Source organism: Asterias amurensis, chromosome 19 (genome assembly GCF_032118995.1).
Source record: "Asterias amurensis chromosome 19, ASM3211899v1".
NCBI classification, from domain to species: Eukaryota; Metazoa; Echinodermata; class Asteroidea; order Forcipulatida; family Asteriidae; genus Asterias; species Asterias amurensis.
The window spans coordinates 4,471,942-4,760,299 of NC_092666.1; the positions used below are offsets into that span (position 1 = coordinate 4,471,942).

General features: G+C 38.5%; 8 protein-coding genes and 1 long non-coding RNA gene across 11 annotated transcripts; 4 read left to right on the forward strand and 5 right to left on the reverse strand.

Moving 5' to 3' along the window:
• The first annotated feature begins 7,411 nt into the window (after positions 1–7,411).
• LOC139951384 (orexin/Hypocretin receptor type 1-like) lies at positions 7,412–88,584 on the forward strand. The gene is made up of 6 exons (XM_071950262.1): positions 7,412–8,604; positions 56,823–57,059; positions 68,216–68,416; positions 69,320–69,429; positions 81,515–81,660; positions 85,400–88,584. The coding sequence occupies exons 1-6, from the start codon at positions 8,197–8,199 to the stop codon at positions 85,678–85,680; spliced, it is 1,383 nt and encodes a 460-aa protein (XP_071806363.1). The 5' UTR covers positions 7,412–8,196; the 3' UTR covers positions 85,681–88,584.
• Positions 69,963–73,953, reverse strand: LOC139951795 (juvenile hormone acid O-methyltransferase-like). Its single transcript, XM_071950864.1, has 4 exons — positions 73,779–73,953; positions 71,287–71,591; positions 70,988–71,123; positions 69,963–70,129 (listed from the first exon to the last, which is right to left on the reverse strand). Exons 1-4 carry the CDS (start codon positions 73,951–73,953, stop codon positions 69,963–69,965), a joined length of 783 nt encoding a protein of 260 aa, XP_071806965.1.
• Positions 88,585–91,422: 2,838 nt separating the features above from the next.
• LOC139951385 (large ribosomal subunit protein bL17m-like) lies at positions 91,423–93,977 on the reverse strand. Its single transcript, XM_071950263.1, has 3 exons — positions 93,702–93,977; positions 93,001–93,069; positions 91,423–92,569 (listed from the first exon to the last, which is right to left on the reverse strand). Exons 1-3 carry the CDS (start codon positions 93,849–93,851, stop codon positions 92,162–92,164), a joined length of 627 nt encoding a protein of 208 aa, XP_071806364.1. The 5' UTR covers positions 93,852–93,977; the 3' UTR covers positions 91,423–92,161.
• A 111-nt stretch (positions 93,978–94,088) lies between these two features.
• Positions 94,089–111,214, forward strand: LOC139951603 (sulfotransferase 1B1-like). The gene is made up of 6 exons (XM_071950570.1): positions 94,089–94,386; positions 99,491–99,744; positions 101,441–101,573; positions 105,458–105,552; positions 106,832–107,024; positions 108,175–111,214. Exons 1-6 carry the CDS (start codon positions 94,215–94,217, stop codon positions 108,285–108,287), a joined length of 960 nt encoding a protein of 319 aa, XP_071806671.1. The 5' UTR covers positions 94,089–94,214; the 3' UTR covers positions 108,288–111,214.
• Positions 111,215–112,080: 866 nt separating this feature from the next.
• Positions 112,081–122,602, forward strand: LOC139951555 (protein borderless-like). 2 transcript variants are annotated; one of them, XM_071950497.1, is made up of 8 exons: positions 112,081–112,447; positions 115,560–115,832; positions 116,372–116,659; positions 117,233–117,383; positions 117,910–118,043; positions 118,510–118,633; positions 119,482–119,632; positions 121,699–122,602. In XM_071950497.1, exons 4-6 carry the CDS (start codon positions 117,253–117,255, stop codon positions 118,578–118,580), a joined length of 336 nt encoding a protein of 111 aa, XP_071806598.1. In that variant the 5' UTR covers positions 112,081–112,447; positions 115,560–115,832; positions 116,372–116,659; positions 117,233–117,252; the 3' UTR covers positions 118,581–118,633; positions 119,482–119,632; positions 121,699–122,602. Both variants share the same exon structure in this region, with proteins under 2 accessions (XP_071806598.1, XP_071806599.1).
• Positions 122,603–131,920: 9,318 nt separating this feature from the next.
• Positions 131,921–148,376, reverse strand: LOC139951608 (uncharacterized). 2 transcript variants are annotated; one of them, XR_011787808.1, is made up of 9 exons: positions 148,247–148,376; positions 147,326–147,398; positions 144,091–144,200; positions 143,130–143,341; positions 142,547–142,656; positions 141,592–141,802; positions 141,010–141,119; positions 140,055–140,265; positions 131,921–139,493 (listed from the first exon to the last, which is right to left on the reverse strand). It is a non-coding gene; the product is annotated as an uncharacterized lncRNA (long non-coding RNA). The 2 variants fall into 2 exon arrangements; XR_011787809.1 differs by lacking the exon at positions 140,055–140,265.
• Positions 148,377–165,150: 16,774 nt separating this feature from the next.
• LOC139951271 (activating signal cointegrator 1 complex subunit 2-like) lies at positions 165,151–181,586 on the forward strand. Its single transcript, XM_071950072.1, has 18 exons — positions 165,151–165,236; positions 166,099–166,192; positions 167,036–167,197; positions 167,813–167,871; positions 168,402–168,513; positions 169,122–169,319; positions 170,892–170,965; positions 171,774–171,911; positions 172,529–172,603; positions 172,790–172,897; positions 173,642–173,785; positions 174,858–175,059; positions 175,430–175,540; positions 176,071–176,174; positions 176,954–177,097; positions 177,701–177,868; positions 179,497–179,563; positions 181,331–181,586. The coding sequence occupies exons 2-18, from the start codon at positions 166,106–166,108 to the stop codon at positions 181,580–181,582; spliced, it is 2,205 nt and encodes a 734-aa protein (XP_071806173.1). The 5' UTR covers positions 165,151–165,236; positions 166,099–166,105; the 3' UTR covers positions 181,583–181,586.
• Positions 181,587–186,859: 5,273 nt separating this feature from the next.
• LOC139951270 (uncharacterized) lies at positions 186,860–226,575 on the reverse strand. The gene is made up of 17 exons (XM_071950070.1): positions 226,122–226,575; positions 207,585–207,923; positions 202,129–202,395; positions 201,323–201,610; positions 200,641–200,791; positions 199,894–200,027; positions 198,532–198,647; positions 197,772–197,922; positions 195,900–196,011; positions 195,564–195,739; positions 195,176–195,238; positions 194,684–194,968; positions 194,202–194,378; positions 193,062–193,113; positions 191,394–191,764; positions 188,616–190,067; positions 186,860–187,689 (listed from the first exon to the last, which is right to left on the reverse strand). The coding sequence occupies exons 1-17, from the start codon at positions 226,243–226,245 to the stop codon at positions 186,860–186,862; spliced, it is 5,088 nt and encodes a 1,695-aa protein (XP_071806171.1). The 5' UTR covers positions 226,246–226,575.
• Positions 226,576–236,749: 10,174 nt separating this feature from the next.
• Positions 236,750–239,723, reverse strand: LOC139951774 (retinoschisin-like). Its single transcript, XM_071950851.1, has 3 exons — positions 239,597–239,723; positions 237,731–237,921; positions 236,750–237,199 (listed from the first exon to the last, which is right to left on the reverse strand). The coding sequence occupies exons 1-3, from the start codon at positions 239,694–239,696 to the stop codon at positions 237,053–237,055; spliced, it is 438 nt and encodes a 145-aa protein (XP_071806952.1). The 5' UTR covers positions 239,697–239,723; the 3' UTR covers positions 236,750–237,052.
• Positions 239,724–288,358: the final 48,635 nt, after the last annotated feature.

Consider the following 288,358-nt stretch of genomic DNA (forward strand, 5'->3'; position numbering starts at 1 on the left):
AGGAGCTTTCATAACTATTGAATAAGAGTTGTTAGTATTACAAGTTCGAGTGGTCGGGCTCTAAGAGCGTTCATAACTTTGGATTGGCGTTCTTCCTTGTAGCGACAGAGCTTTGTCGACCATAATCAATCTTACTTAAATTAATCATTTGTCTGTCTAAACAGCCATGAGCTAATGCCACTCTCACTGCTGCCTCAGCCAAGATTGTATGTTGTATTTATGGTTGAGGGGGCACATATCCCTGGGGAACTTACGAATGGTACGTGTGAACGAGTTGAGTAGGCTGGGGTTTCTGGCATAATCAAGTTGATGCTGGTGTAGACTGCCTCAGCCAAGATTATGTATCAGAGATTGTTGAGTTACCCCGGGGATGGACGATGAGCAAGTGTGAATGGGTTTGAGTGGGCAAGGGTTTCTAGCGTTGGGACTAGTCTTATCTCGAGTTAGGACCAGTTACTCGTCCTAACTTGGGACTATCCATGCAATTTGTATATCTCCTAGGACTAGTCCTAACTCTTTGTGAAATCGACCCCTGGTCTTACAGACCCAATCATTTCATTGGTTACACGTGCAGTGACGTAGGCTTTCCGTATCTGTGTTTTGATTGGTCCAAGGTTTTGTCAGGTGCACTTGCGGTCGTCTACATGCAGCTTGTATAATGTGCATGTACATGTACATGGATTTAATTAAATTCAAATAAAAAAGTAAAAAACAAAACATGTATCGTAGTAACATCATATTTTATAGAAAATAAATTCGTAGTATACTGTTGTATACTTTTGTGCAAGGCATATTTCAGTGACGTCATTAAATGGTTTACTGAAAACTAGTGATAAAATAAGCTTCTTCTTTTTTAAAACCTAAGTTGATGATTTATTTTCTTTTTTGCTGGTTTTTATATACTTCATGAGCAATTCAGCATTCATCCACGAATCATGTTATGTCAATAACCCTCTATGAAATAAAATGATGTGCCATACCTTCAAATTAACGGCAACTAAACTTAGCTATTTTATAACTTCCATGAAGGGATAATGGACATATAACCGAAGGCTGAGTGCACAAAGTGTAAGACACGATTTAGTCCAGTAGGCCTTTTACGTGCTGTAACTTTTACGCGTGTTTCCTGGGATGGGAGGCGCTTTCTAGTGTTTAAAGCGTGTCTAATGCATAACCGGAGTGGGCCATTCACCTTCCCTGTCTTTAAAAATACTGCCGCTGGACAAAATTGCTGTAGCAGAAAAGACTTAAAGGAACACGTTGCCTTGGTTGGATCGGTCGAGTTGGTCTTTGAAAAGCGTTTGTAGCCGTTCGTTACAAAATGTATATGGTTAGAAAGATGTTTTAAAAGTAGAATACAATGATCCACACAAACATGCCTCGAAATTGCACGGTTTTCCTTTTTACCTCGTCGACTAACACGGTCGGCCATTTATGGGAGTGTTCGGAAAGGAAAAAATACGCAATTTCGAGGCACATTTTGTGTGAATCATTGTATTCTACTTTTAAAACTTCTTTCTAACCATATGCATTTGATAACAAACGTTTGCAAACGCTTTTTATAGACCAACTCGACCGATCCAAGGCAACGTGTCCCTTTAAAATGATGTAAAATGAGATATCTTCGGAATCATAAAGGGTAGTTAAATTAGATCTAATGTTGCAGACAGTGTTCATGCTTTGTATGAACCACCATAATACTAACAGTGAAACCATGAACATTGTTAAGCATGTATTGTCCGAAACAGCTGTTTTTTGTTTAGTTTTGTTTATTAGGTTTTCAAATCAAGTTTTTTCTATATGCCCTTCATTTAAGAGGGAAATAATTCACACAAAATGAGTATAGTATGAAATTCATGATCAATAAGCTTCCAGTTTTTTTAATCCCAATCCTGTATGAAACCTTTAAAGACACTGGACAAGGCCCACACTTCGTGTATCACAACTTATATATAAAATAACAAACCTATGGAAATTTAGGCTCAATCGGTCATCGGAGTCGGGAGAAAATAACGGGAAAACCCACCCTTGTTTCCGCACGTCTCGCCGTGCCATGACATATGTTTAACCCTTTAGTCCCTGCACCGCCCGAGTTTGCCGAAATGATTTTTCAAGATTCTTGCAGTAAATTACTGGAATCATAGTTCAACATTTACTAAGGCTGATTTTTATAAATACATGCACAATTTGTGACCCTTTCGGAGATATTTGTACAAGTCCTTATGGGGGGGGGGACACACAATAAACCCCCTCGTTAAACGCCTACGGTAGTATTTATGGCGACTATTTTTGTATAATGATAAAATGGACACAATAGCTTTTCAAGGCTTTTCTCTGGCTCAGTGCTGATTATTTGCGAAGGCGTTACTTTTCGACAATATCACCATAAATGATAAATACAGTTTCCTTTGTGTTTACTAATGAGCGTTTTGTTGGGTAAGAGCTAAAATTATTTCATCATCATTAGCTTCGACAGGTCAACTGTGAAGGGATGAATCAATAATGATCTTTAAAAAAAAACTGGATTCACCAATGCGTAGACCTACTAATGACTATCTAGTTTTATTTTGATGTTTCTTTTTATTCTACAAACAAAATCTATAGCGAGGTTTTCTCCTACCGCATAAAACAGTGTATCGCTTTACGTGGCTGGGCGGTCCAGCGGCTAAATGGTTAATTTAAAGCCATTGGACCCTTTCGGTACAGAAAAAAAGAAAAAAGTTCACAGAATATTTACAAATAATTTACAGGGTATACAGAAGGTAATGGTGAAAGACTTATCTTGAAATATTATTCCATGAAATGCTTTACTTTTTGAGAAAACATCAAAACAATATCAATTCTCGATATCGAGAATTGCGGATTAAAGTAGGATTGTGAAGTACTCTATTATGAACTGATGCCGCTTGTCATTATGATAAGTTATTTCTTTGCATCTTAACTATCTACGTTTCCACAACTGATATAAATAAATGTACTTCACGTGACCCGATAAAGTACTGCCTTCGAAAGGTTCAAGAACTGGATAGAAACCAACTTAATATGCGCGCGATTTGTTTGTGCTTGACAATCGGATGGTAATTAATTCGCAAATGGCGCAGATGGAACAGGTGTCCATGCTATCCGTGCACTTATAGGATTACTATTTGGGCAGAGTGTTTTATTGCCCAATCAAGGTCAGCATAGCTGGAAGGGTATAGGAAGGGGCGTGTCAATGCTCACAAAAAGGGGGGTTAACACGTGAGATGATGTGTTTTTAAACATCAACTTAGTTCTTTTTCTCATTAGCTTGATTTAGTTTTTTTTTTTTATTACATCAGGGCTTGTATAACATAACATTGTGCTTACGGAGCATCCCTTAGCAGAATTTCTATAATCATAACGCTGTTTACCGCACGGGTAAATACTGGCTATACCCTCGGTATGCACACGAGTGACGTTACAAAGCAAATGTGTGGTGGACGTTCATGCGCGCTTAGAAATGTTCTGCTTACGTGAGAAATCACGGTGAAAGACGTTTATGCTTACGCACATTTTTCTGCTCAAGACGCACACAAAATTGCTTACGAGTAAACAACTTTGTGAAATTGATCGCGGGAGGCATGCACTTGTCTTTGAGGTCATTTTGGTCCTAGTAAATGATGCAATATAATTCTTTCGAATTGGATTAATTTTTATTTCATTATCATGTGGGGGGATTTGATTAACCTAAAAGAAACATACACGTTGTTTATACTGTCGTGATGCAAGGTTGCAACTGTGCTTTTATAGGCGTGTTCCTTTAGGGTCAGTTGCCAGTCGTGTGCAGGCCTGCATGGTCCTGTGTACTATATTAATATAAGGGTATTACTACTGCAAAGTGATACCAATTTATAAACAGAACATTATAACATGTGCCAAATTTCATGGAGCTGCTTAAGCCGAAAATATTGCTTAGCAATTGTCTGCTTAGCACAAATGAACAGTACCAGTCACAAATTGTGCAATGTGACATTGGCTGGTACCCCTACTCTGATAAACGTAGTTTTGTTGTGCTCTCCACAAACCTAACCTAATCATAAGTTCACAGTGTGAATTTTCACTGCTTCTAATTCTACCTCACGCTAACATCTACAGACATTTCTCGGTCTCTAAGCAATCTAATGGAATGAGGTTGTCTAAGTGAACCGCCAATTTTCCGACACCAGATTTGTTCTTGAGATTGAATTTTTTTCTCTCGATTTGTCGTGGGTTCAGAATGGAGTAGGCCTATCTATATCATTAATCTTATGCTCCCGTTTGACATAGATTTAGCTTCGGTAGTTTGAGTTATCATGTTAAAGGGGAACTAAATCATATAATAGTTGTACACTCTGAATTCTTTCTTTGATATTTGGTTAGTTGTAATACTCATTCTTCGGTACTCAGTGAGTTTTAATTCTAGTTCGTTCTTACTCACTGAGTTTTGATACCCTTTATTTTATAGCCAATGCACTTTATCACTCATTTATTCTTTGGTACTGTGGTTTTCAACACTCGTTGAGTTTTGAAATCAGTTCGGTGTTTTTCGTTCAGATTTTAATGCTAATGTCTTGATACCTCGAGTGAGTTGTATTACCGTTTCACATAGATTCAGCTATCCGTAAAGTGGTTTCTTGTTTTCATATTAAAGACACTGGACAAATTCGTGGAAAATTACTTCTTTCTCGAAAAAATATGTTACTTCAGATGGAGACGTTTCTCACAATGTTTTATACTTATTACTATCAATCCACAGCTCCCCATTACTCGTTAGCAAGTAAGGGTTATGCTAATAATTATTTTGAGTAAGTACCAATAATTAAAAGAAACTAAATCACTGTTATATACACTCAAAAAAAAGAGAGGAAATTCCAGTCGGAACTGAACCGGAGGCTCGGTCCCATGGGGCCTGACTTCTCGGGGTCGGATACAACCCGGAATATGTGCCAGAATTACACAGAAACGAGTCAAAATTACGCAGAATCCGAGTTACTTATAATCAGTGAGTCTTACAACTCGTTCGTTGTTACTCATGTTTTAATTCCATCTTGTTGATACTGAGTGAGTTTTAATACTCGTTTGTATAAAACACTCAATGACCATCTACAACCTATTTTCTTGTGAGCAAAGTTATGGTTCATTGGTTAATGTGCTATGCCTCCTGCCATTAACCAATAATGTAATATTGCCGGGTTTAACGTGGTTTGCTTCCCCTGCAAGCCAGACTAAAATTACATTATTTGCCTCGAATACTCGATGCATTGAAAAGCTTCCTCATCCGGCAGTAACTCTGGTCTTAAGAAAGGGTGATCTCAGTAGACGAATAATAAGGGGAAGACGGTTTTGTTCAAGACTTTGATGGCAATCGACAAAGCGAAGAGTCGATGTCATAACAGCGTATGATGTATTTTTCATTTTTATCAAGTTAGCTTTTCTTTTATCCTTCCGTTACGTGGTAGGAGTATAGTGTGTAAAGACTTGCACCGTGTGCGTTGTACCCTGTGTACTATAACAATAATGATACTGTGATTTCCGTCCAACCAGAAAGGAGCCAGACTATTACCTTTTTTTTTTTTCATTCAGCATCGATCTGGATGCATGGTTTAAATGTAGCGAGAAGAGATGGCTGGAATATTAAAGTTTGCATAATGTTTATTGTAAACACTTATAAAAAACTAAATCATTTTATGTAAAATCGTTTCCAAAAACATTTTAATAAATATATATATATATACATTTTTGCCAAAATGCATTGCACGAGTTGTAACAAACGCCATGGGTAGACGTTCAACAAAAACTGATATTATGTAAACTTTATTGTAAAATAAGGTTTGTGGTAATTACACCATGTAATAATAATCTCTAGATGATTTGAGATGGTTCTGAAAAGAACCGTTCAATTGATCGCTAATCAGGGGAGTTCTTTTGCCTCAAATAGTTTTTGTAATTACAAATAGTACCTAATACATTTTTGAAGGGTTTTGATACCTTTTGTAGATCACGTTTTTATCCTTGACGTGATCCCCACTCACTGTGAATAAAGACATAAACATATTTTGTAGGAGAGTCGCCTAAATCCGGTGTACGTGCTCAAACAATTTTCGTCTCATGAGAAACTATTTTTGTGTGAAATTGTTTTACTCATTTCTCAAAAACCCAGCACCCTAACAAGACCGTAATGTAAATCTGTGGATTTGTGTTTTGTGTCCTACATTGTTACCCCAACCCTACTTAAAAGTAGCGATATATGTTTGACTAACTAAAGGATCGTAAATTATTTGCACTGGATTATCCAGTAGCTTGTGTTGACACGACCTACAAAGAGACCACTTGAAATAATGATAACGCGTGGTGAATTCTGCCGTTTTCATAAATAAAACATTGGATTCAGTCTTCACGATACAGCAATATCTGAAGGCTATCAATTGTCCCCTTTCATGAGATTTTGACTTCATCTTCTTCTCATTCTTGTTTTCTTTAAATAATGTGAGTGGGATCCAAACGGATATGTAGGATTTGAGCTTCGCACGCGAAATAATATAGTAAACAAGAATAGAGTTTAAGAACGCAATCCAATGCAAATCAATGCACTCGTTTTTTATTTGAAATCAATTTGTACGGTGTCCTTAATAATTAGAGCCTTAAACTTGAGCCTTAACTTCCCAGTTTGGGATGAAAAAAAAACTAGACTAAATATTTTAAATTGTGCTACAAGCTTGAGCTTGTTTTGTGTGTGGGTCACTCATTTTAAGATAGCCTGAACATTAAGTCATTTTCAATTCTTGTTTTATTTTTTTCCAACATACAACGAATAAGTGATATAATTTACATTACATCTGACGTCACGCTTCGAGCCTTGTGAAATTACGCCAGAGAGCTGCTGTTGAGCCTTTACATAATTACCTTTGACCTTGCATCATTTCACGTTGATTTCATGGTTCTGGAGATTCGCAGGTAAATTCGACTTACATGTCTATATACATATAAGGCCAACACCTGTACCCAAACAAAAAGTAGCTATAAGCACAACAAAATTATGCTTACCAAAATTAGGTTACCAGCCAAAATCACATGTCACAACTAGTGACTAGTATCTTGCACATATTTGCTCAGCAGAAAATTGTTAAGCAAAATTTTCTGCTCAAGCAACTCTTTGAAAATGAGTCCTGTCCTTTATCCTTGCGGACAGCCTCCTTATCCGTGCGGACAACCAGTTATGTTTTTGTTGTTGTACCAAGTGAGGGCGCTATATTGCAATACTGGCTCGGTTACTCTCAAAAACTAGTCGTGGTCTTACAATGAACACTGTGACGTTGCGCAGTAAAGTGACACGCGGAGTAAGAGAATTTGCCCAAGTGGGGGTATAAAAGCCAAAGCTTCAGAGTGATGAGGCTGTAGATTCGTAGCTCAATGGTCAATTCGTCGTATGGTTATCCCATGAGTACACTTGAAGCATGCGTTCATCTCCGAACAAGACCGAGGCTTGTGGCTGATGCTACCGGGGAGGGCCAGTTGTTTTCTTCCCCGGTCGGCTACGCGCGTCTGTCTCGCCAAGGGAGTAAATCCCGGTGCTTGGAAAACAAGTGTTTTCTCACCAAGCTACACCTGAGTCATTGTGATGCTCTCGTCTGATATGACGTAGACTCATTCTCAAGCCGTCACCAGAGGAATCATTTCAGATGTGGACAAACAACGTGGCTCATTTTTTGTCTTCAGTGTCGAGACTGATCAACAAGGTCCTGCTGTAAAACAACGCATTCCTGTACACTTGTTTTTTAAGATCGCGGCTTCTTATGAGAGGAAATGTTCACCTAAAAACCTCAAGATTTGTAACTTGCAAATACATCTTAAGATGCTACACGATAATATAATCATTGCAATTTGGTGTTCAATGAGCTCTCGAAAAGATTGAGTTAACTGAAGAGGAAAGCTGGAAACAGTCTCAACTAGAAAAACAAACAGTGACGACTCGGATGTCGGGTTTTGAAACTTGAGTGACAAGCTTTTGTGAAGAGTGCACATTGCCAACATTCAAGCGTGCTTTCTAAATTGTTAATTCGGCAACTAGAACTAGGACCTTCAAAGTGAGCAGTTGTTTCAGGTTTGTTTCCTCTGTGGAAAAAACCCGCACTTTTAATAAGCTATTGTGGATGTTTGCTTTCGTAAGAGCGCTCAAAGTTGAGTAAATCTGTAAAGATGGGTTCCGAGACGCTTAGCAGGACCAACATTACTGATCCATACCCGCCGAGGTGGGACGAGTTTGCCCCGTCCGCCCTCAACCCGACAGGCCCGCCAGAAACAGATGATTACGTGGACTATATCTACGAATTCATCAAAGGGATGGTGTACCCAGATGCTCATGAATGGTTCCTCATTGCGGCTTATGTGGTTATCTTCGTCACTGGTGTCATCGGGAACTTCTTGGTGTGCTTCGCTGTGCTGAGAAATGAACACATGCGAACTGTGACTAACTACTACATTGTGAATTTGGCTCTTTCTGATATCTTGGTTGTGTTGGTGTGTTTACCGCCTAATGTCATGGTGGATGCGACTGAGACTTGGTTCTTTGGTGATCTGGCCTGCCATATCGTACCGTATATACAGGTGAGATAAACATTTCCTTTAATATAAATTATGCACGTTTGAAATTCACAAAGAGTTAAGACTAGTCTTGCCTCGAGTTAAGATGAGTTGCTCGTCATAGAGTGACAAGCTTTTGTGACAAATTCGTCTTATTATTTATGAATTTAAAAGAAAAAATAATGTCTGATTACCTCTGTTGACTCCATTTTTCTCCTTCCAATGTATAATAAAACAGTTCAGGTTTAAAATGTTTACGTAACCCTCCCCGGGGTTAAGGGGTGTGTTCCAAGTTGGAATAAAAACAAATGGACTATCCTTAAGGACTAGCTAGTCTTAAAGGAACACGTTGCCTTGGATCAGACGAGTTGGTCAAAACAAAAGCGTTTGTAATAATTTTTATAAAGTGCATATGGTTGGAAAGATGTTTTAAAAGTAGAATACAATGATCCACACAAGTTTGCCTCGAAATTGCGTGGTTTTCCTTCTACTCTGCGAACTAACATGGTCGGCCATTTATGGGAGTCAAAATTTTGACCCCCATAAATTGCCGACGTGTTAGTCGACAAGGTAAAAGGAAAACCACGCAATTTCGAGGCATGTTTGTGTGGATCATTGTATTCTACTTTTACAACATCTTTCTACCCATATGCATTTTATAAAAAACGGTTACAAACGCTTTTCAAAGACCAACTCGACCGATCACCCAAGGCAACGTGTTCCTTTAACTCGAGAGTTAGGACGAGTTACTCATCCTATTTTAGGACTAGCCTTAAGTTTGTAATATCCCTTAGCGTACTACGACTGCGTACTCTACTATGAAGTATATTTTACAGTAAGAACCGGACTATAGTTCTTTTCTTTTTGAGGTGGATCTCACAAAGGGTTAAGACATAGTCTTATCTCGAGTTAGGATGACCTACTCGTCCTAAATTTAGGACTAGCCTTAAGTTTTAAATATGTCCTAAGACATAGTTCTAAGTTAGGACGAGTTAGTTCTAAGTTAGAACTAGTCCTAAGTTCTTTGTGACTAGAACTAAGGACTAAGATCTGACAATTTGTAAGATCTAGTCCTAAGTTCGAAGTTCTAAGTTCTTTTTGAGATCAACTAGTCTTATCTCGAGTTAGGACGAGTTACACGTCCTAACTTTTTTAGGACTAGCCATAAGTTTTTATCTCCTGTAAGATTTTTGTGAATCGACCAGCAAGACACCTTTAGAAATTATTTCAAATATTATTCTAACTAGGTGTACCCCAACGTTACATTAAATAACAAATATGTAGAAATTTGGGCTCGATTGGTCCTCGCAGTTGCAAGACAATAATGAAAGAAAGAAAATACCATTGTTGCACAATGTTTGTGTGCTTTCAGATTGCTGAGAAAGGCTGAACTCATAAGCAAAGAAAACGGAGCTCTTGAAACACCAAGATTGAAACTTCCTTTTCAGGGCATTACTTTTACGAACACCCGCAGAAACAAATACTCGTTTGAATTTATGTGACTGTAGATTCTTCTCACTGTATCTAACCTTGGCGTATGAACTTCACTATTAAACTGCAAATGAACTTTGCTCTTAAGAAGTTAATTAGCATCCCTTCCTTTTGAAGTTTCAGTTCTCAGAATTGAATCAACCCTCCCCCCCCCCCTACGAGTGGATCAAGGTTTGTACCTGATGCTCACTTATTATAAACTCGATGTAAACAAGTGTGCCGCTGTCATAGTTCTTGTGACGTAGGTTTTGTGTTTTCAGCCACCTTGGAGACGGTCACTTTACCTATAGCTTGAAGAAAGAAAGGTTCAGTATTTGGCTTGGGGTGCCATTCCTTTGGGAGCCTCTCTTACAATAAGAGCTTAACGGCTCTTGGTACTTAAAGCTTTGATTGTGGCAGGGCCTTGTCTTCTTTGGGTTGCAGTGCTTGACTGTCTTCCCCTGGGAAAGAGGATGGACCAGTTTGAAGTGATAAAGGACTTTCCTCGTCCTCTAAAGTAGTCATTTCAACGAAAACCTTGTTTACTGCTCATTAACAAAATAGTCATCTCAGTCATTTTGAATCTAGACTTGGATTTTGTTTGTGGAGGATCTTGCCACTATAAAGTGCGACACGAATAAGGAACCCACTCTTCAAAATCCCACCAGTCTAAGATCGTTTAGACGAATAAGGAAATCACCCTTAAAAATCCCACCAGGCTGAGCTCGTCATACAAGAATAAGGAACCCCCTCTTCGAAATTCGTATAAGAAAGCTGGCTCGTCTTTGGAATGAACTTCCGATCCAGTCTTCGTGAAGCGCCGTCTTTGTCTGTATTCAAACGGAAATTGAAAACTCATTTGATTTCGTGGTTCACTGTTTTCCTCTTCCTCTTCTTTGTTAAGCGCTCCGTTCTTCGTTGAGCGCTATAGAAATGCTTGTGTATTTTTATTATTATTGTTATTAATTCCCCCATGTAAACACGACTAAGGAACTCACTCTTTAAAATTATACATGCCAAGTTCGTATACACGAATAAGGAACCCACTCGTTAAAATCCCAACAGTCTAAGATCGTTATCTGGACCAGCTTTTCACTTCATCTTCCCACCTTATTCCCAACTTGTCGTCTTCAAATACGTCAGATGTAGCCTAGTGGAGTGGTCTCTTATTAAATTAAATTGGCTGTGGTCTTTTGAGTATTGGAGTAGTTAGCCGGTTTTTCCTTATTAGTTTTGTTATTCTATATGTATGGTCGGTTTTTCCATATAGCTTGGGTGTTCTAAGTATACCCTTGTTGATAATTTGGTGTGAAATTCTGTAATAGCTTTTGGGAAATGAGTTCTAGTTTGAGCTTGAATGTGATCGTGGGAATCTTATATCGGACAGCGGAAAGAACTGGGGCAAAATAATTCGTTTCCTCTTAAATTTCTTATACGTTGTAGACTAAAGGTGAGATGTCTGTTTGCAATTGTGAACTATTTTTTTCCAGTTTAAATGAATGTGTGCAGTCCTGCATATGCTTCGTTTTTCGAAAAATTGGGGGATCAAGGCGTTTTCTCGCGTTTTCTTTTAGTTTTCTACTGGAGCATTCCAAGGGCACCAAGGCAATGACCATGTCGCCTTTGATGCCTCTGGGAAGTTTCAGGCCTGTGTGTAATACACTTCATAAACTTAGGTGTGAAAATTGACACCGCGGGTGTTTTCACACACAGGTGCAGAATCAGATTTTCATCAACATTTCAAACTATGAAAGTTTGTATTTTTATTTTAAATGAAACAAAACCTCGGGAAATTTGCACTGGATACTCGGAATAATATGAAATTCAGGCCATTTTCCTCCGCGTTTTTGAGATGTGGCCGAAAAACCGGAGTAAGTGTGTCCGTAAAGTAAAACACACTCATTTGAGAATAAAAAACAATCTGAGAAGCGTTACATCAGTAACACTTTCAAACACTTACACTTTCTCTTGAAAATACTGTTTTCGAAGACAACATTTTACTCGCTACCTTTTCTATATTAACACCAACGCCTCAAGTGTTTTATGTGCTCCATTTTGACGCAAGCTCTTACTGAGTTCTCTAATGTTATTGGTCAGTTTTGAGTGACAGCGGTCGATCTTGTGATGTTGAAAGACACTTCCCCGAGGCGATTCGAACACGAGAAGTTCGTGTTAAGGGATAACAGGAGTATATCGTATTAGATACATTGATCGCTAAATACACAACGGTAGAAAAGGAAAACTGGTTGTAGCTTTGCAGTTGGATTGAAAGTGCAAGTTTGTTGTTTTACCATTTTGTGTCCTTTTCGCACCGTGTGCATATTTTCAACTGTGTTGTTTTACCTTGTATTCCGTGTTCTTTTCGCACCGTGTGCCTATTTGCGTAAATATTATGAACTATCACTCGAAGCGTTTGCAACAACACGGGTTGAGCGTGGGCTCTGGCTGAGGCTTCGTCAGTTGTTTTGAAAACGTGTGCTTTGGGTTGGGGCTTGAAACAGGCTGGTGGAGCCAAAGCTTGAGCCTCACTCTGAAGATGTCGTTTCGAAAAGGCATGTTTTTTTTTTTTTGCTAAACATTTGTGGAGAACTTAACATACAAAGTATTCATGGATTAGGGTTAAATATTATTACGTCTAAGTAAATTTCTTGCTATGCAATCAGATCGGGAACCAGCTACAAGAAGTACAGCCAACCACGAGAAAAATTTAGCTTACCAGATCAAGGTTATCAACCAAAATATCATGTGTGACTGGTATCATGTTGTTTATGCATAACAGAAATTGTGTTAGGAGGGCCTGACACTGATAAAAACAAAGTTATAATTCTTGTAATGTTTCTCTTTAAAATGAGTTAACATTAAAAATAGTAAGGAAAATCATAATTATATCATTAATGTAATAACATACCCTTGGCAAAGTCTTTGTAATACCTCATCGTGGAAGGGTTCTAAGAATTGTTATTTAGTTCATAGTAAATTACATTAGTTTCATAGAGAGTGACGGATGCATTACTGTAAGGCTTGAGGCCTTCATTGGGTAAAAGTAGGGATTCAGTTTTCAAAGACACTGGACACTAGTGATATTTGTCAAAGACCAGTCTTCTCTCAACATATGCATAAAATAACAAACCTGTGAAAACTCGAGTACAATTGGTCGTCGAAGAATTGCGAGATAATATTGGAAGAAGAACACCCTTGTCACACGAAGTTGTATGCTTTCAGATGCTTGATTTCGTGACCTCAATTTCTTATTCTGAGGTCTCGAAATCAAATTCGTTGAAAATAACTTCTTTCTCTAAAAATACGTTACTTTCGTAGGGAGCCGCTTCTCATAATGTGTTATACTATCAACAAGTACCCATGACTCGTTAACAATTAAGGTTTTATGCAAAAAAACATTAAGAGTGTCCACTGCCTTGAAGAGAAACAAAGATTTCTGAATAGTATTTTTGGAATGCTGTGATGCTTTAATCTTTTTTTTTTGAGGAAAATATGCTGTACGATTTTGATTAGGGATAATATTCGGTGTAAAAATTATTAACTGAATAATGTAGTTAAAATAAATTACATCATTATATGAATATTGACTGCTTCGAATGCTAATGGTTAATAAAGTTTAAACAAAAGAATTATACACTGGAAAGTTCGCTCGGTATCCGACCTATAAAAAGGAACCCATCCCCTAATACACATTTGTAGTACTTAATAATCAGGACAGTCCTCTTCCGAGCTTAAATATAGTCTCCAGAATTCTAAATGCTGCTCTGCGGCTGTAGAATAAATAATAGCAAGATTATCAAAGAACGAAATATACACAGCAAAACAAAAAATGGTGTTTCTGCAAACTGATACAGTTGAAGCTTGGATTTAAATGTGTACAGGTTGTTAAAAACACTGGACACTATATTTGTAATTTTCAAAGAACAAGTCTTCTCACTTTGTGTATTTCAAAATGATGCATAAAATAACAAACCTGTGAAAATTTGAGTTCAATCGGTCATCGAAGTTGCGATATAATAATGAAAAAAAAACACCCTTGTCACACGAAGTCGTGTGCTTTCAGATGCTTGATTTTGATACCTCCAATTCTAAACTTGAGGTCTCAAAATCAAATTCGTGAAAAATTACTTCTTTCTCGGAAACTACTTTACTTCAAAGGGAGCTGTTTCTCGCAATGTTATGATACCATCAATCTCTTCTAATTACTCGTCAACAAGTAAGGTGTATGCTAACAATTATTTTGAGTATACCAATAGTGTCCACTCCCTTTAAATTGAGTTTTCACTGCAAACCTACTATAGAAATTACTTTAATCTTCCGGTGAATAGTTCCGTCGGTGGAAAGCTAAGAACATGAGTTCTACTTTAAACAAAATCACCTTTTGTGAGTTTTATATAATATATTTGAAGTCTTTCAAATGTTCAGTCGAGATAATACGGTTTGCGTATTCAACTAGTTGTCGCATGTCTTAAATAATTAATCACAACTCTTTCTTAAAAATGTTGCCATCGGTGCTTCACCATCCACTATATGTGATTCCTGAAAGTTAAGGGAAATGCAAAATGTCTAGCAAGACAAATTTCTAAAGAGCAAACTCGACCTGACAGTACATACTAACTGCAAACTAAACATAAGTATAGACGCTTTATACCGTGCAATGCCTGAAACCAAAATAAATGCATGTTATGGTTGATAATTTTTTTTTACGAAACGTCTGATTTCTATTTTTTTGTATCTCATTTTGTCCTTATCAAATTCGGTTTGACATACTGTCAAGTTTGTACGGAGTCACACAAGTTCGATTCGGCTAAAATGAGATTGCTAATGCAAAGCACGCAACTTTACTCCCCCGTGTCCACTGACACGGAATGCACTTTTTAAAGTCCATTTCCTTGACATTATCTGCTCAATTTGGTTAAACATATTCACACTTTGATTAGTTGTTAAATTTACTGAACGTTAACAGGCTCGAAATTAAAATAATGCTTTAAAATGCGTGGAAAAGCTTCATCTTTACGCCAATGCTTGAGGAGTCAATTGATCCTTTCATCAAGCAAGTTTTTATGCTAACAATTATTTTGAGTAATTACCAAAAGTGTCTGGGGGATTTCACAAAGAGTTGAGACTAGTCTTACCTCGAGTTAGGACGAGTTACTCCTTCTAACTTAGGACTAAATAGCCATACGTTTTGTGTATCTCCTAGGACAAGTTCTAAGTTAGTACCAGTCCTAACTCTTTGTGAAATCGACCCTGCCTTTAAAGCCATTACACACTTTTGGAACAGACACAAAAAAAGTTCACAGTTCACAGATTTACAAATAACTTTCAGGTATTACAGAAGGTAATGGTAAAAGACTTCTCCTGATATATTTTTTCATGAAATGCTTTACTTTTTGAGAAAACATTAAAACAATTATCAATTCTCGACAACGAGAATTACAGATTTATAGTAACCACATGTCATGACACGGCGTAACGTGCGGAAACAAGGGTGGGTTTTCCCCGTTATTTTCTCCCGACTCCGATAACCGATTGAGCCTAAATTTTCACAGGTGTGTTATTTTATATATAAGTTGTGATACACGAAGTGTGGGCCTTGGACAACACTGTTTACCGAAAGTGTCCACTGGCTTTAAAACGATGACGCATTAAAAAGAAATCTTTTGTGAAATATTGTGCGCACAGCTAAACACCCAATGATGTCACTGTTGTTTTCCTTCCCCATATCAGCTTTTCAGAGTGGTCTCTAATGCACTTGATTAAACTTCACACACTTTCTTTTCTTAAAGTGCAAACAATTAACTCCTTGAAGCAGAATATTGAAAAGGTGGGAAGCTTGGGGATTTAGACGGAAGCGTGGGTGTTTAAATGTCTAACTCCTTGAAGGTAAACCGGTAGGTTTCTGTCCCTAAAGAGAGGTGCTTAAGAAAGAGATCTGTTTTCCTTTAAAGGCATGGATACCTTTGGTAATTGTCAAAGACCAGTCTTCTCACTTGCATATGCATAAAATATTACATCTGTTAAAGGAAAACGTTGCCTTGGATCGGACGAGTTGGTCAAAACAAAAGTAGTTGGAAAGATGTTTTAATAGTATAGAATACAATGATCCACACAAGTTTGCCTCGAAATTGCGTGGTTATCCTTCTACTGTGTGAACTAACACGGTCGGCCATTTATGGGAGTCAAAATTTTGACCCCCATAAATATGGGAGTCAAAATGTTGACCCCCATAAATAGCCGACCGTGTTAGTCGGCGAGGTAAGAGGAAACCACGCAATTTTGAGGCATGTTTGTGTGGATCATTGTATTCTACTTTTACAACATCTTTCTAACCATATATGCATTTTATTAAAAACGGTTACAAACGCTTTTCAAAGACCAACTCGACCGATCCAAGGCAATGTGTTCCTTTAACATTTGAACTCAATTGGTCGTCGAAGTTGCGTGAGAGTATTGGAAGAAAAACACACTTGACGGCGCAAGTTTTGGACCTCAGCAGCTGAGGTCTCGAATTCAATTCAAATATTTTTTGACAAAATATTTCTCTCACAAAAACTACGTTACTTAAGAGGAAGCCGTTTCACACATTGTTTTAAACCATCAACATTTTTCCATTACTCGTTACCACTTAGAATGGTATGCTAACAGTTAGTTTGATTAAATACCAATAGTAGTGTCCACTGCCTTTAAGAAAGAGGCCGGTTTTCATTTGACGGGGGAATTATATGTTTGGGGAACAAGAGTGTTTGTATTAGAACATTCAACTCCCCTGAGCGGTTTCGAAGGGGGTGTCTGTATAATGTCATATATGCCTCTTTGATTCTTTCCTTTAAATTGTCGGGCGAGACATGGGGGAAATACATGAACCTGAGTCAAGTTAAAATCACTACACACTTTCGGTAAACAGTATTGTCCAAGTTCCACACTCCGTGTATCACAATTTATATATAAAACAACAAACCTGTAAAAATTTAGGCTCAATCGGTCTTCGGAGTCGGGAGAAAATAATGGGAAAATCCACTCTTGTTTCCGCACGTTTCGCCGTGTCATAACATGTGTTCAAAATAAATCAGTAATTCTCGCTATCTAGAATTGAGATTGTTTTAATGTTTTCTCAAAAAGTAAAGCATTTCATGGAATAATAATAATTGAAGAGAAGTCTTTCACCATTACCTTCTGTAAACCCTGTAAGTTATTTGCAAATCTTTAATTTTTTTCTTTCTTTTCTGTACCGAAAGTGTATAATAGCTTTAAAGACAGTGGACACTATTGGTAATTTCAAAAAAATTGTTTGCATAAAAACTTACTCTTGAAGAGTAATGAGGAGAGGATGATGGTATAAAACTATGTGAGAAATTGCTCCCTCTGAAGTGTCATAGTTTTCGAGGAAGAAGTAATTTTCCACGAATTTGATTTCGAGACCTCAGATTTAGAACTTGAGGTCTCGGAATCAACCATCTAAACTTCTTTCATTAATATCTCGCAAGTTCGACGACCGATTGAGCTCAAATTTTTGTCAGGTTTGTTATTTTATGCATATGTTGAGATACACCAACTGTGGAGGCCAGTCTTTGACGTCTACTAATAGTGTCCACTGCCTTTAAATACTTGACAACTGAATATTCTTTGAAAGCATTGTACAAATCAGATTTAGGAATCAGTGCGCAACACGAATTAAAGCAACATGTTTAATAATCAAAAAGACCAGCGGCGTTTAGAAACTTGTAACTTTGACGTTTTAGGAAAAATCCCGAAACAAACATTTTTAACAATTTTTGAGTCAAATAACCGGGAATCTGTTTTCCAAAATGACCTAGAAATGGGTCAAACTGACCCGGCTTTGGCTTCGCCTTGGTTTTGAACTTTTTTCTGCTTCGGGTTCGGCCGTTTTTGGCTTCTGGTTTCGGCCATTTTCGGCTACGGCTTTGGCTTCGCTTGCGGTTTTATTTATTTATTTATTTTTTTGAAAACCTGTCAAAGCAAAGTGTGATAAATGAAATCAAACTACTTTACATCTTTTACAAGAGCTGTATTTTTTATAAATTGATTTGTTTCAGCATCTTTATTGGAATCCGTATCACAACCTATAGCTATAAATTATTGCTTACCGCCCTGTCTGTCTGTACAACACTTTTAATGGCATATTTTATGTGTCTATCGGTGAAATCACACCACGGTCTTCAAAACCCACTCTATCTTACGTGATTGAACTGTAAACAACACTTATGCAAATAGTGCCAGTGTAAAACATTCAGAGGACGTCTTGAACACTTTGCAAATTTACTCAGTGATGTAGATGCAATGCGTCCTCTCTCACAAATCAATATTAAACCCATTTGGTCGGAATTCATTGATAGTAGTGCGTGACGTCACACGATAACGTTAAAGGCAGACTTATTGGCTTGACATGTTTGAGTGGAGATAAGTGCTAAGGGCTATAGCCGACTGGTCAAGTTTACAGGCAAATTAAAACACAGTAAATATAAATGTAAAGGCACCAGCTCACTGGGTAACGAGCAAAGTTACTAAGTTTCTGATAGTACAATACATTGTGAGAAACGGCTCCCCCTGATGTAACATATTTTTGAGAAAGGGGTAATTTCTCACTCAGATATTGAGCCTACCTCTTTATGCCTCTGAAGGCGGTCCGGTTCGGATCAAAAGCCATAAATTGCCATTTCCCCTAATTCTTTTAAATCAACGATGTTTTCTGTCACGAAATAAAGTTGGAAATCAAAGCAATCAAGTCAAGGTTGCTGTTTATAAAAACATCGAGGTTAACCAATATTAATCAAGATTTATTTTTTATTCAAATAATAAAATAAACCATTAATTGTATTTAAACAAATATTATAATATTATTCAAAATCAAGGTTGTTTTATATGTACTCCTTTAAATACTGTCACAATAAGATAAAGCAACAATTTATAAGCAACGTTTCAGACAAACTTGGTTTCAAATACTGTACAAAAAAATGTGGCTGTTATTAACAACTAAACAAGAAACAATTAATTACAAACATGTTTGATGCACTTGGCCTGTTGTCATAGGGTTGCTGAAGCAAAGAAAGTAGGTAAGCACAACAAAACTATGCTTACCAGAACAGGATTACAAGCCAAAATACCATGTAATACCAATAATATGTTCAATTTGTGACTGGCATCGTGCTCACTTCAGCTCAGCAGAAAATTGTAGGCAATAGTACTGTTTCTGCTTAAAAGCAGCTGTATGAAAATGGGCCACAGCCTTTAAACTATTACTGGCAAGTTGACCTGTGTGGCAGTCTTTTCTGATTAACTGGGTTTTGATAATCTCTGATTCTAAGTCAAAAATCTTCCTCACTCCGCCAGAGTTTAAAGCGAAAACCCCTAAAGGGTCAGAAGATATAGTTCAGTTCTTAAACCTCTTGAATTATCAATAAATCCAGTTCTTATAGACTTCGATCAAGAGAAATCACTTAAAGATGTGTATCGAAGCTTTAGAAAAACAACTTCAACGCTGTGGCTATCCCAGGGTTTGGATGTTTTGAAAGATCATTTTCATTTACTTAAAGGGAAGGTACACGTTTGGGAATTGTCAAAGACCAGTCTTCTCACTTGGTGTATCCCGTCATAAGCATAAAATAACAAGCCTGTGAAAATTTGAGCTCAATCGGTCATCGAAGTTGCGAGAAAATGATGAAAGAAAAAACACCCTTGTTGGACGAATTTGTGTGCTTTCAGATATAGGAATAAAAGACTTGTAGCTAGAAGTATTTTTTTATTTAAGTGAGAAATTACCTCTTTCTCAAAAACTGTGTTATTTCAGAGGGAGTCGTTTCCCACAATGTTTTATACTATCTCCAATGCTCGTTACAAAGTCAGTATTTAAGGTAATATTTGTTTTGAGTAATTACCAAACGTGTACCTTCCCTTTAAAGGATTGTTCCGTTCATAGTTGGCACGGTTTGAATGAAAACAAATTCCCATGTGAATATGAAGGCACCTTTAGGTTTGGAGTGAGAAAGTAATGAATAAATAATAATGCAACGAGAGCTTCGATTTTCGATTTTCTTGAAAACATGTTTTGCAGAAGAAGAAAAATAACAGACTTGATATGTTTTCATTATAGATGGTTTAATTTTAATTACGAAAAGATTTTTGAAGGAGTTCGCTTTGATTGAAAAAAAGTTGATCTAAAACTGGTTTAGATACCTTCAGTAGATCAGTTTTTTTTTTTTGCCATTTCACATTAATGTATGTAGTATAATTTACATGACCAAGTTCGAGTTTTACCAGTGGTAAAGTTTTTGAGAAAAAAAAGACAAATCCAGAGCAATGTTTTCAGGAGAATCGCGGACGTACCGGATAACACTGCGTTTACCATACACGGTGATTGATACAGTCTCTTGATAAAACCATTATTCTTTTAAAGCCCGGTTCATACTTCCTGCAAATGCGAATGCGGAGCGAATCTTGGCGTCACAAGTTCGCAACGAACAATTCGCAGCAGTTGAACTCTGCTCTACTCCCTTGCGATAATCGCTGCGAAAGAAGGGTGTGACCTCAAATTCACGTCAAATTCGCTTCGCACTCGCATTCGCAGGAAGTATATGAACCGGGCTGAATATGATAGGACTTTAAAGGCACTGGACACCTTTCGTAATTGTCAAAGACCAGTATTCTCACTTGGTGTATCTCAACATAATGATAGTAGCAAACGTTTGAACATGGGCTCAATTTGTCATCTGAGTTGCAAAAGAATAATGAAAGAAAAAACACCATTGTAGCATTAGTTTGTGTGCTTTCAGATGCATAAATACAAGGCTTCTCAAAAACTACAATCCTTCAGAGGGAGCTGTTTCTAACAATGTTTTATACTACCAACCTCTCCCCATTACTTGTTACCGAGTAATGTTTAATTTATTCTAACAGTTTATTTTTGTTTTTAGTATTTACCAATTGTGTCCAGTGCCTTTAAGACTCAATTGTAAAGACTTACTCCACCGCATCTCGCATCTTACAACACGTCTTACGATTACAGTAAGATGGTGCCATTTTGTAAACCTATTGACCCATATCGGGCTAGAAGTTTAAACGGAAGACACTGAAGTGGTTTAAAATTAAATCAACTGGATTTGTTTTGTATAAATCTTAAAGGCAGTGCCTTTAAAATTAATCACGGACACGTTTGGTAATTTCTCAAAATAATTGTTAACATAAAAACTTACTTTCATTGGTAAGGAGTAATGGAGAGCTGTTGATTGTAGAAAACATTGTGAGAAACAGCTTCCTCTGAAGTAACGTAGTTTTTGAGAAAGAGATAATTCCTTTAAGGCACTGGTGGATATTATTGGTAATTACACAAAATAGTTGTTAGCATAAAAACTTACTTGGTAGCGAGCAATGGAAAGCTGTTGATAGTGAGAAACGGCTCCCTCTGAAGAAACGTAGTTTTCGAGAAAGAGGTGTTTTTCCACTAATTAGATTTTGAGGCCCCGAAATCAGGCATCTGAAAGCGCACAACTTCGTGTGACAAGGGTGTGTTTTCCATTAGTATCTCGCAACTTCGACGACTATTGAGTTTAAATGGTAACCGTTTTTTCCCTTCTTTTGCATAAGTTGAGATACACCAAGTGAAAAGACTGGTCTTTGACATTTACCAAAGGTGTTTTTAAAAATGTTATTTTTATTACTTTTTTTGGAGACCATGTTTTTAAAATAACTTGGGACACATGGATCGATTATTTGATTTTTTTTGTATTCGGATAATAAAAAAACGTAAGATCATACATAAACAACAACAGGATAAAATACATAAAATAAGATAAACCCAAAAATTACACAAGATAGAAATACTGCTAATTTTGTTTCGAAGGATAGTACCCTTAAAAGCCAACAACTAAGACTTGTTTCCACTGGGGCCCACTATCTTCAATTGAAATAGAAATAAAAATTGAAACATACTGACGACAGACTAAAAATATATGAAGCAGCAGTTTTTGATGTTTAAGCGGACTTGATTACTCACGGTTCTTATTTTTCTCAGTTGCAATTAAACTTAATTGTGTAGCGGCATATAAAGGGTTAAAGCCAAGATTACCTCCTTTCTTAAAGACCGTCTTAACTCAAAGTCGTTCCTTTTACGGTCTAAGCCCTGCTTCTAGAAGACACAATTCCAATCGGATAGCCTTCCTCGTCCAAATTAGTTTTTTTTTTTAAACGAACCCGTTTTGTAATACTAATCCCCCTTTATGGTTGATATTTTTCCAAGTTGCCCAAAGCTGTTTATTCTTCACTTCTGATTTTTCTGCTTAAGCCCCTTTCACATGAGAGCAATTTAGCAAGAGTCCCTTGCTAAACTGAAGCATGGTGTAGAATTACACTAACAAAATGTACCCCGCCGTGTCAAACATTGGTACATTTTATACACATGCTAACATTTAGCAGGGGACCCCTGTTAAATTGCTGTCGTGTGAATAGCACTTTGTTCTTCATCTGTGACACAATGGGTTTTGATAAAACCCAGTAGCTAGGCTTACCACAATCGTCTATGAACGTGGGTGTGTCTTTCAATAGTTAATAATCTATTCAGATAAGATCCTTTGTGTATGTTCAGCTCCAGGTGAAGTAAGTGGATTATCTTACATTTTTTTCTAAAAAAAAAAAAAAAAAAAGGAGAAGGATTTCAAAAAGTGACAGATTGGGAGTAGGGGGTGATGGTATCTTTTGTTAGGACATCTTTCTTAAACCATCAAAGAGGAGCTCTAAATACATCTTGGGGCGGCCTTATCCTGTTACGCGTAGAAAAACACGTAGACCGTCTTGCGAAAGAGCTGAGACAGGAGCATTACAGAATTGGTTATTGATAACAAATCAGTTGTTGGCAGTGTATATTAGCACCGTGTAATCCACCATGAACAAAAACTGACAGACCTGTGTAGAAGTTTGAGATCGATCGGCCATCTGGGTCACGAGAAATAGTTTTTAAAAAAACCGATTACACATTTTGCATGACATTCGATCAAAAATAGGTGAATAAATGAAACGCTCACTGAGCGATAAACTGTAACTGGGAATTTAGTTTTACGTAATTTCTCATCAAAAACATTTCAGACAGAAATATTACAAGGGAAGTTTCCTATGCTGTCGTAACTGTAAGACCACACAGGCTATTTTCGGAGCCAACACTCGCACAAAAGAGATTTACACATGGTTGTATCCACAAGTCTACTATATGCTAATAGTTTGTTCCTATAAATAGTATTCTTGTTTGTATCAACTATACTTCCTTTTTTATTTTTTTTTTTTATTTTTTTTTTTCAAAATGATCCCAAATAAACCCATCGGTCTGATTTCCCTCTTCGACCGCAAAGCTCTGTTTTCTAATCACGGCTATCTGATGCCATTGGAACTGCTTAATTGAATGACTTGATCATAATAGAATTATGAAGAAGTGATGACAGCTTATAAGTGCGTGAGTAGAGTGAGACTGCTCAAGTGTCTTAAGAAAGCTTACTCTCGGCTATTAATAGCAACGCAAATATTAAAGGAGACATCTCGGCAACTTTGATTTCTGGCTGGCTTGCTCGCTTGCATGTTTGCCAGGGCTTAATTTTCAGATAGCTGTTTTAGCTCAAAGCTAAGCAAAACAAAATTATGCTAATCAGAATCAGGTTACCAGCCAAAATAATATGTTACATGTACAATTTATGACTGGTATCCTGCGCATTAGTGGGGATTTTTAAGCAGTATTTTTTCTGCTTAAAGGCAGTGGACACTATTGGTAATTGTCAAAGACTAGCCTTCACAGTTGGTGTATCTCTGCTCAACATATGCATAAAATAACAAACGTGTGAAAATTTGAGCTCAATCGGTCATCGAACTTGCGAGATAATAATGAAAGAAAAAACACCCTTGTCACACGAAGTTGTGTGCGTTTAGATGGTTGATTTCGAGACCTCAAGTTCTAAATCTGAGGTCTCGAAATCAAATTCGTGGAAAATTACTTCTTTCTCGAAAACTATGGCACTTCAGAGGGAGCCGTTTCTCACAATATTTTACACCATCAGCATCTCCCCATTACTCTTCACCAAGAAAGGTGTTATGCTAATAATTATTTTAAGTAATTACCAATAGTGTCCACTGCCTTTAAGCACATCTATGTGTTGCGCCAGCACTGCAAGATTATCTGCATCCATGCTTGCTGATTTGCCCGGCCGGGCCCAATTTCATTGAGCTGCTGAAGCAGCAAATGTTGCTTAAAAATGTCTGCTTAGCAACTATGAACAGGAAATTTAACCAGATTGTACATGAGACATGTTAATTGGCTGGTACCTACGGAATCGTATTGCCGCAACATGAATAATGTTTTTCCTCTATTATCATGTACATACTGTAAATCCAAACTTATAATGTACGTACACAATAACTTATCAAGTATGTTCATGATAAATCCAAAATTATCATGTACGTACACGATAACTGATTACGTACGTTCACATTAAATTCAAATTTATTATGTACGTACACAATAAATTCAAACTTATGATGTACGTACACGAAAAATCCAAACTTATCATGTACGTACATAATAACTTATCATGTACGTTCACGATAAATCCAAATTTATCATGTACGTTCACGAAATTTATCAAAACTTATTATGTTCGTACACAATAACTTATTATGTACGTACACGAAATTTATCATGTACGTTCATGATAAATCCAAACTTATCATGTACGTACACAACATCTTTCATGTACGTTCACGATAAATCCAAACTTATTATGTACGTACACGAAAAACTTTTCATGTACGTTCACGATAAATCCAAACTTATCATGTACGTACACAAAAAACTTATCATGTACGTTCACGATAAATCCAAACTTATCATGTACGTACACGAAAATTAGCAAGTAAATATATATAAATTTGGATTTATCTTGAACGTACTTAAGTTGCTCGCCATGCAACTTTCTTGTTTGACTGTTTGTTTGACATTAACAACAACAACAACAACAACAACAACAACAACAACAACAACAACAACAACAGCAACAACAACAACAACAACAACAACAACATTTATTTTTAAATTCCTCAATCATTACTGAACCATCATTACCATGCTGGTAAGAATGATGGTGAACTGAGCTTTTCTCAAAACTGTTAAGTAACAATTTTATCAAATCACTTTAAAGTTCAAATCCTAATCCTTTAATACTTGAGTGTTCTCTCGTATTTCAAGGCATCTTGCAAATCACATGACACGTGGAGTGGAACTCGAATTGAAGGCGATTCTCCCGGAAATTGCTGTTTTTAAGTCAAGGATTTGATTTTTGTTTTCAAGACTTTACAGTTTTTAGTTTCACAGAAATAAGGTATGTGGCTGTTGTAATACCAGACTTGTTGTGAACGCTAGGTGAAAGAAAACTAATGTTGAGAGCGCATGCTCAGATTTCGTTTTTCGTGGCACAGGTTTCTGACCTTCAGAATTTTCATTTGCTCTCCATTTTTGTTTTTTTTTACAATTCCTGTATTAAAATGTCCTTGAAGTCAAACTAAACGCTGATCAGGGTACGCTATTCCCGTAAACAATTTGAATCATTTTTCACCATATAAAAATAAGGGAATAAAAGGGTAGCGACGAGTTCTTTAACGGCCGTTTAAAACCGGCAGGGTGGTTGCCGTGTGATATCGCACGGCAACGACCCTGCAAGGTTTTAAACGGCCGTTTAAGAACGAGTCACTACTCTTTTATTCTATTCATAAATGCCTTTTTGTTAAAAGGCGTGATGAAGTCAGAAACTGTGTAAAACTTTTCCGTTTCCGGCGTGCTTGAGCTCTGTACGTTCGTGTATTGCGCTGTTATGACTGAGACTCCCATTTCCGACAGTTTCCGGATTCGTTCGTGCGCGTATAGTCTTGGTGCAAGACGTTCTCGTTTTCCTTTCACACACAGCGCGGCCAACTCAACAGTCAGCGCCCGCATCGCCGTAACAAGAAACATCTTGCACCAAGACTAGCGCGTGTAACCGGTTATAAACAGAGCATCAGCTGGTCATTGTCAACCGTTTAAATACCCCCACGTGACGCACTCCCCTCCAATATGAATAGCGAAACTGTCTGAGGTATTTATGAATATGATACTAAACATAGACGAGTAAAATTAATTTACTGTTTTATTTGATCGTTCAAATAATAAAACAGAATTATTCTGTCAGTTCTGAGTAAGCCATGACAAGTTCAAGTGTCCCCAATCCATCTAAACATTTTGAACACATTCCGACGGCATAGATATGCTACAATTATACACCACCATTATTCCACAAGCCCTTTAAAGGTACTGGACACTATTGGTAATTACTTTTTAGTTGATTGGGTGTTATTAAATTGTTTTTCCTGTTCTGCATGTATGCAAAATGAATTTCCGCCATGGTAGGACCAATACAATTGAATTGAATTACTAAAAATAATTGTTAACCTCTAAACATACTTGGTAACGAGCAATGGAGAGCTGTTGATAGTGTAACATATTGTGAGAAACGGCGCAGTAACGTAGCAGTATAAACGTCTACAGTTTGTTTTTTATTTTTTATATAAAAGATTTTTTTTTTTTCACTGAAATGTTTTAATTGAATTCGAAACATCAGCTTAGGTCTCGAATTCACGGCACCTGAAACCAAACAACTTGCGTGAAAAATAAGGGTGGTTTTTTCTTCCACTCTTCTGTCGCAACTTCGTCGACCAATTGAGTTCAAATTTCACAGGTTTGCTATTTTATTTATATGCTGAGACATACCAAGTGGGAATACTGGTCTTTGGCAATTATCAATAGTGCCCATTGCCTTTAAGGTTGTTGGAGTGAAGCTGAGACCTGCTACCCTGAGGCGACATTTTATATTATGAGACCTTCATGAGGAAACGCGTTTTTTAATAATGACAAAGACCCTGGGGCTGACACTAACGTTCCAATTTCAACAGAGAATGTTGGGTAAAGGAAACAGTAACTATTAATGTAGAGACCAACAGAAGGGGATTATTTCTTGGGGGAAATGTTCCTATGTAGCTGAGTCGAGTATTAAAGGGATGTAGTACGAAGACGTCCAATCTTTGAAAGGAAAAATCGTCATGACATTTGTCGAAGTGTCGTGGCCGAGTGGGTAAGAGCACCGAGTTCACACTCTGGTGTGTCTGATCAGCAGAGTGTTGGTTCGAGTCCCAGTCGTGACACTTGTGTCCTTTAAGCAAGACACTTAACCATGATGCTTCGTCCTTCGGATGGGACGTAAAACTGTTGGTCCCGTGTGTTGTGGAACGCACGTTTAAATAGCCCTTATCGAAAAGAGAAGGGGGTCCGCCCTGTGTTCCTGGCTGTGGATGCCCCGTAGCACCTTCTAAACCCCTATAAGGTGCTACATAATTGGGTCTCCGATTTCATAACTTCAATAACCTTCGATAATCTTTTTGTAAAAATGTATCTACTAAGCGCCTCGAGTACCTTGTTGGTAGATAATTGCGCTATATAAGACTTCGATATTAAATACTTATTTGTATTTCTCCCTTTTTTGTCTACTTGGACCTAAGAGATACATAAAGAGATGCAGGTACCGGCATTAAACTACAGACGCGTGTTTGTGGCGTGCCATGGCATATTCTAGTGGTTAAGATCACTGGATTCAAGCTCTGGTGTTTGATCAGCAGAGTGTGGGTTCGAGTCCCGGTCATGACACCTGTGTCCTTAAGCAAGACATTTACCCATGGTTGCTTCGGTGGGAGGTAGTGCTTTCTGCTCTACCAGCCAGGTTTCTGTTTGATGATACCCAAGCCTACATCTGTAAGGACTGTGGTAACCATGTTTCAACCCCTAGGTGGCAATGGCCCCTGGGGGAAAAATAGTTTATTGTAGCCCATACTTGAAGTGGCCTTCAGGCCTTGTTTGTATGGCGACTTGAATAAACAAACACAAAATTAACAAAAAGATAAATTCATTTATTAGGAAGGTTAATTTCTGCACGGGATTGGAAATATCTCTTTTATTTGGAGAAATGTAACAATAAGGCCATGGTGACTTATGATTGACAAAAAAAAACACAATAAAACTCCACACTCAGTTGTCTTCGTTGCTTCGTTGGGAGGTAGTGCTTTCTGCTCTACCAGCCAGGCTGCTGATGGATGAAACCCAAGCCTACTCCGTAATCCTGTTTCAGCCCCAGGAGTAGGTGCCAATGGCCCCTGGAAAAAAATAGTTGATTGTAGCCCCACATCTTGAAGTGGCCTTCAGGCCTTGTATGACGGCGACTTAAATTAACAAAAAGACTTGACACATTAATTATTAGGAAGGTTAAACTCTGCACGGGAGTGGGGAAAAATCTCTCTTATTTGCAGAAATGTAACAGTAAGGCCATGGTGACTTATGATTGACTGAAAACCAATAAAACTCCACACTCAGTTGTCTTCGTTGCTTCGTTGGGAGGTAGTGCTTTCTGCTTTACCAGCCAGGCTTCTGATGGATGATACCCAGGCCTACTCCGTATAACCCTGTTTCAGCCCCAGGAGTAGGTGGCAATGGCCCCTGGAAAGAAATAGTTGATTGTTGCCCCACACCTTGAAGTGGCCCTCAGGCCTTGTTTGTACGGCGACTTAAATAAACAGTACATTAACAAAAAGACTTGACACATTTAGTAGGAAGGTTAAATTCTGCACGGGAGTGGGAAAAATCTCTTTTATTTGCAGAAATGTAACAGTAAGGCCATGGTGACCTATGATTGACAGAAAACCAATAAAACTTCACACTCAGTTGTCTTGAAACACAATTTTTCACTTTAATTGCTCACGCCCTCTTGTAACTTTGTGTTTTTTCCTTCCACGCATATGACTGTACGGGTTAGTCACTGCAAGAAATCATCACCACTGTCTTTTTGTAGATTATTTCATACCAAACATCCTTTGTCCTCACCACTTTACTCCTATTGGTTCATAGCCACCAATTGTTTCTGAAATAGAACCTTTGATTGGCTGTAGTTTTCCCGCTTCTTTCTGGATCCTTCCTTTAATCCCTTTCCCCCCTCTTTTTCTATAAATTGATATGTATTTGTTTGTAATTGTTTTATGCCCCTGAAGAAGGTCCGGTTTGGATCGAAAGCTAAGGCCATCTACCCTACTCATTATATATGTGTGTATATATAATAAACTTTGATTGGCTACAATTGTCCCGTTTTTTCGGACCCCTTCTCTTTATCCCTTTCCCTGTACCTGTTTATGCCTCTGAAGAAGGTCCGGTTTGGATCGAAAGCTATAGAAGACCATCTACCCTACTCATTATATATTTTTTCAATCCACATTTATTTTCATACTGTCAAAAACACATCATGACAGAGTGCATACAATGTATAATAGCGAACAGAGTAGCGTAAGGTTTATACAGTCAAAGAAAATTACCAGATATGAATGCCGATTTGATAAGCCGAGGCTTGTAGTAATCAGCCTGTGGACAGACAGCGACAAGACAAACAGAGGACGTACGAATAGGAACAAAACAACTGGCACATAAAATACCGATGAACCATGCATAGTTTGCTGTATCTCATTCCAGTCTCTATAGTAGTTTGTTTTAATTCCATTCAAACAACCATATTGTTATATACAGATAAATAATAAATAACTGTTAATACCAAATGTATCATACATTAAAGAACAATGAAGTAAGAAAAGGGGTGACATCCAGTAGTGGACTGTCCTTCTATACGCCTCTCTTAATACTTATGCATGACGTCATAATTCTTACCCAAAATGAGGCTATGGGCGCACGTTCCCCGGCACTTGCAGTGTCTGCGCCCATCGCCTCGTTTTGAGTTATAGCATTGTGACGTAGCCCATGCATAAATATTAAGAAAGGCGTATGGTGGAGTACCTGAGACTGCAGTCAGATAAATCAATTTGGATAATGCAAGCAGATAGGGTTATAAAAGTAGTAAGTCCAAAAAAAAAAAAAAAAAAAAAAAAGAATAGCACACTGTACAGTTTAAGAAATAAACATGGGCATAAAAGTAGTAAGTCCACAAAAAAAAAAAAAAAAAAAAAAGAATAGCACACTGTACAGTTTAAGAAATAAACATGGGCATAAAAGTAGTAAGTCAAAAAAAAAATAAAATAAAAAATAGCACACTGTACAGTTTAAGAAATAAACATGGGCATAAAAGTAGTAAGTCAAAAAAAAAAAAAAAAAAAAAAAAGAATAGCACACTGTACAGTTTAAGAAATAAACATGGGCATAAAAGTAGTAAGTCAAAAAAAAAATAAAATAAAAAATAGCACACTGTACAGTTTAAGAAATAAACATGGGCATAAAAGTAGTAAGTCAAAAAAAAAATAAAATAAAAAATAGCACACTGTACAGTTTAAGAAATAAACATGGGCATAAAAGTAGTAAGTCAAAAAAAAAAAAAAATAAAAAAAAAAATAGCACACTGTACAGTTTAAGAAATAAACATGGGCATAAAAGTAGTAAGTCAAAAAAAAAAAAAAAATAGCACACTGTACAGTTTAAGAAATAAACATGGGCATAAAAGCAGTAAGTCAAAAAAAAAAAAAAAAAAAAAATAGCACACTGTACAGTTTAAGAAATAAACATGGGCATAAAGAAACTTAACTGCAGCACTTGAATGTCATTAACTAAAACAAACTGAACAATTTCCTATGATTGATACGATAACAGTAGTTAATTTTCACTCATTGCCGAACAAAAAGTCTGTCGCACCTTTTGCTATAAATCACAACCGTCTGTTTGAACGCCTGGCTGTGTAAATTATTCAAACACAGGTGTGTTCCCTTTTAATTAAAGTGGTTCCATTGATTTGTCTTTGCGTAAACATTTACCTCTTCTGTTCTGTTGAAACATTCTTACTATGCATATAGAGTCGAAGTCGTGAAGTAATCAAATATTAACCCTAATTCGTGAGATGTGTGTAATAATGTAAAACTGTATTAATTTTGGTTTTACCAATACACACCGATGTATGTTAGCACTGTATAATTCAGTACTTTCCCGAGTTCTGTGAAAAGAAAAATTCACAGGCATGTTACGCAGGTGGAATTCGAACCCACGACCTTTGCTAATCTAGAGCAGTGTCATACCATCTAAAATAGACCACCTAGATTGCCCGGTTGCTACAGGCAGTTCGAATCCTATGTTTCAGCAGCGGGAACTGCAACGATTTTATAGATATTAAATTTGCATTGGGGATAAAGAATATTCATTGGTTTATAACCATCGCGGTCCGTGCTCTACGGTTTAAAGCCAGTGGACACTATTGGTAATTACTGAAAATAATGATTAGCATAAAACCTTTCTTGGTAACGAGTAATGGGGAGAGGTTGATAAAATAAAACATTGCGAGAAAAGGCTCCCTCTGAAGTGATGTAGTTTCGAGAGAGAAGTCATTTTCCACGAATTGGATTTCGAGACCTCAGATGTAGAATTGGAGGTCTCGTAATCAAGCATCTGAAAGCACACAACTTCGTGTGACAATGGTGTTTTTTCTTCTTTCATGATTATTATCTCGCAACCTCGACGACCGACTGAGCTCAGATTTTCACAGGTTTCTTATTTTATGCATATGTTGAAATACACCATCTGTGAAGGCTAGTCGTTGACAATTTTCAATAGTGTCCACAGTGTCTTTAACCTTTATACACTGATTTGCGTTAGCATTGTAGTCAATACTTTTCCAGACTATGTAGACGTAAAACTTGCAAGGATTGATGATAGCTTTGAGCTAGAAATTTATCATACAATATTTATTGCCCGAAGCCAGGTTCATACTTCCTGCGAATGTGAATGCGATACAAATGTTGACGTCACAATATCACAATGGATAATTTGCATCAGTTGACGTACCTGTGCTGAACTCCTGGGAAACATTGAATGCGAAGACAGCCCCGTGACGTCAACATTCGTATCGCATTCACATTTGTGTGATGTATGAAGGCGGGTCTAAAGGAACCGGACACTATTGGTAATTGTCAAAGACCAGGGGTGCGTTCCACTCGCGCAAACGTTGCCAACAGTTGCGCACGTTCGCCAACAATTTCAAGTGGAACGAGTTGTTCGCCGCAACCGTTGGCGAAGGTTGGCAACTTTAGGCGAACATACTTCTGAGGTGTTGGCGAGTGGTTTTTAAAATGGCGGACAAGCATGCGGTATTATTTCTTTGTCACAAACATAATTACATTGTATTTTCGGTGGATGATAATGCAGATTTGGAATAACAAAGTTAATTAGTTGATGTAATGATGTCAAAAAGAGGACTATTGCAGCAAAAACGAAGTTAAAAAAAACCTACGTATGGTGCGCGCCATCTTCATTTCAGGGCGCCGCCATATTGACATCGCGTATACGCACCAATCGTTCAAACGATAAAAAAACGTTTGCGCGAACAGTTGCGAGTCGTTTGCGCGAGTGGAACGCACCCCAGCATTCTCACTTGGTGTATCTCAACATAAATATGCACAAAATAACAAATCTGTGAAAATTTGAACTCAATATTAGTCATTGAATTTGCAACAAAATAATGCAAGAAAAAAAAAAGAAAAAAAAAATGTGTGTGCTTTCATATGCCTATATAAACCATAACAATTGAGTGAGAAATTACCTCTTTCTCAAAAACTGCGTTTCCAGAAAGAGCTGTTTCCCACAATGCTTTATACTAGCAACAGCTCTCCGTTGCTCGTTACCAAGTAACTTGTTAGGCTAACAAGTATTTTGAGTAATTACCCATACGGTGTCTAGGCCTCTACACAAACAAACCAGTTTCAGAATCACAATATTATGTACAAATGGCACCAAATAATCCCTCCTTAGACGCCTCCAAACCTAGACAAATATTTAGTCGAACATGTCCAGGGTATCGTAATTTATACAAGAGAGAGACTTTGCTCTATTCTTAGATATGACCTTTTTTCCCAACTTCGTAAGATGGAACAAACATGACGGAATGCCACAATTCTAGAGGTCTAAATAGTAGAACTCGTAAGATGTTTGTGTTTGTGTTAGACCAGTGTTGACTGAAGAATGAACAATCACAAAAACATGTTGTTCAAAAATATTTTGACCTTCTGTCCGGACAAAGGCATTTTATTGGCTGTGCAAGATGTGCTTTGTTGTTGTGATATTACCAGTAGCTTACATGAAACAATTGTACACATTTCTAATGGGGCAAAAACACTACTATTACCTTTAACTTCTTCCATGGCGCCTCGTCGAGAAACCCCTTTTTGACCCACTGAAAAAAAATGCTTTGCCCTTTAAGATTAATTTTTGGGCCTGTATTTGTTCATACAAAAACATTTCACTCGAATTTGCTCAGAATACAAATCGAAATGTTGATAATATCAGAGTCCAGCTTTCTCCTGAATACATTCAGAGCATAATGATCGAAACGTCGTGAACATGGTCTTTATTATAGATTGTATCCCCACCATGCCAAATTTCAAATCCTATACTTAATTACAAATTAATTGCATAAACTTGACGCTGTTTTGCTTTAGAACAGCTGCTATTCTGTTCGCCTGAATCCTTGGAACTTAAATGGATACATAACATAAACAGCGTTTTGCCAATGGCGCGCGTAACAACTTCCCCTTTAATACTGTGTAAACTTCACTTTAAACGCAATATCCCAGTCTAATCCATACTTGATAACCTGAGCTTTGCCTAGCAGCAAACAATTTATCAACCCTTCCACTTCCTGACCTCCTTTTATAGCAACATACAGTAATACTTGCTTTCTAGCCTGGAAAATTTTCAACAACTGAGGTGGTCATTTTGTAAGGGTCAGTTTATGTTAATTAAAGAAAATTGGGGAAAAACATGTTTACAAGGGAACGGTATTGATGCACACTGATGCACACTGTGGTATTTCAGAGATACAGTTTCGCAGGACAATTTGTAATGATATTGTAGTGGCTTCCTATATAGTGCGCATATTCGTCACCCAGTCACACTCAATGCACTTTAGCTTCAAGACACTGGACACTAATGGTAATTGTTAAAGACCAGTCTTCTCACTTGGTGTATCTCAACATTATATGATAATGCATAAACTAACAAACCTTTGCAAATTTGAGCTCAATCGGTCATCTAAGTTGCTAGATAATAATGATAGAAAAACACTACTGGTAATTGTTAAAGACCAGTCTTCTCACTTGGTGTATCTCAACATATACATAAACGAACAAACCTGTGAAAATTTGAGCTCAATCGGTCATCTAAGTTGCGAGAAAATAATGAAAGAAAAAACACCCTTGTCACACGAGGTTGTGCGCTTTCAGATGCTTGATTTCGAAACCTCAAATTCTCAATCTGAGGTTATTAACATTATTTCTTTCTCGAAAACTACGTCACTTCAGAGGGAGCCGTTTCTCACAATGTTTTATACGTTCAACCTCTCACCAATACTCGTTACCAAGTAATGTTTTGTGCTAATAATTATTTTGAGTAATTACCAATAGTGTCAACAGCCTTTAAGGTGTTTTCTTGCAATGTACACTTATGTGAGACTACGTTTGAAGTGTCAGACCTGGGCCCAACGTCATAAAGCATATAAGCATAAAAACTTGCTGAGCACAGAAATGTTATGCTTAGAAGAAACAGGTTACCAGCCAAAATAGAATGCTAAAATTTATTATATTGGGCCCTACACCTTGAAAGCAGTGGACACTATTGGTAATTACTCAAAATCATTGTTAGCATAAAACCTTTCTTGGTAACAAGTAATGGGGAGAGATTGATGGTACAAAACATTGTGTGAATTGACTCCCTCTGAAGTAATGTAGTTTTCGAGAAAGAAGTAATTTAACACGAATCTGATTTCGAAACCTCAGACTTAGAATTTGAGGTCTCGAAATCAAGCGTCTGAAAGCACACAACTTCGAGTGACAAGGGTTTTTTTTCTCTCTCATATTTATCTCGCAATTTCGACGACCGATTGAGCTCAAATTTTGTGAGGACTAGTCTTTGACAATTACCAATAGTGTACAGTGTCTTTAAATAGCACCATGTAACGGTTTACAAGGTGCTGTGACACTATACCAATTATTATACACCAATCACGTACCATCAATCCATTCTTTCAAACCATTTGTCTTTGCTTTCTCATTTAACTGCGTCATTTACTTCTGCTTTGATAGCTTACTGAGAAAATAATCATGTTTGTACTAATTGATGGTCAAACAGCAAAGTGTTTACAACGGGTGTGTCCTACATGGTGCTTGGTCAGTCTCATCGATTACCCAGTCCTCGTTTCGCTTTTCGAGTTTAGAGCAGAGCGTTTGTTATTTTCTGTATGCCCTTGTCTTTGTTAAAGTTTTGTTTGAGCCTATATAATGTAAAATGTTGTATAATCTGTTTTAGAAAGAAGAAAAAAAAATTGCTGTTGCAAATTGTAAACCAACCAAAAAGTTATATAGTTTAAATGAAAACAGTAGGTGGTGTCTAGTTGGTAAGACATCTGCCCTAGATTAGCGAAGGTTGAGGGTTCGAGTCCCACCCGAGTGATATGCATGTAATTTTGTTTTTAACAGAACCCTGGAAAGTACTGAGACTATATGTAGCGCTAACTCACATTATAATAAGAGTATTTCTTGAAGACGAATAGACACTGTTGGGGTTGGTACGTCAGGCCATGTCGTCTTATTTATAGAAGTGGGAAGGATTTAAACAAAAAACTGTGTTGTATTTAAACTCGACTCTGATTTAGTCTTTAAGCTGATTGGACAACACATACGAGTGTGCATAATTCACTTTGCCATAAATGATTCACTAGTGATGAACTGATGATCGCTTGAGTTTGGCGTCGTGGTGACGTACCCAGAGGTAATTGCACTATGTATCGCCTATGGCATCCTACATGAAACATGTCTTGGGCTCGAGGTTGTTGAAGTCAATACTTACAATTGATTGGTTTAAGAGTGTCCTATTTAATAAACCGTGCAAGTCTGTATAATAGAAAACATGGTGACGTAAGGACGTGAAGGAAAGAAAATCACCCAGTTGAGTTTACATTCGAATATACGCGAGATTTGGGCCTAATCACTTAATACGGTAATTCAATGTGTAGAAACTCATGTCATTGCAGCACATTATCACATTCGCACGTGCCTTTTTCGCGAGACGAACCGCCTTGGGGCACAGACTGAAGAGAAGCAATTATAGATCAATGTCTCTATCGTAGCCATTACATCAGTTTTGGATTGAATTCAACATCGTAATGTGAAAACAGCACAAACAAATACCTGTTAGTATCACATATAATTCGCTTATTGCCTTTCTATTACACCACATTTCAACTGTCTTGGAGCATAATCTGCCATGTAGTTATTACTGTGGTTTTTTACACCTTTGTGAAGAGAAGCAATTATGGATCAATCTCTCTATTAAAGCCAGTACAACAGAGCTGGATTGAAAACCACATTCTGATGTGCAATAGCAACTCAAATAAACGAAATAACTACTATCGACAGTTTCGTTTATTATACACCTATGTGAAGAGAAGCAATTATTGTTAATTTTCTCCCCAACAGCGTTGAATTAAAGTCAACATTCTGATGTGAAATCAGCAGCAACAAATACAATGTAGATCGTTGCGGTATACGCTGCTAAAATATAGGATAAGACACTGCTCAAGATTTGCAAAGACCGAGGGTTCGAGTCCCGGCCGAGTATTATTTGTCTGTGCTTTTCTTCACACAACTCGGGAAGGTACCGAGTTTAGCTAACACACATTGGTGTATAAAGGGTAAAACCAAAGTTAACAAACAAAATGAAGACAAGCAGAGTATACTGTTTGAAACGTCGAGACCACAGCGGCTCTTCTTAGAGCAAACACTCCCTTAAAAGAGTAATACACCGGTTGTACTCGTAAGTTTACTTTTTAGTATTTATAGTCACTTCTTATTCTTTTCTTTTTATTGTCACACTAAGCAAAGCTTCAAACACCATTTTAAACAAAATGAATGAAATACAATATCACTTTAAAGACACTTCAGATTTGTTGATTCTAGACTTCACAAGTCCCGCTTTGAGTTGAGACCAAAGTGTACACCCACCATGCAATAATTGATGACTTTCCGCTTCTTGGTTATATTTCCACTATTTGCAGTGAAACCTGGTAGTATTAGGCACAAAAAAAAACATGTTTAGCGTTCTCCCTTTTTCGAAAAAAAAGAGGAGGGCCCTTTTTTCTTTTCCCTTTTTTCAAAAGGGCAGCCCGACAATAAGTTTTATCCTTCTTTTGCGACGCCATGGTATTTTTTTTTTTTTTTTTTAGAACTGAGAAGTATCCCAAACTAAAAAATCCCGCGGTAGTAAAAAATAAAAAAAAATGAAAAAAAACGTGTTTACAAAACAAAATAAAATTAGTAAAAGCATTCAGAAATAAACTTTAAAAAAGTCACCCAAAGAAAAAAAAAAAAAAAAACATTACAAGGAGCAAGTTGGCAGGCGGAGACAATGAACATATTTTTATATATATTTGGCCTAAATCCACATTTTCATGTTAATCTCAAGAAAAGCACCGCATGCAATCGATATGATTCGGCGTGAAAGATCCACCGCCAAAGATAGCAGTAGATCTTTACTTTTTGATTTTTCCAACTGACTTACGGCTCGGTTTTTGTGTTTCTGTCGTCTACTCAGTTTCAAAACTTGTTGGTGAACATTCAGACTAGTCAGGACGATGGCTAAGAGCAAGCTAGTCGAAACGTTGAGACCAATGAATAACTCACTCCGCGGTAGTGAAGTTAATAAGGAGCAGTTCCCTTGACCATGGAGGTAGAAATAACCTCCATGCCTCGATCCACTATGCGAAAGTAGTCCCGGCCGATTTAATATACCTTCCTACCTCCCTGAAGCAGGGTTTGGATTTCACAAAGAGTTAACACTAAAGTCTTATCTCGAGTTAGGGAGTTATTCGTCCTAACTTATCTCCTAGGACTAGTCCTAAGTTAGGACTAGTCCTGATGAGTTCTTTGTGAAATCGACCTTATGACAGTTCTTTTTAGATACAGAACTGACAAGTCACTCTAATTCCAAAATCACGCGATAGTAAATTTAAAGCAAGACAAGTTCTCAAAAGAACATAATCTACCTGGCAAGTAAATATACATTGTGATACCGCAAACCAAATATTGATATCTCACCAATGCAATGCCTCAAATCCCATACGGGATTATTGTTCTGGCTGACATTTTCCGCTGGAATAGTATTATTATTATTACTATTATTATTATTATTATTATTATTATTATTATTATTATTATTATTATTATTATTATTATTATTATTATTATTATTATTATTATTATTATTATTATTATTATTATTATTATTATTATTATTATTATTATTATTATTATTATTATTATTATTATTATTATTATTATTATTATTATTATTATTATTATTATTATTATTATTATTATTATTATTATTATTATTATTATTATTATTATTATTATTATTATTATTATTATTATTATTATTATTATTATTATTATTATTATTATTATTATTATTATTATTATTATTATTATTATTATTATTATTATTATTATTATTATTATTATTATTATTATTATTATTATTATTATTATTATTATTATTATTATTATTATTATTATTATTATTATTATTATTATTATTATTATTATTATTATTATTATTATTATTATTATTATTATTATTATTATTATTATTATTATTATTATTATTATTATTATTATTATTATTATTATTATTATTATTATTATTATTATTATTATTATTATTATTATTATTATTATTATTATTATTATTATTATTATTATTATTATTATTATTATTATTATTATTATTATTATTATTATTATTATTATTATTATTATTATTATTATTTTTTTTATTTTTTTCTCGATTTGTGCTCGAACTCTTGTAGACTTGGATTTGAATGGCGTCTGTGTATTTATGTTCAACCAAGTTAATCCTCTACACACTTGTTGTGTTAACTGAAAGGATAATAGATTGACCCAGATTAACTCAGACCTGATCTTGTTAATCCACGAAAACACCCAGGGGATTATCACGTGAATAAAGAACCAACACTAAGCAATCTTTGATTGGATTAATTTGTACCAAATTGCATTAGATTTCTACTCTGGATTAGTGAAAATGGGATGAATTATTCATAGTTTGTATTTTTATAGTGTTATATTATCAAATATGTATGAAGTACAAGATGAACAGATTAAAGACTTGAGAGATTTCCTACGTCTTAATTACGACAGTAAACTCACTTAGATATTGAACATTGGACATTGAACTTTCACAGCAATGTCCAAGGGTCATTACTGTATTAAAGTAGACATTCACTCTATCAACCCTTTACCTGAATGTCCAATATTGAAATATCAAATACATTCGCTGTACAATGATGAAATTGCCAATGTCCGGTATATAACAGAAAGTAAACATTCGCTGTATAAACCTATATGAATGTCCAATTTACGTTGTCCAATATAATAGCAAAGTATACATTCACTGTACAAAACTACGTGAATGTTCCATGTCCAATATCGAAATATCAAAGTAGACATTCACCAAACAAACCTACGTGTGAATGTCCAATGTCCAATATCAAACTTACTTTACAGTCATGTATATTTTTTTATTTTTTCCATTGGAATGTTATGTTTGCTTGGTTTCATTGATGCTTTTCTGCGCGTAGATCAAGCGAAAGGGTTCTTTGAGTGGATTGGTTAAAAGGACTGTTGACATATCACTTGTATCTTTGCTATCACCTGCTAGGCTCTGTATATTGAAAAGGGAATCTACTTCTTGGTTGGTGTAAAGAGTACATTCAATCGAACTGTCTATGCTTTGTACAGTGAAATACACTCTAGGGGTGTATTTTGTGCAAACTGTTGAATCTCCCAGTCAGTTCAACTCCTTTATTTGCCGTTTACTGTTATTATTACTGTATATAGTCCTGCTAGTTTTTACGTATTTCTCTAATGGCAAAACTCACCTATTATTAGGCCGTGTCCGAAACGGCAACTTCGGCTACAGCTACGGCTAGATCGTGCGCGTCTGCCTATTCTTCAACACTGGTAGACGCGCTGATCTAGACGTAGCTGTAGCCGAAGTCGTCGTTTCGGACACGGTCTTAGTGACAAATGTGGACACCCATATTTTTATATCTCCTGGCCAGCAAATGTTGACACCCTTTTACCAAACCCTAGCTTAAATCTTGACTCTTACCTGACATTACAAAAAAAAATGTGAAAACGACAAATGTGGACACCCATGTTTTTAGATTTCCAGTAAATTTTGACACCCTTTAACCCAATCCATGCTAAAACCTTGATTGTTCTTGACATTAAAATGTGTACAAAAAACTAACAATTTTTTTTTGAGAGCTTGTATTTCCAGCAAATTTTGACACATTTCACCAATCTTGGCTACAAAAATCATTAAAATATACACAGAAATAACAAGCAGTTCTTTGAATTGTCTTCTATTCTATCTACCTATTGTAAGTAACCCATTCATCAATCATTAACTGTCTCCGGTTTGAAATATCATCTCTTATGATTTGTGACTCAAACATCCAGTGCTTTAAGGAAAACACTTTGAGACGAGTGCGTAGCTGTGACTGTAAATTACCACGCGCAGCTATTGATTTATACGCCGTGGAAAGCCACCGATCTTCGGGCGGGGGGGGGGTAGACTGGCTTAAAGGGGCGAAGTTTGCGCAGTGTTTCTTTCCCTTAGTGGATACGCTATTTTTGCCTCAGTGAGGGGGCGAAATAGCGGCTTCTTATATAAAGCGCATATCTGTCACCCAGTGACGCTCAATGCGCCTTAACATTTTGCCTGCAAGCTGTGTACGTTTGAGTTATGACATCTACTTCATTCACAAAGCACCATGTAATGGATTACAAGGTGCTGAAGCGCAATATGCTGCCAGTCAAATCATTAACACCGGGCAATCCCCTTCTCTTTTCGATATTAAGTGCACTGGTTCTTTTACGTGTGTTGCACACGTGACCAACGGCTTTACGTCCCATCCGAAGGACACAGCATCATGGTTAGCTGGCTTGCTTAAGGACACAAGTTGCACGGCTGGTGGGACTCGAACCCACACCCTGCTGCTCAGAAAAACCAGAGCTTGAGTCACATACAAGTCGTGCGTGGCCATTTTGAGGAATATCTCATCACTTGTATACTGTTTTACGTGAACGGGAAAACAATCCTTTGTTTGTTTCATCAAGGTTCGAATACGCACATAGGGTTTATTTCATGACATTCCCGTACTATGATTATTTTTTCTCCCCTTGCTTGCGTTCTCCGGTCACGTCACGTAAACCATTTACTTGATAATCCGATTGTGCCTCCAGTTGGAGTATAAAGTCTCGTAGTGGTTAGATACCTCAGATGGGAAAGTACTAAGCGATAATACGTTACCAGCCTATAGCTGAGTGGGTGATATTAGATGGTTGTGAATAGTATGTTCGTTGCTTAGCTACAATGCCCCTTGGATGAAGTGTGTGTTGTGTTTTTTAACTAACAATACTCTCAATAAGTCTGATGAATATGTTTTCAATTTGGTGCGGTATTATGATCATCCTTCTGGAGTAGTTTTATTTGAATGCAGTTTAATATCTGGCTGAGGGGATTATTAATATCGAGTTGGCTGTAGTAGGATTATTTGTGGTTGGTATTGTACTAAAAGATAAATCATATTTGATGTGAAAGTGTTGCAGAATTAATAATACAACTGATTTTGTCCTCAACATTATCTTATATCTCATGTCTATAGATTGCACTAGGCTTGTCCCCTTTATTGCATCTATTGAAGTAGTTGTTGCTACGAAAGCTCATGCAGTTGTTATAACTATAGTCTTTAAGTGCCATCATTAGATTCGTCTATTGGACTAACGCAGCTAACTATTATATCTTTACAAAAAGTAGAGGTCATTATTAACCCGTCTCAAGATTTGATCGTGAAATTAGACCTTGTCTTTAATTGTGCGGTTTGGGCTATACAAAGTGATTGTTATGAAATTAATATGGTTGGAATATGGTTGGAAAGATCTTTTTAGAGGCCTCGAAATTGAATGGTTTACTTTTACTTTGTGAACTATACACGGTCCGTATATTTGTGGCGTCAAAATTTGTTTCACAAAATGGCGGACCGTGTTAGTTCACGAAGTAAAAGGAAAACCAACCGTCGATTTTGCGGGAAATCGTGTGAACCATGTTCTACTTTTATAACATCTTTCCGACAATATTGGTTTCATTAAAACGCTTTTGTAGTCCAATCCAAATAAGATTTGCAATAGACTAAAGTATAGTAAATTATTCGAGTAGCACTATGTAGCACACAAGGTAAAACAAATGCAGTTGAACAGTTCAAGCCTACTTCAAGGAAAACAATTCACGACAATCATGCATTGCAGTGTCAGAAAAAGTGACATTCTCTTTCAATATATTGGCTTCTTTATTATTTAAATAAGTCAAGCAACTCGAAACATCAGTTAGTATTTTTCGTGAAACACACTTTAACAAAAATACTCTTGACTTTTATAACACATGGTTCAGAAGATATTTTGTTTAAATATCATGAAAGCTTTGCTTGTCTCGAGGGTTTAAGTGTCGACGGGTCTATGCACACTCATAGCCCCGGGATTTGCTCTTGTTTAGCCCGCTACGCTGCAGACTGTTGCACGGAGGCCCTGTGAAACACACCCCACTACTCCGTGAGGTATAAACGGCCAATTAGATAGAATGAAACGTAGCATAGGTGGAGCATGAAGCACCCCAAAGGCGAGGAGAACACTTCAGCCTTTGACAAACCGACTTTGCTTTTTGCTATTGGCTGTGTACCATGCGGGAAAGTGGGAGATATTTATAGTCTTTGGAGAAACATTAGGGCATTGAGTACGTACTTGGACTCGTAAACAATATTGCGTATTCTTAAAGAAACATTACAGAATTGGTAAGTGAAAAAACTCGTCTAAGATCACAGATTAACATAAAACTTACAGTGTGTAATGATAATGATGTAGATAAAATCCCTTGAAATATTGCTGTCTGAGATGTAATTATTTGATAAAAAATAAATACAACTTATTACCCGTTTGGAGTTTATCGTTTAGTGTGCGTTTTGTTCTTTAAAGGATTCTGGTACTTTTTCAAAATGTCCACAGATTTACATTAAACTTACAGGGTTTGAAAATATTGATAGTGGAAAGCTACCCTTTAAATATTGCAAACTTAGGTTCTGTAGTTCTTGAGAAATGAGTAAAACAAGTCACACAATAATTTTCATCTCAGGAAGGCGAAAATTATTTTAGCATGTAAAATCCCATTAACCAGTTATGATATTATACCATAACCATAGCATAACTGGGTAATACGTTTTTACAAGCTAAAACTGAGACGAAAGTTATTTGTTTTACTCATTCTCAAAAAAGTACAGCACCTCAGTATGTAAAATTTCAAGGGAAGCTTTCTCATATCATAATCTTCAAACTGTGCCAGCTTAATGTAAATCTGTGGACACTTGTGTTTTATGTTACGAAAAAGTACTTAGACCCTTTTAATAAAAAATAGATGTCATGCAAAAAACACGTGTAATCGATTGTTTTCTCTCACTATGTTCTCGTCACCAAGATGGTCCATCGATCTCAAACTTCTACAGGTTTGTGTATATGGTGGATTACATAAAATGATTACAATGACATCAAATGTTTTTGTTAGCAACAAAACAGTGTAATCTTCCTTTTGAAAATCATCAGAAAAGTAAAAAAAAAACTAAAAAAAAACGAGTCTTTCTGAAATTGTTTCATTTCGAAGAAGCTTGAGGGAAAACATACTTTGGTAACGTGATACCTGTCAAAGTAAACTGAGTGTGATTGTTGGATGTCTTGGCTAGCTGAGACTTCAGGTAGCCCCAAAGTCCACAAATTCAATTGACCTTCTTTGAGTTTTATTTGCTGCTGCAGTAATCTTCTACTCACATCTATCTTGTTCGTTTGTAAATTCAATATTACAAATTGTTGTATAGTATCACATCTTCTCTGATAATATTTAAGGTTGAAGTGAAATTTCTTATAACAAGAAGAAAGTAAACATAAAAATATTTCAGAAATTAAATTAAACATTTATGAGAATAAAGGATAATAATATGTGATCTTGTACAGGGATCCATTAAGAGCAAAGCTTGTAGATTTCGGTTCCTATAATAGTCCATGAGCCAGCAGCTAAAGTTTAAAAAGTGCATTTTTATATAAATTGTTACCTCAATAAAGAAACAAACAGATAACTTAATTTCAAACTGTGTTAAAAGCATCCCAATCGATGATTATTTGTAATGTTGTTTTTAAAGTGACTCATGTATAGAAGGTTTCCTGCTCTAGACTATTTAATGACGTCATAATTGACATAGTCTCATGTTTAGAATCCTTAGTCTGTTGAGTAATTGTTTTTAAATAATGTATGTACAGCACACTGGCTGTCGAGACAGTACTTCTGTGCACATTATTATGGGTAACTTAAACCCTTGCTCTATATGCTAAGACAAAGTTTGTTAAAATGTGATAAGATTTGGCGCCATTGGGAACCTTATTCCGACAAAATTAAGTTTTAAGAGATTTTGATTGATGTGAGTCCACTGCCGACTAATAAATAAGGACGGGGTATGTATCCAGGTCTTATTCCTTGAATATTATCTTAGTATTGACTAGATCTGCCGAAGAAACAGGACAACTTTGAAAGGGAAGTTATTATTCCCTTATAAGATGTAGCGCTTTCACCTTTTAAATTTATAACCAAAGATTTGTGTAGATGGTGTTCAAAATGTGAAATTTGGCGCTTTTCCCTTTCTGAAATGTTACAAGATTTGTGTAGACGGCTTTGGAAGAAAAAACTCCAATCTGTAACTTTATCTGTTGTAAACAAGAAATAGTTATAGTGGGCTGACTTTTCGACCCTAGCAGAGTCTTTCTCGAAGGCTATCTGCTGTTACAGTAGTAAATACAATATTGTCAGCATAAGAAATTACTTGGTAACGACTAATTGAGAGTTGTTGATAGAATAGAGCAGTTCCAGAAACGGTTCCCTCTGAAGTAACGTAGTTTTTGAGAAAGAGATAAATTCTCAAGCAAAGACTTCATGCTACAAATTCGCACACAGACTTGTGCAACAAGGGCTTTTTCTTTTCTACTTATTCTCTTGCAATGTCGACGACCTATTGAGTCCCTTTTTTCACAGGTTTGTTGTTTTATGCATGTGTTGGGGTACACCAAGTGTGAATACTTTAGTCCTTGATAAATACCAAAGTTGTACAGTGCCTTTAAGGTATTCGTTGGTGTATTGATTATTGTGAACCATCTGTTTGAAGACTGTGCGCAAAGTGACGGGTTAACACTAAATTAAGCTTGACCGAAAGACAAGTTCAGTCCTTCAGGATCTTACAGAAGTTAAAGGAACACGTTGCCTTGGATCGGTCGAGTTGGTCTTTGAAAAGCGTTTATAACCGTTTTTTATAAAATGCATATGGGTAGAAAGATGTGGTAAAAGTAGAATACAATGATCCACACAAACATGCCTCGAAATTGCGTGGTTTTCCTTTTACCTCGTCGACTAACACGTCGGCCATTTATGGGGGTCAAAATTTTGACTCCCATAAATGGCCGACCATGTTAGTTCGCACAGTAGAAGGAAAACCACGCAATTTCGAGGCAAACTTGTGTGGATCATTGTATTCTACTTTTAAAACATCTTTCCAACCATATGCATTTTATAAAAAACGGTTACAAACGCTTTTGTTTTGACCAACTCGTCCGATCCAAGGCAACGTGTTCCTTTAATTTCTATCCGTGGTTCAGACGAGTGTTAAGTTGAGTTTTTAAGTTCTGAAGTATTGCCATGACGTAGACATGAAGGTTTTGACATTAAATTAATATGTTTTTTTTTGAGGAGGATAAGTATTTTTCTTAGAAAACAATTGAAAATGAATGACGAGGATTTTTTGATTGATTTCATGCTTGGCGTCTTCAAGTATAGCCAATACTTGTTTCAGTCTTTTTTCTTGTCATATTCTTGTTATTATTGCGGAGTAGGCGTATATTTTAGACGATAACAAGCTGCAGTTTGGCAGTGAAATGATTTGGGTGTTTGTTTTTGTTTGATTTTCAAGGAACATCAGTATTTGTTTAAGCATTTGTGTAAGACATTTTCTATTGATTTCATGTGTGACATCTTCAAGTTGTTTGATCTTTTCTTTCTTCTTGGTAGAATAACTTGTCTTGTATTGTATTGTTATCATTACGAAGTACACTTCAGACGGCAACTGGCTGATGTAATACTTCTTGATACTGATTGAGGGTGCACTCGTGATGACGTCATTCGCGGAAAACGCGGCGAGCGAACCTCTTTAAATGGTTTTGGCACAGATTTACATTAAAAAATGTTACTTGCGGAGGTGCTGTAGGTTTTGCAAATAAGTAAATTAATGTCACGTCAATGATGATAATCCTAGTACAGGAGACGAAACTGTTTTAGCATTAACGGATTTACGCAACTCTCATGAAGAAATTTCTTTTGATTTTCCTTTGGGTTTTTTTCTCTCTCAATAACCTGACGCCCATGGGAGCTGAAACTTCTACAGGTAAATCATAATAACACGTCTTTGCTTCCAATTCCGTACATGAATGTTCACGCCAACCCACATGCATGCCCTAGCTGAGATTTGCTCAAAAATCTAGGCCAATTAGGAACGTATATTGGTTTGGTTTAAGCTATAGTGCAACTCAAGAACAATTGATTGCTCGGCCCACTTTACGGAAAATCCCCATGTAATATGCAGCAGAGTGTGTGTTAAATGATGTATGCTATTCGCAGTTAGCACATGAATGGCAATTGGGCCATGTGATCTCACAACATTGTGTGAGTAACTCAAGCCGCTAAGTGATCGACCCGATTTCGAATTGTGACATGGCTCACTTTGCTTGTCACATCTATTGGCAATGTTAAAGTTTTGGTTGATGGTAATCTTTGCTTGTCGACGTGACTCGGTCGAGAATCACGGCTTGACTTCATGCGCTCAGTTCCGTAAAGGCACCGGATACCTTTGGGAACCTCAAAATAATTGTTAGCATGGACTAACCTGGTAATAACGGGCAGTGGACAGCTGTTGATTGCATAAAACATTGTGAGAAACGGCTTTCTCTGAAGTAACGTAGTAATTGAGAAAAGGGCAAAGGCCCGGTCACACAGGCCCCGATAACGAAAACGAAAACGAAAACGATAACGATAAAAATGCACGCTCGCGATTGGTGGAATTGCTCCACGCTCATTCAACCAATCGAGGGCGTGCATTTTTATCGTGCCTGTGTGACCGGGCCTTAACTTCTCCCCAAATAGTAAGAGACTTTAGCTGAAGCCCTATATTATGCATCTGAAAGCACACATAGTAATGCAACTGTACGGTTTTTTATTTCTCTTGCAAATTCGATGAGTAAAAATTTTCACCGATTTTTTATTTCATGTATGTTGGAACAACCAAATGTGTCCGTTGCCTTTAATAGCACTTTAAATGCACTGGACACGTTTGGTGATTCTCAAATACCAGTATTCTCAGTTCGTGTATCCAAACATTTGCACAAAATAACAAATAAGCACATTTGAGATCAGTTATTGATCATCGGCCTTGGAAGAAAATGATGAAAGAAAAAAACACCCTTGTAACACATTGTGCTTGCTTTCAGATGACTGAAGAGGACTTCAGACCTAAAGTCTTTTTTAGATTGAAAAATTGAGTGAGAATTGACCTTTCTTCGAAACTACGTTACTACTACAGAGGGATTATTTGTTTAGGTTAGGCAAAGGGGGAAAAAAAACTTGTGCTTTTTATTATTTTGTTACATAAAAATTATACTGCTGAGAAAACATTCACTTGCTACATTGAGTCAAGATAACGTGAACGTAATTTCATTCTCGGCCATCGGGGAATAAACTGAGGTTCTAAATTTTTGAGACGGGTGTAAGGGGTATAGCCCGTCCCTCCCAAGGAAAGGAAAGCCCCGTGCCCCTCCAAAGGAAAATCAAATCGCCCGTGCCGCTCCCAAGAAGCGCAACCGCTTTACTTCAATCTTATAACATTGATGTTTTATACTTTTTATCATGTTTTATAGTTTGAAAAACAATCACTTATCGTTGATCTAATTGCCTTCAAATCGAACCGTTTGGTAAACCTTTAAATCTGTTTTTGACCTCAAATCATATACTATGTGGACTGGTTTAATTTAATTTCACAGTCGGTGTTATTCAACCACGTGTCACTCACTACGTCATTAGACGTAAAACGTGCCAAGAATCTTGTATTGAATAAATCTCTACGTATGTCTTGTTGTAAATCTTCTTTTTGTTAAGGTTTAAGGTTCTAGCGACTTGAAATGAGACTAATGATAAGAGACTGATGTTTTCACCTGTAAAAGGTCACCACGTGTGAGTCAAACTCCCCTGAGGTAGAGGGCACTTTTGGGACGCGGTTGATTGTAGGCACTATACGTCTCCCTCAATCATGTTGCATTTGAAGACGTGGTTAACTTGGGAGACTGTAAATAAAGCATGTTCCGGTTTGTTTTTGTTCAAATGAAAGGATTTTGCATTTACAAGTGTAATATATCAGACCGTATGATATACTCTCTGAGAAAAGGTTCATATGTTTTACCAAAACCAAATTGGGGAGGTAGTGCTTTCTGTTCTACCGGCCAGGCTTCGGACCGATGATACCCAAGCCTACATCCGTTTGGGCTGTAACAAGGGTGACTTGCGCCCTAGGAGTAGGTGGCAACGGCCTCTGGAAACAAATAATTGTAGCCAACACCTTAAAGTGGCCTTCAGGCCTTGTGTGTCTGGCGACTTGCATATAAAGAAGGGGGAAAAAGATGTAGTACCTCGTATTAAAGGGAATAAGCAAATATGTTTTCCGCCCGGGTAGTTCTTACAAAGCAGTCTCCGGAACATCCGATATTTATACTCCGCCATAGTTGGTACATGGAGGTAGAATTAGACCTCCATGGTTGGTAGAATAAAGAAAGACAACGAACAAACTCTACCTGCAGCAAGTACATGCACACATGGTATTACCGCAAACCCCAAAATATAATAAGTTAATAGCTACAGTTTTTCGTTAAACTCAATTTAGGCCTAAGTGCTTAAGTTGGGACTCGAACCCCATACCGCCAGGATACAGAAAAGGGTTCAGCCATGGACATCGGGTATACTTAGTTCTTGACACTATGTTCAAAGAAAAGTAAGTGATTTAAATCCTTTACTAAGTCACTCAAGGCCGACCGATCTTATACGTCTATCTGAGTAAATAATTTTACCGATAGTTTCCAGTGCCGTTTACTTGGTTGTTGTCAATGATAAATTACTCCACTTATTTTTTGCTGATTATCTAAATACAATTGTCTGATACGATTGTATTCATTACATTAATTAGTTTAGATGCTCGATCCTGTTTACACATTGCAGTCGTAAATGATTAATAGTCCAGTTATTCCAGTCCAACCAATTGTCTTCTTTAGGGGAGTTTTATTTAATTATCGGGCGATTCATTTTGCAATTACAAGGGGTGATTTATTGTGAGTTCCCTCTTTGTCACACAGTTTAAAGGCTTCACGTTGTATACAAATATTGAATGCTTTTACTCGTGCAATGGTTAAAATCTATGACTCCCGAGGTGATCCCCGGAGCGTACTATTTTCCCGAGGCGAAGCCGAGGGAAAATAGAACGCTTCGGGGATCACCGAGTGGGTTTTTGAGTGGGTTTTTGTTTTCATTTCATTTCTTTTTTTTACTGGCTTAAAATGTGTTTCCATCTGCATTTTAATGTGCCAAGTTCAGAATAAAATTTTATGTCATTATTCGGTTTATATAAACCTTCATGAATATTCTAAATAATCATTTTCGAGACAAATGATGTTCCTATGGGAATTGACCGTTTAATGGATACTGGAAATGTTAAAATTAAGTTCATACCATGGATTATTAATACTAGGCTACAATTTGTGACGCTTAATTTTAATACTTTTTTCAAACTTCTGTGTATGCCACTCTCCAATTCCGTTTTTCGGTAAAAAAATAAAAATACAACACTTATAAAACCGACATAAATATATTTATCGATGAAACTTGAAATACAATTAAAGAAATCCCTGACGTTGTCCGATACATGTATCAATTTACTGCTCAAAGGGGTAAATAAATTGACAAGTGGGTCATACTTTTGTGGTCGGGGCACATTCTTCTGGCTGTATGGCGGATGTTTTTGATGTGGACGAGGAAAGTTTGAATAGTGAATCTTGACGATATGATAATTAACCGTAAACCATTTGACAAGAGTCCAATTTCATAGAGGTGCTTAAGCAGAGAATATTGCTCAACAATTTCCTGCTAAACAGAAATAAACAGGAAATCGGTCACAGATTGTTCATGTAGTTTGTCCGGTAACCTTATTCTGATAAGCATAATTTGGTTGAGCTAGTTTCGTGCTTAAGCAGCTCTATGAAATTGGGCCCTGGGTTGATTTCACGAAGAAATAGGACTAGTGAGTCCAGGAGATATTAAAAACTTAGGCTAAGGCTAGTCCATAGTTAGGACGAGTAACTCGTCCTAACTCGAGATGAGACTCGGCTAGTCCTAAGTGCTCAACTTAAGACTAGTGCTAAGTTGGGACGAGTAACTCGTCCTATCGCGAGATAAGACGAGTCTTAACTATTTGTAAAATCGACCCTTGTTCACATTCGTTTCAATACGCATGAAGTTGATTTATTGTTATTGACAGAAAACAACATTAAACTCATCCTTTACAATGTTCAACTAGGTGTATTAAATTACAAGTTAAACAGCAGGGCGGCGTAGACTGTAAATTAACGAATTGGGTCAAACTGTTGTTATTAGGGGTAATTCTTGAGGCATAGTGTCGGGGATGAGGGCATGATTGGGAAGGAGGTTGGGAATATAGGATGGGGTGACTGCGGGCTATGGCGTGTTGAATCCTTATTGCGTGTGATGTATTGTGTTACCATTAGGATGCGCATAGGATGGGAATGTCATGACAGGTCCTTGTGTTTCACGCTTCCGTCTGAGTAGGGTCTGTTCATCCCTGTCCATACTTCCTGCGAATGCGGATGCGGATGCGGAACGTATTTCAATGAATAGTTAGCAACAGTTGAGCTTTGTTCGACTCCACTGAACAATTCGCCGCGAAAACAGTCATGTGACATTGTGACATCAACTCGCTTTGCATTCGATGACATTCACTTTGTCCGTTTACGGATTCCTAACTCGTAAAAATAGTAAAAATTTGTAATTTTTTGCAAACGTTTCATTTGTTCAGCTGTATTCAACACCATTAAAGGATGCCTGAAAATAATCCCCCAATTTTGTGTGTTGTAATGGGTTACAGAAAAGGACTATAAACTTAAATTATATTATAATTAAACTAAAAAAGAGATAACAAAAAAATGAAATGGTCTAACATGTGGTAGTTCTTAGTTTACACACTTTTTCAAATGGCATCTCGAATAACTGAGATGTGGGGCTTCGAAATTTGTTGATCCTTTAGCGAACCCTACAACGTATTACTGAAAAAGAAAATTAAAGAGCGGAAGAAACGGCTTAGTTGGGATCGCTGTAAGGTAAACAGGTGCGAGTTGCTCATGCCAGCACCTGCTTTATAAAACCTCAACTATAGAAGGAACTATAATCTAATAAAGTTATTATGATTATTATGATTTATTATATAAAACTGAATCATATCTTATAATAAGATAATAGCTTCACAATATCATATATAGAATTGTATTACTATGGTGATGATTATTATTATCTTTATATTATTGTATGTCTATAGGCCATTAACAAATGTTTTCATTTATATCACGATTCGTTTGGTTGGTAAGCAGTTTGCAACAACCATATCTATTTTAGTATTCTAAGTCGGCTGTAAGTTAAAGGTAGTGCTGAATTGTTAAAGACACTGGACACTATATTGGTAATTGTCAAAGAACAGTCTTCTCATTTGGTGTATCTCAACATATGCAAAACATTACAAAACTGTGGAAATTTGAGCTCAATTGGTCGTCGAAGTTGTGAGATAATAATGGAAGAAAAAACACCCTTGTCACACGATCTTGTGTGCTTTCAGATGCTTGAATTCGAGACTTCAAAATCTAATTCTGAGGTCTCGAAATCAAAATCGTGGAAAATTACTTCTTTCTCGGAAAAAAACGTTACTTCAGAGGGAGCCGTTTCTCACAATGTTTTATACTATCAACAGCTCCCTATTACTAGTTACCAAGTAAGGTTTTATGCTAATAATTATTTAGAGTAATTGCCAAAAGTGTCCACTGCCTTTAATAAAAAATAAATTGTTTTAAACATCACTGTTGAATTTTAGTATGGAAGATTCCCGATTATGAAGTTCATGACGTCATAATTCGAGAAACGTGATAGCCGGTTTCAGTTATAACGGACATTGTGTTTTCATGCTGAAAACAACTGTCTGTTGAAATTGAAAGTTTCACAGATCGGATTAACCCCATATTTCCACAGGTTTGTTATTTAATGTAAATATGGATATGATTACACAATACATGAACACTGTCAGTGACTGTTTTGTCGGCTCCATCAACCCGTATAAAACCTTGAAGATTATTATTAATATCATATTCTAGGTCAATGCAAAGGAAAGTCTTGTTGAATTGATCTTGGTTATAGTCTGTAAAGGAATACTTATCTTTGGCCTTGACCCTTGACCCAACTGCATATTAAATGAGCTCTGACCCAATCACGGGTCTCAACTCAAATTCAAACTTGTCTTAAAGTAGCTATAAAGTGACATGTTTATTGTGGCCCATTCAAATACAGCAAAAAAGTCAACGATACCTTTTGAGAAATGTTGATTTTTCTAGTTCAAACACTTTAAAGGCAGTGGACACTATTGGTAACTACTCAAAATAATTATTAGCACAAAACCTTTCTTGGTGACGAGTAATGGGGAGAGGTTGATAGTATAAAACATTGTGAGAAACGGCTCCCTCTGAAGTGCCATAGTTTTCGAGAAAGAAGTAAGTTTCCACGAATTTGATTTAGAGACCTCAAGTTAAGAATTTGAGGTCTCGAAATCAAGCATCTAAAAGCACACAACATCGTGTGACCAGGGTTTTTTTTTTTTTTTTTTACTTTCATTATTTTCTCGCAACTTCGACGACCAATAAAGCTCAAATTTATTCAGTTTTGTTATTTCATGCATATGTTGAGATACACCAAGTGAGAAGACTGGTCGTTGACAATTACTAATAGTGTCCGCTGTCTTAAAGAGACACATTGCCTTCAAATCTCTTTAAAAAAGAAGTTCTGAATCATTTTTCAAGAAATGTTCATACACACACACAAACACAGCTTCAGTGTTTTGTAGTAATCATTTAAAAGCATTTTCAAATCAGTTTCGTCTCGACCATACTGCACATGTATTCAATTCCAACCAACTTAATAATGACGTCACCATATCGTTGAGTTAACACGGAACTCCCTCGGGTTATCCGGATCCACATTCTAAATCTCGACCCCTAATAATACCGGAATACATCCTCTACCCCTAGCCACCCTGGGGACGAGTCTTCAGATTTATCACGCACGTGATAATCGCGTTATTTTGAGACTCGCTACTATCTTACGGTTACGTTGGATTTAAGATAACTAGAATAAATACAACAAACTCGGGGTGTTTGATTTATGGTACGGAGTCGCAAACCGGTAATGGGTTTTACATTTCCGCGGGTTGTTGGCTTTTGACATTAATTCCCGATTGGAGATATCGAAGGAATGTTCCTTTTATTTCTTCTTCTTTCTTCTTCGTTTTTTTCGTCTCTTATCTCCGGACAATAAATTTTGTGCCAAAAGCGTTCTGCCGATAACGATTGCTATTTGCTGATGGAAATGTTGAAAAACAATCCAACTGAATATTTTCTGAATAGTTATTGTCTTCCTTCAATTTAACCAAGATAAGTTATACTCATATTTGAAACTACCATCGATGGTGTGCTGCTTATTTTGTGCTTACTGTCTTTGAACCAATTATATATGGTATCACGTTAGTAGTGATGTTTACTTAGCTACCACTGGTGTCTTTACTGTTTTTGAATCAAGATAAGGTACACAACTTTCAAAACTTTCACTGATGATGTGGTGCTTTACTTTGTGCTTACTGTCTTTGAACCAATTAAATATATTTTGATAATGGTAGTTTTGTTTACATAGTTACCTCTGGTATAACTACGGTCTTTGAATCAAGATAAGGTACAATACTACGGTCTTTGAATCAAGATAAGGTACAATAGTTTCTTTATATATTTTTTTATTATTTTTATTAAGGATATGGTATGACAGTTTGATATACAGCCATTTGACTGTATAACTTTTGTGCTTACATGTCTTTGATAAAGTCAGCATAGTGTCACATTGGTAGTGATGTTATACATTGCTATCACTGGTATATTTACGATCTTTGAATCAAGACAATGTACATCCGTTATGTTTTATTTCAATTCATGATACAGTACACTAGTAGCAGTTTTTGCGCAATAACCATATGACCGCATGACTGTTCACTATATCGATCAAGTATTCAAGACGTATTTTTAGTTTTGTGTACACTCCAAGATATTTTCAGTGCCCTCTTTAATGTAATTTTCTGGATGGCAATTTGTTTTGATACACCGAGACTGTTGAAGGAGACATCATTTAAAAGGTTTCGAGAAACGCAGACAAATCTCCATAGGGACAGCGCCACAAACAAACATCCCTAACAACGACTATGGCCCTTTTCGAAACCACGGTTTCGGCTCCAGATTCAGCTCAGGCTAGCTTTTGGCCCTACGGTTGTTTTGACAATTGCGCGTGCTTTGCGTACGTTCTCAAGGCTTCCGACGAGAGGACGGAGCCTACAACCGAATCCAAAGCCGAAACCGTGGATTCAAAAACACCTATTTGCATTCTAGAAGTGCCTTTATGGCACGGATGAATACGATCGAAGGCAGGCTTGGAGGGAAGGGTTCATGGGGAGGAAAGCGACAGATCTCCCGGCAAGAATTAGCCTAAATCCCGCTGCCCTAAACAGGGTATGGTATGTGGGATAAGATGACACGCAGCCCAGACGCAATCACGGTTGTAGACGCAGACATATTAATATATACTCGCACTTTGCCCCGCGCTCAATAAACCGATCTGAGAGGTAAGTTGCCAACCTCTGGGTAAATGGACTGTTCGAATTCCTCTCTGGTGAATTATTGACCTACAACGTACTCTATTGAGTTTGAATGTTAACATCTGAGATACTTTTCAAGAACCTGTTTCTTCCTTTAGTTATGTTGTAAGTGTAGCACTATTCATACAGCTTTCTCGAGAAACGGCCTTTGTTATAGTACGCCACCATTTTGACTGTTTTTTTTACTCGACTTCAAAGCACGGTTAATATTTCCTGCGAATGCGAAGCGAGTTTTGACGTCACAACCCTGTTTTCACAGCGAATGTTTCACAGGAGTTTAGCACAAGGCAACTTGGCAAAAAATTCCCATTGAAAAAAATCAATGGGATTTAATGGGATCCCATTGAAAATTTGAATGGGATTAATGGGATACAATGGGATTGGGGTGGAATTTGGGACATATTCAACCGGATCTAATGGGATCCACAGGGGATCCCATTGAATCCCATTGAAACAATGGGATCCCATTGAATCCCATTCAAAATATCAATGGGACTCAATGGGAATTTTTTCCTGGGCTGATACTAATTATTGGTTGCGAATCTGTAACGTAATAATTCGTATTGCATTCGCAAGAAGTGAATCAGGCTTTATTGTAGCCACACCAATGCCTTATTTTTTTCATAATCCGGTATCTTGACATTCAGTAAGAGTTTGAACATTTATTGCCGCATCGGATACGGGGAAACTAGTCAATGGTCTAGCCACCTTGTGATAATTGTGTTTATAAAGGTTTGCGGCAAACTGTTGAACGTGTAATGAACATTACAGCGTAACAAGCAGTTTGGTACAAATTAGGTTTGCATTTGAACACGTGCTTTAAGCTATTGAGAAGAATGTGGGACAACACGCATGTGCTGGAGGTGGCATAATAACTACCGGTACAACGTGAAATGCAATATTAGTTTGACCTCTTCAACTGATCCTTTTCTGATAACTAAATTACACATCGGCATTATAGAACTTAGAACTATAAAAGTGCAGTGCATTTTCCATCATTTCATCATTGTTTGACCTCTAAATTGGCGGCTTGATGACGACATCAATGCATTAGGTAAATTGTGATGAATTCTCGACCTCTACAATACTGAACTTTTTCTAATAACTAATTTCCATGTTGGGATTATGGAAATTCTGTGTAGTGCGCCCTCAGAAGTTCATTGGATGTCATGTGCGTCGTGCGTACAATGGTTTATCATTATCTCTAGATGACAGCTTAATGACGTCAATGCATAACGTATTTTGGGCTGATTTTATTTTATTCGTATAACGGTGTCAAAAGGAAAAGGATTTTCAAATGAAACGTTATACAAAATATTCTTATGCAGGTTTTAGCTGTTTTGTAAAATGTTACTATTTGACCAGAATTCTGATTCTCACTATGTTTTCAATTTATTTTACACACAGGAGGTATGTCTGAGTGTCTCCGTGTATACCTTAGCGGCTATAGCAGTGGACAGGTACCTGGCTATTTGCAGACCACTCAAGTTCCATATCAGAGCGTCGCGTACCCTGTTCATCGTGGCTGCTATCTGGGTGACGTCATTTGCCATCATGGCGCCCCAGCCCGTGTTCACGAGGTCTGAGCCGTCCTCGCACGCAGGCTACATTGGAAAACCTATATGGCTGATGAAATGCTACGAGGTAAGTGTTGCATTTTTGAAGTTCAGTTGACAAATAATATGTCCGATTTTAAACATGGTTGGAGTAAGACTGGACCCTGCTACTCAGATTTAGTGATTCAACTGGATATCATTCAATAACAGTGACATGAGCTTTCCATCTCCAGCAAGCAGTACACTCCTTTTACGTCCGCCTTGGAATGTGAAGAGAACGTTGGTCAAAGGTTGGTCTCTGGCGTTATGCACGAGCCTCGAAGCGAAGTGTGACGTCAGATGTTCAGTCTATGGGTGCGTTCGTTTAGCTTCCCTGGGTCGACCCCGGTGTTTGACGGGGTTTTTTTTCCAGTACGAACTTGTGCAGATAATTACCCACGTTCGTCCTGGGAAAAAAAAACGCCACACACCAGGGTCGACCCAGGGAATGGAAGCTAAACGAACGCACCTACTGTGGGAGTATGATTAAGTGAGGTTTGCAGTAGCAGCATGTGAATATCATTTTAGAGTCGAGCAATCTCCTGAAGACGATCAGCTGAACGAAACGTCGAGTTGTCAACAACCGGTTCTTTTCAGAACCAACCCTACTCATGAAGTCATTATTTCAACGTCCCTCAAGATGATTGATTGATTTTGTTCAAACAACCGACTCAGGTGCGACAAATCTCAGCAAATTTTACAGAATTTGAAATTTGAAATCGTCCACTTGTAAATCCGTCTAGAAGCACTAAGTTATTAATCTAGCGTTGTCAAGTCGGATGAAAACCTTCACAAATTCACTAGAAGCATTCTCGATTTCAACCTTGTTTGAAGAGCACCGGATGTAAATTATAGCCCTTGGTTTTTCCATCGCTCTATAACCGCCTAAAGGAAAATGTGTCCCCAAGGTAAAGAGTAACGCTCGTATAAATTACACTTCTACTGAGCAGAAACGACCGTCAAATGTCAAACAGATAACTTTAGATCGAATACTTTTGGTGACTTGGTCTTTCGTGGTGCACCCATCTTTCCAATTTAAACCTGTGTAACCAGAACGAGGCTGGGAGGGACTTTAACTTGGTACCTTTATAGGGTCTGAATAAGACCTTTTGATTGTTACTGTTGTGTATAATGTGGTGGATGGCTGGATGGGTTCTGGTTCCGTAAAGCCTGACAGCCCATGGGAATTAAACTCGGATTCTGCGAAATTTTGACCCATCTCAGTGATGGTCTCGTGTGTTGTGTAACGCATGTTAAAGAACCCAGTGCACTAATCGAAAAGAGAAGGGGTTCGCCCCGGGCCGGTGTTCCTGGCTGTGGCAGCATGCTGTGTGCGCCGTAGCACCTTGTTAACCCTTAGGAGGTGCTAAATAATTGGGTCTCAGAATTCATCACTATAATAATCTTTCTGAAATTTTGTTTATACTCAGCGCCTTGAGTACCTTGTTTTGGTAGATACGTGCGCTATATAAGACTTTGATATTATTATCATTATCATTATCATTATCATTATCATTATCATTATCATTATCATTATCATTATCATTATCATTATCATTATCATTATCATTATCATTATCATTATCATTATCATTATCATTATCATTATCATTATCATTATCATTATCATTATCATTATCATTATCATTATCATTATCATTATCATTATCATTATCATTATCATTATCATTATCATTATCATTATCATTATCATTATCATTATCATTATCATTATCATTATCATTATCATTATCATTATCATTATCATTATCATTATCATTATCATTATCATTATCATTATCATTATCATTATCATTATCATTATCATTATCATTATCATTATCATTATCATTATCATTATCATTATCATTATCATTATCATTATCATTATCATTATCATTATCATTATCATTATCATTATCATTATCATTATCATTATCATTATCATTATCATTATCATTATCATTATCATTATCATTATCATTATCATTATCATTATCATTATCATTATCATTATCATTATCATTATCATTATCATTATCATTATCATTATCATTATCATTATTATTATTATTATTATTATTATTATTTTGACACAGGTTCCGAGTCATACTGATACTGACTCAGAAATAGATCCGGCTCTTTATGGGACTTGGATCCTGGTCAATTTCAGACCCGGAATCGGAGTGTGTGTCCGCCTTTTATAATTATGATCAGATTGAAATGTGTGTGCTTATACTATCCCTTTGTGATGAACTCGGTTCTAACACACCCTTATCCAGTTCTTAAGTTATACCTTGGTTCCTTCTTACCTTTGACCTCATACTCCAGTTTCACAATCTCTGATTGGGTATCACTATACTAAAACGAACAGCACTGTTAGTCTGATACATAGAACAAGCAAGATGGTGGTAGCACAAATATAATGGGAGACTTTCTAACGCTAGGTGGCAGCAGACTTACCGGGTAAATTTACATTGTTTACTTAGTTCTGAACATGCGCATAATTCTGAGAACGATGGATTTACCCGGTAAGTGTGCTGCCCTCTATCGTCCCAGACAGTCTTACATTACAATCAAAAGCTTTTTCTCACATTGCATACAAAAACTGCAAAGCTTTTGGAGCGACATGTTTTTACTTCATCAGATGCAAGGGTATACCTTGGTTATACCTTTGAACTACCCCATATTCCTTGAAGTGATAGTTCTCACAATAATCTCTCATGATGTATTGAATGGGTTTCATTCTAGGACATCAATGAACCCATAAACCATTCATCTCAAAGAACTCATCTTCAGTGGTTTATAGAGTTGAATATGGGAGCTTCTTGGAATATTTAATAAACACACTAAAAGGCACAAAGGTGGCAACCCTGCTCCTATGGATGTAAGACGATACCGTAAGATTCTCTCGAGCTCTACGGCGTTCTGTTTTTCAATCCCCTGTAATCCGATCTTGGGACTGTAAGCTAGCCCTGCATAAATGATATCGATTGAATTTGATCGTTTTACATCTTTTTTATGAATTACTGTTTAGTGTTTGAATGTTGAGATTGATTAATGTCTCTTGACCTGGTGTGGCCCTCTTGTGGTTGGAATTATCCAGTGTCTTAAGTATAGTTGGTGGATGTTAAAGAGACTGTGCAGTGGTTGGTTTTGTTGGGAGTATGTTGATGTCAGAGTTTTTAGTACAATTATTTAGGGTCGAGACAACATGCGTTGGTTTGAAGAGAAGTATGTTTGCAAAATGGGTTGATTTCCCAACGTTTCTACAAAATTCGAAAAGAAAACCAGATACACGTATGTAACCTTATGTGACTCAGTCAATTTATAATAAATAAAATAATAAAACTTGTACAGAAAGAAAAACTCGTGAGCAGTGCCAACTTTAAACCAATAAACTTCTAAAAAATAATAAACATCAGATCGGTCTTTACCTTAAGTCGTGAGTTTACAAGCTTCATCAAATAAATTTAAATCATCAAACCAACCAGCAGATATTTCGAACTAATTCCACGGAGCAAATTATTTACTCAAACTTAAAACAACTTCTCACTTCACAAACATGCTGAAAAGAGCTCAATTCTGCTGGTATGCTAATTTACATTTCTATAATACCATCATATTATTTTATTTTTAAGCTCATAATTCGCTCAATTTCTTAAAATAATTTTCTAAATAAATATTTAAAAATGATTGACAAGCTATTACAAAGTTAATAAATTATTCTTTTGTAAATAAATTTGTGGCAAACTGTACACGCATTTAAAACAAGACGACCTTACAAAAATAACTGTATACATTTTTATTGCAACGTCACAGCCTCGGGTTTTGCCAACCAAAATTTGGCAAGTTTAATGTAAAGCAAAAAGAGATAGCCACAGCTTACAACAAGTTTCACAATATTAAAGAAAAAAGTGTTGACAGAAATTTCTTTGGTCAAAACACCTGTTAACATGATTAAAAAAGTTTCGCTAATTGACCGTTCATGCCATTCAGAGCTACTTTTAATCAACTATAGAATTGTGTTATTGATGTCTTTGCAGTGATTTGTGCATCACGTTAGATGGTGCGATTTGAGAAAACCTACGTAATGAACATGCACCTTAAAATTTATAAATTATTCTTTAAACCACTGAGTCTGCAGCGATTGTTTTGAATTGACTGTGCAAGTCTCGTGAGCTTTAAAAGCAGTGGGTACTGTTGGTAATTACTCAAAATAATTATTAGTATAAAACTATTAGTAAAAAATTATTAGTATTTTCTCGGTACCTAGTGATGGGGAGAGGTTGGTAGTATAAAACTTTGTGAGAAACAGCTTCCTCTGAAGAAACGTAGTTTCGAGATAGAAGTATTTTTCCACGAATTTGATTTCGAGACCTCAAATTTAGAATTTGAGGTCTCAAAATCAAGCATCTGAAAGCACACAGCTTCGTGTGACAAGGGTGTTTTTTCTTTCATTATTATCTCGCAACTTCGATGACCGATTAAGCTGAAGTTTTAACAGGTTTGTTATTGTATGCATATGTTGAGATACATCAACAATGTTTGATTATGGACAAGACTTGTTTTACCATTAATAGTGGACGGCGATTCAACAATTACCGTTAAAACATTTTATTTAAAGAGATTTTACACGTGGTTGTACCCGCAAGTCTATATTTCATACTTAAATGTACAGTCACTCTTATTCTCCACACCGTGCAAAGCTCCAAACATCATTGACTTTTCATTCAGTGGGAATAATTTCGGATGAAACAAAGCAACAACATGGCCATATGACACTGGCAATTAATAAATGAGAAAGAAAACCTACACAAAATTATCCAAGAATAGCCCCAAAAAGCCATTAACTTAGACAATTTATGTTTATCACTGTCTAAACGGAAGGAATAACACTTTAATTTTTACGAGGAAAAAGTAACTGATCCAAAGTGAAAATCGAGCGTGTACATAGACACACCAATCCAATCTGTAACTTACACCTATAAGTAATTCCTGAAACAATAATCTAAATCGTGTTCTAGTTCTTAAAGTGTGTCTTGATTTGTTTGGGTTCGTACGAGTGGTTTGCTTTCTGGTGACAGCTTAGAGTTGTCTTGTGATCAGGTAAAGGATTTATATTTGCTCCGTCTTCTGTGCATAGAAACTTAATAGTGTAGAAGGTTAATTGTGTTTGTTGTGTGGATGGCTTGGGCGTAATTATTGTATAGTCTCTTTCACACGAGAGAATTTAGCAAGGGTCCTACGCTAAATTGTATCAAGGTTTTACAATTTTATTGAGTGTACGTCGTGTGAAAAGACACAAACAAGTTGTATATTGTAGAGGATTAGCGGTGTATGTTGGTGGGTGTGGCTAGGTAAATTACAGCATATCCTCTTTCACACGAGAGGCATTTTTAGCAAAGGTCTTTTGCTAAATTTTAGCAAGTTTGTCCATTATTGTACATAATGCGTGTCTATCAGAAGTGATGTTATACTTAGGCTATTTGCAACCAATCATTGTGTCTGTGTTTCTAGTTAAAGTCGACGAAAACATCAATTTAAAATGCACTCATCTCTCTGCAGTATCTCTTTCCCGCTCAAGAACTTGATCATAAGAAATCTTTTGTTGAATGTGTCTTGACATTTCAAAAACGCGCAGTCGGTTGTCGTTTTCTTTTTGATTTGTTTCCTTCTCTGTTTGTGACTTATTTATTTCGCTTGTCTGGATTGTTCCTTAAATTACACTTGTGATACTACTTAAGGTTAGGTGGTTTTACTAGCTTTAACCTGACCGTGATTCTCGGATCCGGTTTAAGCTGGGTTGTGCAATCTATTCCTTACAATTTATAACAGCCTCATTTCAAAACAAAATGTCACAAATTGACACAATGCAACTTTGTCATTAGACGTCTTGGTACAAAAAAACCCCACACAATACTGAAAACTTATATCTTTGAAATATTACACACAACATAAGTTATGCCTGTTTCTAAATAATATTTATGCCTGTTTCTAAATAATATTTGTCATACTATGACAACTGTTACTGACAGTTTATTGGATTTGAGCCATTGCATGATGACGTATCAATGTATATTTGGTTTGCGATAACACCAGGGCCAAGTTCCTTACATGTAAGCACAAACATTTGCTCAGCATGAAATTTCTTCCTTGATAAAACAGGGTTACTTCTATAACACAAATTCTGTGTGATTTTCAGGATCAGCAAAGAACAGCTGAATACCATGTACCAGTCACAAGCAATATACAAAAATAAAGAAATTTGGTTGGTAATCCTGTTTTTTATCAATAAAGAAATTTCACGCTTAGCAAATGTTTGTGCTTACATGCTTTATGAAATTGGGCCCATTGGGTGTGTATTTACTTAGAGGGTAGGTTTTGACCTTTTAAGAGCTTGTCTTGCTTTAAATTCTAATACCGCGGAGCAGATATTTCGGTATTCGGGAGACTTCTCTACCATACCGCGGAGTTATTTTCCGTTCACAGGAGCTATTGAACTACTCCAATTCGAGAATGTAATATTCGTTGAAAATTTGTGAACTGGATTCTTGTTTTGCTGTTTTATTTGAATTAAGATAACAATTTGCAACAATATAAAGTGGTTAATACTTTATCTTCTTACGCGTAGTGCGCAATGTTGTTTTTGAGTTTCCCGTCATTGCACAATTTCCTGTCCAATTAGGAATGTGTAATTGGGCATCATAAGAGAGTGTGACGTCATGACCGGGCTGTCATTGAATGCATGTTATTGTTTCCTCATCTGGGCCATATTTCATAGAGCTGCTAAGCACAAAAATTTGCTTAGCATGAAATTTCTTCCTTGATAAAAACAGGATAACCAACAACATTTCCATGTGTTGCATATTACTGGTATTCAGCTGTTGCTTACATACGCTGAAAATCACGTGTAACTTTGGTTGGTAATCCTGTTTTTATCAAGGAAGAAATTTCATGCTAAGCAAATTTTTGTGCTTAGCAGCTCTATGAAATTGGGCCCTGGTTGTTGAGTTCCATTTTTTTTTTTTTTTTCAAGCTGTATGCGGTGTGCCATTGAATGGATATGTGTACGGCTTGTATCTAGCTAGTTTCTGACTTACAACATCGACGCGAAACGTCAAACGTGTGTGGGTTTAACCAATGAGCACGCCCCTCAGGCCTGTTTGCCTAGAAATGCCACTAACTATCCCCGTCTCATTCGTCAAGAGCGTGCCTACACCGTCCAACCAACCGTGTAAATTGCAGTAGAGACGGGCATGCCATTTCGCCCCATTATAGGGGCGTTAAGAGTTTGATTCAATTACGGCATGATCTATCCCTCGCCGTGTGCCGCCCCAGGGCGCTATTTGCCACGGTCTTCAAACATGTTATAAATTGGAGATCTTGGACTGTACAATCAGTCTTCCATCTGGATAAGATGCACGGGTGGCAGAGAGGATGGGGAGATGCATGTCTCGGAGGAATGATGATGCCTGTTGAACGTGCAGCAAGGCTTTGACTGATGCTGATTGAGCATGATCGAGTGCCTTGGAGTGGCGTCTTTAAGAAAATCATCGAGAAGGAAGTAGTACAGACTAAATTACAAATGAAAGATAGTTCAAGAATTGTTTCTGAAAACATAAGACAGTGTCATTTATAGGAGTTGAATTCGTCCATTATGATGAAATAGCGTCTTAAAGAAAATCATTAAGGATATGACTTCCTTAAAGCCATTATACACTTTCGGTAAACAGTATTGTCCAAGTCCCACACTTCGTGTATCACAACTTATATATAAAATAACAATCCTGTGGAAATTTAGGCTCAATCGGTCATCGGAGTCGGGAGAAAATAACGGGAAAACCCACTCCTGTTTTCGCGCGTTTCGCCGTGTCATGACATGTGTTTATAACAAATCCGTAATTCTCGTTAACGAGAATTTATATTGTTTTACCGTTTTCTCAAAAAGTACAGCATTTCATGGACTAATATTTCAAGAGAAGTCTTTCACCATTACCTTCTGTAAACCCTGTAAATTATTGTAAATCTGTGAACTTTTTTTTTTTCTGTACCGAAAGGGTCCAATGGCTTTAAACTTGTACCTAATTGTAGAGTACAGGCCAAATTACAAGTAAAAAAAAGTTCAAAATTAGTGCTATCTGAAAACATAAAGCTCGATTCATACTTCCTGCATAATGTGATACGAGTTTTGACGTCACAGCCTCGTTTTTGCAACATAATGTTTCGCAGGAATTGAGCACAAGTCAATTGATGTGAACCATTCAAGGCTATTTGTGACGTCAAAGTTCGTACCACATTCGCAGGAAGTATAAGCCGGGCCTTATTGTATCTTATAGGAATCTAAGTTGTCCATGAAAGGCTGAAACTTGTATGAGCAGTCTATTTTGTTCGTTTTGAAACACCTTTGTAATTATTAAGAAGTGATTTATACCCCTGATTTCGGGCAGAGTAAAAAAAAAAAACGCTTTTGATAAGAAACATCGTCAAGAGATGATCTTTAGTATGGAGATCTGTGGACTGGTATTCCTTTAATCGGCCATTAGTACATGACATTCAATACTTGTCATCACTCCGGAAACGTTGCCGATGCACAACAACCTCGCTCCCTCTTTCCGTAATGTACAAAACGACCCAATTTGGCACGTAACAACCCTCTCTTGCTTGTTTTTAGTGCAAAACGCACTAATGATGCGCACTTTACCCCACTTTCTGTACCATTTAACATTCACTCTGTATGCGTCATGCAGTCTGCAAAGCAGTCTGAAATAATTGCTAATTCTTGTTTTTAGTTTCAAGCTGCAATTAGTAACTCCAGACAGAGTATAGGTTCCTTGGTTCGTACAGAGTGCAGCAGCCTGACGGAACATTTGCAAACAACCAATGTATCCCTCTTAAAGGCAGTGGACACTATTGGTAATTACTCAAAATAATTATCAGCATACCTCACTTGGTAACGAGTAATGGGGAGAGGTTGATAGTATAAAACATTGTGAGAAACGGCTTCCTCTGAAGTGACGTAGTTTTCGAGGAAGAAGTAATTTTCCATGAATTTGATTTCGAGACCTCAGATTTAGAGATTGTTTTTACTTTCATTATTATCTCGCAACTTCGGCGACCAATTGAGCTCAAATTGTCACAGGTTTATTATTTTACGCACATGTTGAGATACACCAAATGAGAAGACTTGTCTTTGACAATTACTAATAGTATTCAGTGTCTTTAAGTTTACCTTGTGCACGTTCGTCACTTGATTGAAGAGTCGTGGCTCTCACATACATTTAAGTCGTTTTATTTACCCAGTCAAATCGTGCTGTTAAACCGAACATTCTCTTTGATCTTTTTAGTTGTGAATAATGGTTAACTTAGCTTTTCAATCTAGTGCTTTATACCATCGGGACCACATAGGCACACTACCCCTTATGCAGTGTGGCAGACATTCTGTGGTGCTACCCCCCCCCCCCCCCCAAAAAAAAAAAAAACAAAACAAAAACAAAAACAAACAAACAAACAAACAAACAAACCAACAACAGAAAAAAAAAACTAGGAAATAATTATGTAAAAAATGTCCTTTGATAGCAACTTGCATATTTGATTATAAGTGACGTCTACTCAATGTATCTGGGCTCAATTACACAGAGCTGCTTAAGCAGAATAAATTGCTTAATAGGTTTCTGCTAAGCGACAGTTAGCAGGATACCAGTCACACACGGTGCATGGAAAATGACATATATTGGCTGGAAACAAAAAATTTGCAAGCAACATTTTGTTGTGCTTATCTTCTTAAAGCCATTGGACCCTTTGGTAAACAGTGTTGCCCAAGGCCCACACTTTGTGTACCATAACTTCTATATCAAATAACAAACCTGTGAAAATTTAGGCTCAATCGGTCATCGGAGTCGGGAGAAAACAACGGAAACCCCCACCCTTAATTCCGCGCGTTTCGCCGTGTCATGACATGTGTTAAAAATAAATCCGTAATTCTCGTTAACGAGAATTTATATTTTTTTGCTGTTTTCTCAAAAAGTAAAGCATTTCATGGACTAATATTTCAAGAGAAGTCTTTCACCCTTGCCTTCTGTAAACCCTGCAAGTTATTTGTAAATCTGTGAACTTTTTTTTTTTCTGAACCGAAAGGGTCCAATGGATTTAAATACGTAAAAGCAGTTCAATTAAATAGGACCAAGTAAAGCTAGCTGTTTGAGCAGAAAAGCTGTTTTAAAATATCTGCTTAGCAAAGATTAGCAGGTTACCAGCCACAGATAGTACATGTCAGATGGTATTTCGGTTGCTATATTTATTCTGGTTAGCATAATTTTGTTGTCCTTAGCTACTCTTTGTGCTTTTAAGCAGCCCTATAAAAAAGTCCCTGGACTTAACAACATCATTCACAACATTGTAACTTCCCAGACATGCAGAGATTCACAGCATACTTTAGCGTGCCTTTTAATGTCTCTTATGCATTCAAGTGGTGGTTTCTACATGGCTCGGTGGAACACTTGAATTGTTTCAGTAATAAGTTTAAATTGCCACCAAATGTCCTGATAAAGGTGCGAAAAAAGGTTAATTGATGGGGGAGTATGGGCGACGCAGCGTGGACAAAGTACAAGTTAGTTGCAGCCATATTCTCTTCAGAAAAATAGTCAGTGTTTTCTCAAATAATGTCCTCATGTAGTTAACATGTGAGTGAACTCATAAGGTTGATTCTGGTTCGATTTTCATCTTAAATTGATTTTGAGTTCGATTTTGATCTCGATTTCGGTGTTGATTTTTTATTTCGATTTTTCAATTTTCGCTTTGGTTCGATTTCGATTCCGATTTTGATTTCGATTTTCGATTTTGATTCTGATTCTGATTCTGATTCTGATTCTGATTCTGATTCTGATTCTGATTCAGATTCAGATTCAGATTCAGATTCAGATTTAGATTCAGATTCAGATTCAGATTCAGATTCAGATTCAGATTCAGATTCAGATTCTGATTCTGATTCTGATTCTGATTCTGATTCTGATTCTGATTCTGATTCTGATTCTGATTCAGATTCAGATTCAGATTCAGATTCAGATTCAGATTCAGATTCAGATTCAGATTCAGATTCAGATTCAGATTCTGATTCTGATTCTGATTCTGATTCTGATTCTGATTCTGATTCTGATTCTGATTTTGATTTTGATTTTGATTTTGATTTTGATTTTGAAATTACAGAAAGCTTGGAAGGGCACCATGTGGCAGAAAGTTTACCACATCAGCAAAGTGGTTGTGTCCTATGTAATCCCGCTGTTGATTATGGCCGTAGCGTATGCACGAGTCTGCCTGAGACTGTGGTCTGGTATCCCGACTGATGAATCACACCGGCCAGCGCTGGGAGGACGATCAGCGGGACAGACTAAACCCACTATGAATAAGGTAAGGGCATGTCTGATTTAGCGGCTACAGCTACGGCTACAGCTACGGCTTGATAGCTGCTTTTTCATGTTGAAGTAGTCACCAAAACTACAGCTCCTGTCTCTCAAAATGAAGCTGATGAATGTTTGCGGTAACACCATGTGTGTATCTACTTGCCAGGCAGAGTTTGCTCTTAGAGAACTGTCTTTCTTTATTCCACAACCGCCGAGTAGATTTATTGGATGTTTCTGAGACTTCTCAGTTCTAAAATGAACTCTCCTGCTTTTTAACTACCACCCGGGCGGAAGGTATAGAAAATTGGCTGGGACTACTACTTTAGCTTAATCGTAATTAACTGCACTACCGCGGAGTCAGTTCTTGACCCCATGGAATGCTCGCTTAAACCATTTACCAACCTCATCTGGAAATAAATGGTGTTATGTCTTGCGTATAATTTTATTTTGTCTGTCCTGCTCTGTACCATGGCCAACAAAAAAAACTAAAGAAATAGCTTTTTGTTACTGAGATTCGGTCCCTCAATGGAAATTAACATGGGCTTGAGGAGGAGGTTTCAAAAGAGGGCGCTATCAGAAGAAGTTTGTACATTATTTGTCATATCGGGGGACAGAAGTTCCTGTCATATCTTGAAAATAATGTAACTAAACGTACTTTATTGCACTCACTACAATTTATAGAACGACAGTGTATTGTCTTCAATGTTAAACAATAGGGGATTTTTGTGACACTAGGTAGCAGCAGACTTACCAGGTAAATACATCGTTCTCGGTGATATTCGCATGCTCAGAACGACATAAACAATGGAAATTTGTATGGTAAGTCTGCTGCCACCTAGCGTTCCAAAGTATCCATTTATGATGTGACACCACTTCATGAATATTCAATGTTTTCCTCTTCTCCTATTAGTCAACAGAGACACAGCTGGAATCCAGACGTAAAGTAGCCCGGATGTTGATAGTGGTGGTTGTCATGTTTGCTATTTGTAAACTTCCTACGCATGTTTTAAACACAATCAGGTGAGTTGCAGGCAGATTCTAATTCGGGCTACATTCCAATATGGGTCAGCTTCAAACCTAGGGTATGCTCCATGTTGGGCAGATTATAACTTGAGTGTATTCCAATTTGGGACAGATTTACTTTCTATTTGTAAACTTTCTACGCACGTTTCTAACACAATCAGGTGATAACCAACACATTCCTAAATGGGATAGACTTCACTTTGTGCATATTCTAATTTGGGGTAGATTCCAACTTTGGACAGAGTGTAACTAGGGGCTGAAGTCTTTTATTATTTTAGTGAGAAATCATCTCTTTCTCAAAACTACGATACTTCAGAGGGAGCAGTTTCTCACAATGTTTTATACTATCAACAGTTTACCTCTACTCGTTACCAAGTAAGAGTTTTTGTTAATGCTAACAATTATGTTTAGTAATTACCAATAGCGTCCAGTGTTTCAATCATTGCTGGAAACGTCAGAGGTTTAATTAACACAGTAACATTTATCAGAAAGGAAAAACATTCACTTTTCTAATTGAAGTTTTGCAAGCTCTACTTGAACGCATGGATAATACTAAGTTGTGATGTAAATTTAAAGAAGCAATCTTGGTCTTTATTTTCGACGCGTGACGATGCAAAGTTCCACAGATCTGTCAGGTACTCGTCCGTGTCGTCCTCGGGTATCATTTTTGTTTGCTGCAGCAATGTTTTGAAGAACACTGAAGAAAGATAAAAGATTAAATAGGAAATGGTGATGGAAGATGTCTCGAAATTGCAGCAGTTTTTCATGTTTTGTGTGATCTATAATACCTCCGAAACAAACCTGTGCAAAGTTGGTGGGCTTATTCAGTTGTGTGAGTCAGGAAAAAATAGTGAAACGCCAAAGTGTAAATGTTTCGCGTATTGGGGTTTTTAGTCACTACCACTGAATACTTGTTACCTTAAAAGCAGAAACGCATTCTATTGGTTGAATGAGCGTGTGCGTATTCTGCGTGGAGCAATTCAACCAACACAATGCGTTCTCTTTGTGTCGTTATCGTTATCGTTTTCGTTATCGCTGCAGTGTGACTCGGCCTTCACGCTGCAGCGATAACGATAACGATCACGACGCAAAGGGAACGCATTCTATTGGATGAATGAGCGTGTGTATATTCTGCGCGCTGGAGCAATTCAACCAATAGAATCCGTTCTCTTTGCGTCGTGATCGTTTTCGTGATCGTTTACGTTATCGCTGCAGTGTAAAAGCACGGTCCAACAGCAGCGATAATGAGAACAACGCAAAGAGAACGCATTCGATTGGTTGAATGAGCGTGTGCGTATTCCGCGTGGAGCAATTCAACCAATAGAATGCGTTCTCTTTGCGCCGTGATCGTTATCACATCGTATTCGTTATCGCTGCAGTGTGACTCGGCCTTAACTCGACCTTTAAATCGTCTGATTTGTCCATTACTCGACTGGAATTAGTTGTTATCGGCCTTTATCTACTTTGGTGAATTTAGGGTTTCTTGTTTCTTCATAAAGTGTGTTATTGTTTCTTTGCTTGTTTTCTTTGTTCATGAAGAATCTTTAATACTTACATTTTGCTTGTACTTCGTTCATGCAAAACTCATGGGTTACGATTTCACACTTGCAGTTAGCCCAGCCCAAAGATGTCATCATTTCTTGCGTTTCCGCCACAGACTGCTTCAATTGGTACATAGGGACCATGAAGTCCTTCATTGAACATGACAGAAAAAAAGTTAATTTTGTTAAATAAACAAACCATAATTAAACTTGTGGTTTCCTAGAAGGTGGTCATCTTGTTAGTGTCAACAGAGGGCGGTATACTTTATAAGTGTTAAGCACGTATATCATAACAAAGACAACAAATATTTACCTTAACATATTTACCCCACTTGTCATGGCTTTGTAGAAATCTTGACGCATTAAAGAAAATTGGTGTGTCCTTATCCACGATGAGCAAAGCTTCCCCTTGTGGTTTAAGGCATGCGAGAATGCTCGTCAAAGCCGTGCGTTTGTCTTGAATCCAGTGTAAAACCAGAAAACTGACAACTTTATCGAAGGTTTCCCGCCATTTGGGGTTATCACCGACAGTGAGTGCGTCTCCCACACAAAATGATACATTCGACGGCGAGCTTTTCGCTCGTGCTTCGGCTATCATTTCAACAGAAAGATCAACACCTGAAAATAGTGCGTTAAAAAACATCGGGGTTAGCAGGTACCAGACGAGTGTAAAGTACACCCAAGGGCCCTTTTTCAAAAAGCTGTTTACCAGTAAGCAAATTATTTTATGTGTTTATTGTAGCAGAAAAATGTGGGTAAGCATAAACTTATTTCACTACAATGTCTCAAGTAAGCAGAACATTTCTTGGCGCGCAATCGCATGCACGTTCACCATGGATTTGCAATGTTTACGTCACTGGTGTGCTTACCACGGGTTAGCCAGCGTTTTACCCTTCCCGACGGTAAACTGCTTTAAAGGCAGTGGATACTGTAGGTAATTACTCAAAAATATTAATCAGCATAAAACCTCACTTGGTAACGAATAATGGGGAGCGGTTGATAGTATAAAACATTGTGAGAAACGGCTCCCTCTGAAGTGACGTAGTTTTCGAGACTTCGACGACCAATTGAGCTCAAATTTTCACAGGTTTGTTATTTTATGCATATGTTTAGATACACCAAGTGAGAAGACTGGTCTGTGACAATTACCAATATTGTCTACTGTCTTTAAGAAAAAGAGATTTTTTTCTAAGAACGCTCCGTTAGCACAAAACAGCTTCTTACATGTTTATGAAATTGAGCGCAATACCAATCAGAGAACGGTATGTACTGCCACAGATCGAGAATTAAAGGTATTTGAAACTCTTAAAGCGGTGGACACCTTTGGTGTTGGTCAAAGACCAGTCTTCTCACTTGGTGTATCTCAACATATGCATAAAATAACAAACCTGTGAAAATTTGAACTCAATTGGTCGTCGAAGTTGCGAGGGAATAATTGAAGAAAAAACACCATTGTCGCACCTTTTCAATTCAAATATTTTGTGAGAAATTACTTCTTTCTCAAAAATGATATTCCTTGGAGGGAGCCGTTTCTCACTATGTTTTATACTATCAACAGTTCTTCACTGCTCGTTACCAAGTAAGTTTTTATGCTAACAGGTATCTTGAGTAATTACCAATCGTGTCCACTGCCTTTCAGTCTAACGTATAATAAAATATCGTGTGCAAAATCTCTGGGGATAAAAACCAAGAAAACCTTTTTTTGCTTTATATCTGTGTTAACATATTTGTTTCTTTTTTTTTTCCTATGAAGTTAAGAACCTCCCATTTTAGACGTTGTACACAAAATTCATTGAGGAGTACCACAGTCTGTAGAACTCCCCTGTGGAGATAACTTCTGTCCCCTTTTCTGTTTTGTTCTCGACCTCCGATCGTAAGGAAATGAATATGAAATCTTAATTTCTCACTCAAACTGTATGTGGTTTATGTAGGCATATGAAAGCACGCAACAAGGGTGTTTTTTCTTGTATTATACTTTTGCAGCTTCGATGATCCATGTAGTTAAAACTTTCACAGATTTGTTATTTTATGCATGTTGGGAAACACCATGGTGTATTTGGTGAGAAACCAGTCTTTGACAATATACCAGAGGTGAAACGTGCCTTTATAACAACAAAAAAAATCTTGATTTTCTTTTAGTTTTCTCTTGCAACTTCGATGACCAATTGAGTCCAAATTGTCACAGATTTGTGATTTTGTGCATTTTGCTGGGATACGACAAGTGAGAATACTAGTCTTTGTCAATAACAAACTTTTTTTTGTATCCATGAGGGGTGCTACTTTTGTTGTTTTCTCTCCTTTGTGTGTGTATGTTTTCTTTATCGTTCTTATTTTTTGTACTTTGCATTTTTACCTGTGAAATTAATAAATGAAATAAATAAAAAACCTCATACTTTAAAGGCAGTGGACACTATTGGTAATTACTCAAATAAATTATTGACATAAAACCTTTCTTGGTGACGAGTAATGGACAGAGGTTGATGGTGTAAAACATTATGAGAAACGGCTCCCTCTGAAGTGCCATAGTTTTCGAGAAAGAAGTAATTTTCCACGAATTTGATTTCGAGACCTCAGATTTAGAACTTGAGGTCTCGAAATCAACCATCTAAACGCACACAACTTCGTGTGACAAGGGTATTTTTCCTTTCATTATTATCTCGCAAGTTCGCCGACCGATTGTGCACAAATTTTCACAGGTTTGTTATTTTATGCATATGTTGAGATACACCAACTGTGAAGGTTAGTCTTTGACAATTACCAATAGTGTCCACTGCCTTTAATAATAATGACAATTGTTGTACTCACCTGTAATACGTTTAACTTTAGCAGCTATTGCAATTGTCTCGTCCCCCGTACCACAGCCAACGTCCAGTACCACATCATCTGAACGAAAGGTTATTTTATCAATGGCGGCCATGACAGCCAAATGTTGAGCCACTCTACCATCCCCATTATAATCTCTACTCGCTGAAAAATTCATATTCCTCGTGAACAAAAAATTGTAAAGTATATGGTTTCAGAATCACTGTTTGAAAACACAACTTGCAAGCGTAGCAAGCACACAATCGCTAGTGTTGTCAGCAAACTTGTTTGTTGCTTTCCGGACCCGCGGTAGAAGTGTCCTTGACTTGGCCCTGGACACAACGCTAATTCTACCACCACCACACCGGGGTCACAAATATTTGTCGTGAACACGCTAACCAGGAGAAGGCCATTCGACTGGCTATTATGCTGTCAAGGTCCAATGCAAATTTCATATCATAGTGAGTTCATTGAAATGTATTGGCCCTGGACACAACGCTAATTCTACCACCACCACACCGGGGTCACAAATATTTGTCGTGAACACGCTAACCAGGAGAAGGCCATTCGACTGGCTACTATGCTGTCAAGGTCCAATGCAAATTTCATATCATAGTGAGTTCATTGAAATGTATTATCCGTGCGTGACGTGTATTGTGGATGAACACAAATTCATCAAAGCGTATTCCTCTAATACTAAACGTACTAAACGTGCTATAAAACGGTCTCTATAAACTTGATATGATTCCTGTGAAAATGGCAAGGGGTCGATCGCTTCTGCAGAGCGCGCGGGGGACGGACGAGTGCAAGTCTTGGACATTCAAAATACATGGTTGCACTCCATACCATGTGTGTCTTATCTGTTATTGTGGGTGCGTTTGATTAGCTTGCCCGGGTTACCAGGTCTGACTCAAGTATGTTCGATTAGCTACCCTACCTCGACCCAGGTTTAACCCCAGTGCGTTCGATTAGCTTTAATTCCCCGGGTCGACCCAAGTTAACCCCAGTGCGTATGATTAGCCTCCCCGGGTCGATCCAGTTCTTATAGGCCGTGTCCGAAACGACGACTTCGGCTACAGCTACGTCTAGATCAGCGCTTCTACCAGGGTTGAAGAATAGGCAGACGCGCGCGATCTAGCCGTAGCTTTAGCCGAAGTCGCCGTTTCGGAAACGGCCTTACCCAAGTACGCTCGATAAGCTACTCCGGTTCGACCCAGGTCGAACCCCGGTGCTTTCGATTAGCTTCCCCGGATCATGGAGGAAGAAAATCCCGGATCGACCCAGGTCTGACCCCAGTGCGTTCTAGTAGCTTTGGCGTCATTGTTGGGGCTCACTGCATGGGTCTACACTGGTCCCATGTTTTTATCCACATTGATTAAGCTTTATGAGACAGATCGTGTGCCGATCGTCCGCAATAGGGCGGGTCGATGGGCAGTCGCTAGTGTTAACACTTAACGTGAGACATGCTGGGTCATAATATACGATGTGGATGTTAAATACATGCATATTATGGATATCTTAAGAAAGTAGTAAAAGTATGTTAGTTGAATATTTGACATCGGACATTCACATACTGTTTGTACAGCGAGAATTGTCGATGCTACTTTTTCGATCGATATCAAATATTGGACAATATTCACACAGGTTTGTACAGTGAATGTCTACTTCGTACATCAATATTGGATATTGGATAATCCCGACGTGTTTATAGGGAATGTCTTCCATGTACATCGATATTGGATATATTGGACATTCCCTTATGTTTCTACAGTAAATGTCTACCTTGTACATCAGTATTGGATATTGGACATTCCAATAAGTTTGTACGGCGAATATCGATGTTCCTTTTTAGAGCTGTTTTTGTCCAAGCCTCGATTTAGTTTACATTAAATGGTTATAAAAACAACATGGATGTGGCGAAGTATTTTCGTTGTATTCGTGATTCGGCTGGACTCTTTCACTGGGCCACGTCGAAGGTCCAATGGAAAAAAAACTACGAGAATGTGTGAAGAGACATCACCGAGGGCAGTTGAGTCAACACACGGGTGTATCGACGCGATCCCCGGGAGACTGAAACGCTAGGCGTACGGTGATCGGGTTACGGTGTTTGGAGTTTAGTTGGGCATTATGTGTATCCGGTCTGTCGTTTACAACTCGCACCTTAAAGGCACTGGACACGTTTTGTATTGTCAAAACCAGTAGGCCTACTCTCACTTGGTGTACCTTACAGGGAAGGTACACTATTGGTAATTGTCAAAGACAAGTGTTCTCACTTGGTGTATCTCATCATATGCATAAAATAACAAATCTGTGAAAATTTTAGCTCAATTGGTCATCGGAGTTGGGAGAAAATGATGAAAGAAAAAAAAACACCATTGTTGGACGAATATGTGTGCTTTCAGATAGGAATAAAGTACTTCTAGCTAGAAGTCTTCTATTATTTTAGTGAGAAATTAACTCTTTCTCAAAAACTACGTTACTTCAGAGGGAGTCGTTTCCTACAATGTTTTATACTATCAACAGCTCTCCAATGCTAGTTACCAAGTCAGTTTTTAAGTCAATATTTGTTTTGAGTAATTACATACCAAACGTGTACCTTCTCTTTAAAATAATGCATAAAATAATTAACCTGTGAAAAATTTGGCTCAATTGGTCATCGACTTTGCAACTTACTATAGAATAATGTGAGAAAAAAAAACTTGTTTCGCAAATTTTACATTACTTTACATTATGGCCTGTGTCTTAAAAACGATAATAAGAAAACTACTAAGTAACTTAACAATGTACGCTACAATGCACTCGTTGTTTTGGGTCCTTGAAAATCATTTTTTAAGACTTGGAAATAATATGGATGACTAAAAACTGAGTATTCTATTAGGGCCTGCAACGAAGATGAAACAAAAAACATAAATCTACGAGGAATTTGATTTAATTTTTTGGTGATCTTTAAGTCTGCTTTATCTTGACTCGAAACCAGACCATTTCATTCAAACTCCGTTTCTTTATTACAACAATAGGAATGATGGATATAAATTAGAGGTGTCATAGGCTCTTTTCAAGCCGTCAGAGCAGACAAAAAGGATTCAAGACACTGATATGACTATTGAAGTGAGATATACATTCGTAGATGCCTTCTGGCTAGTAAGGCTACACCGTAGCGATGAAAGAACGGACTGTTTTTGTAAGTCGTGCACTTTATGTTCGCCAAGGAATATTTTTTCAAAGGGACAGCTCCTCAATTCATGCTGATATTATAAGTTTGTTATTTTGTTTTTCCTGTGGTATTTGAGACCCTCTCACAGTAAAGAATATGCTTTCTATCGATTAGCTGTGGACGCAAATATAACGAGATATGACGCGACTATATGGCCCGTTGCTAAAAGGAACTATGGTTTGTGCTAACAAAACGGTTGCTGGCAGTGTAAGCACTTTACGTAATCCACCGTTATACATAAACTGACAAACCTGAGTTTGAGATCTATTTTGCTTGACTTATAGATTCATGAATACAGCTACATCAAATAAAACTATTCCAGAAATGTTTTTTACTATCGTCATCATTAGACTTTGTGTAAATCTGTGATGTAAGCGATATTTTTAATCCCATTTCTGTAATGTTTCTTTAAAGGCAATGGACACTATTGGTAATTACTCAAAATAATTAGAAAATCTTTCTTGTTGACGAGTAATAATATGGAGAGGTTGATGGTATAAAACATCGTGAGAAACGGCTCCCTCTGAAGTCCACGAATTTGATTTCGAGGCCTCAGATTTAGAACTTGGGGTCTCGAAATCAACGATCTAAACGCACACAACTTCGTGTGACAAGGATGTTTTTTCTTTCATTATTATCTCGCAAGTTCGATGACCGATTGAGCTCAAATTTTCACAGGTTTGTTACTTTATGCGTATGTTGAGATACACCAGCTGTGAAGACTTAGTCTTTGACAAATACCATTAGTGTCCACTGCCTTTACAGCTCATTTAAAGCTCATTTATTTTCACGTTTGCACGACAGCGCCCTCAAGTTTGTATGATGTACACAAGTCATAGATCTCAAACTCAGGTTTGTCAGTTTATGTATAATGGTGGATTACATAAAGTGCGTACTCATCAGGCCTTATAACCCCAGTCGATCTGGTCTTCGTTCAGCAAGTCAACATCTTCTGACTGAACGGGGGAGATAGATCTTTCCGTATTGCTGCCCCTCGTCTTTGGAACAGCCTTCCTCACAACATTCGCTCTATTTCATCCCTCAACTCCTTTAAAACTACCCTCAAAACCCACCTCATGGTAATTGCCTACAACAACACAGTTTAATTTAAATATCTTGTTTTTGTTCATTGTTTTTCTTTGTCGCGCCTTGAGCGCCTACTTGTTAGGTGGATATGTTTGCGCTTTACAAGTGTCATATTATTTTTATTATAAGGAACTTCGTGCTACTTTCATGGGGATAATGCGTCATCACACTAAATATCTTCATAACTGAGCAGCAGTACATCAAACTGAGGCTGTAAGGCAAATAATAGTCTGGTTCCTATATGCATGAAATGATAGTTACAACTATCGCTGTCGCTGTTTTTTAGGGTACCAGACAATACTGTGATTGAAAAGAAACTTATATAAATTGTTGTTCTCTCTTGAAAGGTTCTTTTTTTAAAATTTAAAGATGATGAAATTCTAAAGGTGTATCACTATGTAAGATTACCACCTCGATCCCAAAAGCGTGAACGTGACCCCACATAACGTTAAACACCTTAATTAAAGTCACCTGGAAATATAATATGCTTACGAACAATAAAACATTTTTTTTTTAGTAATTGTTTGTAACGATTTATATGTTTAACAAATATATAAAGTTGTTTGGGGGCTGACTCCGCCTACCCCTTTTGTGACGTTAATCAAGGCAGACTTTGCCTGCAATGCGTGTAGTAAACACACGTGCAAAGTACATGTACGTCCAAGTCGTGAGTTGGTACATTTCAAAAAGTGTTTTTCTGCATTCAGCAGCAATACACCTGGTCGGCATTGCCGCAAAAAAAAAAAAACAACTTTTTTTTAAACGTACAAACTCACGACTTGGTCCGTACATGTACTTTGCAACTGTGTTTACTCTACGCATTACAGGCAAAGTCTGCCTCGATTGACGTCACGAACAGCGCCCTCTCGGGTCGGGTTCTACTCTTAAATTTGTAAATAACATAGGAAAGTATTTTTTAAAACCTTAAACTGTTTATTCACATTCCACTCATCAAAACACATATATTAGTGACTTCCAGGTGACTTTAAACATCAGCGATTTCTGAATTCCTCCAGCACGGAAGGCTGAGGAAACGAGGGTGAATTTCGTTGCATAAACAGTTAACAATCACGCCATAGATCGGCTGTGGGCAAATCTCTAAGCACAGAACAAGCAAATACGATCGCTCAGAGATGTTCGTTTTGTGGAAACAATTTGTATTATGCGATGAACTTTTCATCATGAATTCTGAAACCTTAGCCAGGGGCAAGAAAGAGGCTTATTCAAAATGAACTTGATACTTCTGTTTATTATGATGAGGGGGAAAATTATTATTAATAAAGAGAATGGTTTCAATCATACAAAAAGTAAATTAAAGGATAGAAATTTTACAGATTTGGTTTCATGAATGTAAAAAGGGCAGTGGACACTATTGGTAATTGTCAAGGACTAGCCTTCATAGTTGGTGTATCTCAACATATGCATAAAATAACAAACCTGTGAAAATTTGAGCTCAATCGGTCATCGAACTTGCGAGATAATAATGAAAGAAAAAAACACCCTTGCCACACGAAGTTGTGTGCGTTTAGATGGTTGATTTCGAGACCTCAAGTTCTAAATCTGAGGTCTCGAAATCAAATTCGTAGAAAATTACTTCTTTCTCGTAAACTATGGCACTTCAGAGGGTGCCGTTTCTCACAATGTTTTATACCATCAACCTCTCCACATTACTCTTTACCAAGAAAGGTTTTATTCTAATAATTGTTTGAGTAATTACCAATAGTGTTCACTGCCTTTAAAGGATAGACATTTTAGAGATTTGGTTTAATGAATGTAAAAAGTGCAGTTATGATTTTAACAAGCAGTTTGACTAGATACACAAGTAGGAGGAGACTGAAGATCTTTTCCAAACCAATGCTCATATCAAAAGAGATTGAGGTATACCTGCATGCAAGTTTTTTGCAGTTTTGTTGTTGTTCTTTTCTACAGAGGAAATTGTTTATTCAAACTTAAAGGAACACGTTGCCTTGGATCGGTCGAGTTGGTCATTGAAAAGCGTTTGTTACAATATGCATATGGGTAGAAAGATGCTGTAAAAGTAGAATACAATGATCCACACAAACATGCCTCGAAATTGCACGGTTTTCCTTTTACCTCGTCGGCTAACACGGTCGGCCATTTATGGGAGTCAAATTTTTGACTCCCATAAATGGCCGACCGTGTTCGTTCGCACAGTAAAAGGAAAACCACGCAATTTCGAGGCAAACTTGTGTGGATCATTGTATTCTACTTTTAAATTATCTTTCCAACCATATGCATTTTATAACAAACGGTTACAAACGCTTTTTTATAGACCAACTCGACCGATCCAAGGCAACGTGTTCCTTTAAAATAACTCCTCACTTTACAAACATGCCGAAAAGCCATGACAGTATTAGCCTTGCTCAAGGCAGTCGAATTATTCACTACGAAAAAAAGACCGCCGCTGTATAAAAACCCAGCCGTATTCACTGTGCGTAAAACCCACCCGTATTCACTGTGCGTAACATCGCACGACACGATGCCCCCGTACACTATCCGCATGCTGAGGCCGTCAGGCCGACAGCCTTGTAGGATCTGTGTTGAAGCCACTGACCTCATTACTATAATAAGCGAAGAGTTCCCACGGTCAGCTCATTACCATAATGCCCGCGAAAGATGAGACATGTCTACATCATCACACACCACCACCACGTACGCTCAGCGAGCATGATAGGCGTGTGTGATTGGACGTCAAAATGAATAATTCATTTGCCTCACATCCTGTGTTGTCTGATAGGTCTGACGAACGATATACATATTCATGAGCTGCATACTAGAATATCCTAGAGCCCCCCAACTTCGTCCACTATTGGAATTTTTTCAATACAACACATTAAAACGGGAAGATACAGACCCGACAAGGCTGTCGGCCTGACGGCCTCCGCATGCGGTTAGTGGTGTACGAGTGCGATGACTTGTGTGAACAGTATTCGTGCGATGTGACAGTGTGTATACGGGTGGGTCATTCGGTGTGATCGCACACACCATGCACAGGGTATACGGCGGGTGGGTTTACAGCTGCGTCTTTTCGGAGCGAATAATGCGACTGCCTTGAGCAAGGCTATGACAGTAAACAACAAAATGGGTGTACCTGCAAGTTAATTTTTTTTTTTTTTTAATAGTTATAGTTATGTTTGGCCAGGTTGAAAAGTAGGTCGACCTTTCCATCCAAGACTTACGCATTCCCTCTACACTTGGCCACACTGTCTTTAGTTCACGCGTGTCCAGGTGGGGGAGGGGCAGCCCGTACACCCATCGCTTTGAAGTGACACACCGGCTCACCATCGCTTTGAAGTGACACACCGGCTCACCGTTTACGTAAATTAGTGGTAATTAATTATCAACAGCTCTCCAGTGATTTTTACACGCCTTTTAAGTTTTAATGTGTGTTTGTGTTTTTATTGATGTTTTATTTCAGATACATGGATGGTTTCAATAATATGAAGGCATCTGAGAACACCGAATCCAGTGGGAGGGTTGCTCTCCATGTCTCATTCCTGATTGCTCATTTCATGGCTTACCTTAACAACGTCATCAATCCAGTTATCTACAACTTCTTGAGTGGTAAGTTTTAAGACATAAAAAAATCGTATGCCTACTACCTGGACGGTCGGTTCAGTGCCCAATTCATTTAGAGCCGCAACACAAAACACAATGTCGCTTACCAGAACAAGGTTACCAGCCAAACTACCATGTCACATGTAAACATTTGGACTGGTATCCTGCTCTATTCTGCTTAAGAGCAGGTAAATGCTTAGGAATATTTTCTGCTTAACGGCTCTGTGAAATTGGGCAAAGGAGGAACATTTTCTTTTCGCATCCTGTATGTTTCAAACATTGCAAACTATAGGTTAAAAACTCACATATAGAGTCATACAACAGCAGTATACATACCAAGACGGTCAGTTCATGAAACAGTCGCTGAACCTTTTTACACGGTATGTAGGTTTCAAAATTTAGGGTTAATGGATAAAACTTACATTAAAACATAATACAGCCGAAAACATGCCTATAGACGGTCAGCTCATGGAACAGCCGTGTAATCCTTCTTTAGAAGTAGGCTTCAAACTCGGATAAAACTGACATGACTTTTTCTAGATTTTAGTCACGTATCACAGAGTGCTGGCCAAAATAAGTGATATCGAATCGTATGAAACTGGACGTGGCTTAATGTGAGCAAACAAGGAAAAAACATAAAACATCGATCGGTGTCAATGTCCTCTGGTTGCTAGACTTCGATTCATCTCCGAAGTTCATACAACTGTCAATTCTAATCATGAACTACACACAAATTCTGATGAGCCTTATTAATTGTAAAACTTCATACGCACAGAATGCATAAATAACGGGTTAGTGAAACGTCTACATATTCATATGATGTATTGTACGTGACCTGAACAAAAGTGTAATTGTATTGTGGTCCCAAAGGGATGTCATACAAATCGCAAATCCACAATTCGTGGAAAATAAGATTCAATTCAACGTCAGTATTTATTTCTCACTGCTCTTCTAAAGATGACGAATGTCATATTTTACATACATCAGAGCAAAGAGGGAAAATATTTAACCTAAGTCAACCAAATTAAGGATGAGGCTGTCAGATTAAGCCAATAGCTTGTAGAAGACAGCCTAGACAGACAGACAGACAGACAGACAGACAGACAGACAGCCTGTCAAAAAGATAGACAGACAGCCCGATAGACCGACAGACAGACAGACAGACAGCCCGGCAGCCCGACAGACAGACAGCACGACAGTCCGACAGACAGACACATAGACACACTACAAACAAAGACGCAAGACAAACAGGTAACATGAAAACATAAACAAAATTATATTTGCGATGGCTAAAATATCTTAGCAAATGTCACAATTGTAAAGATATTAATGAGCAGTTACTTGCAAAGATTTTTGCCCAATTTCATAAAAGCATTTCAGGGAATTATGCTTGTAAGTATTTTTTTGTGCTGGGCGAAGAAATCGGCTGAAAATTACTTGGCTTTAAAATGCAGCTGCTTGGTCATCAGTTTTCATCAGTAAACAGTTGCTTTATGCATGTATGTTTTCCATCTGAATGGAAATCTAAATATCGGAGAGGATGTAAGCCTAACGCCACTAACTGTTTTTTTGTACGTTTTGTAGGACAAAAAGACACAATGTACACAGATTTACATTACACAGTTTGAAGATTATGATAGCAGAAAGCTTACCTTAAAAATACTACTTGCTGAGGTGCTGTAGTTTTTGAGAAATTAGTAAAACAATGTCACAAAAATAATTGTCGTCTCAGTGATCATGAGACGAAAATTGTTTTAGCATATAAAAACGTACTTTCATGACATTGTTTTACTCATTTCTCAAAAACTACAGCACCTCAGCAAAAAATATTTTAAGGTACGCTTTCTACTATCATTATCTCCAAACGGTGTAAGTTTAATGTAAATCTGTGGACATTGTGGTCTGTGTTACAAAAAAAACTCTTAAAGGCACTGGACACTATTAGTAATTACTCAATTAATAAAAAACTTACTTGGTAACGAGCAATGAAGAGCTGTTGATAGTTTAAAACATTGTGAGAAGCGGCTCCCTCAGAAGTGACGTAGTTTTTTTGAGCAAGAAGTACTTCCCTCTCAAATAATAAAAGGCTTCAGCTGAAGCCTTTTATTATGAATCTAAAAACACACAAATTAACGCGACAATGGTGTTTTTTCTTTCATTATTCTCTACTGAAATTGACTTAAAAATTTTCCGATATTTGTTATTTATGCATGTTATGTTGGGACACACCCAGTGGGAATACTGTTTTTTTGGCAATTGCCAAACGTGTCCAGTGCCTTTAAGCTATGATTGTGTTGTTAAAGAGCTGAGTAGGCTTTTGATATCTAATAATACTGGAGAGAACAATCATGCTCGCAAAAATTGTGTTTTTTAGAAAAACAACCACTTTGCCGGGAACAAACCGTGATATGGGCATTTTGCAGTACCGTTTGCTGTTTGCTGTGTTAAAACCTCATTGGCATTTTGAAATGATTTTGGTTTGATTGTTCGGACAGCCGTTGGGGATTGGTTTGGGATACCTTATGCCCATGGGCGGCTGTTCTCGGATGTCTTGTGAAAATAGTTGTCTCATTCACTGTTTGTACACTTGTAATACTATCCAACGTTTAAACAGTATCGAACCTAGCACAACAAGGTCTGAAACCAGACTACTTTTGTGGTGTAAGTATAGGCCAAACATTCATGCAATAGCCGTTTGATCTGAATTGCCAGTGACAAGCAATCAAGACTCACCGCCTACCGTGATCATTGATTTACACCTTAGGTTACGTGGAACAGCCGTGGGCTATATTGGGCGTTAGATCACGCCCAAGGCGGCGTGTCGCTTCAAATGAAGCATCTTAATCAGTTTGAAATTCGCCATTCTGTCTGTCGTCTATTGATCCCTAAGTCATTTGGATATTTAAAAATTCATCTTTTCATGGAAGAACGTCTAATCTCTCAAAAGACCGCGTCGGTTTGTTAAGATGCCTCTGGTGTGAATATTAAGATTGACTTGATGTTGCTGTCGCACGTGATTTTGCTTCACACACGAGATTTTGTCCTTGTCTTGTTTGATTCCCTTTGCCTGGTGCGCAGAATCAGTGGCTTGTACATAATGAATTACTGGTCTAAACCGACTATTACTTTGTTCGGCAATTCATTGGTCACTGTGGTCCCCAGTGGTAAGACTGCATAACTTGCAATCACAAGGTTGTGGGTTCCAATCCACCAAGCTACCCGCTTATTTTACAATTTGACTATAATTATAAGTATTGTCGTCTAGGTACTAAATCACAATTTCTTGTTTTTGTGCAATTCATAATCATAGTTGTTAAGAGAATGTTTGTAATGAGATAGATTGGCTGTTGTAAGCTTGGTGTTTATATTCCCTTGTGGGGGTTTACCATACCAGTTCACTTTCGCGGGAAGATCATCTAATCAGTAGGATTTGAAACTTTGCATGGTGGACATACGATACAAGTTTGCGGTAACACCATGTAATGATAATCTCTTAATGGGGTGGTTCTGAAAGCTTAAGCAGAGTCTAGTTTTCTCCAGAAGACGATGAAAGCATACTGATTGAAACGTCGAGTTGAAATCTACGGTGAATTCTTATTAGAAGCACACAAATTCAGAAAGAGATTTACATTACATGTGTATCATACGTACCGCAAACAAATCATCTAATCAAACAGATTGTTCTGACGTCGTAACACAGATATACAATAGTTGTGATTATCTTTTTCTCCTTTTCTCTTTGCAGCTCGATTCAGAAAGGAGTTCCGTCATGTTTTTTCCTGTTGTCCGTGTGTGACGGCTCCAGACCGGCCGGGAAAGCGACCGGACAGCACATCGTATCACCGGTGCCGTGACTTCGCTGCTCGGAGCAGCAACAATGGCGTCACCTCGCAGTCCGACTTCAGATCTCACGATCACAACACAGAGTATTTACAACTCTCTAAACTTGGGAAGAGTAGTGGGACTAATAACAACTCTAATATTGTGATTAACACTAAACCATTAGCACCTAACCCTGAGTCATAGAGCTATAGCTCTATGCCCTGAGTAGATTTGTCATTGTCTGGTACCCTGTAATACACGCCGGTAGTCGTGTACAAGATCTGCATTGGGTACTGACTATCATCACAGTCGGATTTCAAATCGCTTGATCACAATACTGAGAATTTACTATACTCTCAACTTTGGGGAGACTGTGGTGGGACTGAGTATAGGTTGTCAGTGTCTGGTACCATTTACAAGCTGGTAGCCGTATTACAAGCTGTGGATAGGGGACTGACTATTAACTTTACGTCTTGCCTCGGTTGTGGTCGTTGAAGAAAACCACCATCCCGCGGGGCAATAAACCTTATATATGCATTGATGACGTCATAAGCTGCCATCTTAAGGGGTATACCAATGATGAAACATTGGAAATGCACATAAAACGCGCATACGCGCGGTGCACATGGTTGCCCAATGAACAACCTACATTTGACCTCACGGCGAGGGCGCTCTACTCTAATGACGTCATCCACATAATGTTATTTCCATTGTTTTTGTCTTACATTAACAACGGCAGACACTGAGCCCAAACCCCGCCCCCTTTGTGACTAACATGAGCTGGTAAACTAACTAGATTTTAACATTGCACCTTTTTTGAGTTTCTCCACTGGTATTAATTTGGTCACTAATGTTGTGTAAATAGTTCATTAACATTCCAGTTGTAAATAAATCAGCGTCATTGCATTCGACCGGACCCGGTTAAAATGGCCGGGCCTGGTTGAAGGGCGCCCTCAATAGCCTCCATATAAAGCCACGGGTGAACGTCTGAAAAAATTGTATCAATTTAATGTAATTATTGTCTGTATAAAAACACATTAAACTATATTCTCAAGAGAAGTTGGTTTTTATATCAATGGACAAAATATTAAACTTATAATGGTGCACTAAATTTCTTGAACTATTATGGATAGGCCTATATTAAATAAACATTTTACATAATTCTCCACAGTGTTTGAAAAAAACTATTCTTGCAGTGAAGGTCGAGTTTGTGTCTCGTGGAAAAAAGACCATTGCGGTGATATTGTGTTGTTGTGACAAACCACCAACGATAACGACATTGAATTTATTTTTTGTCAAAATCCCATAATGAGAATCTGTGCAATTTCTTTTCAAAAGCAAAAAAACAATCAACATGACTTTTTTGTATCAAAGATGCATTTTTGTTATCGTAATTTCAAACGCTAAGTGTTTTGGGGTTTGTTGCTGCTAACTGATGACTTCCAGCAAGTTTTCATAATTGAAATTCCATAGCGACAGATCATGAGTAAAACGAAATTACTGTTGCAGTGAAATGGTATGTCTGTGAGATGTAAAGTAGTGGGTGTGATGTGAGATGTAGTGTGATGAATCATTTGGCAGAACCAATTAAGGCCATTATAGGCAATTATCTTCCACCATCTTTTGGGGGTTCTTAAATTTGGCTCTAATTGAGAATGTTGGTGACTGTGGTTATTGTCTGGAGTCTTAAAGAGCCTAAAGAAATGAGGCCGTCACCACATTAGATTGAAGTGCAACCATTGGTCTCAACCGAAACAAAGCTAAACGAAGGGCATAGATTGGTCGCTGTCGGCGTTACGCCGATTTATGGGCACATTCTTAAAGACACTGGACACTGTTGGTAATTTTCAAAGACCAGTTTTCTCACTTGGTGTTATTTCAACATGCATATATTTAGTGCTGTTATCCTGTTTTGTTCTGTAATCTTGTAACGGGCACATCCGCCACAAGCCCCGGCTTTTAGGATGATGCCTCCATGTGATGTGAATGTGGAAATTAATGTTATATTGATTGATTGGTTGATAAAATAACAAACCTGTGCAAATTTTGAGCTAATTTTGTCGTTGAAGTTGCAAGATAATAATGAAAGAAAAAACTCCCTTTGTCACACGAAGTTGTGTGTTTTCAGATGCTTGATTTCGAAACCTCAAAATCTAATTCTGAGATCTCGAATTCAAATTCGTAGTACCTACTTCTTTCTCGAAAACTATGTTACTTCAGAGGGAGCCGTTTCTCACAATGTTTTATACCATCAACCTCTCCCCATTACTCGTCACCAGCTAAGGTGTTATGCTAATAATTATTCTGAGTAAATTACCAATTGTGTCCACTGCCTTTAAGGAAGATACAATTAAGTCACCATTGAACGTTTCAGCTGAATACAGTGTGTATATAATCGTTGAGAAAAATAACAAAAACTGGGTGTTTTCTCTTGCCGTATTAACCGAAAATTTTCACGGGCTTGTAGAATGTCATGTCTTCAGGATACAAGTTGTATACGTATTGTTTGCCTTTTGGTGTTTTTAAGTTTCCTATGTTTAAGTATAAATCTATTTTTCAAGAGAAATAGATGAAAGTAAAATTGAAAAAGATTTGATATAAATGTTAAAGCTTTACACAACACAGAAGGGGAAAACTAGAACTATATAGTAAGCTAGACATATCTCTATTACAATGAGTTTTAGTGTTTCTGAAAATAATGGTGCTGTAATAATTATTTTGACGTTTCGATCACTGTGTTCTGATTGTCTTCATTTGAAAAGTCGGCAGTGATAAGTTTATCCAATGGGATTTGGGCTAAATTGTGGACAATGTGGCCCATTAGTGAAAGTACGAGGAAGTGCGAGATCAAACACGAGAAAGTGATTGTTTGCAAGAAGATGAATGGGCCCTTTTCGAAACTACGGCTTCGGCTCTAGATTCGGCTCATCAGGCTAGCTTTTGGCCACACGGTTGTTTTTGACAATTGCACGTGCTTTGCGTACGTTCTCAGGGCTTCAGACGAGAGGACGGAGCCTGAAGCCGGGTTGAAGCCTGGTGTCGAAAAGGCCATTATAGATCGTGAAGTCTCGCGTTGTTCGGTTGTAAACATAGGGTGCGTTCGATTCGCTTCCTCGGGTCGACCCCGCTGTGTGGCGTTTTCTTTTTCCAGGACGAACGTGTGCAGATAATTACCCACGTTCGTCCTGGAACAAAAAACCGCCACACACCGGGGTCGACCCAGGGAAGCTAAACGAACGCACCCATTGAATTCTTATTGTATTTGTATTGAATGAAACAAAATCACGCAAAATGTTGTTCCAATATTAAATTTGAAAGATTCGCGAGAGCGAACGATAATGGAATGTGATGTGATGAGTTGGGATGGTAGGGTGATTGGAGAAGAATGAGTGACAACGAAGATGGATGAAAGGGGCAGGATTGGAGAGCACAGTATTTAGTAACAATCTTGGCTCTAATAATAACATCGTTTTAAATTATTGGGGGTTTTGTATTGGAAACATTTCAGCTGCAGAGGGCGCTGTGTATGTTTAGTGTGTGCTGGATTGTGGTCCGAGTTCTGTGACAAACGTTACTACCGGTTTAGAATAATGAAGAACTATTGCGTCTATAGAACTGGTCTGGAAAAGTTCATTTAAATGAAGATTTTCAGATGAGATTTTGGAATTAAACTAATTTGCAGAATTGCCACCACGTCCAACACACTTTAGTTTTACCATAACTGTCTCCGTGGCAGCGAATGACGTGAGTTTTACGGCCTTCCACGAAGTGCATGACTTATCCGCAATCCATGCTGTTCCTATTATTTTGCAATAGTGTACAAAGGAAATCACTCTTTTATTAATTGGTTGTAGTTTGAAGTTAAATACGCTTATCTAAACGTACACACATTGATTACATTTTGCATTTAAATTTTACACCAACACAAAATTTGTGCGAAAGTTGGTAGTGTGGGCACCGTTATCATCACATAACATTGTTTAAAAATTTTGCTCGTAAAAGAATGCACGTACATTGGTCCCATTGGGCTATCCTGAATAACACTAACATAACCAAACCATTAATTGCCGACATAGTTATATCCATGAAATCACCAGTTATATTAATAATAATTAACTTATTGGCACTTGTAGCTTATAACTAATATAATGTTGGTACATAGTTAACTAATATAATGTTGGTACATAGTTAACACAATGAACTACAAGAGAGACTTTGGAACGCTAGGTGGCAGCAGACGTTGTTCACGTGCACTTCTGCTGCCGCCTAGCGTCCAAAAGTCCACCAATAATTGGGTGTCCCTTGAAGTGTACATTGATTCCAGATGTTCAGAAGAGCGTAAACTCCGTGATGTGATCCTTAGACCTGAGTAAGTTTTTCATTTCCTTATAACATTATTTCAGGATACACGAACATTAATATTGTTCTAGACGCGCTAGAGTAATATCACTTGCTGGTCACTGTGGCCAAGTTCTTTGATGTTCCAAGAACACATAGGATTGGCTGTTTTATGTATCTTTCACCGAATGATCATGATGTAGCGCCATTTTGAACAACAGAGGGCATCCCAGTTGTCTTTTATACATGAGACCGGTGGGGCAGAGCGACTTAATGGCCAGTTTAGGCACGGGGATCTTGCCAACCGAGGGCGCTCTCACTGTATTTTTCGGCCGCATTTTTTTACACCAAGTTAATAGCCTCTAAGAACCTCAAGTTGTCGCAACTCGTTCAATAAACATCGGTTATATTCCCCCGTTTATATTTCTAAACCTTTCGACCGTGCGTGGACTTTTTCTGTTTTCCTCCGTCAGTCAGGAAGTGATAAGTCAAGAAATGTTTATAAATTCTGTATGAAAGACGATGGAAATTTATTTGTTTTTATATAAACTCAGAACTTTGTCACTCAGAAAAGTGTATGATGAAAGTAATTTTGGATCAGAAAACTTTGATTGTAGGTAGATGTACGAATGTAAACGTATTGTGGTACTCGCTCAAAGGGATTTGAAAGAGTTAATTATTTGTGAAATTTTTTGTTTAAAAATGGAACATGAATCAATATTTTTATGAAACAATTATTGAGTGCAATATCTCATACTACCTATGGGAATAGAGTGTGAATAAAGACAATGTATTTAATTGATAATGAATGTAACTTATTTATTAATATAATGTACATTACAAAATGTAACAAACATGTTTATGAATTAACAAGTGTAAATAAAGTCAAACACTAACTGTCAATATTGTTTGTTTTTTCATTTTTAGTAGACGTAAAGCGATGGTAAAGCTTCAATAGACCTTTATCAAGCTGCCTCCATCTTGTTGATCATGTTCCTCGCATCGAAAAATGAATGTTTATAATCATTTCACAAAGAGGAACCAGACTATTTGGTTATTCCAGCCTCGGTTTGGTAACATTGATACAAATAGGAGAAATTCAAGATGGCTGCACTATGATAAAGGTCTATTCTTTGGTGAAGGATTTGGAAATAATATTCTTCAAACCTGCTATTTCGGTGAAGCCTGAAGATGCCTTTTACCTCACTAAATTTGATAATTTTAGATAACAATCACTGCTCACCTAATCATAATATTCACCAATGCACAACACATTAAAGGAACACGTTGCCTTGGATCGGTCGAGTTGGTCTTTGAAAAGCGTTTGTAACCGTTTTTTATAAAATGCATATGGTTGGAAAGATGTAAAAGTAGAATACAATGATCCACACAAACATGCCTCGAAATTGCGTGGTTTTCCTTTAACCTTGTCGACTAACACGTCGGCCATTTATGGGGGTCAAAATTTTGACTCCCATAAATGGCCGACCATGTTAGTTCGCACAGTAGAAGGAAAACCACGCAATTTCGAGGCAAACTTGTGTGGATCATTGTATTCTACTTTTAAAACATCTTTCCAACCATATGCATTTTATAAAAAACGGTTACAAACGCTTTTGTTTTGACCAACTCGTCCGATCCAAGGCAACGTGTTCCTTTAACATCTCATTCGTTGTTGTAAGCAAGGCCCAATTTCATAAAAGCCTGTAATCACAAAAAATGAATAAGCACAGAAAAATGTTGCTTAACAGAGACAGGTACATGTAACAAGCACAATGGCATTAAGTTTACAATGTTGCAACTGGTCCCCCCACTCTTTTTTTGCTTAGCAATTTTTTCTGCCTAACAGGTTTGTGAAATTGGGCACTGGTGGCTGAACAACCTAACAGCTAACCATTCTCCAGTCAGATGTGTATGTAATTTACTCCTTGGTGATATTATGAACTCTGGTCAGTTCATAGAGTCATATGAATGAGAACGAGAGGGCGCACTGGCCTATATACGCGACCTGGCATGCGCCCAGAAGGCCGTTTTCTAAGTTGACAAAACAGACATCTCACAGCATGTGTTTGTGCTGCCATTTTGTAAGTTGACAAAACAGCATTGCGTAGCGTGCAATAAACACAAACTCCAAAATATATTTCATATTCAACGCACGTACAGAATGGCATGTGCGTGTCTCGTGGGGTCCCGTCGCGTTTGTGCAAGAAGCATCACCAGTGCGCCCTCTAGTTCTTATATATAACCCTATGGGTCAGTTTGATAATTACTTTGTTTAGTCAGCAATTTAATTTTTACTAATAGTATTCGTGGTGATTGGGTTCCATGTAGTGATGGTGATTATGTTTTATACAGGAGTGCCATCCTTTAGCGCATTAACCTGCTTATCATCAACAGCGCCCTCTTGTGACACTCCAAGTTGCAAATCTCCTAGAGATGTTTCAAGTCCTTTCAGTTCTGTGGACCCATTGTTCGATGCAGTGACCTTAAAATGGTTACCAGCTCCTTGGAGGGCACCAGTTGCTTTCAAATCTTTTATCCCTTCCCGGATGAGAATATTCAAAATCCAATTTGGGTTCTTCTTTTTGATTGGCTGGAGAGGTGGGTACGGGTTGCCACGGTATTCCAAGAACGACATTGCGATATTTCTCTCTCCTTCGTAGCCGGGTACCCGATGGAGTTGCGTGTAGTTGCTCTGTCGGCTTGCAAAGCGAGGCGCTAGAACTTTGAAGAGCTTGTGTACTTGTCTCTTTTCCTGCAGATTCATAAAAAAATGTACTCAGTGATAAAACATCATGATCATACCAACTTATTGTAGAGAAGACAATGAAGAAATGTTCAGTTTTAGATGTTGGAGGAAAAACACCACGCAGTCAGGTAGGTACTGAAAACCTAATCCACATGAAAGGCTTTGGTTCAGGAATCGAACTTAGCGTCCTCGGAGGTGAAATGCGGGGAAGAAACTACTGAGCCAGCCTGACAGCTGCAACTATCCATACAGTTACTCAACTATCAGTTGGACTCCGATAAAAATAAATAGGTGTGCCAGGCCAGCTAAGCATGGTTGCTTTAGCATAATTGGTCAGCTGACTGTGCATTATTGAATCACTTGGGTTCAAAACCTGGGGATAATTTTTAAAGATTTAGGTTTACAACAGATAACTCCTTTAACAACAACCAACTTACCGAGAGCCAAAAATCTGCAATCTTCATCGCCTCTTCGTCGGTGTCTCCTCTCTTGGCAATATTAATCAGCTGGAAACAACAGGTAAACAACATGTAAACAAGTAAACAAGTAAACAACAACAAAAGTTTATTATTTCACGGTAAGCTATCTACAATGTATTTATTTTAATTGGAAAGTAAGTTCTGTGCCATTGCATTGTGGGCAAGTACTTGATCATATGGTTGGGTATGATCCCCCTCCCCCCGGCCCCTCCCTTTCACACCTCCCTGATGAGTGTTGGGAAGGGATCTTGACTCAAGAAATGGCATCAAGTGACCAACATGAATCAAATGGAATCCATTCATGACACAGGCAGAGTATGGACAAGTTTTTTAACTGTATAAAAACTGTTTCATTTGTAAAATACAGTAATCATAATATAACTTATAAGTAATATGAAATAAAATCTTCAAATTTTCTGAAGCAACACTTTAAAGGAAGAAGAAGAAGAAAAATATTATTTTATTTACTCAACCCTCCTCAGCTCAGGCTAAACTCAAGTCAAACTCAAATCAATAATCATAAATGAGATAATATTTTTGGTAAAAATTAATTAAAATGTGTTGGTAGGATAAAGGATGTTTTCACAGAGTATTATAAGTACATTATTTTGAAAAAAAATAACAAATAATATTTATAGAAATATATACAAATGCTTTACCCTCTCTGCATATTTCTGAGTTTCATGTGCCTTTCCATAGGGCGCCTCCAATCGTTCAAACTTCACCAGCGTCGTCACCAAATGTCGAAGTAAATTTATCCGTTGTTTTGGCCCTCCAGCCACCCGACGGTAGATCTTACCATGCCTCATTGTTAATGAGGAATAAAAGACAACTTTGTTTTCAAATATACTTTGCAAATTCGAGTAATTGTTTTACAAAACGAGTGCAGAAAACAGAATTTCGCGGCCGACAGTACACACACGGCACACGTTTATTTTATTTTGGAAAAAAAGTCAGGCACCAGAGAAATAAAAGGTTCATTGTTATATTCAGCGTGTTTGACGTCTAGGTAACTTATCATAGACTGGTACCGTGTATATACACGTTCTTATTATACACTGTAGCGAAAAAGGACACCAGAGTTCTTTTTAGTTGTGTTGATTTCATCATTTTTCATTGACGGAAAACTACCACTGCCTACAAAACCTGTTTTTAAAGTTGTATTTCTCCCAATGGATTCTACTAAAACTGAAAAGGAAAAGGGTCTTGGACCTGGAAGTCACTATTCTGTAGAGATTCAAGGCGTCAATTGGCCGCCTTTAGTGTCTAAAGAAAGTTTAAAGGCAATCAAAAACTTTGATGTCCGAGACGATGATGTTTGGATTGCTTCTTATCCGAAAGCAGGTCAGTTCATGGGCGTGGCCGAGAGGGGGTGGTTGGTTTGTTTTGTTTGTTGAGATGATTGGCAAGGCAGCGGGCCATGCTTACATGATGTAAGCAAGACATTTTTTTCCCTGGCATTTAGACCTAGTCTCGAGCATAATGAACTTTGTTGTGTCTGTTTAATTATTGTTTATGTTTTTTGGAGGGGGTGGGTTTTTTTTTTTTTTTTTTTTTTTCTCATGCTGGTCCTTTACTTTGGAATAATCTGCCTCTTAATATCCGTAACATGTCCTCTATTCATAAGTTCAAAGAGGCCCTCAAAACCCACTTTTTCACAGCTGCTTTTCATTAATTTTGTGTTTCTTCCTTGCGCGATGAGCATCACTTGTGGTGGATACTGGCGCACTAGTCTAGTAGTGTTCATATTATTATTATTATTTATTATTGAAAATGTTTTCAATTGGTCAATTATCAATGAATTAAATTAAAGGCACTGTGCAACTCCTCTACTTTGTCCGCCCATTGCATTGGACTTGGTAATTACTCAAAATAATTGTTAGCATAAAAATGTATTGGTAACCAGCTAGCAATAGAGAGCTGTTGATACTAGTATAAAACATTGTAAGAAACGACTAGTGCCACTTGTGTGACCATGGCTATCTGAGGATTCAGTTTGGCCACACAAGTGGGGTTAAAAAAAAACGGCCCCCTCTGAGTCTGAATGAAGTAGTGTAGTTTTTGAGAAAAGAAGTAATTTCTCATGTACTCCGTGTAAAAGTAAATATAAGGCCTAAAATTAAAAAAACATGTTGGATTGCCCTATCCCGACCGACCGACCGTAAAAGTAGCAAAATTTCGGTCGCGGTTTAAAAAAAAAAAAAAATCGTTTTTTTTCCCAATTTTTTTTTACTTCCGAATTTTTATTTCATGAATATTTTATGCTTTAAAAATGGTAGATTTGACACAAATATTAATATTTGGCCGACTACTTAAATAAGGTCGACAGTAATAATTATCCAGTGCAACATTTGTGGTTTCAACGTTCACAAAAACGCAACTTACTAATTGTAAATCGATTTCCCTCACACGCACGGATAGGGTGAGCCTGTGTCACATATCACACCACATGCCTGTTTATCCGACGTCATGCTTTCACAAGGAGTCGAACCCTCCATTGAACAACAGAGGGCGCTGTTGCCAGTAATGCCCATATATGGTATCGCTCGTTTTATTGAACGGACAAAAAACATGGTGAATGAAATGGTTCTTGGAAATTGTTTTTGAAGGAATTTGCCAAAATAAAGACGCAAAAAGAGCGATTGAAGCGAGATTTTTAAGATGATTAATACCTTGCTTGCTTGACAACTTGATCTTTCATGAAATGTTTATAATGCAGTTTTGGGCGTTGTTTAGCCTTGATCAAGGCTGTTGACGTACTGTTCCCCGGCCCGGTTCGCTGCACACGCATGCAGTGCATACACAAATGTACATTACCATACATTGTACATCGAGAACAGTATAGCGTATTCATGAGTACGGTCGTGTCTTTCTACTTTCAACCTCGCACACGTGGCTCAAACAACTTAGGAAGTACCCATGTACCGTAAGTGTACCGCATACAGATGGTACATGTACATGTACAGTACGTATGTGTGTACATACGCTGTATACGTCTTATATGCACTGTGTTATGTATGGGGGTGCACTGGTGGAATTCAGTGATGGGGACTGGGATTTTGCAGATCGCGGCTGGCTGTAGCGCCTTGATCAAGGCTAGGCATTGTTTGACTATCTACATGTAAAAAAAAAAAAATTAAAAAAAAACCCGACCGACCGACCCAAGCCAACATATTTTTTTTAGGCCTAATGGAATGCAAGACCTCAGCTGAGGTCTCGATCTCAAGCATGTGAAAGCACACACCTTGTACGACAAGGCTGTTTTGGGTCATTCCGTGTCAAATCAACCAGTGGATGGAGTTGAGTGCCAAAGCTGAAAATTGGTGTATATAAGTAGAATATATATGTTTAACTGGTATCAATTTCAAAAAATGTTTCAATTGATCACGGGGTCATGACGGGCGGGGTCTTTTTGACCTTTTTCTGGCTGGAACCAACTTTGGGTCCATGCTATTTCTGAATGAATGCATTGGTGAGCTTATAATTGCTTATGGGTAAAGACATGCACCCATAGATAATACCTAGGGAATATAGGATTCATTTGACCCCTCATGTGGGCACAGGGTGACCCCAATTATCACAAAAAACACTTTCGGCTGATTAAAGTGCCTACTTTAGGTGACCATAACTAGAAAATTAAAGGAGATACTCTTAAATTGAGTGCAGATTCATGAAATTTGGCAAGAAGTAAGATGGAATACCAAATTTGAGCTCTCTACCTGGTACAATAACTAAATTATGAGCTTTCAAAGTCGGAAATTATCACAAAAATCACTTTTCGCGTCTCGCGCGAGTACAAAATGGCCGCCTTGACCAAATTTCAATGGGTCATATCTCGAAAAACGACATGGAGTATGACTTAGCTTTTTTGTATGTGTTCATTTGAGCCACATCCAATCATTCTGAGCAAGTTTCATCAAAATCTGAGGGGGTCACCTGGGAACTTTTCTGAAAACTGGTTGATTTGACACGGAATGACCCTTTTTTCTTCCATTTTATTATCTCTTTTTTTCTAAATCTGTTCTGTATTTGTAGCTTTATGTCATGCAACATGGAAAATTACATGTTTCAATACTTCAAAAGTTCTGTAGACTGAAAATATAATGGTATTCGGTATAATGTAATATTCGGTATTTATAAAAATTAATCATTTGTTTATAAATGGTTTATTTATTTTAAAATGGCATCGCAGCATTCTGCTGAATTGCTACATAATTCACAAATCACAATCGTTAAAAAGTATTACATAATATAGCGCACTTGGGCTCACACTATCAATTGGTACACGATGATCACATCGCCAGTGCAGAACTTCGACATATTTTTGAAAAATAATTTCTTCCATGGATATATTTGTTAGCTGTGAACTCGTTGAGAATATAGTGAGGGACACTATGAATATATGAACGGAATTTCAGCTTCTCAAATCAGGTAAAAAATAAAGAAAATTGTAGTCAAATTTGTGTTCGCGTTGTAAAGAACCTTTATACTCAGGACATCAGTGCAGTGGCACTGACTGACGTCCTATGTACCAGGGCTATGGCAAACCCGTGCTCTTTTCGATGAGTGCACTGGGTTCTTTTACGTGGGTTACACAACACACGGGACCAACGGCTTTAACAAACTTTGGTAGAATTTGAAATTGGTAATTGTCAAAGACCAGTCTTCTCATTTGGTAATGGTGTATCTCAACATTATCCACAAAATAACAAACTTTTAACTCAATTTGTCGTCGAAGTTGCGAGATAATAATAGAAGAAAAAACACCCTTGTCACACGAAGTTAGTGTGCTTCCTAATGCTTGATTTGGGACCTCAAAATCTAATTCTGAGGCAGTCTGAGGTCTCGAAATCAAATTCAGGGAAAGTTACCTCATTCTCAAAAAAAAACGTTACTTCAGGGGGAGCCGTTTCTCACAATGTTTTATACTACTAACAATTATTTTGAGTAACTACCAATAGTGTCCAGTGCCTTTAAGGTGAAGTTTGCAGGGCAATATGTAAGTCTCTTTTGAGAAGTGTTGGTTGTCAACCACCAATTCTTTTCAGAACCAACACTACTCAAATGATGTGGCTATTGCAAACTGCACCTTATTGCACTGTGATTGGTCAAAGACTGGTTAAATACGGGTGTCTTAACAAGTGATTATTGAATATTAATTTTGGTTTTTGCCCATACACCGATGTGTGTCAGCACTGTATACTCAGTACTTCCCGAGTTCTGTGAAAAAATATCACAGCCATGTTACTCGGGTGGGATTCGAACCCACGACCCTTGCAATTCTAGAGCAGTGTCTTACCAACTAGACTACCGAGGTTGCCCGGCAGCTAGAGGCAGTTCGAATCTGCCGGGCAACCTCGGTAGTCTAGTTGGTAAGACACTGCTCTAGAATTGCAAGGGTCGTGGGTTCGAATCCCACCCGAGTAACATGCCTGTGATATTTTTTCACAGGACTCGGGAAGTACTAAGTATACAGTGCTGACACACATCGGTGTATGGGTAAAAACCAAAATTAATATTCTTTATCCCCGATGCAAATTTAACATCTATTATAAAGTGATTATTGATTTATTTTTATCAAAAAATTTTATTTTATAAAAAGCCCTATTTTGTATCTAACTGGATTGGTATATCATTCATAGGCCTACATGTATGCCATGTCTTTTAAAAAACATTTGTTCATTGGTGTTTGAGCTTGTTTTTATGCCCGTCTTTTTTTCAAAGTTTTAGTCGCCTGTGTTTTTTGACACTTTATAGTTTTTATAGACTTTGTAAATTTTTAAATTTCCCTCTGTGTATTTGTTTTTTCCTAAATGCAGCCTAATATGGCGTGAATAAACCAATAACAACAACTAATTTATCTAAAACTATTTCATCATCATCATCATCCGTCGTCCTTAGACGGAATAGCAGAAGCAGCTTTGATGAAGTGGTGCCAGGTTGCTTTGTCCCTCATGAGTTGTTGAGTCTCGTTTTGATTGAGATTTGTGTCTCGGGTGATGGTGTCAGAGTAGCTCATTTTCCTCCTGCCGCGATTTGGATGTCCGCCAGGAGGATTCCAGAAGACCAGATGTGATATAGGTTGATCCGCTGTTCGCAAACAGTGGCCAGCAAACTGGAGACGTCTCTGCATTATGGTCTCGGAAAGTGGTGGTAGATTGCCATAAACCTCCCTGTTTGTAGTATGGTCCCGCCAGTGGATGTTGAGAACTCTACGCAGCAGTTGAGTGTAGCAACCGTTGATGCGATCATTCATTTTTTGTGTTGTTGTCCATGTTTCGGCTCCATATAGCAAGATGCTTTCAACACAGGCCCTGAAGAACTTGATTTTGATAGCTCTGTCAAGATCAGATTTCCAGATCTTATCTAATTGGTTACATGCTGACCATGCTTGCGCTTTCCTGCAAAACTATTTCAATTGTGATTTGTTTTGTCTGTCATCCTGTAGGCACTCACTGGGTCGCTGAAATATGTCATCTCATTCTGAACAACGGTGACTTGGAGAAAGTCGACAGACAGCAAGAGCCCTTACCCCTAGAGTTTGAAGCCATGGCGACAGTCGGCGAGTTGGCAAAGTTTGGTGGGACAGAGCGGCTTCCAAGATACCAAGAAGCTCCGGGATGGAAATCACCTCGTGTTATCGTCACTCACGTCCCAAGAAGCTTCCTCCCGGACCAACTTTTGAAAGAGAAAAAAGGAAAGGTAGACACAATTTTTTTAAATCATGTTTAGTAATCCTTGGCAACTAGTTTCGTTGTCACTGTAATATGTCAACACTAGAGGGCGCTCTATTCCCACCCACAACGTCATGAGTTACTCTGATGAATAAACGTGTATCTGGAACTTATACTCTGTGAAGATATACACTCATTTCATGGTGGCAGCGCGGTAAAAAACCCATCACTAATGCCAGATTAATACAAACAACTCGTGGACATGACAAGGTATCGGTGAGTGACAAATAAACACGTTGTTGCTTCATTCTGTACTGTATTGCCCATAAACATTAGTGCATACGTACATCTGCGGTGCACAAAACTGCAGCGTTTACTTCGTCACCATATTTATTCAGTGCTAAACTCTATCAAGTCGCGACTACCAGTTTTCAGTAATCGGTTCATGTCTCCATAGTGTGGATGGAAACTTCCTCGAGTTATTGTCACTTACGTACCAAGAAACTTTTGAAAGAGATTAAAGGAAGGTAGTCGCAATTTTTTTTTAAATCATGTTTAGCAAGACTGTGCGGCTAGGGTCAAAGTCGCGACTATTGGTTGTTTAGTCGAGTAGCGACTACCAATTTTCAACAACTCGGTTAATCGTGCTACCACAGCTAATGTACTACTAAAATAGTCTCAACTACCTGACTGCTTAAAAAAAAGATGTTTTCTTTGTTGAACCAATTGTGTCGCTCAGGACTACGTGTTTGTGACAATATTACTTACGAAACACATTCAGACATCGGTGACACATCCTTCAATCCTTTCAGCGTGAAAAATGTAACAATTAATTATTAGGAAGTAAACAAACATAAAAACACACACATGGCAAGAGGTTAAAAAAACCTAAAATAACAAGGGACAGAAATCATGCACTACTGCAGAAAGGAGTGCAAGATAGAGTGCAAGATGGTTGAGGGGAAGGGCTGGAGCACTTGCTTGACTTTTTTTTTTTTTATGCAAGTCGCCAGACACACAAGGCCTGAAGGCCACTTCAAGGTGTGGTTTTTTTTTGCCAGGGGTCGTTGCCACTTACTCCTTGGGCTGAAACAGGGTTACCCCCTTTACTGTCCATATGGATGTAGGCTTGGGAATCATCCATGAGACGCGTGGTTGGTAGAGCAGAAAGCACTTCCTCCCCACCTTTAAAAAGCAATCATGGTTTTAACCATGATCCTTAAAAGTGTTTTGCTTAAAGGAACACGTTGCCTTGGATCGGTCGAGTTGGTCTTTGAAAAGCGTTTGTAACCGTTTTTTTATAAAATGCATATGGGTAGAAAGATGTTGTAAAAGTAGAATACAATGATCCACACAAACATGCCTCGAAATTGCGTGGTTTTCCTTTTACCTCGTCGACTAACACGTCGGCCATTTATGGGGGTCAAAATTTTGACTCCCATAAATGGCCGACCGTGTTAGTTCGCACAGTAGAAGGAAAACCACGCAATTTCGAGGCAAACTTGTGTAGATCATTGTATTCTACTTTTAAAACATCTTTCCAACCATATGCATTTTATAAAAAACGGTTACAAACGCTTTTGTTTTGACCAACTCGTCCGATCCAAGGCAACATGTTCCTTTAAGGACACTTGTGTAAGTGTCACGACCAAGACTTTGAAGGCAGAGAAGAACTGGTGGAATAACGGCTTAATCTTAGATGTTGTTCTCACCTATACATGTAGATTATAACACCCGTTCGAAACCTAAAGGACACAATGGTTTCATATTACCATTTCTACAAAGGCATGATGGCACACAAACTAAAGGATTTAACATTTGCAGAAAGTTTGGAGGTGAACTGTTTTGGAGACAAAAGTAAGTTAACTGTTATTTTTTAAAAGAATTGGTTTTGGCTAACAAAACAGTTGCTGGCAGTTTACGCACTTTATGTAATCCACCACATACATAAACTGCCAAAATAGTTTTAAAAAAAAACGATTACACATTTTGCATCTAATCATCATTAGACCATGTAAGTTTTGTGTATGTAAATCTGTGATCTTAGACAAGTTTGTTTTCGTACCAATTCTTTGATGTTCTTTGTTTTTGCTTCGTCTTTGTGAGTGTGGGTGGTTAGGACATACACTCTCAAACTAGGGACCTATAAGAAAAGGGACAAAAAAGGTCCCTGAATGTGTGCTTTAACACAATACACACTTTTTTTCCGCGTGTGCAATCATTGTCCGAGCGATAACTCAAGAAAGACTTGGCATGTCAACTTCATTTGAACTTGATGTGTGAATTGGTCTTTGGATACCCCAGTTGCCTACTAGTGAAGCCTGTAAATAAAGGTGCTTGCTACATCCAGAAATACCAGGGTTAACCCTTGCTTTTCCAGCCTACTCAATAACCAGCTTTGAGGCTTGTGAATAACGCCAGAGACCGGCCTGCAGCCGGTGTGTACGTACATGTATGCACCTTTGACCTACATTCATTTTACATAGAGATACGCAGTCAAATTCTATGGCGGACGTGATAGGAGTGAACTGTTTGGGCGTCCATGGAAAGCTCATGTCACTTTGCAGGTTTATCCAATGATATCATTGTTTCCATTGGAATCACTGGATCTGAGTAGCAAGTTCCAGGTCTACATCCTTGCAGATAAAGACAGGGGCCCAGTCTAAGCTGTACCCTGCTGTACCCTGCTACACCCCTCCCTCCCTACCCGGCTTACCTTGCCGTACCCAGCTGTACCCTGCTTTTTACTGTACCCAGCTACACCCCTCCCTCCCTACCCGGCTTACCTTGCTGTACCCTGCTGTACCTGCTTTTTGCTGTATCCTGCTACACCCCTCCCTCCCTGTTCCCTGCTTACCTTGCTGTACCCAGCTGTGCTGTACCCTGCTGTACCGTGCTGTACTGCACACCCCTCCCCCTATACCCTGCTTACACATATATGTACCTTGCTGCACCCAGCTGTAACCTGCCACATGTACACCCCTCCCTCTCTGTACCCTGCTGTACCCAGCTATACCCCTCCCTCCCTGTACCCTGCTTACCTTGCTGTACCCAGCTGTGCTGTACCCTGCTGTACCGTGCTGTACTGCACACCCCTCCCTCTCTGTACTCTGCTACACCCCTCCCTCTCTGTACCTGCTACACTCTCCCTTTCTGTACCCTGTTTACCTTGCTGTACCCTGCTGTACCCTGCTACACCCCTCCCCCTCTGTACCCTGCTACACCCCTCCCTCTCTGTACCTGCTACACTCTCCCTTTCTGTACCCTGTTTACCTTGCTGTACCCAGCTGTAACCTGCTTGTTGCTGTACCCTGCTGTACCCTGCTACACCCCTCCCTCTCTGTACCCTGCTGTACCTGCTTTTTGCTGTATCCTGCTACACCCCTCCCTCCCTGTTCCCTGCTTACCTTGCTGTACCCAGCTGTGCTGTACCCTGCTGTACCGTGCTGTACTGCACACCCCTCCCTCTCTGTACTCTGCTACACCCCTCCCTCTCTGTACCTGCTACACTCTCCCTTTCTGTACCCTGTTTACCTTGCTGTACCCTGCTGTACCCTGCTACACCCCTCCCCCTCTGTACCCTGCTACACCCCTCCCTCTCTGTACCTGCTACACTCTCCCTTTCTGTACCCTGTTTACCTTGCTGTACCCAGCTGTAACCTGCTTGTTGCTGTACCCTGCTGTACCCTGCTACACCCCTCCCTCTCTGTACCCTGCTTACCTTGCTGTACCCAGCTGTAACCTGCTTGTTGCTGTACCCTGCTGTACCCTGCTACACCCCTCCCCCTCTGTACCCTGCTTACCTTGATGTATCCAGCTGTACCCTGCTTTCTGCTGTACCCTGCTGTACCCTGCTACACCCCTCCCCCTCTGTACCCTGCTGTACCCAGCTACACCCCTCCCTCTCTGTACCCTGCTTACCTTGCTGTACCCAGCTGTAACCTGCTTGTTGCTGTACCCTGCTGTACCCTGCTACACCCCTCCCTCTCTGTACCCTGCTTACCTTGCTGTACCCAGCTGTAACCTGCTTGTTGCTGTACCCTGCTGTACCCTGCTACACCCCTCCCTCTCTGTACCCTGCTTACCTTGATGTATCCAGCTGTACCCTGCTTTCTGCTGTACCAAACTGTAACCTGCCACACCCCTATCTCTCTGTACCCTGCTGTACCCAGCTACACCCCTCCCTTTCTGTACCCTGCTTACCTTGCTGTACCCAGCTGTAACCGGCTTGTTCCTGTACCCTGCTGTACCCTGCTACACCCCTCCCTCTCTGTACCCTGCTTACCTTGATGTATCCAGCTGTACCCTGCTTTCTGCTGTACCAAACTGTAACCTGCCACACCCCTATCTCTCTGTACCCTGCTGTACCCAGCTACACCCCTCCCTCTCTGTACCCTGCTTACCTTGCTGTATCCAGCTGTAACCTGCTTTTTGCTGTACCAAACTGTAACCTGCCACACCCCTATCTCTCTGTACCCTGCTGTACCCAGCTACACCCCTCCCTCTCTGTACCCTGCTTACCTTGCTGTACCCAGCTGTAACCTGCTTTTTGCTGTACCAAACTGTAACCTGCCACACCCCTATCTCTCTGTACCCTGCTGTACCCAGCTACACCCCTCCCTCTCTGTACCCTACTTACCTTGCTGTACTCAGCTGTAACCGGCTTTTTGCTGTATTCAGCTGTAACCTGCTACACCCCTCCCTCTCTGTACCCTGCTGTACCCTGCTACGTACACCCCTCCCTTTCTGTACCCTGCTTACCTTGCTGTACCCAGCTGTAACCGGCTTGTTCCTGTACCCTGCTGTACCCTTCCCCCTCTGTACCTGCTACACCCCTCCCTCTCTGTACCTGCTACACCCCTCCCTCTCTGTACCTGCTACACCCCTCCCTCTCTGTACCCTGTTTACCTTGCTGTACCCAGCTGTAACCGGCTTGTTCCTGTACCCTGCTGTACCCTTCCCCCTCTGTACCTGCTACACCCCTCCCTCTCTGTACCTGCTACACCCCTCCCTCTCTGTACCTGCTACACCCCTCCCTCTCTGTACCCTGTTTACCTTGCTGTACCCAGCTGTAACCGGCTTGTTCCTGTACCCTGCTGTACCCTTCCCCCTCTGTACCTGCTACACCCCTCCCTCTCTGTACCTGCTACACCCCTCCCTCTCTGTACCTGCTACACCCCTCCCTCTCTGTACCCTGCTTACCTTGCTGTACCCAGCTGTAACCGGCTTGTTCCTGTACCCTGCTGTACCCAGCTACACCCCTCCCTCTCTGTACCCTGCTTACCTTGCTGTATCCAGCTGTACCCTGCTTTCTGCTGTACCAAACTGTAACCTGCCACACCCCTATCTCTCTGTACCCTGCTGTACCCAGCTACACCCCTCCCTCTCTGTACCCTGCTTACCTTGCTGTACTCAGCTGTAACCGGCTTTTTGCTGTATTCAGCTGTAACCTGCTACACCCCTCCCTTTCTGTACCCTGCTGTACCCAGCTACACCCCTCCCTCTCTGTACCCTGCTTACCTTGCTGTACCCAGCTGTAACCTGCTTTTTGCTGTACCAACATGACCAAGCTGTAACCTGTCACACCCCTCCCTCTCTGTAGCCTGCTGTACCCAGCCTTTTGCTGTACCCTGCTACACTCCGCTACACCCCTCCCTCTCTATACCCAGCTGTTAGCTATTATACCCTTTTGTACCCTTTTCTGACAATTGAGAACTTAATCAATACTTGTTTTGTTTCAGTTAACTATTCATCCTGGTTTGATCATGTGCTTGAATATTGGGAACACCGTCATGACTATGGAAATCTGGTTCTTAAATATGAAGACATGAAACGAGTAAGTATTGATTGAACTAGTAGCGGCGAGGGCCCAATTGCATGGAACTGCTTTAACAAAAAAGCCCTCTATTAACACAAAAAATTAATGCTTACCAGATTAAGGTTACCAAACTTCCATGTCACATACATTGTGTGACTGGTATGCTGTTCATTTCTGCTAAGCAGAAATCTTTTAAGCAATGCTTTTAGGTTTCTCTAAGCATCTCTATAAAATCGAGCCCGGGTCACACAGGGCAATTTTTACTGGCAATTTAGGGACTGTTGTCAAAATTAGTCAGGTCAAGCAGTGGATAAGTAGGCCCTACTGTCCTGGGGGCATTTTTTAAAACCTCAGCTTTGGCACCAGCTCAGGCTTAAGGCCGAGTCACACTGCAGCGATAACGAAATCGAAAACGATAACGATCACGACGCAAAGAGAATGCATTGTATTGGTTGAATCACTCCACGCAGATTACGCACACGCTCATTCAACCAATTGAATGCGTTCTCTTTAGCTTCATTATCGTTATCGTTCCTGTTATCGCTGCAGTGGGACTGGGCTTTAAGTATTCATAAATACCCAAGACAGTTACGCTATTCCTATTTGTGGAGAGCGAGCCAGGTGAGGGTGTTTAAATAGTTGATAAAGACCAGCTGAAGCTGTTTATAACCCGTTGGTTTCCGGTAGCATTTGTGCGGGCTAGTCCAGGGATGTGAGGATTCATTACTACGCACACAAATGCTTTAAGAAAACTGTCTCATAAAATTGCACTAAATGTAACAGAGCTCGAGAGCGTCAGAAAACAGATTAGTTTTTACAGAGTTTCCTACCTCTACGCCTTTTAACCAAAATGGCATTCATGAACGGCAAAAAAAGAGTAGTGACTCTTTGTTAAACGGACGTTTGAGACCTTGCAGTATCGTGGCCATGCGATAAAGGCACTCAACTTTGGCTCAGACGTTTATCGCACAGCCACGACCCTGCCGGTTTTAAACAGCTGTTTTAGAACTCGTCGCTACCCTTTTATTCCCATATTTATGGAGCTGCACGCCTTGGACAAGGTTTAAGATCTGCCGTTAATTCACCTTGTTTGAAATTTGGTGTCAAAGCAAATACGAGAGAAGTTCTTTACAAATTGCAGAGACTTAGATTGCTATGTAGGCCTCTACTACTTTATTTCTAAAACACAAAAGGAGAGTCAAAAGCACAATTTGAACAAGGCAATATTTTTTTTTAAAGTTTTGATATGGACAAAAATTCAGGTAGATGTTGATTGATGGTTTTCGTTTGTACAAAGGACACGCGAGGAGCCGTCATTCAGATTGCGGACCACCTAGGGCATCCTCTATCAGACGAAGTGATTGATAAAATAACAGGTTTGGTTTCCATGGAGAAGATGAAAACAAGATATCATGTAGCTGGTGAGCCTAGAGAGTTTAAGGACGATGGGACAGCCGTCAAAAGTGGTGCACCAAACCTCATGCGAAAAGGTCGGTATTAATTGCATTGTATCTAGCCTTCCTTGGAGGGCTCCCTATTTGTTTTATTTAGGGGTATTAGCACACTAAGTACTAGTGCTGGGCGAATAGTGAAATTTTGTTATTCGGATACCGCTGGCCAACTATCCGAAATTAACCGGATATTCGAATAGTTTTTTCGCCGCTAGAGGGCGCTATAAAAAAATATTATTTTTTTTGCCGCTAGAGGGCGCTGTTCGTTTGTGAATGAGATCTTATGGGCGGATTGATATTAGTTTTAGACAGTGTCACTCGGTTCATTCATAAAAATGACCGGATCTAATTTAAAGATGGCGATTTGCTTTTTCTTTTGATCGCGATTGACTCTACGTGAGGGAAAACTTTATTACAAATTACGTCAGAAATGTCATTGTTTTAACTCTTCACGGAGGTGAGCATAGTTAAATACTTAATATATGCTGTTTTGTGCTGTCTTAATAGAAGTTTCATAAGGTTTCAGACAAAACATTCATATCAGTTGTCGCCCGACATCCGCGGATATTCGGATATTAAAGAATATCCGGTTACTCGGTTGTAATTACAGAATTATCCGGTTTGTAAATAGGTATTCGCGCCCTATGCGGATATCCGGTTAAGAAAAAAAAGGCATTCGCGGTTACGGATAGGAAAACCTATTCGCCATTAACCGGATATTCGAATAATTCGCCCAGGCCTACTAAGTACATGTGACAAGGTTTTTTTCTTCTTCAATTATTATATCGCAACTTCGCTGACCGATTGAGTTCAATTTGTGTATCTCAACATATGCACAAAATAATAACCTTACAAAATTTGAACTCAATTGGACGTCAAAGTTGCGAGATAATAATGGAAGAAAACACACCCTTGTCACACGAAGTTGTGTGCTTTCAGATGCTTGATTTTGGGACCTCAAAATCTAATTCTGAGGTTTCGAAATCAAATTCAAATATTTTAGTGGAAAAATACAGCTTTCTCAAAAACTACGTTACTTCAGAGGGAGCGGTTTCTCACAATCCTTTTTACTATAAACAGCTGTCCATTGACCATTAACTAGTAAGTTTTTATGCTAGCAATTATTTTGAGTAATTACCAATACTTTCTAGTGTCTTTGAGATTCCTTCTCCTTTTTTTTTCCATGCAGGAATTGTCGGAGATTGGAAGTCTGCGTTCACTGTGGCTCAGAATGAGAGGGTGGATGAACTCTACAGAGAGAAGATGAAAGACACGGATCTGGAGTTTGATTTTGGTCTATAAGCCGTAATGGTGCACCACACTAAATCGTCCAAAGTTCACGCGCCAAGCAGATTATCTTAATGTGTAGGCCTTCTTTTGAATAAGAATGTTTTGTGGGGGTCATGCAACTAATAGATTTTGTAGTTTTAAGAATCTATCACAACCCGGTGTTCTGGGTTTTCAACTGTCGAGGAGATTTGATTAATTTGAGCTTTAGTCCTATTTAGCTTGGGAATTGGAGGAGTGCCCCATGTAAAATGGCAGCAAGTCGTTTTGGGTAAAAAAGGGATTTTTTGGTGGTGTTTTATTCGTGGGTAATTAGCAAAAAAATTAAACGGCTGATCTGCCAATTTTTTTTCATGAAATCAGAAGTTTGGTGGTCTGAAATAATTTTTACTTGTTATTTTATTATTTGATTGGGTTTTCAAAGGCTGAGAGACTTTATAAAAGTGTTTTTGAGAATTTGTTTGTATATTTAGCATCTTAGAATCGGTTACTATGGGAGTTTATTTAGTGTGATTCACCATAGTACCTCAAAAGGCCTTGATTAGTGCACAGTACTTATATTATTAATTTCATTTAGATTAGACGTTAGTGATTTTTTTGAAATATATATCTCAGGTGGGGGGACTAAAATAGACTATTCCCAATTTCATAGAGCCACTTAAAGGCAGTGGACACTATTGGTAATTATCAAAGACTAGCCTTCATAGTTGGTCTATCTCAACATAAGCATAAAATAACAAACCTGTGAAACTTTGAGCTCAATCGGTCATCGAACTTGCGAGATAATAATGAAAGAAAAAACACCCTTGTCACACGAAGTTGTGTGCATTTAGATGGTTGATTTCGAGACCTCAAGTTCTAAATCTTCATGGAAAATTACTTCTTTCTCGAAAATTATGGCACTTCAGAGGGAGCCGTTTCTCACAATGTTTGATACCATCAACCTCTCCCCATTACTCGTCACCAAGACAGGTTTTATGATAATAATTATTTTGAGTAATTACCAATAGTGTCCACTGCCTTTAATGAAGCAGAACATAATGCTTAGCAAAATTATGCAGGCCTACCAGCCACTGACAGGACATGTTAGACTGTATTTTGGCTGGTATCTGGTAAGCAAAGTTTTGTTGTGCTTAGCTACTTGAGCAGAGCTATGAAATTGGGCCCAGGACATAATAATAATAAGACGCCTAAAAGGCACCTAAGGTGCCTCGCACAGACAATAGGATAGTAAGAAGTTTAAAACCCACAAAACTATACCAAAGAAATAAATATTACTTAGAATGGACAGGGGCCTGATTTTTTTCATCGATAATTATGAATTATTCAAATTGTGTACAAATATCAAAATTACATATTACTGGTGAACAAACGCGTATAAACAAGTTAAAATAGTATTTCCGTGAAAAAAAACATTCCGCTCAAGTAGCTGTTTAAAAAGTACAGTAAAATGTCAAATTAAAGCACTGACAAGAGGATCCAGTTGATCTAGATATCAGGCAAATTATGCATGATTGAAATGAAAACATCACTCATTGATGAAATAGACCGATCCATTAGGTTCCGCCCACGGCACAAGTGTGAGCAAGAACACGTGAGCTTCTCCCATGTCATTCTGCTCAACACTAATGCGTACCAAGCAAACGCGCACGCATGTCCGACCTCATTTTGTTGGACTTTGTGTTGCACAATGGATTGTGATTCGTCAATACGCAATGGGGCGGAGCTTAATGGATCAGTCTATTGTGTGGGTTCACAGATTTAGGGGACCAATCAAAAAGAGCCTAAGGTAATCTGTATCCAAATGAATACGCAAACAAATATGCATAAACACGAGTAAGTATGGGTAGATCCACCGATTTACATGTATGTTAACCAATCAAAAAGAGCCTAAGACTTCATATATGCTAATGAGTATGCAAATGAATATGCATACAAATGTGTAGTTTGGATCCATAGATTCATGGTAATCATTTAAAAATGCATATGCAAATGATTATGCATAAACATGAGTAGGTATGTCTTATTGGACATTATTGGATTATCGTTCTTTTTAACTCGAACAGGACTGACAGTTTAAACAAGATTTTTGAAATCTGAAATTCATTTATTATAACATTTGTACTTGTTCCAATCTTCTAAAGAAATCTATGTATCTGTATTAGGTAATAAACCAAAAGGAAACTGAATTGGATTGTTTTAATCAATTTTGGTCTAATCAAAGGAGAATTACTGGAGTGGGATTTTAACCAAAGACCTCCAGATTAATGGCTATAGCACTCTACCAACTGAGCACTATGTTAGAGTATCCCTATGAGTAAACATTTTGTTGGATGCCAGGCCGAAGCCAGTTTCGGAAACAATAGTTATACCGTATCTGAAATACTATTGATGACAATAAAATTGTGTATTTTAGTATCGAAACAAATCAATCAAATTAATGATTTTAAAAAATCAAATTATATAAGCTTATATGTGCTAGACACTTGATGTTAGACCTTTTTGTTGAATTAATTCTTTGTACTATTCCTTTAAGAGTGGTTGCCTAGTATTAATGATTACATTATTTCATTAAGTAATAAATAGGAACTTATTATTTTTTTAAACAGCATTACATTACATGGAACTGCCACAGCTGAAATTTTAATAAGAAAATATTTGGATTATATTTTTTGATTGTAAGTTTTTACATCTGCACTTCATCTTTTGATTGGCTCTAAGCCAGTTACAAGACAATGTTTTGTTTAATTGTTAGTTTGTTTGGTTGTTTGGTTGTTTGGTTGTTGTTCATTGATTCGTCGTTGGTTTGTTTGTTCGATTTTTCGTTCGATTTTTTGTTTGTTTGTACGTATGTTTGTTTGTTTGTTTGGTTGTTTGGTTGTTTGTTTGTTTGTTTGTTTGTTTGTTTGTTTGTTTGTTTGTTTGTTTGTTTGTTTGTTTGTTTGTTTGTTTGTTTGTTTGTTTGTTTGTTTGTTTGTTTGTTTGTTTGTTTGTTTGTTTGTTTGTTTGTTTGTTTGTTTGTTTGTTTGTTTGTTTGTTTGTTTGTTTGTTTGTTTGTTTGTTTGTTTGTTTGTTTGTTTGTTTGTTTGTTTGTTTGTTTGTTTGTTTGTTTGTTTGTTTGTTTGTTTGTTTGTTTGTTTGTTTGTTTGTTTGTTTGTTTGTTTGTTTGTTTGTTTGTTTGTTTGTTTGTTTGTTTGTTTGTTTGTTGGGATGTTGATGGGGTGTTTGTTGGGCTGTTTGTTGTTTGTTTGTATTAGGGTTGATTCTAGCACAGTATTTTTACAATAATTGAGATTATTATCACACCAAAAATAGATGAATAAAATACTTTTATAATTAATGCTAGTTTGTTTAGTTTGACTTTTATTAGGGACAGTAGTTAGTTTGTTTTGATGATGTTGTGTAAATAATAATGATTTTAATTCTCAAAACATTTATGTTCTGGAATATAATGGCTGCTATGAAAACCATAAACTACCCCACCCGGCCTTAAAGACACTGGACACTATTGAGTTCTTTTCTCTTGGCTTCATGAATTTAGGTTTCAAAGATGGTCCTAACTCTCTATGGTCCTATTAAAATATTTTGGCTTTGGAAGTGGAGTGTCACTGGGCTTCATGAGCTCATATGTTCTGGGGTGATAAGTACAATTCCAAGAACGACTGACCTGCCAAAAATTGAAAAGAAATCTGAGGTTAAACTGTGTGAAAACAAATCGGATTTGTTTCAAGAGGCTGAGAGACTTTAAAGTATTTTTTATTTTTTTTTTAGGCTTGGCGTTTAGCATTATCTCGTTCTTATTGGTCGATCCGCGGACGCTCATTAATTTCTGAATGGCTTAACGCACATGCGCTTTGGTCGGCCACCTGCAAACACACAGACTGTCAACAACGTTCGCGCAGACGGCATTTTTCACGGTCGTAAGGGCAACATTTTGCTTGACTTTACCAACAAAAAGATGACATTTCCTGGGAAAGATACTCATAAACGGCAACACACAGCCTTTCTATAACTTCATGGTGTTGAGGAGAGAGCAGAAAATTGAGATGTCATGTTCAAAAAAGGTGTTTTTCCAGCTTGTTTTTGCGGACGGACTGCGTACGTGTTGGCGGTTTTGTTGTTAGGGATCTTTTCGGCACGTGTCGTCTGCGGTCAAAATGCGCTACAAACACAAGGTATGTGGTCCCAATATTCGGTGATCCGTGTTGTACTTTTTTATGTTCTTTTGAAAGAATTACGTGAAGGTAATTGGGGGAGAATGGCTTTTTATTGTAGTTGTGTGGTGCGGTTTGGGTAACCTTTTCGAACGAAGTGTTAAATTGTGAACGAACTGGGGTTTTACATTACAGACAATACAATGTTTTCTGGCATGATGAAAATGTCGCTTAATTTTTATTGTGTGTAGGCCTACTCTTCAATTTACCTTGAAAATCAAGCCACAGTCTGCTGTAGTTGAACCCCATTCCTCCGTAAACGTGTACACTCGACATTCATTGTATCAAAAATATTCCCAAGTAAGTAAAATAGAGGTTTTGGATCCTGTTCAGTTCAGTCATAATTATACTGCTGTTTTATGCAGTAGGCCCCGAATCGTAGGCCCTACCCCCTTTCACATTATTTGCACCATAAATAAGACATTTTAATACTAATTATTATTGGTTGGAGTCTTGTCATGAATAATTTTGTGATGAAGATGTTATTTAAATAATTATTATTTATCATTAGTTGTTGTAGAGTCTAAGGAACAACAGAAGAGAATATATTGTAATAAGAATGTTTTGACGAGCTAATTAATTACGAGTTACACTAAATAAAATAACAGTTTAACAGTAGTGTCCAGTTTCAAAACAAAATGTTTCTTCAAATGTAATGAATCTCTTCAACTAGTTTAACACCAGCCCGCATGCCTGATACCACCTGTACACAACTGTACAACTTCTAGTCCAGTGGTCTGTGTCAGGACACTTCGTACCTTTGCCACCATTGAAATTACTTGAAATGCTCTAACAGTAGATATTTACAATTTCCTTATTGGGTGCCTTTACCAAAGAGAAAATGCCTTGGTGCTCTTGCCCTTTCAAAAATGAAGCATACAGGCCTGGTAGGCCCTACTTATTTAAAGGGAACCTTCACTACAAATGTAAGAAAATTCCAAAACCAAGTTGCCTTAAATTCTTTTTTAAATAATCTTATTCAATGTACAACAACATTTGATTTCATATCAATTGAAACACACAAATCATAATAAAAACAATTATATGTAATTGCCAAATTTCTGAAATCCAACTGTGAGTCAGCCTTATGAAAACTTCAGCCAATAACCTGTTTTTGTAAACATGAAGAAATGTTTGTTTAAAATTGCTGTTACAACAAGGAGGACAGGACTTCACAAAGAAAAGATCTGAATTCAAATAATGCAAACAACAACTTTAAAACATGTTTCCAACCGTCAAAACTCAACATGTGATTTCATTGGTCAATTGAATCCCAGTAATAAACAATACCAGTTTGTTGTTGTTGAAAGCCAACTGTTACCTCATCCACCCCCAGTGGCCGTGTGCCACTCACAATAGTGTCAGAGTATACTCCCTCGCTTGGTGAGAAGGGTACAACTAAAGTCACTTGGGATTATAGAAACACAAGGTCACTTTTAGGCTTGGCAAGCTGCTCCTACAAATCCCATCCCAAGGGCTTGACAGAATAATCTCATATAGAAGCCCTTAGTGGAAGTGTTTATCTTGAGTTTTTTTTTATGAATTAAAGACCTAATGAGGGCCTGGTACTTGAGACTAGGGGTTTCTTACAAGAATACCACAATAGGGGCTTAGTTAAACTGGCACTACTGGGCTTCAAGAAGTGTGAACTCATTTCAATGTACTTGTTGGGGTGCGTAGCAGAGTTGCTAACTTGCAGGACTTCTGTAGGCAAAAATATAAGAATGGGCTACAATGCACTTGTATCTGTTCTTGCTACATGTATGTAAAACTTTCCTGCTCTTTTAGCAAACTTGAGTGCTTTTGTTTTAAAAATCAATCTGTGCACTGTGTGCTAATGCTGTTCAGGTTTAAAGTTTCTTTAAAATAATATTTTGCCAAATGGGATCTATACATTTGATGTAGGCCTTTGTATACATGTTTTCAAGATTTTACTCTGCTAAGCAAATGTATCTTACAAAACTGTTTGGAACAAAGATGGTTTAGCTGAAAAAAAATGTCTGTTACATGTACAACAGACTCTCAATCTGTGATTAGTTCACTCTTCTTGTTTCCTCATTGTGAAGTAGGCCTAATGAGGGGAAAAAATTGATAGCAGGTCTGTGGAAACTATTTTTTGTCATTTTTGTTGGCACTTTGTTTTTTTATAATGAGAAAAGATTTCACTTCGGGTTTTATTATACCTGTCATGAATGGCCATTTAAATCCTGATTTATTTTCTCATTTTCAACGAAGGGCAACGATTCTAAAAGTCTTTGAGAAAATACTCTGAATTGTATAGAGTTGTTTGGCCAAGGCTGTTCAATGTTGGCCTTAGGGCTGGGCAAGAACTCAACTGGCGCGGTTTTGAATTTCTTGTTTCCATAACCTAGGGCGTACTTGTGTTACCTAAAACTTGATACTAATAATCTTGGGTAAAAGCCAAGCTGACAAAAGCTGTGTGGCTGAACAATGTACATGTGCAGTGGAGTCGGCACTGAAATCTTACTACACCAAAACCATAGCGTTGGTGTGATGAAAATCCATAGGCCTGTTGCACACATGCATCAGAGATGAGATACATGTAGACTTTTATCTGAAATCAGACTTTTTAAAGTCGGTTATCAAGGTACAACATTTTCTTAAAATTAAATTAAAATTAAATAAAAATTAAATAAAGTCAGGCTCTTGGGTCTACTTACACTGTACACTGAGGATAGCCTATTGTTCACAACAGCTCCTTGGAGTCTATAACTCAAAGGGTGATCAAAAGGTGGAATTTCCATCATTTCGTTGTACCCAAGTCCTTAAAAATCCACAGTTTCACTTTCCACAGATTCCAGTTTCACTTTCAGACTTTTTTTGTCAGCAATGACTCCTATGTATCCCTGATCATACATTTACTTATTTCATTTAAAGTTAATGTTTGTCTCTAGGATCATAGTAGAATTAAGTTGAAGTGCACAGCTTTTCTACTTTCTGTTTTAGTAAAAGCGTCAATTATACTTTCATACCATCATTGAGTGTTTAGAAACCCTCCAAGAAAATCCTTTCTAGCTTGATGATAAAGTTTCTTTCTTTTTATACTCCTCAGGCCCACCAAGATTTTTAAGTACTCCGCCAGCTCTTGTCATGAATATTCCACCAAGGAAAAACCAGTGAACTTCAATGCATTGCAAAGGGCACCCCTACACCAACAGTGACTTGGCTCAAAGATGGTGCACCAATTACAGGTGACCATATTCGGACGACAGTCAGTTCCATTGTCTTTGAAGGGGTGCAATTGAGCATGATGGAGGGACGTACGTTTGCACTGCGGAGAGTGAGGAGGGGGCAGTTCAGCACACAGTCAGACTACTAGTGCATGGTGGGTAATAAATATTTCAAATTAATCGTACCAAACCATCACAATCCTACAAGCTGTTTTGTTTGATTCTGTTGGACTGAGGACTGCACTATATGCACATGTAGTAAACTGAACATGAGATTAGGCATACATGTACATGTACACTGTACCACCATAATCAGACTTCAGAGTCAAACATTTTACAGATTGGCTGGCCTTGGTGCCCTCTTCATTTTGGAAGTGAAAGAGGCACCAAGGCCAAGAGCCGAAACAGGTTATCAAAAGGTTTCCATAGACTTCAATATTATCGAAAGGAAGTACCCTTTGTAATGAAAATCACATTTTCCCTTCACTTACATGTACATACTTACATGTAAGGCCTAGGGCCAACACACACAGTGCAATAAATATATTTCCAGTTTTGTTTGCCTCCCGTTTTGGTTTCGTTCCATTTTTCCCCATATATATATATTTTTATGTTTAATTTTTTTGTTTTGTTTTACAATGTTAGTAATTTTGTTCCTAGATAAATCAAAATATTGTTTTTGTTTTGTCCACAGGTGCGCCATTTATATTCATCCCACCACACAATATTTCAGTAATACGAGACGAAACGGCCATCTTGGAATGCGAAGCGGAAGCCTCACCCAGTAATATCACCCAACGCTGGTACTACCAAGATGACTACATAGAGACTGTACCCAGTCTTAGAGGGAGATACGCCTTACTCCCAGAGGGGGGTCTGACGGTTGAGAGGGTACGCCCAGAGGATGAAGGATGGTATTCGTGTAGCCCTACTAATGGGTTAGGGGTACCTCCCACGGCAAGAGGGTACCTCGATGTGCAATGTCAGTATTGTCGTAAAAAATGTGTCCGTCTGAAAATATTGTGTCTGAAAATATTGTGTGAACAACATTGATTTGCCTGAACAAAATGACTTCATTTTCTGCTCAAAATCTCTGACAAACTTGAACTCATTATTTTCTTCCAACCATGATCCCTGGGCGTAATTTCATAGAGCTTCTCAAAGGCACTGGATACATTTGCTTATTGCTCATAATACATATTTAGCATAACAACTTACTTGGTTATGAGCAACGGAGAGCTGTTGACTGTCCAAAACATTGTGAGAAACGACTCCCTCTGAAGTAACTTAGTTTTTGAGAAAGAAGTACATTGTGTAATTTCAAATAAAATTGAAAAATTAAAAAATCAAATAATTGAATCTGCGAAAGACTTCAGGCCTGAAGCCTTTCTCAGGCATCTGAAAACACATAGTTTGTGCAACAAGGGTGTTTTTTCTTGCAACTTTGATGACCAATTGAGGCCAGAGATTTTTCACAGAGAATTACCAAACGTGTCCAGTGCCTTCTCTCATCAATGATGGAAACTAAAGAGCTAAGAACGTTGTCTTATTTCAGATGCTGCTTATGTTGTGGGCATGCCAGCCAATGCCTACATATCTAGAGGCCTTGATGTTACTCTATCATGCACAGCTGATGCTGATCCACCTGTTCTTAATGTTAAATGGTACAAAGCAGGAGCCAAGATTATTCAACTGCCATCAAATAGGTGAGCTTGGTTTCAGACGACCATGATTTATTTATTTAGTTGTTTATGCTGGTTGTTAAGCCAAGGATTCTCAGAAAAACAATCTTAATCACTGTACGAAGACAGGAACCCGATAAAGAGTAGACAAGGAAAAAGTTCCAGTTTTAGATGTGGGAGGAACACCCTTGAGAAACATTCTAAGAAAACCCATGCAGGTACAATGAAAACCCAATCCACATAGTGTCCCGGACGGGATTTGAATCGGGGTCCAATAGGTGGAAGGCGAGGGAACAAACCAATACGCTAACAGGTCAACACAGAAATCAAGTCTTGGTTTTTGTATCTGGATCTTGAGTACAGTCTATCCTGGGTCCAAATGTCTGGCCATTTACTATTTCTTGCATTTATACCATACATGTAGGTCCCTTTGGTAGGTAAGCAGTGTGCAAGTTGATTACAGTTGTGATTTTTGTTGGAAACTAGAAGAATGAAATGCCATTAAAGTACTTTTGTCTTCATTTTTTTTCCTATGTTGTTTTGTTTTCAGATGTCGCATATCAAGTGAGGGCAGTCTAATCATCACAGACACCGAGTTTAATGATAGTGGGTCTTATACCTGCGCTCCTTACAATAAGATTGGTACAGCAGGGGTGTCAACAGCAACCCTACTGACTGTTAAAGGTGAGTGTATGGCATGTATGGTGACTTAATATATAAGAAGTATAAACAAGGCTTTAGTCTGTGAACTCTCTTTTCTTCAGTTTGTAAGTGCCTTGTGACGATGAATAGAGCAAGCAAGTCGAAACGTTGAGAACAATTCAAGAACTGACTCTGCGGTAGTGCAGTTAATTACGATCCTGTAAGCTAAACTAGTAGTCCCAGCCTGTTTTCTATACCTTCCGCCCGGGTAGTAGTTAAAAAGCAGGACAGTTCTTTCCAGAACTGAGAAGTCTCCCGATTATCTGATAAATCTACTCCGTGATCATAGAATAAAGAAAGACAGTTCTTCAAGAACAAACTCTACCTGGCAAGTAGATACACACTTATGGTGTTACCGCAAACCAAATATAGAATGATGGCGCTCTACAAATGCCTCATGATTGATTGACTGATTGATGATTGATTTCAAATGATGTGACTTTTTCAGACCCGCCAACATTTGTTGTTAAACCTAAGCTAGTTTATCAACGTACCTTCAGACCTTGGGTGATGACATAACTATGCCATGCTCTGCAGTTGGAGAGCCCAGCCCAACTATCACATGGAGAATGGTAAGACACTTACTTATTTCAAATATTCAAAAATTTGCTTCAGCCTGATCAATTCCAAACAACCCACACCCAATTTAAAAAAAAAAAAAATTCACAAGCATAAACAGTGACAAAGTGTCCAAAAACATCAATACTGTCTGCACACAAAAATGCATGCTAACCTTCCAGTTTTTACCGCACGAAAATATTTGATATCACAATGCAAATCCATGGTGACCGCTCAATATGGCCCCCCAATTTTTCTGCTACCCTGTGAAATACGCTTGCACCGTGCAGGCCTGATACTTCACGGAGGCAACGAAGGCCTTCGTGTCCCCTGGTCATTGCCTTGGTGCCCTTGAACTGCTCCAGTACAAATTTGCAATTGCATCATAGGGTGCCCTATACAAAGAAGAAAATGCCTTGGTGCCCTTGCCCTTTCAAAAACGAAGCATACAGCCCTGACCGTAGCAAATTATTCTGCTACAGTACGCTGTGTCTTCTCCTGAAGCAAGCAGAGTATACTGTTCGAAACGTCAAGATTAAACCGGCTCATTTCAGAGCCAACACTCTGCGTCATATTGAATTACCTCTACTAATCCTGTATGAAGAAAAATGAAAAAATTGAAACATGAGTAATTAATTCTTTTAATATCCAGGAATTGTTGCTTGTTAGTTGCCTCTTTTTATTACGCTGTATTAAATTTCTTACATTGAATATCTTGAATCAATGTGTTTTCATAAACATATTTTTATATTAATACAATTTAAAAAATTGTAAGTGTTTGTAGCTGGGTACCTCTGAAAGTTTCTCTCCTTGTGGTAAATCAAATTAAAGTTTTTTTATTTTTTATTTTGGTTTTGTTCAGCTGGACGGTAAACTAGCTCCATTTCGATCGACCGTTTCTCAGACCAGTCTGATGATTCGCGGACTGACCAAAGAGGATCATGGGATATATCAATGCCAAGCGGCCAATGAGATTGCTACGATCATCAGCACAACACAGCTTACAGTAGAGCGTAAGTTTCTCAACCATTCCCCTCACCCTCCTCCCCCCAAAAAGGGGGAAGAGAAAAGAAGAGAGAAAAAAACAAAACTAAACACAAACAATCAAAACAATCTCACCACTTCTTTTTTTACCAGAAATAATCCCCTTTATCTCAGGTTTGATTGTTTGCATGTCTTGTCTAAGCATGTACAGTGGTAGTACTTAGTAAACAAATATCAAGCTTAGTATGTTAATCTTACAGTTACACTATGTCAAGATTTATGTTTGAAAAGGTGTTAATAATTAATTAATAAGGGGATCAAGACATTTGGTAACTCTACATGTATGTGACCATTATGAATCCATTGTTCAGGGAATTGTGAGCAAACTCAGACTAACGTACACAATTGAAATTTACCTGGTAAGCCTGCTGCCACCTAGCGTTCCAAAGTCCCCTAGAAATATATTGATTTTGCAACCCTTACTCAAAAATGATCAAAAGCATTTAAAGGAACACGTTGCCTTGGATCGGTCGAGTTGGTCTTTGAAATGCGTTTGTAACCGTTTGTTTTAAAATGCATATGGTTAGAAAAATGTCTTAAAAGTAGAATACAATGATCCATACAAATTTGCCTCGAAATTGCGTGGTTTTCCATTTACTTTGCGAACTAACACGGTCGGCCACTTATGGGAGTCAAAAATTTGACTCCCATAAATGGCCGACCGTGTTAGTCGACGAGGTAAAAGGAAAACCACGCAATTTCGAGTGATACTTGTTTGTGTTGATCATTATATTCTACTTTTAAAATGTCTTTCTAATTAAATGCATTTTATAACAAACGGTTACAAACGCTTTTCAAAGACCAACTCGTCCGATCCAAGGCAAAGTGTTCCTTTAAGACATGTTAAAATGCACAATGAGAGAAAAAGATAAAGAAATAACATTGGTCACCAGGCCAGTTGTTGTTGTTGTTGTTGTTGTTGTTGTTGTTGTTGTTGTTGTTGTTGTTGTTGCTGCTGCTGCTGCTGCTGCCGCTGCCGCTGCCGCTGCCGCTGCCGCTGCCGCTGCCGCTGCCGCTGCTGCTGCTGCTGCTGCTGCTGCTGCTGCTGCTGCTATATTTGAACAAGCAGTGAGTTTCAGTAACAATGGTATGGAACCTACTGTATGTGTATATAATATAATATATACATGTAGATAAGTACAATAAAACTAACCCTCTGTGAATATTTCACTTCAAAAGATGTTTGTGTTTTTGAGATTTCACAGGGAAAAAACAGGACGATTATTTCCACACAGGAAGAATATTTCTTAGATCTTAACTTTGGGGAATATAAAGTGATCTATTTTTTCTATAACTGGAGAACTTCCAAGTTAAACGTTTCTCAAAATGTATTACACTACCTAAAGCTGCTGAACTTCTGACACTACAGTTGTTTTTTATTGCTTTGAATTAGTAGAGTAATTGCCAAACGTATACAGACCATTTAACTGTAAATCTCCAACTTTGCCATTTTTATTACACAATGCATTTTGAGTTACATATAACCATGCTTTAAAGTTTTGCTGTCTTTTCTATGGAATGATTTGTATTCAATTAAAAATATTAAGAGAGCCAAAAGCACTTTTGGTATGCATGTGTCTTGATTTTTTTGTGATAAATTTACATTATTAAAAGCATTTAATAACATTTTTATAACGCTGGGTTTTTCCTGTTGAAGACGTTTTATAAATACGTCACAATCACGTTCAGAAATAACTTTATCAAAACGTAAAGTTTTAACGTTTTCACAATGTTATTATATTATGTCATGACGCGACGTTATGTAGACGTTGACAAAACTCCACACTTATCCGTCCGTACAACGTTAAATAAAAACGTTCTCCTAACATTCAAATAACGTCGTAGCGACGTTCAGGGCACGTTATTATGTTTGCTGGGTAAACTCCAAAGAGTACTTGTGCGACTAAGAGTTCTACCCTGGTGTGCCTCAATCATTGAGTCGCATATATGTTTCCATTGCCTTATTAAATGATGATTGCTATATCAACAAAGATGTTAAATCTTGTTCCTGTTCCCTTTTTTCCATCTTCTGCAGATGAACTAAATCCAGACAGAGAGTGTCGGATAATCACAAGGAGTTTGCAGCCCATTATACAACCATCAACATCGTTGCCTCAACCTTTTTGTACAGTTTGTATTTAGTTTTAGATTACAGGTATAGATTTTACGCTGTTAATTGTGTGGTAAATTGTTCACAATTTCCCTTTTTGAGAATTGATCACACTTGCCCCTGTGAAATTCTGCACTTCCCCTGTGTTGTGAATTTCTTGCACATCCATCTTGTGTTGTGAATTTCTCCCACTTCCACTGTGGTGAGTGGCTCATACTTTTACTTTGTGTCGTGAATTATCAAGTTTATAAACTGAAACGTTGTATAGGGCTGAGTTGGAAGAATGTTTCGCTATTGTAGCACATTCATTAAGCTCGCAAAATTTAGATGTATGCTGATGTATGGAGTTGACAAACTTGGTTGCCATAGAGTGGAGCCGGCATGGGAACTTTTCCCCACAGGGTTTTTTGCCCATCTCATATATCAGCAATTAGCAGGCATGCAATATCTGATTCGTGTGTTTTTTGGTTTTCACAGCCTTAATTTTTTTTTAAAACACAGCACAAAATCTTGCTGTGCCTGCCATGGTCTTCTGGAAATGGCAAATCTTTTATCAAAATACAGAGTTGCATGACTGAAATAGGAGACACTTAATTGTCTAAATTCTTAGGAGTCCAACAAAATTTGACTGTTTATTTCTAAGTTTATTGTTTTTGTAGATTATTCATTGTTTCAGGGTGTGCCAGGGGTGCATCACACCTCCTTTGTGTGTTGAGTTCAGACACTTCCCCTTGTGCTACTCTGAGTTGCTCACACTTCTTTTGTGTGTGGAGTACAGACACTTTCCCCCGTGTCTCTCTGAGTTGCTCACACTTTCTTTGTGTGTGGAGTGCAGACACTTTCCCTTGTGTTTCTCTGAGTTGCTCACACTTTCTTTGTGTGTGGAGTGCAGACACTTTCCCTTGTGTTTCTCTGAGTTGCTCACACTTTCTTTGTGTGTGGAGTGCAGACACTTTCCCTTGTGTTACTCTGAGTTGCTCACACTTCTTTTGTGTGTGGAGTACAGACACTTTCCCCCGTGTTTCTCTGAGTTGCTCACACTTTCTTTGTGTGTGGAGTGCAGACACTTTCCATGGTGTTTCTCTGAGTTGCTCACACTTCCTTTTTGTGTGGAGTGCAGACACTTTCCCATGTGTTACTCTGAGTTGCTCACACTTAATTCATTTGTGTGTTGAGTACCGACAAATTTCCCCATGTCTCTCTGAGTTGCTCACACTTCCTTTGTGTGTTGAGTACAGACACTTTCCCTTGTGTTACTCTGAGTTGCTCACACTTCCTTTTTGTGTGGAGTACAGACAAATTTCCCTGGTGTTTCTCTGAGTTGCTCACACTTCCTTTGTGTGTTGAGTAGATACTTCCCTTGAGTTACTCTGAGTTGCTCACAATTCCTTTGTGTGTTGAGTACTGACAAATTGCCCCTGTGTTTCTCTGAGTTGCTCACAATTCCTTTGTGTGTTGAGTAGATACTTTCCCCTGTGTTACTCTGAGTTGCTCACACTTCCTTTGTGTGTTGAGTACAGACACTTTCCCTTTTATGCTTTAAGCCCCTTTCACCTACTCTGAGTTGTGTTTAGAGTTACCCACACTACCCCCTGTGTGGTATACTACTGAAACGTCCTCTTTAGTTTATAAAGATCCGTCCCTTTCACACTCAAAGATATATGATTCAGATTTGCAAACACCAAACTCACAAAACAAAATATTTGAAAATCAAAGAAAAAGCTCCCTTGCAGATAACCAGGGCACTCTGATTGTCTTCTTGGGAAATAGTTTTACTAGTCAGGGATCACTTTGCTTGAAACTGTTTAAAAACATTTTAAACCATTCTGGTGGCAGAACTTTTGGATGAATATAATTGACACCTTCTTTTGCGGATAATCAGGGCACTGTTGTTGTCTTATTGAGGTACAGTTTTACCAGTGTGGTGGCACTCTGATTGAAACTGTTAACAGATGTTTTAAACAAAACTTTTGGATCTTGATTTTATGCAAAATGCAAACTCATTCTTATTTATTTTGACTAACAATCAATTCTGAATCATATGTCTTTGAATTATTTCAGTCAAATGTACGAGCTGTTCCTACTTAAAAGCGAGACCATTTAAAAGAGTGGAACTTTAACAAATTAATTACTTTTTTTCGCAACTGAAGCCATTAACTTTGTTTCAATGACCAAACATTAAAGGCAGTGGACACTATTGGTAATTACCCAAAATAATTTTTGGCATAAAACCTTTCTTGGTAACGAGTGATAGGGAGAGATTGATGGTATAAAACATCGTAAGAAATGGCTCCCTCTGAAGTGCCATAGTTTTTGAGAAAAAAGTAATTTTCCACGAATGTGATTTCAAGACCTCAAGGTTAGAACTTGAGGTCTTGAAATCAACCATTTAAACGCACACAACTTTGTGTGACAAGGGTTATTTTTCTTTCATTATTATCTTGCAACTTCGATCCCCGATTTAACTCAAATTTTCACTGGTTTGTTATTTTATGCATATGTTGAGATACACCAACTGTGAAGGCTGGTCTTTGACAATTACCAATAGTGTCCACTGCCTTTAAAAACAGCTGTGGAAATCACAGTAATGGTTTTCAAAAAGTAATGACTTTTCTTGCAAGCGAAGCCATTATTTGTTTTAATGACCAAGCGTGAAAATGAAACTTTGGAAATCTCTGTCAGATTTTTAAAAAGTAAGGACTTTTCTTGCAAGCGAAGCCATTCATTTTGTTTCAATGATCGAACATGACATCAAAACTGTGGAAATGTCAGTATCTTGCACAGATGAGGACATTTCTAACAAAATGAATTGCAATATTTGTTGTTTCGTTAGTATTTTCGTATCTTTCAGATCCTAAGGGAAAACATCATTTTGTTTTTGCTTTTCTTCAATTTTGTTTGTTTTGGATCAGGGTTTTGTAATGAATTTTTTAAGATTTAAAACATGGACTCATTGTGTAGGAGCACCTCATTTTGATGAATGTATGTTAGGGCCTCATCCAAAACCTTTGAAAACTCACAGAGTTGTGCAAACACCTGTGTCTGTTGGTGGACCCCCTCGGCTGCCTGGAACAAGTGGTGGTCCTTCGTTCCAGGTGCAATGGATGATATGTTCTTTGTTCAGTGAAATTCTTTTAGATGCACAACTAGTGTTCTCCTTCACCGGTGTAATGCCTTACACAATTTGACGAGCTAGAGCGAGCATTTTTGGAAGCATACATTCATACTAGGGCCTGAGCTGGAAGGTAGTGGTTGGTCCCTAAAACGTTCTGGTCGATCTCTCAAGACGTCGGGATGAGGGCCCCTTATTATTTAGCCTTTTGTTGGTCACGTCATTCTTTTGTTTTTGAGTAAACAGGTTTGTACTGGGGATCTTTCATGATCATCAAAGGTGCCAAGAGATGTCTTCGCTTGAGCAATGGAATCTGGACTCGGTGGATGATGAGGACTTCTATCCAGTTGATGATATGAGGGCTGGAGAAACATGTTCTGCTTGGTCAAGCCACTTCACATCCAAAACATCCTAGTAAGAACACCAATTTTATTGCCTTTTGATGCCAAAGATGACATTGGATAACTATAGTTTGTAGTTTCTTTTGAATTGGTTGTTTTTAGAAGAGGTCAAAGGTCAGGTCTATGTCCAGGTTCTTAGGGTCTGGTCATTGTCAAGGGGAAATTACTGCAGGAGATCACAGATTTAGCTTTCAAAGCAATGCCAAACAGAAAGTATCATAAAAGTTCTCTAAAACTTAAAGAGAAATTGGCAACTTATCTCAGACCATGGTTTTTAAAATCACACTTTGTACAACTAATTTATTTTTACTGGAGCGTACATAGAAAAATTCTAATGAAAGTTAAGTCCAAACTAAATCTTATTCTAGGATAAGAATTTTACCACAGAACCCTGAGTCGCTCACAATTTCTTAGTGTATTGAGTACAGACATCTTCCCCCGTGTTACTCTGAGTTGCTCACACTTCCTTTGTGTGTTGAGTGCAGACACTTTCCCCTGGGTAACTCTGAGTTGCTCACACTTCCTTTGTGTGTAGAGTGCAAAGTTTCCCGTGTGTTACTCTGAGTTGCTCACACTTCCTTTGTGTGTTGAGTGCAGACACTTTCCCCTGTGTTTCTCTGAGTTGCTCACACTTCCTTTGTGTGTTGAGTGCAGACACTTTCCCCTGGGTAACTCTGAGTTGCTCACACTTCCTTTGTGTGTTGAGTGCAGACACTTTCCCCTGGGTAACTCTGAGTTGCTCACACTTCCTTTGTGTGTAGAGTGCAAAGTTTCCCCTGGGTAACTCTGAGTTGCTCACACTTCCTTTGTGTGTTGAGTGCAGACACTTTCCCCTGGGTAACTCTGAGTTGCTCACACTTCCTTCGTGTGTTGAGTGCAAAGTTTCCCGTGTGTTACTCTGAGTTGCTCACACTTTGTTTGTTGAATACAGACACTTTCCCCTGTGTTTTCTGATTTGCTCACACTTTGTGTGTTGATGAGTACATACACTTTTCCTTGTGTAACTCTGCATGAGTTTCTCAAATTTCTTTGTGTGTTGATACAGACACTTTCCCCTGTGTAACTTTTAGTTGCTCACACTTCCTTTGTGTGTTTATTAGTACAAACACTTTCCCTTGTGTTACTCTGAGTTGCTCACACTTCCTTTGTGTGTTGAGTACAGACACTTTCCCTTGTGTTACTCTGAGTTGCTCACTCTTCCTTTGTGTGTTGAGTAAAGACACTTTCCCTTGTGTTACTCTGAGTTGCTCAAACTTCCTTTGTGTGTTGAGTATTCCTTTTAAAAACCTTCAATTTAGGAAACAGTTGTGCCCAAAATTGCCAAGAGTTTTACTTTAGTCCTTCGCCTTATTAGATAGTAATTTGAGGGGAAATCAGTTGTACACAAGTTTTGTCAGACTGTAAGGTCACTCTTAGTGCAAAACCAAGTGGAAATATTCCTTTCAAAAACTTCAGTTTACAATGTATGAAACAGTTGTTTCTAAGAAATTTGTTGCTAATTTTATTTAGTCCCTTTTTCCTATCTGCAAGGCCAGCAATGTGTTAATGTAACCAAAGTCAAAGTATTCATAACAAGACAGCAATTTAGGAAACAGTTGTGCCCTAAATTGTATCATAGTCCCTCATTTTATTACATTATAACTTGAGGGGGAATTAAACGTCACAAGTTAATTTATTTTTTCCTCTTTCTGCCAGAACATGCGTTTAGCTGACTTTGTTCAATCTTAGCCGTGTTAAAATGTTTGGTCATTATGGTCATAGCTGGTTCTATTTTAGGATGGTAGAAGTTATATTAATCCAATGTCATCTTTGTTATCATTTATTGGCAAGCATGTAGTGAGAAAGCATCACCATTCACCGTACTTTAACTGTAAACAAAAAAGTAGCGTTTCTGTGAATACGTCAAGTGTTTTTCTCTGAGCTTTTGGTTGATACATATCAAGTGTTTTAAACACTCATAAACTTTGTTATTAATCAAAGTTGGTCAAAAAACAAGTTCACTTGTAGCCATTTTGTCAGTGTACTACAGCTGAACGTCCAAATTGCAGCCCCATGGAAAGCAAGGGGGAAATTAGTGGCCATTGTTAGAACTTGTTTCTCCGATCAGCACATCATCGTCTGGACAGAAGTCGTCATCATCTGTTGAGTTCGAATCCCATTTGAACAAGCCTCGACATCTCTGGGCACCACCAGTGCAGCTTGGTTGCGAGACAACAATTGGTGAAATCTTTGGCCCTTGAGGGCATCAGTTCATTTAAGCAAGCAACAACTACCTTCTGCTCAACACTTGCGTCTAAAAAACAAATTGCGTCTAGCTCGTTTACATTTTGTGAGACATTATTGAAGTAGACACTAGGAGTACATCTTATTGAACTTCACTGAACATAAAACATATCTACCATTGCACTTCGGCCTTTAAATCATCACAAGTTCTAGGTGGCCGAGGGGGTCCACCGACAGACACAGGTGTTTGCACAACTATGCTTTTTTTGGGCCAAATTTTTCAATAAAAAATTGGACATGACTCTCCTTGTAACTTGTCTTTTATTTGCCTTAACCCTACCACCCCCCCCCCCAACTTAAATATTGAGGGCCCACCTTACCTGGTGTGACCCACGGGCTGTCATTTTTGCCCACAGTAATTGGGTGCGTATATTAGTCGCTTTTAGCAAGTCATTTTGGGCAAGGAAACTCTCATTAAATTGATACACACCCAATTTATTGCATTGTGGGAAAACATGGCGGCCAAGTAGATAATGAGACAACAGTTTCGAGTTCAGACGAATCAACTAATAGTTGACTTGTCCGTAAATAGCATCAGCCTTTATTCATGAACATATAGAATAACACTCACAAGGCAACATTTTAGGCAAAATTGGATAGATACGCAGTGGAATTTTTGGGAAAAATTGAAGCGATATTTGATAAAAACTCAAGGATACAGCCTTGTGGAATTTATGGGCGAAGTTTGAGCAAAATTTGATAAATACGCAAGGCTATTGTCTTAGAGAATTTTTGGGCACAGTTTGAGCGAAGTTGGATACATACGCAAGGCTATATATATAGTCTTGAGGAATTTTGGGGCACAATTTGAGCATAGTTGGATAAAAACGCCAGGCTGTTGTCTTGGAGAATTTTTGGGCACAATTTGAGCACAGTTGGATAAAAACGCAAGTCTATATTCTTGAGGAAATTTTGGGCAAAACTTGAGCAAAGTGGTTAAAAACGCCAGGCTATAGTCTTGGAGAATTGTTGGGCACAATTTGAGCAAAGTTGGATAAAAACGCCAGGCTATAGTCTTGTGGAACTTTTGGGCACAATTTGAGCAAAAATGGATAAATATACAAGGCTGTGTTCTTTGAGCATTTTGGGGCACAATTTGAGCATAGTTGGATAAAAACGCCAGGCTGTTGTCTTGGAGAATTTTTGGGCGCAATTTGAGCAAAGTTGAGGAAAAACGCAAGGCTTGAGGAAATTTTGGGCAAAATTTGAGCAAAGTGGATAAAAACGCCAGGCTATAGTCTTGGAGAATTTTTTGGGCACATTTTGAGAAAAAAGAATTGATAAAAACGCGAGACTATAGTCTTGGAGAATTTTGGGGCACAATTTGAGCAAAGTTGGATAAAAACGCCAGGCTATAGTTTTGTGGAACTTTTGGGCACAATTTGAGCAAAAATGGATAAATATACAAGGCTGTATTCTTGGAGAATTTTGGGGCACAATTTGAGCAAAGTTGAATAAAAACGCAAGAAATTTTGGGGCAAAATATGACCAAAATTTGATAACAACGCAAGGCTATGAATAGTATTGTGGAATTTTGGGGCTCATTGAGCAAATTTTGCCCGGCCATGTTCACAAGGCTATAGGCCTCGTGAACTTGTCAAATTTTGCCTGAACATATTCACAAGGTAGCCCTGTGAACTTGTCAAATTTTGAGAGTTCACTTCAAATTTGGCTGAACATGCTCACATGGCTATATATAGCCTTGTGAACTTGTCAAATTTTGTGAACTTGTCAAATTTTGCCCAAGCATGTTCACAAGGCCTTGTGAACGTCAAATTTTGAATGTGTTAACAAGGCTATCCTCTTTAACTTTTCGCTCTACAATAAATCACAAGGCTATATATAGCCTTGTGAACTTTTTGCTCGAAAAAAAAAAACACCTTGTGAACTTTTCCCTCGAAAAAAATCATAAGGCTATATTTGATAAAAATGCCCCTTAAAGTTTTTCAAACTTCGCCCCAACTTTCAAGTTAAAATAAATAATAACTTCCTTATTATTGCTTCAAATATTATTATTGGTTTCTGTTTAATATAAAAGGCTTCAGAAAAGCCTACTTCATCCTTAAGAACACAACATTGCACCGAAAAAAGAGGCAAAAGTTGATAAGAGTGCTGGCCTCACCCCCCTTTCAAATTTAGGCCAATACAAGTTCGAACTACGTCACGCGCATGCACGTCGAGCAAGGCATGCTGGGAAAAATGGGGCGGCGAGATCAATCACCCCTGGGAACGAGGTTGATGAACCCCTTTACTCCCCGCGGCCATTTTCTTTTTGACCGCGGGCATCGTGTGTTCCACATGTGTGTGTTGAAAAAGCAGATTTTTTGCAACTATTTACATCGAAAACCGACATCAAAATTCAACAACTACAACGATGAAAACTGCACGGATGTTCATAGAATCTTCTTAATCAGGTAAATGATTCATGTGTTGATGCATTAGAGGAAATTTGAGGGGGTTTCTCTAAGACAAGATTGTCTTGGCAATATCATATGTAACGTCAAATTGTTGTTAGCTGATGATACCCAAGACAAATCGAAGAAACCTAGATTGTGTTAAAATATTTATTAAACCACTGAATTCTCGCTCAATACAAGTGAGGAAAATATTGTCCAATTCCTTCAAAGTGTTTAGAGTTAAATCGCAGGGCGCACATATTTGTCTTTGAATTGTTTTCTTGTGTGTTGGGAATTAGATTTGACGACATGAAGTACTGTACATGACATGTTTATTTGGAGACAATTTAACTGAAGCAAAATTTCCCAATGCCCGGTACTTTATATATCCGGATAACTTTCCGTATGGCGCCACCACTTTTTCACTCATTTTTACAAAAAGGGATATATCAATCAGGTAAATTAGATACTATATTATTTTATTTCAAATGAAAAAGTGGTGGCGCCATACGGAAACTTTTCCATATATCCCCTCATTATGTATGAACACTTATTTACATCCATACTCTAAAATCTAAATATTTTGTTCTTTTTCAGAGTTCGTGGAATCTGAATGTTTCCCTTTCATCAGAAGTGTTTGCTGCCTCTCCCTGCATCTTGCAGTCTTTCCAGCCACATCAGCAGTCACTGAGGTACAAAGCCTCCACCGCTCTGTAAGGCAACCAAAATGTATACTTCTATTACTAGCTGTAGGGACGTACACAATAATTTATACCAACACATTTGCCAAAATTTCTATTTACCTTTTTTTTCTCCTAAGACCCACATAAGTTCATGACTTCTTTTTTTGTGGGGCCTCCGAAGAACCAGTTAAATTTCTATTGAAAACTTTCATTTCTTTCAGCCCTTCTTCTCGATCAAATGTTCACTTTTCCCTGAAGAGCCAAACATCATGCCTGTTACAGGCTAAGCACTGTCAATTCGGTACAAAACTACCCTTGAGGTCATTACCTAATACTGTTAGTTAGCATTTAAAGAGTTTTGCAACTGATTCTAGTTCACCAAAAGGAACGATTACACTGTGTTTCTGTACTTGCGAACATGGAATTACTGTTCATGAATAATAATGTAACTCTACCCCCCCCCCCCCCAAAGGATGTTGAAAACAAAAATAGCTTTAAAATTTTGAATGCATCCTACTATTATTAAATAGCAGTACAGTTTATCTGATCGTTCTGATTATCAATTTTGAGTAGTCCAAGGCAGGGTATACTTGGTAGTTACTCCAAATATTTGAATCTGAGAAAGGCTTCAGGCATGAAGCCTTTCTCATGTATCTGAAAGCACACAATTTTATGTATGGAATATTGGGTTTTCAACTTTGATGACCATTCGAGCCAAAACTTTCACTGGTTTGTTACTTATGCATTTATTGAGGCCACACCAAGCGAGGAGACTGGTGTTGAATTATTACCAAAAGTATCGCCAACCTTTATTATTTTCTAAAAGTTACTTTTAATTAGTTCATCAACACCAAGAAGGGAATCATCAAAGTTATAAGCTGTTTATAGAACCAATTGTCCAAATTAGGATTCATCAGAAAATAATAAGCAAACCAGACTAGATTGTTTATTTGAATTTTCAAGACTTTATTTGAACAAACTTTGTTTTCCAAAGAAAGAAAACAATAACATCACTTAGTGCATCCACACTGTTAGACATGTCCCCCACCCACCCAACCTCAAGAACTTAATTATGACTTTGTAGTATGTTTATGTTTCCTCAATGTTTTAATTAAAACTATTTTTGTTTTTGGAGTGCTTAGGCACTCCTATTGCTTCCTTACTATTCATTTTGATAGTTGCTTAAATTGATGGTTCGAAATATGCCAGTTGATGTACAAATGTATAGTTTCAAAATTGAACATAACCCCCCCCACCCACCCCAAACCAGTTGAGAATTTAACCGATAATACATCAGCTGGCAAATTACAACCATAGCTAAGAAACATAAATGATCAACCAAGGAAGAAATGTAACCTGTTTTTTACAAAAGGAGTTCACATGGCTAACAAAAAACTAGTCTCATGAAAACACGAATTAATTATTTGGTTTCTGCAAACTTGTCAAATAACCGTTGTGCTTTTTTTCATCTTACAAGAACTCTGAATATTTACCGAATCAAAGCGTTTTTGTTTCTTTTCAAACAAATCTAATTAAATTTGACTCCTTTATGGTTTACAGGTTGCATTTCTTACTTATAAAGAAGGTACAACATTGGTATTCATATACTGCATATAGAGTGCACAAGTTTGGACACAAAAAAAACATTATTTCATACTTGCAGCGTTTCAAAACAAGTTTCTTTATTTATTGTTTAACTCAATACAGTTTTTACATCAAGTGGACATTTAGATGAATGTTTCCTTGTATGCTTACCAAAATTTAAGGTTCAATTTGCAATAGCGTAACTACCAATGTTGTATCTTCTGTGAAGGCCGCATCTTATAGCTTGTTCTGTGACTTTAGAATCTCAATCTTGGAAAGTCCACAAAGAGTAAAAAATTACTAAGTGTTTTTGTCAAAAAATGACTAAGTACAAACATTGACTATGAGTTTCTGCTCAAAAAATTACTAAGTACAAACAATGGCTAGTGTTTTGGTCAAAAAAATGACTAAGTCCACAATAGGACACAGAAAGCCTATAATTACTAAGTGTTTTTGTCAAAAAATGACTAAGTCCAAAAATAGACTAAGTACAAACATTGACTATGAGTTTCTGCTCAAAAAATTACTAAGTACAAACAATGGCTAGTGTTTTGGTCAAAAAAATGACTAAGTCCACAATAGGACACAGAAAGCCTATAATTACTAAGTGTTTTTGTCAAAAAATGACTAAGTACAAACATTGACTATGAGTTTCAGCTCAAAAAATTACTAAGTACAAACAATGGCTAGTGATTTGGTCAAAAAATGACTAAGTCCACAATGGGACTCCATTTTATTGTTATTTAAAGTCACAACAAGCTATAAGACGATACCTTTAATAAGGGGCTGTATTCCATTTTGATGTACCTGGCTATATAATCTAATGGTAATTTGAATTTGACGCCTTGTATAAGTGTCATGTGCAAATTTCTAGTTGATTACATTGTTGGTGTACATTGCTATGGAATACAGTCTCTTCTGCACCCCTATAGGGGGTGCACTTGGTTGATCATGATTTTAAATATAGGGGGGGTAGGGCCAAACTTTTTACGCAGTTAATTTCGAACCGTACAACGGCACGAGAAATTTTTTTGGCTGACTTAGTCTATATAAAAAAGGCAATTTTTAAGGGATTTTTTTGATTTTTTTAAGCACCACTGAACTGTAGAAGCAGCAGAGTTGCGCAAACGTGTGTGCCAGTCGATGTGGCCAACTACTATCTAGAAAGTGAAGCGACTTAATGATCTAAGTATTAATGGAAGGAAAGCATTTTATTAAGTTAAATCAAGTTAATGTTTCATTGATAGTCTGTTTTACCAAAGTCCTGCTTTACATGATTGACAAACTAAAAAGATTGGTTTTTAAAAGTCCGAAGCCAAAAACAAACTAAAGATTTTTTTTGCAAAGTCCAAAACAAAGGTCGGAAAGGATTCTGTTGCCCGTTAAAATGTTTGATGAATCTGTATCAAGTGTACCATCGGACGTCTCCCCCTGTTCGGGCAAACACGTCGCTAAGTTCTTGGAGTAAAGTTTCAAGTTTGAATTTTGGTTGAAATGTAAAAGGACGCTTCCACTCCGTCACCGATTGAGTCCTGTACCATCAGAATAACGAAGACTTCAACCCAGATGATGATGCGCTGATCAGAGAAACAAGATTCCAACATGGCGGCTGAACTTCAACAATTTTGTGAATTTTTGTGACAAGCACAAAAAACAGAACTAAAATACGCATGTTCTTTTCAATATTAACAGCATACTCAGGAATGTATTGGTTTCACTTGCATAAGAAGTACTACACTTCTTCGTAAATTTTGTTTCAAATCAATCATAAGTTTTGGATTTGTTAAAATATCGCAACATTTTAACAGTGTGTGATTACACGTTTAAACGAAGTCAAATTTCAAAGTCAAAAGTGAGGTTGTACACAAACATCAGATTTGCATCTTCATTGCATTGAGTATCATTACAGGAGATATTGTAGATGACATTGGGTTTATGGAGGATAACTAGACTGAGAAAAAAAATCTTTAAAAAACCTAACCTATCTCTAAACAAATTCTAAACTCCTAAGTAAAACAAAGTTTCAAATCCTACGAAACTACAAATTGCTGATAAAGTCCCAACAAAGTATTGAACATCTAGTATCAACAACTACTCCTACTGATTAACTTCATGTAAATCTGCAAACCAACAACTGCATACTAATGATTTCGTACCAAACACAAACTACAGTGTTTTTGCATAAAAATAATTCTGACGTCGATGTCGGAAAATTAAGGTTTTATCAGTGATGATAAGATCACTGATAACTTGGTGTATTTTCCTTCTGGAAAGACACCTGTGATTCTGCAAACAGTGCCTGAATAAAGTAACAAGGTGACGTCTTATTTAGAATACCTATTCCTGCTGTGTCTTTTTGGCATAAAATTCATAACAAAATCGATCTAACAAGCGAATTGAGAAATAGTTAATTTAGCTATTTATTTAATAATTCTACACTAATACTGGACTAGTGTGTATGCTTCCTATAACTACCTAGCCATGTGAAAAATTACTATGTTTGTTCTGAGGTTATTTAACTGAATAAGTCTACACTAATACTGCTAATAATTACTTAGTTTGATCCATTGTACACTTCGCTGTTGTACATGTTGAGACATTCTCATGTTTACCATAAAAGAATTAAAATAATTGATGGACATCGCACACAAATTGTTTTGTTTCAAAGAGATCTTAACCAAACAAAAATACAATGGTTTATACTGACAAAAAACTAGTAGGTTGCACTTGTTCCCAACAGTTCTACAGGTTTAATATCTTAAACTTGCCTACTCTTTTTAGAACCTGTCAAAATATTAATGACCAAGTGTCTTTGTCGCTTTAACAGCCTAACTAACTCAGACTTCAACCTAAAGGATGATGTGCTGATCAGAGAAACAAGATTCAAACATTGCGGCTGAACAAATTTTGTAAGTTTTTGTAAACCGCCTGAGTGTCATCACCATGTTCAGCCGGAAAAGGGTTAACCAGTTGTAAAAACTGTTCACAATTATCAATAATTAATACCCTGAAGGATTGAAACACCTAATGCAGCTAAATTACTACATTTATGAAAAATGTATACAAATCATGCACACCACAGTGGCAGTATTTGTTAAAACAGCAATGTCTATTGGTCAACATAATTTGTAAATAATTTCCTCAACTGATTGTCGTTAACAAACCTACTGTAGAATCTGTCCTAAAGCTGACCACTCAAAACCTACAATGAACAACCTAGTTAATTGGTCACTGAAATAGACCAATAGTTAACATCATAGACTGAATATTGTCAACCAGTTCAACAGGGGTTTCAACTTAATCTGAAATCTCAACACTATTCTAACTTCCGAAGGAGTGTACATACAACCTACTGTGGCCGAGAATTAAACCAGTCACAACTACCTAATGCACAACAGCATCTTTCTAAGCGACGATGTTTCTTCTATAAAGGACCCTGTTAACTTCCTACACAATCCCAATGCCATCTTTGATATCTCCTTTTGATACAGTCAAAACTTCTTAACACAAGTGAAACCAATGTAAAAGCCTGAGTACCTGATTGAAATGTGAATAGCCATGTTCAGAATCTCGTTTCTCCGACCCTCGCACCAACATCTGGGTAGAAGTCTCCGTCATCCGTCAAGTTCAGAGGCTCCCTCAGATCAGAAGTGGATGTCCAGTGTAGAGAAGTTGCTCAAAAAGTAGACCCGTTTACACAGGAACAGTATAGAGAGACGGGTACCAACTTAGGATAACAAAATGATCAGGTAAAAAATGTGCAAAAAAAGTGCAATGGTCCTCAGTCCTTGACACTTTTGATACAGGCCCCCAAAGACTTCAACAGGCAACCAAATCCTTTCTTTCTTAGGTTTCGTTTTTTTGTCAGAGATCGAGAAAGTTGAAATAGTTTGTCAATCATGTAAGGTAGGACACCGGTAAGACAGACTACCAGCGCCACATTAACAAGATTTCACTTAATAAAATGCTTACCCAACCATTAACTCTTGGATCATTAGGTCGTCACACTTTCCAGATAGTAGTTGGCCACACCGACAGGCACACACGTTTGCACAACTCTGCTGCTTCTACAGTTCAGTGGTGCTTTCTATAGCATTTAATGAATGGTAACCAATTAATTTAAGACATAATTTTTTTAAATTATAAAAACAGCCAAGTACAACATTCACTATCCTTGAGTTGAAATAAAAGTTATCTTTGAAATTAGATTTTTTTGTATCAGCTGATGCAAAAAAAACTCAACAAAATTTAGAATTGTTAATTGTTACTGTCGCAGTATTCAAATGAAGTTTGTGACTTTTTCGTAAAAGGATTGTACTTTTAAATCAATTTTATTTTGAGTTTGGACAGGTGTGCATCACACTTATCCAAACATGTCATGCTACAAATGAATAAATTTGGAGAAATTGATGATGTACTCGTATTTCAATTTGAGTTTGGACAGGTGTGCATCACACTTATCCATACATGTCGTGCCAAAGAGATAAATTTAGTTCAAATGATGACGTACTTGTATGTCATGAAGATTGGTCCCAAGAATACAACTTTAGGATGTGTTCCGCTTGCATTAATTGTATTGAGTGCAAGTTGTACTTGGCTTCACAATCATCAAAGTATCAATATATAGAGCCGGAAGCACTCCCACAATTTGAGTCACAAGCAAATTTTACAGAATTTGTTTTCCTACTTCGATTTAAGATGTTCCAACTCTGGGAAAATCTAGAAAAGAAGAGTTTTTTAAAGCGAGCAAAGTGTTAAAAGCAGAAGGGGAAAAAAAACATTTGCCAAGAGAGTTTTGATTAAAAAAAAAGAGTAAAATTCCGTATTTTGGTAAGGAAAGACAAGCGTTCTAAAAACGTTGAAAAATGTATGCATTTTGTCAAAATAGCGTGAACTCGTAATGTGGGAATGCCTCGATAAAATGTATTAAGAAAATTTATGTAAAATACACAATTATTATGCAGTTGTGACCCAAACTACCAAAAAGAACAAATCTTTTCGCATTGTCGTATTTCCTGTCCCAAAATTAAGTTTAAAGCCAAAATTAAGAATAGCTTTGATTGACAAAAATTTATTTTGGGTGTGTTGCCAACACACAGAACGATGAGCAAAATGTTTCACGTAATGATTTGTCTTCTTCTTTTTGTCAAGTTGGATCACAGATGCAGTGAAATGCACAATCATGAATAAAATCCAGGCCTGATACTTCACAGAGGGTGCCTTTTACCAAGGAGGAAATGCTCTGGTGCCCTTGCCTTTTCAAAATCGAAGCATACAGGCCTGTAAGTCTATAGAAACAATTCAGAACACATGATTCAAGATTTATCATTCTGTTTTTGCTACAAACACCCCAGGTGGGAAGGGGGCAGATGTAAAATGGCGGCCATTTCTGACATACAGCTGCAAAGGTTTATAGTAACCTTACCCCACAGAGGAAGGGTAAGAGGTCACATGGCAGGCGGATTAATATAAAGTACCAGTCACTTCCCCCAGGTAGGAAGGGGCAAAGGTCATGTGTGTACATATGAACCTCAACATTTAGTTTGCTGTGACACAGTCCCTAGCAGAAAGGGATGAAAGTCATGTATGATGGTAGTAGTAAAACATTAATCCACTAAACTAAAACATTTAGTTTGCTGCGACACAATCCCTAGCAGAAAGGGATGAAAGTCATGTGTGATGGTAGTGGTACAACAGCAAGCCACTAAACTAAAACTTTACTAAGTTTGCTGTGACCCAATCCCTAGCAGAAAGGGATGAAAGTCACGTGTGATGGTAGTGGTACAACAGTAAGCCACTAAACTAAAACTTTACTAAGTTTGCTGTGACCCAATCCCTAGCAGAAAGGGATGAAAGTCACGTGTGATGGTAGTGGTACAACAGCAAGCCACTAAACTAAAACTTTACTAAGTTTGCTGTGACCCAATCCCTAGCAGAAAGGGATGAAAGTCACGTGTGATGGTAGTGGTACAACAGCAAGCCACTAAACTAAAACTTTACTAAGTTTGCTGTGACCCAATCCCTAGCAGAAAGGGATGAAAGTCATGTGTGATTGTAGTGGTACAACGGTAACCCACTAATGTAAAACTTTACTAAGTTTGCTGTGACCCAATCCTCTAGTGAAAAAGGGGATAGAGTTCATGCACCATGGTACAACAGTAAAGCCATTGATAGGGAAACCGTTGATAGGTCCCTAGTTTGCTGTGACACACACCCCTAGCAGAAAAAGGGCAGCTCAGTCATTTAAACAGGGCAAGTGCACCAAGGCATTCTCCTTGGTAAAGGGCACCTCTTTGGAGAAATTGCAAGAACATTTGCAACGTTGCCTCCTTAATGTATCAGGCTTGTCGTAGTAACAGTATCGAGGATGACATTTGTGCAATGACCAACTCTCAGGGAAAAAGAGAATTTAAGTCTTGTCACGACCAATAAGTTACAAAGTATGCAATGATCCTAACCAGAGCTTGTCCCAATTTCATGGCTCTGCTTACCCTAAGCACAGAATCGGCGCTTACGGAAGCAGAGAATTCTGTGCTTACGGCAAGCATATTTCACGGGTTAGCGGCAAATTTGGGCTGCGCATGTGTACTTCACGTTACTAGTATTCCACGCTTACAAGGCTAGCACAGAAATTAGGCAATTGCAATAGCGCAGAATTTGGCGGTAAGCAGAGCCATGAAAATGGGCCCTGGAAGGCTTTTATCATAGAAGGTGTGCACTCAAGTTTCTTGTTCGTTCTTTCAATCGATCAACCCACCCCAGGAGTAAGGGGAGTATCGATCAATAACAACAATTCATGAAGGTAAACAATTCAATTTTAGATAATCGTTTTTTGAAACTAGCTATACAGCATGAGTTATCACAAATTAATGTAAGCAACACTGACAGTTTTAAAACACCTTTACCACAGTTCGGCCATTTTGTCTGGTTCCTGTGTACCCATCAAAACCAGCTCGAAACTCTCAAAGTAAAAAAAAAAAGGAACCAGACTAAATTTGGATGTCAAGCCTCATTTTGTTTCTTGAGACAATCCTGATGGCACTGTCAGTGATAAAGGACCCTTATCTTATTTAAGTACCCATACTGGGATGGATGCTCGGCCTCCTCATCAGTAAGACATCTCTCTGGCATCAGATGGTCGTCGTCGTCGTCGGTGGTGATTTCAACTCCTTGTTCCAGTGAGCTCTTGCCTTGAGTTCCTCTCAGTGTAGACCGATCCGAAGATGTTGATTCTCTTCAGGAGTACTCAATCTCTTGATGCCTGTAAAACAAATAAATAAATAAATAAATAAATAAAAAATGACTTTTACATAAAAAGTGAACCTTTTACCCTAACCATCCTGGGGTCGATTTCACAAAGAGTTAGAAAGCTAAAATAAAACAGTGAAAGTTTCAGTAAAAAAGGGTCTACTGGTTCGATTTGCTGAGAACACAGAAAGAAGCAAAACCCTGTCACAGTAGCGATGAATCCATCCGAGGTAAAGATTTCGATAGGTTTGCTTTTGTTCTTAAACATTTCAAAAAAATTGACCAGGGGTTTCCTTACGGGTGGCGAACCCTTTGACACTGAATTTTTGCTCTTCTGTTTTCAGAGGTAAAATATAAAACCTTTGAAATAAAACGTACCTATTTGTATATCAAAATATTTGGAGGGTCAACGTTTCAATTTGAAGTGGCGCAATTTTCAATCAAACACAGTTAAAAAATTGGCCAGGGGTTTCCTTAAGGGCGGCGAACCCTTTGTCACTGAAATTTTGCTCTTCAGTTTTCAGAGTTAAAAATATAAAACCAAATATTTGGGGGCTTGTTCTTCAAGACTTACCAAATGATTAATCACCTCATATGAAGTGGCGCATTTTCAATTACAAAAATCGGCCTCCTCATCAGTAAGAAATCTCTCTTGCATCAGGTGGTGGTCGTCGTCGGTGGTGATTTCATCTCCTTGTTCCAGTGAGCTCTTGCCTGGAGTTCCTCTCAGTATAGATCGATCTGAATATGTTGCTTCGCTTCAAGAATACTCAATCTCTTGATGCCTGTAAATAAAATAAATAAAAAATCTAAAATTACATTTACATAAAAAATGAACCTTTGATAAGTGCATGCACTGGGTTCTTTTACATGCGTTCATTACACAACACATGGGACCAACAGCTTTACGTCCCATCTGAAGGACGAAGCAATGGTCAAGTGTCTTGCTTTAAAAGGACACTAGTGTCGTGGCTGGGGATTTGAACCCACACACGGTTGATCAGAAAAACCAGAGTTTGAATTCGGTGCTCGGCCACTACACTTCCAAGCACGATTTACACACAGCAGTGAATTTGTGCTTGTACTAATCCTTATAAAGCACTGAAATCCATCATTCAGTGACGCTCATGGCTCTTCAACAATGTTACCCCTGATACTAGGACATTTATTTCATTCATCAAACCAACTCAGCTCCCTTGGGAATAAACTCCTTTGCAGCCAGATATGTAGTGACCAAGCTAAAAAAATCACAAGAACCATCTCAACCCTCACAGGTACCTACTAACCCCTGTGCAATCTATGGAAACTGTATGATAAACCTAAAAGGCTCTACAAGCCTAAAGCCTGGTTCATACTTTCTGCGAATGCAAAGCAAATTTTGTTGTCATGAACTTGCAATGAATTACTCGCCACAGTTGAACTGTGTTCAACCCCTTCGGAAAATTCGCTAAGAAAACAGGGATGTGTCGCCAAAATTCACTTTGCATTTGCAGGAAGTATGAACCAGGCTTAAGTAGTGATTAACTTACTTGCATGATGGGCAGAAATAGAAGACGGTTTGTCCTTCATCAGCTAATCGTGTTTGCCTGGTGTGGAAATGAAGTCCATCGTGACTGAACTTGGCACATGCCCTGTCAATCTGAAACCAGACCAGATACAAAAATGAAATTAAGAAGTGATCAAAAATTACCAAGCATTGGAAAAACAAAAATATGTGATAATACGCCTAAAAGGTAGGGCCATAAGTTTTTTTCGGTTTTTTTTCCAATGATTTATGGACAAAATGTAGAAAGATGAAATACAACTCGGACAGTTTCAGCAAAATAGGTCTACTGGTTCGACTTGCTGAGAACACAGAAAGAAGCAGAACCCTATCAGAGTAGGGATGAATCCATCTAAGCAAAAGATTTTGATACATCAACAAAGGTTTGCTTTTTTAACATTTCAACTTTTAATTTGAAGTGGCGCAATTTTCAATCGAACACAGTTAAAAAATTGGCCAGGGGTTTCCTTACGGGTGGCGAACCCTTTGTCACTGAATTTTTGCTCTTCTGTTTTCAGAGTTAAAAATATAAAACCAAATATTTGGGGGCTTGTTCTTCAGGACTTACCAAATGTAAAATCACCTTATATGAAGTGGCGCATTTTCAATTAAAAAAATCGGCCTCCTCATCAGTAAGACATCTCTCTTGCATCAGGTGGTGGTCGTCGTCGGTGGTGATTTCATCTCCTTGTTCCAGTGAGCTCTTGCCTGGAGTTCCTCTCAGTATAGACCGATCTGAATATGTTGCTTCGCTTCAAGAATACTCGATCTCTTGATGCCTGTAAATAAAATAAATAAAAAATCTAAAATTACATTTACATAAAAAATGAACCTTTGATAAGTGCATGCACTGGGTTCTTTTACATGCGTTCGTTACACAACACATGGGACCAACAGCTTTACGTCCCATCTGAAGGACGAAGCAATGGTCAAGTGTCTTGCTTTAAAAGGACACTAGTGTCGTGGCTGGGGATTTGAACCCACACACGGTTGATCAGAAAAACCAGAGTTTGAATTCGGTGCTCAGCCACTACACTTCCAAGCACGATTTACACACAGCAGTGAATTTGTGCTTGTACTGATCCTTATATAGCACTGAAATCCATCATTCAGTGACGCTCATGGCTCTTCAACAATGTTACCCCTGATCACTAGGACATTTATTTCATTCATCAAACCAACTCAGCTCCCTTGGGAATAAACTCCTCTGCAGCCAGATATGTAGTGACCAAGCTAAATAAATCACAAGAACCATCTCAACCCTCACAGGTACCTACTAACCCCTGTGCAATCTATGGAAACTGTATGATAAACCTAAAAGGCTCTACAAGCCTAAAGCCTGGTTCATACTTTCTGCGAATGCAAAGCAAATTTTGTTGTCATGAACTTGCAATGAATTACTCGCCACAGTTGAACGTGTTCAGCCCCTTCGGAACATTCGCTAAGAAAACAGGGCTGTGTCGCCAAAATTCACTTTGCATTTGCAGGAAGTATGAATAAGGCTTAAGTAGTGATTAACTTACTTGCATGATGGGCAGAAATAGAAGACGGTTTGTCCTTCATCAGCTAATCGTGTTTGCCTGGTGTGGAAATGAAGTCCATCGTGACTGAACTTGGCACATGCCCTGTCAATCTGAAACCAGACCAGATACAAAAATGAAATTAAGAAGTGATCAAAAATTACCAAGCATTGGAAAAACAAAAATATGTGATAATACGCCTAAAAGGTAGAGCCATAAGTTTTTTTTTGGTTTTTTTTCCAATGATTTATGGACAAAATGTAGAAAGATGAAATACAACTCAGACAGTTTCAGCAAAATAGGTCTACTGGTTCGACTTGCTGAGAACACAGAAAGAAGCAGAACCCTATCAGAGTAGGGATGAATCCATCTAAGGAACAGATTTTGATACATCAACAAAGGTTTGCTTTTTTAACATTTCAACTTTTAATTTGAAGTGGCGCAATTTTCAATCGAACACAGTTAAAAAATTGGCCAGGGGTTTCCTTACGGGTGGCGAACCCTTTCTCACTGAATTTTTGCTCTTCTGTTTTCAGAGTTAAAAATATAAAACCAAATATTTGGGGGCTTGTTCTTCAAGACTTACCAAACGTAAAATCACCTTATATGAAGTGGCGCATTTTTCAAGTAAATAAATCGGGCTCCTCATCAGTAAGACATCTCTCTGGCATCAGGTGGTCGTCATCGTCGGTGGTGATTTCATCTCCTTGTTCCAGTGAGCTCTTGTCTGGAGTTTCTTTCAGTAAAGACTGATCTGAATATGTTGATTCTCTTCAAGAGTACTCAATCTCTTGATGCCTGTAAATAAAATAAATAAAAAAAATAAAATAGCATTTACATAAAAAATGAACCTTTGATAAGTGCATCCACTGGGTTCTTTACATGCGTTACACAACACATTGGACCAACAGCTTTACGTCCCATCTGAAGGACAAAGCAATGGTCAATTGTCTTGCTTTAAAAGGACACAAGTGTCGCGGCTGGGGATTTGAACCCACACTCTGCTGATCAGAAACACCAGAATTGAATTCGGTGCTTGGCCACTGCACTTCTGCCGACGATTTACACACATGTTATGTGAACAGTGAATTTCTGCTTGTACTAATCCTCATGTAGCACTGAAATCCGTGATTGAGTAATCTCGTGGCTCTTCAACAATGTTACCCCAACTCACTAGGACATTTAACTCTTTCATCAAACCAAATCAGCTCACTTGGGAGTAAACTGCCCCTGCAGCCAGATATGTAGTGACCAAGCTAAATAAATCACAAGAACCATCTCAACCCTCACAGGTACCTACTAACCCCTGTGCAATCTATGGAAACTGTATTTTAAACCTATAAGGGTCTACAAGCCTAAAGCCTGGTTCGTACTTCCTGCGAATGCGAAGCAAATTTTGTTGTCACAAACTTGCAATGAATAACTCGCAACAGTTGAACTGTGTTCAACCCCTTCGGAACATTCGCTAAGAAATCAGGGCTGTGTCGCTAAAATTCACTTTGCATTTGCAGGAAGTATGAACCAGGCTTAAGTAGTGATTAACTTACTTGCATGATGGGCAGAAATAGAAGACAGTTTGTCCTTCATCAGCTGATCGAGTTTGCCTGGTGTGGAAATGAATTCCATCCTGACCGAACTTGGCACATGTTCTGTCAATCTGAAACCAGACCAGATACAAAAATGAAATTAAGAAGTGATCAAAAATTACCAAGCATTGGAAAAACAAAAATATGTGATAATACGCCTAAAAGGTAGGGCCATAATGGACAAAACATAGAAAGATGAAATAAAACTGTGAAAGTTTCGGCAAAATAGGTCTACTGGTTCCACTTTCAAAGAAAACAGAAAGAAGCAAAACCCTGTCACAGTAGCGATGAATCCATCCGAGGTAAAGATTTCGATACATCAACAAACAAGGTTTGCTTTTTTCCAAAGATTTAAAAAAAATTGGCCAGGGGTTTCCTTACGGGTGGCGAACCCTTTGTCACCAATTTTTGTTCCTCTGTTTTCACAAGTATAAAACCTCTGAAATAAAACGAACCGATTTGTAAATCAAAATATTTGGGGGTTTACGTTATTTTTCAAAATTTACCAAATGTCAACTTTTAATTTGAAGTAAACAATTTTTCAATCAAACACAGTTAAAAAATTGGCCAGGGGTTTCCTTATGGGTGGCGAACCCATTGTTACTGATTTATGCTCCTCTGTTTTCACAATTAAAAATTAAATAAAACCTCTGAAAAAAAGCGAACCAATTTGTATATCAAAATATTTGGGGGGGGGGGGTTTAAGTTATTTTTTCAAAATTTACCATGTGGACTTTTAATTAAGTAGACATTTTTTCAATCAAACACAGTTAAAAAATTGACCAGGGGTTTCCTTACGGGTGGCGAACCCACTGTCACTGATTTTTGCTCCTCTGTTTTCACAATTAAAATATAAAACCTCTGAAATAAAACGAACCTATTTGAATATCAAAATATTTGGGGTTTACGTTACCAAATGTCAACTTTTAATTTGAAGTAGACAAATTTCCAATGAAACGCGGTTGAAAAATTGGCCAGGGGTTTTTTAACGGGTGACGAACCCATTGTCACTGATTTTTGCTCCTCTGTTGTCACAATGAAAATATAAAACCTCTGAAATAAAACAAACCTATGTGTACATCAAAACATTTAGGGGGTTTACGTTATTTTTCAAAAGTTACCAAATGTCAACTTTTAATTTGAAGCAGACAAATTTTCAATCAAACACAGATAAAAATTGGCCAGGGGTTTCCTTACGGGTGGCGAACCCATTGTCACTGATTTATGCTCCTCTGTTTTCACAATTAAAATTAAATAAAACGTCTAAAAAAAAGCGAACCAATTTGTATATCAAATATTTGGGGGGGGGGTGGTTTACGTTATTTTTCAAAATTTACCAAAAGTGTCAACTTTTAATTTGAAGTAGACAAATTTTCAATCAAACACAGATAAAAAATTGGCCAGGGGTTTCCTTATGGGTGGCGAACCCATTGTCACTGATTTTTGCTCCTCTGTTTTCACAATTAAAATATAAAACCTCTGAAATAAAACGAACCAATTTGAATATCAAAATATTTGGGGGTTTACGTTATTTTTTGAAAATTTACCAAATGTCAACCATTAATTTGAAGTAGACAAATTTCCAATCAAACACAGTTAAAAAATTGGCCAGGGGTTTCCTTATGGGTGGCGAACCCATTGTCACTGATTTATGCTCCTCTGTTTTCACAATTAAAAATTAAATAAAACGTCTGAAAAAAAGCGAACCAATTTGTATATCAAAATATTTGGGGGGGGGGGGGTTTAAGTTATTTTTCAAAATTTACCAAATGTGGACTTTTAATTTGAAGTAGACATTTTTTCAATCAAACACAGTTAAAAAATTGACCAGGGGTTTCCTTACGGGTGGCGAACCCACTGTCACTGATTTTTGCTCCTCTGTTTTCACAATTAAAATATAAAACCTCTGAAATAAAACGAACCTATTTGAATATCAAAATATTAGGGGTTTACGTTACCAAATGTCAACTTTTAATTTGAAGTAGACAAATTTCCAATGAAACGCGGTTAAAAAATTGGCCAGGGGTTTTTTAACGGGTGACGAACCCATTGTCACTGATTTTTGCTCCTGTTTTCACAATGAAAATATAAAACCTCTGAAATAAAACAAACCTATGTGTACATCAAAACATTTAGGGGGTTTACGTTATTTTTCAAGTTACCAAATGTCAACTTTTAATTTGAAGCAGACAAATTTTCAATCAAACACAGATAAAAAATTGGCCAGGGGTTTCCTTACGGGTGGCGAACCCATTGTCACTGATTTGTGCTCCTCTGTTTTCACAATTAAAATTAAATAAAACGTCTAAAAAAAAGCGAACCAATTTGTATATCAAAATATTTGGGGGGGGGGTTTACATTATTTTTCAAAATTTACCAAAAATGTCAACTTTTAATTTGAAGTAGACAAATTTTCAATCAAACACAAATAAAAAATTGGCCAGGGGTTTCCTTATGGGTGGCGAACCCATTGTCACTGATTTTTGCTCCTCTGTTTTCACAATTAAAATATAAAACCTCTGAAATAAAACGAACCAATTTGAATATCAAAATATTTGGGGGTTTACGTTATTTTTTGAAAATTTTCCAAATGTCAACTATTAATTTGAAGTAGACAAATTTCCAATCAAACACAGTTACAAAATTGGCCAGGGATTTCCTTATGGGTGGCGAACCCATTGTCACTGATTTTTGCTCCTCTGTTTTCACAATCAAAATTAAATAAAACCTCTGAAAAAAAACCAAACCAATTTATATATCAAAATATTTTGGGGGTTTACGTTATTTTTCAAAATTTACCAAATGTGGACTTTTAATTTGAAGTAGACAAATTTTCAATCAAACACAGTTAAAAAATTTGCCAGGAGTTTCCTTTTGGGTGGCAAACCCTTTGTCACTGAATTTTATATGAAATAAATCACCTTATAAATTTCAAGTATTGTGCATCTTTTTTTCATAAACCAATTTTAAAAATGGCTTTGGGTAGTGAACCCTTTTCTGTACATTTCTTTTTATTCATTCAGAGTTAAATATAAATAATGAAACCTCTCAAAGAAAAAAACAAAAACAATTTTTTGGTGGTTATAGTATAGACAATTAAACAACAATAAAGTACGAGCATTTCTGTATGCAATCATCAAGATAACAACCTAAACAATTTGGACATTTCCTAAGATAAAACTCCAGTTTCACTCACCAGTGGTCCTTCAACATCCTTGGGAGAGTTGAGACACAGGTATAAATGATAGACCACACCATGTATAATGCAGCTGTAATGAGAAGGAAGACAAAGAGTGACTTTTCATTCATTCAAAAAGCTGTCTGTGCTTATGGTAGTGATACATGTATTAATATTAATAATCTTTTTGCACACAGCCATGTACATACTGGTACCCTGTGCGAGCTTCGTGGTTCCGTGTATGTTTTGTACACAAATCACGGATCGTACCCGCCCTCTCGTGACGCATTCTCGTAAAACGAGGTCGGGTAATTTCAATTATTGTTGGCAGAGGAGTAACACGTACAGTAGATAGGAAGTCTTTATTTTCTCTATTTTCTCTATCATTTTTAACAATTTTTGAGATTGCGGAGTTGATTCTCTGGTCGATAGCATACACATTGATATATCAAAGGACACATAGAGCCTAATTTTGGCGAGATTAAAAAAAAAAGAGATTTCTGATTCCAAAATTCATTGAACCATGGGTCCTTGAACGCGTGACAGATGACCCTCTATGAGGTTATGGGAGACGATAGCCGGTCAAAACCGAAATAGTTCTAGGAGTAGGCCTAGTACAGTAGTACTATCCTATAAAAAAAAAAATTGTATACTAAAAAAAAATATTCAACATTTTTTGTTAACAGCAAATTACCAGACACAGGTCATTTATATCATCAGAATCAAAGTCATTGAGCTTAATTCGCATTAATGTATTTAATATCATTAATATTCAAAGTCTGTTGCGATCATGCATCAGCCTCCTCCCCCACCGCCTCCTTGGCCACGTCCCGACCCCGCCTACCCCTTTTATAAATAACGCACAAGTCAAGGGGGCTGTCACGCAGACAAGTTTACAAGCTCCGGTTTCCACAATAAGTATATATATTCCAAACTTACTTTTTGCATTTACTTTGTCAGGACATGTCTTGCACTTCATAACTACCGTTCTTTTTTCAGAAAACGGTAAAATGGAGCCCCATTGCGGGCAAAATTCTCTCGAAGAAGCAACTCACACCTTTCCGTCCATGTTTTAGAGAAATTCTGATCCCGCATGCGTTTCTGAATGGGACGCACGTGATTTATCAAGCCTGACTTCTTCCGTACATTCAGCGTTGAATTTGGTTTAGGGTACCTGACTAGGTATTTAAATAAAAACCGCGCCCTCTGTCGGCGGATTGTAGGATCTCCCGCGCAAAGTTAATGAGTTGTATTGATTAATTGATGCACTTGCTGGATGATTTTGATTAATCCTGGTTAAAGCGCAATAGGATCAACAATTAAATTAAATAAACAAACCACACCACATCACTATCTAAGAGAGAAATCCCTTCCAAATACTTCTAAATAAAAATCGCTTTAAATTTGTTTAAAATAATCCCTAGAACATTATAAAAGTTGTCACTCACAAATATGCAAAAAAAATCAAAGAAATAATGCTATAACATGATTTTGTTTAATCATGATAATGCTGGAAAATAGTTTTTGCCCCTCGCTATTGTTATCCTTTACGTGTGTCCTCAATGCATTTTGTTATTTTTAACCATAGGGTGAGTTTACGTTATAAACAACCAGGAGGGGCTTAAAAAGTTATGTTTTAGTTGCTGCTGGGGGATTAGCGAATTGTTTTTGGTTTGAAGATTTTGCTTTTAGACTCGCTTGCAACTCACGGATATCCTGGCATTTGGCGATAGCAACTAACGCCTAAAATCAAGCAATAAAGTTTTGTCACAAACTTTCATCCTGCCGCCGCTGCGCCTCTTGAATTTCACCGACGTGTGTAGCAAATTTTCCCAAATTTTTAAAGGCACTATTGGTAACTTACTCACAATAATTGTGAAAAACGGTTCCCTCTGAAGTAACGTAGTTTTCGAGAAAGAAGTAATTTTCCACGAACTTGATTTCGAGACCTCGAAGCATCTGAAAGCACACAATTTTATGTGACTAGGGGAGTTTTTTTGTTATTTGATGCATAATGTTGAGATACACCAGTGAGCAGACGGGTTTTGACTGTACCTTTTCTAGGACAAAATGACACAATGTCCACAGATTTACATTAGACTTACACAGTTTGAAGATAATGATGGTAGAAAAGATTCCTGAAAATAATTTGCTGAGGTGCTTGTTACCTGGATTTTCTTTTCAAAAGTAAGCATAAAAACTCGCTAGGCACAGACAAATTTGCTTAACAGAAACTTGTTACCAGCCAAAATTCTGTATTCATTGCTTTAACTGCTGCACCAAAAATGTTTGCTTAAGAAAAACAAAATGCTTAGCAGTATTTTCTGCTTAACAGCCTTATGAAATTAGGCCCTGGGCAGTCTGGGATAAGCTACAATAAAAAGTCCAAGGTAATTGTAAAAAAAATGTATGTACACATTTTTTTATTAAAAGAAAGCTGAAGCTCTTACATTGTTTACATAATTATTGTTGACATGTTATTGGTGAAGTATTCTCATGTGTATTATGTGTGTGTTTTTCCATAGAATAAATGGCAAGACTAGCTACCGCAAGATCACCGAAGGCGATCTACATCTACATCTCTATGCTGTTACTCGTCAATGCCTTTCATCAGCTAAAAGGAAAAGAGTTCCATCACACATTTCAAAAGTCATCTTTTAAAAAGGTAGTACCAGATGAGTGTTTAATACTGGGTTAAAGGCAGTGGACACTAGTCAAATTCTAGCCTTCACAGTTGGTGTATCTCAACATTATGCATAAAATAACTAACCAGTGAAAATATGAGCTCAATCTGTCATCCAAAGTTGCGAGATAATAATGAAAAAAGAAAACACCCTTGTCACACAAAGTTGTGTGCATTTATATGGTTGATTTCGAGACCTCAAGTTCTAAATCTGAGGTCTCAAAATCAAATTCGTGGAAAATTACTTCTTTCTCGAAAACTATGGCACTTCAGAGGAAGCGGTTTCTCACAATGTTGTATATTATCAACCTCTCCCCATTACTCGTCACCAAGAAAAGTTTTACGCTAATAATTATTTTGAGTAATTACCAATAGTGTCCACTGCCTTTAAGGTCACCAGCATTTGTTCTAATGTCACAACTTGTATTTCTGTTGGGCTCCTTAAAGTATCAAGTAAGGTTCAGCAATTTGGTACAATCGACTAAAAAAAAAATTAAAAAATAAACTTGTGATTTTCTTTTACAGTGATTTTTATTGTTTTAGACCAACATTTTATAAAATTGCTGAACTTACCCATTTTGACTATTCCAGTTTTGGACCAATATTTGATACAACTTCTAGACTTTTGCACTTGTTGATCAATTTTTTTATTAAATAAAACTGTTTATTGTCATGTAGATAATTGTTTTTGTCCTTAAATGCATGTATTCATGGTTATATTTGTGTGTGTTTTCCTGCAGTTTATGTACAGCTTCATGTGAGATCACCAATCAACCAATGATGAAAGTTCCAACACCCATCTCAAAAGACGTCTTTACAAAGAATATACTTCAGAAAAGGTGCAGCTCTGAGGGCTGGGGCTGGAAGCGGGCTGCTTGAAAACTCTTACTTATTAAATTTTGGTTGAAAATGCAAAAAGACTATAACACTACAGATAATATAGCCTAGCTAAAAAAAAAACACTGCTATAGCCTTGAAAAAACAAGGCTATATCTTGCAAACTAATCAACTTTTGCTTGAAAATGTAACAAGGCAATAGCCTAACAAACTTATCAAATTTTGCTTGAAAATGCTACTTATCAAATTTTGCTTCTGCGTACTTGTCAAATTTTGCTTGAAAATGCTACTTATCAAATTTTGCTTCTGCGTACTTGTCAAATTTTGCTTGAAAATGCTACTTATCAAATTTTGCTTCTGCGTACTTGTCAAATTTTGCTTGAAAATGCTACTTATCAAATTTTGCTTCTGCGTACTTATCAAATTTTGCTTGAAAATGCAACAAGGCCTTGCAAACTTATCAAATTTTGCTTGAAAATGCAACAAGGCCTTGCAAACATATCAAATTTTGCTTGAAAATGCAACAAGGCTTTAGCCTTGTGTACTTATCAAATTTTGCTTCTGCATACTTAAGAAAAGTTGCTCGAAAATGCTACAAGGCTTTAGCCTTGCGTACTTGTCAAATTTTGCTCGAAAATGCTACAAGGCTATAGCCTTACAAACTTATCAAATTTTGCTTGAAAATGCAACAAGGCCTTGCAAAGTTATCAAATTTTGCTTGAAAATGCAACAAGGCCTTGCAAACTTATCAAATTTTGCTTGAAAATGCAACAAGGCTTTAGCCTTGTGTACTTATCAAATTTTGCTTCTGCATACTTTAGAAAAGTTGCTCGAAAATGCTACAAGGCTTTAGCCTTGCGTACTTGTCAAATTTTGCTTGAAAATGCTACAAGGCTATAGCCTTGTGTACTTATCAAATTTTGCTTCTGCGTACTTAACAAAAGTTGCTCGAAAATGCTACAATGCTTTAGCCTTGCGTACTTGTCAAATTTTGCTCGAAAATGCTACAACGCTATATAGCCTTGCGTACTTGTCAAATTTTGCTCGAAATTGCTACAAGGCTATAGCCTTGCGTACTTATCAAATTTTGTTTCTGCGTTATTGACAAAAGTTGCTCGAAAATGCTACAAGGCTTTAGCCTTGCATACTTATCAAATTTTGCTTCTGCGTATTTAGCAAATTGTGCTTGAAAATGCTACAAGGCTTTAGCCTTGCGTACTTGTCAAATTTTGCTTGAAAATGCTACAAGGCTATAATAGCCTTGTGTACTTATCAAATTTTGTTTCTGCGTTATTAACAAAAGTTGCTCGAAAATGCTACAAGGCTTTAGCCTCGCATACTTATCAAATTTTGCTTGAAAATGAACTTGTCAAACTTTGCTTGAAAATTCTACAAGGCTATAGCCTTGTGTACTTATCAAATTTTGCTTCTGCGTACTAAGCAAAAGTGGCTCGAAAATGCTACAAGGCTTTAGCCTTGCGTACTTTTCAAATTTTGCTTGAAAATGCTACAAGGCTATAGCCTTGTGTACTTATCAAATTTTGCTTCTGCGTACTTAACAAAAGTTGCTCGAAAATGCTACAAGGAGTTAGCCTTGCGTACTTGTCAAATTTTGCTCGAAAATGCTACAATGCTTTAGCCTTGCGTACTTGTCAAATTTTGCTTGAAAATGAACTTGTCAAATTTTGCTTGAAAATGCCACAAGGCTATAGCCTTGTGTACTTATCAAATTTTGCTTCTGCGTACTTATCACATTTTGCCTTGTGTATTTATCTGATTGTGTTATTTTGTTTGTACAAGAATAAAGCCTGATGCTATTTACGGGCAAGTCAACCATTAGTTGACTTGCTTAAACTCGTAACTATACGTCTTATTATTTGACTCGTCTACTTGGCTGCCATTTTTTCCCACAATGCAACAAATTTGGTGTGTATTAATTTAATAGGAGTTTCCTTGCGCAAAAAGACTTGCTAAAAGCGACTTAAATACACACCCAATTGTATTGTTGGCAAAAATGGCAGTCTGAGGGTCCATCGTATCCTGGTGGAACCCTCCCCCACCCTATGGGGACTTACCATTGGTCCCTACAGGGTGGGGGAGGGTTCCACCAGGATAAGATGGGCCCTCAATACTTAATAAGGGAGGGGGGTAGGGTTGAGGCAAATAAAACACAAGATACAAGGAGAGTCATGTCCAATTTTTTATTAAAAAATTTGGCAAAAAAAAAGGCAGAGTTGCGCAAACACCTGTGCCTGTCGGTGGACCCCCTCGGCCACCTGGAACTTGTGATGACTTACTAGCCACAATTGCAATGCTTGATATGTTCTCTGTTCAGTGGAATTCATTTAGATGAACCATAGTGGTCTACTACAACGATGTACTGTCTTACAAGAACCAACGAGCTAGACGCAATTTTGCGCTGTTTTCGACGCAGTAGTCATGAGCAGAAGGGAGTTGTTGCTTGCTTAAATGAGTGATGCCCCCAAGGGCCTAAGATTTCACCGATTGTTGTTTCGCAACCAAGCTGCACTGGTGGTGCTAAGAGTTGTCGATGCTTGTTCCAATGGGATCCTAACTCGACAGATGATGACGACTTCTATCTAGATGACGATGTGCTGGCTGGAGAAACATGTTCTACAATGGTCATAATTTCCCCCTTGCTTTTCATGGGGCTGCAATTTGGTTGTCCGAATGTAGTCAATAAACAGAATGACTACGCAAGAGAACTTGTTTTAGCGGACGCGGACTTTGATTCAAAACAAAGTCCACTTTAAAGTGTGTAAAACAAGCTATCAAAACATTGATGAAAAAGTCTGACGTATCACCAAAAAGACTTAATAATTGCCAATAAATACCAAAGATGACATTGAATTGATATAAGATCTTACTATGTAAGAAGCTACAACTACATCGGACCTTAACAAGACCAGACATTTCAACTTGACTAGATTTATCAAGACGGGAAGAAAGAACTTGGTTTCATCCTAAAAAGTAACTAATTCGAAGTGGTTTTGGATAAATACTAAGATTCTTAAATGTGGTGGATGAGCTTACAAGTGAAAAAACAGTTTCCTTGACTGACCCTCGAGATACTAGCAAATATGACAAGGGGTAAGTCCAGCAAATTTTGCTTGATTTGGGTAAAAAACTGAGAAAGTAACGAGGGCCAAGTTCAAAATTTTAGTTGAAAAAATCGCAATGGGCAAGTCTAGCAAAATTGGTATGATTTTGGTCAAAAACTGAAATAGAAATGAGGGGTACCGGTAAGTTCAGAATTTTGGTTGAAAAAAATCGCAAGGGGCAAGTCCAGCAAATTTTGTATGATTTTGGTCTAACACTGAAAAAGTAACAAGGGGTAAGTTAAGAATTTTTGTAGAAAAAATTGCAAGGGCGTGTCCAGCAAACTTGGAATGTAATCATAATTTTTGGTCAAAAACTGAAAAAGTAACAAGGGTAAAATTTGAATTTTCGTTGAAAAAATCGCAAGGGGCAAGTCCAGCAAATTTGGTATGATTTTGGTCAAAAACTGAAAAAGTAAAAAGGGGTAAAATTAGAATTTTCGTAGAAAAAATCACAAGGGGCAAGTCCAGCAAATTTTGGTACGATTTTGGTCAAAAACTGAAAAAGTAACAAGGGGTAAAATTTGAATTTGCGCAGAAAAAATTTCAAGGGGAAAGTCCAGCAAATTTGGTATGATTTTGGTCAAAAACTGAAAAAGTAACAAGGGGTAATATTAGAATTTTCATAGAAAAAATCACAAGGGGCAAGTCCAGCAAATTTGGTATGATTTTGGTCAAACAGTGGCAAAGGGTAAGTTCAGAATTTTGGTCGGAAAAATCGCAAGGGGTAAGTCCAGAAAATTTGGTTGGATTTTAGTCAAAAAGTAATAAGGGGTAAGCTGAGAATTTTGTTCAGATTTTGGTCGAAATTATCAAAGGGGGCAAGTAAAGCAAATTTGGTTTGAAGCAAATTTGGTGAAATTTTGGTAAAAAACTGAAAAAGTAACAGGGGGCAAGCCAAGCATTTTCGTAGGACTTCGGTTCATGGAAATGGGGGAAAACCCACAGGGGGGAGGGGACTTGTGGTTAAAATTTGTTTGAAAGACCAACCTAAAGAAAGTCTTGTATCAGATTGGTTTTTACAAAACCCTAAAAATGTACCACGCCTGTCTGGGATATTTTTGCGAATAATTACTACAAAAAAGTCTAAATGGAATGAAGGTACCTACTTGTTTGAGTGACCTTTGAATAACCTTTGACATTTTGGGGGACTTTTGTTTGACCTTTGACCAAGAATAGGAGATTTGGAGTCTACTTGCTTTTGTTGAATGAAAGTAAAAACAATAATGTTTTGGAACACTTAACGAATTTCATGCCAGATGGGCCTACATGCAAGTGTTTTTTGCATAAGTTTTTAATATGCCCCTTCGCAAAAATGAATTTCCTCCCTGGTAGGACCTGAATTGAATGCCACATGACAGGGGAAAAGTGGATCTGAAAATGTACGTGTTGAATAATTATTCAAGGTATTGTTTGGAGACTAGTATGAACCACAACATTAAGAAAAAAACTTGTCTATTTTGTTATGGCATTCAGGTTATGAACTTTGTTCTTGCCCCAGTGAAGGGCATTTCTATGAAGAAAATTTGAATTTGTATTTAAACTTTGCAAAGGCCATCACCGCAAAAACACAGGGCACTATGACAATTGCTGTTGGCGCCAAGAGTTATTTCCAGGCCTTGCTGTTTTTGTGTAAATTTTAAAGAAAATTAATGTTGTGTTCATGGCATTTCGTGCCTTGAACTTTGTTCTTGAAGGGGCATATAATTTTCCTCTAGGAAGGGCAACTTCTTTGAGGAAAATGTTTAATTTGTATTTGAACTTTGCAAAGGGCACCACAGCAAATGTACATTGCACCATGGCAATTGCTGTGGGTGCCAGGGGTTATTTCCAGACCTTGCTTGTCTGTGTGTAAATTTCAATAAAATGAATGTTGCCCAGGCCTTGAACTTTGTTCTTGAAGGGGCACAGTAATTTCCTCAGTGAGGGGCATTTCTATGAAGAAAATTTGAATTTGTATTTAAACTTTGCAAAGGGCATCACCGCAAAAACAATTGCTGTTGGCGTCAGGAGTTATTTCCAGGCCTTGCTGTTTTTGTGTAAATTTTAAACAAAATTAATGTTGTGTTCATGGCATTTCGTGCCTTGAACTTTGTTCTTGAAGGGGCATATAATTTTCCTCTAGGAAGGGCAACTTCTTGGAGGAAAATGTTTATTTGTATTTGAACTTTGCAAAGGGCACCACAGCAAAAGCACCGGGCACCATGGCAACTGCTGTGGGTGCCAGGGGTAACTTTGAGGCCTTGGATTTTTGTAAAAAATAACTTTTCTTGACAAACAAAACAGTTTTTTGAGCTAAAAAATGAAAGTGTTTTTAGACAGTTTTTTGTTGAAATTGATTTTGAAACTAACTAGAATGTGGCAAGAATAATGTTTTCCTTGATTTGCGGAAATCATTTGTTGGGAGAAAACAAGGCTCAAAAATCTTGTTAAAAACAAAGAAACGGTTCTAGTCTATAAATGTTAAGTTCCGTTTTCAAAATCGTATCCTCAGACATCATTTGAAGTAGCAAGGTTTTAAGCTACTACAGCCTAGTATAAATTGGAATAAATTATCTTGCTCCAGGTTATTTTAGTTGGGATTCTTAAGAGATAAAACTGAAAAATAAAATCTCCAATAATTTGCCCTTGACCATGACTAGACCCTTAAACCTTGACTTCGACTTGACCTTTGACCTCTACTAAAACTAACCAATTCTAAACAAATATGAATTATAGCAGTCCAATGTCATCTTTGGTATTAAGAGGCAATAAAAATGAGGTTTGTCTTACAGAAAAATTGTAGAGGCTAAGTTGCATGACCAAGCAGAACATGTTTCTTCAGCCCTCACATCATCAACTGGATAGAAGTCGTCAACATCCACCAAGTCCAGATTCCATTGGCTCAAACGAAGACATCTCTCGGCACCTTTGGTGATCTCATAAGATCCCCAGTACACACCTGTTTACTCAAAAACAAAAGAATGACGTGACCAACAAAGGGCTAAATTATAAGGGGCCCTCATCCCGACGTCTTGGGAGATCGATCAACACGTTTTAGGGACCAACGACTCGCTCCCAGCTCAGACAATGTGAGTGGTTCCAAAAAATGCTTGTTCTAGCTCGTCAAATCTTGTAAGGCATTACACCAGTGAAGCAGAACACTAGTGGTGCATCTAAGTGAATTTCACTGAACAGAGAACATACCTCCCATTGCACCCGGCAAGCAGGATCACCACTTGTTCCAGGCAGCCGAGGGGGTCCACCGACAGGCACAGGTGTTTGCACAACTCTGCCAGTTTTTCAATGGGTTTGGATGAGGCCCTAACATTATCAAAACGAGTTGCTCCTACACAATGAAGCCAAAATGAAATGTTTTGGAAAAAACTCAAAAATATAAAAAAATAAAAAGGAACTTTAAATATTGATGAAAAAATCAGGTGGTTTTGCCTTGAAGCTCTGAAAGATATTCATGACATCATGCAGAGCCAACAAATATTTGTAAATAAATTTAAAAATAAAACAAATTGCTGATGAAAAAAGTTACGTTTTTAAACACCTGTGAAAGAGTTTGTTGTGATCTTAACAAACTTGTGGTTTTTAAAAAAATTTGCCTTGGAAATTTTGGGAACAAAAAATGATAGCTTCACAAGCAATCATTTTATGGAAGACGCTATAGGTATTCAAACACTAACTGTGAAATAGTTGTTAACATTCATTGAACTAAATAAACGTTGGTGGGATTTCCCATTTTTTTTCTTTCAAAGCCTTGGTAATTTCTGGAACAAAAATGATGGCTTCACTTGCAAGAGTAGGCATCATTTTATGAGTGAATAATTTGTAAATGGCTTCATTTTTGGTAGGAGCAACTCGTATTTACATAAAATTACAGATAATAAGGATGATTCAGAATTAGATAGTGGTCTAACTTACTACACCCAAAACAAAAATGAAATTCAAACATGAAGGAAAAAGATAAGTGATGTCTATTTGAAAATTTGCATTGTTATTTTTGTAAAAACCAGAGTGTCGTTTCAAAGAAAGACAATGATTATCTGCAAAGGAGATTTTTCCTCAAATTTTAACCCCAATTTTTTTGTTCGCTATTAAAGTCTCAGACTTATTTAATTCTGAACCATTTACAATGGATGGTTTCGGTCTACAAATAAGAATAAATCAATATTAAAAGGAGGGGAGGTATTTCTAACTTCACCAAGTGTAATTCACCAAACCAGGGATGAGGTATTGGTTAATCACCACACTAGTAGGAAAAGTATGGGTAGATCACCACAAGGGAAGTATGGGTAGATCACCACACTAGGGTTATAACGGGTAGATCACCGCAAGGATGGGCAGATCACCACAAGGGAACTATGGGTAGATCACCACACTAGGGTCATAATGGGTAGATCACCACAACGGAGTTATGGGTAGATCACCTCAAGGGAGCTATGGGTAGACCACCACAAGGGAAGTATGGGTAGATCACCACAAGGGAGCTATGGGTAGATCACCACAAGGGAACTATGGGTAGATCACCACAAGGGAAGTATGGGTAGATCACCACAAGGGAAGTATGGGTAGATCACCACAAGGGAAGTATGGGTAGATCACCACAAGGGAAGTATGGGTAGATCACCACAAGGGAAGTATGGGTCGATCACCACAAAGGAAGTATGTGTAGAACACTACACTAGGGTTAGTATGGGTAGTTCACCACAAGGGAAGTACGGGTAGACCACCCCACTAGGGTCAGTATGGGTAGATCACCACAAGGGAAGTATGGGTATCACCACACTAGGGTTAGTATGGGTAGATCACCACAAGGGAAGTATGGGTAGATCACCACATTAGGGTAAGTATGGGTAGATCACCACAAGGGAAGTATGGGTCGATCACCACAAGGGAAGTGTGTGTAGAACACCACACTAGGGTTAGTATGGGAAGTTCACCACACTAGGATTATAATGGGTAGATCACCACAAGGGATGTTTGGGTAGATCACCACAAGGGAAGTATGGGTAGATCACCACAAGGGAAGTATGGGTATCACCACACTAGGGTTAGAATGGGTAGATCACCACAAGGGAAGTATGGGTAGATCACCACAAGGGAAGTATGGGTCGATCACCACAAGGGAAGTATGGGTAGATCACCACAAGGGAAGTATGGGTAGCTCACCAAAAGGGAATTATGGGTCGATCACCACAAGGGAAGTATGTGTAGAACACCACACTAGGGTTAGTATGGGTAGATCACCACAAGGGAATTATGGGTCGATCACCACAAGGGAAGTATGGGTAGATCACCACAAGGGAAGTATGGGTAGCTCACCAAAAGGGAATTATGGGTCGATCACCACAAGGGAAGTATGTGTAGAACACCACACTAGGGTTAGTATGGGTAGATCACCACAAGGGAAGTATGGGTAGATCACCACAAGGGAAGTATGGGTAGATCACCACAAGGGAAGTATGGGTAGAACACCACAATAGGGTTAGTATGGGTAGATCACCACAAGGTAAGTATGGGTAGATCACCACAAGGAAAGTATGGGTAGATCACCACAAGGGAAGTATGGGTAGAACACCACACTAGGGTTAGTATGGGTAGATCACAACAAGGGAAGTATGGGTCGATCACCACAAGGGAAGTATGGGTCGATCACCATAAGGGAAGTATGGGTAGATCACCACAAGGGAAGTATGGGTAGATCACCACAAGGGAAGTATGGGTAGAACACCACACTAGGGTTAGTATGGGTAGTTCACCACAAGGGAAGTACGGGTACACCACCCCACTAGAGTTAGTATGGGTAGATCACCACACTAGGGTTATAATGGGGAGATCACCACAAGGGAAGTATGGGTAGATCACCACATGGGAAATTGAAGCATTTGAATTGATTGAGCTAATTAATGTACATCTAATAAAATATACAGAAACAATGCTTCATGTATTTAACTAAGCCTACAACATTTAAATTTGGAATGTTGAATTTGATGATGCACTTCACAAGGGAAGTATGGGTAGATCACCACAGTAGGTTAAGTATGGGTAGACCACCACAAGGGATGTATGGGTAGATCACCACAACGGAAGTATGGGTAGATCACTACACTAGGGTTAGTATGGGTAGTTCACCACAAGGGAAGTACGGGTAGACCACCCCACTAGGGTCAGTATGGGTAGATCACCACAAGGGAAGTATGGGTATCACCACACTAGGGTTAGTATGGGTAGATCACCACAAGGGAAGTATGGGTAGATCACCACATTAGGGTAAGTATGGGTAGATCACCACAAGGGAAGTATGGGTCGATCACCACAAGGGAAGTGTGTGTAGAACACCACACTAGGGTTAGTATGGGAAGTTCACCACACTAGGATTATAATGGGTAGATCACCACAAGGGATGTTTGGGTAGATCACCACAAGGGAAGTATGGGTAGATCACCACAAGGGAAGTATGGGTATCACCACACTAGGGTTAGAATGGGTAGATCACCACAAGGGAAGTATGGGTAGATCACCACAAGGGAAGTATGGGTCGATCACCACAAGGGAAGTATGGGTAGATCACCACAAGGGAAGTATGGGTAGCTCACCAAAAGGGAATTATGGGTCGATCACCACAAGGGAAGTATGTGTAGAACACCACACTAGGGTTAGTATGGGTAGATCACCACAAGGGAATTATGGGTCGATCACCACAAGGGAAGTATGGGTAGATCACCACAAGGGAAGTATGGGTAGCTCACCAAAAGGGAATTATGGGTCGATCACCACAAGGGAAGTATGTGTAGAACACCACACTAGGGTTAGTATGGGTAGATCACCACAAGGGAAGTATGGGTAGATCACCACAAGGGAAGTATGGGTAGATCACCACAAGGGAAGTATGGGTAGAACACCACAATAGGGTTAGTATGGGTAGATCACCACAAGGTAAGTATGGGTAGATCACCACAAGGAAAGTATGGGTAGATCACCACAAGGGAAGTATGGGTAGAACACCACACTAGGGTTAGTATGGGTAGATCACAACAAGGGAAGTATGGGTCGATCACCACAAGGAAAGTATGGGTCGATCACCATAAGGGAAGTATGGGTAGATCACCACAAGGGAAGTATGGGTAGATCACCACAAGGGAAGTATGGGTAGAACACCACACTAGGGTTAGTATGGGTAGTTCACCACAAGGGAAGTACGGGTACACCACCCCACTAGAGTTAGTATGGGTAGATCACCACACTAGGGTTATAATGGGGAGATCACCACAAGGGAAGTATGGGTAGATCACCACATGGGAAATTGAAGCATTTGAATTGATTGAGCTAATTAATGTACATCTAATAAAATATACAGAAACAATGCTTCATGTATTTAACTAAGCCTACAACATTTAAATTTGGAATGTTGAATTTGATGATGCACTTCACAAGGGAAGTATGGGTAGATCACCACAGTAGGTTAAGTATGGGTAGACCACCACAAGGGATGTATGGGTAGATCACCACAACGGAAGTATGGGTAGATCACCACACTAGGGTTAGTATGGGTAGATCACCACAAGGGAAGTATGGGTAGTTCACCACAAGGGAAGTATGGGTAGATCACCACAAGGGAAGTATGGGTCGATCACCACAAGGGAAGTATGTGAAGATCACCACAAGGGAAGTATGGGTAGATCACCACAAGGGAAGTATGGATAGACTACCACACTAGGGTTAGTATGGGTAGATCACCACAAGGGAAGTATGGGTAGTTCACCACAAGGGAAGTATGGGTAGATCACCACAAGGGAAGTATGGGTCGATCACCACAAGGGAAGTATGTGAAGATCACCACAAGGGAAGTATGGGTAGATCACCACAAGGGAAGTATGGGTAGACTACCACACTAGGGTTAGTATGGGTAGTTCACCACAAGGGAAGTATGGGTAGACTACCACACTAGGGTTAGTATGGGTAGATCACCACAAGGGAAGTATGGGTAGTTCACCACAAGGGAAGTATGGGTAGATCACCACAAGGGAAGTATGGGTCGATCACCACAAGGGAAGTATGTGAAGATCACCACAAGGGAAGTATGGGTAGATCACCATAAGGGAAGTATGGGTAGTTCACCACAAGGGAAGTATGGGTAGATCACCACAAGGGAAGTATGGGTAGATCACCATAAGGGAAGTATGGGTAGATCACCATAAGGGAAGTGTGGGTAGATCACCACAAGGGAAGTATGGGTAGATCACCATAAGGGAAGTGTGGGTAGATCACCACAAGGGAAGTATGAGTAGATCACCATAAGGGAAGTATGGGTAGTTCACCACAAGGGAAGTATGGGTAGATCACCATAAGGGAAGTATGGGTAGTTCACCACAAGGGAAGTATGGGTAGATCACCATAAGGGAAGTATGGGTAGTTCACCACAAGGGAAGTATGGGTAGATCACCACAAGGGAAGTATGGGTAGATCACCATAAGGGAAGTGTGGGTAGATCACCACAAGGGAAGTATGGGTAGATCACCACAAGGGAAGTATGGGTAGTTCACCATAAGGGAAGTATGGGTAGTTCACCACAAGGGAAGTATGGGTAGTTCACCACAAGGGAAGTATGGGTAGATTCCCACAAGGGAAGTATGGGTAGATCACCACAAGGAAAGTATGGATAGATCACCACAAGGGAAGTATGGGTAGGTCACCACAAGGCACACCCCTGAAATGTACTCTAACCTACAAAAGTATTGAAGTTTTTGAAACCTACAAAATGTTCACATTCATATAGACACAAGGGTGTCACTATATTCTGCATGCATCTTGAAAATTGTGTAAAAGGAGTTGAGGACAAAAACAGCTCAGCAAGATTTTGAACTGTATTTTTATATTTTCAGTGGCTGAGAAAAACCACAACATTAAAATTGCATGCTGCGATTGGCTGTGTATGAGATGGCCGACAACCCCTTTGGGGAAAGTCCCATCCGGCTCCATAGACCTTTATCACGGTTTAGCTATCTTGATTTTACTCAATTCCAAATCATTGTAAGTATCTCGCAACTTCGACGACCAATTGAGCTCAAATTTGCACAGGTTTGTTATTTTATACACCAAGTGAGAAGAATGGTCTTTGACTGTTAAAGCCATTACCGGTATACACTTTTGGTACAGAAAAAAAAAGTTCACAGATTTACAACTAATTTACAGGGTTTACAGAAGGTAGGTGTGATACACGAAGTGTGGGCCTTCGACAATACTGTTTACCGAAAGTGTATAATGGCTTTAAAGGGAAGGTACACGTTTGGTAATTATCTAAAACAAATATTAACTTAAAAACTGACTTGTTGACGAGCATTAGAGAGCTCTAGATAGTATAAAACATTTTGGGAAACGACTCCCTCTGAAGTAGTGTAGTTTTTGAGAAAGAGGTCAAACAGTTTTGTCCTTTTTTTCTTTACAATTGCGACTTAGCGACACCGTAGTTATTATGCGCGTCTTCACGAGGGCTTTTTTTCTATTGGAGAATGAATGGATCACAACTGAATTTGACATTTTTGACTTTTTTAAAATAGATCATTGATACAGTTTTTAAGGATTACAACTTTAGATTAGCAATAAATAATCAATCTCTCTTACTCAGTGTTCATTATTTAAATCATTGTTGTAAGAAACTAACTCTTTCATATATACCATTTATTTTAGTGATAAAATTGATCAAATATGGCGACCAGCCTCCACCCCACCAAAAAAAGAATCATGTGTCTCATTCTGAAACAAATGCCTAGTCGCGAGATCTATATTTTAAACCGGTCCTCTTGGAAGAAGGTCTACGCCTAAAATTATTTGTTTTCAAAGTCAAATCAAAATAATTTCAATAATAATTTAAATTGATGGTATGTATTTTCGTGGTTGTGGTTTCAGATTAAATAAAATACATCAAAATAAAAACAAATCGTATGCGTTTAAGTATGGAAAACCCAAGATCCTAAAAGGTAATTATTGGAAACCTTTAAGGAAGCATTTCAGTATCCTGCCACTACTTATTCATTCGATTTGATTTAACATAAACATGCTAAAAGAATGAGACATTCAGTTTCAATTCTTGGTAAAATGAGTGAAACAAAATGGTTGCAGGATATTAAACGGATATTTTTTTCCCAAACTTTTTTTAAAGTTTCGGTAAGTCTGCCATGATATTCAAGTCTAAAAATCATTTTTGAGCGGCCGGGTTGCCACTTCATTTTGAGAATGCATGCGACACTTTTTGCAAAGGCTCTTCTTTTTTATTGAACTATAATGGGAAACTTTGAAGGAAAACTAAGGTATAAGGAGAAGGGGCAAGATAACAACATTACCCTCCGTGCTTTGAATCAAAATTTCAGTCCTGCATTCTCAAAAAGTTAATTGGTGCCAGTTGTGGGTGTTCTAAAATAAATGAATTCTTCAAGCAATTAGTACAGGACATAGCATGTTATGTACTCACCGACATGCAAGTGTAGCAACCCCGACTTTCAATGACTTGGTGTGTGTGGAACAAGGTGCGGGGAGACCCCCACCGGCTGCCGCTCTTGTTGTAGGTTTGTGCCGTTGTGCGACGCGATGAGCCCCACAAACATGCAATGCAGGAGATGGTCCATTCACAATACTCGTCTCGTGTGAAACAATTCTTCGACTTCGAGGCCTCAAAACCACACATAATGAAGTTGACAATGTGACCAAGACACATTAAGTCGTGGTAGTATTGTCGTGAAGGAACTTAGAAATATAATTGTTTTCGTCTGTGTGGGTGTGGTGTGGTGAAATATCAACATACTTTCTACTATTCGCGAATTGAATACAGAATGTAAACACATGGTCCAGTGTTTCTTTCAAGACGTGTGTAGGCCTAGTTCTTGACGCGCGTGTCCTTTTCTACGTCTTTGTCTTGTCAATAAACTTTGTATAATGCTTCTCCAAAGTCGTTCTTCAAAGTCAGTAAACGTAGGAAAGTATTCCAGTTGCTGCCCTGCATGTGGACCTCACCTGGGTGACGCAGAGTAAGCTATTAGTATTATTATGACAAACCAAACTTGCACAAAGCTTGTAACTTTGTAAAAACTTGACGACTTATAAAAAGAGCATAGGAAAATTCCATGGGAGGAAAAAAATTAGTGGACATAGTAAATGCTGCCACCTATCGACGGAATATGAATAGCGAGATGACCTCCGACCCCCCCTATACAAAACAACACGTACAATTTATTGACAACATCATCAGAGAGCGAGTGTCCAGTCACACGATCGTCTGTTTTGCCTGGTTTGAAGAATCTTGAAAGTAAGTACAACTGGATAAAATAAAAGAATGCAATGTGTTCGAAATGAGGAGGGATCCATTTAAAAAAGGGGTTATGAATTTCATGCAATTCCCGTTGAATCGCTTGAATCGCAAATCATGCATTTTGACTAGTTGTAAAAATTGTTGTGTTGGTTGGTAGTTCAGTTGTTGCAAACATGTTGTGCAATCAGACAGAGGGTGGTGTTGACATTATCATGATCAGAATTAAACAGGGATAATCTCAATTAGTCCACATAGATATGAGTCTTATTTAAAGGAAGGAGCAACATTTTGCTGTATAATTTACTATAGTACATACAAACTCTGCCATAATATTCATTTTAGTAGAGTCATGTCAGTCCAGAACTCAGTTCAGTGTTTTCTTAGTTTATACAAAATTATTAAACTATCTTATTCTTAGTATCTTATCTATCTACTAGGGGCAGTTGTAATCATGGAGGTAGTATCAAATTAACCCTGATAATTAGTTAAGTGATTTAATTAGGCTTAAAACATTTTTACCTTTGGACTGAACTGAGCTTTTAGTTAATAAATGTATTGCAAAATTTTGTAAAAAATTATGAAGAAATTATTGATATATAAGCCAAAGCTGAAAATTGTGTGCGTTTTCTATACTTATTTGCCGCCAAACAAAGTGGAATAGTGTAATGTTTCTTTATGACTTCTTGACTTTATTAAGTCATTTAAGGTTTATCACGATTCAGAACCACAATGCAATATAATATCTCTGTGTGGGTTCAACAGCACCCTATCTTGAAGCTGATATTTTGCTCTTTGCAGTAAACCTTATTGACTAGCCTTCAGATTACAACTAATCAATTTACTCATGTAACTTTTGTAGTTTCAAGATGCCTGCAACACTGGCGCTAGATCAACGACAGATTCCGATATCATCCGGAGGTCATGGCAGTGATGACGTCACTAAACCAGCATTAGTAAGTATAACAAAATCAACCCTCACATTTTATCAATCCTAGACAATAAACCTTTTGCCCAGGCTGGGTAATTCACAGAGGCAATGAGAGACTTTGGAACGCTAGGTGGCAGCAGACTTTCCAGGTAACATATCATTGTTTATGTTGTTCTGACGTTATGCCAACATACATAACCAAGAACAATGGATTTATCTGGTAAGTTAGCCGCCACCTAGCACCTCAAAATTCCCCTAGTGCCACCGCTAGTCATTGCCTTTGTGTCCTTTGAAAATTTTCAAAGTAATAAACCGCAAGGGAAAATACATGTAACGTAAATTTTGTTTAAATACTTGGGGGTTGAACAAAGTTCCTTTGACCAGAGCAGGACTTGAACTTGCAACCTTCTGAAAGGAACCAACGCTCTACCAACTGAGCTATCTAGCCCTATGTTGGTGGTCTCCCTATTTTGTAAATATCTTTATTATGGGGTTGCCAGTCAGAAGCTATACAACCGGTAACTGCAATTTAGCCAGATATCACAACCAAGTTAACAATACAACCTGGAAAGCGGCAGTCAGGGAATCACCCAAAGGGGATGTGACTTTTTTCCACATATCAAGTAATAAACCACAAGGGAAACAGGGGTCGATTTTACAAAACTCTTCCTAACTTAGGACTAGTCCTAGGCAATGCTAAGAGATAGGACTGGTCTTAAGTAACTCATCCTAACTTAGGACTAGTCCTAGGCAATGCTAAGAGATAGTCCTAAGTTAGGAAGAGTTTTGTGAAATCGACCCCTGATGGGGTAAATTTGTAAAAATAATTTTGAGTTGAACCCCAAACTCTTTAAAACTGTTTCTCCAGGATCCGTATTGGACGGAGAAGGTGGATTTTCTAACCTATGAAAGCCCTCCGGAAGATCTATCGGACTCTGCATCCTTAGAAGAATGGACTGGTAGACTGGAGTTCATCATCGAGGACCTAAGCTGGCTTCTTAAACTTCCTCATCACAAATTCTGGAGCCAGGTAAAAACACGTTTGAAGCGAGGGTTTAACTTTCAACCTTTGGTTATCACGCCAAATATTAAACCCATTTAAAGGGAGGGTATACCTTTGCTAATTACTCCAAAAATTAGTGACCATCAAAACGTACCTGGTAAGAAGGACTGCAGCTGTTTATAATGGTTAACATTTTGAGAAAGGATTCATTTAAAGTCACCTGGAAATAGAATACCACTTCCAGGTGACTTTAAAGGAACGTTAGTTAAGAGAGAGAGTGATTCAAAAGTGTTTCAATCTGAGAAACGTTTCTTCATGAAACTTTTCTCAGAATGTGTATTCCACTATAGAATATTCTTCCGGAAAGCTCCATTTACTTGGTGATATTTCAAAAGCCCTACCACCTTTTGAAATGAAATTTCCACACGCTAGTTTTATTGTTTATATCTATACATTTATATAGGATTACAACGGTCAAACTGTTTTAAAAACTAAAAGTTTACTAATGGGATGTGAATAGCGCCTTCTGCATGATGAAGTGGTGGATGTTAAAAGATATATGCTTTGCTATCAACATTGGACTCGCTGATAAAAATTGAATTGATCTTCTCACTCTATTATTGTTTACATTATCTTGTCTAGGTGATGTTTGATCCCAGTCTTCAGAGATGTCTTGATTCATATCTTCGTAATGCTCCAAGGTAATGTAAGAAGTTAAATGGTACACAATCGTGACATTTCAAGTTCCTTCTTTAACAAATTCCCAAAGTGAAGGATTCCAAAGGATTTGGACTTCTGCGGATATATGCACATTACAAGTCTTTATTATTATTAATATTATTAGTGTTAATCATTGTTTGTAACAGAGTCGGCATTCAAATCCTACTCAAGTCCTACATAGGTCAGTGTGGAGTGTCTTCATAAAAAAATATGAGAAATTGACGTGTGGCTTAGTGCCCACGAGACAACTTACGCAGGCAACTTGCAGTGCACGGGACCACTTTGTAAACACACGAGTTAACACGAGTCAATTTTCAAACAAGATTGCCTGGAACTTGGTGCATGTTAGTTGCCTTGCGTGATGTGGCACTTACCCCAGCCAAACTGCCCATGTCTGTCAGCTTATTTTGAATTGTCTTGTTTTCAGTCCATAGATGTATATATTTTTAAATTAGACATCCTGTTAATGATACAACGGTAATTAAGTGAAACAACTTTTATTTCGGTATAGGCCCTATGACCCTGTGACCTCACTTCCTGTTGACCTTGCTGCTAGGCATCGCACCCTTCATAAACAAGTCTTCATGGCGTTCTTGCGCATGGCCACACACAAAGAATCTAAGGTTTGTCAGAAACTCATTGCTTTGTTTCTTAAAAAGTCAGTCGTGGATTTCAACCTATATTCTGTCAGCGACAAAACTAGTCTATTTGGCACTCGCAGACAACCTGGGCCGAATTTACAAAGCGCTCGCTGTGATTGATCTTAATTGTGTTTCATTTTTAATTGCAAAGTGACGTTTAATGTCACAGTACAAATCACTACGGTGATACTAACAACTAATCTTAGGATAGATCTTAGTGCTTTATGACACACTTTAACAATTGGCTATAAAAACCTCAAACAGTCTGGCTGAATAAAAAATTTTTTGAACTGTTTGTTTTTAAAGTTTAAGAAATAAAGATGATACTTAAATATTAACATCCTACAACTCTTTAACATTTCTGCTCAAAAATTGTTTTCTGAAAGAACACTTTCATTTAATTTATTCTGGTTGCAAGGAAAGAAAAAACGAACTAAATCACTAAGGCAAAAAAAAAGAAGGAAGTTTCAGGTTTTAAAATGGTCGATGGAGGATGGGAATGATTGGGTAGTGAAAAAAAACACTTTCAGATTTTCCATGCCGCTATAATATTTGTAACAAAATAATCGTCTATGATTATTTCTCAACAGGAAAATTTCATTACACCAGGTGTCTTTGGTGATTTCATTTATGAGAACTTCCTCTTTGATGTCGCTAAACTGATTGAACTTAGCGTTCTATATGGAGGCGGGAATGCAGACCTTCTTGGGAAGATGATTGAAAACATCTTCAGATATCAGCCAAAGTTTAACGAGGATCTCATCACGGTGGTACCTGACATTCTAAAGGTGATTATTATTATTGTTATTTATTATTTGGTATTAAAAAAAACACATACAAAAAAACCATACATTCCACAGAGAATGAGTTAAAAAAATAAATTTCTAAACTTTAAAGTGAAATAAATTGATTAATTTTGGTTTTTACCCATACATCGTTAGCACTGTATACTCCGTATTTCCCCGAGTCCTGTGAAAAAAGGCATGTTACTCAGGTGGTATTCGAACCCACGACCCTTGCAATTCTAGAGCAGTGTCTTACCAACTAGAATACTGAGGTTGCCAACTAGAATTCTGAGGTACCCAACTAGAATACTGAGGTTGCCAACTAGAATACCGAGGTTGCCAACTAGAATACTGAGGTTGCCAACTAGAATACCGAGGTTGCCAACTAGAATACTGAGGTTGCCAACTAGAATACTGAGGTTGCCAACTAGAATACTGAGGTTGCCAACTAGAATACCGAGGTTGCCAACTAGAATACCGAGGTTGCCATCAGAATACTGAGGTTGCCAACTAGAATACTGAGGTTGCCAACTAGAATACCGAGGTTGCCAACTAGAATACTGAGGTTGCCAACTAGAATACTGAGGTTGCCAACTAGAATACTGAGGTTGCCAACTAGAATACTGAGGTTGCCAACTAGAATACTGAGGTTGCCAACTAGAATACTGAGGTTGCCAACTAGAATACTGAGGTTGCCAACTAGAATACTGAGGTTGCCAACTAGAATACTGAGGTTGCCAACTAGAATACTGAGGTTGCCAACTAGAATACTGAGGTTGCCAACTAGAATACTGAGGTTGCCAACTAGAATACTGAGGTTGCCAACTAGAATACTGAGGTTGCCAACTAGAATACTGAGGTTGCCAACTAGAATACTGAGGTTGCCAACTAGAATACTGAGGTTGCCCGGCAGCTAGAGGCAGTAAATTAATTTAAGGGAGAAACAGTTTTCCTCTGGTGAGAGGCACTTCTACAGGAAAATGTAACTTTGTATTGGAACTTTGCAAAAGGCACCACAGCAAAAGCACAGGGCACCACGGCAAAAGCACAGGGCACCACGGCAAAAGCACAGGGCACCACGGCAAAAGCACAGGGCACCACGGCAAAAGCACAGGGCACCACGGCAAAAGCACAGGGCACCACGGCAAAAGCACAGGGCACCACGGCAAAAGCACAGGGCACCACGGCAAAAGCACAGGGCACCACGGCAAAAGCACAGGGCACCACGGCAAAAGCACAGGGCACCACGGCAAAAGCACAGGGCACCACGTCAAAAGCACAGGGCACCACGGCAAATGCACAGGGCACCACGGCAAAAGCACAGGGCACCACGGCAAAAGCACAGGGCACCACGGCAAAAGCACAGGGCACCACGGCAAAAGCTCAGGGCACCATGGCAAAAGTGCAGGGCACCACGGCAATTGCTGTGGGTGCAGTTGGTTATTTCAAGGCCTGATTTCAACTTACCGCCTAAATCTGGATCCCAGTTTCAGACCTTTTTGTCCGCAATGACTCTCACCCCTTTCAATATCAAAGATGACGGATACTTATTGTTTATTTATTTTCTCTTGATAGATCTTCGATGTTGTTCTTGAGAAATGTAAACTGAAGCCCGACTCGGACAACCACCAAGCTGCACCACCATCCAGGTATTAAATAACAAATTATTATCCGTTCAACTCTCACGTAACATTTGATAACAAAAAGGGGGTCTGTCTAAAGTCAAGGGCCTTTCCTGGCAAAGCGCATTTTACATTTATAAATCAATGTGCTCTACATTTACATGATAGTGCCTTGGGCCAATAACATTCCCTCAATCTCTCTCAGCTCCCTGTGGTGCTCCGAGGTTGTTTTTAAACACAATACCAACCTCTACTGTCGCAGGTACGCAATTGTACCCTTAGGTGATGGTACAATTTACACAACCGGGAACCATTTTTTGTTTCTAAATCCAATTGAAACACATTCACCACTTCTTGATGTATTCCAATAAGCTTTGTTGAGACTCTTTAGGTTTCGGCTTAAAGACACTGGACACTGTTGGTAATTGTCAAAGACCAGTCTTCTCACTTGGTGTGTCTCAACATATGCATAAAATAACAAACTTGTGAGAATTTGAGCTCAATTGGTCGCTGAAGTTGCGAGATAGTAATGACAGAAAAAACACACTTGTCACACAAAGTTGTGTTTTGTCAGATGCTTGATTTTTGAAAATCTAATTCTGAGGGCCTCAAAATCAAATTTGTGGAAAATTACTTCTTCTCAAAAACTGTTACTTCAGAGGGAGCCGTTTCTCACAATGTTTTATACTATCAACAGCTCTTCATTACTCGATACCAAGTGTGTTTTTATGCCAACAATTATTTTGAATAATTACCAATAGTGTCCAGTGCCTTTAACTTTACCAGTAAAATGCTTATTGATTCCATATTATTGTTTTGCTCTGGTCCATCCTAGAGTTCTTCATACAATGCCTGAGGTAGAGCTACGAGACCTGATTCACTACATCACTGACTCGGCTTTGAGTATTCTAGCTTTCTTAGACATCTACCCACAAGGCGCTTATGCATTCAAAGCTAATAACTTTGTCTCAAAGTAAGTATTAGGAACTCAAATTAAACATATTGTCTTTATTTCTATACTGTTAGAATGTTGTGAATAAATACAATACTTCACCAACAAACCACAAGGGAAACTAACTGGGTAATTCATATTGAATAATTTGGGGTTTAACAATGACAAATTTACTAGTCGGAGTGGGACGTGAACCTGCAACCTCCGAATTAACGTACCGGTGCTCTACCAACTTAACTAAAGCAATGCAATACTTGATGGATTCATAAATACTAACTCTCCTAGTCTTAGTAATTTTCCCCAGCAAATTGACCAGTCCACACCACAGTAGATGATAATGAGTGGTCACACAGTAGGAGGGTTGACTGTATACTGTGTAGATGCATTCACCACATGATATTAAATTGCAGGCTGGCATAGTTTATCTATCATTCAAAACCACAGTGGATGATATGTAATGGTCAAACAGTAAGAGGGTTAAAGCAAATTACACTTACACTTGACCTCTGTTGGTAAGAAGATGGTTGTAGGTTTGAGTCCCACCCAAGGCATTATGAATCTGTTCCATGTAGATAAGTGTTATGTAATACATTGATGTGGGTGCTAATCTATTTAACTGTTTATTTACCTTAAAACAGGATGGCAGCATTCTTTGAGATTATGGTTCCAGCTTTTGATAAAGCCCTAAAGGAAAGACATTGGGAAGATGAAAGGTATTTCTTCAGTTTTAAATTATTTTTTCCAAAAAAACTATTTTTCCTTTCAGGCTGTGGGATAACTAAATATATTACAAAGTTTTATATGTATAACAATCCCTGTTCATAATGTTTGATTCTTGAAGAGCAAAACAACAAGACTAATAATAATTGGTAATGATTTTATCTTTCTGTTTCTTGCAGCAAGAAAAAATCCCTGAAAAAACATCTTCATCTCGGAAAGGTCAGCCTGGCTAAAGTTTGTCAATCCATCGTAGCTACTTGTCACATGCAACCAATCCTAGATAACACGTAAGAACATTGACCTTCCCTCCCCCTAAAACCTGGTTCCCCTACCCCAAAACCTAGTGCTCCCCCACCCCAAAAACCTGGTCCCCCTGCCCCAAAATCGGGTCCCCTACCTGCCTACCCCAAAATTTAGTCCCCTACCCATAAACCTGGCCCCACTCCAAAACCTAGTCCCCCTACCCCAAAAACCTGGTCCCCCACCCCCAAACCTGGTCCCCCTACTCCAAAACCTGGTTACACCTCCCCCAACCCATGCTATCTTCCTACAAACCTCTCAAGATTGTGAGTTGTTACACCACTAGCCCCTGTCAGAGCCAACACAACTCCTCAGAGATATTTCCATGGTGCTACCTAGGCTTGGGCGATATTGCTTATAACCTGATATATCGTCAATGATTATTATTTTTTTTTTTATTATATCGTGATTAACTTTTTGAAGTCATGAAAATTCAACATCTCATAAAGAAAGTGTTGAAAAAACCTTTGCAATTTCTAAAATTCAATTGATGTATATATTTATCGGGTGTACTGTCTACCCATGGTGTGAAAACCCAGGCCTATTAGTTACACAAACATTTAAAGTGTCTACTGTGCATGGCAGACTGTTCTATAGACCCCCTACTGTATGTGTGCATATTTAATTAGCACTGATAGAGTTGTTAAGAGCCAACATAACCCATAAGATATATTTCCATAAGTGCTTCCACAACACTCTCTAGATAATTTACTTTTTCTCTATGTACCCAGATCTAAAGAAGAAAGAACTCGGTTAGTTGAGGAATATTTGGAGTTGATGTCGACCCTTCTATCTGACAAACATTTCCTGTCAGTCTTTGCTCATCAGTATCAAATCGGAGAAGACCTAGATGTCATTCTACAGAAAGCTCATGTGTATCCTTCATTGTAATTGTAACTTTGTTTACTTAACTCTACACGTCTGTTATTTAAACGTATCATACATTACATTCACATTATGTTGTATACTCACAGTCTTTGGGAAAATCCGAGATGTCACATTTGGGATTTGAACCCAAGACATACAGTAGTAGTCTAGAGCAGATATGACTACACCCTGAAATATATTTAAAAAAAAAAAACATGTGCCAAAAATTACATTCATAAGATAATTTCCTACACGCTCATTATTTGTCCATGTAATTAGAAGACTAGGGGATGTTGACAGAAATGTCTCAAAGGAAAATGCGTTTAATACTATAAATAGTAATAAAAATCATTAGTGGATTCTTATATATAGCGTTTAAAGCCATTATACACTTGCGGTAAACAGTATTGTCCAAGTCCCACACTTCGTGTATCACAACTTATATATAAAATAACAATTCTGTGGAAATTTAGGCTCAATCGGACATCGGAGTCGGGAGAAAATAACGGGAAAACCCACTCCTGTTTTCGCGCGTTTCGCCGTGTCATGACATGTGTTTATAACAAATCCGTAACTCTCGTTAACGAGAATTTATATTGTTTTACCGTTTTCTCAAAAAGTAAAGCATTTCATGGACTAATATTTCAAGAGAAGTCTTTCACCATTACCTTTTGTAAACCCTGTAAATTGAAAAGGGTCTCGAAAGGGTCCAATGGCTTTAAAGCGCTTCAACATTCAGTATTTTCCTTGAAGGTAATGTTGGGCTTGAAGTATGATACCAATTCCTTTTCATAGCACCATGTGATAGTTTACAAAGTGCTGTAGCGAATATGCAGCCAATCAAATTTAAACACCTGGGTGGACCCCTTCTCTTTTCTATAAGTGCACTGGGTTTAGGTCCTATTGTAACAACGCAGCATTAATGGATAAGTGTCTTGCAGAAGGACACAGGTGGCACAACTCGAACCCACACATCAATGCTAACTTTACATAAAGCTGGCTTACTGTTCAAAATCACTTGAAAGTTAGGATTTTTATTAACACGAAACTAAGGTTATAAGTCTTTAGCGTCAATCTCAGAGACGAGACTAGAGCCCAGTTCATCTTAGATGGTTTCAAGAGTGCCATGGCAACCAAAGGTAAACCAAAGCAAGCTGGGAAGGCTGTCAGTTTGCAATCACTAACGGAGGGAACTACCCAGGGGCATGCTGGCATTGACCCAGGGCACCAGTACGACGCAATGCCTGAAGATTACCAAACGGACGAGTATGTTGAAGCATTGGTGAGTCTTACAATCACTTGTCAACAAATATTGACATTGAAGCAAGTATTGTTACAACTGATACTCCACTCATGTTTTGCTTAGTAAAGAAATTTGCTAACAACATTTGTTGCTTAACAGAAATAGGGGCCAAAGGCTGTAAGCATAAAAAGTTGCTTAAGCACAGAAAAGTCTTGCTTAACAGAAACTGGGTACCAGCCAAAATTCCATAAATTTTACATTGTTGCAACTGGTACCCCACTCATTTCTTGCTTAACGAACAAACCAGCTAAGCAGAGTTGCTAAGCAGTATTTATCGCTTAACAGCTTTTTGAAATTGGGCCCGGATCTAATTAATATTCTTATCATTTAATCCTGATCATCCTTTCAGGCTCCGTCATCATCTGGAGCATGTGGAGGAGGAGTCTCCGATGTCCAAATGGCTTCACTTATCTCATCTGTTAAAGACTTATTCCCTGAATATGGAGAGGGCTTTATTGAGGTGAGGACTAGGAACAAATCTAGTATTCATAATGGGCCTAGAATTCCCTGAATATTGAGAGGGCTTTATTGAGGTGAGGACTAGGGACAAGTCTAGTAATCACAATGGGCATAGAATTCCCTAAAATTATATGTAGAGGGCTTTATTAAGGTGAGGACTAGAGACAAGTCTAGTAATCATAATGGACTTAGATTAGAGTTCATGCATGAATCACTTCCCAGATTCAAATGTTTTTGGGTGAACAATTTTGTAAACCGCAATCCTTCAAAGGGAATCCTTTCTCATTAATTCTTTGAGTATTACCTAAATGTTGGTTGGGTGGCATAGTGGTATCTTGCCTCGCATTCCACCTCCAGGACCTCGGTTCAAATCACAAGCTTGGGTCACAACGTGGATTGGGTCTTCAGTCCCTAGTGTACCTGACTGAACCAGAATAAATGAATTGAAAAACTTTTACATCAATTAAATAATATTGACAGTTCTTACCTGTAAGATTTACTGAGAGCTTCTCTTCTATCGACAATTCACAGGCTTGCTTAGAAGAATACATGAATGATACCAGTCAAGTCATCAATGCTATCCTGGAAGATAAACTTGTACCTGGACTACGAGACTTGGATAAGACAATGGAAAGGTGAGGGAGAAGTTAACAACTCTGTTTTTGAACTTCGGATACTTTATTAAACAACAAAACAGAGGGACGCGATTTGAGGAATACTTGTACCTCGACTTAGAGACCTAGATAAGACAATGGAAAGGTGTTTATAACATGCGTTGGCCCAACAACAAAACATAGGGATGCTATATAAAAGTCCATAAAAAGGGCTTGCTGGCCTGGGTTCTCCAATAACCTAGACCCAGAATCCCCCAGGTGCTGAAATTCAGGTTTTGCAGACTCTTGCGGTGAGGGAGAAATTAACAACTCGTGTGTAGCCTTTGGGTAATTTATTTAACAACAAAACATGGGTATGGATTTGAGAAGCATACTAAAAATCTGTTTGCTCCCCCATATTCGAGACCCAGATCCTCCCAGATGTTACAGGTTTACAGACTTGTGTCCATTACCAGAAAAACATAACTACAGCAATGTAAAACGAAAAACCTAATATTTCATCTGCTCAGGACTATAACTTAGATTGTATGGATTTCATAAAATTGCTTTTGCATAATTTGGAGCTCATGGTAAAAGGAGTTTAATGATCAAGAGTGGTTTCCAACGTAAAAACATTTCAAACAATTTTGTGGTGTTTCACTAATTTTTGTCAAACTTATACACTTTTTTCACTTAAAAAACCTTTTCAATGTTACGAGAATGAAATTGCAATTATTTAAACAACAGAATACAACAGCAACAGCACTGAAAATATTATCATTATCTTAGATTCATGAATTATTCATTTTTTTTATTCCTAGAACTGTAAAGAAACCACAACCCCAGGTCAAGACATCTGCAGCACCATCTCTACTTCAACAACGCAGTAATATTTATCAGAATGATGAGTTTGATGTGTTTAGTAGAGACACTGTAGACACTAACAAGATCCACAAGGGAAAAAGGTAAACCCAGGACATCAAATGTTTGTGACAACGAAAAGAACATTTAGAAGACAATCAAATTACAACGATCAAAACATCCACAGAAATATAAAAATAATAAAGATAATTATATCGAAGTCTTATATAGCGCACGTATCTACCAAAAAAGGTACTCAACGCACAGAGTATATATACAAACTTTCAGAAAGATAGGTTATTGAAGTGATGAGACCCAGTTATGTAGCACCTGATATGGCTTTACAAGGTGCTACGGCGCATATACAGCAGCCACACCCGGGCAAACCCTTTCTCTTTTCAATAAGCGCACTGGGTTCTTTTACATGCAATACACAACACATGGGACCAACGGCTTTACTCCATATGCCTACACTATAAGTCTGTTAAAGACACTTAGACACCTTTGGTAAAACTACATTATTTCAGAGGGAGCCGTGTCTCACAATGTTGTATACAATCAAAAGCTCCCCATTGGTTGTTGCCAAGTAAGTTTCTAAGCCAACAATTATTTTACCAATATTGTCCAGTGTCTTTGACAGTGATAAAGTTTAAATACTCACTCATAGGATGGTGCTAAACTTTCTTGAACATCTTGTGTTTATCAAGGAGTGAGAAACTCAGAACTCTACTGAATGACAAGACTCATCTTCGTAGTCTCCGGCCGATGTACGAGGAATATGAGAACGAGTATGATGATGAATACGATGATACGTATGATGCTAACGATGTGGGAGCAGGAGATGCTGACTCAGCGGATGAACTCACTGCCAGGAGGTATGATACTCAAACCTAGACACGGAAAAGAAAAGAAAATTAAAAATTAGTTAATTACATTATTTTAAATTTGAAGCGATTTTTAAATGAGGGCCTCTGAATATCATTTCGCTTCATGAATTTACTACTGCAATGTATATTTGGTTTGTGGTAACACCATGTGTATATCTACTTGCCAGGTAGAGTTTGTTCCTAGAGAACTGTCTTGCTTTATTCTACTGCAGCGGAGTAGATAATCGGATGTTCGGGAAACTTCTCAGTTCTGAAAAGAACTGTCCTGCTTTTTAACTATTACCGGGGCGAATGGTATAGAAAAAAGACGGGACTCCTACTTTAGCTTATAGGATCGTAATGAACTGTACTGCCGCGGAGTCAGTTCTGAATTGGTCTCAATGTTTTGACGAGCTTGTTCTAGAGAAGAGTAAGAGAAGAGTGGGCTGCGAGTTAACCACTCAGTACTTTCTCAAAATGTTGTGGGAAAACAAATCCACAGGCACATTACTTTGGTAATCTTTTGAAGGGCACTAAGGCCAAGGCCAAGACCAGGGCCCAATTTCATAGAGCTGGGGCCAATTTCATAAAGCTGCTTAAGCAAAAAAATGCTTAAGCACGAAAATAGCTGGCTTATTTTTATACATGTTACTGGCCAAAATTTCATGCCATGTACATTGCTTGTGACTAGTATTTAGCTGTTGTTTACTTACATGTAGCATAACAATTGAGTGGGGTCTTGGCCGAGAATCTGATTTTACTAAGCAAGGAATTGTTTGCTTAAGCAGAATTTTTTGCTTAAGCACCTCTATGAAATTGGGCCCTGCTTAAGCACAAAATTTTGCTTAAAAGCACAAAATTCATTGCTTAGTAAAATCCGATTACCGGCCAAGACTTCACTCAATTGTTATGCTAAGTAAACAACAGCTAAACCACTAGTCATAAGCAATGTATATGGCATGACATTTTGGCCAGTAACATGTGTAAAACAAGCGAGCTATTTTCGTGCTTAAGCGAATTTTTGGCTTAAGCAGCTCTATGAAATTGGCCCCAGATGTCTTACAAGTAGAGGCAGTTTGAATCATGTGTTAGCAGCGAGTAACTCAATTATTTAAATGATGTTAGTTTTGCATCAGAGATGAATACAATTTTACCCTTACAACGATGTGTGTGAAGCACTTTAACACAGTACTTTTCAAATGTTGCAATTTTAAAGGAATGTTACAGAATTGGTAAGAAACAGAAATCGTGAAGATCATAGATTTACATAAAATTTATGAAGTCTAATGATGATAGTAGAAAACATCCCTTGAAATATTTCTGTCTGAAATTTAATATTTGATGGGAAATAAATAATGTAATTTCGCGTTTTGAGTTTATCGCTCAGTGAGCGTTTTATTCATTTTGGTTTGGCATCGATGCAATGCAAAATTTGTAATCAAAGTTTTCACTATTCTCTTGTGACCCAGATGGCCGATCGATCTCAAACTTCTACAGGTTTGTCAGTTCATGTACATTGTGGATTGATTACATAAAGTGCTTACACTGCCAGCAATTTTGTTGCTAGCCAAACCAATTCTGTAATGTTCCATTAACTGATCATTCTTTTCAAATAGTTTCATGGTTTCATTTTTCAGGCCGTTTATGGTACCTAGGGTGCTTAAAGAAACTCAAGATAACAGCTCTGGTGAAGATGATAATCAGGTAATTATCCAGCTCTTTAAGACAGTGGACACTATCGGTCAAATACCAGTCTTCTCACTAGCTGTATCTAAACATATGCACAAAACAACAACCCTGTGAAAATTTGAGCTCAATCGGTCATCAAAGTTGCGAGATAATAATGAAAGAAAAAACACTCGTCACTCAAAGTTGTGTGCTTTCAGATGCTTGATTTCAAGACCTTAAACTATACACCAGAGGTCTCAAAATCAAATTCGTGGAAAATTACTTCTTTCATGAAAACTACCCCACTTCAGAGGGAGCCGTTTCGCACAATGTTTTATACTACCAACCTCTCCCCATTACTCGTTACCAAGTAAGGTTTTATGCTAATCATTATTTTGAGTAATTACCAATAGTGTCCACTGCCTTTAAATCTATTCAATTGCAAAATCTTCATTGGAACTAAGTTTTCTTATAAAAGGTGTGTACAATATAAGTTATCACACAAGCGCAAGTGGAATACGGAAAAATATAATGCTTCTGCGTCCCATATCCAACGAATTTATCTTCAAGCAAACTTGGCGCGTGACATAGAACATAGTGATATTAGCCGTGCAATATTATACAAATATTGTCTGCTTCGAGTGCTATGGTTAAAACTATGACTCCCGAGGTGATCCCTGGAGCGTTCTATTTTCCCGAGGCGAAGCCGAGGGAAAATAGAACGCTCCGGGGATCACCGAGGGAGTCATAGTTTTTAACCATTGCACGAGTAAAAGCAGTCAATATTTGTTTTATAACACCCCAAACATTTCTAAATACTGTACTATTATTATTAAGTTACAGACCTGAATGCTACAATCCACGGACGACGCGAATACAGATTGCAAACACTTTTACTTACTGTGTTGCATGTAGTGTCGTGCAATCCGAAATGGTTACAGACTATTAATTTATCATCCTCGTGCACGCAACGGACGTCTGGGTACTGCACGCTGTGTGCTAGTCTGTCAGACTAGCGCACGGCGCCATGTGCTAGTCTTCGGACTAGCGCATGGCAAACCGACGCACTATCACACGGCCGTCGTCTAGCAAAACTAAGACATGTCATGTGACGCGCTCTAAACCAATGAGCAGGCAGAATACTTGCAAGGGGTGTTATAAAGGTTTTTATCACCACTCCATTCTGCCAATCTGATGGGAGGATTAGCGCGTACTTGAAGATAAGTACGAGTAGAATACAAACATGGCGCAGAGCTGCCTAATCTTCCTGACTGGTTCTCCATTATGTTGAATGTAATCTAAATATGCACTGATTGCAAAATGCAAGGGTTGACAGCTTATTGTGATGTTACGGCAAACTGAATATCAGCCAGGGCTATATGCTTCGTTTTTCAAAGGGCAAGGGCACCAAGACATTTTCTTTTTGGTAAAGGGCACCCTATGGTGAAACTGTAAATTTGTACTGAAGCATTTTAAGGGCACCAAGGCAATGACCAGGGGACACGGAGACAATAGCCTTCGTTGCCTCCGTGAAGTATCAGGCCTGTATAACACTGAATTTGTCCAATTTGTGACAGGGATAAAGATTCATCCACAATGTATGTTTTGACAACTATGTACACATGTATTACATTTCTCGTACAAGTGCCCCTTACCAGAAGAAAATTGCTGTGCCCCTTCAAGACCGAAGTTCACGGCCTGAAATGCTGGAGTATTATTACTCATAAAAACAGAGTGATATGTACGTGGTTTTGAAAGCTCTGACCAACAATGATAATAATACTAGAATTTGTTTGTCATCAGGAACCACCACCAGGGCGTAATGCTAATCGTGCCGATAACTTCCAGCAGCCAACGGCTCCTAGACCCCAAGGGACTAGAGGCGGTGGGCGTGGAGCGTCACGTGGTGCCGTCCAAGGACAGGGCAAGGGAAGAGGACAAACTAAGGAGACACAGAGGGCGAGAGGGTCCAAGGAGAAGAATAAAGGAAGGGGAGCGAATCATAACAGGAAAGCAATGGCCGATAAGAAACGGAGTAAAGGGATGTTGTCGTAGAGCGTTTATGAGTTACATCTTGTTACCTGGGCCTAATTTTAAAAAGTTGTTAAACAGCAAATACTGCTTGATTATTTTCTTTGCAAAGCAAATTGAGTGGGGCACCAGAAACAAGAATGTAATAATGGAAATCAGCCTTTCACAGAAAAAAAGTTACTTCAGTATGAACTTCTTATTAGTAGTTTTTAGACTAAAATTAAACGAAGATGTTTTTATGCTTACCAATTCTGCATATACCTATGATCCAGTTTAGCGTTGACAAATGAAAAAACAGTCTCTTCTGATGTTGGTAGTGGTTGCACAAGGCTTTGAAATTCAACTTTGTGATGCACTGGTTGCAGAATATCAATTAGAAAATGTGGACTCTCCTTGGGGAAAACTCTTGGCGGCGCTGTTCATGTGAATAAACAAATTAATAAAATATTAAGAGACTTAATAACAATTGATACAACCAGGGCCCAATTTCAAAAGTAGCTAAGCGCAACTAAAATTTAGCTTACCAGAACTGATCTGACTGGTATCCTGCAGATTTCTGCTTAGTTGTTGCTTAAGCAGCTCTATGAAATTAAGCCTGGCTTGCAACTGGTACAGCAAGACTTTGTACTGCATTTCAACTTTCAATGGCGTGCAGATCTAAAACCAAAGACAAGGAAAGCTAAAAAAAGTTGATTATAACAACTAAATTGGAATGAACAGTACGTGAACATGTAACTGCATGAATACTGTACCTGCGAGTCGCAAACTCAGCTTCCAGCCTTACATCGTTTTTCTTTTTCTTCAGCGAAACAGACAACACTTGTACCACTGGACTTATAGTCATGCAAATCATATTTGTTTATTTCAACTCATCAAAAACAATAAAATTACAAACAGGTTTTTCTTTAAACAAACATTGAGTTGTAATATAACAACAATAAGGTATATTTAATGATTGTTCAGTGCCAAGTTTTCTAAAAAACTTAAGTTTGTCCACTGAAATTAAAGCGCCATCTTTTACATTAAAGAAAATGGAGTACCATTATATTAATTTTCTTTAGGTGTTACGGAATGGATATCAGATTATTTTTGTAAAAGAAATTGATGGAAAATGATTGTCAAAGAGTACATTTTCAGTCATGGATGAAAAACTGTTCTTTTGATCTGACTTCACAAAGGACTGTGCAAGTCTAGCCAATTTTAAAGGAACACATTGCCTTGGATCGGTCGAGTTGGTCTTTGAAACGGGTTTTTTAAGCCTTTTGTTATAAAATGCATATGGGTAGAAAGATGTAATAGTAGAATACATTCATCCACACAAACATGCCTCGAAATTGCACGGTTTTCCTTTTACCTCGTCGACTAACACGGTCAGCCATTTATGGGAGTCAAGTTTTTAACTCCCATAAATGGTGGACCGTGTTAGTTTGCAAAGTAAAAGGATAACACGCAATTTTGAGGCAAATTTGTGTAGATCATTGTATTCTACTTTTTAAACATCTTTCTAACCATATGCATTTTATAACAAACGGTTACAAACGCCTTTCATGGACCAACTCATCCGATCCAAGGCAACGTGTCCCTTTAATTTTAGTTCTTTTCAGAAATTTAAATGACAATTAATGGGAAAACTGATTGACATTGATAAGCAAATGAAAGTATGTGAAACTGTGAGGCCAATTAAAACAACTTTGGTCTCAGTAAATGCATGAACTGTAATAAACCAAAGGTGTAACTTCAATAAATATTTGAATACAATGCTGTATTTTAGATTTTGTTATCAACATTAAATGTCAAAATTTCGTATCGGATCATTTTGATTCATGATTATACATAACAAAAGTCATTACTTTTGCCGAAAATAGAAATTCCATTTCAATAGAAGGGGTACGTTTTATCAGTCGTAACCAATAACTGTTTTAGTCAATGATCAATGGTCACTGAACGACAAGTTCAACCGAAACAGTTATTGGTTAGGACCATGGGAAACTTACCCAAGAAACATGTGTAATAATGTAACACAAGGAATGAATCCAATGCAACAAACATACTTGAAATCACGATAATAACTATTTTAGTTGTCATCATTAAGAATAGTTAGACAAAGATAAACTAGACCCCATGCAACTCATGTCAGTTTGGCGCCCTCTGTAGAGCTCAAAAGAGGGTTGCTGATTGACCCATCCTATGCGCTTCACGTACTTTGCTGTGCGTTTCCATTGCGTTACCTTTAAGATGAAAGCATGGTGACGACATTGCATGAGATCTATAGGAGTTGTGGAAATTAAAACAGTGGAAAAAAATACAAACTTGAAAACATCTGCAATGTTAATTAAATTAGGGTAGTGACATTCTGTGTGCCCCCCCAAATGGATGCTCCACCCAAACAGGAACAAACACAATATGCTTGGAGCTACATTCATTTACAATAGATTATTTACATAATAGCACACATTGAGCCAATAATTATAAGCCAATTATGAGTTAGATTTGAACGATGTCCATTACAATCTCTTACTTCGTCAAACGTCAACGTTTAAATTTGAATTCCTCAGGACAGTCGCTACATGTATGTCACATGATTCAGGGCAAGCTTTAACATAGTAATATACAATAGCAAACACCCGTACACAGTTTAGAAAAAAATGTGTACCAGGGTTTGCTCACCTGGAGGTTTCTATACAAAGGCTTCCATCTTTTCTGCTCACATAAAAACACACCAATAAAATTAAACAAATTTAAGCATTATTTTGTTACTAAGCAAGTCATTGTTTGAGGCAGTATTCAAATCCAACTCGCAAATGGCTTATGGAGAGTTGAGAACACTTGGTAGCAGCAGACCAAACCAAATCCATTGTTTTCTTAAATATGCACGCTAAGAGCTTCATAGAGGATGGAAAGAGTGTCTGCTGCCACCTTTAGTTCTTAAGTGTCCAATTGTATTGCAGTTGTCATCAATTATCAAAAATCACATCACTACGTGATTGGAAATCTACAATACACTGTAGCATCAAAAATAAGTTATAGAATTTTAAAGTACATAGATTAAATAATTCCAAACATCAAACAGCAATTTGTCACAAACTAGTTTCTCTTTTCTACAAAGAGACATTATAAATACTAAGTACTTTTAAAATTATGTCATTTAAACCAGAATCCTTGTTTTCATTAAACCTCTCAAGTGCAGAAGAATCTGGGCCCAATTTGTAGAGCTTTTTCACAGAAAATACTGCTTAGCAAATTTCAATGCTAAGCAAAAAAATGGTGGGACACCAGTGACAATTCTGTAAACTTTAAGGACTTTTGACTGGAAACCAGTTTCTGCCAAGCAATTTTTCCTGTGATTTATAGCAAGTTGTTATGCTTACAGGCTTTCTGAAATTGGGCCCAGGTCCATAAGAGTAAATTCAAGCAATTCTGGTGGTCTAAAACTACTCTAGTAGGACGAGTTCTAAATTGAATCTGGCTTCGGCCTTGACTGATACTCAGGACATCTATACTTCCTTAGCACAAACAAATTTTGCTTAGCAAAAAAAGGTTACCAGCCAGAATACCATACAGTTACCATTGCTGCAACTGGTAACCAGGCAATTTTTCCCTACGCCAAGAAGCAAATTTTCTGCTAAGCAGCTATAATTATAGAAATAAAATTTGGCCCAGGCAATAGATCAACCTCTTGTCAACAAATGGTCCATGGGCAAAGTTGGCCATTAACAAACTACATCACTTGGTTACTGACTAAAACCAAAGCACTTCCTCTTATAATTCTGATGTTGAATTTAATGATTTATATTTTTATTAATTATATACAATTTTGTTGTTGTGGTTTCTATCAACCAAAGGCACGTGAAAAATATGAAAATGATTAAAAATGCTGAATAGATTTTTCAAAATATTTCTCATCCGAAATAGTCTTTTACATTAGTCAGTTTCTTAAATAAATTTTCCTCCTCAAATCTTGAACTTGAGTGAGTGGAATGGTTCCCCTTCCCACAAAAAGTTATTGTCCGACCTTGATTCAGATCATTGCTAAAGGCATAAACACGGTCGAGTTTGCTGTATAAAAAAAAATAAAAAAAAAAACTTTGAAAAGCTTTTGAAACCATTTAGATAGATGTTTTAAAAGCAGAATATAATGATCCACACAAAAATGCCTCGAAATTGTGTGGTTTTCCTTTTATCTTGCGAACTAACACAGTTGGCCATTTCATTGAGTCAAAAACTTGACTCCACGTGCCATAGCGTGCCATGTTAATTCACGACGTATAAGGGAAACCATGCAATTACAAGGCATATTTGAGTGGAACATTATATTCTACTTTTAAAACACTTTTCATAAACCAACTTGCTCGATCCAAGGCAATGTTTAAGTAAAAATGCTGAAATTTGGTCTAATGAACAGTTGGATGTAAAAAAAAAAAGTATTTAAGTGAAAAATGCTGGAATTCAGTCTTTTGAGCAGTAAGATGTAAACAAAAAAAATATTTTAAGTGAAAATGCTTAAATTTCGTTTAAACTTTGGTCAGTGTTACTCTCTCCCCAAATTTTGTAAAAAAATAATCTTTAAAATACATCGCATCGTGTCATATCCAGCTTTGTCATACTCCTCGTGTTCATGAACTACATTGGTTACTGAAAATATAAATGAACAGAGGTACCCAACTATTTTCCATTCCAGCCTATACTTGGTCATTTTAGTACTGGCAACATTTGTGAAAAAATCCGACCAAAGTTATAAAACAAATTAAAATATTAATATTTTGTTCAACGTACAAAATGTTTTAACACTTGTTAAAAAAACGTGTTTCTGAAGTAAAAACTTTACAGCCAGTACAAGTTTTAAACCTTGAGACATTGGTGGGGAAATTAAAAAACAAATCAAATCTGCATAAAACTTTGTTCATCAATCAATGTAAAATATTTTTAAAAAATACCGGAAAAAAATTGAGCAAAAACACATCAGTATATTGAATGAGGCCAATTCATTTAAATGGCCACACAACAATAAACAAAATTAAGTAGCATTTTTAAAATATCCTGAATTACAATGATCATTCTTATGAAAATCTAAATCTTTGTTTGCTCATTCGAATTTCAATTTTTAATGTGGAAACATGAGTTATCGTTTGGCTTTCACACTTGTGCATGTACGCTGCATGCAGACGAGTGAAAGTGCAAGCTGACACTACACTGTACATCACCTTTGACCATTCATAACACAGACATGGAACGCTTGTATATCAAATTAAATCGATGTACCTAATGAAACCATTGAGTTTGCAAGGTCTGTCCAGCAACGAGCTAGACGCTTGAGGTGAGTCTAAAACTCCCTCGCTTAACCTCATCTTGTAGTCGTTGGTATTCCTGAAACTCTCTCTTCAACTCCTCGCATCTCTTCTCCATATTAGCAACCTTACCTGTACCCTCTTGATACACCTCGTCGTTTGGAATCTTTATCTCTACCGGCTCGTAGTACTTCTTCAAGGCATCCAGAAGCTCCGACTCTCTTAGCATCGGGTCAAACTCATAAAACGGTTCCTCTGATTCCTTGGAGCTTACATTTGAGAAGGGTCCGGCTGAATCCGAGAAGGGACTATCGATCGGGTCATGGATGCTTGGAACGCTGCTAGTGCGCCCTCTGGAGCTTGTGCTCTGAGAGGTGTTGCGACTTGCGTAACCGCTGCTCGCAGAACACTGACTGTTTGGTGAGAGAAGGCTTCGTTGAGCTGAGATGTAGGATTGGGGTAATGGGATTGGTTTAGTGGAGCCTGGTCGGCTGTCGACAGATGATATACTCCCTCGTGTGGTGGTTGGCGACAGAGAAGGTTCCGAGGGGATTTCAGAGGAAAGTTGTCTACCATCTCTAGGAGAAAGACTGCTACGTTTCGGACGTTCAGTTGAGTCTGGCGACAACGATTCCTGGTAAATCTTGGATTTACTACCACCTTGAGGTGTAACTCTCTCATGAATCTTGGGCTTGCTCCTACTTGATGGGGATGGTGTGCGAAACCTTTTAGGTATGGCGCCCCCTTGTGGAGACGCATGGCCATTCACAGAATGCCATTCTTGTGGTCGGCGCGTAGGCTCAATGATGGTTGGATCAGCATCCCTGAACGTTCCCTGCAGTGTATCTGTTGACAAATTTTAAAAAGAAATTTGTTGTCGAATTCTTAAGGAACTGGAAACAGCAAAACTTTCAGGTATTTGTCGGGACTACAAACAGAACTTGTTAAACTTCACTCAAGGTGGTAGAGCATACATCTGACTAACAACACTCTGATACGAGACAGCTGCGTTTCTAGTCTCATAGATAAACAAGGTAGCGGTAGCACTTTCAGACTAATTACATCAAAATAACCCGCATAAGCTTTCGTAGCAATGGAGATGTTGCTACCAAAGTTCATATGCATTTTTTCAAATATAATTAGTTTGTCTCTAAGTGCAACCAGTATCTTCCTTGTTTCAACTACACTTGTATTATAACTTGGCCATTTGATAACTTCACATTTAAATCATTAACTCATGAAGATGAAGTAACTTAAATCTTGGGACTGATTTGAGGTGGTATTTGAAAGACAGGAACAATCTTGCTAGGACAAGAAATTTCAAGAATGAAGTCAAAGACACATTTGGGCTAAAAGAAATTCTTCCTCTATTCCTCTGTAAGAAACTACAATTCTATTTCTCCTTGAGTGATACACAATGAACAAAAATAAGTGACAAAAGGACAGACACAATATTGATTGAAGTTTTGGTAGGTTGAGAGAAGGCTATACGTTTAAAAAGGGATATGATAAGGGTAAATGTTCGGGCAAGAATGAGTCTAAGGCTGGCATGGACATTTTATATCAAGTATTGATTGTGTAATCGCTATTCTGCCATTGACTTGTGCCTGCCGTCCAAACAAGAATAGAAACTCAATTTTTTCAAGAAACTGTTCAAATGTTATCTTTTGTATTCTAATTAAATTCAATGAAACTGTCTTGAGCGCCTCTGAACAATTTTTGTTGATTTCGGCGCTATATAAATGTCTTCTGATCGATTGATTTTGACCTACCTGGGTCTGCATAGCTTTCTAAAGATGTAGCACCACTTCTAGGTGACCGTGGGTTTGTCCAACCCTGTGACCCTTGCTCTGATCTCGCTGGACTTCTCTTCATCACCTGCTCAACAGGTTTACGGAATCCTCCAGAATCACGCCCGAGCCTTCCTCTCGACAGGGTCTTTTGATCATCGTCTGATGTTGGACTTTTGGTCCTGTTTAAGTTCCCATCTCTCCTCGGACTTTTAGTTCTATCATACAATGGGTAATTATCCCGATGATGGTAAGGGCTCCGTGAACGCTCGGGATAAGGGCTCCGTGATCTATCAGGAAATGGGCTCAGTGATCTATCAGGAATTGGGCTCCCTGATATCTCAGGAGATCTCTTTGAGAGGTTTGGGTTCAAATAGGTTTCTTGGCGATGGGGTCTTGGTTGCCTCTCGGGGCTTCTTGAAGTATCTGATCTAAAGGTAGCTTCGCCAGGACTCCTGATGGGACTTCTCGTAGGACTAATTCTTAAGGTACCATCGCCAGGACTCCTGTGGGGACTTGTTCTCCTAGGACTATTTCTAAAAGTAGGTTCGCCAGAATTCCTGTTAGGACTTGTTCTCCTAGGACTATTTCTGAAGGTAGCTTCGCTAGGATTCCTGTTGGGACTTCTACCCGTAGGACTATTTCTAAAGGCAGCTTCGCCAGAATTCCTGTCAGGACTTGTTCTCCTAGGACTATTTCTAAGCTCATCATAGTCCTTACTATTTGGAGATGACTTGCGATAAGGACTAATTTCTCGCCCCCTGGAAAGTTCCGTATTTGGTGGGACTCGGTAGTTTGATTTTTCTTCTAGGGGTTGGTTATATTCATAGTCAGGGTGTCTTGCACGAGGTGAGTTCCCCTGTATAGTACTGATGCTGTCCGACCATGTTGGGGTACTCTGATAAGCAGGAGGTGGCTCACTCCCATAATCATCACGGGTCAATCGTCGGATATCTTTTCTTGTACTTTGTCTAGGCAGAGTGGCACTGCGGCTATTGGATCGTTGCTGCTGTTGCTGTGGTTGTTGTGGGACGTCGTGGTAAGCAGGGAGTGGTGTGTTACTCTCACGATGACTCAATGTATCATCAGCCCAATCCCGATCCCATTGCCACGTGTTTCTAGTCGGCATATCTACATATTGATTCTGAGCCGCTGGTGGGCATCGTGGTGTGACAACACCCACTTCATCTACCTCTAGGGCATGGTTAACGACCCCGCCTTCACCACTCCCTTCAACTGTCCCCGATTCACTCGCCCAATCGTAATCTTCGTTATCTTCAGAGTTACTTGTGATGAACATTTCTCCATGGTAGTAGACGTAATCACCTCGGACTGGATGGGCGGAGTCTGGGTGTAACCCTCTAGCGCCCTCTACCTCTGAGTTACTATCTGACTGAGTGGTATGTGGCTGTAACCGGTCATTGTTGTACCTCCCTGAAAGAAATAAACAAAGCACCAAGTGGTTATGATAGATGGAGTGAGAAAATGAAAATTGGTAAAGCGTGATTGAAAGAAAGAGCTGGTGGATATAAGTTTAGGGGTAGCGGGGTTATGGTGTATAGTAGAGAGAAGGTAAAAATGCAATGGGGTATTTCTTTATTACGGACAGCACTAATTGTTTAGTGCATACAAAGAACATTATTGTGTGTACAGAAATGCCAACATTGAACTTTAAAAAAGAGTAGCATCTCCCAAAAGTTAAGGGCGAGCGTGGCTTGGGCTGGGCTCCCTAAACCGATCTTTCTATTACTCTCTACAATGCTAATTAGCTCATTTTCAGGCATTGTCGTGAAATAACAATTACCTCTGTATGCACCAACAGAACAGCTACAAATGTTTATAATGGCCAGTGAAAAAAAAATAGTGGATACATGAGGAATGAGGTTACTGTGACACGTTAGCTCACACACCTCATTCCCCACGCACGTGTGCACTATTCCCCATGGTGTAATAGAGATCAATGGGTACGATCTTGCAGCAATGCACTAGCGTAAAAATACTCATCCGGCCAGCCAGCGGGGGATCAGAGGGCACGCAACAATCATTACGTCGAGACACGTATATTGTTCGAGTGAATTCGCCGCTATTATTCAACACTGCGTTCTAAAAGTAAAAGTGTTTTTTTCTTTTCTGTTACAATTATTTGGATATTTTTCTTAATTTTTATTTCCACTTAATAGTTCATTCGTTGTTTGCATGTATCGTACGATTTAATCAAATTATATTGGGCGGCTTGTTTAGCGTGTTTTATTGAGTATTATCGTAGCGTCGTAGTCACGGCTCGAAATCGTATTTGCTACGCCCAAATCGTGTATGTTGGTATCTCTGTGCGTATAATAAAAACTAGATCTGTAAAGTGATCTGTTAATTATAATGTTTCCATAGCAGGTTGTTAAATTTTGTAAGAAATGTTTTCAAAGTGATTGTATAGTTCAAAACTAAATCACACTTGTTGGTATCTTTGTATACTTTTAGATGTGGCGTCAATCTACCCATCAGGTAGTGTATCTACCATGGTGTTACCGCAAACTAAATATATATTGATACCTCACCATGCAATGCCTCAAATCCCACAAACCAAATCTGCCAACTGAACAATTTGAATGTGTCTTTTTCAAACTGATTTTTGTTGAAAAGTAAAACGCATTTCCACCAACAAGTGAATAACTTAGTTTAGTGTTGCCTTTTGTATTACAAATTTTTATTATTTGTTGTATGAATGGAAATAAAAACAAACATGTTTTCTCAGAAAGCTCTTACCATGGGATCTAATCCTTCCGTCCTGTACGGAATACACCCCTGCTGACGATTCAAACTCATCTAGCTCTAAAGCTTGCTCCGATGCAAGACGTCTTGGCCTGTCTCTACTCCCCACCATCCACCGTGAGTCCTCACCCTCAGGTTTATACGATGCCGAGCGTTGAGATGAGCGACCAAGAAGTCGCTCACTGATGCTTGGTTCAGCATGACCACCATTGGGTAACTTCCCGTTGGAGGTGAGGTGCGCTTGGCGACTTGGGTGGGGGGCAGAGGCGTTGGCGGTCTTATGCTTGGGGGAGATTTTGGTTATGAGCTTGTTGACGATGCCTGTTGGCTGCTTGATAGGGGTGGGTAGGGGGGTCTCTTGGGACCTGCAAAGTAATTATTACAAACAGGTGGTAAAAATATTGTTCTTGAAGTGCTACTTTAAGGTGCAAAACGACATAAACCTTGTAAAGTCTTATCATGAGTTGACTGTAAGGGCCATGCCACACGAGGCAACTTACAGACAACCTGTTGCAGGCAAACTTTAAAAAAAAAGAGGCATTAAAGGCAGTGGACACTATTGGTAATTACTCAAATAATTATCAGCATAAAACCTTACTTGGTATCGAGTAATGGGGAGAGGTTGATAGTATAAAACATTGTGAGAAACGGCTCCCTCTGAAGTGACGTAGTTTTCGAGAAAGAAGTAATTTTCCACGAATTTGATTTCGAGACCTCAAGTTAAGAATTTGAGGTCTCGAAATCAAGCATCTGAAAGCACACAACTTCGTTGTGACAAGGGTGTTTTTTTCTTTCATATTTATCTCTTAACTCCGACAACCAATCAAGCTCAAGTTTTCACAGGTTTGCTCGTTGACGCAAATGTTGAGATACACCAAGTGAGAAGACTGGTCTTTGACAATAACCAATAGTGTCCATTGTCTTTAATGTCTGATGAATGTTTACATATTTTTCTTTGTAATCATAAGACATTTTGTGAAAAATTAACTCATGTGCTACCAAAGTAGTGTTGTAGCATGCACTGCAGTTGGTTGCATCCAAGTTACCTGTAAAAGTTGTCTTGCAACAATTGTATTTGACAAAATTATTTTGAAATGTTTTGGGCCTGATTTCATGGCTCTCCTTAACGCTGAATTCTACATTTACAATCACCACTTCACTTACTGTGCAAGCGCCAAATTTCTGCGCTGGTAACGTAAAGTACGCACGCGCACAAGTTAAACATAACCCGCTAACTCTTGAAATAGGCTTGAAGTAAGCGTGGAATTCCCTGCTTCCGTAAGCGATGATTCTTAAAGTAAAGTACGCACGCGCACAAGTTAAACATAACCCGCTAACTCTTGAAATAGGCTTGAAGTAAGCGTGGAATTCCCTGCTTCCGTAAGCGATGATTCTTTGCTTACAGTAACCAGAGCCATGTTACTGGGCCCTAATCTTATCAAAAGTATTTGGAAACATTAGGCTTCAAATGCTCAATGAACAATGCATCATTTCACCAGCCAGATCAATTAGAGCAATTTATAACATTTGTATTTTAACTCTCAAACTTCATTCACAAGATCCATGCAGTTTAGGAAGTTCTCAACAGAAAACATAGTCAGTCTTATACTACATGTGTGTGACTAGAATACAGGAAGCCTAGGTACTAGGTAGGTAACTTACGGTGTCTGTGGGGATCTGTGTATTAGTGGTTGAGGGGTCTGGACAGCAATACCTGGAAACACAGAACACAACAAATTACAGATGAGAGCGACTCTCACACAGGACAAATTCAGACAAATGTTAACTTAATCATCTACTCTTATAACAAAGTACTAAACACTAGGTATTTTATGCAGTAGTTTGTGGTCATTGTACAGAAAAATCTTTTAAGAATTGTAAAGGCTGTCCCGAGCCAATATGGCTCATCTGACTGGTGTTTATATCTGGTTTCCTTGGCACTAAATAACTGAACAGGACAGGACGCTCCATCGCTGGTTACTCCCCAGCTCTCAACGGTACTCATTTCGACTCCTGGGTGTAGAGAAGCAATTATGATAAAGTGCCTGCTCAAGGACACAAGTGTCGCAACAGGCCAGGCAAGGATTTGAGCCCCCGTTCTGCAAATTACTGGATTCGTGTCCAACGCCCTAGACCGCTGAGCCAAGACACCTCACAAGGGTGGCTTCAAATTTGGAAATAAATATATAGTCACATTGTCTCTATCAATAAAATAATCTTTAAACATGCAGAGCTAATGTACAGCAAACCAGTTAAGCTTCAATAAGGCCATGCAAATTTTTAATTTCTTTGATACGACAATCTGCAAACTATTTTAGTACTTGTATAATCACAGAACAAAGATGGCATCACAGAACAAAGATGGCATCACAGTGCTTAACAAGGTCTCAATTTCATGTAGAACTACATGAATACATCAATAATCAAATGCTTATTAAAGGCAGTGGACACTATTGGTATAAGTACTCAAAATAATTGTTAGCATAAAAACTTACTTGGTAACGAGCAAGAAGTATTTTTCCACGAATTTGATTTCGAGACCTCAGAATTAGATTCCGAGGTCCTGAAATCAAGCATCTGAAAGCACATAACTCTGGTGACAAGGATGTTTTTTCTTCCATTATCTTGCAATTTCAACAACCAATTGAGTTCAAATTTGCACAGGTTTGTTATTTTATGCATATGTTGAGATACACCAAGTGAGAAGACTAGTCTTTGACAATTACCAACAGTGTCCAGCGTCTTTAAGCAAGCCTTTAAGAAGATGTTAGTGATAACAAGCCAAGACTCGCTGATACTCACTAAACAAAGCTATTCTTTTCCTCTTCTTCCGTCGATGTGATACACAGATAGCAATAAGACTCAGTAGAAGAGTAATAACAAGGAAGCAAACTGCTGCTATGACACCAGCTAATATCCCTGGTTCCCCAAACTGCGGGATTTTGGCAGTTGGGCTGGGTGGGATGTAGGCAGCGATACCTGGACACGGGAAACAAATTATAGTTTATGATTTCACACTCAAATTTTTAACAGAGGGCAAATGAAATTTATTCCCACTAGATTAAATATGCAGTTTTCGATAACACCATGTGAAAGTCTCTTTGAGTAGTGTTGATGAAAAGTGATTGAAAAATGTTGTATTAGATTTGTCAACCAGCTGAACTAGCACTATTCGCATGGTGTTATCGCAAACCTCTCTTATTTATATTTCCACAATGCAAACTTTCGACCTCCTACTAAGTAAATTTGTGGGTTTTGAAATTGCTCCCTGGTACCCTACATACCTCCAGTGAATCCGGTAACCACCTCACTCGGTGAGCTATACAATGCTGGGGTGAACGCAAACATCCGGAACTGGTACGTCATATTTGTCAGTAGTTTACCTAGCACCATAGTTGACTGATCCCCGTCAATTCGATCATACAGAACGACCCATGGACCATGTAGCCGGTACTCGATGGAGTAACGGTCCACAAAGTGACCCCAGACGGCTGGTGGGTACCAGGCAAGAATGAGACCCTCTTGTGACGAAGTGATGGTAAGGTTTCTCGGAGGTGAAGGAGTCAACCCTGTATTAAGTAAAACAAAAATAAATTATAACAGCAATATTCATGAAGATTTTTTTTTTTCATGAAAAAATCACAAGGGGTGGATTTCTAAATTCTAAACTTAGGACTAGCATAAAGTTTATAATTACTCCTAGGACTATAGTCCTAAATTCATAACTATCTTTGTGAAATCGACCCCGTGAGTTTTCTTAAATATTGGAAACTTACCATAAAATATTGGAATGACTGTTTTGCCAGTTTCATCTGTCGGTGACACAACAACTTCAGGGTCTGTAAAGAATTGAACGAGACAAATCAAAGTTAGACAGGATATATCCCCCGGCTGTCGCTTCCGAGGTTGTATCGTAAACTTGGGTGGGATCCCCCATGCCAGCTACCAGATGTCCGACTTCTCGGAATTTTTCTTTGTTTGAACCAATTAAAACTTACCCAATCAATTTCCCCTGTGGTTGATTATTTGATACAGAATTTTGTTCACAAAATATTTATTGTAGAAACCAGAACAAACCCGTGCAGAAACAATCATTATGTTTGAGCTTGACAATTAACCATAATATGTTTCTCTTCACCTAGGTTTAAACGATTGTCACAGTACCTTTAGTTAGGGCTGTGACGACGTCACTAAGATCACTGTCTCCAAGCTGGTTACTGGCAACCACCCCAAACTGGTACTCTTCACTGGGCTCCAAGCCGCTGACCAATTGAAAGTTGACTCTCTCTGGGATGTAAGGAAGATTCAACCAATCAGAATCTGTTTCACCTTGACGATACCTAAAATTAAAAAAACAAAAAGAAAGACAACCTTTGAACTGTATTTCACTCAATTGTGTCACAAATATTATTTCCATTGACTTGCCAAGAAAATATGAAGTCTCAAGGAGATTAAAAATAAAATCCAGAAATAAAGATAAAACTTGTAAGAACCTCTTACCAGACGGTGAATGTTTGTGTGAAGCCGCCACTATAGGCTGGTTGCCAGGAAACATGGGCTGAACTGATGGTAGTTACCACGGTAACATTCAATGGTTTATGAGGAGATGTCACTGAAATAAGAATGAAAATAAGAATGAAAAGCAACACACACAAAAATTACCAGTCAAAATGGCACACACCTCACACTGTAAAAAAAATGGGTCTGAGATAATTTTGTCTAAGAAACATTTTCTGCAAGAAGCATTAATTAGGTGGACTTTGGTGTCAGATAAGCCTAAACCAGGCATGAAATTTCATCTTTTAGAGGGCAAGGTCACTTTCATTTTGCAAAGGGCACTTCATTTTGAAATTCTTAAAGTCTATGGGAAACTAAGGAGCACCAAGGCCAAGACGGGGGGCAACAAAGGCAATGACCTCTATTTAATTCAAGGTCAACATTTACAGTAGGTTTGGAAAAAGCTCCTAAGGTAGCAACGATTTGTGCTTCGTTTCATACTCGGAGCAAAATGCTTAGCAACTAAAAAGACCCGTGGTATAAATGCAAAAAAAATAGTTAAGGGCCTGACGTTTTGACCCCAGCAGAGTCTTTCTCCAAAGCTACACAAGTGTACAGGACTATCTGGACAAAATACTATTCACACGACAGCAATTTAACTGGGAACCTTTGCTTAATTTTAGCATGGTTGTAAAATCTAGCAATGTTTGACCTTGGTTTGACAAGAATTTGCAAGAGAATTTTGACGGTTGAAAAAAATAATCCGTACATCATTTGTAAAATTTTACAACCATGCTACATTTGCTCTTGTGTGAAAGGGTTAGGTCGAAGGTTCAGGCCATTAACAATTTCAAGAACTATACATGTAGTCGTGCACTTTAAACTTGACCTATGCAACTGCAGACAGAGACGCTATGACTGTAGTTAGAGGTATGTTCATTTGTTTGTAGAGTAGATACAGCTAGTTTATCTTTGATTGCATTGCCAAAGTACATGTTTTTATCTTATTTAAAGTATATATAATTAATAACACACTCAAAGAAAACACAAGTTAGAATTTGATGGTTAATGTGTATGACTCATAGAGTGCGGTATTCTGCCAACAGCTAGCCAGTCAAAATACTGAGAATAAAACGACTGAATCTGATCAGAGTCAACACTTTGTTTGTTTTTCTTGGTTGCCTTTCAAGTTGGTTTAAAGATTCTTTTACATTGGTAGGGTTATGCTGTGACTGTCTCCTGAAAATATAAACATTACTGATGCCAGCAGGTCTTTAAGTAACTTGTAGTTCTCTCTTGGCGTGACAAACAACATCCATACGGCTTGGGCACTGGCCTGGTGACCAATCTTATTTCTATATCTTCTTCTCTCATTATGTGCATTTTAATATGTCTTAAATGCTTTTGGTCATTTTTGAGTAAGGGTGGCAAAATCATTATATTTCTAGGGGACTTTGGAACGCTTGGTGGCAGCAGGCTTACCAGGTAAATTTCAATTGTGTACGTTAGTCTGAGTTTGCTCACAGTTCCCTGAACAATGGATTCATAATGGTCACATACATGTAGAGTTACCAAATGTCTTGATCCCCTTATTAATTAATTATTAACACCTTTTCAAACAGAAATCTTGACATAGTGTAACTGTAAGATTAACATACTAAGCTTGATATTTGTTTACTAAGTACTACCACTGTACATGTTTAGACAAGACATGCAAACAATCAAAACAGAGATAAAGGGGATTATTTCTGGTAAAAAGGGAAGTGGTGAGATTATTTTGATTGTTTGTGTTTAGTTTTGATTTTTTTCTCTCTTCTTTTCTCTTCCCCCCCTTTTTTTGGGGGGGAGGGTGAGGGGAATGGTTGAGAAACTTACGCTCTACTATAAGCTGTGTTGTGCTGATGATCGTAGCGATCTCATTGGCTGCTTGGCATTGATACATCCCATGATCCTCTTTGGTCAGTCCGCGAATCATCAGACTGGTCTGAGAAACGGTCGATCGAAATGGAGCTAGTTTACCGTCCAGCTGAACAAAACCAAAATTAAAAGTGCAACTTTAATTTGATTTACCACAACAAAGAAGCTAACATTTTATATAAATGCTAGAAATTCAATACAGCGTAAAAAGAGACAACTAACAGGCAACAATTCCTGGATATAAATGAATTAAAATCATTAATGTTTCAATTTTTATTTTTATTCATACATGATTGGTAGAGGTAATTAAATACGACCGGAGTGTTAGCTCTGAACAGAGCCGGTTTGGTCTTGACATTTCGAACAGTATACTCTGCTCGTCTTCAGGGGAACACAGAGCGTACTGTACTCAGAATAATTTGCTACGGTGCAAGTGTATTTCACAGGGTAGCAGAAGAATTGGGGGGCCATATTGAGTGGTCACCATGGATTTGCATTGTGACGTCAAATACTTTCGTCCGGTAAAAACTGGAAGGTTAATAGCGTGCATTTTCGTGAGCAGACAGTATTGCTGTTTTTTTGACACTTTGTCACTGTTTATGCTTGTATTTTTTTTTTTAATTGAACAACATTTTGTGGGTGGGTTGTTTGGAATTGATCAGGCTGAAGTAAATTCTAAGAAGGATTTTTGACTATTTGACATAAGTAAGTGCCTTACCATTCTCCATGTGATAGTTGGGCTGGGCTCTCCAACTGCAGAGCATGGCATAGTGACGTCATCACCCAAGCTACGTTGATAAACTAGCTTAGGTCTGACAACAAATGTCGGCGGGTCTGGAAAAAGTCACATTGTTTCATAACAAAAGTCAGTCAATCAATCAATCAATCAATCAATCAATCAACCAACCAACCAATCAATCAATCAATCAATCAATCAATCAATCAATCAATCAATCAATCAATCAATCAATCAATCAATCATTCAAGGCATACGTAGAGCACCATCATTCTAGTTGCCTACTCCAATGTGCTTACAAAATGAAGAAAGAAGAGTACACAGAATTTTATTTTGAGTTTTTACTTCTTGCGAATGCGATACAATTTTTCAAGTCAGAATTTTATTTTGAGTTTTTACTTCTTGCGAATGCGATACAATTTTTCAAGTCACAGCCCTGTTTTCGCTGTGAATGTTTCGCAGAAGCTCAGCACATTTCAACTGAATCTATGTGATATATGTGTGGTGAACGTTGAAAACGGGGGAATACCACAGCTAGGAATAGGGCTCACTGTATAATCATTGTTTGTATGCTGTGAGTATGCCGCCGAAAACAAACATTTGTGTCAAAAAATATTGAACTTGAGTTAAAAAAAAGGCAGAAAATTGTATTCTTGCGTTGGCGGTGCTCAAATCCGTTTTTTTTTTTTTGCAAAACCCGTACACCCGTATTTTTTTACAAAAAACCCGTACGAAAACAGGAAAAACGTACTATTAGGCATGTCTGAACTGATTACTCAAATTATTTGTTGTGAATTGTGACATCAAAAGTTTGTAACGCATTCGCATGAAATATGAACAGGCTTACATTTTATAAGCAGATTCAAAGGGGATGAGTCTTAAGCTGGTTTTGAAGATCCGTAAGGAGTCAAAGGTATGGAGTTGATAGGGGAAGATCATTCCACAGTTTGATTGCAGATGAAACAAAGCTTTTATCACTCGATGAAGAATGAGATCAAGAAATGTTCAGTTGTTGATTGACAGTTTTCAGATTAGGCCAAGGATGGTATTTACACACGCCTTGAATTTCACTCTTGAAGGGGCACATGACCTTCACTCTTGAAGGGGCATAGCATTTCTCTTTGGTAGGGGGCACTGCTATGAGGAAAACACTAATTTGTATTGCAACTTCGCAAACAAGAAAAGCACAGGGCACCACGGCAGCTGCTGTGAGTGCCGTTGGTTGTTTTGAGTCGCGCCAGATATACACTGGAACGTGACCATACGGTGTTTTCATACCATAAATAAAAACACCAGAGTTAAGATAAACTTATAACGCTATCAATTTAGTCACCATACACTCACCTTTAACAGTCAGTAGGGTTGCTGTTGACACCCCTGCTGTACCAATCTTATTGTAAGGAGCGCAGGTATAAGACCCACTATCGTTAAACTCGGTGTCTGTGATGATTAGACTGCCCTCACTTGATATGCGATATCTGAAAACAAGCAACATACATAAACGAACAAAAATCATAACTGTAATCAACTTGCACACTGCTTACGAACAAAAAGGACATATGGTATAAATACAAGAAAAAGTAAATGGCCGGACATTTGGACCCAGGGGTGGATTTCACAAAGGTAGTCCTAACTTAGGACTAGTCCTAGGCAATGCTAAGAGATAGGACCAGTCCTAAGTTAGGACCAGTAACTCATCCTAACTTAGGACTGGTCCTATCTCTTAGCATTGCCTAGGACTAGTCCTAAGTTAGGACTACCTTTGTGAAATCCGGCCCAGGACAGACTGCACTACAAAAACCAAAATTTCTGCTTTGAACAGTTAGCGAACTGGTTTCTTCTGTCGCCTTCCACCTCTTGGACCCCAGTTTAAATCCTGTCCAGAATTTGGATTGGGTTTTCATTGTGCCTGCGTGGGTTTCTTTAGAATTCTCTAGGGTTTTCCTCCCACATCTAAAGCTGAAACGTCTTCCTTGTCTATTCTTCATCGGGTTCCTGTCTAGTACAGTGATTAAGATTGTTTTTCTGAGAATCAGCAACCAGCATAAACAACTAAATAAATAAATCATGGTCGTCTGAAACCAAGCTCACCTATTTGATGGCAGTTGAATAATCTCGGCTCCTGCTTTGTACCATTTAACATTAAGAACAGGTGGATCAGCATCAGCTGTGCATGATAGAGTAACATCAAGGCCTCTAGATATGTAGGCATTGGCTGGCATGCCCACAACATAAGCAGCATCTGAAATAAGACAACAATCATTAGTTTCCATCATTGTAGAGAGAAGGCACTGGACACAGTTGGTAATTTTGCAAAGACCAGTATTCTCTGTGCAAATGTTGGCCTCAATTGGTCATCAAAGTTGCACAACTGACGTGTTTCCAGGTGCCTGAGAAAGGCTTCAGGCCTGAAGTCTTTCTGAGATTCAATTATTTGATTGAGAAATTACCTCTTTCTCAAAGACTATGTTACTTCAGAGTGAGTCGTTTCTCACAATGTTTTAGACTCTCAACAGCTCTCCGTTGCTCATAACCAAGTAAGTTGTTATGCTAAATATGTATTATGAGCAATAAGCAAATGTATCCAGTGCCTTTAAGAAGCTCTATGAAATTATGGCCAGGGATCATAGTTGGAAGAAAATAATGAGTTCAAGTTTGTCAGAGATTTTGAGCAGAAAATGAAGTCATTTTGTTCAGGCAAATCAATATTGTTCACACAATATTTTCAGACACAATATTTTCAGACAGACACATTTTTTACGACAATACTTACATTGCACATCGAGGTACCCTCTTGCCACGGGAGGTACCCCTAACCCATTAGTAGGGCTACACGAATACCATCCTTCATCCTCTGGGCGTACCCTCTCAACCGTCAGACCCCCCTCTGGGAGTAAGGCGTATCTCCCTCTAAGACTGGGTACAGTCTCAATGTAGTCATCTTGGTAGTACCAGCGTTGGGTGATATTACTGGGTGAGGCTTCCGCTTCGCATTCCAAGATGGCCGTTTCGTCTCGTATTACTGAAATATTGTGTGGTGGGATGAATATAAATGGCGCACCTGTGGAGTGGACAAAACAAAAACAATATTTTGACTTATCTAGGAACAAAAATACTTACTACATTGTAAAAACAAAACAAAAAAATTGAACATAAAAACATACAAAGGGGAAAAAATGGAAAGAAACAAAAACAGGAGGCACAAAAAAACTATTTCTTGCACTGTGTGTCTATTGGCCCTCTGAGGCCTTAAATAGTGAAGGGGAAAGGTGATTTTCAGTGTTTTAAAGGGTACTTCCTTTCGATAATATTGAAGTCTATGGAAACCTTTTGAAAAGACTGTTTCGGCTCTTGGGCCTTGGTGCCTCTTTCACTTCCAAAGTGAAGAGGGCACCAAGGCCAGCCAATCTTGCAATGTTGGACTCTGATTATGATGGTACAGTGTACAAATGTACTTATGCCTTATCTCATGTTCAGTTTACTACATAGTGCAGTCCTCAGTCCAACAGAATCAAACAAAACATGTAGAGTAGGATCTTGATGGGGCGGTATGATTAGTTTAAAATATTTATTACCCACCATGCACTAGTAGTCTGACTGTGTGCTGAACTGCCCCCTCCTCACTCTCCGCAGTGCAAACGTACGTCCCTCCATCATGCTCTTGCACCCCTTCAAAGACAATGGAACTGACTGTTGTCCGAATATGGTCACCTGTAATTGGTGCACTATCTTTGAGCCAAGTAACTGTTGGTGTAGGGGTGCCCTTTGCGATGCATTGAAGTTCACTGGTTTTTCCTTGATGGAATATGACAAGAGCTGGTGGAGTACTTAAAAATCTTGGTGGGCCTGAGGAGTATAAAAAGAAAGAAACTTTATCATCAAGCTAGAAAGCATTTTCTTTAAGGGTTTCTAAACACTCAATGATGGTATGAAAGTATAATTGACGCTTTCACTAAAACAAAAAGTAGAAAAGCTGTGCACTTCAACTTAATTCTACTATGATCCTAGAGACAAACATTAAGGTTCAAGGTTCAAGGTTCATTTTATTTCCACAGTATCAAAAGACAAAAAAACAAAAAAAACAATATCAAACAGCAGTCACAAGAAATTATTACAACAATGAAAAATAATTGTTTAACAACATAGGTTTGAAGAAATAGATGCATAACAATGTTGACACTGCGGAGGGATCCATTTAAGAAGCAAAGCTTGTAGGCAATGGTCCCTAATGACATGCATATGCATTGAGATTATAAATAATATCAAGTGAACCGTAGAGGTCCGTGGTCGAGTCGAGCCACCAATGAACAAAATATAACAGCAGGTCTCAATGCATATGCATGTTTAACTTTAAATGAAATAAGTAGATCCCAAAAAAAGTTTTGCCTCTGCCAAGTAATGTATAGACAATCAATTTAGCCGTGAAAGAAGTGATAATAAACTGTTTCGTGAGTTAATTTATCTTTTGAAGATCACCCTTTTTAACTTGTCAAATTTGTAACATTTTCCAGCGAGTGGACCAGCCATTCAGCTTTGCCGGCTTGTGTTTGGTAGCACCACTGTGCAAAGAACTACCAGTACATGCACAATGTAGGCTACCAGGCTATACGCCTAATGTACTGTACCACATGATATCATAAAACTGCCGCAGGCTAGCATAGATTCATTTATTTAAAACCACATTAGACGACATTGAACAGAGCTGTATTTAGAGAGAGAGTTGCCCAGTAGAGGGATCAGTTTTCTTTCTATAGTGGTTGCCGGCTGATTTTTGATCCAAATGTAACAACCAATGTGCAGTCTAGTCTTGCATCCTGGGGCGTGTTTTTGCGGATGACCAAAAACTGTTTTGTTCAATGGCTAGTGATTGACCAACGGCAAGTTCAACCGAAACAGTAAATATTGCTTTTGACCACCGAAACGCATTCCTGTGTGCACACAGTTTTGGAGGGCCCTCCCAAGTCCTTCAAATCACAAGTTGTTACATTCTCTCAAAACACAGCTTTGGTACAATGTACATTATGGTCAGTCCTGCATTGTTTATAGCTCCATGGTCAGACAGTAAAGTTTGTGAGCAGAAGTTGTTTTCAAGGTGCCCAATTGTAAACATGTCAGATCATTAAGTTCACAACTTTAGAACTAATTTTTGGGGTTGAACAAAGAATTGACTAGAGTGGGATTCGAACCAACGACCTCCGGATTAACGTGCCGGCGCTCTACCAACTGAGCAATCTAGCCCTATATTGGCGGTGTCCCTATTTTGTCAATATCTTTGTCTGGGGGTGCCAGTCAGAAGCCATACAACCGTTAACTGCCGTGTAGCCAGGGATCACACCCAAATTACGATACAACCTGGGAAGCGGCAGCTAGGGGATCACCTTAAGGGGATGCGACTTTTTGTTTCAGATATCAGTATAAACCACAAGGGAAACTGACTGGGTAAATTTGTAATTGATTTTTGGGGTTGAACAAAGAATTGACTAGAGTGGGATTCGAACCAACGACCTCCGGCACGTTAATCCGGAGGTCGTTGGTTCGAATCCCACTCTAGTCAATTCTTTGTTCCAACCCCAAAAATCAATTACAAATTTACCCAGTCAGTTTCCCTTGTGGTTTATATTGATAACTTTAGAAACTAGTGTAGGACACATTGTTAATAACATACACACTTACAATCTATGCTACATGTATGATCAGGGATAGGAGTCATTGCTGACAACAAAAGTCTGAAAGTGAAACTGGAATCCAGATCTGTGGATAAGGACTCCGGTACAATGAAATGATGGAAATTCCACCTTTTGGTCACCCTTTGAGTTATAGACTCAAAGGAGCTGTTGTGAACAGTAGGCCTGGGCGAATTATTCGAATATCCGGTTAATGGCGAATAGGTTTTCTTATCCGTAACCGCGAATGCCTTTTTTTTATTAACCGGATATCCGCATAGGGCGCGAATAGCTACATGTATTTATAAACCGGATAGTTCTGTAATTACAACCAAGTAACCGGATATTCTTTAATATCCGAATATCCGCGGACGTCGGGCGACAACTGACATGAATGTTTTGTCTGAATCCTAATGAAACTTCTATTAAGACAGCATAAAACAGCATAAATTAAGTATTTAACTATGCTCACCTTCGTGAAGAGTTAAAACAATGACCTTTCTGACGTAATTTGTTCAAAGATTACAAAAGTTTTCCATCACGTAGAGTCATCCACGATCAAAAGAAAAAGCAAATCGCCATCTTTAAATTAGATCCGGCGAAAAAAACTATTCGAATATCCGGTTAATTTCGGATAGTTGGCCAGCGGTATCCGAATAACAAAATTTCACTATTCGCCCAGCACTAGTGAACAGTAGGCTATCCTCAGTGTACAGTGAAAGTAGACCCAAGAGCCCGACTTTATTTAATTTTGAGAAAATGTTGTAGTACCTTGATAACCATTTAGACTTTAAACAGTCTGAATTCAGATAAAAGTCTATCTCATCACTAATACTGCATGTGTGCAACATGGATTTTCATCACATCAAAGCTATGGTTCTGGTGTAGTAAGATTTCAGTGCCGACGCCACTGTTCACATGTACATTACATACGTACATTGTTCAGCCACACAGCTTTTGTCAGCTTGGCTTTTACCCAAGATTATTAGTATCAAGTTTTAGGTAACACAAGTACGCCCTAGGTTATGGAAACAAGAAATTCAAAACCGCGCCAGTTGAGTTCTTGCCCAACCCTGAGGCCAACATTGAACAGCCTTTGCAAACAACTCTATACAATTCAGAGTATTTTCTCAAAGACTTTTAGAATCGTTGCCCTTCGTTGAAAATGAGAAAATAAATCGGGATTTAAATGGCCATTCATGACAGGTAATAAAACCCGAAGTGAAATCTTTTCTCATTGTAAAAAAACAAACTAAGTGCCAACTCCAGCAACAAAATGACAAAAAATAGTTTTCACAGACCTGCTATCAATTTTTTCCCCTCATTAGGCCTATTATTTACAATGAGGAAACGAGAAGTGTGAACTAATCACAGATTGAGAGTCTGTTGTAACAGACAATTTTTTCAGTTAAACCATCTTGTTCCAAACAGTTTTGTAAGATACATTTGCTCACTAATGCTTAGCAGAGGAAAATCTTGATAACATGTATACATAGGCATACATCAATGTATATTATAGCATAGCACAAAGTGCACAGATTGATTTTTAAAAAGAAAGCACTCAAGTTTGCTAAAAGAGCAGGAAAGTGTTACATACACTGTACATGTAGCAAGAACAGCTACAAGTGCATTGTAGCCCGATTCTTATAATATTTGCCTACAGAAGTCCTGCAACTTAGCAACTCTGCTACGCAGCCAACAAGTATACAATGAAATGAGTTCACACTTCTTGAAGCCCAGTAGTGCCAGTTTAACTAAGCCCCTATTGTGGTATTCTTGTAAGAAACCCCTAGTCTCAAGTACCAGGCCCTCATTAGGTATTTAATTCATCAAAAAAAAACTCAAGATAAACACTTCCACTAAAGGCTTCTATATGAGATTATTCTGTCAAGCCCTTGGGATGGGATTTGTAGGAGCAGCTTGCCAAGCCTAAAAGTGACCTTGTGTTTCTATAATCCCAAGTGACTTTAGTTGTACCCTTCTCACCAAGCGAGGGAGTATACTCTGACACTATTGTGAGTGGCACACGGCCACTGGGGGTGGATGAGGTAACAGTTGGCTTTCAACAACAACAAATTGGTATTGTTTATTACTGGGATTCAATTGACCAATGAAATCACATGTTGTGTTTTGACGGTTGGAAATATGTTTCAAAGTTGTTGTTTGCATTATTTGAATTCAGATCTTTTTTTTGTGAAGTCCTGCCCTCCTTGTTGTAACGGCAATTTAAAACCAACATTTCTTCATGTTTACAAAAACAGGTTAATGGCTTAAGTTGGATTTCAGAAATTTGGCAATTAACCGTTTTTCTTATCATGTGTTTGATGTGATTTACAGTATGTGTGTGTCGAGGAAATCAAATGTTATGTTGTACATACACTGAACAAGATTATTTCTAAAAGAAAAGGTAACTTGGTTTTGGAAGTTTCTTGGGGAAGGTTCCCTTAAATAAGTAGGGCCTACCAGGCCTGTATGCTTCATTTTTGAAAAGGCAAGGGCACCAAGGCATTTTCTCTTTGGTAAGCACCCAACTAGGAAATTGTAAATATCTACTGTAGAGCATTTCAAGGGGGCCTTATAGTTGCCTCTGTGGATGTTGTATGCCTACATTAAACAAGATAATTTTTTTAAAGAAAAGGTAACTTGGTTTTGGGGCTTCTTGGTGAAAGACCCTGATAAATAAGTGGGGCCTACTGTAGCCTAGATAATCTATAGACATGTACATGTAGTGAATGGCAAATTGTGAATTGTTGTAGGTTATGCCCAGCTGCGCATTAGACAGTGTTAGAGCATCCATGGAAAACCCAATCCCAAAATTCAAATCTCCCCAAAATGCCATTCAAAAATTTTCTAGGTGCAATAACTGTCCAGATCAGTAAGTGAATGCCAGCTGTGGATTATGAAACATCTTTCTGCCCAGCTTTAGACTTAAATGTAGAGACCCCCCCCCCCTCCTAACCCAAATACCCCCAAACAATTTTAGGTGTAATAACTGTCCAGATCAACAAGTAGCACATAAAACATCAACCTTCAGACTGAAACCGAAACCCATTAAGATGCACAATAAAATAGGCCATTTGATTTAATGGGGTGGGATGGGTTGTGTTAGGTACAATTGATATAAACTGCCCTCCATTCCTGGGCCGAAAAAGGATAAACAAGGGGCTTTAGTCAAGGCGTTACATAATTCCACCCCTGATCAATTTTAAAAGAAGTTATTAAATTCTTGCATCAAGTCACAGTTGGACAATTTTGGTAAAAATTGCATCAGAAATGTTGTTCACAGCGCTCAGGAAAGTACTGAGTATCTAATGCTTACACACATCGGTGTACATTTTATGGGTAAAACCAATATAAATTGTTTCAACTTACCTATAACAGTAAGATGAATAAATGTTCCATTTCCAATATCGTCATAGTTTCCATTCAAAACAATGACTTGACACTCGTACATTCCATCATCCTCCGCTACTATATCATTAATCTGTAGCGATAAATCATCTAGAACGCTAGCCCTTCCTTCGTACTGGGGGTCGACGTACGGTTCATTGGCTAAGAAACCGATGTAGAATGGGAACGGTAGATCCAGGCGACGCCATTGGATGAAGAATAAAACGAAAGGGGCACTTGGGGAGGGGACGGGGACTGATTGATTGCAGGGGAGGATCACAGTCTCACCGGTACGAACGAAGATTTGTTCCTCTGAAGAATCTGTACACAGAAAAGAAATTTGAGAAAACAGATTTAGCTATTGCAAAAAGGACCTATGATTGTATTAATGCAAACAAAAGTTAATGGCCTGACGTTTCAACCATACATGTACATAGTCTTCCTTAAGAAAACAAAAACAAAACAAAAAACACATCATTGTTTTCTCATGATGTGAACATAAATTATTTGGTTGGCTTCTACTTATAGCCTACACTTTGTATTTATTAAAAAATACAGAGGATGCAACTAATTTATTCTTGCATTAAACAATAATGATTCTCTTTAGAGCTTACTGATAAAAATCTGCTTTCTACAATGCATTACTGTAAATTTGTAGCAAGTATAAAAATTCAAAATTTGATTTAAGTACTTATTCTTCTTCCAATAAGCACTACAGGGCCCAATTTCATAGAGCTACAAAAGGACAAAAAGTAGATGTTAGCATTACGCTTACCGGAAAAAAAAGAAGTTACAAGCTGCTTAGCAGAAAATTGTTTAGCAAAGTTTTCTTTAGCTGAGCACATCTATGAAATTGGGCCCTGCTTGCCATGTATAAAAAGTCTCAACAAATACAAGTTAAATCTTAGCCTTACTTTAACAACCAAAGCCTTTAGTTGCCAAAGCATGGATCAGTGAAGCTCTCAAAATAGTATTTTCTTAAGACCAGAGAAACCTTTTACTGCTCAGCGTGAAACATAGACTAAAATCCCATCATTTGACAACAAATCCCCAACTCTAAACCTCCCCTTGTCATGTTTGTGCAGCCTGGCATTGAATCTACAACTATTACTGAAACTACTGTGTGATTTACTAAGAGGTTTACACAAGGCCACTTTCCCTCGACCTCATTGTGACCCCTTCACCACAAGAACCTGTCAGCCATCACTCCTTAGAGCTGCCTCCATGCTCTAAGGCTCCAAGCTCCCCCATGCTCGGAGCTGGAATGAAGAGGGGTTGTAAAACAATCCAGGAATAAACCACAAGCTTTTGACTTGGAAGTATAAACTATGGGTGTTTAGTTTCGTTTTAAAAAGTGTTCTGAATGCAGAGCGGTGAATTTTTAAAGGTTTCGGGCTAAGTTTGCAATCAAACCTCAAATTAACCCATAGCATCCTAGCATCCACATAAATCGCCAAAGGTTACCCCTTTCTGTTTTGTTATAGTTTATTTGGTAGGGTAAAACTCTTTATAGAATGCTAAGTTTTTGTTATTGGTTAAAAAATCAGTTACTGTTGGAAATGACTGTGTTTAAATTTAAAAGATAGTTAATTTATAAGATAGTTAAAGGGAGTGGACACTATTGGTAATTACTCAAAATAATTATTGGCATTAGAGAAGACCTTTCTTGGTGACGAGTAATGGGGAGAGGTTGATGGTATAAAACATTGTGTGCCATAGTTTTCGAGAAAGAAGTAATTTTCCACGAATTTGATTTTGAGACCTCAGAATTAGAACTTTAGGTCTCGAAATCAACCATCTAAACGCACACAACTTCGTGTGAGAAGGGTAATTTTTCATTCATTATTATCTCGCAACTTCGATGACCGATTGAGCTCAAATTTTCACATGTTTGTTAATTTATGCATATCTTGAGATACACCAACTGTGAAGGCTAGTCTTTGACAATTACCATTAGTGTCCACTGTCTTTAAATGTATTGACAGGGCCCAATTTCATAAGCACAACTTGCTATTAGCACAAAAGAGTATTGCTTAACAGAAACAGGAGACCAGTCACAGTTAAATTAGGTTCACACTGTTGTGTCTGATGCCCCGCTCAAATTTTGCTAAGCAAAGACACTTTTTCAAACAGCTGCCCCAAAGCTTCATGAAATTGGGCCCTGATGTTTTGACCCTGGAAGAGTTTTTTTTTTTATGGCTGTAAAAATGGTTAAAATTTACAAAGCTGGCTGTAATTGTTGCTGTACATGTGATCGGTGTGTACATGTAGGTTCTTGTATTACCCAATCAGAATGCCTGAAATCCCTGGCGGTTATTCATGAATGCATATTTAATATCCCCTGATGGGACAGATTAAAACCAGAACGACCCTGTAGGGATTAAGGAAAGGGATAAGCCACCTTTATTCCTACTGTTGCATTTTGTTGATACTACCCACGCATTTAGTATGAGCCAGCCATCTGTCACCATTCCATTGGCATATTTCACACATTTATTCATGCTTCTCAAAAGACACAAACTTGAAAACTTGTGATTGATTAATAAAAACATGAGTTGGGGCAGGTTGATGTACGAGACCATCTTGTCATTCAATTAACAAGGTGTAATGAGGTCTTTTATCAAGGTTTGAAAGTCTCTTGAGGATGAAAATAGTTTCACAATGGCAAAAATACCATCTGGTGTTTAAGTTAATGCCAGAATTTGTGTTTGAAAGTTAATAGTCAGTCAGAAAGTTAATAATATGAATGCCTGGAATTGCAGGTAGACTTTGTGGCATCCTAATCTAGTCTTGGGCTGGGTGCTTTTAAATTTATCTCTAAAGACTTTCGCTTTGATGGACTATATTTTATGGTGGAGACTATCCCCTCCATGCCACAGGGCCTTATTTCATAGAGCTGCTTAATGGCCATTTTGTGCTTACTCTGTGCGATTTCCATTCATAATCATAGCACTGGATTTCCATTTCATAGCACTGCTAACCATAAGCACACAAAAAGACATGCTTTCCTTTCAGTGCTTTGCTTCACAAAAATTAATGACATAACAATACAAATCAATGGCGAGTGCACAAGATGGCAGCCTAATTTTTCTTGCCAACCTGTCGTGAAATATGTTTACACCTTAGCAAGTTGTTCTGCTTCAAAAATGCGCTTAGCGTTAAGCAGCTCTATGAAATAGGGCCCTGATCAATCATTGCCTTTGAGCCCTTTGTTAGTCCAGTAGAATGTTCAAGTAGAGATTTCTAGCAGATATTGCCTTGCCCTCACAGGAACTTATCAGACCTAAAAGTGCCCCTTGGAACTTATCAGACCTAAAAGTGCCCCTTGGAACTTATCTGACCTAAAAGTGCCCCTTGGAACTTATCAGACCTAAAAGTGCCCCTTGGAACTTATCAGACCTAAAAGTGCCCCTTGGAACTTATCAGACCTATAAGTGCCCCTTGGAACTTATCAGACCTAAAAGTGCCCCTTGGAACTTATCAGACCTAAAAGTGCCCCTTGGAACTTATCAGGCCTAAAAGTGCCCCTTGGAACTTATCAGACCTAAAAGTGCCCCTTGGAACTTATCAGACCTATAAGTGCCCCTTGGAACTTATCAGACCTAAAAGTGCCCTTTGGAACTTATCAGACCTGAAAGTGCCCCTTGGAACTTATCAGACCTAAAAGTGCCCCTTGGAACTTATCAGACCTAAAAGTGCCCCTTGGAACTTATCAGACCTAAAAGTGCCCCTTGGAACTAATCAGACCTGAAAGTGCCCCTTGCAAGTTGTCCTACACTTCATATGAAATTTGACCTTTTTATCCCTTCTCCAGTTCATACACTTTGAAATAAATACAATTTGTACGAATAGTTTCACTGAGGTGTAAATACACTGTACACTATTGGTAAATGTCAAAGACCAGTCTTCTCACTCGGTGTATCCCAACGCTGTATGCACAAAATAACAAACCTTTGAATATTTGAACTCAACTGGTCGTCGAAGTTGCGAGATAATAATGAAAGAATAAAAACACCCTTGTCACACGAAATTGTGTGCTTTCAGATGCTTGATTTCGGGACCTAATAATCTAATTCTGAGGTCTTGAAACAATCCAATCAAATTCAAAATATTTTAGTGAAAAATTACTTCTTTCTCGAAAACTACATTACTTCAGAGGGAGCCGTTTCTCACAATGTTTTATACTATCAACAGCTTTCCATTGCTTGTTACAAAGTAAGGTTTTTATGCTAAAAAATTATTTTGAGTGATTACCAATAGTGTCCAGTATCTTTAATATTTATAACAAGTAATAAACCACTAAGGAAAACTGATTTGGTAGGCCTACATTTGAAATGATTCTGATTTGAATAAAGACAAGTTGACTAAAGCTGGGTTTGAACCATGGAGACTACCATCTTCAGATGGCAGATGACCTTATGAAACCCATGGCCTACAGACCTTCCTACACATTTCATCATATTAACCCCTAAATTTGTTGTGATAAATTATCCAGAAAATTACCTTACAGGACTCTCAACTAAAAGCGGGGAGGAAAAAAAAGCAGGAAATGTGGTTACTTCACAAGGTCATGGAAGGTCCTAGATATTCCCCTGGTAGTATTTGATGAATTAGATCCTGAACAGCCTTTCCTAGAAGCCAAACTACATGTACAAAGCTTGAAGTTGAATTTGTCTCTATGGGACATTGGGGTAAGGTATGCCCCATGTTGCTTGACCCCTTGACCCTTAAAACGACCCCAATTCACCCACAGACACTCACAGGTGCTTTGTGTTAAATGATTTAATTGGAATGCAAATTGGGTTTTTGTGAGTAGTTGCCAGTTTTGATCAAATACAGATGGCTTTTGGGTAGTAGAGACTCATGAGGGATACAATGTAGGCCCAAGTGGGAGGTGCATTAGGCTGCAGCATGTTATCTGCCAACTCTGATCAATTCCTCTTTACCAAAGGTTCCATGCAGTCCTGGAATTTCATTTTTGAACATGTTGAAAGAGCAAGGCAATTTTCATTTTGCAAAGGGCACTTTCCATTGCAAAATCTTAAGTCAATGGGAAACTTTTGCAAGGGCACCAAGGCCAAGACCAAGGGCAACATGTATGGCCTCAGTTGCCCTTGGTCTTGGCCTTGGTGCCCTTGCAAAAGTTTCCCATTGACTTAAGATTTTGCAATGGAAAGTGCCCTTTGCAAAATGAAAATTGCCTTGCTCTTTCAACATGTAAGTCCAGGCCTGCCCTGAAAATAAACCGATTGTGCTACGTTCTGACCTGATGAAAAAAACTGAAAAATCTCCCTGATTATAAAAATTTTGAATTTGATTCTACAGTATATCTAACTATTTCCCTGGTTGATGTACAAAATCTCCCAAATTGCAAGATGCACATATGTTTCCAGCTCTGTAGGCTATACTGTAGAACAGAGAACGTTTTAAAATTGCTTTTAAAATTTAGATTATAGGTTAGCACTGAGGTTTTGATTGTGTGTGTGCATGCGTACTCCCTGTTACAATACTAGGCATTCTTCACTTGTACATAGCTAGAACAGCAATTTGCCGCTTGCGAATTCGCTGCGTAAGCGCAGGATGATGATCTTAAGCACAGAGTTTGTCGGTAAGCGAAGCCATAAAATTGGGCCCTGGTTTTTACTAAAAATTAACACATGTGTTGACGTTTTCTGTGATGTGGTTACCACAACAATCAGAATGTAGTTTGCTCAAGGCTGGAACATGAGTTTACAAACTGAGCTACATGTGTAGAAATAAATATGAAATCATTGTATGCATACATAATTGGTTGACAATGTCAACAATAGGAAACTAGTGAAAAGTCCCCCGTGGGTGGAGTCATACCAATTGACATTCATGGTCAAAGTTTCAGTTCATTGAATCCCAATCCATGGGAAATTCTAAATGTTGCTGTTCCCTGAGTTGCCTACACATGTTCTTGGCTCAACATGGCTCAACAATACCTGTTTGTATCCAGCTCTTAACATTGCTCTGTTCCCTGTACTGGTTTCTGATCTTCTCTTTCATTTCAAGGCTAGTACATTGTGTACTTTGTATTAAAGGAACACGTTGCCTTGGATCGGTCGAGTTGGTCAAAACAAAAGCGTTTGTAACCGTTTTTTATAAAATGCATATGGGTAGAAAGATGTTGTAAAAGTAGAATACAAAGATCCACACAAACATGACTCGAAATTGCGTGGTTTTCCATTTACCTCGTCGACTAGCACGTCGGCCATTTATGGGGGTCAAAATTTTGACTCCCATAAATGGCCGACCGTGTTAGTTCGCACAGTAGAAGGAAAACCACGCAATTTTGAAGCAAACTTGTGTGGATCATTGTATTCTACTTTTAAAACATCTTTCCAACCATATGCATTATATAAAAAACGGTTACAAACGCTTTTGTTTTGACCAACTCGTCCGATCCAAGGCAACGTGTTCCTTTAAAGAAAGCCCTAAGAAGGTTTCTCTAAACAACATGGTAAACATCCTCTCTGACACATAAGACATGGTCATTTAACACTTCCTTTGTTCGTCAAGGTAACCACAAGTCAACAGTTCTTAAGAAATCATACAAACTATTGGAAAACTCTCTCTCTCTTTTTGCTATGGTAGAACCATAGATGGTCAAACTCCATGGTTAAACTCGCTTGCGTATTGTTTTCTTAAACTTAACTACATTTTAGATGGACAGTTATTGGAGAATCAAACAGAGTGTTTTTTTTATCCATCCTAAAACATTTTTTGAAATTTAATCCATTACCTCCCTGAAAGTTGAATTGTCCAGGTTTTTTTTGTCCAGATTCTTCTCAGAGGCAACAAAAGCATAGTGTTAGCCAGAGAGGTGTCTGGGTGTCTTTTGGACACCCTGTTTTTAATTTGGACACCCTGTTTCATCTGTCATTTACATGTAAATTTATTGTAAGTGAACAATTTGGACACCCAGTTTTAAAATTTCCAGCAAATGTGGACACCCTTTTACCAAATCCTGGCTAAAACCTTGAACAAAAGCAACGCCTCCAGGCCCTCTGGGCATTGCATTGATGCCCTTAAAATGCTACAGTAGAAATTAACAATTTCCTGGAGTGCCCTTTAATACAATGTACATGTACCAAGGAGAAAATGCCTTAGTGCCCTTGCCCTTTCAAAAAGTAAGCATACAGGCCTGTACCATGATACCCGATCATCAAATTGCATGCTTTATACAACATGATGATGATGTACAGGAGTTGGAGGAAGGCATTTTCTTTCTCTATGAAAAAGATATGAAATCCACATTCTTCAGAGCACAGTTAGCATTATTGTTGACATGTTTGAAATTCTTGAGTGACTAAATAAAGCAGCCAGTCTCAATACATTTTATGCAAACTAGACAGCCTGTGTTTATTAGTCAGTCTCATGTGGTGTAAACAATGGCAGTTAGCTCATATGATATCTGTGAGAAACTATCCAATGCATTGACTGAAGTCATGCTGCATACTGACTGATATACGATTTACTTTGAATTTTTGTTTTTGTCCGTTGGTAAAACTATACCGCTGACAGGTTTACTGTCTTTGAATCAAGGTATAGCACGTTGTTCATGTACAATGTATACAGCATTCTTGCACAATTAAAGGATATGAACTAATGGTCATCGGTGTATGGGTAAAAACCAAAATTAATATTCTTTATCCCAGATGCAAATTTAACATGTCTTACACGAATATCGTTGCGGTACACGCTGCCAAAACATAAGATTCGAACTGCCTCTAGCTACCGGGCAACCTCGGTAGTCTAGTTGGTAAGACACTGCTCTAGAATTGCAAGGGTCGTGGGTTCGAATCACACCCGAGTAACATGCCTGTGATTTTTTTCACAGGACTCGGGAAAGTATTGAGTATACAGTGCTAACGAATATCGGGTATGGGTAAAAACCAAAATTAATACTCTTTATCCCTGATGCAAATTTAACATCTCTTATAATGGCCATTTATTATCTCTTTTTGTAAAGAGAAAACAATGTAAAATAATAAAAGTACATAATTTGTAAAGCGCCATCTGTCTATATGACCAAACATATTCCAAAAAGAATAAAGGGAAAGAAAGAAGAAAGAAAAAAGCAAAAATACATTACAATGTACAAAACATTAACTTGGATTATCAAAGTTTACAGGGGATGTAAAATAGAAATTTGCACTAACAAAACGAAGTGTATAAAAAAACAAAAATGGAACAAACAAAAATGCTTTCGTCACCTTCGAGTGTTAGAGAAAACGTGTTCACATGAAGCCATTAGTGCATGACATTCCCTTTGATAAGCTTTTTGACTGTTGGGAAAGTTAGTCAACAAGAAATCTATGAATGGACAAAACCAGTAGACCGTTAAAAACTCTCAATTGACAAGAATTTGTCAGCTTACATTACGAACTGTGTGAATTCTACGCATGAGTAATATTTCACAATGATCATTGTAGAATCAGGATGGTCCAGTTCCCACGAGTGGTTACAATACAAAGTTTGGTGTGAAAGTTCCCAAGTATACTCGCAGTTGGTAAAAATTACAAACTGAACAAAGTGACCAATCAATAAGCTAGCCTGCACTTTGAAAAGATTTTAAACGCTGTACAAAGACCACTGGAGAGTGATGGGCAATATAAAGGTATTCAGTTATACCAGTTTTCTAATCAACATTCATAAATCAAACCAATGCCTTTGAAGTTAAATTAGACCATGTAATGACAATCAATTTGTTTGTAAGGATTACTGTATCAAATAATTTTGTTATTTTTAAAAATTAAAATTAGCAGTTTCGGTTGACAAGATGACACGTTGCTGGTTGATTGCATGGCTATTGCAAGACTTGTTGGTGCCCATAATTGTTCTTTGATGCCCATATTTGTTTTAAGCTTGGCATATATTGACTCGATATAATGAGTCATAAATTTTCTGCTTGAATTTCCCACTATTGTATTGGAATAGAAACAAATCTTAAACGAATGTCAGTCATATATGATTTTTTTTCTTGTAAAACATTGACTGTACATGTAAGGATTAACAAAAACTTTGATGTGTAATTGATCGGCAAAAACATTCAAATTGACAGTAAAAGGGAGATCAGTCGTTCCCATTGACCTCTTTATTCAACTTTCACCTCTTCTCCCACTTTGGAAACAACGGTAAAACTGTTAAAATAATACAAAAGTGATCGACAGAAAAAGAGTTTTAAGAAACCAGAAACCGAAAGAGTCAGTTGAGATGAATGTTTCACATCAAAAAGCAGTAGGCCTAATGGCTTCACATTTGAGAAGTATAGAGTAGAAATTTGAGAAAGACTTGGCTAAGGTTGAAACGTGAGGTCATTACCATTTCAAAAATCAGTTTTTACAGCTACATGCGTAATTCAAGATACGAATGAACTCCATACCTGTTAAGGCCTATAATACAAGGCCTTGAAAAGTGGAACTTCATCATTGAGAGGGCAAGGCCACTTTCGTTTTGCAAAGGGCACTTCTATTGGCAAGAAGCTGACTTTAGTAAAGGGCACCAAGGCCAATACTAGGGTCAACAGTAGACTTGTGGAAAAGTCATTAAATCGGCCCCACACGCTGAGATACATGTAGTGGTCTCGCGAGATCACTGCTCTCGCGCGAAATCGGGGAGCCATCAGTTCGCGCGAGAGCAGTGATCTCGCGAGACCACTATCTAAGCGCATGGGGCCGCTTTAACGACTTGTCCAGAAGTCTAGGGGCAACAGAGGCCATGGACTATGTTTAATTTCAGGCTGGCTCAAAACCCTTTGACCCCTTTTCTCTATGTACTTAATGTACTATCCACTTCAATTGACTACATCATTCAGGCCTGGCACAGCTTGCCAAACTTTTGAAGAGACACCAAGGCCAAGACCAGTACAACAGAGGCCATAGGTATGGTGGCCCCAAAGGGACATCGCATATCGCAAACGTGTGCGCATACGTATGCAATGTCGTAACAAAATTCGCAAATATGTGTGCACACGAATGCAATGTCGTGAAACAATTCGCGAATATGTGCGCACACGTATGCAATGTCGAAAACAATTCGCAAATACGTTCGCGTTATCCCTTCAGGGTCACCATACATACATGTAGGCTCTGTTTAATTACACGCCTGCTCAAAACCCTTGGACATATTTTCTCTATGGATAAACTGTCCACTTCCATTAACTGCATCTTTCAGGCCTGGCACAGCTTGCCAAACTTATTTGTTGTTTTTACTGAGTGGGCTGGCTGAGTGATTTAAGGTCAACCTTAGAGGTCATAATCCTTGAACACGTTAACTATTAAAATTCTTGCACCTGGCAATAAATTATAGATGCTCAAAAGTGGGATATTAATCAGAGAGCAAAGATGATAAAAAACCTTTATGGATGGAATAATGTGAGAAAGGGTTTATGGTTAGCAAATAAATTTCAACACCTCTTTAAAGATGAAACAGCTGAGACTCTTTGAGATTAAACTAACATTGGCAGAAATTCGTTTAATATTAAATATAATTGTACTTTCTAGTAAGCAGCTCATTGAAGGCCAACTCAAAAAATGGTTCTCACCACACAGTTTTGCGGTTTTAGTTGAGTTGAGACTCTGTGATAATGATATAAAAAACTAAACATCAACTGGCAGAAATCCGTGTACATTAAAAATCATTACATGTTTTCAGTATGCAGACTGCAGAACTCCATTATAGGCCGAATAAAAATATATTATTTGCATACGCTTGTACTGTTTTCAAGTAATGGGAAATTTTAAATAGTTTTTGGTCAAACTTACAAAGAAAAATTTGCTAGCGCCGGACTTGAACCCGCGACCTCCGGATTAACATGACGCCGCAATAACACTTAAGGCCACAATGCTGGTGGTCTCCTTATTTTGCTAATATCTTTGTTAGAGGGTGCAGACTAGTAGAGGCCATTCAACCTGTTCAACTGGTACATGTAACTACCAGGGATTACATACATGTACATGTACATCCAAGATCTATGCTAATTTAGTACTGTAGGCTAGTAGAAAAAAAAACATTATTTTTTAGGGTGGATTAAAAACTAAGGGCACAAATTTTTTGAAAATCACACGCTGCAGGACAGTCTTGATATGAAAACTTTTTTTTTTTCCGTACAGGATTGCAACAAAGTATGAACGTATGTAGGTCTATGGAAAGAAATTTTCCAAGATGGGTACCAATCATCAATAAATCATCAATGAATTACTGCTAGTTTATCAAGGGTGAAGCTTCCAAACAGTGACAGTTTTTATGGTTACACACAGCATATTTCTGGTATGATAAACACACTGATTAGTGATTAGAGCTGTGTTGATTGAAGGTTTCATGGCTTCTCTGGAAAGCTTGAGGGAGTAATTTTATATCTTTCAAAAAAATGAATAACCCAGGCCTGATGCTTTACTGAGGCAATGAAGGCGATTGCCTCCATGCCCCCTGGTCATTGCCTTGGTGCCCTTTCTGCTACTATTAGTAGAAATTTACAATTTCTTCATACAGTGTCCTTCCCGAGGGAGAAAATGCCTTATTGCCCCCCCCCCCCCACCACCTTTTCAAAAATAAAGCAAATTGGGTTCCATTGATGCCAATTAATTATTAATCCTTTACGGGACATGTCTGTGATAGGAAAGAATTTAAACAAAAAGGAAAAATTGTAAAACATAATGGTTAAAGATATTTGTTGACTTTTCATTCATCCCCACTACTGACCCTGTATTCTTGTGGTCATTTTTAGTGTAAACATGCAAATATTTGCGGTTTATTCCCACGCCAAGCATCTGGTCAGTTCCTAGTGTTAGTCTGTGGTCTTAGGGGTTGGTCAATATGCATCAATTGGTCATTGATGGAGTGTTTATAAGTTATTCTTAAGGTCATTCGTTCACTGATTTAATATTCTATTTTGTTGAATTTAATTCAATACAAGGTCCCTTAAAGACCATGTCATTTTTGAAATTCAAACAATCATAAATTGACTTGAGTCAAGCTTTGCACAGGTAAAATCATCATTGCCAGTGCATGTTGTTTTCATCAGTAAGGAACAGAATATAATTCCCTACACTCGGGGAATTAGACAGGCTGGGAATTTGTCTTCTGTTTCATCAAGCCAATTTCGCTTTGTTCAACCATGGTTCAACCCAAAATTATTTCATCTTCCCGGTCTCTTTCCTTGCGGTTTATTACTTCCTAATTTTTTTAAATGATCAATAATTTGTACACGTTGTCCATGACCATTGGTTCATAGGGCCAACAGTTCACTTCACAGACTCTATATTCAATATTAAATTAGACTCCCCATGGAGTCAGATACTGGGGGACGTTTGTAGAGTTCCTGATCCTTTATTGTCATGCGGATCACTTTCCATTATGTGAGCAACAAAAGAACCTGTCCCTGAACCGAAACAATCAATGATGTCACAGAGCCAAAAAATGACCGTCCGCAACACATGTGTAATTAGAGACGCCCTGTCCTTATTGCGTATATCAAAAATTAATGCAGTGTACACAAATCGTTCAGCTGACCAAAAAAAATACGGTAATGACAAAATGGAACATAATAACAAAGTGAACCGTTATTTGTTCTTAGAAATTGATATCACGTGTTCAATGTAGGCTACACATTATAATCAAATGAACCATGAATTTATTACAACAGGGGTCGAAATTAAGTGTATTTCCATGGTAGTCAGCAGGGCTAGTGACCAATAATTTTTAGTAGCCCTGATTAGATTTTGGTAGCCCGAAAGACACATTATGTCTCGCGTCACGGCTCAAACTTTACAATACACCAATAACATAGTTCTTTATTGTTTGTGATGACGATTTTTGCATTATTTTTCCACTAGCCCGTCGGGCTATCAAACTGGAAAAATGAGTAGCCCGGCTGTAAATCTGGTAGTCCCGGGCTAGCGGCAATTTCGACCCCTGTACAACCAACATGATAGGCCTAATGCCTAAATTATAAATAATGATACGACATGACAACAAATAAAAAAGGATCCGATCAATTTCTATTTTATTTTTCAATTTGGTTGTTTTTAACAAGTTGAAATTTGGCAACACAAATTGGAATGATATACATGTAATACTGGGTTCTGGTAACAGCACTCAAATGTACGACCCCTAGGGCAGCATCAGAGCGCTCAGACGTTTACCAAACACCTGCAAGTTATGTGTGCTACTTGTTGTAAGTATTAGACCATAATACATGTTGCACCATGTACATGTAGGTCCATGGTGCTATGGCGCAATACGATGCCGATGCATATTGCATACGTACAATGTATAGTATCAACAACATACTTTTTGTTGCAATTTTTTTTTAAGTTTCTTATTTTTGTTTAATTGTAAAACTCTTGACTGTATTTCAATACATTTTATTCAAGTGTAAATAATTTAAATGCAGTACACATAGAACACAATAGGAAACGATTGGTCTCGTTTATACAATAGAACCAAGTGCATGACAAAGCATCAAAATTGTCCTATGAATGCAATTTATGATGAGGAACTGTTGCCATGGTGATATGTTGATAGAGTGACACGCATAGCCAACAGCAGCTGCAACATGTGTCATTATTCACCAAAGGGCTTTCCAGTCATGGATATAACACCACATTAATTCAACAATTGTGTACTTAATACCATTGTTCAAAATATTTGTTAGCCATTTTACTGTGTCTTGTTTCCTGACTCAAAGATTTGTTTAGGTGCAGTGAGATGTAATTCATGTCCCCCAACTATTTTTATGCATAGTAATGTGTTAAATGAAGGACATACAAATACAGTAAATTATAATCACATGCGCATACTGCCATTAACGTTTTTTTTCTTGATCTAAGCTAATGTATTAACTCAATTAGTAGCTTGTGAAGGCCAGAATTATTAAAAAACAATCCAGTGAGTTGCTTTAGAGCATTAGTAAATTACTCTTTGAGGCTAGACCCCCCCCCCCCCCCCCACAAAAAAGAAGAAGAAGAAGAAGATAATGGCAAAACAAGCTTTGTTGAACACTGACTCCCTGACTGGCACCCCCACACCCTAAATTGACAAAATAGGGAGCAAGGTGAGAACATAAACATGTAGGGCTATAGCTCAGTTGGTTGAGTACTAGCAATTTAATGCGGAGGTTCACAGACAGTTCAAGTCAAGCAGCACACTGATAAACTTGTCTCAGTTGTTCTAGCCAAAATCACTAACAACAAATTAATGTGTACAGTTTCACACTAAAAAAAGCGAGGTTCCACCACAGTCCTTGCTACACTAGTACATGTATAGTACATGTAGATGTATGGCTCTAGTTAAATTGGCATCGGGATGGTTTTACTCCTATACACACCAATGTGTGATACATTGTATTTAACACCACTATATACTCAGTACTTTCTCGAGTTCTGTGAAAAAATACACCGTAGGCGTTTTTCTCGGGTGGGATTCTATGGTTCTACATGGCGTACATGTACTGTACTTAAAAAGAGAACTGTCTGTTTTGTGTTTCTTTGTTTTGCTGTCCTCTTATAAACCAACATTCAAATTATAAAGAGGTAAATATTGGCCAGTTCTACATGTTCTACAGCAATCTTGTTAATATGAGAGTTGACTAGGCCTATTGTACATATATGGTTAAAGACACTGGACACTAATAAAATGGTTATTGTCAAAGACCAGTCTTCTCACTTGGTGTATCTCAACATATGCATAAATAACAAACTGTGAAAAATTGAGCTCAATTGGTTGGAATTGCGAGATAGCTATGAAAGAAAAAAAAACACAACTGTCACACAAATTCTAAACTTGAGGTATCAAAAAAATCAAATTAATTACTTCTTTCTTGAAAACTACGTCACTTCAGAGGGAGCAGTTTCTCACAATGTTTTATACTATCAACCCCTCCCCATTACCCGTTACCAAGTGAGGTTTTATGCTGATAATTATTTTGAGTAATTACCAATAGTGTCCACTGCCTTTAAAGCAACATACAGAGGGACCAACAATGTGTTGTTAACAACCTCATCCTTTGTAAACCAATCTCTACTAGGCACAGTGTTCCTGTGGTTTTAGAGATTTAACAAGCTCATTATTACCCCACATCTGCTGCCCACAGTGTCTATCTTGCGATCTTTTGTAGAAAGTTTTATTAAAAACGGACAGCTGTGCACAGCTCATCTTCCAAGACATGTTACTAACAATTCATTTTTCTCACGGTATTAAACATTGATGTGCGAAGGATAAAAGTACATCGTTGGACTACAAGTTTTGTGTTGAGTATTAAGGTGTAGTGTGAATTAATTTAATATTTTTTACCTTGGCCTGGCATTTTATAAATTCTTATATAGACACCACAAATTGTCTTCTTTGACCTTGTATTGATCGTACCTCTTGAAACATTCCTACTTTAGACATTTTATATACTTTTACACTAGTTTGGGCCCCTTTCTCATAGAAAGAAATTGCCTTGACTTTTCACAAATAAAATAACACCCCTCTTCAAAAATGCAAATCAACAGATATACAGTATTCAATCTTAAAACCACCTTCAGGTAATGTGTAACAGAGGCTCTATGTTTTTAGTTTTTAAAACCAAACCAAAGTCAAAGCTAAAACCATATAAACACAGGGCCAGGCCAATAACCCACCAAACTCCAAAATGGTATAGCCTTTGAGAAAGATCTAAAAGTGGGTCAAAATTTAAGCTTCCTTTGGAGTCAACAGTTATCTTGGTACATGTACAGCTACCAAACCATGTACGGATGTAGGCCCCTAACTGTCCTTCAGGACATCAACGCCACGCCAGGTAATTTTGGTTGGTTATAAATCAGTTTTCAAATGTTTCTCTTCCAATTAGTTTTCTCAGATTATATTCAGAAAAAGAAAATAAATTGACAAGTAACCATCCTAACCCCTTCACTAGGACAATTTTGATTTAAAGGGAACAATCTCTTGTGACAAATTGTAATGTACGCAAGATCTTCCAGTGTTTAAATACTATACACCTACAGGTGTAGTTCTCAACGGTTAAAGCGTCTTCACACACATTTGAAAAAAGCTTCTCCGGACAACGTTTACACATGACACAGCCAGCACTAAAGGGATGCACGCATGATGGAGTTGATAAGTAAATAATGAATGCAGTAACAGTATTAGTCCCCCTTTGTCTGGCATTGATCCGGTGTAGGGTTTTAAAAATGGGGGGCTTTTTGTTCCGTGTAAGACACAACACGCAGTTCTGTTGTGTGAGGAATTTTATAGCATGTAGATTATGATGGGCTAGTCACTATTGTGTGTGTAGGATTGGGTTTGATTCAATTTCTAGGAGATTGTTTGGGTTTTGGGTTTTGTTGACATTGGCTAGCCAGCTGGACAAGTGGGCTTGGCTTTGTATTTCAATGGTCTACATATATAGCCTTTGTCATAAAAGTTGATGCCTTTTGAACTTACTTAAAATTATTTTTATGGGAGCCATGTATACATCACGTGTGTATGAATAATATTTGCTGACAAAGAATTCTGTGTAAAGTGGAAAGTAAAAATATTTCCCCCAGCTGGTGCAAATGTTTATTTCATCAACATTAAATCACACAACATAGCATGGGAAAAATTGATACAGTCAGTAGTGTTCAATACCCTACGTTTTAAGGGAAATGCAGTGCAAGGCTTGAAGGGATCAACACACATTTATTTGTTTAGACCATTTATGAGTGGAGATTGAACTAAGCACTTTTTGTAAGATCTATCTTTGTTAATGCTCCTTCAATGGCAACACTCAGTAATTCAATTGATATCAGATTCACTGTCAACAAATTTCACCAAGACTGCTAGTCCTAGTCTCCTACACAAGTACACAATGTAAATTCTGCTGTATTATATGGGTCAATTGAAAAATGCAAGACCACTGGGATGTCGGCTACTTCGTACCTTTGCCACTTCGTACCCTGGACACTTCGTACCTTCGGGACACTTCGTACCATAACCAAATTGGTCACTTCGTACCGTGGGCGGGGTACGAAGTGACCATCAGCTGAGTCACTTCGTACCTTCCATTAAAATGTGGATTCCTCAATAATTTAATGTTCGTTGAGATAAACAATTAATAATAGGCTACTTAATGAATTATAATTTTTGTTTGAGCATGTGAATGTCATTTTTAATGTGAAGCTAATATTTTGTATAAGTTAATTACCGCCAAGGACAACATCTTCCGCCAATATTTTTTACAAATACAGGGCTGTATGCTTCGTTTTTGAAAGGGCAAGGGCACCAAGGCATTTTCTCTTTGGCAAAGGGCACCTTATGAGGAAATTATAAATTTCTACTGGAGCATTTCAAGGGCACTGAGGCAATGGCAAGGGGCAACGGAGGCAATCGCCTCCGTTGCCTCCGTGAAGTATCAGGCCTGCAAATATTTTAAAGTCAAACAATCATGCAATCGTCAAAATGGCTTCTTGGTGTCCCAACAAAATAGTAACAGTTGGTTCGTTTTGCTTTTATTTCATAATCATCCGATCACAAAGCACAACAAAAATCATAAACGATGCAGAAATACCAAATTAGTACGAAGGTAGGTGTGTCTCGTGAGAAGGTACGAAATGACTCACGAAGTGTCTTGTAAGATGGTACGAAGTGTCCAAGGTACGCAGTGTCCAAAGTCACTTCGCACCTTGAAAAGGTAGGAAGTGTCCAGGGTACGAAGTGGCAAAGGTACGAAGTGTCCTGACACCGACCACTGGACTAGAAGTTGTAAAATTGTGTACAGGTGGTATTAGGCATGCGGGCTGGTGTTAAACTAGTTGAAGAGATTCATTACATTTGAAGAAACATTTTGTTTTGAAACTGGACACTACTGTTTGAAAGTTAAATTGTTATTTTATTTAGTGTAACTCGTAATTAATTAGCTCGTCAAAACTATCTTATTACAATATATTCTCTTCTGTTGTTCCTTAGACTCTACAACAACTAATGATAAATAATAATTATTTAAATGACATCTTCATCACAAAATTATTCATGACAAGACTCCAACCAATAATAATTAGTATTAAAATGTCTTATTTATGGTGCAAAATATGTGAAAGGGGGTAGGGCCTACGATTCGGGGCCTACTGCATAAAACAGCAGTATAATTACGACTGAACTGAACAGGATCCAAAACCTCTATTTTACTTACTTGGGAATAATTTTGATACAATGAATGTCGAGTGTACACGTTTACGGAGGAATGGGGTTCAACTACAGCAGACTGTCGCTTGATTTTCAAGGTAAATTGAAGAGTAGGCCTACATACAATAAAATTAAGCGACATTTTCATCATGCCAGAAAACATTGTATTGTCTGTAAAAATGTAAAACCCCAGTTCGTTCACAATTTAACACTTCGTTCGAAAAGGTTACCCAAACCGCACCACACAACTACAATAAAAAGCAATTCTCCCCCAATTACCTTCACGTAATTCTTTCAAAAGAACATAAAAAAGTACAACACGGATCACCGAATATTGGGACCACATACCTTGTGTTTGTAGCGCATTTTGACCGCAGACGACACGTGCCGAAAAGATCCCTAACAACAAAACCGCCAACACGTACGCAGTCCGTCCGCAAAAACAAGCTGGAAAAACACCTTTTTTGAACATGACATCTCAATTTTCTGCTCTCTCCTCAACACCATGAAGTTATAGAAAGGCTGTGTGCTGCCGTTTATGAGTATCTTTCCCAGGAAATGTCATCATTTTGTTGGTAAAGTCAAGCAAAATGTTGCCCTTACGACCGTGAAAAATATAGCACTTGCCGTCTGCGCGAACGTTGTTGACAGTCTGTGTGTTTGCAGGTGGCCAACCAAAGCGCATGTGCGTTAAGCCATTCAGAAATTAATGAGCGTCCGCGGATCCACCAATAAGAACGACAGTTATAAACAAGCCCCTTAGAAATCAACCAATCATGACTCTCTTTACGCAGGCACGATCAAGGACTGCTCCATTTCCACAAAGGGATTTAAAGATTAATAACGCTCGGGTGGGCATTGTTTCCATACCTCGATTTGAAAAGCCGTTTCAAAAAAGACCGTGGGTGCAAACAAACAAAACTTTCATTTTTATACAACGTAGAACTGTTTGGTTACACTTTCAAAAAAGCTTATCAGTTGAGTAGTTTTTTTTAATCATCATTTGTACGACCTCACACAAACTCTCAATGAAATCCCCGTACGCTGGGGCACGGGATCTTTTAAAAAAGTGTTTATATTTCTAGAAAGTCGGTTGAAAAGAATAATTATTATGGTTGTTTATACAAAATTGAATTGATCGAATTATCGTGTTTACTGCTAAGCATCACTATTTTATTAACTTTCTCAATTTACAAATAAAACTAATTAGCTCTGCTGGTTTTCTAAAGCACACTTCACTAGTCCCAATTTCATAAAGCCTGGAAGTATTTAAACTTGCTTCTTAGCACAGAAAAATCTTGTTCACACGAATTTGTTACAAATGTTCGCAAGAAACGTAGACAAACTGAGAGAAAGACAACCGTTTTGGGGTATTGGTTATATAAAAAAAAAGGGGCCTACTTATCGATCTATAATAATTATTATAAAAGATGCGTGAACATAAGAGGGCGCTACTTCAAATTTTGTAGTCGCGTGACACGAATTCCCGATGGTGAACACGAGAGGACGCTATTCAACTTTAACGGTGCACGGTATGTGGGTGCACCATTGATCTCCATTATACTGACTGGATAGGACATTGCGCTATGCTGCGTGCATAAACACGCGGCCCAACAATGGCGGCGCAATTCCTTCAAACGGGTAAATTAATGTGCACTTGGTCGGGTTTGAGTCTGTCAGTTGAAGTTGTAAATTGAGAATAGAAATGTGGGGAAAACATGACGATCGATAGTTTGAAGTATGACAAAGTTTCTGAGTGAAATGCAATAAAGCAAACTAACTTTACATTTGTTTCTATCAAATGCCCTATTAGTATTATTATAATGATATTTAAATTTCTAAACAAACACTCGGCCGAGAAACTGTATTGGGATTCAGGTACATGTTTTTTTTTATTCTTTCAGTTCATTGAGAAAATGGCAATAAACCATATAAAGACAAAACAAGAGTCGCTCCTACAATAAACAATTCGAGTAGGCACTAGAGTGAGAACTACATACTCGCTAAAATCGAGGGAAAAGAACAAGAAAGATGAAAACAAAACACAATGTGATAAGTGAGAGTTGACTCCATTAACAAATTTAAACTTTTTATTGTGAAGCTTCTATTCATCATGTTAATTGAAAAACAATCCCAACAGCAAAACTTCCATAACCGTTTTACTGTTCCGCCAGAAATAAATATTTTTATTTTGGTCACAAATAACGAAGTCGGCTATTTCCGAGATGACTGATCCTCTCAACGAACTTGTATCGTCTGTACATAATTCGCATATACTTGTCGCTTTCCCGAACCTTTTAATTATTGATGCTATGACAAACATCTGTTGAAATCCGGGCTTCCCGTCCTCGTTGATTCCAGGCAACCATCTGTAACGGAGCGAAAACAAAAATAGTATTGCTCGGTAAAAATAACAATACTTGGCCTATAATATTTATTTTATGAAAGATAGTTTAAATTTCCGGCTTATATTTGTAACGTTAGATATAATAATAATAATATGAATCGCTAAAAAAATGCAAAGGCCTACCTACTTATGGAAAGACAATCCCTTTGCCGACTCAGTTTTCCCTCCTCCAGTGATTGACAGCCGCGCACGACTTCACCATCAGCATTTTTAGTTTGTTTGATCCGATTCCAATTGTATTTATCCCCAAATGACAATTAAAAGGACGAAAACTTCTCTCTGCTTGCAGCAACTCCGTTTAAAAGTGTACAGCGCATTTCGTGTGACGAACAGTCTTCACCCGTTTGAAAAAATACGCGCGCGGCCTGCGTTTGGACGCGATGTCCTATCCAGTCAGTATAATGGAGATCAATGGGGTGCACCACATACATAAACTCATGTAGAGATCAATGCTAAACGCCAAGCCTAAAAAATAAAAAAAATAAAAATAAATAAATAAATACTTTAAAGTCTCTCAGCCTCTTGAAATAAATCCGATTTGTTTTCACACAGTTTAACCTCAGATTTCTTTTCAATTTTGGGCAGGTCAGCCGTTCTTGGAATTTTACTTATCACCCTAGAACATATTTATGAGCTAATGAAGCCCAGTGACACTCCACTTCCAAAGCCAAAATATTTTAATAGGACCATAGAGTTAGGACCATCTTTGAAACCTAAATTCATGAAGCCAAGAGAAAAGAACCCAATAGTGTCCAGTGTCTTTAAGGCCGGGTGGGGTAGTTTATGGTTTTCATAGCAGCCATTATATTCCATAACATAAATGTTTAGAGAATTAAAATCATTATTATTTACACAACATCATCAAAACAAACCAACTACTGTCCCTAATAAAAGTCAAACTAAACAAACTAGCATTAATTATAAAAGTATTTTATTCATCTATTTTTGGTGTGATAATAATCTCAATTATTGTAAAAATACTGTGCTAGAATCAACCTGTGCTAATATAAACAAACAACAAACACCCCAACAAACACCCCATCAACATCCCAACAAACAAACAAACAAACAAACACCCCAACAAACGAACAAACAAACAAACAAACAAACAAACAAACATTTTCTATGAAAAGAAATTGGCAGATCAGCCGTTTAATTTTTGCTAATTACCCACGAATAAAACACCACAAAAAAATCCTTTTTTTCACAAAACGACTTGCTGCCATTTTACATGGGGCACTCCTCCAATTCCCAAGCTAAACAAGACCAACTTTAATGCTAAATTTAATCAAACCTCCTCGACAGTTGAAAACCCAGAACACAAGGTTGTGATAGATTCTTACAATTACACAATCTATACTATTAAAAGCGTAACCTGCGCCATCTTGGATTGAAAATTAGAAGGTCCAGTGGTATGGCATCCTTGTGGAATCCAACACGGTTGTTTGTGTGGAATTCAATACGTTTGTGTGGTTTCAGACGTCGGGTTGCAAGTCTGCAAAACCCGGATCCAAACTCGCACTTACAAGTCATGTGATTGGAGGAAGTTTGGGCGGCGACCGTGCGTCAACCACTGGTCGATGTTGTTACCAGACTTCCTAGAAATCTTTCTGACAGGCGACTCATTGGACAGTGTTTCGCAGATGGTGCTCCGAATTGGTTCATTCATTGCCCCTTGCCCGCCCACCCGACATTCGATCCGCCCTTTTTGGTCAGGTTACTTTCGTGTTGTACTAAGCATGGTTCTCCGGACTGGTTCATTCATTGCCGCGCAGGGTCGAAAGGGTCGAAGAGGCTGGGTGCCAGGACAAAACCGAAACCAATCTCACGAAATTTGCATTGAATGGATGAAGTACCGTAGATTGATGTTTCGCAGGCGACCTAGTGTCAACCACTGGTCGACGTTGTTATCAGACTTCCTAGAAATCCTTCTGCGGGTGACTCATTTGTTGAAAAGATTAAATGGAGAATATTTATAAAAAAACATTCCAAACGGCATGAGAATTATCATGATGGACAAGGATTGGATCAAACGGAAGCTTAATAATTTGGAAACGTTGGGTAGGGCCGGCTAAAGGTTGGAAGGTGTCTAAGGGAACTTTACAATTAATAACATTTTGGGGTGGGGGGGGGGCCTTACACAAAGAGCCATTCTGGTCAGTGTATTGTGAGTGGTGTGTTGTCTGGTTTGAGACAGGCCACCTGTTGCTTGGAGAAGAAGGTCGCCGTGGGACCACTTTAGGTTGACAGTGGGTGGCGACCTTGGCCTTTTGCCAGTAAACTCAAATGCGTACATGAATACCGTTTTAGAATACGGTCTGTTCATGGAGGTATAATGGTGCAGTTTCAGAGTTTAACCATGGAGGTAGAATTGTGAAACCATTCCTTACTCTATGGTGAAACTATACACGTACGTCAAAGGCTGGTTTGAAGCTGTAAAAAAAGAACTTTGCTTTGCATTTGGTCAAAGTTGTTAAGCAAAACGACATTAAGTTTCCTTTTGAATAAGTCCATTCACAAAATTGGTTAGAGCAGTGTGTCGGTCAGGTCTCAGAATGTTCATTTTGCCAAATCCATTTGGAAGCCTAATTTAGCCATCGGCCCGTCGGGTTGGTTACTGATAGAGATAATATTAACAAAAGAGACCTCGTGCGGCTGAATGGGGTACATTTTTAGGAGTTTCTCTATTGACCCAAACTGGACGTAACAAACCCTAAACATGACTTGACATGCTTTCTGAAAGTGAAATAAGTTAGAGAAAATTAAGGAGTGGGGACGAGTTTATCGTTTTTATTTAGTTTGTACGATCATAGTACGATATAGGGTTCCAGAGATATGGGATGTATGGAGGTTTGTTCCTAGAGCAGCGTGAACATGAACGCGGTCAGAAATTGTGTCGTTTGTCGTTCAAATTTCGCGAGATGCAAGAAGCCCAAAGTGACAATAAAACAAAACCAGACCAGCCAAGTCTCACGCATTAGGCGTGAGACTCACGCATTTGGGCTCTGTCTCACGCTCACACGCACATCAACCATTATTGGGGCGAGATCGGGGAAAAAAAATTAACGGCATTTTTTGTACAAAATTTGTACAAACAGAGCGCAAAATTGCAGATTGCGCACGCTTTTGCTCATCCAGTAGGTTCAGCTCAAATTCGGCAGAGCGCAAAACGCTTATTGCACACAAGTTTGTTCCGACTCTTTTAGCAAATTCGTTGAAATGCGCTCCACTAGCGAAGACACAACAGGCAGAAGAAGTGAGCGATTGATTTTGGACATTATTTTTAGTCTATTTTTTCAAGTTTGGAAGGAAATAATCTGACACAATCGAACCTTCACATTAACCATCAACATCTCCTGTGTACCTCAAGTGAGTTTTAATTATTCTGAGGAGGTTTTTGATGCATTTTGAAACACCTTTTGTCCACAATTAAATTTCACATTTTTTTATTTATTTATAAAAAAAGAAAAAAGAAAAAAAAAAAGGTTGGGCGGCGATTTAAAAAGGCCTTCTTAAACTGGCAATTTTTTTTTTCCGGGGGGATGGGGGTTGAGCTTTGAAAAATCTCACACATAGCTGGCCTCTGGACTTGGCATCTCTGCCTGCAAAACACTTTTTTGACGTTCACGTTAAGTGCTCCCGTTATACATGCAGCCTATTGACCAGAAAGTTTACAAGACCAATTCAGATGAGAATAAACTAAAAAGAGGCCTACGCTCTTACCGCCCCGCCCCCCCCGAAAAAAACAACAACAACAAAACAGTAGATAAATTAGATTTGTGGCACACAGCATGTTCCAAAAACTCGCTTTACTTATAGTGATGTAGCAACGCTATGTATCGTGGGACGTAAAAATGTCATTTTTGACGATGTTTTTTAACAAGGAAATGCAAGCATTATGAATGTATATTGAGTGTGTGGAGAAAGTTTTGGTAGTGTGGTACAAAAGAAACTTTAGTTATTGCTGGCTAACGGTCAGTTTCACCTATCAACGCTGATTTGAAAAACGTGTAACGTTAGGGAGGCCCAACATATTAGACCCCTATAAGGATCACGGGGGAGCCTTATAGTTTCTAGATGCATAAGGTACGTCGTCTAACCCAAAACGAGGTGGGTACAGCCACTGCAAGTAGTGGTGGACGTGCGAAATAGCTTCATTTTGGGTTAGAATTATGGCGCCATGCATAAATATTGAGAGAGGCGTATAACACCCTCACCCACATTTCGAAATATTTGTGTAAAGGATTTTTATATCCTAGCGGGGTGCCGCGCAAAGCGCGGCATCCCGCTAGTCTATTTAAGTTGCATGACCCCACAAAACGTTCTTATTCAAAAGATTGTGAGGGCCTACACATTTAGTTGCGATAACGTAACCCTCCTGCCGACGGCGTAGCCGGAGGGTTACGAGTCGCTTCAATCGAAAAACGGCGAAATATTTTAGTCAACAGATTTGCTCATTTTTTTACCACTTAAAACAATAATGACACAAATTCTGTGAACACGAACGTAATCCTCAATGTCTAATGATTAAGATTAAAAAACACAATTGAGAAAATATTTTGAAAAAAAAGGACAAAAACTTACCAGATTCCGGGAGCGAAACAGTCACAAATTTCCCAGGTTCTATTTTTGAACCTGTCGCTGGTTACCATGCGCAGCCCCAAGCGCTGAACCCAACCGCAGGTACCAGCCGACCGAGCCCAGCCGAGTTTGACTAAACCATTCTGTAAAAAGGGGTGTTACAAGGGGTGCTGCAGTGCGGCAGTGCTTTAAGTGAGTGAACAGCGGGCATAGTAAACGGACAACGCACACGCACTGCCGCGCTGCCTTATAACACCCCTTTAACAGAATGGTTTAGTCTTACAGCAATGAACATCGGGAAGTCACAAAATGGCGTAGCGACAGGTTCAAAATAGAACCTGGGACTGTTTCGCTCCGGGATCTGGTAAGTTTTTGTACTTTAGTTCAATATACTTTCTCAATAGTGTGTTGAGTGTTATTCATTAGATATTGAGGATTAAGGTCGTGTTCTTAGAATTTAAGTCATGATTTTCGAAAGGGGAAAAAATCGAGCAAATCTGTTGACTAGCTGTTGAAATTGTACGTGTTTGACCATTTCGCCGTTTTTCGATTGAAGCGACTCGTAACCCTCCGGCTCCGCCGTCGGCAGGAGGGTTACGATATCGCAACTACTACACATTAAGATAATCAGCTTGGCACGTGAACTTTGGCGAATTTAGTGTGGTGCACCCTTACGGCTTATAGACCAAAATCAAACTCCAGATCCGTGTCTTTCATCTTCTCTCTGTAGAGTTCATCCACCCTCTCATTCTGAGCCACAGTGAACGCAGACTTCCAATCTCCGACAATTCCTGCATTGAAAAAAAATGACAAGGAATCTTAAAGACACTAGAAAGTATTGGTAATTACTCAAATTAATTGTAGTTAATAGTCAATGGAGAGCTGTTGATAGTAAAAACAAATGTGAGAAACCGCTCCCCCTGAAGTAACGTAGATTTTGAGAAAGCTGTAATTTTCCACTAAAATATTAAAATTTGATTTTGAGACCTCCGAATTAGATTTTGAGATCTCGAAATCAAGCATCTGAAGGCACACAACTTCGTGTGACAAGGTTTTTTTTCTTCTTCCATTATTATCTTGCAACTTCGACGACCAATCGAGTTCAAATTTTCACAGGTTTGTTATTTTGTGCATGTGTTGAGATACACCAAGTGAGAAGACTGGTTTTTGATGACTACAATAAAAAGTGTCCAGTGTCTTGAAGGTGATCCCTCTGCTGCTGCTTCCAATGGTAAACTTGGTTTTTATCTCTGGTTATACATTCGTTACAGATTACAAATGTAAATGTCTTTTGACTATTACCCCCGAACAAAACAACTAGATGGAGTTTTTCCTCAAATAAATCAAAATATAATTTATGTACAATACAGTTAAAATAGAAATCGAACTGCCTCTAGCTACCGGGCAACCTCAGTAGTCTAGTTGGTAAGACACTGCTCTAGAATGGCAAAGGTCGTGGGTTCAAATCCCACCCGAGTAATATGCCTGTGATATCTTTTTATTTATAAGACTCGGGAAAGTAATAATAATAATAGTAATAATTTTAAGACTTGTAATGCGCACGTATCCACCCTGCTGGGTGTTCAAGGCGCAGTTAAACCAACGACAAAACAAACAAAACAAAACAAAAACAAAACAAAGAAAAACAGACACAACAAAAATTACTCCTTGAAAACCTGTGACACAAGATAAGTTTTGAGAAGAGATTTGAATTTTGTGGTACAAAGACAAGTTCTAAGATTAAGTGCGTATCAGTGCCAATATGAAATCTTGAGATGGTCTTCATCAGTGGCGCCCTCAATCTCATGGAGCTTCATCAGCCCTTTCTGTTGTGCCACCCCAACCCTGGCATCCACTTGGTGCTGCTTGCTGAATCACTCTTCAAACAGAGAGAAGCAAACCAACATGATCCATGCAGATCTCACCATGCCCAAGCGCTCTGATGTCACCAGTATCGGAGACTGATGTACATGATGGACTAGAAACATGGATCTACAATGCGATGAAGGTACGATAAATAGCTCCTCACATGCTGATCGACTAGAGACAATTGTAGGGTTTCCACTTTGCCACCGAACCCTTAAGTCATCTGTTCTTATAAGAACTTGACTTCAGATTAAATTCACAAATCTTTTTAAATGGTAAAACCATTTAGAATGCCTTAATTCATTTGCACGCAGGGCTTAACCCAAAGATGAACAACAAACAAAAACATTCTGGTTACCTTGGTTCAATGCAGCATGATTAGTCCAAATTTCAAATATTTGAGCCAAGAATATTTCACAAACTGGAAAAATCTTGTGAGGAGAACTCTAGCCCTGCAAGGATTGGAGTACTTGGATTGATTTGAAATGCCTAAAATAAGGGAGTAACGGTGAAATCACATTGTAGGTTGACATCAGAAGTATTTAAGGAACAAAACTGGGCAATAATAGCGGCCATCCACACTCCTTCAAATTATTTTGATGTTTTCTTTGTACGGCTTTTTAAATATTACTTTGTATTTGTTTTTTTCTTCAACTAGGTATGAGCTACATCCAGACGGAGAGTGTTTCTGCGCTTAGAGTGAGTCTACCACCATGTCTCAAGCTATCAACGATGAAACCCTTGAAAGAAATCTACAGAACAGGAGTCGGTTTAATTTTTAGAATACTTTTAATAGGACAGTGAACACCCATACTTCCCTTGTGGTGATCTACCCATACTTCCCTTGTGGTGATCTACCCACACTTCCCTTGTGGTGATCTACCCACACTTCCCATGTGGTGATCTACCCATACTTCCCATGTGGTGATCTACCCATACTTCCCCTGTGGTGATCTTCACATACTTCCCTTGTTGTGAGGTGCATCATCAAAATCAATATTCCAAATTGAAATGTCATAGGCTTAATAGTTAAACAGCAATGTTTCGGTCTTTTTTATTGTTACACATTCATTCAATAAAATTGCTAAAGTATGGAGTTTACAAACTTGGTTGCCATAACAATAGACCTTTATCACGCTGTCACCATCTTGGCCATGTTCCCTGTTTCCAATAAAAGTAGTGAATGCTAATATTCTTTGCGCAATTATGGCGCCAAGCTCTTGTTTCGCCTAGCCTCAGTTTGGTTACAACTGAGCAGGATACCATGTAACAAAGTGTACACGTGACACAGCCCTTTGGCTATAGTAACCTTGTTCTGATAAGCATAATATTTTTGTTGTGCTTAGCATTATTTATGCTTAAGCAGCTCACAAACTTAGGCTCCACAGTTTTGGTGCCGTGGCGCCCTCGATGATTATAAATATATCTGTAAATTTATGGTTTTGTTATCTAAGTTTCTATCCGTCTTTGCATTAATTAACGAATATTTTTTCACTAAAAATGCTTAATAACTATTAAGTTGACGATAAAATCGAGATAAGTATTTTACATTTTCAATGAAACCGAATCAAAGCTGTTTGGCCTTTAGAACAACAATCTGTTTCCTGTTGCTCGACCGATTGCAAACATACTATCGTAGGGGGGGGGGGTGTTATTTTGGTGGTGAATATATATTTTTACTATAATAACCTGAACGAACTCAAAATTCATGTTACTAGATGGGCAGTTTCATTTTCAAGATGTGAATATTTACATATTATTTAAAGTCATTAGAGTCATTTTTTCTTTATATACCTTTCGACAGAAATATTTTGTTCAATTTTTTTGGCAAATCAATACCCTTGGTCAATTAACTGAAATAGTTTGTTTTTTCTTCTAAGCGAAAGCTTCCACAGTCTTACAGAAAGAAACATAATTTATTGTTTTGGTACACTCTAAAAACTATATAAAGAGTTGAATCCAACACTTGCATTAGTTCGGTGAGTGACTACACTTTGAAAGTGTTGGATCCAGCGTTTTGTATGTTAAATCATAGCATTTTAAATTTTTGATCCAACGCAAAAAGGGTTAATTCAACAATTTAAGTGTTACGTCAACCTGATCCAACAATTAAAAGGAAAAAGGTTGAAGTAACACTTAAATTGTTGAATTAACCCTTTTTGCGTTGGATCAAACATTTAAAATGCTAGATTTAACATACAAAACGCTGGATCCAACACTTTCAAAGTGTAGTCACTCACCGAACTAATGCAAGTGTTGGATTCAACTCTTTAGTTTTTAGAGTGTAGGCCCTACTGAAGCTTTAAGCCTTTTTCACGTCTGTGATCGTGGCTTTTAAGTCCACCGGAAATAGCGCCCTCTGATGGGTTAATCTCCATCGTTAGGCTGCTAGTTAGGACGTGTTTCAGACTCGAAATCAAGTCTACTACACAGCCGGGCAGCCAAGTACTTCAAATCGCATGCAATGAGGGGCCATGTTTCTATTCTTTGGTATTATGCGAAGAAGCATTGCATTGTGGCTATGCTCGAATCGAGTCGTTACTTGAGTGCTTCGGTCGGAGTTCCCGCTGAACTGTTAAAAAGAAGAAAGAAAACAAAATTAATGGTTAATAAGTTTTTAGCGACACGGATGAAAACTTCTTTCGTGTGTTTGGCTTTGTGAACCAACGACTCGCCGGCGCCATTTTTTTTTGCCCAGCGGGCATCCCATAGTAGGCTGCAAGTGTGTGTGTTTAATGTCGGCAGTATTCGTAAAATGGATCTCTATTATACATGTAACAATAATATTAGAGATGAGGTTTTAGCTGCGCGATCCGCGTGACCTTGAACGTCGGAAAATAGTGTTAAAATCTCACGTTTTAGCATACGTTAATTTGTCACGTCGTGTACGTACGTGCGCGCAGCCGTCATTTGGGCATGCAATAAGCCCAAAGTGGCGACATCAACAAAAACAACACAGGTTTTGACGTTCACGTTCACGTATTTGCTCACGTAGTGCAGCTAAACCTCTCTATTTTGGCCGAGAGTCGTCGTGCGCAATGCATGCGCGTTCCCATTGTTTATCATCAAAGATGGTGGCCAGCCAATGAATGAAAGAACTTACCTTTTTTACTGACCCATTTGGGTCTAAGATGTAATTCCAACTTTCACCATCATTGATAAGGATGCTGAACTCGGTCACCCAATTAGAAGAGCCGGCACTTCCTTGCGTGATGACACCAGTAACGGTGACCATGCCATCGAAGTCAACTTGTATCCAGGGCATTTCAACGTTGTCCTTTGGAGCCCAAGCCACTGTTGAAATTAATTAACACCAACATTTATTATGACGTCATTCTCGCGAATCAAGCAGTCAAAACGAGTGACCGATATACCAACGTTCAATTATATGACGTCATTGCGCAAGTTTGCTTACGCAATACACCTTATGCACTGACGTCATCCAACCGCCATGTTAGAGGTGAACCGATTAAATGGAAACGCAGGTCTGTGCGAGCAGCGCAAAGGATTGGACAATGAACTTTTTGACCTCTAAGGGCCTCCTAACATTGACGTTATGTGCAGAAGGTCTATAAATGCAATGCGCATTTAAGGCGATGTTAAACAAGTTGACTAAAAAAATACGGCTACAGCAACATTCGTTTACCCTAAAAAAAAAATCAATGTGACGCGAGCAAATTCCGTTTTTTTTTTTTGCGTATGAATCAGGCTTTTTGCCGCAGGCAGTGGACACTATTAGTTATATTGTCAAAGACTAACCTTCTTTGCTTAATGTGATGTGGAGCATAAGTTGATTCTGCAAAATGACGGACTGTGGTAGTTCACAAGTTAAAGGAAAACCGCACAATTCCGGCATGCCCATTTTGTGAATGTGTTTAGCATTACATTCTGAGAAAATAGAATTAGCTGTTGCAAACAACTTACCAACCAAACGGACCGAGAGTATAAATGCAAAAAATAGTTAATGGCCTGACGTTTCGACCCTAGCAGAGTCTTTCTAGAAAAGACTCTGCTAGGGTCGAAACGTCAGGCCATTAACTATTTTTAGCATTACATTCTATAAGTTTTCAACATTTTCCAACCATAGCCTATTAACTTCCTATCAAATGCCCTGGTTAGGCCTATTTGCCCAAAGTGCAAAATCCGAAGGCAATGTGTGAATTTCAAAGCCACAATCCGTAAAAGATGGCGCATACGGTAAAATTAGAATATAACAAAGGGGCTATGATCCCGACCGCCTTCTCGTTCCTGCTATACGGACTGCGTCGGCCGTGCCCGCTTATGGGGGACGGAGCTCCGCTGGCTCCAATAAGCCCTTCCCTTTAAAGACCTCCGACTCGGTACTTTCCAGTGCCCCGGCAGGATATTTATAAACACACATACAAAAAGTGCACCAAAATAATTAAATTCAATCTATTTCTGTGACGTATACTCTATTGATGAATAATGTAGATTATTTGTACGAAACTACACTCAACTGTAGATTCGTAATTAAACTGTAGATTCGTTACAAACTAAAGTAAATAGTTCATCTTGAAAATAACTGTCTTTCCAAACTGAAAGATAACATGGTGTGCAACAAAACACAGCTGGAAACAAGTTAAATTTATGTTTAGAAAAACATTTACCAGTTAAACAAAATTAACTTTTTGCTAACTTGGCAAACTGTTATTGTATACTCGATAGTGTAGCACTTTGCCTATATATTTTAATACAGTAAGACAATATTGCCACTTCCGCCGTTTGACAATAGTATACACGAAATAAGACAGACTAATAAGTGTCATTATTATTATTGAGAAATCAAATTAATTGAAACTGTTACATATGGGGAAATAGTTTATGTCGGAGAATGGACTCAAAGTGTAGATTCGTGACTACAATGTATTTGCCTTCGGTTCGTATACATTCCACGACGAATCTACACTTCCTCGTCCATTCTCCTTAACGAATACAATTCAAGAGTTACCTGGACTGTTGAGCCTCCCGTTTTTGGGCGCATATCGCTGGTTATCCCCATTAATTGACGATGCTGTGATTTGTTTGTCTTGTATCTCCCCACTCTCCATGCCTAGAGGTACACCAACGCATGTTTCCTCCATGACTAAACACATACATGAAATCATTGAAACTAGACTTATTCCCCTTTTCTAAAATATCATTTTCATTTCATTCTAGTTAATAAATTGTTGTTGTTGTTGTTGCTGCATGCTGCTGTTGTTGCTGTTGCTTTTGCTACTGCTGCGTTTGTCGTTGCTGCTGCTGCTGCTGCTGTTTTGATGTTGACGTCGTCGTCGTTGTTGTTCGTAGTTTGTTCTGTTAATTTGTGTGTACGTCCTATGTTCTGTCCATTTCATTTGTCTTGTCTCTTTCTGTCTGACTTATGAAAGCTTATAAAACCCTCAAAATATGTAACTTTTCTTATTTTGATTTAAAAAAACATTCAGAAGAAAATCTCTGCAGTATTTTATAAGCGCACATTGCATCTATAGTCCCGAGTCCCGGCCCGGCCAGTTGGTGGGCTGCGGAGCTCCGCATCCCCCATCAGCACGCTCCTCCGAACGCCTAGGTTTTGTTGCGTTTACATGTATATCAAGATTGAAATTAAAGGCATTGAACACTGTTGGTAATTACTAAAAATAATTGTTAGCATAAAAAACTACTTGTTAATGATCAATGGAGAGCTGTTGATGGTATAAAACATTGTGAGAAGCGGCTCCCTCTGATAGTTTTCGAGAAAGAAGTAATTTTTCACTTACATATTTGAATTTGATAAGGTCGTGAAATCAAGCATCTGAAAGTTTTTTTGTCATCCCTTTATCTCGCAACTTTGACGACCACTTGAGTTCAAATTTTCGCAGGTTTGTTATTTTGTGTATATGTTGAGATATACCAAGTGACGTGTCCAGTGTCTTTAATACATAAAAAAACACAAATTTTTTTGACGTACTTTAGAGCTACACTTGTGCTTCAAAGCAAGCAACCGAACACGATGAAACCAATGAGCGTACAAAAGCCAGAGAACTTTGGTAATTACTCAACAATTAAAGGAACACGTTGCCTTGGATCGGTCGAGTTGGTCTTTGAAAAGCATTTGTAACCGTTTGTTATAAAATGCATGATATGGTTAGAAAGATGTTTTTAAAAGAAGAAGACAGTGATCCACACAACCTGGCCTCGAAATTGCGTGGTTTTCCTTTTACTTTGCAAACTAACACGGTCGGCCATTATGGGAGTCAAAAATTTGACTCTTATAAATGGCCGACCGTGTTGGTGACGCGTAATGGGGAGAGGTTGATGATATAAAACATTGTGAGAAACGGCTCCATCTGAAGTGCCATAGTTTTTGAGAAAGAAGTAATTATCAACGAATTTGATTTCGAGACCTCAGATTTAGACCTTGAGGTCTTGAAATCAACCATCTAAACGCACACAACTTCAGGTGACAAGGGTTTTTTTCTTTCATTATTATCTCGCAACTTCGATGACCGATTGAGCTCAAATTTACACAGGTTAGTATATTTTATGCATATGTTGAGATACACCAACTGTGAAGGCTAGTCTTTGACAATTACCAATAGTGTCCACTGCCTTCAAAGGCACAGGACACTATTGGTAATTACCCCACATATTTGTTTAGCATAAAAACTTACTTGGTAAAAAGCTTTTGAGAAAGAAGTAATTACTCACTAAAATATTTCAATTGAATAAGAAATCTCGAATTCAAGGCATTTGAATACACATCTTGTGCGACAAGAGTGATCTTTCTTCTACTATTCTCTCGCAACTTTGACGACCAATTGAGTAAAAAAATCACATGTTTATTATTTTATGCATATTGTTGAGACACACTAAGTGAGAAGACTGGCATTTGACAAATTACGAAATGTGTCCAGTGCCTTTAGGCAACTTTATGAAATCTGGCTGAGGTCTTTGACACTAAGCAATAGTTTATTTTTAAGAGTAATTATCCACTTACTGGTCTTGTTCTGGTCAGTGCGGCATTTATTCTTGAAGGCCTCAATAGTTGTTGCCATGAGTAGGGACTTCGCCTCATTGATGTAGTCGTTGACTAACACACCACACGTCCGCTCAGCTTGAAGCATCAGAACAAAACACAAGGCGAGACGGAAAACCAACCCGTGTTTCCCCATCGCTTCCTGAAATTACGCAAACTGAAATTTTACCTCGATCACCTTTTCTTTTATACCGTGATTAGCAAGGTCAAAATTAGACTTGTGGACAAGTCGTTTAAATGTCTGTCACGGTGATAGTGTTCCGAATCTCTCTGTCTGTGATTCCCGCGACACTGGCGGTATTCTCGCGAGACTGCTGGATCCGAGCCACTACTTCTCTCACGACTACGGTCCCATTTTCGCGCGAGAGCAGTGATCTCGCGAGAGCATTGAATTCGATCGCGGAAACCCGAATCATTACGCCGCCACCAATGACTCGACTATCTCACCGCGACAGACCCTAAACGACTTGTTGACAAGTCTACGTCAAAGCAGATGGTGCCCCATGTATGTCCCCGTAAGTCACTTAAAAAAACGGTGATAAATAAACTATGAACCCTCAACAATATTTATTAAAAAGTCATCCTTTGTACTTTAGGTCATTAAGGTTTTAATGACCTAAAGTACCAAGGATGACTTTTTAATAAATAATGTTGAGGGTTCATAGTTTATTTATCACCGGTTTTTGTTATGAGACAATAAATGCTGATGATGATGTTTTATATTTCTTGGTTGAACAGTTAACGTTTTGTATAATAAACCTTAGTGAAAACCATTAGGTCTGTCGTTTGGTAGTGACGCTGAAAATTAATGTCAATAAAAACTTACGTTGTAAAAAGTACATGATAGCTTTGGATGGTACAATTAGGTATATTATGAGGCATTTTGAAAACAAAGTCACTTCGAAGTACTGAGTTATCGAAAAAATATAAAACCTTTTTATCTTCGAACACTTGATGAGAAGTGTTACCGTTAACGCTTCTTTTAAGTGTCTTCCAGTATAGAGATTTGTCTTCAAAGACTTTGATACTTTTAGACATTTTTTCCCTGTTGTTTGCATTTTTTAAAGTGTTTTATATTTTAGTGTAGTGAAAGGTATTTGTTTTGATATTATTTTTTTTCCCCCAGAATAATATAAGAATTATAATATTTTGTAAATACCTGCATTGATGACGCTGCTTATGCGCTTTTATACATGTTGTCTGTTATTATAATTTTATTATCTGTAAGAATTTGAGCTCATTCGGTCGTCGAAGTTGCGAGATAATATTATGAAAGAAAGAAAAAACATACCCTTGTCACACGAAGTTGTGTGCTTTCAGATGCTTGATTTCGAGCCCTCCACCCATTACTCGTTACCAAGAAAGGTTTTATGCTAAGAATTATTTTGAGTTATTATCAATGGTGTCCACTGCCTTTAAAGCCATTGGACACTTTTGGTAAACAGTATTGTCCGAGGCCCACACTTCGTGTATCACAACTTCTATATAAAATAACAAACCTGTGAAAATTTAGGCTCAATTTGTCATCGGAGTCGGGAGAAAATAACGGGAAACCCCACCCTTGTTTCCGCACGTTTCGCCGTGTCATGACATAGACCTTTTCGCAAATACTGGGGCGCGCGCGTAAAGCTCGTTATTAGGTGCAGTGTGGTCTAGCTGGCATCCAAATTTGATCCATATCTATCCCACAATGCACCTCATTCAACAGTCTTCGCTTGCACAATGGTATTTGCGAAAAGGTCTTTGTCTTTAAAATAAATCCGTAATTCTCGCTATCGAGAATTGATATTGTTTTGATGTTTTCTCAAAAAGTAAAGCATTTCATGGAATAATATTTCAAGAGAAGTTTTTCACCATTACCTTCTGTAGTTATTTGTAAATCTGTGAACTTTTAATTTTGTTTATATAGTATCCAATGGCTTTAAGACATTGTTTGAAAAAAATACTCATGTACGACCAAAGTGGTCCTGTAGCATGCACTGCAGTCGGCTGCCTCCAAGTGCCCTGTAAAATTGACGCGTGTGACAAGGTCCTTGTCACGCACATTAACCATAATAGTCGGGTTTTTTTAAGAGTATCCAAAATGTCTACTCTTTCAAAAATGAATCAATTGTGATATTTAATAGAAGTATTGAGCCGTTTAATACCTCTGTCTGAATTAATTAAAAATTAAATAGGAGTAAAAACTTTGCAGGGTTGATATGAACAATACAATCAAGTGATGCACAATGCGTGAATTATGACCCCCCCCCATAGGAGTTTATTTATGTATTTATTTTATCTCTTTGGCAATATACAAGCGGAGGTTAAAGAACAAAAGCCTAAAAAGACATTTACTTCCAGTTGTGGTTCAAATATCTGTATATTTTATTGTATGTATTTATTTATTTTTATTATACGGACAATACAAACATTATAAAATGTGAAAGGCAAAAGTCATAAAAACTGCCATCCAAAAAGATGTTCCCGCCTAGACCTTGATTGTAAGAAAGGGTGCAAATTTATATATATAATATACAACATAGAAATCTAAAATTGTAGTTAAAATCGACACAAAAGATGGCAAGTAAAAGCATTACACACACGATATATGATTATCAGAACCGCCATACTAAAACTAGGGCCCAGTACATATTTGTCAAATATGAGGCAGAACTAGACGAGATGGAATGGGGGAGGGGGGGGGGGAGGGGGATAGTAATATGTTTATTGTTACTTAATTTCAGTGCAATTCAACCTATCGGTTGTCATGCAGTGTTTTTTTTTTCATGAAACAAACTATGATAATATAAGGAGGTTTAGCTGCACGTTACGCGAGCAAAAATGTGAACGTGAAAGTCAGCAAATTGTGTTTTTAGTATAGGTGAAGTTACCATTTTTTTCACGTAAGGCACGTACGTACAGACGTCACCACGTCAGCATAAAATAAGCCCAAAGTGTTGACGTCACCTAGACAATTTTCTGTTGTCAGGTTTTGGCCTGCGCAACGTGCAGCTTTAACTTCCCCTTATAACGAAAGTCTGTGGTTAACGTTTCGCCCAGTGTGCTTTGACCGGTCTCAATGAGACGATGAAGGCATGCACTGAAGACAGTCAGAACACACTGATAGAAACGTCGGTTTGATATAACCACAGATTCTTATTATAACCACAATAGCTTATATAGACGATGTGACCAGTGATATCGTATTTTATGATAATAATTATTTTAAGTGATTACCAATAGTGTCCATTGCCTTTGTACGTATACAATTAAATATGTTGTTTGCACTTATTCAAGTGCTTGCACACCTGTGTTACTTGTTGATATAGGTATATATTGATATTAATAAAGTACTTTATTCATAGCTCAAAAACTATCTTCTGACTTTTTACGAAGGAAACAACAAGACGAGAGTGAATAGAGAGTGAATAGACCTATCTCCAGCAACATGGTCGCGGGGCTCAGCAAGTCGCACAACGGTACCGCGAGAGTACAGTCAGCCGCTGAATGTAGCCCTGTGCTCCCCATGGTTATAAAGAGCAATTCTATCACTTCTAATGGGTGATGTGTTTTGTCAAGGAGCGTAGGGACTTGGTGAGTACATACAATTAATTATTTGTTGTGCACTTTATTTTAAGAACATGTACCTTTTAAACTGTTACTTTTTGATAGCCTTATTTAACTTTAATGCTCCATTAGCTAAGTTCACTGTCGACTCTGCTGTAATTGCTCTTTGATTAACCGTTTTGGTGTTACGGTGACCCTGTGCGCATTCGTTGAGTATTCACAAACATTTCGCAGTGTGTATTAATCAACTAATTTCTCGCAAGAAAGTGTTTAAACCTTCTACATGGTGAAGTACGTATGTATACTATGCTGATTTAAGTGACACTTCGACTAAACTTTGAAAACATTGTTATGGAAACTGAGACAATGAAAAGTAGCGGCCTATTTACAGAGCATTAAATGTTGCAAGATTCCACCAATTCCTGTAGTCGTGTATACAACCGTTTTTCATCTGTCTTTAGCTTTTTTAGAGAGCCACGTTGTACTTCGTGGCCCCCGGGGTTGGATGTATGTAAACATCCACAGTATTGTTCATGTTATGAAATATTTGTCAAGATCTGAATTTTGGCAAAGTGGTATTTTGGGTACGTAGTTGTTGTCATGGTTCGAAGAAACAGAATTTTGCAGGACGTTAAGTAAACGTTTTAGAATAATTATTATTCGTGTTTATGCAAATCTTTAGACGCGAGAAATTGCAAATTCGGGCAGTTCTGCACAGTGTGAATAATTATTTTTAAAACGTTTAGTTCACGTCAAACTTTCTATAGCCATCACTTCAAGTACGTACCCAAATGACCACTTTACCAAGTTTCAGTTTACAGGTAAATATTTTAAACACATAGATTCCTGTGGATGTAAAGATGCTTTGTTTTCTCCCTTAGGTTTTCTCTAAGCATAGAGTGAGGTAACACGAGTCAAAACCGACCAAAGGCGTCTCTAAAAAGGCCCACCTTTTGGAGTGTCAGCATCAACGTTTTGCACTTTCCTCAGTTTTGTTTTTTGTTTTCTTATTTGTAAATAGAATTATGTAAATACTGCAATGAATGTATGGTAAAAGCCCGAATGGCTTATTTGCACAAATAAACCATTTTAAAAACTGTAAAGATTATGGTGAGATACATTCAGCCCCGGGGCAACGAGGGAAAGGGTGAGTTGGATCGGTCATGGAAGACCAAAATGACTCATCATATTCACGAAAAATGTAATTTAGCCCAGACATACATACAATTGCAGGCGTTTGTGCAGACTGAATTAACCATTCTTAAAAATGACTAAAATATTTCCCTGTCTATATCAGCTCAATGAAAAGCAGATGAGTAGCATCTGTTCAAAAATGACTTTGCCTTCTCAAATTTGCAAATCTGAAATATAGAAATATACAATGAAAATATTAGTTGTGAACGTTGCTTTTCAAAAGGTGTGTGTGTTATTGAGATACCGTCGAAAATGTGGCACGATTATATGCATGCACCCTATCGGTAAAGACATTCACCTATTTTCTGTTTGTATTAAGTATTAAGATTTGTCAATTTTGATATTAAGATGGCACTCACTTGAACAAGATTTTTACTCGTTACAAGGGTTTCTTATTTAGTCGTTAGAATAGCTTTTGTATCTGTCTTTAGCTTTTTTAGAGAGCCACTTTGTACTTCGTGGCCCCCGGGGCTGGATGTATGTTTACATCCGCAGTATGGTTTTGTAGTTTAATATTCGACCAGAGACGACATTTGGCAAGGGGGTATTTTGGGTACGTAGTTCTAGTCATGGTGCGAAAAAGGGGGTATTTTGCAGAAATCGGACGAGGGGTAAACGTTTTAGACAAATAATTCGTATTCATGCAAATTTTGGTCACGAGAATTTATACATTTTTGGGCAATTCTGCCTAAAGTGAGTAAATATTTTTAAAAACTTTCATTTCACGCCCGATTGTCTATTTACCGGGGTATATGCTACAAAAATATATTTTGATAGTAATTACAAATAGTGACTTTAACAGCTATATATGAAATTAGCCCCTGGATGTATAACTTCGTACGTCATTTCAGAGCTGACCAATCATAACGCAGAAAGTAAAGGCCCACGAAGATTCCATTGATCGCTACTGCTATAAGATCGTATTGATTAAGAAGAGCGCTTTTGTGATCCAATTTCTTTGTTATTTTGGTGTGGGGCTTGCATGCTCCTTGGCTAATTTGAATGTGAATAGCCCAGTTGTAAAAGTATTACAATAGTTCTTCTCAAGTAAGCACGTGATTGAGTGGAAATTTCTGCTACGAAACCTGCACACAGCACGGTTGAGTGACTCGACGATATGCCGCGGTTGGGAGTGCTTTTTGGTGGACCTGTGTGCTGTGCTGTTTTGCTTTGCTTTGCTGTGCTATGTTTTGTGAGTACTGGTTTTTCTTCGATACTTTCCAGGTTTCTTTAGGACTCCTAGAACTATAACAACATAAATTCATTCTGCAACATATATGTTACTATCGACCGTCTCCTCGAACCTTTATTACACATTTCCTTTTGCACACCTGGAGTTTTGAAACTGGATATCGCAAAAATAAGTCACTAAGTTCTTGTCATAGTGAGCTCAGCGTGGGTCCAGGGAAAACAATCCAGCCCGCCAAAAAAAAGTGCAAAGGAAATTCTCACCGTTATCACATCACTGTTGAATAGTTGACAACGGTAAGCATGACAACACTTCACATAAATACAGTTCGGACATACTTTGGCTTCCAGTAAATCCAACTTATAAATCTTTGTGAGCTACTATATTGAGCATAAAATAAACCACAGGCGCCGCACTCTAATACTACTTATGCTAATTGTATAAATTAAACAAATTTGTATAGGATATAGTGCAATATATATAATTTATATAATTATACTATATAAATGTATAGCTTTTATATAAATATATATTTCCACAGGTACCTCATGCCTATTTGTAAAAAATCGTACTCTCCTTTCCTGGACCATCCTCTCCACACATAACTCTCATTGGTTCATAGCCACCAAATGTTTTCTAGAGACTTTGATTGGCTATGATCTTGCCTTTTTTTTCTGGATCCTTTTCTGAATACCTTTCTCCTCTTTTTCTATGGACATGTAAATGTTTGAACATTTATAAATATACATATATTAAAGGTCTATTACTTAAAAAAATTAAGAAAATTAAGAAATTGTACGAAATATGTTAAGTCTATTAATCATAAAAATGTATTTAAAAAATGTATTAAAAAAATGTAAACAAATTACAAAATCTATGTAAATTCTATGTATTATACAAAAAAATAAAAAAAAAAGAAAAATTAAAAATCATGTAAAGTCTATTAATTATTTATCAAAAAAAAAAATTAAGAAATTGTACGAAATATGTAAAGTCTATTAATTATAAAACAAAGTTAAAAAATGTATACAAAAAATGTATAAAAAAAAGGTAAAAAAAAATACAAAATCTATGTAAAGTCTATGTATTATAAAAAAAAATTCAAAAATGAAAAAAATTAAAAACAATGTAAAGTCTATTAATTACTTTAAAAAAAAGTGGAAAAAATGTATAAAATTTTACTAAATATTTAAAGTCGATTAAGTATTAAAAAATCTAAGTTTACAAAATGTATAAAATTTAAAAATATTGAGTAAAATTAAAAAAAATGTATAAATGAAACAAATCATAAATCCAAATTTAAAAAAAGATATAGAAAGTTTACAAAGTCAAGTTAAAAAATTATAGTTTATGAAATAATTAATTCTTAAAAATATATACAAAATATTTTAGGTGTTGGCGAAACTATGGCTCTCTCTCTATGCGTTCGTGTAAAAGAGCTGCATCCGTGGGCGTCTAGTTCGAGCGTCAGCAAAACCGAAGAAGACTTTACATTACCGCTCTTTGTGCCGCGCAACTTGTTTGAGCTACCTTCCCGCCTGAGCTGTGTTTTGCAGTAGTCATTAGTGTGCGCGTGATACGTTGCTTTGGGGATTTAAAAATATGTTTTAGTGATTGTTTAATGTTTATTATGATTAGCGCCGCGTTACCCATCCGAGCTTCCTTCTCGTCCGAGCTGTGTAATCAATAGTAGGGGTTTGCGCGTGTTACGTGTAGTCATTATAATGAATCCGAAATACAAGACCCCGAGGTCAACTCAGTACCATAGAGCGCGCAAAAGACGAGACCCCAATTATTTGACACCTAGTATTTTAGCTCACAAAAAGATATACGTCGGTCATATCTTTACAATGAACACCTTGTACACCCTTACACCAGCAACAGTTAAAACAACACGCATGCTAAGTTCATGTCTTTCCCCAACGGAACATTGTCATGACCTTTCAGCAGGGGCTCGCAACAACACAACTCCACAATGATGCTGTGTTACAGCACCCCAACAAACACATTACTAACAAGATGAATAGCATTTCCATGCCAACATTCTTGTTCTTAAGCACCTTGTGCCGGATCATTAAGGTGCTTAATAATGCAAAAACTATACTAAAAATGCTCCTTAGTTTATCACTTCTCTGATTTCTGTTGTCTAACTTGGAAATGTCACCCTTTTTCCCTACATGCAATGACTGAGTCTGGTGACCTGGTATGGAGTCCTTCTCATCTCCACATGCCCTGCAACCTCTAGAATCCTGTTGATGATAAAGCGGTACTCAATATACTTGGACACATCTTTAATTCATGGGAATCTACTGAGTTGCATTACCACAGAGGGATCTCGTCCACCTAGAAAGGTACATTATCAACCTTACTATCACTAATTTATTTATAACTGCTATACTAACCAAACTTGCACGTCCTACCCATTGCGCAGCGTTGCACACTAACCTAAATCTACTAAGCTCATATCCCAGCATGCTTGCATGTGACATCTTAATCTCTAACTCCACACCATCCGTCATTGTTTACACGTCATGTAACAACCACGCACGCCATTTTTTCACACCTGACAATCATAAAGTTAACATGAATAACTGTTTCGAAGTGCACTTTTCTCACTGTTTATGTTGTCTTTTATTTTCTACGGCGACGGTGAATGGAACCATCTGCCTATTGGAGTCCAATGGAAACTGCACACGCCATCCAGGTCCGGCCACGAAGACATCAACGGGAGCTGTGTACGCTGTGAGGAAGGCAACAGCACAAGGTAAGTTTATTTTCAGTTTGATTGACAGCTGGGGAAGTAATGAGGGACCATAATTTGTTCAGATTTATCCTAAAAAAAAAGATTTTGTTTAAATTGAAAAAAGGGACTCCATGGTCAAGTTTATCTTTGTAAATCACCAATTTTCCATTTGCGAGAGTCCTCATGAGTATGGGGAGGGGGGTTAGATTATGAGTGTGTAAACTTCGTAAAATGCTATTCTATTCGAAACCTTTCAATTACGATTCAAATATATTTGGGTTGAAATTTGAGTTGAAATTCAACAGAAATTTGTCAGTTCATTTCCAAATTTTGATCATAATTAATCAAAAGGGCCCCAAGTCTATGCTTATGTATAGACCCACATAGAGACATGCAGTGTTACACTTTTTGATTTGACTCGATTGATATTTTATTCAGGAGTCTGCAGTTCTGCTGGGGATGTGCTGCTACCTGCTGCTGACAACAACCCAGAAGGTGCCTGGCTACGAGCCACATCCCAGAGGGTGCCTGACTACAAGCCACATCCCAGAGGGTGCCTGACTACAAGCCACATCCCAGAGGGTGCCTGACTACAAGCCACATCCCAGAGGGTGCCTGACTAGAGGACATCATCCCATGTGATTGAAGCACATCAAACATTGGTAGATGGCTAGAAAATGATCTTGTTAATTCAAGGGGTCTCGGTTTAAGACTTGGTCCCTCTTAGAAAACTTTTTGGTTTAGACCCCCAAATGGTGTTGGAAGTCCCATCCCCTACATGGTTCCTTTCCGTAATATGCCTTTACAAGTGCTTGCCCTAGCCAAGTTGTTTTGTTTGGATCTTTTTAGTGCCTTACTACGAGCCACATCCCAGAGGGTGCCTGACTACGAGCCACATCCCAGAGGGTGCCTGCATGACTACGAGCCACATCCCAGAGGGTGCCTGACTACGAGCCACATCCCAGAGGGTGCCTGACTACAAGCCACATCCCAGAGGGTGCCTGCCTAGAGGACATCATCCCATGTGATTGAAGCACATCAAACATTGGTAGATGGCTAGAAAATTATCTTGTTAATTCAAGGGCTCTTGGTTTAACACTTGGTCCCTCGTAGAAAACATGTTGGTTTAGACCCCCAAATGGTGTTGGAAGTCCCATCCCCTACAAGGTGCCTTTCCTTCGATAAATGCCTTTAAAAGTGCTTTAAAAGTCAGTTTAAGCATTTTGTTAAGCAGTAGTCCTGTGATGATCATCTGGGACCAATTTTATTGAGCTGTTTAGGCAGAAAATATTGCTAAAACAGTTCTCTATTATTTTAAGACTTGGTCCCTCTTAGAAAACTTTTTGGTTTAGACCCCCAAATGGTGTTGGAAGTCCCATCCCCTACATGGTTCCTTTCCGTTGATATATGCCTTTAAAAGTGCTTGCCCTAGCCAAGTTGTTTTGTTTGGATCTTTTTAGTGCCTTACTACGAGCCACATCCCAGAGGGTGCCTGACTACGAGCCACATCCCAGAGGGTGCCTGCATGACTACGAGCCACATCCCAGAGGGTGCCTGACTACGAGCCACATCCCAGAGGGTGCCTGACTACAAGCCACATCCCAGAGGGTGCCTGCCTAGAGGACATCATCCCATGTGATTGAAGCACATCAAACATTGGTAGATGGCTAGAAAATTATCTTGTTAATTCAAGGGCTCTCGGTTTAACACTTGGTCCCTCGTAGAAAACATGTTGGTTTAGACCCCCAAATGGTGTTGGAAGTCCCATCCCCTACAAGGTTCCTTTCTTTCGATAAATGCCTTTAAAAGTGCTTGCCCTAGCCAAGTTTTGTTTGTGTGGATCTTTTTAGTGCCTGACTACGAGCCACATCCCAGAGGGTGCCTGACTACGAGCCACATCCCAGAGGGTGCCTGACTACGAGCCACATCCCAGAGGGTGCCTGACTACAAGCCACATCCCAGAGGGTGCCTGCCTAGAGGACATCATCCCATGTGATTGAAGCACATCAAACATTGGTAGATGGCTAGAAAATGATCTTGTTAATTCATTGGGTCTCAGTTTAAAACTTGGTCCCTCTTACAAAGCATAGTGGTTTAGACCCCCAAATGGTGTTGGAAGTCCCATCCCCTACAAGGTTCCTTTCTTTCGATAAATGCCTTTAAAAGTGCTTGCCCTAGCCAAGTTTTGTTTGTGTGGATCTTTTTAGTGCCTGACTTCGAGCCACATCCCAGAGGGTGCCTGACTACAAGCCACATCCCAGAGGGTGCCTGCCTAGAGGACATCATCCCATGTGATTGAAGCACATCAAACATTGGTAGATGGCTAGAAAATTATCTTGTTAATTCAAGGGCTCTCGGTTTAACACTTGGTCCCTCGTAGAAAACATGTTGGTTTAGACCCCAAAATGGTGTTGGAAGTCCCATCCCCTACAAGGTGCCTTTCCTTCGATAAATGCCTTTAAAAGTGCTTTAAAAGTCAGTTTAAGCATTTTGTTAAGCAGTAGTCCTGTGATGATCATCTGGGACCAATTTTATTGAGCTGTTTAGGCAGAAAATATTGCTAAAACAGTTCTCTATTACTTTAAGACTTGGTCCCTCTTAGAAAACTTTTTGGTTTAGACCCCCAAATGGTGTTGGAAGTCCCATCCCCTACATGGTTCCTTTCCGTTGATATATGCCTTTAAAAGTGCTTGCCCTAGCCAAGTTGTTTTGTTTGGATCTTTTTAGTGCCTTACTACGAGCCACATCCCAGAGGGTGCCTGACTACGAGCCACATCCCAGAGGGTGCCTGCATGACTACGAGCCACATCCCAGAGGGTGCCTGACTACGAGCCACATCCCAGAGGGTGCCTGACTACAAGCCACATCCCAGAGGGTGCCTGCCTAGAGGACATCATCCCATGTGATTGAAGCACATCAAACAATGGTAGATGGCTAGAAAATTATCTTGTTAATTCAAGGGCTCTCGGTTTAACACTTGGTCCCTCGTAGAAAACATGTTGGTTTAGACCCCCAAATGGTGTTGGAAGTCCCATCCCCTACAAGGTTCCTTTCTTTCGATAAATGCCTTTAAAAGTGCTTGCCCTAGCCAAGTTTTGTTTGTGTGGATCTTTTTAGTGCCTGACTACGAGCCACATCCCAGAGGGTGCCTGACTACGAGCCACATCCCAGAGGGTGCCTGACTACAAGCCACATCCCAGAGGGTGCCTGACTACAAGCCACATCCCAGAGGGTGCCTGCCTAGAGGACATCATCCCATGTGATTGAAGCACATCAAACATTGGTAGTTGGCTAGAAAATGATCTTGTTAATTCATTGGGTCTCAGTTTAAAACTTGGTCCCTCTTACAAAGCATAGTGGTTTAGACCCCCAAATGGTGTTGGAAGTCCCATCCCCTACAAGGTTCCTTTCTTTCGATAAATGCCTTTAAAAGTGCTTGCCCTAGCCAAGTTTTGTTTGTGTGGATCTTTTTAGTGCCTGACTTCGAGCCACATCCCAGAGGGTGCCTGACTACAAGCCACATCCCAGAGGGTGCCTGACTACAAGCCACATCCCAGAGGGTGCCTGACTACAAGCCACATCCCAGAGGGTGCCTGCCTAGAGGACATCATCCCATGTGATTGAAGCACATCAAACATTGGTAGATGGCTAGAAAATTATCTTGTTAATTCAAGGGCTCTCGGTTTAACACTTGGTCCCTCGTAGAAAACATGTTGGTTTAGACCCCCAAATGGTGTTGGAAGTCCCATCCCCTACAAGGTGCCTTTCCTTCGATAAATGCCTTTAAAAGTGCTTTAAAAGTCAGTTTAAGCATTTTGTTAAGCAGTAGTCCTGTGATGATCATCTGGGACCAATTTTATTGAGCTGTTTAGGCAGAAAATATTGCTAAAACAGTTCTCTATTACTTTAAGACTTGGTCCCTCTTAGAAAACTTTTTGGTTTAGACCCCCAAATGGTGTTGGAAGTCCCATCCCCTACATGGTTCCTTTCCGTTGATATATGCCTTTAAAAGTGCTTGCCCTAGCCAAGTTGTTTTGTTTGGATCTTTTTAGTGCCTTACTACGAGCCACATCCCAGAGGGTGCCTGCATGACTACGAGCCACATCCCAGAGGGTGCCTGACTACGAGCCACATCCCAGAGGGTGCCTGACTACAAGCCACATCCCAGAGGGTGCCTGCCTAGAGGACATCATCCCATGTGATTGAAGCACATCAAACAATGGTAGATGGCTAGAAAATTATCTTGTTAATTCAAGGGCTCTCGGTTTAACACTTGGTCCCTCGTAGAAAACATGTTGGTTTAGACCCCCAAATGGTGTTGGAAGTCCCATCCCCTACAAGGTTCCTTTCTTTCGATAAATGCCTTTAAAAGTGCTTGCCCTAGCCAAGTTTTGTTTGTGTGGATCTTTTTAGTGCCTGACTACGAGCCACATCCCAGAGGGTGCCTGACTACGAGCCACATCCCAGAGGGTGCCTGACTACGAGCCACATCCCAGAGGGTGCCTGACTACAAGCCACATCCCAGAGGGTGCCTGCCTAGAGGACATCATCCCATGTGATTGAAGCACATCAAACATTGGTAGATGGCTAGAAAATGATCTTGTTAATTCATTGGGTCTCAGTTTAAAACTTGGTCCCTCTTACAAAGCATAGTGGTTTAGACCCCCAAATGGTGTTGGAAGTCCCATCCCCTACAAGGTTCCTTTCTTTCGATAAATGCCTTTAAAAGTGCTTGCCCTAGCCAAGTTTTGTTTGTGTGGATCTTTTTAGTGCCTGACTTCGAGCCACATCCCAGAGGGTGCCTGACTACAAGCCACATCCCAGAGGGTGCCTGACTACAAGCCACATCCCAGAGGGTGCCTGACTACAAGCCACATCCCAGAGGGTGCCTGACTACGAGCCACATCCCAGAGGGTGCCTGACTACGAGCCACATCCCAGAGGGTGCCTGACTACAAGCCACATCCCAGAGGGTGCCTGCCTAAAGGACATCATCCCATGTGATTGAAGCACATCAAACATTGGTAGATGGCTAGAAAATGATCTTGTTAATTCATTGGGTCTCGGTTTAAAACTTGGTCCCTCTTACAAAGCGTGGTGGTTTAGACCCCAAAATGGTGTTGGAAGTCCCATCCCCTACAAGGTTCCTTTCCTTCGATAAATGCCTTTAAAAGTGCTTGTCCTAGCCGAGTTTTTTTTAATCTTTTTAGTGCCTGACTACAAGCCACATCCCAGAGGGTGCCTGACTACAAGCCACATCCCAGAGGGTGCCTGACTACGAGCCACATCCAAGAGGGTGCCTGACTACGAGCCACATCCCAGAGGGTGCCTGACTACGAGCCACATCCCAGAGGGTGCCTGACTACGAGCCACATCCCTGAGGGTGCCTGACTACGAGCCACATCCCAGAGGGTGCCTGACTACGAGCCACATCCCAGAGGGTGCCTGACTACGAGCCACATCCCAGAGGGTGCCTGCCTAGAGGACATCATCCCATGTGATTGAAGCACATCAAACATTGGTAGATGGCTAGAAAATTATCTTGTTAATTCAAGGGCTCTCGGTTTAACACTTGGTCCCTCGTAGAAAATATGTTGGTTTAGACCCCCAAATGGTGTTGGAAGTTCCATCCCCTACAAGGTTCCTTTACTTCGATAAATGCCTTTAAAAGTGCTTTAAAAGTCGGTTTAAGCATTTTTTAAGCAGTCGTCCTGTGATGATCATCTGGGACCAATTTTATTGAGCTGTTTAGGCAGAAAATATTGCTAAAACAGTTCTCTATTATTTTATGCTTGGATCCTTTTTGTGCCTATAAGCATCTCTATGAAATTTGCCCCTGATGATCTATGTCTTTATATGGTTTGTACTAATGTAGTACATTGTAATGTTCTTTCAGATGATTGTGACGACTGCTTTCCAGCCATCCCGTCAACATGGACCATGAAGATGTGACAGCACAGTACAGAGAGAGATACATCATGTTCTTGAGGCAGCTACATACCAGGGTCCCAAATGGAATATGAAGGTAAGATGTCTTTTAAGTTAAGCTTGAGTTGAAAGTTTAGAAATCCATTAAAGTGCATAAAATAGACATTTCTTGGGTCTCACAATTAAAGTTAGTCCCATTTACCTTGCACGGATACTGCATGTTTAAAGGCCAGGAGCGTCACTGAATAAGGGATATGCATGCTTTATAAAAAGCCATTATTGTTACTATTATGCACAAATCTTCGATCTTTAAATCCATGTCGCAATCTAACTGGTTTATTTTTCGGTTTTTGATCATATTACAGGACTAACGCAGTCGAACAACTTTGAGTTGGACACATCAAGATGCTGAGCCACCTTATGCAGTACCATTAAAAATCAGCATAGCATACAACGTCATCATCACCACCTCATCTAAGGCGTCATGACAACAGATGAACACATTGTCAACAGAATGCAACCCACGTACACGAATGAGACGAAGAGACAGACCAAGTTGGCGTTAGATGGATGACATCAAGCAACAAGCACAAGAAAGATCAAGGTGGAATGGTGATGAAGAAGCCTTCCTTCTGCAGTATGGAGCCACATAGGCTAGATATTATGTCACTTAACAATAACAAAAAAAAGATTTGTGAGGATTTCACATTTCGTTGGCCTGTTTAATTCATTCTTGGAAGTGTATGTGCTTTTAGAAATATTGTCAACATACTTGAAATGAGGTACTTCATTACAAGTATGTAGACAGAATACATAATAAACTTGTATCGAGGTACTATACAAGTTCATGTGTTCACATACAACAATTGCATGTTTGTAATGAGGTACTTCATTACAATCATGTAATTATAACATGCTTGCAATAAAGTACCTTACTGCAAGTATGTAAAAGTTTCATGTGCGTAATGAAGTACCGCATTACAACCATGAAACAAGTTAAGTTAATTTGTAATGCAGTTTGCTAATTACAAAATACGAAACAACATAATTTTATTTGTAGTAAATTCATAACAAATAAAAAGAGAATTTTTAAGTGTTTATTAGACATTAAGTTTTGTATTGTTACTACTTAATTTGAATAATGAATCAAATATAAAATGTAACTTTTGTAATGTGTCATTCTGTCTATCAATTATTTATAAGTCTAATTAGTTACATGGTATTTGTTCTGGGGTAGCTTACATGGTGGCCACCATGGTTTTTTGTTGGTAACTCTGAATAAAGCTTTTAATGTGAAAGGTCATGCCATTGTGTCGTGTGAAAATGGAGGTTGGTTAAGAGTACTCATTAAACGAGTTTATTTAAGTACAAGGGTCATGACAATGTCATAGAGTACTCATTAACGAGGTTAATTAATAACAAAGGTCATGACAATGTCATAGAGTACTCATTAACTACGTTATTTAATTACAAAGGGAATGACAATGTCATAGAGTACTCATTAACTACGTTATTTAATTACAAAGGGAATGACAATGTCATAGAGTACTCATTAACGAGGTTATTTAATTACAAAGGGAATGACAATGTCATAGAGTACTCATTAACGAGGTTATTTAATTACAAAGGGAATGACAATGTCATAGAGTACTCACTTATGAGGTGATTTAATTACAAAGGTATTGACAATGTCATAGGGTACTCATTAACGAGGTTAATTAATTACAAAGGGAATGACAATGTCATAGAGTACTCATTAACGAGGTTATTTAATTACAAAGGGAATGACAATGTCATAGAGTACTCACTTATGAGGTGATTTAATTACAAAGGTATTGACAATGTCATAGGGTACTCATTAACGAGGTTAATTAATTACAAAGGGAATGACAATGTCATAGAGTACTCATTAACGAGGTTATTTATTTACAAAGGGAATGACAATGTCATAGAGTACTCACTAACGAGGTGATTTAATTACAAAGGTATTGACATTGTTTAGCTGTATATATTACTCATAAATGAGGTTTTATAACTACAAAGGTCATGACATTGTCTTAGCTGTATAGAGTACCCATTAACAAGGTTTTATAACTACAACGGTCATGACATTGTCTTAGCTGTATAGAGTACCCATTAATTAACAAGGTTTTATAATTACAAAGGTCATGACATTGTCTTAGCTGTAAAGAGTACCCATTAATTAACAAGGTTTTATATTTACAAAGGTCATGACATTGTCTTAGCTGTATAGAGTACTCATTAACAAGGTTTTATAATATAATAATAATATAAAATAATAATAAGTAATAATCAGAGAGGGGTAACATTACAAAGAGCAATTGTTGTAATGGTTACACACTCAGAGTTATTACGATCCCTTTTGTGGGGTGGGAGATGACAACCTTCACGTGGTCCACCCTGTTGTTAACTAATTGTCATCAAACAATACAGCTGTATATACGTATGTATATATATATAGCTGTATGCATTTAACCAATCTACCCCATCAGGCAAGATGGAATTTGGCTCGATGAACTTTCAAGAATGTTCATGATCAGTCAATGACCATGCCTAAAACAGTTCATAACATGTCCATTAGAGCAGATCATGAACCAAGTTCAAGAACTGTTTATCTGTTCAATTGATGGACATTTGATAGGGGAACAAAAGGGAAGCGACGAGTTCTTTATTGGCCGTTTAAAACCAGCAGGGTCGTTGCCAGGTGATTAAGGCCCGAGCAGAAGGGCCCAATTTCATGGCACTGCTTACGTTTCTAGGCATTCTACGCTTAAAAGGCTAGCAAAGAAATCCGGTTATAAACAGCTCCAGCTGGGCCTAATTTCATGGCACTGCTACAGTAAGCAGAGAATCAGCGCTTACGGAAGCAGGGAATTCTGTGTATTCAGCAAGCGTATTTCACGGGCTAGCGGCGAATTTTGGCGTTTGCGCGTGCCTACTCCACGTTTCTAGGCATTCTACGCTTAAAAAGCTAGCACAGAAAGCCGGTTATAAACAGCTCCAGCTGGGCCCAATATCATGGCTCTGCTTGCCGTAAGCAAAGAATCAGCGCTTACGGAAGCAGGGAATTCTGTGTATTCAGCAAGCGTATTTCACGGGCTAGCGGCGAATTTTGGCGTTTGCGCGTGCCTACTCCACGTTTCTAGGCATTCTACGCTTAAAAAGCTAGCACAGAAAGCCGGTTATAAACAGCTCCAGCTGGGCCCAATATCATGGCTCTGCTTGCCGTAAGCAAAGAATCAGCGCTTACGGAAGCAGGGAATTCTGTGTATACCGCAAGCGTAATTCACAGGTTAGCGGCAAATTTTGGCTTTTGCGCGTGCCTACTCCACGTTTCTAGGCATTCTACGCTTAAAAGGCTAGCACAGAAAGCCGGTTATAAACAGCTCCAGCTGGGCCCAATATCATGGCTCTGCTTGCCGTAAGCAAAGAATCAGCGCTTACGGAAGCAGGGAATTCTGTGTATACCGCAAGCGTATTTCACGGGTTGGCGGCGAATTTTGGCTTTTGCGCGTGCCTACTTCACGTTTCTAGGCATTCTACGCTTAAAAGGCTAGCACAGAAAGCCGGTTATAAACAGCTCCAGCTGGGCCCAATATCATGGCTCTGCTTGCCGTAAGCAAAGAATCAGCGCTTACGGAAGCAGGGAATTCTGTGTATACCGCAAGCGTATTTCACGGGTTAGCGGCGAATTTTGGCTTTTGCGCGTGCCTACTTCACGTTTCTAGGCATTCTACGCTTAAAAGGCTAGCACAGAAAGCCGGTTATAAACAGCTCCAGCTGGGCCCAATATCATGGCTCTGCTTGCCATAAGCAAAGAATCAGCGCTTACGAAAGCAGGGAATTCTGTGTATTCGGCAAGCGTATTTCATGGGTTAGCGGTGAATTTTGGCGTTTGCGCGTGCCTACTCCACGTTTCTAGGCATTCTACGCTTAAAAGGCTAGCACAGAAAGCCGGTTATAAACAGCTCCAGCTGGGCCCAATATCATGGCTCTGCTTGCCATAAGCAAAGAATCAGCGCTTACGGAAGCAGGGAATTCTGTGTATACCGCAAGATATTTCACGGGTTATAGCGGCGAATTTTGGCTTTTGCGCGTGCCTACTCCACGTTTCTAGGCATTCTACGCTTAAAAGGCTAGCAAAGAAATCCGGTTATAAACAGCTCCAGCTGGGCCTAATTTCATGGCACTGCTACAGTAAGCAGAGAATCAGCGCTTACGTAAGCAGGGAATTCTGTGTATTCAGCAAGCGTATTTCACGGGTTAGCGGCGAATTTTGGCGTTTGCGCGTGCCTACTCCACGTTTCTAGGCATTCTACGCTTAAAAAGCTAGCACAGAAAGCCGGTTATAAACAGCTCCAGCTGGGCCCAATATCATGGCTCTGCTTGCCGTAAGCAAAGAATCAGCGCTTACGGAAGCGAGGAATTCTGTGTATACCGCAAGCGTAATTCACAGGTTAGCGGCGAATTTTGGCTTTTGCGCGTGCCTACTCCACGTTTCTAGGCAGTCTACGCTTAAAAGGCTAGCACAGAAAGCCGGTTATAAACAGCTCCAGCTGGGCCCAATATCATGGCTCTGCTTGCCATAAGCAAAGAATCAGCGCTTACGAAAGCAGGGAATTCTGTGTATTCGGCAAGCGTATTTCATGGGTTAGCGGTGAATTTTGGCGTTTGCGCGTGCCTACTCCACGTTTCTAGGCATTCTACGCTTAAAAGGCTAGCACAGAAAGCCGGTTATAAACAGCTCCAGCTGGGCCCAATATCATGGCTCTGCTTGCCATAAGCAAAGAATCAGCGCTTACGGAAGCAGGGAATTCTGTGTATACCGCAAGCGTATTTCACGGGTTATAGCGGCGAATTTTGGCTTTTGCGCGTGCCTACTCCACGTTTCTAGGCATTCTACGCTTAAAAGGCTAGCACAGAAAGCCGGTTATAAACAGCTCCAGCTGGGCCCAATTTCATGGCACTGCTTACCGTAAGCAAAGAATCAGCGCTTACGGAAGCAGGGAATTCTGTGTATACGGCAAGCGTATTTCACGGGCTAGCGGCGAATTTTGGCTTTTGCTCGTGCCTTCTCCACGTTTCTAGGCATTCTACGCTTAAAAGGCTAGCTCAGAAATTCGGCGCTTGCACGTAAGCGGGGAATTGTGATGGTAAGCGCGGAATTCGGCCGTAAGCAGAGCCATGAAATTGGGCCCTGGTCATTCTCAACCGTTTAAACACCCCAGGTGATGCGCTCTCTACCAATAGGAGTAGCGAAACTGTCTTGGGTACTTATGAATGGATTTTTATAAATTACTTGAATTTTCAGTAAAACTTCCGTCTAAGCTTTCTTTGCAGTTTATGAACTTTAATGAATTATCATAACTCAACTGTGTATCAGCTCCCTGGCATATATGTTATTTTTAGTGTCCGTATGTCATTGCTAGTAATGCTCATTAACATAATTATCAATCACTTTACTTTGAAGTGTTTTATTTTGCCATTAGGTCTAAGCTATAGTAAGTTTTAAAATGTTCAATTTGTGTTGCCAGGTTTTTATTCATTCAAACTTACATTTATCTTCATGAAATCAAGTACAAACAATTGTGTTTTTTAAAGGTTAACCATTAAACAAAGCTGTTTATTGAGGCAGAGAAAAGTAGAGCTTAACATTCAGTGTACAAGTATGACTTTTGAGTAAAATAAATGCATTAGTCATGTGAAACAGGAAACAACTGTGTGATGTAGACTGATCATTGTAAAAAAAAATAATATAAATACCCCCGCCCTGTAAAACAACCGTGCATTGTTTTGTCAAAATGTCAAAGGAAAAGGGCCCTGTGTGAATTATGATTTGTTAACCTATAAAAAATCCGGCAAAACCTTAAGTTCTTTGGTTTGTATCCCACTGCAGTGAATTTGTCTTTGTTCACCCCAAAATCATTTACAATTTGCCCAGTCAGTAATTTCCTTTGATGTGATTTGAAACTTTGCACGGTGGAAGTTTTATTAAAGAGATAGTACACAGTAAAACATCTGTTGGTTAACGATTCTTTATGCCAGAACTTCAAACATAGAATTAATCTGCAAAAAAAAAAAATCATTTCAAAAAGTGATTGCGTTTTTGAGAAACCTGCCAAAACTCTATGGCGATTTGTGTCAACATGGGAAGAATTTCCCCTATATATAGGAATACAAGCTGGAAAGCATTACCGCTGTAACGATTCTTATGTTCAATTTGTGAGTGGGGTTCAAAATTGTTACCCCTTTTTCATCCCCATAATGTACCAAGAAGGTGACATGTTTCTCAAAATGCATTTATCCAAAGCTGTGTACTAAGCTTCATCTCAGTTATAAGTTTTTACTGACCCATTAGTTTAGAAGTGAATAATTATCTATTAAAAGAATACCATCTGTGATGCATTAAAGGCACTGTACATGTTTGGTAATTGTCAAAGACAGTAACAATTTAATTGTTACCCCTTTTTCTTCCCCATATGTACCAAAAAGTGAAATGTTTCTCAAAATGCATTTATCCAAAGCTGTGTACTAAAAAGCTTCACCTCAGTTATAAGTTTTTACTGACCCATTATTTTAACCTTGAATATTATCTAAAGGAATACCAACTGGTAAAACAACAAGCCTGTGAAAATTTGGGCTCAATAGTCATCGTAGTTGCGAGAAAACGATTAAGAAAAAACACCCTTGTTGAACGAATTCGTGTGCTTTCAGATAGGAATAAAATACTTCTAGCTAGAAGTCTTTTGATATTTTAGTTAGAAATTACCTCTTTCTCAAAATTACTTTACTTCAGAGGGAGTCGTTTCCCACAATCAGCTCTTCAATGCTTGTTACCAAGTCAGTTTTTAAGTTAATATTATTTGTTTTGAGTATTACCAATTAATGTGTACCTTCCCTTTATAACGCTTCTCTCTTTCTTTTTTTTTTTTTGGGGGGGGGGGGGAGAATAAAACCCATTAATCTGAGAAGCATTACCGCGGTAACAAATCTTGGTTAAAAGCTCACGACACTACTGGCAATTATTCAAAATAATAAAAAAAAAAAAAACTTACTTGGTAACGAGCAACGAAGATGTCTTGAATTCAAGTATCTGAAAGCACACAACTTGTGCGTCAAGGGTGTTGTTTCCTCCATTATTCTCTCGCAACTTTGACGACAAATGAGTTCGAATTTTCACTGGTTTGTTACATGTATGTTATGTATATGTTGAGATACACCTACCAAACGTGTCAAGCGCCTTTAAACAAATTGTAACCAAACATGATAATATACTCAGAAGATCAATTATAGATTTTAATATAAAACTTATTCTTACTTACTTTTTTTCCAAAAGTGAAAAACTTATGGCCAGTTGACAAAATAAGTGCACCATATCCTCATTATTATGGTTAGAAATGGTTCAGTCTGGATAAAAACATCATTAACCTCGAACCTTTGAATAAATAAAATATATAACACTCTGCAACTAACATCCTTTCGGAATTACGCTTTCCACTTATTCCAAATTTTGAAAGGACCTCGAACTTTGTATATTAATCTGTTGTAAAGAGATTTAACCAGGAATGATGACTGATTGGGAAAATTATTATCTTGCAATGCTTCCAAATTCAAGGCACTGGACACCTTTGGTCAAAGACCAGGGTCATACTTCATGGCTCTGCTTCCCGCCGAATTCTGCCCTGACGATTACGACTCCCCGCTATTGCAAGCGCCGAGTTTCTGCGCTAGCCTTGTATGCGTAGAATGTCTAGTAACGTGGAGTACACACGCACATAAGCCAACATTCGCCGCTAACCTGTGAAATACGCTTGAGGTTAGTTCATTGTTCCCTGCTTCCGTAAGCGCCGATTCTGTGCACGGTACAAGCAACCATGAATTTTTGCCCAGTCTTCTCACTTGGTGTGTTTCAAGAAATGCATAAAATAATAAACCTGTGAAAATTTGGACTCAATATTGGTCGTCGAAGTTGCAAGAGATTGTGTTTACAGATGCTTGAATTAGAGACCTCATCTGAGGTATCGAATTACTTATTTATAAAAAAAACTACACGCTACTTCATTCAGAGGGAGCCTTTTCTCACGATACTTTGTACTGTCAACAGCCCTTCATTGTTTGTTTTATACAAAGCTAGTTTGTTTGCTTACAATTATTATTTGAGTAACTACCAAAGTGTCCATCAGTGCCTTTAAGCGATGGGTTTAAGTGTTTATTCCAAGAAGTAGGGCCCTAGGTATTGCGTTTGCTTTAAAATGGAAATCACACAGTGAGCGCAAAATCTGCCGTTAAAGGCAATGGACACTATTGGTTATTGTCAAAGAATAGCCTTCACAGTTGGTGTATCTCAACATATGCATAAAATAACAAACCTGTGAAAATTTGAGCTCAATCGGTCATTGGAGTTGCGAGATAATAATGAAAGAAAAATAACCCTAGTCAGATTAAGTTGTGTGCGTTTAGATGGTTGATTTCGAGACCTCAGGTTCTAAATCTTAGGTCTCGAAATCAAATTCGTGGAAAAAACTTCCTTCTCGAAAACTATGGCACTTCAGAGGGAGCCGTTTCTCACAATCTTTTATACAATCAACCTCTCCACATTACTCGTCACAAAGATAGGTTTTATGCCAACAATTATTTTGAGCATGGAGGTAGGATAAGAAATTTTGAGTAATTACCAATAGTGTCCACTGCCTTTAAGCAGCTATACACTGGGACCAATTTCGTAGGCATGCAGGAATACAACAAAACGTAAGCACATAAAAGTATTGCTTAGCAGAAACAGATTGTTTGCAAAAGAAGTTTGCATACTGTGGCTATCGTGGTATTTATGAGATTGGGCCCACATCGGATCTTAGGTTCCAGATCCACCAAAGTGGGGTGCGCGACATGAGGATTTTTACACTTACACACAGATGTGTTTAACAACCTTGTAAACTCAGTACTTGTAAAATCACAGGTATATTACTCGGGTGAGATTGGAACCCACGACCCTTGAAATTATAGAGCAGTGTCATACCAACTAAACCACATAGATTGCCCGGTGGCTACACTAGAGGCAGTTCGGATTTTATGTTTTAGCAGCGGGTACTGCGAACGATTTATTAATGTTAAATTTGCATCGGGATAAAGAATATTCATTTTGTTTTTTTACCCACACACACCGACGTGTGTTAGCACTGTACATATGCCTACTCAGTACTCGGTACTCATATTTATTAAACCATCCTTCCACCATGTTTAATCTTAAAACGAAATGGTGCATTGCCAACTGCTCATGAAAGCTGTGGGACATCTTAAAGTTTGTCCCGTTGTTATACAGAGAATCTTGCATCATCCACTGATTCCAATAACAAGTCAAGGAAATAGTTGACATTCCTAATTCAATGAAGCATAACCCTGTATAGAAGTGGCGCTAGAAAATTTAGGTCAGGCCGCTATACGCCATAGGATACATGTCAATACCTTATATTATAGTAAATCAGTACTATCGAGAAACGATGTATAAAAAAAGAGGAGCCGACTGGGGTTCACACTGACTTGCCATTCGAAACAGCATTATTTCGACTGAAAGCTCCAGTCGATCACAAACGCAACATCAAACGAGGCTGATGTAAGATTTAAAGAGCTTTGAGCGGGGAGAGGCACAACAGCTAACAATAGCGAGAAAATAGCACCGTTTTCATTTCTGCGGACAGTTGGAAATTCGGTTGGGAAAACTGATACAAGCAAATCTGGTTGGATAACCATCATCCAACGTCTCGAGAGATGGGAGAAAAACCAGCATTTCCTCAGAGGACAGACAGAGAGTTTTAGTATCAGAGGAGGCATCCAAGAAAGAATTGGAGCTAAGAAGACAGTAGATGCCAAGATGGCTACAGGACACTTTCTGCAAACTGTGATCTTTTACGAGGTAATGAAACTTATAAAAATTATAACCGATATTCTTTGTCAAAACTCAAGTAGTCAAGGCGGCTGCTACCCATGCTTTGGAGTCAGACTGATGTGTCGGTGTAATTGTTATGTCGCCCGATACAGAACCCTATTTGATGCCTATACGCAAAGCAAAGACGAATGAAAATTGAGTTTTGTTCAGTGGGAGGACTTAGCGTTGGCTGCAAGAATGCAACATCGCGGTAATAGTTGCCATACCTATAGACCTGGCGGCCATATACTTTCGTATTATTAAATATAGTGTACGGATTTACAGTACAAAGAGTCCTATACAGATCTACCATTCCTAGTTCATTGAAGCATTACCAGGTGTTTTTTTAAAGCAAAGGAGGCGCTAGAAGATTACAGTTCAGCCCGTTATATGCCAAATAGTCTAGTCGTTAAAGGCCCCCCAAAAATGACTTGACCTGTAGACGAAATTGCAACACCACATCGAAAAAGTAGAAAAAAGCAAGCAGGTAAAATATGCATTGTTTGTTAAATTTCAAGTTGCCATTTTGCCTCTATTTACATTAATGTATGTATGTATCCCTGGTAGTAGTCAAAGTTATATCATTTTCACTTCAAATTTTGAAATCAATTTTGAAACAACCCAAAACAATGTATCACGTAGAAAAAAAGGAACCACGAAAAATATTCATAACTGCATGAGGAAAAGTTTCCGTATGGCGCCACCACTTTTTCATTCGAAATAAAATAATATAGTATCTAATTTACCTGATTGATATATCCCTTTTTGTAAAAATGAATTCAAAATTGTCTGTTTTCGCCTGTTTTTCACTATGTGTATGTGTGTACACGCCCTTATAGTTTCATAGTTCGAGGTATCACAAATGCAAATACATTTTAATTGAATTTGTACATTTAGAGTTACGCGCGTATTATGCACTAACAAGTAATGCAATAATGACTGCGTCTTTAAATTATGTTTGACGTCTTGGACTTAGCACCCTAGGTTGAAAATGTTAAAGGAACACGTTGCCTTGGATCGGTCGAGTTGGTCTTTGAAAAGCGTCCTGTAACCGCTTGTTATGGTTAGAAAGATGTTGTAAAAGTAGAATACAATGATCTACACAAATATGCCTCAAAATTGAGTGGTTTTCGTTTTACCTCGTCGATAAACACGGTCGGCCATTTATGGGAGTCAAAACTTTGACTCCCATAAATAGTCGACCGAGTTAGTTCACGACGTAAAATGAAAAACGTGCAATTTTGAGTGATACTTGTGTGGATCATTATATTCTACTTTTAAAACATCTTTCTAACCATATGCAAACGGTTTCAAACGCTGTTCATAGACCAACTCGTCCGATCTAAGGCAACGTGTTCCTTTAAGGAGGTTCCAAACTTTACACGTTTTTTATCCCTAGCCCTGTCATGGGGGTTCCAGTATAATTTAATTAAATTTGTTTAATTAAGATTACGTGCGTAACAAGCCCCTACAAATGCTTGCAATAATGAGTGCACCTTTTTAAGGCCTGACCACACAAGGTCAGTAGATGTTAGGGAGGTTGACAGCCTTACCTAGTGGTGCCCAGTCTAAGGTGTCCAGCATAATTTAAAGCGCAAGTGACATAATTATTTCAACAACTTTTAGTGAATTGTAATACGTGACGTAATACTTATTAAACTAAGTTCAGTCCCAAAAAATACTTAAACCCCCATAACCATGCTAGAGATAATACTTTTGCAACCCCTCACTAATATCTTCCGTTCCAGTGGTGACCGGTCCAAGGCGACAGACATAAATTAAAGCAGTCTCGCATTTCTTGTTAGGCATTAAACGCAAGTAACTTTAATTAAACAAATTTAGTTTCACTTTATTGTCACCTTAGATACTTTATTTGGTAGGGTTAGTTTCAAGAGACAATTGCATGCAAATTCGGTGTGACAGTGATATCAATAGACCGATCCAGAAGGCACCGCTCACGACGCACGTGTGATCAAGAACACGTGGGGCTCTCCAATGCTTTTCTGCAGAACTCTGCCGCGGGCGACAAGATGCGCGCACGCATGTCGGACCTTCGTTGCTTTGTGATTGGTCAATACGCAATTGGGCGGAGCTTAGTGAATCGGTCTATTAAACAACTATCAGGGCGTGTGCACACATAAACTAGTGGAAATAACAGGCGAAAACGGCAATTTGAACTTGTGCAAGTTTCCAATATTTCTAAACTTGTATACATTTTCGATGCTTTGTATTTTTAAGTTTCAAGAAACGTTTGCATTAAAATTTGAGGTGAAAGTTTTATTAATTGTACTACTATCTGGGCCTATGAATGTTCAAATAGAATTGAAAATATTGGCCAAAAGTAGGCGTCCTTTTTTGGCTTGCATCGCTTAGATCCAAGCCACAGACACAGAACAAAAACACTAAACTGTAGCCAATGATTTACGCTTTCCGTTGGTGTATAGTATGTGCGAATCAAATAATGTATTGGATATTATATGGGCCTCCGTGTAGTGTCATTATTTGGAGAAAAACTTACTTTTTTAGCCTTTTTCTCCCTTAGGGTGAGGGGTAGCTTTTTCGCCGGCCGTGTTTCGCAGATTTATGCGTCAGACACGAAACAATTATAAACGTGTAGCTCTTGAATAGGGCTTTTCTGTGGTGTATAGTATGTGTGGATCAACAAATTTCTTCGGGTTCAAAATAACCTTTGTACTTTGAATTTCTCTCCAGAATGGCTAATATTGACATCCGGAAAACACTCTTCGTGCCAACCATTTGGAGTAGGCTTGCTTAAACGATTTTTTGAGCACCACGGAGTTGATGCAGCGTCTCCGCTACTTGATGATCGGATGCAGTATTATTCAAGCCACACACAGGTACCCAGATTATTTCTCTAGCCTACCAAGTTCAGGAATAATGGTCAAGTTCACAGACTCTGAGCGAACTTGTATGCCAACCATTTTCGGCACCCCGTTTCCTGGCGTTTTCAAACTTGCCCAAAATGGCCGAAAATGGCTCCCTCCTTTGTCGGCTTGAAACGCTTAGATCTATGCCATAGACACAAAACAAAAACATGAAACTGTAGCCCATGATTAGCGCTTTCCGTTGGTGTATAGTAAGTGCGAATCCAATAATGTCTTGGATATTATATGGGCCTCCGTGTAGTGTCATTATTTGAAGAAAAACTTACTTTTTTAGCCTTTTTCTCCCTTAGGGTGAGGGGTAGCTTATTCGCCGCCCTTGTTGCGCAATATTATGTCACAGACTCGAAACAATTATAAACGTGTAGCTCTTGAATAGGGCTTTTCTGTGGTGTATAGTATGTGTGGATCAACAAATTTCTTCGGGTTCAAAATAACCTTTGTACTTTGAATTTCTCTCCAGAATGGCTAATATTGACATCCGGAAAACACTCTTCGTGCCAACCATTTGGAGTAGGCTTGCTTAAACGATTTTTTGAGCACCACGGAGTTGATGCAGCGTCTCCGCTACTTGATGATCGGATGCGGTATTATTCAAGCCACACACAGGTACCCAGATTATTTCTCTAGCCTACCAAGTTCAGGAATAGTGGTCAAGTTCACAGACTCTGAGCGAACTTGTATGCCAACCATTTTCGGCACCTTGTCTCCTGGCGTTTTCAAACCTGCCCAAAATTGCCGAAAATGGCTCCCTACTTTGTCGACTTGCATCGCTTAGATCCAAGCCACAGACATAAAACAAAAACACTAAACTGTGGCCCATGATTAGCGCTTTCCGTTGGTGTATAGAATGTGCGAACCCAGTAATGTCTTGGATATGATATGGGCCTATGTCGACTTGCATCGCTTAGATCCATGCCACGGACACAAAACAAAAACCAATAACTTCTTTGGTCGTGTAAAATAGCGCTTTTGTGTATCTCTCTTTAGCTTTTTAAGAGAGCCACTTTTGTACTTCGTGGCCCCCGGGGCTGTATGTATGTTTACATCCGCAGTATGGTTTTGTTGTTAAATATTTGACCAGAAACGACATTTGCCAAGGGGGTATTTTGAGTACGTAGTTCTAGTCATGGTGCGAAAAAAAAGAACTTTGCAAAAATCAGACGTGAAGTAAACGTATTTGATTAATATTCGTTTTTATGCAAATCTTTAGTCTCGAGAATGTGTTAATTTGGGGGCAATTCTGCCTGGCCTCTAGCTTCACTTTGAAAATCCCCATAGCAGTAATTTTTGTACGAGAGGAAAGCCCTTCAAATTGTCCATCCAATGGTGCCAAACTTGTTTAGATTGAGCAATGATTTTGGGTCAAATTGACCCGTTGTACTTTTGATTTTCTCTGTGCACAAACATTCCGTAGGGAGGCTTGTTGAGTTCGTTTCGGACCACAGCCGCCAACTTTTAATTTTCGGTATCAAGAAGTCTGGAAGCCGCTCTAAAACTTTGAAATCTGACTTGGGGGACATGCCAGAATGACGCAGGTACAAACTGCGTCTCTCTAGCGTTTTTAGTTCCAGAATAATTCAAAAGTATAGCTGAAAGTTTTTATAAGTCCGGGTTTTTTTTCAACGCATAAATTTGTTTTCTCCAATAATCACCACATGCCGTGTGTATCATGCATTAAATATCCACAATTTATGGTGCGTGTCGGGTCTACTCCCTGGCCTCTAGCTTCACTTCGAAAATCCCCATAGCAGTAATTTTTGTACGAGAAGAAAGCCCTTGAAATTGTCCATCCAATGGTGCTAAACTTGTTTAGATTGAGCAATGATTAAGGGTCAAATTGACCCGTTGTACTTTTGATTTTCTCTGTGCACAAAAATGTTTCGGAGCACAGCCGCCTACTTTTAATTTTCGGTATCAAGAAGTCTGAAAGCCGCTCTAAAACTTTGAAATCTGAATTGGGGGACATGCCAGAATGACGCAGGTACAAACTGCGTCTCTCTATCGTTTTTAGTTCCAGAATAATTCAAAAGTATAGCTGAAAGTTTTTATAAGTCCGGGCTTTTTTTCAACGCATATATTTGTTTTCTCCAATAATCACCACATGCCGTGTGTATCATGCGTTAAATATCCACAATTTACGGTGTGTGTCGGGTCTACTCCCTGGCCTCTAGCTTCACTTTGAAAATCCCCATAGCAGTAATTTTTGTACGAGAGGAAAGCCCTTGAAATTGTCCATCCAATGGTGCTAAACTTGTTTAGATTGAGCATTGATTTTGGGTCAAATTGACCCGTTGTACTTTTGATTTTCTCTGTGCACAAAAATGTTTCGGAGCACAGCCGCCTACTTTTAATTTTCGGTATCAAGAAGTCTGGAAGCCGCTCTAAAACTTTGAAATCTGAATTGGGGGACATGCCAGAATGACGCAGGTACAAACTGCGTCTCTCTATCGTTTTTAGTTCCAGAATAATTCAAAAGTATAGCTGAAAGTTTTTATAAGTCCGGGCTTTTTTTCAACGCATATATTTGTTTTCTCCAATAATCACCACATGCCGTGTGTATCATGCGTTAAATATCCACAATTTACGGTGTGTGTCGGGTCTACTCCCTGGCCTCTAGCTTCACTTTGAAAATCCCCATAGCAGTAGTTTTTGTACGAGAGGAAAGCCCTTGAAATTGTCCATCCAATGGTGCTAAACTTGTTTAGATTGAGCAATGATTTTGGGTCAAATTGACCCGTTGTACTTTTGATTTTCTCTGTGCACAAAAATGTTTCGGAGCACAGCCGCCTACTTTTAATTTTCGGTATCAAGAAGTCTGGAAGCCGCTCTAAAACTTTGAAATCTGAATTGGGGGACATGCCAGAATGACGCAGGTACAAACTGCGTCTCTCTATCGTTTTTAGTTCCAGAATAATTCAAAAGTATAGCTGAAAGTTTTTATAAGTCCGGGCTTTTTTTCAACGCATACATTTGTTTTCTCCAATAATCACCACATGCCGTGTGTATCATGCGTTAAATATCCACAATTTACGGTGTGTGTCGGGTCTACTCCCTGGCCTGTAGCTTCACTTTGAAAATCCCCATAGCAGTAATTTTTGTACGAGAGGAAAGCCCTTGAAATTGTCCATCCAATGGTGCTAAACTTGTTTAGATTGAGCAATGATTTTGGGTCAAATTGACCCGTTGTACTTTTGATTTTCTCTGTGCACAAAAATGTTTCGGAGCACAGCCGCCTACTTTTAATTTTCGGTATCAAGAAGTCTGGAAGCCGCTCTAAAACTTTGAAATCTGAATTGGGGGACATGCCAGAATGACGCAGGTACAAACTGCGTCTCTCTATCGTTTTTAGTTCCAGAATAATTCAAAAGTATAGCTGAAAGTTTTTATAAGTCCGGGCTTTTTTTCAACGCATATATTTGTTTTCTCCAATAATCACCACATGCCGTGTGTATCATGCGTTAAATATCCACAATTTACGGTGTGTGTCGGGTCTACTCCCTGGCCTCTAGCTTCACTTTGAAAATCCCCATAGCAGTAATTTTTGTACGAGAGGAAAGCCCTTGAAATTGTCCATCCAATGGTGCTAAACTTGTTTAGATTGAGCAATGATTTTGGGTCAAATTGACCCGTTGTACTTTTGATTTTCTCTGTGCACAAAAATGTTTCGGAGCACAGCCGCCTACTTTTAATTTTCGGTATCAAGAAGTCTGGAAGCCGCTCTAAAACTTTGAAATCTGAATTGGGGGACATGCCAGAATGACGCAGGTACAAACTGCGTCTCTCTATCGTTTTTAGTTCAAGAATAATTCAAAAGTATAGCTGAAAGTTTTTATAAGTCCGGGCTTTTTTTCAACGCATATATTTGTTTTCTCCAATAATCACCACATGCCGTGTGTATCATGCGTTAAATATCCACAATTTACGGTGTGTGTCGGGTCAACTCCCTGGCCTCTAGCTTCACTTTGAAAATCCCCATAGCAGTAATATTTGTACGAGAGGAAAGCCCTTGAAATTGTCCATCCAATGGTGCTAAACTTGTTTAGATTGAGCAATGATTTTGGGTCAAATTGACCCGTTGTACTTTTGATTTTCTCTGTGCACAAAAATGTTTCGGAGCACAGCCGCCTACTTTTAATTTTCGGTATCAAGAAGTCTGGAAGCCGCTCTAAAACTTTGAAATCTGAATTGGGGGACATGCCAGAATGACGCAGGTACAAACTGCGTCTCTCTATCGTTTTTAGTTCCAGAATAATTCAAAAGTATAGCTGAAAGTTTTTATAAGTCCGGGCTTTTTTTCAACGCATATATTTGTTTTCTCCAATAATCACCACATGCCGTGTGTATCATGCGTTAAATATCCACAATTTATGGTGTGTGTCGGGTCTACTCCCTGGCCTCTAGCTTCACTTTGAAAATACCCATAGCAGTAATTTTTGTACGAGAGGAAAGCCCTTGAAATTGTCCATCCAATGGTGCTAAACTTGTTTAGATTGAGCAATGATTTTGGGTCAAATTGACCCGTTGTACTTTTGATTTTCTCTGTGCACAAAAATGTTTCGGAGCACAGCCGCCTACTTTTAATTTTCGGTATCAAGAAGTCTGGAAGCCGCTCTAAAACTTTGAAATCTGAATTGGGGGACATGCCAGAATGACGCAGGTACAAACTGCGTCTCTCTATCGTTTTTAGTTCCAGAATAATTTAAAAGTATAGCTGAAAGTTTTTATAAGTCCGGGCTTTTTTTCAACGCATATATTTGTTTTCTCCAATAATCACCACATGCCGTGTGTATCATGCGTTAAATATCCACAATTTACGGTGTGTGTCGGGTCTACTCCCTGGCCTCTAGCTTCACTTTGAAAATCCCCATAGCAGTAGTTTTTGTACGAGAGGAAAGCCCTCGAAATTGTCCATCCAATGGTGCTAAACTTGTTTAGATTGAGCAATGATTTTGGGTCAAATTGACCCGTTGTACTTTTGATTTTCTCTGTGCACAAAAATGTTTCGGAGCACAGCCGCCTACTTTTAATTTTCGGTATCAAGAAGTCTGGAAGCCGCTCTAAAACTTTGAAATCTGAATTGGGGGACATGCCAGAATGACGCAGGTACAAACTGCGTCTCTCTATCGTTTTTAGTTCCAGAATAATTCAAAAGTATAGCTGAAAGTTTTTATAAGTCCGGGCTTTTTTTCAACGCATATATTTGTTTTCTCCAATAATCACCACATGCCGTGTGTATCATGCGTTAAATATCCACAATTCACGGTGTGTGTCGGGTCTACTCCCTGGCCTCTAGCTTCACTTTGAAAATCCCCATAGCAGTAATTTTTGTACGAGAGGAAAGCCCTTGAAATTGTCCATCCAATGGTGCTAAACTTGTTTAGATTGAGCAATGATTTTGGGTCAAATTGCCCCGTTGTACTTTTGATTTTCTCTGTGCACAAAAATGTTTCGGAGCACAGCCGCCTACTTTTAATTTTCGGTATCAAGAAGTCTGGAAGCCGCTCTAAAACTTTGAAATCTGAATTGGGGGACATGCCAGAATGACGCAGGTACAAACTGCGTCTCTCTATCGTTTTTAGTTCCAGAATAATTCAAAAGTATAGCTGAAAGTTTTTATAAGTCCGGGCTTTTTTACAACGCATATATTTGTTTTCTCCAATAATCACCACATGCCGTGTGTATCATGCGTTAAATATCCACAATTTACGGTGTGTGTCGGGTCTACTCCCTGGCCTCTAGCTTCACTTTGAAAATCCCCATAGCAGTAATTTTTGTACGAGAGGAAAGCCCTTGAAATTGTCCATCCAATGGTGCTAAACTTGTTTAGATTGAGCAATGATTTTGGGTCAAATTGACCCGTTGTACTTTTGATTTTCTCTGTGCACAAAAATGTTTCGGAGCACAGCCGCCTACTTTTAATTTTCGGTATCAAGAAGTCTGGAAGCCGCTCTAAAACTTTGAAATCTGAATTGGGGGACATGCCAGAATGACGCAGGTACAAACTGCGTCTCTCTATCGTTTTTAGTTCCAGAATAATTCAAAAGTATAGCTGAAAGTTTTTATAAGTCCGGGCTTTTTTACAACGCATATATTTGTTTTCTCCAATAATCACCACATGCCGTGTGTATCATGCGTTAAATATCCACAATTTACGGTGTGTGTCGGGTCTACTCCCTGGCCTCTAGCTTCACTTTGAAAATCCCCATAGCAGTAATTTTTGTACGAGAAGAAAGCCCTTGAAATTGTCCATCCAATGGTGCTAAACTTGTTTAGATTGAGCAATGATTTTGGGTCAAATTGACCCGTTGTACTTTTGATTTTCTCTGTGCACAAAAATGTTTCGGAGCACAGCCGCCTACTTTTAATTTTCGGTATCAAGAAGTCTGGAAGCCGCTCTAAAACTTTGAAATCTGAATTGGGGGACATGCCAGAATGACGCAGGTACAAACTGCGTCTCTCTATCGTTTTTAGTTCCAGAATAATTCAAAAGTATAGCTGAAAGTTTTTATAAGTCCGGGCTTTTTTTCAACGCATATATTTGTTTTCTCCAATAATCACCACATGCTGTGTGTATCATGCGTTAAATATCCACAATTTACGGTGTGTGTCGGGTCTACTCCCTGGCCCCTAGCTTCACTTTGAAAATCCCCATAGCAGTAATTTTTGTACGAGAGGAAAGCCCTTGAAATTGTCCATCCAATGGTGCTAAACTTGTTTAGATTGAGCAATGATTTTGGGTCAAATTGACCCGTTGTACTTTTGATTTTCTCTGTGCACAAAAATGTTTCGGAGCACAGCCGCCTACTTTTAATTTTCGGTATCAAGAAGTCTGGAAGCCGCTCTAAAACTTTGAAATCTGAATTGGGGGACATGCCAGAATGACGCAGGTACAAACTGCGTCTCTCTATCGTTTTTAGTTCCAGAATAATTCAAAAGTATAGCTGAAAGTTTTTATAAGTCCGGGCTTTTTTTCAACGCATATATTTGTTTTCTCCAATAATCACCACATGCCGTGTGTATCATGCGTTAAATATCCACAATTTACGGTGTGTGTCGGGTCTACTCCCTGGCCTCTAGCTTCACTTTGAAAATCCCCATAGCAGTAATTTTTGTACGAGAGGAAAGCCCTTGAAATTGTCCATCCAATGGTGCTAAACTTGTTTAGATTGAGCAATGATTTTGGGTCAAATTGACCCGTTGTACTTTTGATTTTCTCTGTGCACAAAAATGTTTCGGAGCACAGCCGCCTACTTTTAATTTTCGGTATCAAGAAGTCTGGAAGCCGCTCTAAAACTTTGAAATCTGAATTGGGGGACATGCCAGAATGACGCAGGTACAAACTGCGTCTCTCTATCGTTTTTAGTTCCAGAATAATTCAAAAGTATAGCTGAAAGTTTTTATAAGTCCGGGCTTTTTTTCAACGCATATATTTGTTTTCTCCAATAATCACCACATGCCGTGTGTATCATGCGTTAAATATCCACAATTTACGGTGTGTGTCGGGTCTACTCCCTGGCCTCTAGCTTCACTTTGAAAATCCCCATAGCAGTAATTTTTGTACGAGAGGAAAGCCCTTGAAATTGTCCATCCAATGGTGCTAAACTTGTTTAGATTGAGCAATGATTTTGGGTCAAATTGACCCGTTGTACTTTTGATTTTCTCTGTGCACAAAAATGTTTCGGAGCACAGCCGCCTACTTTTAATTTTCGGTATCAAGAAGTCTGGAAGCCGCTCTAAAACTTTGAAATCTGAATTGGGGGACATGCCAGAATGACGCAGGTACAAACTGCGTCTCTCTATCGTTTTTAGTTCCAGAATAATTCAAAAGTATAGCTGAAAGTTTTTATAAGTCCGGGCTTTTTTTCAACGCATATATTTGTTTTCTCCAATAATCACCACATGCCGTGTGTATCATGCGTTAAATATCCACAATTTACGGTGTGTGTCGGGTCTACTCCCTGGCCTCTAGCTTCACTTTGAAAATCCCCATAGCAGTAATTTTTGTACGAGAGGAAAGCCCTTGAAATTGTCCATCCAATGGTGCTAAACTTGTTTAGATTGAGCATTGATTTTGGGTCAAATTGACCCGTTGTACTTTTGATTTTCTCTGTGCACAAAAATGTTTCGGAGCACAGCCGCCTACTTTTAATTTTCGGTATCAAGAAGTCTGGAAGCCGCTCTAAAACTTTGAAATCTGAATTGGGGGACATGCCAGAATGACGCAGGTACAAACTGCGTCTCTCTATCGTTTTTAGTTCCAGAATAATTCAAAAGTATAGCTGAAAGTTTTTATAAGTCCGGGCTTTTTTTCAACGCATATATTTGTTTTCTCCAATAATCACCACATGCCGTGTGTATCATGCGTTAAATATCCACAATTTACGGTGTGTGTCGGGTCTACTCCCTGGCCTCTAGCTTCACTTTGAAAATCCCCATAGCAGTAATTTTTGTACGAGAGGAAAGCCCTTGAAATTGTCCATCCAATGGTGCTAAACTTGTTTAGATTGAGCAATGATTTTGGGTCAAATTGACCCGCTGTACTTTTGATTTTCTCTGTGCACAAAAATGTTTCGGAGCAACGCCGCCTACTTTTAATTTTCGGTATCAAGAAGTCTGGAAGCCGCTCTAAAACTTTGAAATCTGAATTGGGGGACATGCCAGAATGACGCAGGTACAAACTGCGTCTCTCTATCGTTTTTAGTTCCAGAATAATTCAAAAGTATAGCTGAAAGTTTTTATAAGTCCGGGCTTTTTTTCAACGCATATATTTGTTTTCTCCAATAATCACCACATGCCGTGTGTATCATGCGTTAAATATCCACAATTTACGGTGTGTGTCGGGTCTACTCCCTGGCCTCTAGCTTCACTTTGAAAATCCCCATAGCAGTAATTTTTGTACGAGAGGAAAGCCCTTGAAATTGTCCATCCAATGGTGCTAAACTTGTTTAGATTGAGCAATGATTTTGGGTCAAATTGACCCGCTGTACTTTTGATTTTCTCTGTGCACAAAAATGTTTCGGAGCACAGCCGCCTACTTTTAATTTTCGGTATCAAGAAGTCTGGAAGCCGCTCTAAAACTTTGAAATCTGAATTGGGGGACATGCCAGAATGACGCAGGTACAAACTGCGTCTCTCTATCGTTTTTAGTTCCAGAATAATTCAAAAGTATAGCTGAAAGTGTTTATAAGTCCGGGCTTTTTTTCAACGCATATATTTGTTTTCTCCAATAATCACCACATGCCGTGTGTATCATGCGTTAAATATCCACAATTTACGGTGTGTGTCGGGTCTACTCCCTGGCCTCTAGCTTCACTTTGAAAATCCCCATAGCAGTAATTTTTGTACGAGAGGAAAGCCCTTGAAATTGTCCATCCAATGGTGCTAAACTTGTTTAGATTGAGCAATGATTTTGGGTCAAATTGACCCGCTGTACTTTTGATTTTCTCTGTGCACAAAAATGTTTCGGAGCACAGCCGCCTACTTTTAATTTTCGGTATCAAGAAGTCTGGAAGCCGCTCTAAAACTTTGAAATCTGAATTGGGGGACATGCCAGAATGACGCAGGTACAAACTGCGTCTCTCTATCGTTTTTAGTTCCAGAATAATTCAAAAGTATAGCTGAAAGTTTTTATAAGTCCGGGCTTTTTTTCAACGCATATATTTGTTTTCTCCAATAATCACCACATGCCGTGTGTATCATGCGTTAAATATCCACAATTTACGGTGTGTGTCGGGTCTACTCCCTGGCCTCTAGCTTCACTTTGAAAATCCCCATAGCAGTAATTTTTGTACGAGAGGAAAGCCCTTGAAATTGTCCATCCAATGGTGCTAAACTTGTTTAGATTGAGCAATGATTTTGGGTCAAATTGACCCGCTGTACTTTTGATTTTCTCTGTGCACAAAAATGTTTCGGAGCAACGCCGCCTACTTTTAATTTTCGGTATCAAGAAGTCTGGAAGCCGCTCTAAAACTTTGAAATCTGAATTGGGGGACATGCCAGAATGACGCAGGTACAAACTGCGTCTCTCTATCGTTTTTAGTTCCAGAATAATTCAAAAGTATAGCTGAAAGTTTTTATAAGTCCGGGCTTTTTTTCAACGCATATATTTGTTTTCTCCAATAATCACCACATGCCGTGTGTATCATGCGTTAAATATCCACAATTTACGGTGTGTGTCGGGTCTACTCCCTGGCCTCTAGCTTCACTTTGAAAATCCCCATAGCAGTAATTTTTGTACGAGAGGAAAGCCCTTGAAATTGTCCATCCAATGGTGCTAAACTTGTTTAGATTGAGCAATGATTTTGGGTCAAATTGACCCGCTGTACTTTTGATTTTCTCTGTGCACAAAAATGTTTCGGAGCACAGCCGCCTACTTTTAATTTTCGGTATCAAGAAGTCTGGAAGCCGCTCTAAAACTTTGAAATCTGAATTGGGGGACATGCCAGAATGACGCAGGTACAAACTGCGTCTCTCTATCGTTTTTAGTTCCAGAATAATTCAAAAGTATAGCTGAAAGTTTTTATAAGTCCGGGCTTTTTTTCAACGCATATATTTGTTTTCTCCAATAATCACCACATGCCGTGTGTATCATGCGTTAAATATCCACAATTTACGGTGTGTGTCGGGTCTACTCCCTGGCCTCTAGCTTCACTTTGAAAATCCCCATAGCAGTAATTTTTGTACGAGAGGAAAGCCCTTGAAATTGTCCATCCAATGGTGCTAAACTTGTTTAGATTGAGCAATGATTTTGGGTCAAATTGACCCGCTGTACTTTTGATTTTCTCTGTGCACAAAAATGTTTCGGAGCACAGCCGCCTACTTTTAATTTTCGGTATCAAGAAGTCTGGAAGCCGCTCTAAAACTTTGAAATCTGAATTGGGGGACATGCCAGAATGACGCAGGTACAAACTGCGTCTCTCTATCGTTTTTAGTTCCAGAATAATTCAAAAGTATAGCTGAAAGTTTTTATAAGTCCGGGCTTTTTTTCAACGCATATATTTGTTTTCTCCAATAATCACCACATGCCGTGTGTATCATGCGTTAAATATCCACAATTTACGGTGTGTGTCGGGTCTACTCCCTGGCCTCTAGCTTCACTTTGAAAATCCCCATAGCAGTAATTTTTGTACGAGAGGAAAGCCCTTGAAATTGTCCATCCAATGGTGCTAAACTTGTTTAGATTGAGCAATGATTTTGGGTCAAATTGACCCGCTGTACTTTTGATTTTCTCTGTGCACAAAAATGTTTCGGAGCACAGCCGCCTACTTTTAATTTTCGGTATCAAGAAGTCTGGAAGCCGCTCTAAAACTTTGAAATCTGAATTGGGGGACATGCCAGAATGACGCAGGTACAAACTGCGTCTCTCTATCGTTTTTAGTTCCAGAATAATTCAAAAGTATAGCTGAAAGTTTTTATAAGTCCGGGCTTTTTTTCAACGCATATATTTGTTTTCTCCAATAATCACCACATGCCGTGTGTATCATGCGTTAAATATCCACAATTTACGGTGTGTGTCGGGTCTACTCCCTGGCCTCTAGCTTCACTTTGAAAATCCCCATAGCAGTAATTTTTGTACGAGAGGAAAGCCCTTGAAATTGTCCATCCAATGGTGCTAAACTTGTTTAGATTGAGCAATGATTTTGGGTCAAATTGACCCGCTGTACTTTTGATTTTCTCTGTGCACAAAAATGTTTCGGAGCACAGCCGCCTACTTTTAATTTTCGGTATCAAGAAGTCTGGAAGCCGCTCTAAAACTTTGAAATCTGAATTGGGGGACATGCCAGAATGACGCAGGTACAAACTGCGTCTCTCTATCGTTTTTAGTTCCAGAATAATTCAAAAGTATAGCTGAAAGTTTTTATAAGTCCGGGCTTTTTTTCAACGCATATATTTGTTTTCTCCAATAATCACCACATGCCGTGTGTATCATGCGTTAAATATCCACAATTTACGGTGTGTGTCGGGTCTACTCCCTGGCCTCTAGCTTCACTTTGAAAATCCCCATAGCAGTAATTTTTGTACGAGAGGAAAGCCCTTGAAATTGTCCATCCAATGGTGCTAAACTTGTTTAGATTGAGCAATGATTTTGGGTCAAATTGACCCGCTGTACTTTTGATTTTCTCTGTGCACAAAAATGTTTCGGAGCACAGCCGCCTACTTTTAATTTTCGGTATCAAGAAGTCTGGAAGCCGCTCTAAAACTTTGAAATCTAAATTGGGGGACATGCCAGAATGACGCAGGTACAAACTGCGTCTCTCTATCGTTTTTAGTTCCAGAATAATTCAAAAGTATAGCTGAAAGTTTTTATAAGTCCGGGCTTTTTTTCAACGCATATATTTGTTTTCTCCAATAATCACCACATGCCGTGTGTATCATGCGTTAAATATCCACAATTTACGGTGTGTGTCGGGTCTACTCCCTGGCCTCTAGCTTCACTTTGAAAATCCCCATAGCAGTAGTTTTTGTACGAGAGAAAAGCCCTTGAAATTGTCCATCCAATGGTGCTAAACTTGTTTAGATTGAGCAATGATTTTGGGTCAAATTGACCCGCTGTACTTTTGATTTTCTCTGTGCACAAAAATGTTTCGGAGCACAGCCGCCTACTTTTAATTTTCGGTATCAAGAAGTCTGGAAGCCGCTCTAAAACTTTGAAATCTGAATTGGGGGACATGCCAGAATGACGCAGGTACAAACTGCGTCTCTCTATCGTTTTTAGTTCCAGAATAATTCAAAAGTATAGCTGAAAGTTTTTATAAGTCCGGGCTTTTTTTCAACGCATATATTTGTTTTCTCCAATAATCACCACATGCCGTGTGTATCATGCGTTAAATATCCACAATTTACGGTGTGTGTCGGGTCTACTCCCTGGCCTCTAGCTTCACTTTGAAAATCCCCATAGCAGTAATTTTTGTACGAGAGGAAAGCCCTTGAAATTGTCCATCCAATGGTGCTAAACTTGTTTAGATTGAGCAATGATTTTGGGTCAAATTGACCCGCTGTACTTTTGATTTTCTCTGTGCACAAAAATGTTTCGGAGCAACGCCGCCTACTTTTAATTTTCGGTATCAAGAAGTCTGGAAGCCGCTCTAAAACTTTGAAATCTGAATTGGGGGACATGCCAGAATGACGCAGGTACAAACTGCGTCTCTCTATCGTTTTTAGTTCCAGAATAATTCAAAAGTATAGCTGAAAGTTTTTATAAGTCCGGGCTTTTTTTCAACGCATATATTTGTTTTCTCCAATAATCACCACATGCCGTGTGTATCATGCGTTAAATATCCACAATTTACGGTGTGTGTCGGGTCTACTCCCTGGCCTCTAGCTTCACTTTGAAAATCCCCATAGCAGTAATTTTTGTACGAGAGGAAAGCCCTTGAAATTGTCCATCCAATGGTGCTAAACTTGTTTAGATTGAGCAATGATTTTGGGTCAAATTGACCCGCTGTACTTTTGATTTTCTCTGTGCACAAAAATGTTTCGGAGCACAGCCGCCTACTTTTAATTTTCGGTATCAAGAAGTCTGGAAGCCGCTCTAAAACTTTGAAATCTGAATTGGGGGACATGCCAGAATGACGCAGGTACAAACTGCGTCTCTCTATCGTTTTTAGTTCCAGAATAATTCAAAAGTATAGCTGAAAGTTTTTATAAGTCCGGGCTTTTTTTCAACGCATATATTTGTTTTCTCCAATAATCACCACATGCCGTGTGTATCATGCGTTAAATATCCACAATTTACGGTGTGTGTCGGGTCTACTCCCTGGCCTCTAGCTTCACTTTGAAAATCCCCATAGCAGTAATTTTTGTACGAGAGGAAAGCCCTTGAAATTGTCCATCCAATGGTGCTAAACTTGTTTAGATTGAGCAATGATTTTGGGTCAAATTGACCCGCTGTACTTTTGATTTTCTCTGTGCACAAAAATGTTTCGGAGCACAGCCGCCTACTTTTAATTTTCGGTATCAAGAAGTCTGGAAGCCGCTCTAAAACTTTGAAATCTGAATTGGGGGACATGCCAGAATGACGCAGGTACAAACTGCGTCTCTCTATCGTTTTTAGTTCCAGAATAATTCAAAAGTATAGCTGAAAGTTTTTATAAGTCCGGGCTTTTTTTCAACGCATATATTTGTTTTCTCCAATAATCACCACATGCCGTGTGTATCATGCGTTAAATATCCACAATTTACGGTGTGTGTCGGGTCTACTCCCTGGCCTCTAGCTTCACTTTGAAAATCCCCATAGCAGTAATTTTTGTACGAGAGGAAAGCCCTTGAAATTGTCCATCCAATGGTGCTAAACTTGTTTAGATTGAGCAATGATTTTGGGTCAAATTGACCCGCTGTACTTTTGATTTTCTCTGTGCACAAAAATGTTTCGGAGCAACGCCGCCTACTTTTAATTTTCGGTATCAAGAAGTCTGGAAGCCGCTCTAAAACTTTGAAATCTGAATTGGGGGACATGCCAGAATGACGCAGGTACAAACTGCGTCTCTCTATCGTTTTTAGTTCCAGAATAATTCAAAAGTATAGCTGAAAGTTTTTATAAGTCCGGGCTTTTTTTCAACGCATATATTTGTTTTCTCCAATAATCACCACATGCCGTGTGTATCATGCGTTAAATATCCACAATTTACGGTGTGTGTCGGGTCTACTCCCTGGCCTCTAGCTTCACTTTGAAAATCCCCATAGCAGTAATTTTTGTACGAGAGGAAAGCCCTTGAAATTGTCCATCCAATGGTGCTAAACTTGTTTAGATTGAGCAATGATTTTGGGTCAAATTGACCCGCTGTACTTTTGATTTTCTCTGTGCACAAAAATGTTTCGGAGCAACGCCGCCTACTTTTAATTTTCGGTATCAAGAAGTCTGGAAGCCGCTCTAAAACTTTGAAATCTGAATTGGGGGACATGCCAGAATGACGCAGGTACAAACTGCGTCTCTCTATCGTTTTTAGTTCCAGAATAATTCAAAAGTATAGCTGAAAGTTTTTATAAGTCCGGGCTTTTTTTCAACGCATATATTTGTTTTCTCCAATAATCACCACATGCCGTGTGTATCATGCGTTAAATATCCACAATTTACGGTGTGTGTCGGGTCTACTCCCTGGCCTCTAGCTTCACTTTGAAAATCCCCATAGCAGTAATTTTTGTACGAGAGGAAAGCCCTTGAAATTGTCCATCCAATGGTGCTAAACTTGTTTAGATTGAGCAATGATTTTGGGTCAAATTGACCCGCTGTACTTTTGATTTTCTCTGTGCACAAAAATGTTTCGGAGCACAGCCGCCTACTTTTAATTTTCGGTATCAAGAAGTCTGGAAGCCGCTCTAAAACTTTGAAATCTGAATTGGGGGACATGCCAGAATGACGCAGGTACAAACTGCGTCTCTCTATCGTTTTTAGTTCCAGAATAATTCAAAAGTATAGCTGAAAGTTTTTATAAGTCCGGGCTTTTTTTCAACGCATATATTTGTTTTCTCCAATAATCACCACATGCCGTGTGTATCATGCGTTAAATATCCACAATTTACGGTGTGTGTCGGGTCTACTCCCTGGCCTCTAGCTTCACTTTGAAAATCCCCATAGCAGTAATTTTTGTACGAGAGGAAAGCCCTTGAAATTGTCCATCCAATGGTGCTAAACTTGTTTAGATTGAGCAATGATTTTGGGTCAAATTGACCCGCTGTACTTTTGATTTTCTCTGTGCACAAAAATGTTTCGGAGCAACGCCGCCTACTTTTAATTTTCGGTATCAAGAAGTCTGGAAGCCGCTCTAAAACTTTGAAATCTGAATTGGGGGACATGCCAGAATGACGCAGGTACAAACTGCGTCTCTCTATCGTTTTTAGTTCCAGAATAATTCAAAAGTATAGCTGAAAGTTTTTATAAGTCCGGGCTTTTTTTCAACGCATATATTTGTTTTCTCCAATAATCACCACATGCCGTGTGTATCATGCGTTAAATATCCACAATTTACGGTGTGTGTCGGGTCTACTCCCTGGCCTCTAGCTTCACTTTGAAAATCCCCATAGCAGTAATTTTTGTACGAGAGGAAAGCCCTTGAAATTGTCCATCCAATGGTGCTAAACTTGTTTAGATTGAGCAATGATTTTGGGTCAAATTGACCCGCTGTACTTTTGATTTTCTCTGTGCACAAAAATGTTTCGGAGCACAGCCGCCTACTTTTAATTTTCGGTATCAAGAAGTCTGGAAGCCGCTCTAAAACTTTGAAATCTGAATTGGGGGACATGCCAGAATGACGCAGGTACAAACTGCGTCTCTCTATCGTTTTTAGTTCCAGAATAATTCAAAAGTATAGCTGAAAGTTTTTATAAGTCCGGGCTTTTTTTCAACGCATATATTTGTTTTCTCCAATAATCACCACATGCCGTGTGTATCATGCGTTAAATATCCACAATTTACGGTGTGTGTCGGGTCTACTCCCTGGCCTCTAGCTTCACTTTGAAAATCCCCATAGCAGTAATTTTTGTACGAGAGGAAAGCCCTTGAAATTGTCCATCCAATGGTGCTAAACTTGTTTAGATTGAGCAATGATTTTGGGTCAAATTGACCCGCTGTACTTTTGATTTTCTCTGTGCACAAAAATGTTTCGGAGCAACGCCGCCTACTTTTAATTTTCGGTATCAAGAAGTCTGGAAGCCGCTCTAAAACTTTGAAATCTGAATTGGGGGACATGCCAGAATGACGCAGGTACAAACTGCGTCTCTCTATCGTTTTTAGTTCCAGAATAATTCAAAAGTATAGCTGAAAGTTTTTATAAGTCCGGGCTTTTTTTCAACGCATATATTTGTTTTCTCCAATAATCACCACATGCCGTGTGTATCATGCGTTAAATATCCACAATTTACGGTGTGTGTCGGGTCTACTCCCTGGCCTCTAGCTTCACTTTGAAAATCCCCATAGCAGTAATTTTTGTACGAGAGGAAAGCCCTTGAAATTGTCCATCCAATGGTGCTAAACTTGTTTAGATTGAGCAATGATTTTGGGTCAAATTGACCCGCTGTACTTTTGATTTTCTCTGTGCACAAAAATGTTTCGGAGCACAGCCGCCTACTTTTAATTTTCGGTATCAAGAAGTCTGGAAGCCGCTCTAAAACTTTGAAATCTGAATTGGGGGACATGCCAGAATGACGCAGGTACAAACTGCGTCTCTCTATCGTTTTTAGTTCCAGAATAATTCAAAAGTATAGCTGAAAGTTTTTATAAGTCCGGGCTTTTTTTCAACGCATATATTTGTTTTCTCCAATAATCACCACATGCCGTGTGTATCATGCGTTAAATATCCACAATTTACGGTGTGTGTCGGGTCTACTCCCTGGCCTCTAGCTTCACTTTGAAAATCCCCATAGCAGTAATTTTTGTACGAGAGGAAAGCCCTTGAAATTGTCCATCCAATGGTGCTAAACTTGTTTAGATTGAGCAATGATTTTGGGTCAAATTGACCCGCTGTACTTTTGATTTTCTCTGTGCACAAAAATGTTTCGGAGCACAGCCGCCTACTTTTAATTTTCGGTATCAAGAAGTCTGGAAGCCGCTCTAAAACTTTGAAATCTGAATTGGGGGACATGCCAGAATGACGCAGGTACAAACTGCGTCTCTCTATCGTTTTTAGTTCCAGAATAATTCAAAAGTATAGCTGAAAGTTTTTATAAGTCCGGGCTTTTTTTCAACGCATATATTTGTTTTCTCCAATAATCACCACATGCCGTGTGTATCATGCGTTAAATATCCACAATTTACGGTGTGTGTCGGGTCTACTCCCTGGCCTCTAGCTTCACTTTGAAAATCCCCATAGCAGTAATTTTTGTACGAGAGGAAAGCCCTTGAAATTGTCCATCCAATGGTGCTAAACTTGTTTAGATTGAGCAATGATTTTGGGTCAAATTGACCCGCTGTACTTTTGATTTTCTCTGTGCACAAAAATGTTTCGGAGCAACGCCGCCTACTTTTAATTTTCGGTATCAAGAAGTCTGGAAGCCGCTCTAAAACTTTGAAATCTGAATTGGGGGACATGCCAGAATGACGCAGGTACAAACTGCGTCTCTCTATCGTTTTTAGTTCCAGAATAATTCAAAAGTATAGCTGAAAGTTTTTATAAGTCCGGGCTTTTTTTCAACGCATATATTTGTTTTCTCCAATAATCACCACATGCCGTGTGTATCATGCGTTAAATATCCACAATTTACGGTGTGTGTCGGGTCTACTCCCTGGCCTCTAGCTTCACTTTGAAAATCCCCATAGCAGTAATTTTTGTACGAGAGGAAAGCCCTTGAAATTGTCCATCCAATGGTGCTAAACTTGTTTAGATTGAGCAATGATTTTGGGTCAAATTGACCCGCTGTACTTTTGATTTTCTCTGTGCACAAAAATGTTTCGGAGCACAGCCGCCTACTTTTAATTTTCGGTATCAAGAAGTCTGGAAGCCGCTCTAAAACTTTGAAATCTGAATTGGGGGACATGCCAGAATGACGCAGGTACAAACTGCGTCTCTCTATCGTTTTTAGTTCCAGAATAATTCAAAAGTATAGCTGAAAGTTTTTATAAGTCCGGGCTTTTTTTCAACGCATATATTTGTTTTCTCCAATAATCACCACATGCCGTGTGTATCATGCGTTAAATATCCACAATTTACGGTGTGTGTCGGGTCTACTCCCTGGCCTCTAGCTTCACTTTGAAAATCCCCATAGCAGTAATTTTTGTACGAGAGGAAAGCCCTTGAAATTGTCCATCCAATGGTGCTAAACTTGTTTAGATTGAGCAATGATTTTGGGTCAAATTGACCCGCTGTACTTTTGATTTTCTCTGTGCACAAAAATGTTTCGGAGCACAGCCGCCTACTTTTAATTTTCGGTATCAAGAAGTCTGGAAGCCGCTCTAAAACTTTGAAATCTGAATTGGGGGACATGCCAGAATGACGCAGGTACAAACTGCGTCTCTCTATCGTTTTTAGTTCCAGAATAATTCAAAAGTATAGCTGAAAGTTTTTATAAGTCCGGGCTTTTTTTCAACGCATATATTTGTTTTCTCCAATAATCACCACATGCCGTGTGTATCATGCGTTAAATATCCACAATTTACGGTGTGTGTCGGGTCTACTCCCTGGCCTCTAGCTTCACTTTGAAAATCCCCATAGCAGTAATTTTTGTACGAGAGGAAAGCCCTTGAAATTGTCCATCCAATGGTGCTAAACTTGTTTAGATTGAGCAATGATTTTGGGTCAAATTGACCCGCTGTACTTTTGATTTTCTCTGTG

Coding starts and splice junctions, on each gene's coding strand:
- LOC139951385 (XM_071950263.1), bottom strand. CDS start 93,851: ATGAGGCATGGTAAGATCTACCGTCGGGTGGCTGGAGGGCCAAAACAA. Junction 93,070..93,701: donor CTCAGAAATATGCAGAGAGG/GTAAAGCATTTG, acceptor TGTTGTTTCCAG/CTGATTAATATTGCCAAGAG. Junction 92,570..93,000: donor TTGCAGATTTTTGGCTCTCG/GTAAGTTGGTTG, acceptor ATGAATCTGCAG/GAAAAGAGACAAGTACACAA.
- LOC139951384 (XM_071950262.1), top strand. CDS start 8,197: ATGGGTTCCGAGACGCTTAGCAGGACCAACATTACTGATCCATACCCG. Junction 8,605..56,822: donor ATATCGTACCGTATATACAG/GTGAGATAAACA, acceptor TTTTACACACAG/GAGGTATGTCTGAGTGTCTC. Junction 57,060..68,215: donor GGCTGATGAAATGCTACGAG/GTAAGTGTTGCA, acceptor TTGAAATTACAG/AAAGCTTGGAAGGGCACCAT.
- LOC139951774 (XM_071950851.1), bottom strand. CDS start 239,696: ATGGAGAGTGGGGAGATACAAGACAAACAAATCACAGCATCGTCAATT. Junction 237,922..239,596: donor CGGGAGGCTCAACAGTCCAG/GTAACTCTTGAA, acceptor TAATTTCAACAG/TGGCTTGGGCTCCAAAGGAC. Junction 237,200..237,730: donor CAAATGGGTCAGTAAAAAAG/GTAAGTTCTTTC, acceptor TCTTTTTAACAG/TTCAGCGGGAACTCCGACCG.
- LOC139951555 (XM_071950497.1), top strand. CDS start 117,253: ATGCCAGCCAATGCCTACATATCTAGAGGCCTTGATGTTACTCTATCA. Junction 117,384..117,909: donor ATTCAACTGCCATCAAATAG/GTGAGCTTGGTT, acceptor TTTTGTTTTCAG/ATGTCGCATATCAAGTGAGG. Junction 118,044..118,509: donor AACCCTACTGACTGTTAAAG/GTGAGTGTATGG, acceptor TGACTTTTTCAG/ACCCGCCAACATTTGTTGTT.
- LOC139951795 (XM_071950864.1), bottom strand. CDS start 73,953: ATGAATTTTTCAGCGAGTAGAGATTATAATGGGGATGGTAGAGTGGCT. Junction 71,592..73,778: donor TAAAGTTAAACGTATTACAG/GTGAGTACAACA, acceptor CACTATTTTCAG/GTGTTGATCTTTCTGTTGAA. Junction 71,124..71,286: donor AGTGGGGTAAATATGTTAAG/GTAAATATTTGT, acceptor TGTTCAATGAAG/GACTTCATGGTCCCTATGTA.
- LOC139951271 (XM_071950072.1), top strand. CDS start 166,106: ATGCCTGCAACACTGGCGCTAGATCAACGACAGATTCCGATATCATCC. Junction 171,912..172,528: donor GCTAATAACTTTGTCTCAAA/GTAAGTATTAGG, acceptor ACCTTAAAACAG/GATGGCAGCATTCTTTGAGA. Junction 176,175..176,953: donor TTGGATAAGACAATGGAAAG/GTGAGGGAGAAG, acceptor TTTTATTCCTAG/AACTGTAAAGAAACCACAAC.
- LOC139951603 (XM_071950570.1), top strand. CDS start 94,215: ATGGATTCTACTAAAACTGAAAAGGAAAAGGGTCTTGGACCTGGAAGT. Junction 105,553..106,831: donor AATATGAAGACATGAAACGA/GTAAGTATTGAT, acceptor GTTTGTACAAAG/GACACGCGAGGAGCCGTCAT. Junction 107,025..108,174: donor ACCAAACCTCATGCGAAAAG/GTCGGTATTAAT, acceptor TTTTCCATGCAG/GAATTGTCGGAGATTGGAAG.
- LOC139951270 (XM_071950070.1), bottom strand. CDS start 226,245: ATGTTCAAAAAAGGTGTTTTTCCAGCTTGTTTTTGCGGACGGACTGCG. Junction 207,924..226,121: donor AAATGCGCTACAAACACAAG/GTATGTGGTCCC, acceptor TTCTGTGTACAG/ATTCTTCAGAGGAACAAATC. Junction 200,028..200,640: donor ATTCAACTGCCATCAAATAG/GTGAGCTTGGTT, acceptor GCTTGTTTTCAG/ATATCGCATATCAAGTGAGG.